This window comes from Lethenteron reissneri, chromosome 20 (assembly GCF_015708825.2).
Source record: "Lethenteron reissneri isolate LAM-NWPU_2019-01 chromosome 20, ASM1570882v1, whole genome shotgun sequence".
Classification (NCBI taxonomy): domain Eukaryota; kingdom Metazoa; phylum Chordata; class Hyperoartia; order Petromyzontiformes; family Petromyzontidae; genus Lethenteron; species Lethenteron reissneri.
Window position 1 is genome coordinate 7,564,004 of NC_083798.1, and position 288,358 is coordinate 7,852,361.

The window sequence follows — 288,358 nt, forward strand, 5'->3', positions numbered from 1 at the left end:
TGACCCATCACGATTTGTATTTTAACCGTGAACTTGTCACAATTTATATTCGGTCATGTAATCTTACTTCTCATCAATATTCAAGAGACGATGCCGTTGTTGTAACGATGATGTCGGGATTTGCCGGTACGTTCTCCCGGCCCGGCAGTTGCAGTGGGCAAATTAGTTTTAAATCCACCGCCCGCTTTTTTATACCCACAATTATAAATGGGTACATGTACATTTAACTTCCTTTGCACCGTACGTAGCCAACCGCGCTAATCGGAGGTACGGGGGAGGGACGACAAAATAAACACAAAAACCAGGAATTTTAAAACATTTATGTGGTTCATTGTGTAAAGTTTCTCATTTGTTTGAATGAATCACACGCATTAACCCATTTCCTTCCGTTATTTTGTTCAGTATTTATTCTTTGTCATCATCTCAGCTATCGAGGGAGTGTTGAGACAGCACTTTACTATGAACCCATCAAACCCGAGTTAATGTCCGGTCATGGCCATCAGCATTGGTGACGAGTGATATCTGAACCGGTGCTGGACACCCCCCCCCCCCTTCTCCAACTTCTCACACATTCCAGCGTGGTGAAGTACGGTCATACAACTGCCACGACGGACACGGCATGGGAAGAGGCAATCGTCCGGCATAGGATGGGCAGAGGGGCTTCTACATATTTGCGTGTTCAGTCTTACTTGGAAAAACACTCATGTCCCGATACTGTTGTTTGGTAGAGTCAGAACAATTTGGGCAGATCTGACTCATGCGGTTCACACCATTGCAATTATACACTGCGCTTCAAACAAGTCAAATACATCCTGCTCAGATAAGCATCGAGTCATTGACCATAAACTGTTTGCAGCCCTGAATCAGTGGGGGAAATTCTACATTGTTATGGCTGGCAATTTGTCACTGGAATTGTGTGCACCGCCTCATTAAATATCGTGAGTGCTACCTCCCTTGTCAACCGTGACGAGATGTTAACTACCTCGCCTGGTATACAGCAGGGCGTGGGTTCAATCCCGACCCTGACGCCTGCTGTATATTTGGAGTTTGCGGTGTCTCTCTCCTCGCGGTCGTGTGGATTTTTCTCCAGGTCCTTCGGGTTTCCCCTCGACATTTAGAAACACGCGTTCAGAGTATTTGGCTGCTATAATTTTACACACGATGAGCCACTGGGTTGAGCTATCATTTGTGGCCAGGTTGCTGCTGAAAAATAGCTATATAGCTCAGCGGGCCTTACCTGGTATAATACAAATTTTTTTTTAAATGGTTTAAAAGAACGTTGAGCCCCATTATGTAAAGCATCTCGTTCAGCATCTCATGCCCTGGACGATGGCTTGTGGACACATTTCAGCTGAAGTTATTGGTCTGGCATTTATGAAGCTTCTCAAAATGTTGCCTCTTATAGGTGATATCCCATCGACAGATACAAATTATGTTCACTATGTTTTAAATCCAGGTGCTATGTACAGTATACAAACTAATGTATTGTGATATACATTTGTCTCTGCTGTTTAGAGACCTAAACCAGTGGTAGGAATTGGACATTCCTATGGCCGGGTTAAGTCTCTCCACAAGATAACGACTATTGTCCATTCACAAAGTGGTGCTTATTTTAGCGATGAGATGAAATATATTTGGGTGACCACAACTGGGATTCGAACCCGCACACTGTCGAAAATTCGACCATTCACTCTTACCACACAGCCCTAACGTGTAACAATGCTTTATTTACACTGATGTTATACGATTAAAGATATGTGAATATTCCGAAAGCAAAAAAACCCAAAACGCGATGCCACCATGTGAAACAATGTATATTGGATTATTGACCCATAATATGATTGCCCATGTTTCATATTACAGTATTAGTATTCAGAGCGCCCTTCCAACCATTTGTTTTATGTAAATGCTGTGTGTCACGGGGCTATCTGCTGAGACACGTCGTCTTTGTCCATCGCATGCCCACAGGTCACTAAACACATCTCGGCTACAAGCTGAAAATGTCAAGGTTGTAATTTGTTCGCATCGTATTATTCTAATTATTACAGAGACGTTATTGTTTGGGCGGGGTGGGGGGACTGCGGTGCAGTTGTTAGCACAATGCGCGCGACACGAGTTTAGTTGCCGGCCAAAGCTAGCATCGTTGGTGGGCTACATCAACCCACAGTGAACGGTGTGGTGAAGTATGTTCAAAACAACCCTCATTACTGTAAAGCAGGGGTCCTCAAACTACGGCCCGCGGGCCACATGCGGCCCGCCGAGGACATTTATCCGGCCCGCCGGGTGTTTTTGCCGCCGCTGCCTGTCTGTTACTTTTTTTCTACATGAGAAGGACGGTCATTGGTGGAAGAGGGAGAGGGGGCGGAGTTCCCCCCAATCAGACTGCATTGATGGGCAGTGCAGTCTGTATGTCTCTGTGTGGGCAAAGTTATTGCTGGTATATTGTTTTTGTAGCGCTGTATATATATTGGTATTTTACTAATATCAATTTTGACTCCCTAGGAAACAATGATGTCAAGAAAGAGAAAAATTTACTCGGAGTGTAGGATATTCAAAGAACAGTGGACTTATGATTACTTTTTCATGCAGTACAAGGAAAGAGCTGTGTGTCTAATATGCCAGAATATAGTGTCTGTGTTCAAAGAATACAATTTACGTCGACACTATGAAACTCAACATAAAGATAAATATGATTGTTTGGTCGGAGAAGTGAGAAAAGATAAAATATTAAAACTGAAAAATACATTAACAACTCAGCAAAATACTTTTGTGAAGCAGAAGAAGCTAATAGCGTGCACTGGCAGACCATTCGTGGAGGGAGAATTTGTTAAAGAATGCCTTCTTTCTGTTGCCAAAGAGATGTGTCCAGAGAAGGCCGATTTATTTAGTACAGTGAGTCTTTCAGGACCTACAATTACACGGAGTATTGAAGAAATGGGAGACAATTTGCATCAGCATTTGCAAAACTCCACAAAAAAACGTTCCTATTTTTCCTTGGAACTCGACGAAAGCAATGATGTTCGTGATTCTGCACAACTTCTAATTTTTATTCGTGGGACAAATGACTATTTCGAAGTCACAGAAGAGCTTGCTGCACTGCAAAGCATCAAAGGAACAACTACAGGAGAGGATATCTTTCGATTTAAAGCTTTCGTGACTGCAGGGATTAATCTTCTTGGTTCTTTCGGTAAAGTCACATAGAAGGGAAGTAATAAAATAATAAAAGTAAAACATAATAAAATAATTCTCACGACGTTTCGGCCACAACGCAAGCAGCCGTCCTCAGGTGAAAACCAGGTCTGTTGGGGAGACAGCGTCTGAATGAAACAGCACACGAGCTTGGAGCATATATAAGCTGGGTTGGAAACGGGGGAAAGAGTGCCTTGACAAAATAATTTAATAATAGTACTACATATGCAGCACGGGCATATGTAGTACTAATCACATTCCTGCATTTCCCATAAATATGCAAAATTCCTCTTGATATGCAAATTCTTTTGTCAGGGCGCTCTTTCCCCCGTTTCCAACCCAGCTTATATATGCTCCAAGCTCGTGTGCTGTTTCATTCAGACGCTGTCTCCCCAACAGACCTGGTTTTCACCTGAGGACGGCTGCTTGCGTTGTGGCCGAAACGTCGTGAGAATTATTTTATTATATTTTATTTTTATTATTTTATTACTTCCCTTCTACGTGATTTTACCGAAAGAACCAAGAAGAGAGGATATCTATGAAAAGGTTTGCCAAACTGTGAATGGTTTGGAGCTGAACTGGGCTAAACTAGCCAGTGTGACAACTGATGGTGCTCCTAGCATGGTGGGGTCTAAGAAAGGAGTAATTGCTCGCATTAACCAAGAGATGGACAAACATAACCATTCTCATCCAATAGTCATACACTGCCTCATCCACCAACAACCGCTGTGTAGTAAATCACTGAAGTGGGACTCTGTTATGAAATTTGTGGTATCTTGTGTTAACTTCATTAGAGGTCATGCACTAAACCACAGACAATTTCAGGAATTTCTGTCTGAGCTAAATGTTGACTATGAAGATGTTCTGTATCACACAGAAGTCCGTTGGCTGAGTCGAGGGAGAGTTTTAAAACGTTTCTATGACTTACTTCCACAGATTACAGCTTTTCTGCTTTAAAAAAACAAAGAAGTACCAGAGCTCAATGATGCAGAATGGAAATGGCACCTTGCCTTTCTGACAGATGTAACAGAGCTACTCAACAGTTTCAATGTGCACCTTCAAGGAAAGGGGAAGCTCATCTGTGATATGCAATCACATGTCAAAGCATTTGAAGTAAAATTAGGCCTCCTCATCAAACAAGTGAAGGAGGAAAACTTCTGCCATCTCCCCACAACTAAAAATCTGTTAGCGGAAAAACCATTGGTTGCATTCCCAAACAAAACATGTGCGGATTCACTGGAAAAATTGCAAAAGAAGTTCCAATTTAGATTTAAAGAGCTTCATCTCCATGAACAGGACATACAGCTTTTCCGTAACCCATTTTCTATTGACATTGAAAATGTGGATACAATTTACCAAATGGAACTGGCTGAACTGCAGAATTTTGACTCTCTGAAAGACGCATTCAAGTCAAGCAGCCTTCATAATTTCTATGCATCTCTCCCCTCTGAGACATATCCTCATCTCAGGAACCATGCACTCAAAATGGCAACCATCTTTGGCAGCACTTTTGTCTGTGAACAGACTTTTTCCAGAATGAAACATTTGAAATCTCCAACCAGATTTAGACTAACGGATGCACACTTGCATCACTTGTTACGACTAGCAGTGACAAATATGGAACCGGACATTGACCATCTCATTAGCCAAAAGCAGGCCCATAGTTCCCATTGAAATACTGGCAAGTTTGTTGATTTACCTTTACTGGAAAGTTTGTTGATTTAACTTTACTTGTTTTTCATTTTAAATATTGTATTTGTTCTCGTTTTGTTTCTTCACTTCAAAATAAGATATATGCAGTGTGCATAGGAATTTGTTCATAGTTTTTTTTTAACTATAGTCCGGCCCTCCAACGGTCTGAGGGACAGTGAACTGGCCCCCTGTTTAAAAAGTTTGAGGACCCCTGCTGTAAAGTGTGGGGAGGACTTTCATCCAGCAATTGATTGATAATGAGCTGTAAAATGTAATACAATTCTGATTATTATTATAGGGCACCAGTATTTTAAAACAGTTTCCGGAGTTACCTATTCTTCTTCTTAACAACTCTGAGAATGATGCCTCGTGCAAAGGTCTCACGTCCTTGTTATTGCATGTACTTTTGAGAAATTAAGGCGAAGCATCACGGTGCGATGAATCTCATTCGCATGCACCCAGTGCCACCTGTGCAAACGATATCACATTCTCATTTCCAACTCATCTTGCCCATGTAGTGAGCACCGGACCAAATGTGTCAGTTCCACAATAATTAAACAGACATGTATATATATTATTTATTCCCACAAACTGTCGTAGGATCTGTGCAGACCTGAAATGTCAAGTGCCAAAAAACGTCAGCGTGAATGTGTGAAAATCTTTAAATGTAATTTGTGACATACAAAACGGATCAATGACCCAGCTTTGCATTGCCCATGCATTTCAGTGTGTGCTGTGCGTGTCCACATGTGTGCCAACACCAACGGCGATTATCGGAACCGATCGTGGGGCTCCCCTAGGTTAACTCAGCCTCAAAATGAATACCTGGTGCGGTGTGTAAAAACATCGCCACTGGGGAGATAAAGGTGGTCTGGCGTGGTGCTGGCCACCCACCCTCTCGTGTGCCGTTCCGGCCTTAATAGGTGCTCGCTAACAGCACTTGCCCCAATAGTCCGGCAAGGCTATACGGGGGATCTTTGCAGTGGCGTAACTACATTATCAGCTCAGGGGATGCGGCAATTGGTCAGGTGGAGCCCCAATATTTGATTTGTCTCGCGCGGTCGCACCTAGGCTATATATCACAACAATTACATCCGTCTTTGTTCCTTTACACTGCTGTTGAAAACATATCCCACTGTGCTGTCAAGGGGGCCCTCAACTCGTAGCTTTGGCTACAAGGGGTGGGGGGCGAGGCAGCTCCTGCCCCCAGGATTTAAAGCTTTCGTGACTGCAGGGATTCATCTTCTTGGTTCTTTCGGTAAAGTCACGTAGAAGGGAAATAATAAAATGATAAAAATAAAACATAATAAAATAATTCTCACGACGTTTCGGCCACAACGCAAGCAGCCGTCCTCAGGTGAAGACCAGGTCTGTCGGGGAGACAGCTGAGGACGGCTGCTTGCGTTGTGGCCGAAACGTCGTGAGAATTATTTTATTATGTTTTATTTTTATGATTTTATTATTTCCCTTCTACGTGACTTTACCGAAAGAACCAAGAAGATGGATCTTTATATTTATTTGTGGAGAGCGGTCCTTCCTCCGCACCTCCGAATAGCACGGTTGGCTACGTGCGGTGCGAAAGAAGTTCAACATGCTGTACATACATACATAGCAGCTAGTGCGAGTTACATCGGAAACCGGTCCTGGACCTTTACACCTGCAATGTAAGTTATTCTAAAATGTGCGTGTAATACTGCAGTGGTATAAATTAGGGACGCAACGAAGCATCGATTCATTGATCATGCTCACGTCACATGCCTCGAATAACGAATGTGGGCATCAATGATTGAGTACTTTTTTCAAATGTAATGCAAATTATCTTCACGTATCGAATTGCGCTAATGAAACCAACTCAACTGTACAAACAAGAGAGAACAAAGAAGCCCCCCCCAAAAAAAATCAAAAAGCAAATTAGATGGTAAAAACGATCAAAGGAAATCTAGGCCGTTGAATCAAAGCCGCGACTAATTCATTATCATGACGTGTGTATTCATCGTGTGCGTTTGCGTCGAGTCAGGCAGCAGCAGCAGCAGCTTCTCCTCCTTCTCGATGTGCGCAATGCAGCGGCGTCGTCCTCAGACAAGCGATCAGCTTGGTCAGCGGCGACCGCCTTCCACCATGTGCGTCTCTCGGCACGCGGCGGCTGCTCGCGATGTCGTCGTCTACCGAGCGCCACCACGCGCCCTGTGCGGGCTTTGGATGCACGATGGGGCTGGAACGATTTGGGGAGAATATCCGAACGCGATTTTTCCGACAGATATTGCGATTAACATTTTTCAAAGTCGAGCTTCAATTCAATGTTGACTGTGTAAAATAGATTTAAAACATGTGATGGCGCATTACCACATGATACCATCAAAATATGAACTGCTCTATACAAGAATGAGAACTTAAAAGATATGAATTGCTTCCAACATGTGTTTATTCTTTTATTTAAATTGAAATAGAACAATCAAGTATAGAATAATTGTTAAGTTAAGTAAAATAAGTTAAATTAATAAAAAAGAAAACAATTCCAATAAGAAAGTAACAGGACTTTTCAAATCGCAAAAAACCGCAGCCTTTGCGATTTGCTAATCGCATTGTTTCGAATTGCGGTTTCGAAATAAAATCGATTAATCGTTCAGCCCCAGTGCACATACACCTTGGTGGTCGCGGAACCTGTTGAGGAGGGGTCTGGCGGGGGGGGGGAGTCAGTGGCTCAGCGTTCACTTCGCACCCGGGCCTCTCTGGGGAAGCTCATGATCCAGCCAGCGGTGACCGAATGCTTCGAGCAGAGCCGTCACAAGGATATGGCGAATCGGGGCGACCGTCCTGTGCCCCGCCCTTTGTGTGTGGGGGGGGAGGCGCACTTTAACGTCACAGTGTCAGATGTAATACTTCTGGTTTGGTTTGAAGGCGTTGCCCACACGCTGGGAATTGGCCCCTTGCCCCCCCACCCACCCCCCTATGGACGGCTCTGCTTGCGAGCTCCAACTCCAGGAGTCCCCGTCGCCTGCAGCTCTGACGAGCAGCAACACCTCCGGGTGTCACGCCGTGGGGTCCGCACTCCCGACTCCTGCAACTGAACGCCCGAGGGGTCTGGCCAGCAGCCAAGCGCAGCTTAATCGGCGTTCTCGCTCGTCGTGACTACGAGCCGTGACAATTCACGCATTCTCTGTACGTGAGGGCGAGTGGCCACGAATTATGAAATCCAGCCGGGCGATGGTGGGCGATATGCACGTGGCCTGTAGTGTAGCGCTGTGGAGACGAGTTTTTGGTGGATGGCACAAATGTTGTGACATCTCCCCTGCCGTGGAGGTGCCGTACCCTGGAGAAGGCGGTACGGCAAGTCGACGAATCACCACCTGTTTCCATCTGCGTGGGGATAGTGTGTTTCCCCCTCGCGAGTGAGTTTTCTCCGGGCGCTCCGGTTTCATCCCACCGGTATTAACACTCACCTTTAATGGGTTAAAAACATTTAACATAAAAACCCATCGCAGAACCCTCCCGACAAAAAAAAGCGTCCGACGACTCCGTGAAGCTTCGTAGCCTAAACAAAGAAATAAAGAAATCCGAATGTTTGAATGCAACCGCTCGTTCCATTGTCCACATGCTGCCACCTGCTGCTCGTTTGGCTCCAACGACCGGGCGAGAAGTGATACGAGCGAAGAGACACCCATTGTCGTGTTCTTCCAGTCGCACGTGCAACATGGGGGGGTGCACGTCAACAGGAACACAGTTCTCCCGAGGGGATTTCCCAAGACGTAGCGGACACAGTGGCGAGGCTATCGATCGAGTGTGCAGGCGGTGCAACCGCACCTGTGTCCACGAGCCAGAGGGGCACAGGCGCCAGGCTACGAAGAGGGGGTAGGGGACAGGGGTATAATTTGTACAGCTGGCTGCGTTTTAATTGATGGCGCCGGCTTCTAAGCCAATCACGCCAAGGCACTGAGTGCATTTTTTTTACGTATCTCTTGGGACTGGAGTCATCACCAGATGCCCTCTCTGCACAGGGCACCAGTTGCTGCCATAACTCTATAGACGCTGCAATCTCACCCATCTCCCTGTGCAACAACATTGGCTAAACTGTACATGCGCTTCCTTTTCCCACGTGATATGCACGTCTCACTGATTTGAGATGCGGTTGCATCTCAAGAGCGATTGCATTCACATGCTTCGTGAATGTCAACTATTTTAAATAGTGTAAGGCAGTTAAGGTATCCTGGTTATACATTATTGGTTTCAATAGAATACGTGTACTATTATGCTGCCATGTTAATTTGCACCATATTCCTGTATTTGAAAGTTTTATTTAATTTAAATTTATGAACGTAATCAATCTTCCCGAGGACATGCACCTCTTCCCGATTGAGACTTTTGTATAAAATATTTATTTTGAACACGAAGCCAGTGTTTTAGGTATGTAATCCCCCGGACAGATGCCTAATATTTACCTGACATTAAATACAAGTTAGATTTTACAACATGAATGCACTCCAATTTTAATTGATTGTAAGCAATAACAACGTAAGGCGTTTTAAATAGCCACACTTATTGCACACATCAGCACAAGTCATTCAATCAAAACGAAGAGCTATAAATACAACTTAGTAATATCCCTTTTCATGTGCGAGTTATTTCCCTGAAGTATGATATTCAATTTCCTCATTTGAGTGGTTTACCCAGTGATCAACCCGAATGCTCGGCTGTAATGCATTGCAACATTTTCCCTATCCTCCGTACGTAGCCACCCGTTCTCATCGGAGGTGCGGGGCAAGAACAGCAAACTTAACACAAAGAAGCAGTTCTAAACGAATGAGTCCGGCTGTCGCATATGCGTTTCACATTTTGAGAGTAAAATAATTCACGGCCCTCTGTCAATCGAGCGATGTAATCCCGTGTCGGTACCGTGGGAGTTTGTTGAACACGCTTTTCAGCACGTTGGTGAGTGAGGATTGGTGATGTTTGGGAGCGGTGGCCCAGGACTGGTTCAAGACGTCACTCGCCACGCTTGGTCGGCCTTATCCGGACTTCAACTCATGTGGGGTAGGTTCCGGAGCGCTGTGCGTGAACCACTCTCACTGTGCTACCACTTCCTCCCGCTAACACTCGCCAAAATGTATTTTTTTTTCAAGGAAACACCCGACGTGACTTGAAACACCCCGAGGCGATGACTTTCTGAATAGGTGATGTTGATCAAACGCGTGAGGAGGAATATCGCGTTACTCAGGCCGGAAGCAACGCATTAGTCGGCAGGCAGGAGGGTTACATTTGATGGTGGCACCTGTCGGAAACTCCTGAAGTAAGGCTGTGCTTCCCGCTGACTCATACATATGACGGCACAGGTACTCAAATAATTAAGATATTTCCTTCCCTTAAAAGGACTCTCTGTTGTGTACAATCTGTGGTGGGGAGATATTGTGTGGCGGTTAGCGTACTGCGCTACGAACAACGGTATCCCGAGATTGATTCCAGCTCACGGCTAACATCAGTGACGTATATTTTAAATCAGTCCTGGGTCTCGCCTAGATCAACTCAGCCTTAAGTGAGGATCTGGTGCGTTGTGTAAACGTCAACATTGGAGAGAAATGCTACCGGGCACAGCGTTGGACACACCAATCCCTCGACGATAATCCCGGCTTTCATAGGTGCTCGCTATCAGCACTTGTCCCAACATTCAGAAAATAATACACGGGGGATTGTTGCGTTTTTTGTGTAAGGGGAGAGACGGAAAGACGTGCATATGCTGGAGATACCACCAGTTTCCGTGCAGTTTGAAAGAGTACATTTTGTTCAAAAAAAGATTAGATAAAAAAATATATTTATTGATTGCATACAGCATGACATTGTAAACTGCCCACGTTTTACAGCAAGCGTCAACACCTTGTTAATAATTTAACACTATCGCAGTAGTGAAAATACGACACGTTGCCGAGGGAAAAAAAAACCCGAGCAATAGTAAAATAAATAAGCAAATAAATATTCAAATATGAAAATTACAAAAAAATCTACATCACATTTACAACCTCAAGTACAGCACCACTATTGTGTCTTCTTTTCAATGTGGCCAATTAAGCACCAAGGAATGCTCTTTAACTCACGCTTCGTGTTCACCACAGCCATCCTGACGAATGTGGTTCGCATCTATGAATTGACAACTGTCAGTCTATAAGTGTAATTTATCCTGTCTTTGTATACATTTTTTTTTAAAACATAACTGTTATTTTTGTTCTTCCTATATTAGGTTGTTTAGTTCCAATTCCCGTATTGTTGCGTTCACGTGTGATTTAGTTAATGTTTTACTGAGTTCATATATGATTGTTTAAGTATCAACTTTAATGGAACTTCCTCTGTAAATGTTCCATCATTGCCCACTCCAGCTTGAGAGGCTGGCCACCCGTAGTCAAGACGTTCATAGCTAATCGGGTTTTTCCAGCTTAAAGCAAACGTCTTTGTCTATATATAAATTAATCAAATGGCTACTCATAATCGCACATTGTAGTCAAGCATACGCCCATCTTTATGCAATAATGTATTTTTATAACAAAAAACATCGTACCATAACACGCAATGCCACGTATAAAATATCCTACTACAACATTCTATAATACTTTATACCAATGTTTCTTAACCTTCACTGGAGCCTTGGTTCCCAATCGTTAAAAAAAAATATGTTAAATAAATACACAGCGGTCGATGAAACAAATGTGTCGCGAAGCCACGCCCCTGTCATCATCGGTTAGGAAGCGTGGTCTAACCAACAACATGTTGACAATGCGGGGACTCCTCTACTTACGAACGAATTCGATTCAGGAGGTCTGTTCGTAAATCGATTTGTTCGTAGGTCCAACTTTACTCCCGTCGATTCCGAACATGTACACTAAACACTGGGAATGGCTTTAAAAGTTGTATAATCTCCTGTAGATGTAGATGCCATGTGTTCATCATATTCTGCAGATGCCACAACCGCCATCTGTCGCGCGGCGGTTGAACTTACGACTCTCGGTCCGAATGGGCAACTGGACATACGGACAGGTTTGTTCGTATCTCTGAAAGTTCGTAAGTCGAGTATTCGTAAGTAGAGGAGTCACTGTACAGTAAACGTTGATTGGTTACATAGAAAGTCCTATTTAGCCAGTTACCCGGCTAGTTTGCTAAGGCAGATCCGTTGTGCATTTGCACAGAACAACATCAGGACAGACCATACACCCACGGTGTCAGTGTTAATCCACATCTACCACCAATAAATAATCCACCCTCAAACCACACTCACTGACAGTGGAATTCATATTATCGTAATAGAATACTTGCTAGACTAGCCTAATGACAATATAATAAATATATATAAAATACCAATACTTTGGAATAAATTACATTCTCACAGTAAACTTTCTTTTACGTGCAATACTTCGTTGATTTTTTTATAATATCGGGGAGTTAGCCCACAGTGAAATAATAAGTTAAATAAATAAATAAAACCTTCAGTCAGATCAGAGGCTGAAGGTCACGTGACCATCTTAGTCCTTCAAAGCAGGGTCATTGCCCAAAATATAAATACTTGTTTAATAGTTGTTCTTTTAAGGCAGCGTCATTTACCAGTGTGCCAACGTTGTATGCTATGTAGACCAGTAATTGTTCATCAACACACCTATCAATAATGTCTTGTTTTCATTGGCAAGACAACATTGTATCACTCCACGCTACAAGGCTGTAACCAGGGTTGTCATAATTGATCGTGATTGTGAGCACCGCCAGTGTCAATTTCTGGTAACAACTGCCAAATAATTAAGTTCAAGTCTCGTCACTTTCAAAGAAATTCCACTTTCACTGCTGAAGGTCACACGACTGCCAAAGGCAGGACAACGAAGCTGTAGACAGATGTGTCGATGGAAGGACGAGCATCTCACTGTGGGTTCGCCTTTTTGTTCAGCACATGCAGGCTACGGGCCACCACGGATGCCATGTGCTGAAACATGTGCAGGATCTGGAAGCTGGCCTGTCGCGTTTGCCAATCGCTGGAGTAAATCTTGCTCGCCACGTCGGGAGAAATGGGCTCAACGACCAGACTCTCTGAAACATCCACCTGCAGACGACACAATTGCATAACACGTTACTCAAACTGACAACAATGAAATCACCTAACATGCATCACCAGTTGCTTGAAGATCTCCCCCACGCCAGATCACTCACGGATTTGTTTAGCTATACTTCCCCATGCTAGTCAGTGCAAATTAGTAATTGAGGGGGGGGGGAGGAACGGTTCAGATATCGCTCACCACTGATGGTATACATTGTCAGCAATACTCGACATCATAATCATCATCATGATAGATCCACTAACTGGCTCCTGAATAGCTATCATAATGAGGTGTTTCATCTCATAATATTCATTAAACATCATAGGCCATGTTGCATCCACTCCTGGATGAAGGCCATCTAGATGCCATCGCTATTCCAATGATGCACCAATCCATCCATCTCTCGCACAGGAGCCGATCTCACGGCTCCAATGCCGCGTCACAGCACAATGTGAACGCTAAAGCAGTAAAAAAATTAACCCGTAAAAACTAAGTTTTTCACTATAAATCCTTTATATGCGTGGCGGCTAGAGTCCTCTCGTCCTCTGGCTTGAGATCTTGAGATAGCTGCCACCTATGGGTCAGATGATTGCCTGCCACCATTAAGCAATTGGTAATTAAATATATATATTTTTTTCCTAAAAGTGCAAAATTTTGGAGAAAAAAAATTCACGAAAATTAATTGTCACACACAACGAGTCTGTGTGCAAAATGTCAGCTCGATTGGATCACGGGAAGTGGGTTAAAAAACGACCGAAAGATTTGCACGGTCGTAAGCGCGCAAGCAAGCAAGTGAACTTAATATAAAGGATTTAATTAGGTATACTGCAGCATTGTAAATTATCACCATCAGCTCTGATCAATTCACTGCTGGATGTAGGTCTTCCAAAGCCGTCGCCATGTAAAGTCGACAAATGATCTGAATACTACATTGAGTTTAAAATGTATATGGAGTACACACACCATAGCCATCGTATGCTTAGAATATCCTTGCCAAAGGAAGAACAAGTCAGCCTAATAAATAATATTGGAGAAAGACGGACTCCGTGGCTATGTAGATCTGACCGCTACGTAGTTCCGCATCGTGTTTGCATTGTACCTCCGCAGCAGAGATGAGGTTCAGCATTTCTCGTATGCCCGTCACCAGGATGTCGGTGTCGGTCGCGGATCTGTCGCGTAGAGACACCAAGTAGGTCTCGTAGATGCGGAGGTTGTGCGCGATGCTCCCGAAGCACCGGTCAAAACTCCACCTCTGTGAGACGGGAGACATTCCACGTCAAGAGTTGGCGACGTTGCTATGTGGGGGGCATGCGTGCACGCGTACAGGCAGACAGCAGCGGCTGAAACCTCACGATGTTTAAAGAATGCGCTTCTGCGGCCGTCTGGAACGCTCTCCTTCCGATATAGGGTAGCCACTGGAGCTATGCACTTTCAAATCTAGAGAAAAAACTCATTTCTTTAGAATTGCTTTTTTCGTTTAGTCTGTCGTCATTCCCCCGCAACGTCGCGATGAGCATAGTTGGCTACGTAGGGTGCGAAAGAAGCTCAACGACATGCAACAGCAAAGGAAGGTGCAGCCCGAAAAACACGTAGCTCTTACTACTACCGCGTCGGTTTTAACGGATGTCCGACGTTTCGTTCCACGTACTGATGAAGCTCCCAGCACGTGTAAGGAGACGTCGGACGTTGTGCCGGACATCACGCAGTCCAGTCGAACACGCATCGGAGAGCCACAGAGCTCTTACATATTGTAGATGCTTTCTTGTGGCTATGGACTTTTTAGCGCTGTCTGCCGTGAATGTTATTATTTGTTTATGAGAAGAAGAAAAAGAAGACTTTAGAAATGTCTTAGAACGTTTAAAGTAACTTTCTGACACGCTCGGTGTGCCCAGATGATGTCACTGCCTTTCAACACAGTCACTGCAACTATGAAATAGCAATTACGCCTGAAAGTAATAACAGTATGTTCTTTCTGGCTACTTACTAACCAGAAAGATCAGTATGTGACCCATGCTGTCACACGCATGTGTGACCGCATGGGTCACAGTTAATCCACGTACATACAAGTCAATACTGAACGTATATTTATTTGCTCTGATTTGCGCCAACCCCTTTGGTGCAGATACATATGCTTTATTGAGCATTCAATGGCTCGAGTGTACACACACATACGCGCAAACGAACTTCGCATCTGCGCTTCAAATATCCGATTGATTGTTGCAGTCCTATCCAGACGCTATCAACAGCACAGCTGAATAACGCGCACGCGGATAACGTGAATCAGCGGGCAGGGCGAGGGGGTGAGTAACAAGACATCGACAACGGAGCGTTCGCCACGCCGTGAATGCGATAACAGAGTCTTTGCACAAAGCGAGGGAAGAAAACAAACTTCCTCTACTTGCAGTCGTTGAGTTGAATCATTAAAAAAACAACTACAGTTACCTTACTCCTTAAGTACGGCAAGAGACCGGTTACGTTTATTGTTGTTTAACCACACAATATAACCCATTGAGAAATGTAAATATGTAGATATTTTTTTATGAATGGTAAAATTACAACAACGGGTTTAAACAACCAGCGGGACAATGCAATTCATGTATCATCGTCCCTTATCCAGTATATTATAACTGCGCCTCGATTAAAAAAAATGCATATGGTCCTATATTGGGACTTAAGACTATCACTGAATTATAATTTGCCTTATAGAGGAAGCCGGGGCATCCGGTGGAAACCCCATGCAATACAATGGCATAACAGCACACAAAGAGCGCACAGACAATCCAGCAACCGATTTGCTGTAGCGCCTTCTGCAGGCCACCTCGCGACCACACGGCGATCAGCGGGCCAGACGGGCATTCACCTGTCTCCTGATCGCGCAGTGGTTGATCTGTGTCGGCAGCTCCTCGGGCAACTCCATAAAGAACTGCTCCTCGCAGTCGCTGTCTCTGCATTGCAGAACCTCAGTTATCTGTGTAGGGGCGGGCAGCGTGTTCGGTGGTGAGAGGAGAGTGGAGGAGGCGGGCGGGGGGGGAGATGTGGGAGGAAGGCGGTTGGGTGTGGTGGTGGTGAAGTGAGTCAGATGACAGTGTAGAGGAGGCGGAGTGATGAGATGTGGTGGGGTGGGGGGTAAGAGAGAGGTGGGGGGAAAGGAGTGAGAAGGATGGCAGAACTTATTAATTACTTTTAAAAAAACGCTCGTCAATTTTGGGTTGGGGAAATCCCCACTCACTGGCCCAATGGGCAAGAAGCCATTCATTCACAAGACGGGGATTTGTCGCAGATTTACTGTGTTGAGGTGACTTTAAGACTCCTACGCCTAATTGTTGAGGTTCAGTTCCAACAATAACAAACCATCGAGGATGTTCCAGTGGGGAAATTACCCAAGCAATTGCCTAATAGTGGAATACATGTAATTATTTGACATCTCTGCTAACACAAATACATCAACAAACCAGTAGCACTGAAAACCAGTGAGAGTAAGTCATTCACTTAGTTTATCCATTTAGTGTATCTATAGTATGTGTTTAATTCAGACAACGAAATCAGCATTTTAGCGTCGAGTTTTTGTATTTGTGTGGACGCGTTGTCGTCGAACGGCAGAGATAAGCGACAACTCCGTGAGATAACGAAAAAAGAAGCGGTGGGTAAGCAAAACAGAAAACAATTCCCGTTTGTTCTGTTGCATTTGCCCCCTTTCATTCCTGTTCATTGCCTTATTCATACGTAGCTACGAGACGGCAATGGCACGTTTCATTGTGTAGCGCATACCTAATGCTCAACGTGCGTAAACTCAGCCATCCATTCCTCTGCAGGGTTATCAGTGCAGGTTTATATTAGAATGACTTCCAGTTTGTGGAACATGAACAATAGCTGTCAAGGCATTGCCTCTCCCAAGTGGGGGAATTTCCGCACGTGAATCCAAGGCTGCAAAAACAGGAATAGGCGGTCAGCTGTGGGAATTCCACCGCAAACAGTTTGAGGTTGGACCACTGCCTTTTGTTATTGTTGTTGTTGGAATGATGGCGCGAGTAATCGGACAGAACAAAAAGACCGCTGCACGGGCGCATGCTGCCTTGGGGTTTTCACACGCGTGTCACTATGCCACGTGTTTTCCGGTTGTGCAGCAACTCGTTCGGCACGATGCCCGGGCGTTGCGCCCGATACGGCTGGGAGCTTTTTATATTTGTCTTCCTTTCAGGACATGAACTGGAGCTCGAGAAGCTCCCACGGCACGTGCAGCGAATCGTCGGCCGTCAATGCCCTCGGGCAACAGCGCGCTTACTTAAACGCGACAATGCGCTGGAGTGATGCGGTTTTCTCCAGCACTCACGTATTTCTGGAGGTGGGTTTCAGCGTCCGTGCTCAGCTTCTCGGCGGCGCGCAGGCAGTCCGAGATGGCTCGTCGACCGTGCGGGGAGAGGAGCAGCGGAGCCCCCTCGGCGCAGGCGCACAGGACGCTGGCGAGCAGCATCCAGCGACTGAACGAGCACGCGGCACCTGCGGGCGAATAAATTGAAGGGAACGAATGAAGAACCAAAAGAGAAAATCGCGGTGGTCGGACATTTGCGTTACGCCTCGGTGAGGACGGTTGCGTAAAATGTGTAATGAGAAATCTTCCGTCCGACCGGCGTGGTGAAGTATGGTCAAACAACCCTATGGCCAACACCACTTCGGGGGGTCTTCAGCCAACAGCGTATAGACTAAGGGCTGTATACAATATGTATATATATATTTCGAAGTCTAGTGTTTTGAGTGACGGCCCTTCAGAACAGAGGTTAGAAAGTACGTAAATATTGACTGACGTGGCTGGGGATTGCTTCGCCAATGCAGTGCCTCTAAATGTTTTCTCTAAAAGTCAGTTAGCTATCCGGTACGCAACTCACGTCTCCTTAGCTACGCACACGCGCAAGATTTTAAACGCATCCTAGCAGGCATCTGTATAGAGATTAACGTGCATGTTTGCACACGCACGCGTGCGCGCAGCCTGTCAGGTGAATCGCTGTGGTGGCACGTGATTGAGTGCAGATGCCCCCTGCCTCGTGTTCATCGCAACTTCGCAAAAAAAAACACCTCCCCCCGCTCCTGGTCAACACTTGCGAGCGTTTAAAAATTCGACCCAAAATAACCTCCGGTCCGGCAGTTTTCAACAGATATCGTCATACTAGATTTGAAGCTTTCGTGACTGCAAAGATTCATACTCTTAGGTTTTTTCGGTGAAGTCACGTAGGTAAAAAAATAATGATAGAATAATGATAATAAATGAAAATAACTAAAGATATCGTCATGCAATGCAAACGCATGAATATTATTTCGTCTCTTAATTCGTTTGCCAAATGAAACATTGCTAGCAGAGGCGCATTATAGTCCTAGGTTTCGTGCAGCGTGTATTGACTCAGGCGGAGAAAAAACCCATCTGACCCAATATGTGGTCACAGCTGAAGTTCCCTTATTTGATGAAATGAGGCATCTGCACGTGGCCACATCCATAACAGAGGTTTTTTTTTGGGGTAAGATCGCGTAAATGTATAAATGTGTCGTTTAACCCGCCACCACTCGAACACAGCCAATTAGTAATGTTTGTCACATAAACAGAACGTGGCCAATTCGTTCACTAGTACAGCACTTCGGTGTGTTGGAGAGGCACGCCACAACATTTACAACCTGAGTACGACGTTTCGCATGTAATTACAACTAGCTTCATCAGGCGACAGCCAGATTTGTGGAGAGTCCATCGACCTGTTTCGTTCCTTAAATACGTTACAAACCTTACTAATTATCTGTTTCGGGTGATGGCGGGGTTAACGACACATGTACATATTTACGCGATCTCACCCAAAAACACCTGCATTATGGATGATATTGGTCGCGAAAGCCGACGTGTTAAATGTGGTTACGTGTCAGCATTCGTTGGGGGCGCCTACACAATTTAAATATACCAAGACTAACGCAGACAAGTAAAAACAATAATGGAGAATTGTCCCCTCCCCCACCACCACTCGCAGCTCGCTGCTCAATATTATATAATCTGTACATTCCGACGTTTCGATCGACTGGTCTTTCTAAAGAAGAACGCATTGCAGTCTAGTCCGCAACTATAACAAACGCCGCATGCCAAAATAGGGACATGCGTAACATGCGATTGCGCCGAAATGCAACGAACACTTAAAATAATTGACGCGTTAAATGCCGTGTGCGCTTTAAGCCCCGAAGGAGTACGCAGGAGTGTCCCTCGGAGACGCGAGGAATGCAAACAAAACGGTCTTTCTTAGCCCCTGAAAGCCTCCGCTGCAACCCACCATTCCGCGGCGGCGCGAGTCTTGAAACCATCTGGAGAAGGGAATGACGGATGCGTGTTCACACAGGACTCTGATTCTCCTCCAACTGCTCTCTTGCCCGCTGCTTCCAGTCGCTTCTTGGTCGTCCATCGCAAGAGTCTGACTTCTTATAGTCGCCTCTAAGATCCGGAATTTTTTTTGTCTGTGATGACCCTTGGGAAAATCCCCCACCCCCACCGCCTTCCACCTCCCCCCCGCTGCACACATTTGGGGGAAAGTAAAGTAGGGTGCGGTATGGAGCATGCAACAAGCTACCTACTTACCCCGCCTCCCGCACCCTTCGATTAGCACGGGTGTCTACGTAAGGTGTGAAAGAAGGTCGACAGGCATGCATGCGTGAGCAAGTAAACATGTCGGTTGCGCAATGTGACGACCAGAATGACTGCTGCGGATGTTCAAAGAATGCAATCGTCTGCTCGCAGACATGTGTCTGTCTTTGTGTCCTTGTCAGCATTTGATCTGTCAGTCAGCCAAGCCACGGTAGATAGACTCACACAGAGACCCGGAGACTCACGCAGAGACCCATAGACTCACGCAGAGACCCATAGACTCACGCAGAGACCCATAGACTCACACAGAGACCCATATACTCTCGCAGAGACGCATAGCCTCACACAGAGACCCATAGACTCACACAGAGACCCATAGACTCACACAGAGACCCATAGACTCACACAGAGACCCGTAGACTCACACAGAGACCCATATACTCACACAGAGACCCATAGACTCACAGAGACGCATAGACTCACAGAGACGCATAGACTCACACAGAGACCCATAGACTCTCGCAGACACCCATAGACTCACACAGAGACCCATAGACTCCCGCAGAGACCCATAGACTCACACAGAGATCCACAGATTCACAGAGAGACCCACAGGAACCACGATGTGTTCCACCGCTTGTTGTCACGCGCCGCGGTGGCATTTGGGTGATGATTTAATTTTCCATTGTGAAAGAGGTGATCGCATTTGATGCGGGCGGAAGAGGGGAGGAAGTGGGTGCGGTGCGGTGAGCCTGCTGATGACCGCGTGGTGGATGGATCCTCGATGGTAGTCTCAGTGTGGGATGATGTTTGAATTCACACAAATTGCCGCTCCACCAGTCTGTATCTGGCACGCGGCCAAGTCTTTCTGTATCTCCGCTTGGGTCGACTCAGCCTCAAACGAGTCACCTGGGCGGCGTGGGTATTATCAAGGGGGGAGATAAAGGTGGTCGGGCGTTGTTCTATGCACACCAGCCTTGTGTGGTGTGATGGGCGATTGCTAACATGACTTTTTATCGGACGTGGGTGCGTAGTGGTTAAGCTTGCTATCCTACGAGCTCAGAAAGCCGGGTTTGATTCCCGGCTACAAATCACATCATCAGTGGCTATTAGCATATCGGTTTACTTCGTTCACTTAGCCTTGAATATGGTGCAATATGTCGCGAGCATCATCATCATCAGGCTACTGCAGAGACAAATGCGGCTGGGGTAGCACGGTTCTGACCACATCGTGTGCTTTCCACACCTCAAGAGATTGTCCATCCACTACTAGCCGAGTGCATCCCCGCTCTGTTGAGGTGTCGTGTGGGAGTTGTTTCACCACACTTCATCGGGCTCGTCAATACTGGTTCGTGAAAGTGGGAATAATTGAAGCGGGAGCATAGAAGTACAGTACAACTACCATAATGGATTATGCTGCACTGCCCGTTGCTGATTAATGCATAACCCCGAAACCTATATCACCTGTTAAACATGGTACTTGCCCGTTAAAGAAATGTCCAGGCTCGACGTTGCTTGGCTTCTGAGCTGTGACCATAGTTTATACGATTAATCAAGTCAAATGAGTCAAAATTCTCCATTCCCATGACGGGACTAGGACACGTATTTCCCAGGAGACGTCACCAATGAGTGTGTATGTAATGTCCGTGGGAGTAACGATGGTGGGGACGTGCTGTTCGCTTGACACAACAGATGCGCGTTCAGCATGTTTGTCAGTCCACCGCTAAATGCGTCCTCCCCACGCCGTGCGCAACATTCGGGAATTTGTGTCGACCATACTTCACCACAGTGGCTTTTGACGTAGACGTGAGAGCGTACAGGTTGACTTGCATCCCACTGGGATTTTTTCACACAGCGTTGGTGTACGGAGTTTTTTCTGCAATATTTTGCTGTCTTTTTCTGGATTTTCTGTTTGCACTTAGTCACATATTCACTTTAAGATGTTTTTTGTTCATGTTTTTTTTTGTTGCGGTTGCACCCGATTCAAGAGCCGAATGGCTCACAGGGCTATACCTAATAAATGAACTTGAACTTGAACCATAGTTAGATCCATAGATAGTAGCCGCACCTTTATAAAACAAATTCTTGAGACGACTCAGTGAGGCTTCTTGCGAGTAAAATTTTTCGGTTACTGTATTAGTCATTTTTATTAGTCTGATACTTGTGGTAAAGGAATCTATGCGTAGAGTAGATTAGTTGTGCTAAAGAGTCTTGTCATGGAATGTGGCACTTCAGTTTTAAGACATTGCGTGTGGAACGTTGTGGATGTTAAGCAACAGAAAAAAGTACATTCACTCAAATTCCCTCTTCGGAGTTAAATTGCCTAACAAAATTATCCGCTGAGAGGTATGACCTAAATTTAGGGATCCAATCATTTATTTCAACACGTAAGGTTCCTCTTAATGATTTATATTCAGAAATTCCCGGTACTCTGTATGTATGTATGTTGAACTATATTCGCACCGAAAAGTAAATAAAGGTACGTCTTGGACTAATATGAAAATAGGTTCCAATGATCACTTTAAATTGACGAATCTAAGTGCGTACATCCACTCGGTGTCTTATTGAAATGCGTTGCGTGTGCATTTCACTTCACTTTAGTGTTGTTAATTTATAATTTCCATCTTCAATCGGTAACTCCCCAGAGCCCCAAGAACAAGACTGGGTCATCGCAAAACCAAATATATCACGAAAAGCAAATTTGCGTTTTAGTCCCAACATTTTCCCCATTCCCGATCATAATCTTACAATTGTTTCAAAATATATTTAATACGAGACGCGACCCAGTACAATAAAACAGTCGTTATCAAACGCATAGAATCACTCGACAATTGTGAAACGTACCAGGGGACACCGCAGTGATTTCACCAGACCATGGAGTATCACTTGCGGGCAGCCCCGGCACACTCATCAATGCGTCGTGGTTTTTTTTGTATTGCAGAATAATTCGCGTTGGCGTTGCTTGCTGATGATATGTAATGGTGAGCGCATTGGATTTTCAAGTTGCAATGCAGAAGTCGCCGGTTCGATCGCGGCAGTTGAAACAAATAGCAAGTTTCTTAAATCCCCCGAGGCAGCCGGTCCATCCAGCATTATGGATGAGTTCCCCATTTTTCGATCGAAAGGTGACATGTGTGTATGTGTTGCATGCGTGGGGAGCGGTAGTGTAACGGTAGTGTAGCGGTTAGCGCGCTGCGCTATTAACCCGGCGACCCAAGTTCGATTCCCGCTCACGGCCAACACCAGTGACGATTTTCTGAACCGGTCCTGGGCCTCTCCTAGGTCGACTCGGCTTCAAATAAGTACCGAGTGCGGTGTGTAAACATCGCCACTGGGGAGACAAAGGCGGTCGAGCGTGGTGCTGGCCACCCACCCCCTCGTGTACCGTTCCGGCCTTCATAGGTGCACGCTAACAGCACTTGCCCTTACAGGCTATACGGGGGAACTTAGTTTTTTTTGTATACATGCTGAACTTTGTTTCGCACCGTACGAAGCCAACCGCGCCGATCTTTCACTTATTAAAAATGCTGTTAATATATCAAAGGCGTCTTTCAGCCTTCACGAAGATTCATTCTCACCGGTTGTCTCTGGCACAGCGGAAGCGGGTTTGGGTGAGTTAGTGGATCGTGCAAACTCATAAGCTGCATTGGCCACAGCGTGACTTGCATACGGTAGTACAGCAAGTTGATTGTCGATCTATGTGTAGATTTTGCTCCCTATCCTCTAGGTTTAGATGTAAGACCCTCCCGACTTATCTCCTCCGCTGTGGGTAAAGGATGGTGGGTACATCCACCTCTTCCAGCGTTGAAGCGTAGACCAAACGACCCTCAAGAGGTCTTTCTAGACCTTCCCCAAGTGGAGGCCCTTCTGCCAGCAGTGTGGCGAGCAAGCAATTGCAGGACAGCACCTTTATCCAATTTTACATCCAGTGGACACGTTACAAGTTGGAAATATCGGAATTAAAGCTGCATATATATTTCGATGTAAAGCTTTCGTGACTGCAGGGATTCATCTTTTTAGTTCTTTCGGTAAAGTCACGTAGAAGGGAAATAATAAAATAATAAAATAAAACATAATAAAATAATTCTCACGACGTTTCGGCCACAACGCAAGCAGCCGTCCTCAGGTGAAGACCAGGTCTGTCGGGGAGGCAGCTGTGATAATTATTTTATGATGTTTTATGTTTATTACTTTATTATTTCCCTTCTACGTGACTTTACCGAACGAACCAAGAAGACTGCACATATATGTTAAGCATCAGTACTTGGCCGCCAGTAATCACCACTGTCATCAGTCACGACCTATCCACTGCTGGATGCGTGCCTCTCTCCAAGCCGTCACCATATCTTGTGTTCATTTAGCTCCTGCATAAAAGCTGATTGCAGCACTGCACTTCTACCGAGAACAATATTTGTGACGAAGCTTTGAGCGCTTGGTCGTCAAGCCTTCCCTGAGGATGTTCGCAAAGGCATATACAACATCAAGATCTCCACGCAAAAAACACCTCGCCACCGCAGTCTTTAACGACACACTGTGACAATGTCATCGCCATTAGCCGCGGTCAATCCACGCCAGCGCTCGACATCTCTGGCTGAACTTAAACGCCTCGTTTTAGATATTGCCCCACAACTTTGGGGGAAAATAAGTTATATTTAAAAAAAACTTTAAAAAAACACGCTTTAATGAAATGTACCATACGAGTAATGGTAGAATTCCACGACTCCAGAAAGTGGCCTCGAGGCTTGCCATAACGTAAGGGACCGTAGTGGTTTACAGCCAACGTTATTTAAGCGTGGACAATTAGACCCAAGCCGAAACATAACATACAAAAAAAATTGTTCTAAAATATTTTTATTTTATTTTTTATGATAGAATATGGTATTGACACCAGTAAGACATAAGTATACGAAGTTTGCAGTCGATACCACATTGGGAAGTGGGTTAAAATTGAGTTTCAAGATTTGAGGATACGATAACAGACAGAGCGAGTTGATCAAAAGCGTGTAAAAGAATGTTTTAAAATATATGTTTTAGATTTTTTATGATAGACTATAGTCTTGTCATCAGTATGACATAAGTTTGCAGTCTATAGCACATTGGGAAGTGGATAGTTCAAGTTCAAGTCCATTTATTAGGTATAGCCCTGTGAGCCATTCGGCTCTTGAATCGGGTGCAACCGCAACAAACAAAAAACAAAAACATGAACAAAAAAAAATCTTAAAGTGAATATGTGACTAAGTGCAAACATAAAATCCAAGAAAATACAGCAAAATATTGCAGAAAAAACACTGTACATCAACGCTGTGTGCAAAAATCCCAGTGGGATGCAAGTCAAACAACCAACAACAACCACAAGACAACTTAGATTAAGGCCATCAGTCTTACATAATAAAACATTAAGTTACAAAATTTTTGAGGATACGACAACAGACAGAGTGAGTTAAATAAAAAGCGTGTAATAATAAAAAAACATTAACCCGTAAAAACAAAGTTTTTCACTATAAATCCTTTATATGCGTGGCGGCTAGAGTCCTCTAGTCCTCTGGCTTGAGATGGCTGCCACCTATGGGTCAGATGATTGCCTGCCACCATTAAGCAATTGGTAATTAAATATAATTAATTTTTTCCTAGAAAGTGTAACATTTTGGAATTTTTTCACGAAAATAAATTGTCACGCACAACGAGTTTGTGTGCAAAATGTCAGCTCGATTGGATCACGGGAAGTGGGTTAAAAAACGACCGAAAGATTTGCACGGTCGTAAGCACGCAAGCAAGCAAGCAAGTGAACTTAATATAAAGGATTTAAATAAAGAGCAGGCGATGGAACGACCGTGGCAGGTGCCCCATCCGCTGCGTCTCGAGTCAGCGCGTGGCCTGTGCAGGTGATGTTGAGACGTCCCACCACGGAGGCATTCGGCCGGCAATGACGTCAGCGTCTAGACTTGTGAGTCATCTCGTTCGGAGCGTGACGGCACACCTTCGCCTCTTGTGAGGCCCCGCCTTCCCACTGCCCGAACAATGATGCACAGCACGTGTTTACCGCCGCTTCGGGAAAACAGGTGAAACGTGTGGGAATGGAAAGTTTACCATGGGCGGAGATTGCTTGTGTTGCGATCGAAACGTCCTGATTTGTTTTATTTTATTTCTACCTACGTGACTTCACCGAAATAATCAAAGAGTATTAAATAAAATAATTAATGATATGCTCACGCGATTCCTAATGTGAGGGATAAAGTGGAGCCCCTGACCCCCGCCCCAAATATAGAAGTCAAACTCCGCCTTTGTATATTACCTGTGATGCCTCAGGGTTTTATTTGACACCTTACACGTATCAGTTATATTGGTAAGAGCACCCAAAGTCAGTGTCATCATCAATCATGGTCAATTCACTGAGCGCTGGGCAGCTTGAGGGTCATTTGACTATAAACTAAACTATACATATTTATTTTTCTCAAGTAAAGTCCACTGAGCTGCATAGCTTCTTTTCAGAAGCGATCTGGCTACAAATGATGGCTCAACGAAGTGGCTTATCACGTGGACATTTATAGCAGCCAAATACTCTATCTAAACGGAATTCCCGGGGTAAAATCCACGCGACCACGGGGAGAACATGCAAATTCCAAATATACATACCAGACAAGGTATCTTCTTGGTTCTTTCGGTAAAGTCACGTAGAATGGAAATAATAAAATAATAAAGATTAAACATAATAAAACAATTCTCACTTGTTTTATTATGTTTTATCGTTATTATTTTATTACTTCCATTCTACGTGACTTTACCGAAAGAACCAAGAAGATGAATCCCTGCAGTCACGAAAGCTTTAAATCGAAATTCCAGGCAAGGTAGTTAGCATCTCGCCACCGTGGCGTTTGCCCAAGGGTGGAAGGACATCGACACGACGTTGCAAGTGACACATCGCTACTTGGTATGAACACGTCTTTCCACAAACGCCTCACGCACCGTGCAATGTAACAGGGTACCCTCAGTAGTAGGTTTTTACCCTTTAAACTGGTACAAAACTGACACCTTTATACAAGGCATCATGTTTGCAATAACCACAACACAAGCAGTCAAAATGCAAACAAAAAGAAACAACTCTGATAATGGTAATGATATGCACTGTCCTTGAAGTTGATTGGTCCACACCCGAGACAGCGTACAACTCAAAAACAGCGCACTAGTGCGCTGTTTTTGAGTTGTACGCCTTTTGGCGTCATTTGGTCCAACACCAATGGAGACTAGGCTCTAAGGAAAGCTGTCTCGGGTGTGGACCAATCAACTTCAAGGACAGTGCATATCATTACCATTATCAGAGTTGTTTCTTTTTGTTTGCATTTTGACTGCTTGTGTTGTGGTTATTGCAAACATGATCCCTTGTATAAAGGTGTCAGTTTTGTACCAGTTTAAAGGGTAAAAACCTACTACTATATTTTGCCACTGTAAAGGAGGTCTCATAGGGTACCCTCACTCGGATGCACTCCATCATAACAGTTCCTGACGGGGTAGTTTGTATGCATGCTTAGTGTTCGCATGCTCATCTTTAGCCACAAATTATGTGCCCGGCTCTGGGGGAAACACCGTGTCGGGGCACTGAGGCAATTGCTGAGATGGGTTAGAATCCGGGTTTCAGACCCCTGTGATGAAACAGGGTGCTCAAGTGTAGCGAGTTAATAATCTCAGCCTGATAACCAATGACTGCACAAAGCCCCCACTGCATTCTATTTGATTCTGAACTTCATTTGGCTAAATTCCAGTCACGTGATTCATGTAACACTCTCGATGGCAGAGCGGTTGGGAAAATCCTGCCCCCCTCTTGTGTAGAATAGAGGCCTCATTGAATGGATTTCAGGGATGGTTTAGTGATATCTACTTCCACGGGCAGTTCTCCAACACCAACGGTCGCACTGCTATGCGAGAGACCCATCAAATTAACATTGCTTTGCATATTCCAGCCCCGAGAAGTGCAATATTTGCATTTTTTCATGAACATGCAATGCACACTATTGTCAAGACATGTTTTAGATTTGCCTTGAAGTGTGGATAATGAAGCCAATTGAAGTGACTTCAGAAGTAGTTTTGTGAAATCATCTTCGAGGCCAGGGATTGGCAACCTTTCAAAGAAGAAGGGCGATATTTTTTGTTTTTATCTCTGACAAAAATTATTTCGAGAGCCTCATCACACGGAGAGGTAACTTCTTGTGCACAAAGGGAGCAGGCATACAGCAGATGACAAACACATTCGGACTTAAATAAACACAAACATGCGATGGAATCAACTGCTTCTGTTTAAGTCATTTTCCCCTTAGTTTTTTGTTTGTTTAACAATGCAGTTTGACTGTACATTTTGTTGTCCCCAAGACGGTCACATTGCATTTTATGGGGAAAATAGGGTCCGATTTACGACGAGGTTTCCAGCAACGCATTGGGTCGTAACAGCGGGGAACGCTGAGTTACTACATTTTTGGAGTGTAAAGAACGGAATTCGGTGGGGTTTTGTTTTCTTTCTTTTAACGGCTGCCCGCGAGGGGGCAGCCAAAGAGCCACACGCGGCTTCCGTGCCGCACGAGGAGTCACGTGTCCCATGGACGAGGTTGCGGATGGAATTGCAGCCAAAGGGGTCAACTGTCTGTGTAATGGGAGTGATTAAATCAGCACACACGTGTGTCGGCGTTAGAATTTAGCATCGCAGGACGGTGCGGGACGGTGATGGCATGTCGAGATCTTCATACAGCAGTGGCCAAGACAGGAGCTGATGGTCGATGATGTTGACGATGAGTAAAAATACAATAACACAAAGTGTGAGTTGTCTTTTTATTATTATTATTATTATAAAAATGTAAACGAATTCTCATTCAATAAACAGCATATTAAATAAATAACTTTGTCAGCGATGCTTTTAAATATGTATAAATAAATATATGTTCACGTAAACTTTGGAATTCACCAATTTTACAAAGTGCAAACCACCTTACAACCGCCTATTTTGTAAACCTAAGTGTCGGAGTGTGATCTTCTGGGTTGCATCGCACATTACTTTCTAAAAAACACGTGCAAAGGGCTATAAAGTGTGACCATCAAAACTTGCGCAGCAGTATTGGGTCATTGATAACTTGCGGTGTTGTGACACATACACACACACCGTCCTTGATATCAGTAATCCCACAAGACAACAACATAATAATTATCCAGTGGCGAATGAAAATCGTTTCACATCAATCACTCCAAAATAACAAATTTACAATGAATCGTGTGCTGCATGAGACCAGGGTCATTATCTGGTCTCGTTCAACGTACATGTACTGCACGTATGTTTGTTGAACTTCTTTCACACCGTACGTAACCAACCGTGCTAATCCGAGGTGCAGGGAAAGGACAACAGACTGAACACAAAAAACAGTTCTAAAGAAATTAGTTTTCAATCTAGATTTGAACGTGCATAGCTCCAGTGGCTTCCTAATATCGAAAGCGAGAGCAACCCCAGCACGTGTGAGCGCGCGCAACACAGTGACCACCTTTGCTCAATGGCTATCAATAAGCTCCTGCGAGGATGACCGGAGTTCGCGTGATGGTTTAGGTTCCTTGATGAGATTCGCACGGTGTTGTGGTCCATTTGTGGCAAGCCCTTTGTGTGTAATTAGTGCGACCTTATACTGTTAATACATTAGAAACCAGTGGGGTGTCGATAAATGGGTCACCCTGTACATTGACATCTTAAGTCACAGTTTTCATCATCAAAAATGTTCGGACGACCACCTCGATCTGGTGGATAAAGAGGTGGAGAACTCGTGCCGTAAACACCTTTTTTGACCACGTTCCCATCAGCTCCTCCAAGTTTTCTGCAGTCACTTTGAGATCATGGATGACCTGCTGTTCCTCCAAGCCAAACTAAATGAAATGACAAAGCACAGAGCCATCCTGCATTAATATCATCATCATCATCATCGTGAGTCATGGTCTCTTCACTGCTAGATAAAGGCCTGCCTAGTTCCTACGCTAGTACTGTCCTTCGTATGTATGTATGTATATATAGCTTATTTTGCTCCATGCACAGCCAACCGTGCTCATCGGTACTTGTGATGTACTGCGATGCCACAATCCATCTCCCTGCTGTACATGAATGGCCCTAACTGCTCCATCTCCGCAACGGACGTGCCATTAATCATATTCTGACATTCGGATGTCATCTGTAGTGCGTCGACCGTCATCCATCATCCCTTTTAGAGATGTCTCCTGTCCAAGCCCACCACTTAAGAGTCAATATGTGTCTGATTTGAAAATGTTCTTCCCTCTTAGCCATGTGTTCCTCTTTCTGTGTGACACTGTAATTCTCAGCGTACAAGACGTGTGCTAAAAATAGTCTTCGTTAACACCGAAAAGCCTCACTCAAGTTCAGTCACTCATTTTCGGAAGGGCCTTGCTTTGTTCAGTTTGACTAATTCCTGTTTAAGGGTTGTTGTATGTGTGGGTGAATGCACTGGAATACCCCAAAAAACCCTTGTGTACACTAGGGTTGAACTCAACACGGAACAGATGACATAACTCTACCAGCTGACAAGCCTACTACAGACAACGAATTGCATGATTGCATTGTGTGTGTATGTAACGTCGTCTACGTTCATGTCTGAATTTAATAAAAGCATATGCTGCTCAACAATTGGAACAATCGGTGTTGTGTCTTATTTCACTTCTATTATTCTACAACTTCATGGAAAGCTCTAACAAACTCAATCGTCTCCTCTTTCTCTCCAGGCTTATTTAAACTCCAATTGCCATTCCACCCCTTTTTGTCTGCTCTTCAACTCGCTCGACTGCCCCTGACTGACAGCCCCGTGACTGTACACTGATCACACTCCCCACGTCACAGCCACGAGCTGTATGAGGTGTGGGGGCTCTGCCCATTCAATCGGTGGTGCTGTTGGTATTCACATTCAGCGTCGGTTATCTCATCCCTGCAGTTGCCTGTTGTGGTGCCACATCCTTTTATCATGTAGCCGCTCAATTCCTTGATGAGGCAATATCTTTATAAGGAGTGTGCTTCACTACATATTTACGGAACTTTAATTTTATATAAATTGTTTTGGAGTGGTGGTCAGCTTTGCTATGAACTCTGTGACCTGAAATTTAATTTGCTTCTGAGCTATGGCAGTGGTGAGTGATCGATCAATCAAACCAGGCCTGGACCCCCCCCCCCCTCCACCACCCCCCCCCCCCCCCCCACTGCACAATTAACCAATCCGCACTGACAAACATTGGTGAACCATGGTAAAATAGCGTTCCATTTAACATGTAGGCTTTCGCAAGCAATAGTATTCATAATAAAGGTTTTTTTGGGGTTAGATCGCATCAATATAAATGTGTCGTTAACCCACCACCACCAGACACAGACAATTAGTAAGGTTTGCCATGTGAACAAACCTGGCAATTAGCTATTACTTTAGCACATCTGTGTGATGGCGAGTACACCAGCAACATTTACAATGGAGTACGACGTTTTGTTGGTGATTATAACCAACTTCATCAGGCGATTTTCCTGAATTGTGAATAAGTCTTCCTGATTCCGCTCTTAAATAGAGCAAGATGATGATGTTATCACTGTGAGCTGATCAGGTGCAAAGATAAGAGGGGCTGTGGCGCGTGATGGTGGGTTAACCATACATTTGTATTTACACACTTTAACCCAAAAAAACTTTATTTTGAAAACGAGCCTTCATCAGCAACGGTTTGACAAAGGGCAGCAACTTCTAAATGGTATATCGGCGCACTAGCTTCTTCAAATGAAAAGTTATAACCCCCAAGATAAAAGTTAATAGTCCATCACAGCTCATGCCATTGGTGGCACTATACCAAGTCATCACTTCCTCTCATAAATGCTGCAAATGCAATAACCTGATGTTCAATGCTTGCTCTTACAGTCTCAAAGACCGCTCTTAAAGTTCCCCATCACCACCAACAACAACACGTGGTTTAGGCCTTCTCTTTATTCGCTGACCCCTGGTGCTTGCATCTGGTGACCTATCCATCTCCGTCTTCATTATGCGCAGGTATCACGTGCGGGGTAGCAGTGGTGTTCTCACCTGTGAATGGATGAGGCTCAGGAGGTGCTTCATGTCGGTGTTGACGTGCTTCAGCCTCAAATGTCTTCCTGATTTTTCGGTGATGAGCTGTAAGTACATCTCATATATCTTCAAGTTTCTCCAGATATTCTTCATGCAGAGGTCGTGGCTCTGTAAATTGAAATCGAAATGCATGATTAGTATGCGATTTTAACAAACAACCGTTAAAGCATAATGCACAAATTAACTCGTGGTCATTTAAATATAAGTAGGGTGCCCTCTGCTATTCAGCAGTGGATTGAACATGGAAAATTATGATGACCGTAATTATTTGTACTTATCATCATCAAGAGTCAATCCACAGCTGGATGAAGGCCTGCCCAAGCAGTCACCATTTCCCATTATCCTACGAAATAATAATCCACCTGCACATAAGCCAATTGTACCACTCCATCCCACCGGTGGACATCCTCTCGGATACATCATGGGAGCTCCTTTGCCAGTACCAAAATATACTAATAGGCCTTTTCCCCTTTTTTATCAGAGTTTTTCCCCTTCTTTTTTTTAATCAGAGTATTGTTTTTTGTTTGCATTTGACTGCAAGTATTGTGGTTAATGTAAGCATGATTCCTTACAAAAGGTGCCAGTTTTGTTGCCAGAAAAAAGGGGAAAAACCCTATTAGTATCCTCTCGGATGTGTTCCATTCCTTGGCTGCTACTTTTGCCACCATTCCTAGCGGTGAGACTGTACTCTAAACGCTCAAGGATTCGTACTGATGCTGCCATACGGCCACAAATTAGAACAGCGGTGGTGGTAGCGGCGGCGGCGGCAGTGTGTGTGTGACACGTACGGTATTGAGGGCAGCCTGACTGCAGTTATTCACGTTCGTTGGCAACATCGCGGGAAACTCTTTGCCCAATAATTCCTCGCAGCCGCTCTGAGCCCCGCAAGGAGGCATCACTTCCTGCATCTGCACACGCACAAACATCATGGGCACCAGATGTTAACATCAACCACGTGACGGGCAACACGGTGATTTTGTTCAAATTATGAAAAGCTGCACTTTGTAACGTCTGGAATTTAATAAGCAGGGGTGTGTCCGTAGAGTACATTACTTGAATGGATGGTTACAAAAAAAAGTGCAGGTTGCTATATAGACAAAAGTTCTGGGCGAGTGGAGGACCGAGACAATCTAAAGCAGTGTTCCTCACTCATTTTCGGTGGGGGCACTTTTTCGCCAATAAGACATCATCAGTGCGCGAGGGCTGCCACACATTTGAAACCATTGTTGGGTTTGACAGCAGCACGATGATGATGATGATGGCGGGTGTTGTCACGTGTTGTTGTTGTTGTTTACTGTTGGGGGACCGCACGTCAGGGGCCGCACTAAAGGCCACCAGGGGTAGCCAGTGGCCAGAGGGGCATTGCAATGACCAACGCTGCGCTAGATATGATTTGGCTCTTTCGGTAAAGTCACGTAGTTAGGGTCAAAGAAAAAAAAACTACGCTTCGATCGCAACACAAGCAGTCGTCTGCCTGAAGACCGCTTGTGTTGCGATCGAAACGTCGTAGTATCTACGTGACTTTACCGAAAGACCCAAATAATATTAATTCCTGCAGTCACGAAAGCTTTAAGTCAAGGCTGCACTAGATGTTTCCCCCCCCCCCCCCATGATTATAATGCTCCCACGTCTATTGCCCTCCACCGCCACTAATCCGCAATGCCCAAGGTGGTGAAGTATGGTCAACGACACGGACGAGACGAGCGACACGGTGTGCACAGGGCCTTCATCCAGCAGTGGATTGACACATGCGTAGTATTCCTGCTCTAAGTTACTCTACGCGTCCAAGCTGATAATTATGCCTCTCTGCCGGCCACGGCTGTGGAAACGATGCCCCCTACAGACAGCCTCGCTCATGCCGGCTTTACACCCAGAGTGTCGGTTTTAAACTGTGAACATCTGAATGGAAATGTTTTTCTCCAAAAGTCTCTGACAAGTAATTCTCCAAATGTACTACGAGAGTTAAAACAAAAATTACCTCTATAAATTACGACTGCATTACAACTGCATGGTTATCGCGGAATCTCCCGACAAATAATGCAACTCCACCTATTGTACAACTTTCCTTTGAAGGGGCACCGACGCTTATAGCATTTGAGCTGCATTTACTGTGATATAAAACAGACGCCTCTGCAGTTCGTTGTGGATTTAGTGTTACTGCCTGTGATGATAACATCTCAAGAATGCTGCACTGTACGAAAGAGGGAGAGAGCAGAGACGGTGGCGTATACTGTCCAGGTAATGAAGAGATGATGATAAAACAACATACATAATACGCCATTTACTTGGGATCAGAATTGTGGTAACCGCTTAGGATCTAAATGATGAAATAGTAAGCCGTACAAGAACAGGTTGGATTGCTTTTGGAATAGTGAATTGAATCATGAAAGGCTACATTCTAACGTGCTTAAATAAGGCAGATCGGATGGGTGTGTATAACCTGCTATGGCATATGGATCAGAAACGTGGATATAAACGAAGGCAATTGAACTGAAACGTGAACAGAGAAGCGTGGCGAGAGAGAGAGAGGCGTGCTTCTAATAAGTTCATCGGATTTAAGTGGGCTTGGCAGTACACGTCCCATCAAGGTGTCGATGGACGGTTTCAGCTCAAGGAGAGAAGCTACGCAAGGGAATTGCTACAGCGGAAATTGAGCGATGAAAACCAGCGTGCGGGAAAGTTCTCGATGGTTACATCGTATGTGCAATGAGAGATGGGCGACGCTTGCATCTAACAGTAGCTAGATCATGTCTGATGATGATAGCCCTGAGTGTTGACAATGATGTAACTCATAGTACTGTAGAGTGATGACCGTGACGATGATCATTGTGATGCTGATAGTGAATGATAATGGGCAGGAATGGTCTTTCGTACGGCTGATATAAATGCAGAACAACAACTGCAATTTCACAAGCAGGTGGTCAAGCCAGATGACCGTCGTTCTTATACGTGGTGCGCTCTGTTCTGGATGACCACAGTCGCATACTGCAGTGTCTTATTTGTTAAAGGGGGTTCAGGATGGACCATGAAGCAACGACGATGATGATGATAATTCCCAGCGTATAAACACACAGCCATACATGTGTATAACAGTATACGTGTCCTGCGACAACAACAACCAAAACAACTTTTGTACAAGTACCGTACTCGTATCGAATCGCTGCGGGTGTGTTTCCACAACTCACGTAATCATTTAAGGCGGTCTGAGAGTCGGTGAGCAACTTCTCGGCGACGTTGAGCAGCAGCGGCTGCAGCCGCGGCTCGCCTGTGCCCAAGGGGGGCGGCGGAACGGCTCGTCCGTGGGTTCCCATCCTCATCGTGGACATCACCGTCATCGTGACCATCAGCGCCTGGAGCCCGCGCAGCATGCGCGAAGACGCTGCGCGCACAGCGGACGCTTGTGCTGCGGGGTGGTGGAGGAAGAAGAGGTTGGAGAAGAAAGAGGCGTGAGCGAACGAGATTGGCGCCGCTCGGAAGGATTGCGAACGCACGCGCGCGCGCGCGCACGGTTAATAATTCGCGTTTTGGACCCCTTTGTTGTTCATTAACGTCAGTGTGCGGAATGCAATCAATGATGGCTTCGGGTGCTTGAATTGAAACGAATGGTTACTCGCAATGTACGCACAACTATCCGGGCGCCGTGTCGCCTTCGCGCTCACATCGTGTTTTGAAATACTTTAACTTTGTTTTACGCATTAAACAGCCATAGCCAGTCGATGTGATCAACGCGCTTACCGCCTACGCTACACAGCTTAATGCTAGTCTTAATTTACAATCCCTTTTTCAATCCATTACTGGATGAATGTCTCTTTGGTTTTGTTGTTGTTTACCATACTTCACGCTGGTCAGTGCGTATTCGGTGGGGATAAAACAACAACAAAAACAGAGCCGTGTCACAAATGTTATCGGCCACGGATGTTAGCCGTGGCCGGGAATCAAACACGGATTTTCCGGACACATCACTCCCGTATAGAAAAACTGCGCTTGAAATCGTTGACTCGAGACAAACCGTTCTTATTCTCGTGTACATCGTGCTGCGTACCTGTGGGAATCATTGCTGTCACAAATTCGGATGCAAAGTCGCGTGCCCACGAGGAGCGAGATTGTGTCTAGTGTTGAAAGAGCCGACGGTTATTCACAATGAGCGCCATCCCCGTATTTATGTCCGGTATCTATACGGTCATCCCATTGATTCCGAAACATGGGAAAGCCCAAATTTCTCGATTGCGTCAATACATCCGGATGAATTTTTTTTTTAAACCAACATTTTCATTTCATAGAATGACGTCATCCGACCATCGCGTCCCACCGGAATGCAATACCGTGACGGCATAGGATGAGGAGGGATTAAACAGGCGTTAATAATTTCGGTTTCTATTTTACGTCAAACATAATATAGGAAAATACTGGACATTTCAAACACTCGCTCTTGTTGAATTGTTTGGCGAAAACAATGACAATTTCATTAATTCAATAGAATATAAATTTAATGTAATTAAAACAATTGTAGGATATTGCTTTAATGAGAATTGCATTCGCGAATAAATAACTATATTTACAACTTAACTATTAACAGCCCTTTGTCAATCTACTGCTGGATGAACGCCTCTTACGTGCCATGTCGGTCATGTGGGTTGTTTGACCATACTGGTGGCGGTTTGAGTGTGAGTGGGGGATGTATGTCATTAAGTTATAGTTTGAGAAGCGCTGGGTAACCCCTCCACCTGGTACTTCTTATACCAAACGCCACGGTGAAAACACGGACATAAGCTCGTGCTGGGGGCCCCAGACAACAGGGATTCATGACGCCTTCTGGCCAAACTCCATTTGACAGAGCCAGACTGACTTCCCCCCCCCTGTCCCGGGATTCCTCCAGGAACAGGAGACTACCGCAATTGGCCACGTTGCGAAGGAGGGGCTGCCACTACTCTGTCGGGAGATGGATCGGTACCGCCTGGACCTCTGTGGAATACAGGAGGCCCGGTGGACCGGTTCTGGCTCCACTCATCATGAGGGGTGGACAGCTCTCCACTCGGGGCAGGAAACTGCCAAATAAAAGGGAGTGGCACTTCTTTAATAGTGCAGTGTGGGAGTGTGGCGGTGAGGTGTTGGATGCTGTAAGTCCCAGGCTGCTGGTGACTCGCCTCCCCATAAACAAGAGGCAAGGAATGGTGGTGGTGATGGTTGCTTATGCCCTCACCGAATTTAATCATCAGTGGACGGGTGCAGACAAAGCCGATCTGTCAAATGCCCTTTATAACTTCCTATCCCAGGTGCTAGCTAAAGTGGCCTCTCGAGATAGAGTCATCCTGTTGGGTGACATCAATGACCAAGTGGGTCACGATGCAGACACCTGGGTCAGAGTGATTGGAAGGCAATAATAAAGCTCAATAATAATGGTAGGAGACTTCTAGACTTTTGTAATTACCAACACGCTGTTCCGGCTTTGGCGAATCACGCAATATCATGGATGCACGGCAGGTCCAAGTGTAGTGTAATAGCGCCGACTGTTGTCCAGCAATGGCAACTGCGGTGGACGAGCAGCACACGCCGGTGAGCATATACACCAGTGTGTCGGCAGGGCGGAGGAACTGGGGCAAGGGTCATGGAAGACCCTATCTGGAAGCCCCTGGAACCCACTAGTCGGTTCAAGAAGGAAGGCACAACCAGGGTGCAGCCAGGCCGCTCCGGGTAGCATAAAAGCAGCTGAGAGCGGGAGCTCGTGGCTGCCGGTTCTGGAAAGTGGACTCATCTCGTCGTCGCTGTCATCTTCGCCGCCTTTGTCGCTGCCGTCTGCACTAAATATTGTGCGGCCGTATAGTTGTTGGCTGTCTCAGTCGGTGCCGTCAGTGTTACACGGTCAGGGTTGTGTTAAGGCTAGGCTAGGCGACTAGGGAGAGCGCGAGGGTGAACCCTTGAACCTGAAGGTGTTAATAAAGAAGGTGCTCCTGAAAAACCTTGTCTCCTGCTCTGCTGTAACTACACAAGTGAGAACATCTGCTAGCCCGTGTATTTGACACTGGGACCTACCATAGAGCTGATCTGCCAACTGCCCATCAGCTAGTCATCTCTAAGATGCGCCTGCCATTCTTCCACTCCGGTGATGGGTGTCTATCTAGGACCCCATTCAAACCCACAGTAGCCTGGTCTCAGCTCGCTGAGGATAGTTGCAAGCACGAATTTGAACGTCACTTGCTACTGGGGTTGGCATTGTCACCCCCTCCTGATACTGAGGGGAAATGGGTAAGGTTCAGGACTGTGGCTCATGCAGCTGCAATGGCTGCATTGGATATGCAGTCTGGATGCACAAAAACATTATAAGTGTAATGATCGAAAATGACCCCAAACCAATGTGCAGCCTAACGGATATTCAAAGATAACCAAGGTATCCGATTGTAGGAAAGAGGCCTCAGGAGGCGTGGCTTTTGGAGTGATAGAAGGAAAAGTTTTGAATGAGAATAGGCAAGAAACAAAATGGAACCCAGAGGCGACGGTTTGGATCCGTTGGAGGGATAGGGCAGGGATTGGCTAAGGGAAATACAGTGAGGGAACATTCGAGAAAGGGGACTGAGGGATTTATAAGGAGAGAGCACGAGGAGTAGGGACCTTCGGAGGAAGATACAAGCTAGAAGACAAGCACGAAGCCTAGGGTCCCTGACTTTGGAAGTCTTCAAATAAAAGTGGCTCTTCGTATAACTCATCATCGAGTCGTTACAGAAGTGTACTAAAACAGCCACGTTAGAGAAGAGATCAGTCTCGTAAAGATGTGATGCCTACAAAACAACGAAGTGATATAAAACGGCCATGGTAAACAACACCATTTTTTTGGAGAAAATCTACAAAATTGCCGAGCTATATTACAATGTCAAATCCCATATAGACAGATGCAGTCACGAAAGTTTCAAATCAAGAATGAGTGAATATGTTAAACAGCACACAATTTAGACAAATATCCCCCAATGCGCCAAGTTATATAAAATGGCAAATTGCATGAAAAACTGCATTCGGAAAATGGCTAAGTTTTCTCAGTTGATCGAGATACAACTAAGAGAACATTTCATAACAGCAGGATATAGCTGCGCCTTCACACTGCAGGATGCGTGAGCTAATTTGGGAGGGTTTTTTGTTGTGTTTGTCAAAGGCGGGCATTGCCTGTGGATTTCCCCCGTCTCGTTTGGTTAAAGTTGCGTAGAATACTACGCGGGAAAGTTCTCCAAGACCCTGTTTACCGTGTCACGTGGCCGCAGCCGCCTGCAATTATTGGTGACTACCAGCATTATGCAACATTTGAAACGGCAACTCGGAATTGTGATCTGAAACTATGATTTTTGTCAAATGTGAATGTGCAAAGTGTAAGTTATCCTTTCTTTGTTCAACTGTAACTAGAGGTGATATTTTTCCCTTTATTATTCCGTTGTTGACTTCGAGTTGATGTGTCATTGAGTTTACTTTGGATAGTTGAATGTTTCTCTACCTACGTAACTTCCACAGTAAATTTCCACCATTTCCGATCCCAGCTTCGACTGGACATACGTGAGAAAAACATCAACTCATTGTGTTCTTCCAGCTTAAATAAAATTCCCATGACCGATGAGTTGACTATGTTAATATTCTCAAATGTGTAAAAAAACTGCTAAAGACTTCCGGATACGTTGATTGAGATGACGGTGGTGGGGGGTGGGTTGTAACCTCTATCTCGGAATTGGAGAGATGAAATCAGCTTGCGTGCATGCGCTCGGTCCATGATTGCATCGCAGGAATCTGAGACTTGTTGGAGGCCTTCGTCCAGCAGTGGATTGGTCATGGCTGATGATGTAGATGGAATTAAATTGTTTCAATGAGCATACCTGTCAGCGCGTGGTGATTTATGTTAAAACGAAATTATCTTTTTTTCTCAACTCATCAGCTGTTCCTCTTTTCCCATTTGCTCAATGACAGGCTGACACTGTCATGTGATCACTACTTCAACGATGGGTATTTATATACCGAATACTGGACGGGAAACATGTGACTATTCACGATTTTAGAAAATGACCCTAACACAACTATGCTTCGTAATTATTTGTTTCAAACCTATACCCAATAGAGGAATATGATAATGTGCACATAGCGGAATGCATGCACATCTTTTACCGCAGATGGCAGTAAACCGAAGTCAGTGTCATGAGTTCCGTTTTCGATGATGCCACTTAAAACAGTGGCTTTATTACTCAATCTTTGTCATCCTTGATCCGCAGCAGCGGGACAGCGTGAGGTGCACGGCAGTATAATCCTTAGTCACCCGAGTTTGATTTCCAGCCATGGCTACATCAGTAGCGAGTGATATATCTGAACTGGCCTTGGGACCTCCCTTCACCAACCCGCACGGAAATCAAACCACCGCTGTGGATGGCAAGGCGTGGGGGAGCCTTCGTCCTGGTGTGGATTGACAAATGGCTGTAATATAATAGATGATCCTACATTCCCTCTTCGTAGAAAATGTCTTACTGACAACTATATAATTCACAATTGTCTGTCCATCTGTCCGTCACGCTCTCTTATATCCCATCCGTGATATCCGAGGAAAAGATGAACCAAAAATGTCTCTCTTGCCAAGGACATCTCTGCAAAATTGTTGTCTTATGGAATTTCAAACATTTTGACTCTGAAAATGTGACTGAACATCCCAGAACATCCAAAATACCTCATTGGTATTTTATGTCATTGGAACGTGCCATGCAAAGATTAATGGGTACTTGAACATAGTAGGCCAGCAAATGTCAGTGTAATATGAATAACATCTATTTCAGATGTGTGTGTGTGTGACATGTCATATGTTTAATGCCATTGTGCAAAAGCATTTGATTGTGATAGCAGATGTGCTAAATATGTGTGAACAATTTTACTGTAAAAAAAACCTGCAGGAACAACAAAATCATGGTTCCTCAAATCGTGTTCAGCTGAGTGATGTGAACGGAATACAATATTTGAGCCATGTAAATTGCAGGGCACTCATCCAAGTCGCTTGAATAATCTGAGAAGGATAAGTCGTGTTATTAACCTATTAACACGGAACATGGAAACCTTTATCAACGTGGTGAAATAATCAACGGGGGGGGGGGGGTGATGTGGGGGGTGTATAATTAACCGTATCATAGGTGGCCAGCTATTCTATTTTTATGTAAGTAGCTAAATGCCAATGTCGAGGTATGCTAACTTCGAGAGTTCCATGTAATTGTTTTCTATTCCTCCCCCATTAAAGGAGCGCAGACTATAGTGGGTTTACTTTATGGCCCATCGTTTGGGCTGCGTGGCCACTGTTTAGAATGTGTCTCGCCTTTAATTGTCAATTTACGAAGGAGATGAACACATTGGTGTGTTGATGTTCTGATGTGCTCACTCTACACCGGTGTCTTTGAGGAATGTCAAAACCAGGAGGTGGAATGTTTGGTTCTCGAATGAGGTGTTTATTCTGGACGTCCACATTGTTCCACTCTGTTCACCAGCGCTCCTCCAGATCCGGGTGAGAGTCTCGGATAGGTGAGAGCACGAACCCAAAAGGGGGATCGGGATCTGAGTCGGCAGCGAGGAACATTGCCGAGGTCTTGGTTGATGGATAGAGTTGTGTTGGCAAGAACACGTGTAAACTCCTTTGCAGTTCCTTTGCAATTTCCATTTCTCTACGGATATTTGATGGCAGATCGTTCGCCAGAACACGGAGCCAGGGAATTGTCGGTTTCAGTGTTTCGGGTTTTGTTGCGCCCCGCGTTATTTAACTGTGTGTCTGGTCGTTTTGTATATGACCCCCTGGACCAGGTTGGATCGCAATAGTCTGCAACTGGCATATAGGCTTTCCGATACCACTTAGGGACATCTTTTTTGTGTGTGGCAGATGTCAGAGTTGTACTTCCTTTATCGCAGTTTTCAGGCTTTGCCTCCAGGTTATTCAATTTGGCCTTCGGTTTATATTTCGTCACCGGGCCAGTTGGCCTTTCAAAAAGTTTAAACGTGGCCGTGGTTTTGAGGTTAGGGCCAACTCGTATCCAAGGATATTATTATTACTCTACAGAAGATTATGTGGCCTCAGAGTTTTCAAATGCCTCGCAGCTACCCCCCTAAAATGTAAATCAATATATCAATGCCCCCCCCCCCAAGAAGGTGTGCGTGTATATTGCTCCCCTTTCATTGGATGCTAGGAGAATTGTGGAAAAATACAGCTTCTCTCCTAGCTCTGCATTGACCACAAACACCCCAGAGCGCAACGAATATTGGAGATGTCGTAATAACACGCTGCTGGGGCGGGTTTCATCTCACATCCTGTGCTTCTATTGTAGCTTTGTGGCCATGAGATACGGAATTTTGTGGTGGGGGAGAGGATCCTGACACATGGAAACTCCTGAAACGACTTGGTAAAACAAAAACAAAAACCGTTGTCCCGACTGCTTGGCATTGCGAAATCGCCCTGCAAAGTAGTTTTCGCGATGCTGCAGTGGGTAGCGGGCACATGGTGGTTGCGAGCGACTCGAGTGCGACTTCCAGAGTTGCGTGTCACGTCACGCGAGTTGTGACTCAGCAGGGTTTCATGCTCGGAGAAGGATTAGTGTAAAAGTCCACTGCGCGCTCACTTAATAAAGGATACTCAACACGTTCGTGTAAAAACACTGGCGATATATTATGGAATAAAAATAATAATAATGTACATTTGTTTGTAAGGCGCCTGTCACTAATGTCGCAATGCAAGACCGTAGCCATGGAGTCAACATTGGAGGGGACCAAATCTTATTTTTATTTATTTTTTACAATAACGTCTAATGGTGTATTGTATTATATTGCTCTGTTTTCTATTTTTTTTTTACCTTTTCTTGTTTCATTGTATGTACTGGCAGAGATTAGGGATTAATAAAGTACAACCATAACCACAATCATATAAACAGAAATCTATTTTATAGCAATATATTGGGTGGGACATTTTGAGCACATTTGGATATTGGCGGGGGGGGGTGTGCCCCCCCCAATATATATTATAGTTACGGCCTTGTCTCAATGTGCCTCTTTAAAATACGCTTATTCGTGTGTCTCTGTCTGTCTGCTATCATGTTTTTACATTTTCGTTGTTGTTATTGTTGTTGTAACGTTCTTACCCGCCCCGACTGGACATTTGTGAAAAACATAGCCCTCTAGCTCATCAGATGCCTCCTGCAGTAACACACACATATGCTGACTCTGTCAACGCGCCGCTGTGAAGTCGCGCGAGACTGGGGGTGCGGTGGACGAGAGGAGGAGGAGGGGGGAGGGTGGTGGTGGTGACGTTCGAGATTGACGCCAGGCGAGGTCGCGATGTGTGGTTGAGAGGACAGGGGATGTGGGTTGAGACGTCATGAGACCTGCATGAGGGAGAGGGGGGTAAAGTGGAACTACTTCGTTTATGAAATCATCGGTCTCCGGACGTGTTCGCCATCCTTTTACCGCGGAAGTGCAGCGTGTTGCTGAAAGTAATGTGCAATAGCTGACGTTTCGGGTAATATACCTTATTCATAGCACGTGGCTACGAACACCGTACCACCAAATAACACGTGTTATTGTCACTCGCTTTAGAGATGTTATTATCATCGATAATACTGATCACCACCGCCATCATCATCAATCAAGAACAGTTATACGGCATAGGATGTGCATCACAATTGCAGTCGTGGTCACTGAAAAATCTTCACCAACATCGATTAACAACAGTTCCACCGCACATGATTTCCAACATTAATCATTGCAGATTAAAGATGCCATTTGAGATTTGTCATCCACTCAATTGTTTGTCCAGAAGCAGAGTGGAGGATCTCGCCCGCTCCTCCTTTAAACGAGTGAAGGCAGCAGCTGTTGACAATGTGGTCGACCGTTTGGGATTTTTGGCCGCACCGCTCGCAGGTTGCCGAATCTTTGATGAGTCATTTGTGCGTCACCAGCTGACCGCATCGACCATGCCCGGTCCTGCTTCGGTTGATGGTCGACCCATTCCAACACCAGTGAATTCCCATTGAGATGATTGAAAACATTTCATCATCGTCATCATCATCGTCCAAAGCAGTTACATTTCGCATCATCAACAGCACACTCGTGAGAACTGACAAATAACCATCGTGATTACGGTGTCATCGTCAGCAAGGGCTGTTAAAGCGCGCGTTATCTCTATAAACACATTTACACTATTGGTGGGCATTTAAACAGTACCAACGTCGTCATCACCACCATTATCAACAACAGCACGGGCCAGAGCTCGTGGTCATTTTCGTGGAATGAAACATTTGTTGTAAATAAAAAAAAAAGCGTAAAAAATTCCCGCTGGCTTCGTAGTGTCATGGTTCACAGTAGACTCGTCAGCGTCTAACCCTCTACTGCATAGACCGGCACGGGTGTATGAATAGGATGGGTAATGGGGATAACGTGCTTTGCGGGGAAGTTAACAGTGCTAGTCCTCTGAATATACTCACCCCTGCCATAGGAATGTGGAATGTCAGCCACGATGAACCAGGGTTTTGTATGATCGGTTACCCCATGAAAGACCGGTAAATATAGGGTACCTGTTTTCCGCACATATAGAAATAAACAGTTTGAGAATAGGGTTTCCCCTTTTTTCTGGCAACAAAACAGGTGTTAAGATGTTAAAACACAAAACTGAAACTTTTTACAAGGAATCATGTCTGCATTCCACCACAGTACTTGTGGTCAGAATTCAAACCACAAGTATTGTGGTTAATGCAGACATGATTGCTTGTAAAAGGTTTCAGTTTGGTGTTTTAACATCTTAACACAACTGTTTTGTTGCCAGAAAAAAGGGGGGGAAAACTATTTTCATATTTTGGTACTGGCAAAGGAGGTCCCATGAAATAAACAGTTTGTTTTACCTTTTTTTATTTACTTGAGAAACGAAGGGATATGGTCGGCACCGTGGATTGGCGTTCCAGAAGTTCACTGCTTCGATTCGATCTCTGGCAGTTTAAACGGCGGGGCACGTTTTTTTTTCAGTCAGCCCGATAATTAGCTACGCCACAGTTATGTGATTGACAGGTTGCCTGTGGCGGGGAACAGTGTGAGTACACGCATCTCTGACAAAAAAAAATATGCCTAGTCATTGTGGAAGAGTAGACCAAACACCTTCTCGAGCTTCATTGAGTGGAGGGCCTTCTGCCAGCAGTGGCATGAGCAAGAGATTGCAAAGCTGCACCTTTCACCCATAACTGAGCAACACGGGCAATTGTACAACGCGGTGCCGCTTGTACATTTAATGATCTTACTATGAACACGTAGATCATAGTTCGATTCTCGAACACGGCTAAAACATCAGTGGTGAAGTGATACCAGAACCAGAACTGTCTTCCACTTTTTCACCAACTCGCAACCGATCAGCGTGGTGCAGTGTGGTCAAAAATGCCACGACTGACGCGGCGTGCGGCGGAGACAAATTCGTGGCCGGACTTTATTTATCGTCAACATTTTTGTTTTTTGGAATGCAGCTGTACGGGCTTAACAACTTTTCAGCTTTACCTTTCGTGATGCGACTGGCACCACGTTGATGACAGAACATTTTCAGAAGGCAAGCACCACCTAGTGTGGAAAATAGGCAATGCAAGGGACATCGGCAGTAGTTCTGTGATGTCTTCTTTCAGAGGACGCGTTCCCCTAACGAGGGGCGATGTTAAATTGTTTTCAGTTTAGAGCTCCAGATCTGAAACAACATGTACTTACAGGCACGGGGGTTGCATTGTTACTTAGAATCCAATCTTACAGAATTCCCGAATCGTCACTGCTACGTTTCACTCCATGAAATTAGCTGTTTTCTGGCCGCTGTGAGTGCGTGATCGGCGGATTTTTTGTTTGTATGTTTTATTAGCACCTGGAGAGTTCCCGGTGGCAAATGTAATAAAAGCACAATTAGGAGAATATATAGAATCAGAGCCAGAAGACTTTCGTAGTCAGAGCCAGAAGACTGCTTCTTCTGACACGTTACTGACGCCTCAGCAGATCCACGCCACCACGGGGATTGGAGACGACCCCGGTTGACACGAGGCTGATCTTCACCACCACCATCGCCTTGCCCTGCGCTCTGCGTGGCGGGGAGCGCAGGGTAGGGTTGCCTGGCGGGGTCTCGTAAGCTACCCCCCCCCCCCCCCCCCATCATGATGGTGGTGGTGGTAGTACAATAGATGATGGCAGTACGAGAGTTGACGACGATAAGACGACAGTTGACGATGATGACAGTGCAGTGATTGGCAGCAGTGGCGCGGCGTGGTTGGAACAGCCCCTTCTTCGTAGCACGGCGCCTCCGACACAACGCCCCCCCCTCCCCCCCGGTGCAGTTGCACCGCCTGCGCACGCGACAGCTCCGCCGCCGATTGTAAGACAATAATTATTGTGGCGAGTGCCAATGGGTTAATTGTAAACTGCGATTCGCAAGGGGGCGCTGTCATCTCACAATCGAGCTGAGTTTAGGTGGCGAGCACGTGGCTGGCGAGCGGTCAATTAAGAAAACAAGACGACGCTCACAACAAGCAGCGGGGCGCCGGGCGACTAAAGCACGTTGCTGCGGGCGCGTCTCTATAATCTGTTGTGACCAGATGTGTCTAACTTTATTGACACACGACTGGGGTGCGCCTTACGCTTTTAATAGGTAGAAAATAGATGAGTTTAATTAAAGTTATCAGTACATTCCAGGGTTCGGCAACCAACGTAACAAGAAGAGCCAATTTTTTGTTGTTTTCGAATTCGGTCAAAAGCAACTCTCAATATTTCATGAGCCGCCAATGCACGTCGATACGAAACGGTCTTGAATAAATGTCACCGCTCAGTCTTTAAAGAACCGCATGTTGCCCACCCTTGGACTAGAATTGGGATCGACACGTGGCGGCGGGGCAGTGGTGAGCGCACTGGGCTTTGATGTCGCGTTACAGCTCCATGACCCGCGCCGCGCCGAGTTCAGTTGCCAGCGGACGAGGACATCAGCGGCGAGTGACATCTGATTAGTCCACCCCCATTTCACCAACCTCCACGGAACCAGCATGGTGAAGTATGGTCAAACAAACCCTCCCATGGCCAACACGACGGCGGAAGCCTCCATCGAGCAGTGGATTGACGAAGGTCTGTACATTATTGTTATTATCAAACAGTGATTAGAAAAAAAGCTAGCTGGAAATCCATTGTTAGGTGTACGACTGAAAAACACGTGGGGCCAAATGTTAATATTTTATAACGAAGCATTTATTGTAATGTAAAGGAGAGCCGACACAAGGTTGCAGGGGGTTCGTCTTTTAATCCTTTTCTCCCATCCACACCTGTCCCCAGCCGTCCCAATCTCGTTCCCGCCAAAGGCCCCGTCTTCCCGCCCGTTCTCCCCTTATATCGCCTCGATCAACCCTCCTACTAACCCTCCTATTGGTGGGAATCCTTCCCCTGACACCCCTACAGTAACATGAATATCCGTGACGAACTGCACTGCAGTACTTTGAGTCGAGTGCAGAGCATGCCCTGCGGTGCTGGCAGTGGCCTTGTTGTCGTTCACGTTGTGACCGCGAATCACATTTCTCGTGAATAATTTGTGTCACTAAAAAATGCTCTTGTATGTATTCTGGACTTCATTCGCACCGTACGTAGCCAAACGTGCTCACCGGTGATGCGGGGGGATGACAACAAACTAAACACAAAAAGCAGTTTTCAAGAAATTAGTTTGAAATCTTGAGTAAGTTAAGAGGAAACCACCTCTCAACTGTTCTTTCATATTTGTGGCTCAAGGACCCTCGCATACTGTAGTGTGAAGTGTGGAGTTGCGAGGTTGAAGGGGAGGGGGGGACCTTGCCCTTGGACAACAGAGAGCTTCAGACGAAGGTTTGTGTTGTGACCCTCCCGTTGTGTTGCACGCCTTCATTTCATGTTTGTTGTAACGGGTGGTGGTGCCTATGCACGTGGCCTGTATTCCAGCCCTTTGAAGGCAGCGAGGGTTGGCGTCGAGGAGGTGCCATTCCCTGGCTCGCCAGGCGACGACAAGAAAGCACGGACAGCCGTCAAATATAATCTATAACAGTGTTCTTCACTCACTTTCAGAGAGGGGGGGGGGTCACTTTTGCCAATATGACATCAGAGTGAGGACCGCCACTCATTTGAAACCATTGTGGTCACGTGTTGTTGTTGTTGTTGTCACGTGTTGTTGTTGTGTATTGTCGGTGGCTGCACGTCAGGGGCTGCACCAAAGGCCACCAGGAGTGGCTCGCGGGCCCTGCAATGGAAAACGCGGATCTGTAAAGCGTTCCTGCCCTGACACGCGTAGGGTTTTTTTTCGGGGTGCACCGGTTTTCTCCATTTTCCTATTAATCATTCATTCATTGGATGAAAAGTATCTTAATGTACAGAGGACTGCGAGGCTGTGGCAAATGTTGCCGGTGGCTCACCGCCTGGCCACCTTCCCACTTGGCTGTGGTTTTCTCGGCCACTGCGAGATACAATTCGCACGAACGACGCGATATGAAAGTAAACATTGCTATTGAATGTGGAGATCACGTGCCCGTTCGAAAAATTGCACTTGCATCCAGTGTTGGTAATAATGATAAAAATAAATTATTCTACCACGGAAACCGGGAACCCAGGCAAAATTCATTTGGCTTTAATGGCCATTCTTGATACTGATGTATGGGGTTTGCCTCCATGCGCCTTCGCCTGATTAAATAAACGATCTTATCTCTTTAAGAGGCTGTTTCCAACTCGGAGTAAAACAAAAAATCCCTATTCAATTCCCAAGGCTGTGTATACTCGCTGTGCAGGTGCCGAATGGATTATTTGTGCACCGCAGGATCATGAGAGATGATGGTTCAGGGGAGCCTTCATCGAGCAGCGGATTGATGGTGGCTGGTTTAATGTCAAGCGCTGCTGCAGAGCTTCAAAATGCCGCCTTCAGTTTTGTGATACTGCGTTGGCATTGGTGCACCACAAGCACCGATACAAACTAAACACATTAATCAATAACAACTTCCCTAACAGGAAAAATGAATACATATTTACGTACGTTTTGAGTAATAATACATTTTCATAGCAGATCCGTTGATATGTCTGCTATGAAGAAGGGCCATTTCCCAAAAAACATTACATGTTAAATATTTTTTCCTTTTCGGACGTTGGTGTTATTTACAAATCCTCTGAGTGTTTTTGTTGTTGCTGCATAATTTAGCCCAAGTCATTTAGTGCGACACAATGACATTGCTTGATAAATGCTAACAGAGACATCGCCCACATATAAGGAGAGCGTCGTTAATGACGAACCACGTAACAATTAGGGGCAGGGCTGACGTGGCACACTTATGAGGCATTATGTAAATGGTGTGGGCCGGTGTAATTGGTCCTTTTCCTCGCGGACTCTTTAATAGCCCAGCAGACGTGGGGGGCTCTCTCCCAAAGGCAGTTGTGCCGGCCATCTGCCAACCTGAATTATAATCGGCGCTGGGTGCCATGTTTTCTCAAATTATACTTGACACGTTTTTGGTGCACGGTTCTTCGCTCTTGTACGTTCTCGGTGGAACTTCCCTTATTCTCATTGATGTAGAGGGCCCACCATTGTCTCCGCATATCTGCGACAATAAGCCTGGCGGCTCAGCGGTAGAGCGAGTCATTCGCAATGAGAAGATTGCGAGTTAAAATCCTGATTGGGGGTTGGACTTAACCAATCATTCATCTGGGGGTCGATCAAATTATTACCACTTTATTTGTCCTTTGGATAGACCCCCCCTCTCTCCCCACAATTGGAATGCAGAATTTCACTGGCTCACCGCTGTTAATAGGAGATGAGCAACATGGCCATGCTCACTTGAGCAGGAAATCACTTTGAATTGACTCGTGAATAATATGATGGATTTTCTGGTGACTTATCCACGGGGAAAAAAATGTGGATAATAGGAAGAAGATTAGGGTTTCTGTGGCAGCATTTGTGGGTGAATGTTTCAAGTTTTCATGGGGAAATCTGAATGGATTTGGTGCCACCTTTTGTTGATCTCTTGTATCTGCAAGTAATATTCAGATATGGGGATGAATTCAGCACTGCTGAGAGACCACTTTCGGGTAACACCTCTTGTGTGCAAATATACGTGGATAACAGGAATAACAGTCTATGGGTAATATAATTAGTGGGTAATAGGGACACAGATGATGGAAATATCATTGTATTCTACTCTATGTATTTGAAAGTAGAGAATGTGCCTGACAGAACGTCCTCCGTGGAGATAGAGCAATGAAATTAGCTTGTGTGCAGGTGCAACGCGGATTTTTCTATCACAGGATCGTGGGCCATGGCGAAGGCTTGAGGAGGCATTTTTCCAGCATTGGATTGATCATGGCTGGTGATGATTATTTTAAAGGCTGCACTTATGACTGACATTGACGATTGGGAGTGACGTCAAATGACTAACGGTACCTTTTGCAACGTGAGCTTCGCAATGCACATTGATCGCCAGCATTTTTACGGTCCCGGTGTGCGAGATTTTTCTCTTCTCTCCCCACCCCATCTACCCGCTTCCCGCATGACTTTTCTGGGATGTATTGTTTCGCAGAGCCTCAACATTGCCACTGGTTAGAAAACGATAATTGCACTCCAGCAGAGAGTTTAGGGGGTCCTCAGCAGATCGTTTGTCAGAAGTGGAATTCCACGGATATGCTTAAAAGATAAATGTTCTCACTATTCTCAGTCCACCAATGAATAAAGGCCTCCTACAATTTCGGTAATTGGAGATATTGAACATACTTCACTCTACTGGCGAGCGCAGGTTGGTGAAGGGGGGTGGGGGGAGGGGGGCTGGACCGGCTCTGATATCACTCATCTCCCATGTTAGCCATGGTCAGAAATCAAACTGCTTGAACCCAAAATTTTGGGGAGTGCAAAATTGCGTGAATTTTTTGGGATAATAAAAATAAATGTTGATAATAAAGCAGATGGTCATTAATAGTCGCTGAGCAGTTGTGCAGCATCAGTGTCGAGGTAATTGAAAGCGCTTTTGCAGCATGCTTTAGCAAGAAGTGCGTTTTACTGCTTTTTTATTGATCCAGATGCACTTGGCTCTGCCTATGAAAGTAAGTGCTATGATATCACCACTAGATCTGGAAACAACCCACCATGCACTCACCGGGGTACAGCATTTCATCGATGAGCAGGCTATTTAAATAGTCCCAACCTTGCGATAACATTGCACTGACATTTCAGCAACATCGCAAGTCTCAACTCAGCAACTTTAGGACATACACCGACTGGCGACTATTTCTCACCAACCCGCACTGACCAACGTGGTGAATTATGGGTCAAACAACCCCCCGTGAGCAACATGGCGTAGGATGGCCTTCATCTAGCAGTAGATTGACATAGGTTTGTTAAATTATCGTGTGGATATGTATGCCGTTTTTATTCACAAGCACCTATAAACAGGTGTTGCCGTGAAGATTTAACACAGTGCAGTCTTTGAAGTGGCACTGAAATCCAAGGAGATTATGTATTGATATATAATCACGTATAGCTTTAGAACTAATTCACGCATTGGTAAATACTCACTTTCGTACAACGTTTGGCAACGTTTTGCCAAGCTCTTTATTCGCAAGCACATTTAAAATTGCTAAGGTAATGTGTTTCAGCCATTTGGTTTAGGTGTGAATGCGGCTTACGGAGTTGAGGACCGAGGCTTTTCTCTCCAGATTGTTTTCAATTTAACAATGGAACTGGCAAGAGGAACCGCTAAACATGTGAGCCCTTTGTAATGTTTTTTTTTTCCTATCAAACATAAGTTCCGTTACTGAGCGGTTGGGGCAACAACGGAGGGCGAGGTCACTTAAGATGCAGTTGCGGTTTCCATTTAAAATGAAATGAACGGAAATTCAAGTGACATTTTAAAATGCACTAAATGAAAGCAAAGCGTTACTGGAGATCAAATTATTTTTATTCACGCACACCGGCTGACACCGCAGTGACGCATTTAAAAGTACCAAAATTACTTCTGTCGTGAATTGGGTAAATATATGTCTATTAGTGGCCATTGATTAATTAGCATGCGTATCAAATCCCATTTAAATATAAAATAGTTTTTATCATTATACATTCAGAGTTAAATTGAGCCTTGTTAGATTAAATAGCTACAGTTTATTGCTGTCAGGAGAATATATATAATAAGCACAGAGGCAGACGGCCGTGCTTCTCGCCTTTATAGGTGCTGATAGCGAGCAGCACTTGCCTCAACACCCTACGCAGGCTACATGGAAGATCTATATTTATATAGTGCAATGCTTGTGGTGGGGTAAATAGTGGGTGCCTTTTCTTTTCAACGTGGCCACTCGCTGCACATTTTTGTGCTCGTTTTAAATTGGACAATTATTCACATCCAAAACATATATCAACTGCAGAGCTTGGGCAGTTGTTGGTGCCGGTTGTAGCTGAGTGGTTTCCCATGCTTCCGTGTGTTTTACAAATCCTTTGGCATTTTGAGATGCATGAATGATGCTATATACAGATCTAATGTTCTTATGAAATGTGTCCTTAACACAGACAGGCTCCATGTACTCGGCATTTTGTCCTTTACTTCTGTAAAATAGGAATAGTTGTAGAACCCTTCATCAGCCGACTGCTGGATGGAGGCATCCCTGTGCCGTGTGAGTCATTTAAATTGTTCAAGCATGCTTCCCCCATGCTGCTCAGTGTGGGCTTGTGAAGGGGTGCCAAGGACCGTTTTAGAAATCACTCGCAACTGATGTGAGCCGCGACGTGGAATCGAACCCGAGGACATCACCAGGTTCATAGTGCAGTGCGCTAACCACTGTGCCACCGCTCCACCCGCAAGCATAATATATATTTAAAAGTTTTGCTGTCTGGCTGGTGCGAGGTCAGGCAAGTGTTGCCGTGGTGACATCACCACGCACATCTGTGTGATCACATCGCTCAAATCCCGTGGCGTTGAGCCGGGTTCCTGAGTCCGTGTTCATGTCACCCCCCCCCCACTCCACCCTGGTCGTGGATCCCACGCAAATGCACGGGCAGTGCTAGCATTAGGTTCAAACAAGGTTCAGCCTTTTGTCTTCCGACTGCTGGTTTAAAGGCTGCCCGCTCTGTTGCCAGTCATGCGATTTGTTTTAAGCATCTTCAATGCTGGTCAATGTTGGTTGGCGAAAGGTGTAATAATAATTATAAAAAGTAATTTGGAACGCGTAATAAATTTCGCGAAACAGACGAACCATGCGAACTCGGGAACGCGCGGGGGTCACGGGTACGCGAGTGCCAGCCTTCAGCTGACCTACAACAGGGAGTTTGAACGGTTCCCATGCGGAGCAGGAGAGAGTTCCAGATTAAAGGTGCAGCCGCAGAGAGATTGCCCCTCTCAGCCAGGACAGTCCTGACTCTGGGGACCATCAGCAAATCTTGGGACCATCAGCAGATTTCGGGATTGTGCTCCTTCCAACGCGGCGGCTTCTCGGCGTTGGCGGTGGCCCATCATCACTCCTTCAGATATCTCTTCCGGGAATTAAAACTTCAGGCGGCCAGGTTGACAGCTCAGTCCGCTAGCCATTGTGCCACCGTTGATTCCACCTTACCTATGTAATGTACGGACGATCACGACAACAACAAAAAATCTCCTAAAACGCAGCAAACTTTTCTCCTCGTCACTGGAAGCCTGGGATGCGATTAAATCCATTGTGCTCAAATCCTCCTCTGCATTCTCCTCCCTCCCCCCCCAGCACCCATCCTACATCCCCACCCCACGCTGCATATGTTTGGCAGCAACTGTACACGTCGAGAGGGGTGGGCGGCGAGGGAAGGAGGGGTGGCGGAGCAAACCATTCGTGCCTCGGACTTGGGGGTACGAGGTGATCAGAGATAGGGGGGTGGGTGGGTGGGTGGTGGTGGAGAGACAAGGCTGCAGGGGAGACCATAGAGCAGTATTTAACGGGGAGTTTCCTCAACAGAGCCGCTGGCGGATGGGAAGAGGTGCCAGGCAATAGCCCGCCGGTTGGTGAGTGGTGGGGGGGGGGGGGTGACTCGCCCGCTCGGGTTTTGGTGCCTCTTTTTAGCTTTCTCTTTTTTTTGATTTGCCGCGGTGGAGTACCATGGTGGTCCGCCCCATAAGAGCGTGAGCGGCCGGGATTTTTTTGTTGTCCCGGGCGAACCGACGAGGAGCCGGCGGGCGACGTGCGGCTGTGCTGGGGGTGGGGGGGGGGCGAGGGAGGAGCGGAACGAGACAAAGAGACGGGAAGGGGAGAGAGGCGATGAATTTCCAGCAGCAGCAGCTGTCCATCTCGGCTGCCATTCGCGCCGAGATCCAGCGGTTCGAGAGCGTCCACCCCAACATCTACGCCATCTACGACCTCCTGGAACGCGTGGAGGAACCGTCGGTGCAGAACCAGCTGCGAGAACACATCATCTGCATCGAGGGTGAGTCCTCCTCCTCCTCCACCCTTCAACCACCACCCACCCCCCCTCTCTCTCCAATAAAGAGGAGCATGCAGAGGTCACGCCGTGACCTTTCCAGGCAATTGTTTTTGATTAATATGCGGGTCCAGGAGCTGTGTCGTGCTGACGGACGTCATGCAAACTGATGGCACTTAACAAAATAACACTGCCCGTGTCATCATGCACCACCACCACGCTGCAGTGCATCAACTTGTATTGTTATATTGAGTCACAAGGATAATTTAAAGATTGTCACAGAACGGTGCTCATTGCAAAGGTTTTTTTAAAATAAATATTCAATACAGTGGATTATTAGCCACGAATTTTCGAAATAAAATGAAAATAAGAAGGGGAAAAAAAAATCTCTTTTTATTGCCTTGATGACAGAGTGTTATTGATGGTTCCTGTGAGTGTAATAAGCTTACTGCATGTTTTTTTTTCTCCAAGCCGAGAAGTGAAGGGCGCTTTCTTGATGAGTGCCGTAACAATGTCACTGAGATGCACATGTGTGCAGGCATCCAGTGTCTCGCGTTAGTCCTGCGAATGGCAATGTGTGCGTGTCGTTAGCCTACACCCAGACGTAACGGCTAACTGCTCAAGAGATTCGCGGTTATTTACTACCAGCGCTGTCTGTCCCAAAAAACAAACGCATGCAGCAGAAGAGCCAGAAAAATCTTTACAGCGGACAACTTGCCATTCATTGCATCGCGCGCAAGCGTCACGTTTTACTGCAGCTCCGAGGACCTCGCAGCGCTTGGTAATTTCGGCAGGATTAGTTGTCAATCGCCTCGGCATAGTCACCATCGCCATTCATGCCAGAGCCCCCGTTCCTTTTTTTTGTGAGAGCCAGAAAAAAATGAATGGATTTATACCTACCTCTCAAAACACTGCTGCCGGAACAGCCTTCACCACGGGCAATAATTTACCATCGGACCTTGAATGAAGATGTACTGTACTACAGTGGACCAGGCTCTGATCACTGACACAAATTGAGCTTCCCTTCGTTTTCGTCGCGGCCACTGACTTGGCTGCCTATTTTACGATGTCGCTCGCTTTTGTTCCCCAGCCATCATTTCCATTGGCGGCGGTGTTGTTGTTATTGCTGTTGTCCTCGTGGGCGCTTTGACCGTTGACCGGAGGGGAGGATTCAATCGCTCGTGCACGCTTCGCTCAGCCAGCGTTGTCCGAACGGGACAACTCGGGTCGTCTCGGCGGCGACAAAGTCGCGTGGCGCAGCGAGTGGCTCCTGCCGAGGGAGTCGTCGCTCGTCCGTCACGCGCTGGCTCTGAGGAGTAAACATCACCAGCACACCAGGCCACTGTTTTATGCATAGTGGTGACTCGTACATGTGCTCTCCAGGGTCAACGCCCGCTTAGCTTCCGAGATGTGACAAGATCGGGCGCCATCCGGGTCTCCTTTGGTTATAGCCAAATGGCCAATCTCTTGGCAGGACCCTTCTGGAAAAGAGCGTTGAGACTCACTGAGGCTTTCCTGGGTAAACAAGCACAAAATCGCTAATAGGCTATGGATGAAGCCAGTTGTCACACGAGCAGTGGGGCGATGTGGTGGGCAGCGGAGCAAAGTGCAGCAAAATGCATTGCTGTACTCTACTCCTATGCTCCCACGTCTATGCGCTCTGCCTTCACCAACCCGTACTGACCAAGATGGTGAGGTGCTCATCCAGCAGTGGAATGAGAAGTGCTATATTCTGGGGTTCATTGCATGACAGTAATGTTCATTACATGACAATCAGACCAATCAATATTTAGTTTGTTCTCACAGCTGGAACTGTGCGCAATAAAATTCAGACCCAAATTTAATTTCATGGTTTTTTTTTGCATAGCAATTATTTGATGGCAAGGCTGAGACCAGCCACTGACCACACTCGAGAACCTGGTTTTGACCACAGGCGGCCGCTTGGATTTGGACCCGGGTATGTGCAGTGCCAGCTAAACTCAAAGACGTCTGCACACAAGCGAATAAAATATTAACAAAGCTAGCGGTGTCACACATCGACGATGAATGCTGAAGGAAGCCAGAACAACAATAACAAAACCTTTCTTTAGCACCTTGTAGGTCTCAGGTCCTCAATTCGTGCTTAACAAACCAACCGCTATCTGTAGTTACAACAATTAAGAGATTAAAATCAGGTAAACAAATCACAGCTCATTGTCGCTCATTTAAATGTTATTAAAATCCCGTTTAAACAATTACGTCTCGAGGCGTGGCAAAACAAATGGACAGTGAAATTAGTGAATCTTCCCAGGCATCGTGAGATGGGAAGTTCTGCCACCGTTGGCTTATAGGACGGAAGGCGTCTCTTAGTGGGCTTGCATTGAGTGAATAGAGTTAGTGACCTGCGACATGAGACAGCAGATCAGTTAGGTTAGGGGGAGTGAGACCATTTGGAGGCTTATAAGCTAAAAGCTTCCCAGAGGTGATTGGCTTTTATTTATTTACTTGTATGCTATACATGGCAGGGAGCGGTGGCACGGTGGTTAATGCACTGCGCGATGAGCGCGGTGTCCTGAGTTCCGTTCCTGGCCACAGCAACCCGCAGCTATTTGGCTGGCAGTGTGAAGTATGGTCAAACAACCCTCAGGACCATCACAGCACTGGGAGACCTTCATCCAGGAGTGGATTGAAATAATGCATTGCAAATAATTTTTTTCGTATTTTTTTCCCTGCCATATACTTATATATGTTACAAACAAAATGCCCGATTAAGCGCTCGTGATATTGGATAAGCAGCAGCAATTCGTCGGGAAAGATTTTCCTTCAAGTGTTCCCTTTTGCCGGAGGGTCAAGTGCTCGTTGTCGTATGGGGAAAAAAAATGTGAGAGAGGCATGTAATACTCATGTGATGGAGCCTCAATGATTATGTTACATATAGACTTTGTGTCATGATGGAGGGCACTGTTGGAGAACTCCCACAGCGATTCACATTCTCTGGCTTTCTTTTTGGATTCTTAAAACTCTGATGACTCTTTGATATCTTCTTTACCCGACCTGCCATTACTAGCCGCACCCTGTTGATTTGTGCTGCACAAACAGCAATTAACCCAACCCTACTCATTATCTATAGTATAATGTCCTTTCTCTCGCTCTCTGTAAGCCTTAATATTACCTGAAGAAGGACCATCGTCCAAAATACAGAGATCCCACACCTCCAATTAGCATGGTAGGCTACGCACGGTGCGAAAGAAGTTCAACATATATACATGCATGTCTGCATTGCTGACTTTGTGATTCCCAGCTGATTGCAATGTATAGAAAGCAGGCCCGCATGGACATACTTCCACGTGTAAGAATCTCGCTGAAAGAAAGGCATATTATTTGATTACTGTAGAAAACTTATGTGGGCAGGTGCTCCCCCTGAAATGTTTTAGCCCAGGAACTGCACCGTAAAATTGGGAGTAAAAGATTAATTGTAATGAATGTCCAGCGCATTTCAAATTGCCTAGAAGCAGAGCCATGCAGCCTTCAGTGCGAGCAATGTGGCCTACAGTGGCAGCAGCGTGTAGACCAGAGACACATATGGTCCGAGGTGATACGAGCGTGTAGTCTACAAAGATACACATACATACAAACCTCACTTTTATCTAAGTGGCAGTAAAAACAAAGCCTCGTTGAGGCCTGACAGGTGAGGGCACTCAGGTGACCATTTTGGAAGGGGGACATTTCACAGGGGGCAAATAATTTCCCAAAAAAAATGTCTTGCACATGTGCATTGTGTGTTCATTATATAATATAAAACGGATAGAACATATAATTCTGTACACACCAAAAATTATTCGGTATTTATTTAAAAAAAATGTTTTACACTATATGAAAACAAACAGAAAAATGTGTCCATGACGTACAACGGCCATCCAAACGTTAATGGCGCTGGTGGAAACTGCCACTTTTTGCACCACCACCCCCCACCTCTGCCCCAGCTCGCCCCCTCTCCCGCTCCTGAGCTCACCTCTGGTTCACGGCAGTTGGGCAGAGGCCGTGTTTGGTTTTTACCTGCCGTGTTGGTTGCCGCGATGTGGCGAGAGGGTCGAGAGGGTCGAGGGGGGGGGGGTTGCGCCTGGCTGAGAGCCCGAGAGTCTGGCCCAATGGATCGCGATGCACAGCGTGAAAATGTGTACATTGCGCTGACCCCCCTACCTACCAGCTGATTTATCACACCTATGCTTTTGCCACGAGCTGCCATGCGGTGAAGATTTATGCGGAAGGGCGACTCTTGCCTTCGCGGTCAGTTGGCGCACACCAGTGTTTCGCGAGCGGTCTTTCTGTAACGTTGCGTGTCGCATGGCGTTCGTCTCGCCTCCCACGCCAGGGTTACGTTTTATTTGAGTTGTTTAGTAATATTGGCGAGGACTCTCGATATTATTTGTTTTACTTGGGCTCCTGCGCGCCTCATGGATTTTACATTGAGAAATGTTAATATAGGCTCATAAAAATCTGCGACTTCATTGAGACCAGTTTGCACAGAGTTGACAGTTGGATTTTGAGTGCTGCTTGCCATGTAAAGATTAATTCCCCTGTAATACGATGAATGATTTGAGTTCACAATTTGATTCAAGAATCACGTTTTGTTTATGGAGTGATGAATGTAGTGCCTGATGTGACGTATAACGTATATCATCAGCCTGTTCAAACGGGTTATAAAGCTGATTTTAAGAATTTCAGACCAATTAGCCTCTTTATCACATTGTTCATAGACATCACGTGGGAACAGATTAATGGAACGTCAGCCTACCCTGTGAGCTGGCTGAGTTGAAGAAACGCTTCTATACCATTGATCACACACACACACAATCGATCATATTTTGGAAACGACAAATCTATACACCGTACGTACACACATGGTAAAAACAATTGGTTTTCACAATTTGATTCGATGCATCGTTACACGCCTCGTATTTTCTGCCATAAATTTCCAAAGCGTGCCTGCCGAATTATTCAACGCGAATGTTTAAAATACTGCGACATTGCTCGCAAGTCTAGGCTATTGTGCACTTGTCATAACGTGCGTCCCATTGAAGGAAATAAAACAATCCAGTTGTTTGAAATTCAAGGCTTGAGTTGCATACATGATCTGCAAAATTGTCAGCACAGGTTGCCTCGCTGCTAGACTTATGCGAGCGCAAATTTCGATGTGCACGCCGCGTCCATCAACGTCTTCAGGTTTAAATTGAACGCACTAAAATTTTTAGTTGAACACTAACACGGCAAGCGTTGTGCTTTTAACAAAAACCGTAATGTAATTGGTGAAGGAGAATTCGTATGCTACGGTCGTTTGGCAGAGGCTCTGCTCGAATCGCAGTGTTCCCATCTATAATTAATTCTCCGCGGAGACTTTGAGACGTCAGTTCATAAAAAAGGTGCAAATTGGAATGACTGTCTCGGCCTACTTGAGAGGAATCCCTGTAACGTGCCAGGGCCAACGCATTTTCAAACGTGAACGCGATTGTTTGCAAACCGCCCACGTATTTCTTTCCCCACCCCGACTGTATCGATGAAATGTGTTACTCCAGGTTTTAGAACGCCTGGAGAAGACACTAAGTCAACATTATAGCAGAGCACAAGTTTTTCAAAGGGGGCCGGCCTTTTCAACTGGTGATAGGTTACTCAGAGGACATCCGTTGAAATAAAACGTGGGGGAGAACTCGCACGTTTTGCACGCATCGTCTGCATAAATGCATCGCTAATTGCAACCCCCTCACCGTCCCTCGCACACCCTCAAAACACGTGCTCATGAATATCAAGTGGCCGTGCACAAGAAATGGCTCTTGGCCAATAGCTCCAGAATACTGCAATACGCTTCGCAGATAAGTCATCGTGCTGCTTGTAATTGATAGAGATGCCTTAATCGACGTAACATACGGCACTTTATTTCCGACGTCTCTGTAGATGCGCCGCGGTGGCGAGATGTTAATTCCCTCGCCTGGTTTTTAGGATGTCGTGGGTTCAATCCCGACCCTGACGCCTGCATATTTAAAGTTTGCATGTTCTCTCCGTGGGTGCGTGGATTTTGTTTCTGGGTCCTCCAGATTTCTCCTCCTCATTTCGAACCAAAATGTGTTTAGAGTATTTGGCTGATATAAATTTTCACACGATGAGCCACTTCTTTGAGCTATCATTAGTGGCCAGGTCGCTTCTGCAAATTTAAGAGCTTTACAGCTCGGTCGGCTTTACTTGGTCACATAAAAATAGTTGATAGTTGGGCATAATGACTTTAAACCCCTCGCCAAACCTCCTACGCATTTCACAAGTAATGCTCATCGCATATCTGCATTTCCCATAAATATGCTAAATTCCTCTTGATATGCAAATTATTTTGTCAAGACGCTCTTCGCCCCTCCATCCCAGCATAAATAGTCGCTCCAAGCCTGGAGCGTGCCATTCAGACTCTGTCTTCTCGACGGACCTGTTCTCCACCTGAGGACGGCTGCTTGCGTTGTGGCCGAAACGTCGTGAGAATTATTTTATTATGTTTTATTTTTATTATTTTATTACTTCCCTTCTACGTGACTTTACCGAAAGAACCAAGAAGATGAATCCCTGCAGTCACGAAAGCTTTAAATCGAAATTTAGTTGATAGTTTTTTATTGTATCGTGCCTGCTTTGCCAACATAAATCATTGGCGCGGTGCCCTCTTTAGATTGGCATCTCAGTCGGTTGCGCGGCGCCGGCGGCTCACGAGCTGTAGCTCAGCTTTGGGGGGGCCTCTTTGGACCGCCATTTCATTTCGCGCGGCTCGTAGCCGCACAATGCACACCCCTTCCAAACGGTCCAAAAACGATATCCATCCATCGATGGAGGAGTCTCGGAACAACGTGGGCAATAGAAGAACCGTTGAGCGGAGATCTGCATTGGAACATTTTATTCGGTTCTGGATGTGGAAAGAGGTTCCCTCGCCCATGCGAAATTTACCACGATGCATTCACTTTTTAGAGCGGGTTTTGTTGCTAATCCTTCATTGAAGGATTACAGGTCACAGTGGGGTTACTGTGGACCAGAGGTGTGGACTCGAGTCGTGTGACTTGGACTCGAGTCAGACTCGAGTCATGAATTTGATGACTTCAGACTCGACTCGGCAAAATGTGCAAAGACTTGCAACTCGACTTGGACTTGCATAACAATGACTTTGTCCCACCTCTGCTGTGGACCACAACATAATATCGCGGTAGTCTGTACTCCTTCTACGGAGGAAGAGCAAAAGAACACGATCTCTCCCCTGAAACCCTTCTCGTGGCCAGCAGACCTCGACATTGCCATCTAGCTCCCGAACAAATTTCCATATGCAACAGAATAGAAATTGAGGGCTCTCTCTCGGAGATGAATATCCTTTTACCGTCGCTGGGTTCTTCGCAATGCCAACCTCTAACCAGCGGCCACGTTTGTTCCACAGGGCATTTGTCCAGGATGCAGGGCAGCCCGCTCGTGAATACTCGCACGTGGACCCTTGTAGACAAATAAATCCCAGCGAGTTATTCGTGTGTTCAAACCGACGTGTTTGATTGCCTGAATGGTGGCTTGTGTCTTCTGTGAATAGGTAAAAAAAATTCTGAAGACCAAGTAAGCTAAAAAAAGTCACAAGGCTCCTGGGAGAAAGATACAATTTATTACAGCACAAACTTACTCTTGTTTATTGTTGAAACACAGCCCTCGTAGACGTACTGGATGGTGCTAATGCAAAATTTACTGCAATGCGTAAATAAATGTACATTCTGACACATCATTACAACGACACTGGGGTCCCCAACTAAGTTGTGTTTTGTTTGCTCCTCGAGAGCTGGGGGAGGGAAACAGAAAACAAAGAATCCTGACACGGTAAGAAAAAAGAAACTTGCTCGTATTGTGTTGCCCAGATGACGAGGGAACCAGGAATTCTCTAGAGCACAATGGCGGGTTGTCTGCGGTGAACATCGTTAGCGTTTTGTGAGCTCCGCTATCCATGAGAAAGCAAGGCTCACCTTCCACGTTCAGGTCACACGCGCCTCTCCGCAGACGCGCCTTTTATTTTTTTTTATACTTTGACATCGTGGCACTTTGCGAACGATATCGCAAGAGCTGCCACCAGAGACGAATGGACAAAATGTTTTGGGGGGTTGTTGTTGTGGTGGGGGGTGTGAATCGGGCACGTTCAAGTGGGCGGTGGAGGGGGGGGAGGTGTCATTGGCATTGATACAAACCACGGGTCTCTGCGGTTTGCTCGCTGGTGTCACTACATATGATGTTTTCTCACAATCCCCACAACTCGTATCACTTAAAAAAACCCTCTTTCGTCTGAATGCCGTTGTCACTAACGACTGCTTGTCGCCACAGTCTACTCACATGCACGTGTCACTACAGATCATGTATCTTCGTAGTCTGCACGCTCGTATCGCCTCAGACCATGTGTCTCTCTGGTCTCCACGCTGCCGTCACTGCAGGCTACATTGCTTGCAGCCGAAGGCTGCACGGCTTTGCTTCTTGGACAATTTACAATGCGCTGCACATTCATCACAATTAATATTTTACTCCCAATGTCACGGAGCAGTTCCTGGGATTAAAACAATTTCAGGAGGATCGCCTGCCCAGGTAAGGTTGCTACAATAAGCAACTAATACGCCTTTCTTTAGCAATATTATTACACGTGGAAGTGTGTACACGCGGGCCTGCTTTGTAATCATTGCAATCAGCTGGAAATTATAAAGTCAGAGATGCATGTACGTATGTATGTTGAACTTCTTTCACACCGTGCATAGCCGACCGTGCTAATCGGAGGTGCGGGGAAGGACAACAAACATGCAAGTTTCGTGCATCGTTACCGTTGCATTTTCACCGGTGCTTGTGTGTGAGCATGAATTATCTTCTATTGGCCATGCATAATTTAGAGGTCCCATCTGAAGGAACGCGAATCCCTGGCGCGCTCGGCGCTTTTGTGTGGGATGATTATCGGTCTCTCAAGCCCACATTAGTCTCCTTATCTTCGCAGAAACAGCACGCAGAAGAGTTTTTTGTGCATCGGTTCCTCCTCGTGGCTTCTATAACTCCGGAGGGGCCGTGGGGACTGCTGCCCGATGTGCCACCGCACGTGGCACTTCTACGGAAGAGCTGAAATATTACGTATTTTTATATATATATATTTTTACATAATCATTTGTACAAGCAGTAATAATCGATTACTTTTTTGTTCGTGCCATTTATGTAGCTTAGAGCCATCACAAAGGTGTGATGTTTTAGAGACGGATGCATTTTGCCAGGAAGGAGCAATGTTGCTGCGTGCAATCCCAATTGAGGATTTTTGCAGGTAACAAAAAAAAGGGCAATGTATGTGTACGTACGTATGTTGAGCTTCTTTCGCACCATTCATAGCCAACCGTGCTCATTGGAGGTGCGGCAAAAGTGGACCATGTCGTGGCGACACGATGGCCTACTCATTTCCAATGATGTCACGGCGTCTTTGACATCCACTGCAAAGCAGATGGCACCTCTTAGTATGGTCAATACCCCCGCAGTAATAACCAGGGCGGCCTGCTTGATTCGAACCACGAGCATTTACAAAAATTGGCAAATGCCCTTCCGCTGAGGCAATGTCACGGACCGTATGTCCATGTGCGGCTATAAATAGTGCCCTTTAATCGCCTGCCGTTGGAAGGTAGCATAGAATGCAGTAGATTACTACACAGAGCTGTCCTGTGCTGAGCCGAGTGGTCTACCCAGTCTCCTAAGTGCATGTAATTGACTTGTGTGAATGCCATCCCTGGAGAGCAGGCTATCGCTGCTGGGGATGACAAAAGATTCCTTTCTGGACGAGTGGTGTAAATGATTAAACCGATGATGACGACAACGTTGGCTCTTCTGCTACGATCCGAGTAGTGACGTGTGAACATATCGTTTCCGTGTAACCTGCTGTGATTGAAACACTCCAGTGTGGGAGCAACAACAAATGGCATTCACCACAGCACTCGTGCCAGGCTAGGTGCACTCTGAGGCCGTCGCGTGAAGTGTCGAGGGCTTGCTGGCAGGAGGTCACGGGACAGGTCAAGGTGTAATGGGCTAACTGCTCCATGACTTCCCAAATCAGTGCCACTCTAACCACTCTTTACCGTGGGGGCATACATGCACAAAGATCCACCGTATAGCCTTAGCAGACTGTTGGGACAAGTGCTGTTTCGCGAGCACCTGTAAAGGCCAGCACGACACGCTTGGAGGTCGGTGGGTGGCCAACTCCACTCCCGGCCACCTTTGTCTCCCCATTGCTGATTTTCCTACAGAAGGCATCAGGTACAGTACTCATTTTAAGGCTGAGTCGACCCTGGGGAGGCCCTCGGTTGACACGCATTGATGGTGTTTATCAGCGTTCACCCTCTATCGCCAACCCAAGAGGCCCGTTTTGGCCCACCCCCCTTCTCACTCCTCGCTCTCCATGGCAACTGTCAATCTGATGCAGCTAGGAGGCCTGGGGCCAGTGCCCTAAGCCTCTTTCACTCGCCATGTCCCGACTCCTATGCGAGTGGTTTGGATCTCAAAGGCTATGGATCATGTCAGTTTGGCGAGTCTTATGTTAGCCGATGGGTTCTGTGTGAGTTTATGGATCTTGTTAGTCCATGTTCCTGCATTTACCCAGGGGTCGTACATTAGTCTATAGGTCCCATGTTAGGTTATGCATTCTATGTTAGTCTGTTGTTTCTATGGAAACGCATAATTCCCTTGGCCTCTCTCCACCCGCCAGGTGCCCCTAGCAAAGAACCGTAGAGGCATGGGCACACCATGTCCAGAATGTCGTAATTGGTTCTCCCATATATAGCAGCAAGCAGTGCAGTGCAAATATTTTGACACACACACGTGCGCTTTCTCTCGGTGCGTGTCCTGAACTTTAATTGCGGTGAATGCATCGCTCCGGAGATGTCGAGGGCAGCTCTCGCTGGTGTTAAATAGCACGACGGATAACAATTCGGGTAGTGTGCTCTTTCACTCGAGTTAACCTTTGCTAATAATGTCCAAAATAATCACGTGCGGCGGTTAACCCAACAGAAGCTGTCACGGGGGGAGGGGGGGGGTTGCCCCACCATGCCCCCCCCCCCCCACTCACAGGTGTCGTAAACAGGTTAACGTGGGGGCAGCTTTGAGGGTGAACGGGTCACTCTGATGCACGCGTTGTTCGTCGGCAGGCAAAGCCTCACGTTGGTGGTGAGAGCCGAGGGTGACCACACGCACATCTGCTGCACTGCTGGGGATTCGCCTAATTGAATATTTAGGCCGCCGGACAATCGCGCGCGGCATTCGCAACGGTGCACACCGCCTCTCCCCTCTCGTGTTTGTGTTTTAGGGGCCCCCGGGACCGACCGCAGACAGGCGCTCCGCCGAAAACTGGGTCAGGGCGTGACCTCCATGTGCAAAGAGGCGGAAGAGGCAGTGATAGGATTTTGGGTTACCCCAGGTCGTTATGGAAATGTGTCGGGAGCCCGGCCTTCGGGAGAGGATGCGGAGCGAGGCTCTTGCGGCGGCAGCGATTGCTGCGGTGCGCACCGCGGCTCGCCCCGCATTCAGATCTGTCCAAGCATGCAGCCAATTATAATTGTGCAAAGTGCAGGCTTTTTCAAGGGTAACTAAGTGGGTCCTGTGGCTGCCCACATGGTGTATGTGTGGGTGTGTTTCAGAGGGAGAGAGAGAGCGTGTCTCCGTGCGTAGTAGGCTTCAGTTGAATGTGTATGGGGAGCAGTGGCGTTGTGGTCACCGCATTGCTCTAGGAATATGAGCACTGGGAATTCCATTCCCGACCACAGGCCAACGTCAATGGCGAGTGGTGTCCTGTTCCTCCTCCGGGTAGACTCAGCCTTAAATGAGTGCCTGCTGCAGTGTATAAACATCAGGACTGGGGGAACAATAGGCGGCCAAGCGTGGTGTTAGCCACACAACCCCCAGGTGTGCCATGGAAACCTGGACAAGTGCTCGCTTAACGGCACTATGTAGGGGACATGGGTGATCTCGTCTTAGCAGTAGCATTATGTTCTGCAATCATATCGTCTCAGTGAAATTCTTGCCCACCGACAGCATCGATGGCAAGCCCTTTGTGAACATAACCCCGGCTTTCTCCAGATCAACTCGGCCTTAAGTGAGCCCTTCTCAGGACGCATAAACGTCGGTAACGCCAAGACAAAGGCTGTCAGGCATGCGTGGTGTTGGCATCAACCACCCACCCACTCCCGGCGTCGTTGCTGCCTTCAAAGAGATGCACGCTATGAAGCAGCATTCACCCCTGCAGTCTACACGGCTCAATGGAGGATGTCTGTGTGTGTGTGGACACGTGAAATGTGTGTACTGTGTGTACTGTGTGTACTGTGTTCCTCCCCGGCCGACAAGATAATACGACAAATCGCTAACCTTAAACACCTAGTCGTTCATAAAAGTTGAAGGCAGTATAGTACTATAGTAATAGAGCAAGTGCAGAATCACCGAACCGGAATTGAAAGCATTTCAAGCATTTAGCGTGGGGCCCTTGAAAGTGCGGGGCCTGTAGCATATGTTTGTTTTGCTGCTAGGATAATCCGGCAGTGGCTGCAGTTGAAATAATGGGCAAGCTTCTTGAATTCCCCCCGCCTCCGTCCACCCAGCAGTATAAATGGGTTACACCAGCGGTCCCCAACCATTTTGGCACCAGGGACCGGTTTCTTGGAAGACAAATTTTTTCATGGACTGGGGGGTAAGGGGGGTTCATCATTGGGTCTTTCCCCCTTTTCAAAGAAGCTCTCCAGCGACGTTTGTTTTTTACTCAATGTGGCTAGAGGTTAGCAGCTTGTGGGCTTACCAAAACTGTGACTGAGACCAGTGCGCAGTGTGGGACAGAGGCACGGACGGAAGTGGTCAATAAAATAATGGGCAGGCCACGCGCGGACTCACGGCTCACCTCCTCCTGCTGTGTGGCCCGGTTCCTAACAGGCCACACACCGTTACCGGTCTGTGGCCCGTGGCCCGGGGGTTGGGGGCCCCTGGGTTACACCACAGTTGGTCGATTGGGCAGGTCGCGTGTGTGGTCGTTGTAACTTTCTGACCCGCCCCTATCTGACAGCTGTGAAAAAAGAGCTTCATAACTCATCGGATTTCTCCAGGATAAATAAAGGTTCTGATTCTGGTTGGGTAAAGCAAGGGAGACTCTCTCACCTCTTCGAGAATGTCTGTCCAACTTAGAAGAGTAGGCTTAATACCCGCTAGAGGCGCTCCCTCGCGCTCCTTGTACATGGCGTGGACTAGCTATTGCAGGACTGCACCTTTACCTTTTCCTGGTTGCACAATCGAGCGGAACATTAAATACTGCAACTGCTCATCATTTCACAAATGGAATCAAGTGCCTCTCTTATGAAATGCATGCCAAAGTGGGTGGCACTTTGATGTTGTCTTTCACAAATAGCTGCAACACTTAACCTTAATCTTGGCCTTTGCAGTTATTTGATGTGATCGGAAGAGAGCAAATGAAAGCAGAGACATGAGAAATTAGCCTCTTTGATGGGAAATTCGACTCTGTCATTGACTTAAAAATCAAACAAGACACCGAATGAAGGGCTTCATTTAATTATGCACTTAAGCTTCGTAAAAAAAAGTACTTTCGAAGACATCCCAATTAGGATTGAAAGATGCCGTCTTGAACATGGACGTTTTGCTTGTATGATAAGTCTCTATCGGTCTACTTTAATGTTGTCTAGGGCGTAGTGTCGCAGCTAGCCGTCGTACCTAGATCAAGAGATTCCTAGCTGAGCCCGCCTTTCATGTTGAAACCAAAGGGTCAGATGTTTGCGATACGTTCTCATATTTGTTTTCTCCGCTTTTCAATGACGGTGCCAGGACAACTGATTTCCATCCAGTCAACCGCCAAGCTCATGATGGTCAAACGGCAAAAGTCCTGGATGTTGTATGCAGGAGGTCGTTGGTTTGAACTCCACCCTGACGCCCGTGTATTTAGAGTTTGCATGATCTGCCCGTAATCACGTGGCTTTTTCTCCAGGTCATCTGGTTTTCCCCATACCGCATTTATAACACGAATTTAGAGCAATGGTCCACATGATAAGCCACTTTGGTGGAGCTATCATTTGTGGCCAAGTTGCTTTTGAAAAAGAGCTATATAGCACAGTGAGCCTTGTCTGGTAAATAATAAAACATTTTTTATAGTTTAGTTTAAAATCTGTACAGCATACTCATTCACCAACTGCCAGTGACCGGTGTAGTGCAATGGTTAGTGCATTGCACTATTAAATCAGTGACTTGAGATTGATTACCTACCAGTGCTAACATCCGTGGTGAGTGATATCTGAACCAGTGCTGGCTTTCGCCCTTCACCAGCCCAGTGACCAGCATGAGAAAGTATCGTCAAAGGGTGTGGAGGAGGCCTTAATCCAGCAGTCGATTGACCAGGGCTGTAAATTATTGTTAATAACTATTAGTAGGGTTGTAAGGATGGATTTCTCACACATGAGTTGATTAGTGCGAGCAATATTTGACTTTCGGTTCGCATGCCTGGCATCTAATGGGTTTATATGACCCCTCCTGCCACTTGAGGCTGTTAAATTCACCTCAACAAATAAGAAAGTCATCAATTCTTGATTTGAAATCGCAAGCCACAATTGTGGCAATGAATCAAATCGTGAAGGGTGCACAGAATTACAGGCCCAGTTATTAGCATGACTGAAGAGTTACAAGAATGGATGTTTAGCTTTCGTGGATATGAAAAAAGAAAGTGTGAAGCAGACGATTTGTATCCTGCGTGTTATAATCAGAAACTTTCACCGGAATTCACCGAGAGGTTATGCTCTCTGCAGTTTTTGGACGGATCTGAGGCCAAGAAGATGCGTTAACGTGAACATGTCCCCGGCATGTGACAGAATTGTATTCTAATCTGTGAGAAATGATTTAAATTTCGGTTCAAATGAAGAAATAATGTTTCGCGAACTCAATCGGCAACCATCTTGGGAGCTGCTAAACCCAATGTGCCTCCGGTTTTGCCAGTCTTCAGCCTTTCATCAGCGTGCTTACCTCTTCAAACACAACTCTGTAGGGTCACGCATAATTTGAACATGCTTTTTTTTATAAACCACATCGCATGAAATAATATGTTTACGTACTCTTGAGTGCAACAGCCTGTGCAATCCGCACTGCCCATGAAATGCACGCACGCATTTATGCTATTTATAAAGTATGTATGTACGGGAACTTGTTTCACACCGTGCATAGTCAACTGTGCTAATCAGAGGTGTGGGGGAAGCACAACAAAATAAACACAAAAAGCAGTTGTAAATAAATGAGTTTTGCAAATCCATATTTAAAAGTGCATAGCTCCAGTAACTTTCTAATTTCTGAAGGAAGAGTTTTCCAGACGGCTGCAGAAGCACATATGAAAGCGCGCGATGCAGTGACTGTCTTTGTCTGATGGTTAACCAAAAGCTGTTGCGAGGATGACCAGAGTTTGCGTGATGGTGAGCACTCTACCTTACTGTCTCACTTAGAAGTTGCGCAGAGACGAGAGGTTTTCAATATGCATTTGGCGCTGCCACCCGAATCAATCTTGTGCAAACCATGCTCCCGCACCCATCGCCACCTCCCACACACTCATGATCCGACAGCTAGGCTCTCGTTTTAAACCTTTGCTCAGCATCCGACAAATACATCTTGAAACGCCGATGAAAGTGATCTTCCCAAATTGATTAACAGTGTGTGTATGTGGAGCAGAACGTTCTTTGTCTCCACATAAATAAAAATATGTATTAGTTGGTCTGTCTATTGGCTTGGCTCTGCAGACCCATATTATCTCATCGCATAAACTCAACTATATATAAAAAAAAAATTCACCAAGTAAGATTCACTGAGCTATTTAGGTCTTTTGCAGAAGCGACCTGGCCACAAATGATAGCTCAACGAATCGGCTTATTCGGATATTCTTTGCAGCCAAATACTCTAAACGCATGTTTCTAAATGTGGAGGGAAAAACCGAAGGACCCGGATAACAATCCACGTGACCACGGGGAGAATATGCAAACTCAAAATATACAGCAGGCGTCAGAGTCGAACCCACGACCTCCTGCATACCAGGCGAGGTAGTTAACATCTCGCCACCGCGGCGCCCGTTTAAGCAAGCGAGGTCTGGACCAGTTGCAACCTTCAGGGTCTCATCAGCAGAGTTAGGCTTGTGAAATAAATGCTGGTGTTGTATAAATGATAATAATAATTATGATACCGTCATAACAATTTCACCTTGAAACGGTACCGCACGGTGTTCTTTCGCTTTCGAAGAGAGAGAGAGAGAGAACGAGGCGTGAGGAACCACGGTCAAAGCAGCCGCGTGATGAGGTGGTGCCAAACCACACCGCCAATCTCCTGCGGTCCTCTATGAAGGCGTTTTCAGCCAGTTAATGAGTGTTCACATGTGGAAGGAAACCACAGCAGCAGAAGAATACCCGCATGTGTGAGAGAGCAACACTCAACACACCGTACAGGTGAAAAGGTGAAATTCACATTTTGCTGGAACACCTTCTCCTGGCGAGCCAGGGTATGGCACCCTCGACGCCCATGGGAAGGAAGTTTCCCAACATTTGTGCGGTGATCCACCAACCTTCGGGAACACAGTGCTGGATCACAGCGGTGGGCCACCACTGCCGGGCGAAATCGATTGCTCGCTGATGCTACTGCCTTGAGGGTTCTCAGTCAACAGTGCCTCCAAACGTCCAGTGTCTCCACCTGCAGCAAGGCTGAAGCACTGAGGATGTGGTGGGTAGTGTTATACCTTTTGCTATATTATCCTCCAACTCCATCATGTATCGTCCGCATCATGTCGATTTAAATCTCTTGCAGAGCACTGCAACCCTTTCTGATAGAGAATCACATACACAATCGGATTTCACAGAACCGCATGTGAGATCCTTTCAACTGATCTGTTCCACAGATTCATTAAGTTGTGTTTTAGGTGTGCTTGTGCACCACTGCCAATGCGGCGTCGCCAAACAGAGTCTGTTCCATGTAGTAAGGGACAGCACTTTTCCATTCCCTCTGCCACATGCTATTCTCAGAGAGCTGAAATTAAGCACAGAAGCAAATTTTACGTGACGTTTTTTTTTTGCTTTTGCACAGTCGTCGGCGAGTGGGCTGACACCGCCTGCTCGTAATACGTGAGAACGCACCTTAATCACGGGTTGCTGAAATCTGGATTCGAACCTGGCGCCACGACGGTTCTAGCTCAGCCCTACGAGCTGTGAGCCATCGGGCCACGTCTAGGTAGTGTTGATGCCTTTGAAGGGGGAGGGAGGCTACTGGAAGCAGATACACACGGGATCAGGGCCCATTGGTGGAACGAACACGGGGGCAGTGACACGTGACGGGAAAGCAGGGTTATGGCTCTCGATAAACGTGGTCTCTGTGAAGGAAGTTGACGGAATAAAAGGATTTTCTTAGCGGAAAAGTGGCCCCTGCGTAAAAGTACGGAGAGGAAGTGTTATGGAGGTCGTTAGGTGATGAGGTTAATGGTACTGACCATGTCGGTTATGCATGTGTAGTGACTAACTCGGTTTACGAATAAGATGTTGGAGGCACTTTCTTTATTAACCAGCATCATCGGGGTTAACACTTTATAATAAGTCCGTCTGTAATCAGCGACGTTACTCAGTTAGGACAGTTGGTAGTCTGCCTGACTGGTGACACTTGGAGATTGGTGAAGACGACGAGAATGGTGGAGACTTCGGCAGCACGACGGGGGTCCCACTCCAAACGACAGCCCCGAGGTCCCGCACAGGAGGGCCCCCTCTTATACTGTCAGCGTGGCCTGGCTTGGCCACGCCCCCTTTCTAGAACCTATCAGCGGGTTCTTGGTGTGCCCCCTCTGTGACATTTCCCCTAGATCCCCCTCTGGTGTGTCACGTGGCCTGATGACGTCAGAGCTGCTGGAAGCCGCAGATCCCATTCCCTGCCAGCAGCCAGCGCTATGCTGCTACGTTACTGATTCTATGTCACTACACTTGTAAATGACCACTGTGGCGTAAGCGTACATGACCTTCCAGTGGACACCCAAACCCAATACCCCTGCTACGTATTCTTTCCCTTACTTTGCTCTCGGTGATATTAAATTAACGTTACATCATTCCGCAGTCATCGTTAACATCATTGACTGCCATCTACCCACTGCTGGATGACTTGCCCTAGCTGCAGAGCATTCAATGCTTGTTGCAGAGCTTCAACGGTTAGAATTCCGCGGCCCGCCGTGATTAACACTGCAGGTACATTGAGCGTAAAACATACGTGCCGTCTGCTTCGCCCGTAGTGGACGCTCAAGATCCTGTGAAGTCATTCACAGGAGCGGGCCATTGTGTGACGGCGTCACAGTTGGACTTTGCCAAATTTGAGAATTACCCGCAAATGACACAGTTGGTGTTGACACGCGGCACTCGCGGTCCCCTATTCTGAAAACTTGGCAGGACCCTCCTAAAATAAAAGAGTCATTAGACTCGTTGAGGTTTTTTTTCCTGGGTAAAGCAAGGTTAATACTAATAATATAAAGGCATGTGATAAAAAAATAATTATCCGAATATTTAAAAGTGTTTGAAATAAATGGGCTTTGACCTTAGCCACGGAGAGAGTGTGATCTGCTGCTGCTGCTGCTGCTGGTAGACGTGACAGTGTGGGCGTTGCGGATGGTGGGTTCACTCTGTGCTTAGGAGAAACCTGCACATTATGAGCTGTCAAGACGTGTCAAAAGATATGGGTGGGAAAAGATTATAATTGTTTTGCCAGTTTCTTGGAGGGTAACATCTGTGCATGAGTCACGGGCTAATAATAAGGCACAACTATGGCATGGGTATTTTCCAGTTTGTTCGTCGTAAATTGCTTTTTTTTGTCTTAAAGTTCCACTCATCAAATGTAATCCGCAGTGTTCGTTAAATTATAACGGGCAATAATATCAAGGTTTGCAAAGCAATGTAAGGTAACTGAAGGATCTCTTGTGGTTGATCGTTCAAAACACTGACATTTAAACTAGTGAATTTATGTATTGTATTAGCTATATATATCATGTAATTTATCCAGTAAGGAGTGCAGTGTATGGGCATTGATTTGGGCACTGCGACGTGAGTTTGGTTCCCAAGTGCCAGATCTAGGGAGCTAAGCAGGTTTCATTCCTGGATAATACTTGGATGGGCAGCCAACATGCATAACAGGTGCTACAGGCTGCATGGTTGGCAACGTTGCAGTGTTTCAAAATTCAATGTACTTCTATGCTTCAATATCTGTGCTTCATGCCCTTCATTAACCGGCGCCGTAGGGGTCTTGGGGGAGGCCCTCGACCAACAGTGGATTACCAAAGGGCAGTACGTATGTATGTATGTACGTTGAACTTCTTTCGCACTGTACGTAGCCTACCGTGCTCATATACAGGTTGACTGGGAATGGAGTATAGATTCACTTTCAGTTGCACCAAAATTGTCAGCTCGACCACTGGGATTTGATTTTATTTTCGCAAATGTGGCTTGGGAAACTGCATTGACCAATTATGCCCCATGTGGCATGCAGCCTTGCAGTCTCGTAGACGAGTGTTGAGAGATCTTATGTCTCTGGCAGCGAGAGGACAGCTGGGGCGTTAACCCCTGTGGGGGAGAGACACACTTGGTGATATATGCCAAGCGTGCAGCTATGAGGCCAGCCATTCCTTCAGGGTTGTCTCAATACACGCTAAAGTCATGCACGCAATGGGCTGGAAAGAAAAAAAATGAAAATCTGAACACAAAAAATATTTGTTAAATATTTCTATTAAATGTATGCTGAAATGTGTACAAAATATAATAATCAGCACACTCATAAATGGAATCCTCAACATCGTCCGCAGTGCAATAATTGTTACATTCTTTGTTACCGTTATCATCATTAGCATTGTTAATCCACTGCTGGATGAAGGCCTCCCCATATCATCGCCTATGCCCACTCTTAGTCCTGTGATGCTACATTCCTCATTCCCACGCAAATGTATCTCACTACTCCATTTACAAACCGGTCATCCTCTCAGGCGCATTATCTGCTTTAGTTGACAGTGTTGACCATTGGCCATCATCAGCAGTGCTGTTGTGTGCACTGTGCAAGCCAACTTAGTTTTCTTAATGTTCCTATACAATGTCTGTGATTTACATATGTGTACTATAATGCTTGGTACATATATAGTGATTCACATAAATGCTGGACAGTGCTGATTGCAGAAGCACATTGAAAACAATGGGGGAAGCGAGGTGTACTGCACTATGAGTTCAGTTCCTGGCCACAGCACTGCCAAGTGATCTCTGAACCGGTCCTGGATCTCTCCATTCTTCACCAACCAGCACTGACCAGCATGGTGAAGTATGCAAAAAAAATCCCATGACCAACTCGACATTGGAACGCCCTGATCCAGCAGTGGCTTGTCTGTACGTACGTTTAACTTCTTTTGCCACCGTACGTAGCCAACCGTGCTAATCGGTGGTGCGGAGGGGCTTGACAAAAGGTTGTCTGGTAATTAATTTGATAAAATGGAGAAAAAAAAACATAACATATACTTTCTATTCTTAGGTTTTTTCGGTAAAGTCACGTAGGTAAAAACAAATAATTAATAAAAGTAAAATAAAAATAAAAATCACGACGTTTCAGAGGCAACACAAGCTTCCGTCTTCAGGTGGAACCGTCACAGCACGATTGCTGTATCAAGTAAGAGAAATTCCAAGAAAACAGTCCTTGTATTTATACTGGTTGAGGGTGGGAGGAGCCAAGGTATACTTTATATTCATGGGTTAAAATGTGAAACCGTATGGATTTCATCTCTCTTAAAATGAAACGTTGGTGCCTTGGCTTGCGAGCCCAGTACTTGGTGGTGAGTGCCACTGTTGACCGCCAGAAAAACGTTTTGAGGATGATCATTTCTTGTATTGCCAATCCAATTGCAGGCAGTCTCGTCTGCCCGGCCATGCGCAAATGGCCTTCGCGACTGCGGGAGTCGGTGCCGAAATGTGCGGCAGACGGTATCGTACATTTAGGCCATTTCAAATTCGGCTTTGCACCCAAATGGCACGAGGAAGTACGGCTGACGCCGACGTGAGACATACACGGACGCGGCGTTCATCCGGTGGAGATACGTCCCTGTGACGGTTTGATGAATCGTCACGGTTCAGCACCGTGATTTAATTGAAAATGTGTTTATTTTATATGCTTACGTGAGTGCTGAAATTAGCAGCATCTCATGGCAACAGAACCCATTACAGAATATAAAACGAATTGCATAGTTTTGTATCGAGCCAGGATCCGTGTTTGATAGGGGAGAGTCCTTGCCAGTTGACATCTGGTGCTTCTCACCATCATGGCTGCTGATGAGACGATGAATGTTGAAACTGGCCCAGATTTGAACTGTATTAAACCAAATGCTGCTGACAACAATCCCTCCCGATTACCACGGTTGGCTACGTATGGTGTGAAAGAAGTTCAACAACGTGCAACATGTGGATGATAAGACTGTCCACTGATGTTCGCCATCTCCCTGGAATCAAACCGTGGTTGGCAAGTTCATAGCGTAGTGCGCTAATCACTGCGCCACCACTCCTCCACATATAAAATTACTGGATACGAATCCCAATAATAAGTTTCTTACATGCACAATTGAATGCACGTATCATGAGCCTAGAAATACATTTCAGACGATGAATCGATTCACCACTCTGCCTCTCATCCGTATTTTTAGGAGTAGATGTTGGGTAATGTGTGCGACCATTATCAGACGTGTGAGTAGCATTGCTTTTAACTAACGAGAAATTAAGCCCATGCATGGAAATGAGCCCATCCAATTCTAACACGGGATGTGTTAAGTAACCAAAACACATGGCTGACTCGGGACAATGTACAGCAGTGGTAGGAACAAAATACAAGAGTTTTGGTTTAATTAGAGCAAATCATTTTGAAAGATGATGAAATAACCATAAATGTGCCTGAATGGTTGAGCCTGGTTCATACTTGAATGGGTGATCAACAGGGCTTGACAGGGGTTGTGGATGTGGGCCTGTGGCATGGCCAGGAGATGGCAGTGCTGAATGTCAGCAGCTTCTGGGCTTCATGCGTTTAGTCCACGTATTTAATTTTCCGTCCACATCCCAAACATTAATTAATGGAACTGTCGAAACGTACCATTGCGGGAAGCCTAAAGAGATAGAGTCGCCGTCAATTTTGAAAGACGACCTGAACTTTGTCGCTCGTGGAAAAATAAAATAACACTCCTCTGAAAAACTCACGACGTCGTGCAAAGCGTGGCTCGTTTCGCAATGACAGAGAGGCAGAGGTCGCAAACGGGTTTTGATTCCTTACCCGTACCCGGCCGCACCAGGGTCGCAAACGGGTACCCGTACCCGGCCGTACCCGTACCCTACCCGTACCCGGCCGGGTATCGGGTACCTGATTGCGACCTCTGGGATGAAGCCATGTTGCAGGCGCGGGTGGGTTGATTCTAGGAACTTGAATTGTGAGAAGAGACAAGACGTTGGGAAATGAGTGACAAACAGTTACTCACCATTGACTGACGGTCTACCCGTACCCGTACCCGGCCGCACCAGGGTCGCAAACAGGTACCCCCTACCCGGCCGGGTACGGGTAGCCGGGTATCGGGTAGGGTACGGGCATCGGGTACCCGGTTGCGACCTCTGCAGAGAGGACATGGCGCTCGGCCCCAGCCCACCCCCCAAGTGCATCGTTGCCTTGAGCCAGCGCGGTGTTCATCCACGGTGCCGCCGCTTCATCGAAGGCTTGTCGCTGAGTCGCCGAGTGGAGTGTCAACAGTTCGCTCTGCTCTCTTGCCTCCCTGCCTCGGGCATTGCAAATCCGTGTGTAACAGGTGTTATAGGCTGTGGGGGGGGGGTACTCGTTATGAAGGTGGCGCAGGGCAGTGCAGCGAAATCCGTTGCTCTGCTTTATGTATGTGCTTCCCACGTGTTTGCCGTCCCGGCGCGGCGAAGTATGGTCAAACAACCCTTGTGAGCCTGCAACGGCATGAGGATGCCCTCTTCTGGAGGTGCATTGGCAAACGCCTGCCCGTGTGCGTACACGACGCGAATGAGTACAACGTAAGGAAGCGCCTGCTGTCGGGAGGCGGCGTAAGGTACAGCCAGTGCACACAGCCTCACTCAGCCTTTTGACGACGAATCCAGGGTTAACATCCACTCGCTTATTTTAGCTCGAATTCAATTGCGCGGCGGCGCTGGCGGCGGCGTGGTGGTGTCCGCTGGGGCTCGCTTTGTCATTGTCCTCTCTGCCCGAGTGTCTGCCGCAGTGGCGTTGAGATTCGTAGCGAAACAGGGGCAGCAGCAACACAGCGGGGCATTGTTCTGTCACTCGCCGACCCCCTCACTGCCTTCAAGTGGCTCCCGTTGTGAAATGTCCTCTTCTTCTTGCATATGGCTGGATACAGGGAGGCTCCTCGTCCAGCAGGGGATTGACAAAAGGGCAGGACGTGGGCAGAGATGGAGAGAGAGTCTTAAATATACTGGGGAGCAGGGCTTAATTTCAGCTGGGTCTCTCTGGGTCGGCGATAGGGTTGCCAGCTCTCGTTATTTTTCCAGAATTGTACTCTTGTTGAGCTGGCTGTCCTGGGAAAACCTGTAAGACTTCCCGAGACATTAAAAGTATTTTTTTTGTCATTTGCACAGTAATAATAATAATGCACCGCTCAAGACAATGTATGTCGTATTCCCCTCTTCTGGTGTGTTAAAATATTCTTCTCTCCGTGATATGTCCTGGTTTTTATTATTTCTGAGTTGGCAACCTAAGTAAATAATTCTGCATCCATAACACCGCATCCACCACACCTCTCTTTCTCTCTAAAGCTGTGGTTACTTATAACAATAATAAACACAGCCTCTAGCGCGCACACGTTTCGCGAATCGGACGCATTATGCAATCAAGAGCTCGGAGGTGCAGAGGCAGAGCCCCAATGGTTCCCTCGTATGCAAACCTGCACAGGTGAGAGCCTGAACAGGTGAGAGCCTGAACAGGTGAGAGCCGGAATAGGTGAGAGCCTGAACAGGTGAGAGCTTGAACAGGTGAGAGCCTGAACAGGTGAGAGTCTGAACAGGTGAGAGCTTGAACAGGTGAGAGCTTGAACAGGTGAGAGCCTGAACAGGTGAGAGCCTGAACAGGTGAGCCTTGAGCTGCTGCTTGAAGGTGGATGTTGCGTATATACTCGCCATGTGTCTATGCCAGTCTACTCACGACATATATATTTAGTTAAGAAATGAAGCTCTGGTCGGACGAATAGCAACTTTACAAGTCTGTGTCCAGACTAGTTAATAAGAATTGGCTTTATTACCACGTGAACGATAGTCCGGTCGGTGAGTCCACAATCGCATTCTGGCATTTCTTCATTGAATGTCCTTGTTCAAGGTAGCAAGAATGTGTAAATAAATACATAAGCTGTGAATCTCGCGTGAGAGCTTGTCGCTTGAAAGCGCCGGTCCGGCTCCACCTCTGGGAGCCAACCGCCCTCGTGTGGCTGCAAGACGGCATTTACCGCGCCATCGCCATGTATCCTTGTCGCCAGAGTGGCCAGTGCTGGATTATCGTAGTAGCAAAAGTAGCTGCATATGAATCTAGATTTGAAGTTTTCGTGACTGCAGGGATCCATACTCTTTGGTTCTTTCGGTATAAAATAAATTAAATCACGACGTTTCGGGCGCAACACAATGATGACGGACGCTTGTGTTGTGCCCGAAACGTCGTGATATAATTTATTTTATTTTATACCTACGTGACTTTACCGAAAGAACCAAAGAGTATAGCTACATATGCTACGCGCCCCGCACTTTCAAGGGCCCCACGCTAAATGCTTTCACGATATAAATTCCGGTTCAGTGATTCTGCACTTGCTCTATTACTATAGTACTATACCGCCTTCAACTTTTAGAAACGACTGGGTGTTTAAGGTTAGTGATTTGTCGTATTATCTGGCTGTATAGCAAATGAAAAAATACAATTACTTTACTATGTAAGTGAAACATTTGTGTTTTATTATTTATGTGTTTTTTTTTATTTAGGGCCCCTTTATAACATATGCTACAGGCCCCGCACGAGCTTAATCCGGCACTGGTAGTGGGGGCAGTGAAGTGACCCAGGCTGGGTAGAACCAAGCTTGGAACAGTTACACCAAGGGCCGAGCAGTGGGGCGTTCGCCGCTTGTTTCAGAGGTTCGCGGTTCAATCCGGCAGGCCGCCCTCGTGACATCTGCGGGTGCGCTGACCGCATACTAATTAAGTGCCCCTTGTGCTTTACAAGTGTCGAATTTGAACGCATTTGGGCACTTGTTCAGTTGGCGGTTGACGTTCGAAGTGGGGACTGCGACCCCCCCCCCCCCCCCCCGAGAGGAACGGCGCCACCCCTGTGCCCCCTCACTGTGAATCAAACAAATCACTGGAGACGCCGGGGTATGGCAGCGAGAGCAGTTGGTGATGTGCGGACGCTGTCACGAGCAGTCACAACGCCTGGCGCAGCGGCTCCTTCGCCGCCTTAACGACGGACGTCAAGGACCTCGCGAGCGCAAGTCGAAGAAGAGTGCTTGCCGTTGGTCCAGACTTTGGCCTCGTTTGAAAAAAAAAATTCACCGGCAGATTACTGAGTTTGGGAAAACATCGCAGCAGCAACCGTCGCCCCCTGCTGCGAAAACTTTGCACGACAACGGGGAACCAGAATCGTGGAACGCAACCCTCTCTGGCCCAGTCTCCATAAGTACGCCAAAGACAAAAGATCCCCCGTGTAGCCTTAACAGACTGTTGGGGCAAGTGCTGTTAGCGAGCACCTATGAAGGTCGGCACGGCACACGAGGGGGTGGGTGACCAACACCACGCCCGGCCGCCTTTGTATCCCTAGTGGCGATGTTTTTCACACCGCATCAGGTACTCATTTGAGGCTGAGTCGACCTAGGGGAGGCACACGGCCGGTTTTCAGATAATCGTCACCGGTGTTGGCCGTGAGCGGGAATCGAACCCGGGTTGCTGGCTTCGTAGCGCAGCGCGCTAACCGCGATGCCACCGCTCCACCACCACCGCACGGTCCATGGCCGATCCCCTGCCTCCTCCCTCACCCCCCCCCCCAGACTTGACGTCGGTACGAAAATCTCGTGCTTTTGGGCAACTCGTTCCTTAATTTGGCTGGTTTTCTGGAGGATAAGTCCCCAATTGCACACTTGTCGACTCATACGGTTACCCCGTATTCTTGTACAGGGAAATTGAGTTTTTAGGTCCGAAAATTGAGTTTTCAGATCCATATGGCGTACAGCCAGTTCAATACGGGCACGGGGTGACCAATAAGGTCTGACTTTGTCATAAGGTAGGCACTTAAAAGGGGTTGACAGTTATGCAATTGGATCGCAACTTTATACGTCACATTTTGTTAATGTTGGATCATCTTCAGGAGAGTTATTGTGGCCCTTCGGTTTGTGCTTTCAACCTGAGTTGGAAAACATTAACAGTGAGAGCATTTAAAACTCAGCAATATAAGGCTTGCTAATGGAACTTAATATGCCAGGTAAGATGCAATGTAGGAATGAGGTATGAGGCATGACTGTTGGTGAGATCCAATGATAGTTATTTTATTAATATTAACACTTGGGTTGGTTGTGTTGCCAATGTTAATACATGTTCAGCCCTTTGTCAATCCACTGACAAATGACTATCGCAGGCCATCGCGGCCATGGGAGTTGTTTGACTACAGTACTTACTATGCTGGTCAGTGTGCACTGATGAAGCGGGGAGACCCAGGGACGGTTCCAATATCACTCGCCAGCGAAGTCAGCCATTGGAATTCGTTTCCATACTTCATTTATCCGTCGTCTCTCTTAAAAAGGAGACCTGGTTATAAATACACCTCATCCATGTATTTTATCATCATTTTGTCCGTCAAGAAAGAGTAAGTGGGCTTGGGCATGACACGTCGCGAGGATGAATGATGGCCAGTGATCGAGACTAATGACGGAGTAGAAGGCAAAGGAGGGAACATGCCCCGTGAGGATGTCCGCTGTGTCGAGGGAGCAATGAAAACAGCTCGAGTCCAGGAAGTAGACGGATTGGCGAAGCCTTTATCCAGCAGTGGATATATCATCGCTGAAGATGACGATGTGTTGTTCACTCGGGAGGATAGAATAACTAAACATTAATCTGGTTGGGCTTTTGTGTGTGTTGCCGCTGTGCGTTCCCTTTCTTTCTCTGGATTTACAAGCGCTTGGCTCACCTCTGCAGACGCATTAAGTCTGCCAAGTTCCAGCCAATTAAAAGTTTAAAGTGCCTGCATGAATTTTAAACGAGGCTCCATTTCAGTGGCCACCAGGGGGTGGAACCGTTCTAAAAATAGGAAATTTAAAAATACTCTCGTACCTTCATCATGCATACGTAAAATCAAGTATGCGTGTGTAATAATATAATTAAGCCGTGTCTGTTCACGTACACGGGAGTTTGCACCGGCGAGACTGCAGCAGATGACAACGGTTCTAGATTTGAAGCTTTCGTGACTGCAAGGATTCATATTCTTAGGTTTTTTCGGTAAAGTCACGTAGGTAAAAAATGTAAATTAATAAAAAGTAAAATAAAATAAAAAATAAAATAAAAATCACGACGTTACCTACATGACTTTACCGAAAAAACCTAAGAAGATGACAACGGCTTCGGCGAGGCCTTCATCCAGCAGTGGATAGATAATCGCTGGCGGCGATGATGATGATGGTAGTGAGATTCTATACATTCGCGTGAATCGACGGGTAGTTTCTTGTGCTTGCTCGCAGAGTGCCGTGTGCACAGCAGAGGGCGGTGTTCGGGTAAGTGGAGGAGCAGGGTGCTTCGTGTCCTACCACGCTGCTAGCCCAGCTGCATTGGCTCCCGGCTGCTGAACGAATACATGGAAAGGTCGTGCTCATTGCACACGAAGTGCTTGCCACGAGTGAACCACAACGCCTTGCTGATCTCGTCGAGGGGCATAAAGCATCACGCGAACTTCGGTCATCCTCACAGCAACGGCTTTTGGCCAGCCATCGATATACAATGATGATCACTGCGTCGTGCTGTAACAGGATGAAAATTAATCCGTGACAGAATGAATGATACATTATGTTGATGTTGTAGGCCCATAGATGGAGTCATCCAGAGTGGCTTTGCCCATATAAGGAATATTGGAACGGGAACCGACGGGTTTGAATGGGAATCGACCGATTTTTAAGGATACAAAGCCTTGATCCATGCTCCCACATGAATTCTGGATCTAAAGAGACGATTTGTGGATAAAAAATCCCATGTTAGGCCGCCCCTTGACGCTGAATGGATTCCTCCTATATTAACATAATTTATCATTAATTCTGTCGCGGATTAATTTTATCTACGGCCGGCTGGAACGCTCTTTCATCCAATATTAGGAAGCCACCGGAGCTATAGCACTTTTATAAATCTACATTGAAAATTAATTTCTTTAGAACTGCTTTAAGTGTTTAGTTTGTTGTCCTTCCCCCGCACCTCCGATTAGCTCGGTTGACTAGGTACGGTGCGAAAGAAGTTCAACGTACATTACGTACAGAATCGTGCACCGTCCACTGCGGTGCAGCCGAGACGCGTGGCGAGCAGCAGGGGGCAGTGCAGCGAGATCCATTGTCCCGATCTCTGCTCCTCTGCTCCAATGTCTTTGTTGCTCCTTGCCTTCGCCAACTAGCACTGACCAGCGTGGAGAAGTATGGTCCTTGAATTTCGATTTAAAACTTTCGTGACTGCAGGGATTCATCTTCTTGGTTCTTTCTTTAAAGTCACGTAGAAGGGAAGTAATAAAATAATAAAAATAAAACATAACAAAATAATTCTCACGACGTTTCGGCCACAACGCAAGCAGCTGTCTTCAGGTGGAAAACAGGTCTGTCGAAAAGGCAGAGTCTGAATGGCACGCCCCAGGCTTGGAGCGACTATTTATGCTGGGATGGAGGGGGGGAGAGCGCCTTGACAAAATCATTTGCATATCAAGTGGAATTTAGCATATTTATGGGAAATTTTATTAGTTCCCTTCTACGTGACTTTACCGAAAGAACCAAGAAGAAGTATGGTCCTGTATCCCCCCACGACCCACACAGTGTGAGGAGGCCCTCATCCAGCAGTGGATTGATCAAAGGGCTCTAGATTTATTTGTTTTGGCATTATCCATCTGTTGGTGGACTTTGTAGAACCGCACACCGACAAAATTTTTCCTTCGCACTCTTGTATTTTGGGCCAATTCACTTCTTGGCGCATGTTCATTTTCATGAAATGTTTGCGTAAATGTGGCAATGTGTCCGTCATCGTAAACGGAGCACATTGCTAGCTGATGTGTTACGGCCGTGTTGGCGAATGAGAATGAATGGGAAAGTGCTGCTCCCCTACTCGTGTGCACCAAAGGTCACTTGCATCTCGTCATTATTATCTGTGATGTCCACTTCTGTTGGCTGTTCTCCAGTTCGAAGGGTTTCCCAGCTCCCGCAAGAGATCTGAATGGATCCATCGTCAAATGATATGATGCAGATAGATTGCACAATATATGGCACAACTGGGATACAATTGAGGGAAATGACCAAACGTATTTTTTTTATAAAAGAATGTAAATCTGGTTCATATGGTTGTGTGCCATGTGTGGTCTCCGCATGAGAAACCCGCAGCCGGCTGTCTGTCATTGACGTTTCTGTTCAGTTTTACTACTTTGCAGCATTTACCTTAACCTCGGCTGCTTGTTAGTGTAATTCAATAACACTAAAAATGACTCCATTCTGCAGCTTAACATTGTCAAACTAATTGGCAAAAAGAAAAGGCAAATGCTCTTTCTTTCCCCCACGCCATAAATCCCATGAAAGTAGATCCACATTCTCTGTCCCAGTGCGCAGAATTTGTGCAGATGGTTTTTAAGAGGAATGCTTTGTTTTTGTTTTCAACTCCGAAATGCCTGGCCTCTCTGCAATTATTTCGCAGCAGACTGAAATGCAGATGTCTCATTAGGCTTCATTTACTTGGCATCTGCAGAGAGCTTCTGGCCGTACATTTCGCGCGAGTAATTCGAGTCAAACGCACCTCTTTTTTCAAAGTAACTTTTGGTTGGCATGGGCCCCAGTGCAAAAGAATAAAAGTAGGGCCCCCTAGACAATTTTCCACCCTCTTCGTAGCCCAGTGTCTCCCCTCCGTCCCCGTCTGCACCCTCGATAGCTCCACCAAGGGAGCAGCGCCTTTATCAGTCAAATTTGTGGGTCCCAGTATCTGCATTTTGTCACCTTGCATAATCCATCCTGGATTTTCAGTCTCCAAACAAATTTTTTTTGCTCTAAGAATTTGTGTAAATATTCTTGGTTCTTTCGGCAAAGGCACGTAGAAGGGAAGTAATAAAATAATAAAAATAAAACAATATAATATAATATTATTATTTTATATAATATAATATTATTATTTTATTATGTTTTATTTTTATTATTTTATTACTTCCCTTCTACGTGAAATAATAAAAATAAAACATAATAAAATAATTATATTATTATATTATTTTTTTTATGTTTTATTTTTATTATTTTATTACTTCCCTTCTTCGTGACTTTACCGAAAGAACCAAGAAGATGAATCCCTGCAGTCACGAAAGCTTTAAATCGAAATTTAATTTGTGTAAAGTAGATTAATATTGCTGTTTGTGTTGTGGCCGAAACATCGTGAGAATTTTCTTTTATTATGTTTTATTTTTATTAGATTAATATTCTGTATATGCTCGTCTTTTACGGTGGTTATTTTTGTAATTAAGTAATGCAGTTGTATCTTTTGATATACGCACAAAACAACGTCATGGTTTTGGACAGAGGCTATTTAATCTCGTCCTGGGAAACATAAATCCTGCTTAGTTGTTGCTGTGTTCAGCTGTAGGATGTCTGGCCTTTCTTCTCCTGTTATCTCAGTAGATTGTGAAACACAGATGCTTCAGCTGCACAGCTTCCAGCTGCATTCTTTAACAAATTCAATGACATCTTTTCAAGTTGCTTCCAAATAGCTTAGGAAAAAAATATTATTTATTTTATTGCAATACACAATATATATCAATCTTTACAAAATACACATTATAGCTGGATTGTTCGTTAAACAAAAACTTGGTATTTTAACCTTTTTTTAACGATATGACTTGGCTCACATTTAATTGACAAAGTTATGCATAAACAGGAGACGACGGATATAATCACACCGTATATAAGTGCAGCTCTGATGTAAGCAATACATGCTTACCTTACACTGGTGGGTGGAAGAGCATCTTCTGATACAAGGACAGTTCATGAGCACATCTTGTCGTATTCCTATGGTGTGCGCTCCTACCTGTGTTATAACTGCGTTGTTATGCACTTAGCTTGGAGCAGTGGTGCAGTGGTCCTTTGAATCCAGTGGCTCTGGCTAACATCGCCGGCGAGTGATATCCATTGCCGGTCCTGGGCTTCAACTTCATCAACCATTTGGCGAAGAATAGTCAAGTAACCCCCATGACCGAGATGGCCTTGCGGGGTCTTCATCCACAGTGGATTGACAAAGGGCCCTATACATTAATAATGCGGGCAACAAACCCCGTCTTGCTGAAAATACATTTAACTGAACGTCAAGATCTTGGTCCTTTCGGTAAAGTCACGTAGAAGTGAAGTAAAAAAAATAAAGTTAATTAAATGATTATTATTTTACTTATTTATTTTTAAATAATTACTATTTTATTATGTTTTGTTTTATTTTTATTCTTTTATTACTTCCCTTCTACGTGACTTTACCGAAAGAACCAAGAAGATGAATCCCTGCAGTCACGAAAGCTTTAAAATCGAAATTGAACGTCAAGAGCTTTACTTTCCGAGTTTCCCCACACTTAGTATTTCACCTCATCAGGGTCGCGACCTTCCCCATCCAGACATTGAGGCTCTCCCGAGCGTGTGCTCTCCGCTTACGTCACACGGAGAGCACCGCCATTAAATTTGCACGACGGCATCTCTCGTCTGTTTATATTCCCTCCGGTGTACACGCTCAAACTTTAAAGCGCGACCTGCAAATGCTTTAAAGAGAGATGAATAATTGCAGCGGGGGGGCGGGGGATAAACTCGCCGGCGCTCTTCTCTCGCATTCGCAAAGCTCCTCGTCTCAGCACCCACCCCGGCCGGGTCTGGCGCTTTAATCGGGTCGCCTGCTGCGCTCGCTGCACGGCCAACGCCACCCCCCCCCCGCCCCCACGAGGAACACTCGCACAATCGCGTCCCTGTTCGGAAGCGAAAACGCGCCGTCGTGAAGGCGCAAGACGACCCGAGAGCGCGTCTCCGTGTCGCGCTCTGGCGGACCCTCATCACGAGCGGCGCTGCCAGGTCCCCTGCCCCCCGCGCCCTTCGCCACCGCGCCACCCACCCCCCTCTGTTCCCGTTCTGCTCTTTTGATAACTCTGCCATCCTCACCTCCGTCCCGTTGAGGCGGGTCTCTTAGTTTCTCGCCGGGGAATGTTGTCCAGGGTCGCCGGTGGACTGGAGTTGTAGGAACGTGACAAGTAGCCGCAGCGTCAAGCGAGAGGCATACACTGGGTATGGCGTGCCACGTGCGGAAATATTTGCCCCGGTCACTGACTTTGGACATGTCCAGATGAAAGGAAGCCTTTGAGCAGTGAGCACATGTTAGCTGGCATGCGGTAATCTCTGCGTGTGCGTGCATGCGAGCTGACCAGCACCATGGGCGTGAGAGGATTATGAGCAATGGGGGGTCTGTCGCGATGGCGTAGCTTGGTTGGCAAGAGCCCTGGTGGAAGGAATTAAATGGGGCCCCTTGTTCAATTTCCCCCTCTTCACAGACCGGCGCCAGGACCCCTCCCCGGCCTATGGGCCCAGTGCAGTTTCACCGCCTGTACACTCAGCTAGGCCACCGAGCGATATCTTTAGAGTTTCTGAAAAGCACGTATAAAATCATGGCTTTGCCCACGTAGTAGCTACGGACAGAAAGCAGTTAAAGGCAATCTTGAAAGGCTCTGTCAAAAACAAATAGATGTGTGAGTTACCCTCAAAGGTGGTGCTGACGTCACCCACGCAATCGACGCCCCCCCCCCCCCCCCCAGCGACTCTGCGTGCCCAGGAGCGGAGGAGACGCGGCCGCCTGCGATCCGCGCTCGGTTGTTTTCCGGAACCCTCTCAGCTTCGCCACCCGCACACCCCTCTCAGCGTATTCCAATCACCGGCCCGGGCCCGGCCCGGCCCGTTGGTCCAAGTGCAGTTCTCGCCTGACCACTTGACTTCTGCGCCGCTTGCAAAGAGGATACGCAATTATTAATTCATTCATCGCGCGTCGTCGGCGCAGATACCGTTGCGCCAAACGTGTGACCTCTCGCGACAGCATTCGCATATCAAACTGCTCTCGCTGCCATACACCGGCGTCTCCGTTGATTTGTTTTATCCGCGGATCACGGGGAAGTGGTGGGGGGGGGGGGGGGCGGTGGAAAAAGTTGAATACACGTAATTACCAGGTGGGCATTTTCACGATTTCAGACGTATTGGCTCGAGAACAGTTTAATGGTTTGGATCAGTGGCGTAGCTGCGGTGTGTGGAGTTGGCTGTAGTCTTTGAACTGCCCAGGCACGTAACCATGCATTGATCATCCAATTAAAGTCGATTCTTACGCTCACGATACAGCATTTATGTGTGGTAATTGATCATTTGCATGTTGAGCCAATTATTTCCACATTTCTTAAATTCCCCCCCGCCTCTGTCTTCCCAGTAGTGTAAATGAGTAGACCACAGTCAGTCGGTCGGCAGCTCGCGTGTGGCGGGGTAAAGTGTGGGTACTCCCACAACTTCCAAGATATCTGGACAGTGTGGAAGAGTAGGCCAAATACCCTGTGGAGGGGCTCTCTAGAGCTCCCTCTGGTGGAGGCCAGCAGTAGTGTAAGCGAGCAATCGCAGGGCTGCTCCTTTACCTTTCCTTGCGTCACAATGATGCAAATGGGATGAATGCACACATCCAAACAATACATGATAAAGAGAACCGTTACAAATCTCCAACAACGTGGACAATGAAACGAAGCAATTCTTCAATTAAATATTGTCCGCAAATTTTGGCGAATCATTGAACCACCGGATGTGGGTGATGGTGGTGGGAAGATTTCTTACTGGCGTTTGAGAAGTTACGACCGTGTTGCAGTCCTCGCGCAGTTGGAACATCGTGGCTCAAGAGTGATGGTTTGTATGAATGCCCCAGCCTTATGGCAAATGTGCTTCTTGTTATGAGTGCTTAGTAATTATAATAATAAAAATGTTATACAGCCCTTAATTAAAACATTGCCGTGAGAACGTCTCTCCACGCCGTATCAGTCATGTGTAAATTTTGACCATACTTTACCACGCTGGTTCAGATATCACTCGCTACAGATGATAGCCGTGGCCGGGAATCAAACTTAGGTAACCGCATTCCTCGTGCAGTGCACTAATCACTGCACCACAGTTCCGCTGAATTCAGTAGTAGTCATTTTAGAAAAATGTCAGATCCTTTATTTAAAAAAAATAAAAAAATAAAATTGGTGTCGATTTCCATTTCGAAATCATCGTTTGGCCCAAGTTAGGGGACACTTGGACAAGCGCATACCTTCAAGATGTCCTTCCATGACTTAGCTGCCCTGGAGCTTCGCTCGAGTTACACGTCAGGAATGTCGCTGCTGAACAAGAGCAGAGCTGTACACGTTGTTTGGGTTATTGCTTGGACTGCTTCCTCCAAAAGTGCAACTTTTTTTTCTCTCTCTCACGCTCTCCCACGACCAATCCAATTCCCATACTACACCGCTTTTATTCTCAGTGCAATTTGTGTTCTTTTAAATGCATTACTTGGGGAACGGTTGCCCAGTGGTTAGAGCAATTTGCTGTGAACTCGGTGACACGAGTTTAATTCCCGGCCGTGGCTAACAGAAGTGGCGAGTGATGTCCGCACCAGTCCCGGCCACCACTCTGTGATCAACCCTTGCTGACCAGTGTGGTGAAGTATAGTCCGGCAACCTCCTCAAACGACATAGCCTTGGGAGACCTTCATCGAGTCGCCGATAGGCAAAGGTTGGTAAATTATTGATTGTTAATTTCAATACATTGTTTAATATAGCGCGTTCATTCTACCGCTCAATACTGGTGCAACAATTCTTCCACTCGAAGCGTTAACGATTCTGGGTGGCTAATCCAAGAATGTATCCCTTATTTTTACATTGCTGTGATTATTAGCGCCTCCAGTGGCTGCAGGGGTGACATAAATCAACCACATGCGCATTGAAACGTCAATTCGTGCACGCAATTCTACGCGTTAAAAAAACGAGCGGAACAATCGACGAATCGACGCATCGTCCCCGCCGGCATAGCACTCGGCCTAACACCGTGAGAAGAGTGAGAGAGAGCATAGTGGTTGTAGCGTAGTACAGCACAACAATGGATTGTTGCTTCTGTGAGAAAGAGAGACAGCACGGTGGTTGTAGCATAGTACAGCACAACAATGGATTGTTGCTTCTGTGAGAAAGAGAGACAGCACGGTGGTTGTAGCATAGTACAGCACAACAATGGATTGTTGCTTCGGTGAGAAAGAGAGACAGCACGGTGGTTGTAGCGTAGTACAGCACAACAATGGATTGTTGCTTCTGTGAGAAAGAGAGAGAGCACGGTCGTTGTAGCATAGTACAGCACAACAATGGATTGTTGCTTCGGTGAGAAAGAGAGACAGCACGGTGGTTGTAGCATAGTACAGCACAACAATGGATTGTTGCTTCGGTGAGAAAGAGAGCATAGTCGTTGGAGCGTAGTACAGCACAACAATAGATTGTTGCTTCTGTGAGAAAGAGAGCATAGTCGTTGGAGCGTAGTACAGCACAACAATGGATTTCCTTGCACCGACCCCTCTGACGACTATGTGGCCCCCGCAGCTGCCTACACGAGGAACATGCCGGAACGAGCGTGGGTTTCTGCCGCTGCCCCGTGGGTTTTTTGTTGTTGTTTCTTCCATCGTGCAAGAAGCAAATCGCGGCCCCAGAGCCTACGGACCTCCATCGGGGGGGGGGGGGGGGGCGGGGGATGGTGGCTCCTCTGTGGTGCGGAGGCCACATCTGGGATGGCTTCTCGAGAGTGCCCACGCTGGGATCACTGGAGCCTCCAGCAGAAATGTTTGTTCCGCAGAAAAACCACGCTCAGAGAAAGCAAACACAAATATTTCCCATGACAGCAGCCGGGGGCGGGCGGGCGGGGGGGGTGTACAGGGTAAGGAGGCTCGGGCTGAATTTGTGGGCCCTCTACGAGGGGGAATGGAGTACGCTACTCGCACAGGGCGGCCAGGGGCTGAAAAATCTGGAAGCCATTGGCTCGAGCTCCCGTTGGCGTTTATTTGCAAGGGTCAGCGCCGACCCGGTATGGCTCCGATCGTGCCCCCTTCAGGGTTAAATCCTTTTCATGTCACTCGTCGTGATTTAATTACATGTGGGTGGAGGGTGGTGGGGGGGGGCAGAGGGGGGTGGGTGGCATTATTTTTGTTATTAGATTCACATGTCTCTCATAGAAAAAAAAAACACGAGTTGTATCACTTCGTTATGATAATGCTTGCGATGTGGAAGAAAATAACCCCGTGTGGCTTTATTCATTTCTTCATACGTAGATAAACTGGTGTTGAATAACAGCAATGCCGTAGTCGGGCGTGGTTGCGCACGGTAGTTCGGAAACAACGTTGGTGGCTCACGCAGATTTGTGAAAATCTCAAACCCATCGAACTCTGGGACGGCCAGGAGATAGCGGCCCAGCAGATGGATTCACGAAACAATCTTTGCGGACCTCTCAGTGCCGTCATCTGGTTTGTGTTTTTTTTCCGGCCGTGCTCTGGCTTTCTTCATCGTGAAAACCACTTTAGCACAATTGAATTAAACATCCAAATGCAAGAAAACGCGTATTGAGGCTTTTCTGCATTCACCAACCTAATTAGCCACGCTCTCTCCGCTGCTGCATGCAGGCATGCAACGATCCATCCAGCGCCTGCACACAAGCTGGTTTCCTCACTCCAGCTCTAGATTCTTAACCACTGGCCACCATCTCTTCTCGTACTGAACATCTGTGAATATCGGACATCTGTGATAAAGAGTTTCATAGCTCATCGGATTCATCCAGTCTAAATGAAGATTCCGATTATCATGACTGTTTATGCACATATTGTATGCATGTATGCAGTCCCTATATGTGTGTAATTTGCTGTGAATTTGCAAAGCGTACGCGCCCGTGTGTACACTCACGCACACACACACGTACACTTTACATAATCTATTTTGCTTATCGGGCTACCAGATGTCCCACATGTGTTGTGACAGCGTCGCTCCGAGCCGAGTCGCTAAACAACAACACGGTCACCCACAATTGCCCACACAGGAAACCGTGGGTCCCTCTTCCCCCCCCCCTCTTGGCAGTGTAGTGCAGAGCACGTGAGAGCGAGGTTTGTCGACACAGATTGCGGTGCGCATTTATCACGTGCTGGGGCAGGAGGGGGGGGGGGGCTTCTGTCGCCTTTTATCAGCGCGCTCACTGCCGGCCAGCTCCCCACGGGATGTCCAACGCAAGCACTGAGCTGGGAGAGTCCAAGTGAGAGTGAATTGGGGATCTCGCTCCTCTTGGCAGATGTCGGGTTACAGACGGGCGGCCGGCGGCCATCGAAGCGATGCTGTGCCGATGCTTTTCGCGTCGAGCGATCGAAAACGAGTGATGGTTGTTGTGTTTTTGGACGTACGCTTTTCCTCCTGAACACTTGGCTTTAAATATATATATATCCCTCCCATGCGAGCGCACATGGTTAATCCCGGTTCATACCCACCCACCATCCCAATCGCGATCATCCGCAAGCCTTGAGATGGGATTTCACACCGGCTCGGTGCGGGATTGCATTGCGCGGCAGCGAGTCGAGCGATTGATACATTTCTTTGAGATGTTGTCCTTTCCCCTCCCTAAGTAATGGTTTTAAGTATTTTATTTTAATGCCTTTTGACGTCTCGGGCTCCCGCTCAGAGGCACCGGCGAACGCGTGCAGGCTCCGTGCCGGCCGCGCTTCGTGCTCCCGCGCGCGTATTTTGCCGGCAGCGCCCGCGGGGCTCGCAAAACGCTCGAAGCAAATTGCCCGTCGACGAGGGGAATCTGTCCGCTTCTCTGATCGTTGCGGCGCCACGGACCGCCGCAACCCCGGCGCTACTGCAGCAGCAGCAGCAACCGCCGTCGCCGCCGTGAGCGACGAGCCGTGAGTGACGAGCCGTCGTCGCCAGGACGAGAGCTCTCGCGTTCGTTCCATTAGAGCGAGACGGCTGAGCCACGTAACCGTGCACGGCACCCCCCACCCCCGGCAGAGACCGTCACGCCGCCTCTTCCTCGCGCCGCCGTGACCGTGCGGCATGGGAGGAGGAGGAGGAGGGGGTGCGGAGTGTGTAAGGTAAAAAAACACACAACCGCAACACAGCCCCAACGCGCGGCTGCTGGAGAGGGGGGTGGCGTGCGGCTGTGTAGGAGCGGGGTGGGGGGTGCGTAGCGAGTGTGCCTCGTGCAGACGGCTCGCGGCCCCAGCGAGGCAGGAAGCTCCGTCGCTCGGCTGGGGGCGAAGTGAGATTGCGCGAATCCTCGCGTCGGAGACGCCGCAGCCGGTGCTCCCGCGCCGCGTCATTGTATCCTCGTCACCGGCCCGCCGGAGCAGCACGTTTTACCGGTGAATGTCTCTTGAGAGAAAGTTCTTGGAGTACGTGACTCAAGCGGCATGCGGACTTGTTTGTTTCGTTGCCTTTACGCTGCTCGGGCCATCTTCAGCACGGACGGCCGCCGAGTTTGTGGTGTTTGCTGCAGGCTGCGTTGGTCGGGACAAGGAGCAGTGGTTTTGAGTTAGACGTTTTTACGTGTTCAAATGTATAATCCTAAATGTGTTTTTGAAAACACACCGTAGCACTGTCATGAATTTTATTTAATTTTACGTTAGCTGTCGCATTGAGACAAAACGCTGGCCTAAGACAAATCAAATTCGCTTCAATAAATCGGTCATCAAACAAAAAAGGATGCCCGGACCTGCAGACGCGTCGCCGGACGTCGTTTGGCGTCCCAGCTACAACAGGTGATCGCGCATGTGCCGTAACGGCGTGCGTCCGCTGATGCGCCGACAACCACGACAACCACGACCGTCGTCGCAGGGATCGTGACGAAGGACGTTATGGATGTGCAAGGGCCGGACTGTGCAGCTATGCTGAACTGCGGTGGCTCCAGAGGTCTGCGATCGCAGCCAGCGTCGCACAAGAGGAAGACCGTCTTTTGCATTCGCCTGACCTTGGTGAAGAGAGAGTGCCTGCATGAGAGCACGAGAGAGGGAGACATTTTTGCAGGAGCAGCTGCTGTTGCTGCCGCCGCTGCCGAGGCCGTGGACGGTGTGGAAATTGGAGAGACTAAGGTGGAGAGGTGTGATGGTGTTGGGGGGTATCCGGTGGCCACGGTTGCTGAAAGAGCAAGAGCGGAGCGTGCGATTAAACAGGAGGGCGGCGGAGAATGTAAACAGCTCTTAAACGGGGTCTGCGTTGGGACGTTGACAGAGGAGAACGATTTGGACGATAAAGTGGCACGAGTCTGTGCTTATAGCAATAGCAATGGCACTGCCGGTAAATGTAGAACTGCTAATGGTGAAGAAGGTGAATGTGGGATGTCTCGCACTTTTGGACATTGTGGTGACAAATCAACGAAAACTCTCGTGAAATTGCCAAACCAAAATATCCACGCTGCGGATGAAAGCGATGGACACGAAGTGACATCTGCATGGAAGGTGCCACCTTTAGGAGTTTTTCCTGTTGAGTGCTTCACCACAAACGGAGAATCGATGGCACCGACACCTCGCCATCAAATTGTGAATTGCCATGGGTTCCACTCGTTCAATCACCTAAAGGGGACAGCAGTAGATGGGCGGGACTGCGTCTTGAACATCCCTCAGATCTGTAAAGACACAGGCCACGTTCCGCGGCCCGATAAGATCGGAAAAGCGACATTGAGAAAAGAGCGGCCTTGTCGCGTCCTTGCAAACTCCACGTCCGATCGTTCGCCCCGCGTGGCCGGCGACGGGCGGTGTGCCGACGACGCCGGTTTGGAGAGCGGCAGCGCAGATGTGGACAGCGCCAGCGAGCCAGACGAGAGCTTGGACGCGCTCCCAGAAGGCGATAACAACGGCGACGATGTCACTGCCGATGGCGTGCGGGTCGTCCTCCATCGCGCTGGACGTGAGATGGGCGCGAGGGTGGTGAACGGATCGGAGCAGCCTCTGTTGCGCCACTCGGCCAAGTCCAACGGGGCTGATCCTGCGGATCGTGAGATGCCGTCTGCATTTGCGCGCAGCAAAGGGGAGGGACGAGAATGTGAAGTTGGGGTCACGAATATAATGAAGCGAGACGTTGAGATGAGCAATCTAATTGTTGATACATGGGCCCCCATGTTGTTCTTGAATGGTGAGAAGGTGGAGGCACTGGATCGAGGCGATGTGTTTAATTCGCAGTCTCAGCCACCTTGTCCACGTATAGATGAGGTGTGCTTACCGTGCGCGAGAGACAGCGAGTCGCTCTTGGAGCTCAACGGCCACGGCGTTGATCACGCGGCCGTGAACCACTCTCGACTCCTTATTGACCCAAAAACGAACCGCATGCCCCCCACCGATTGCGTTTTGGAAACATTGGACGGGTTTATACCTCTGCGGCCAAAGACACAGTTCGACGGCGAGCTCTCCAGGTCTCCGTTCGATTCCCCGCGCGCCGCGATCACGGAAGACAAACACGCACACGTGAAGCGCAGGACACGCTCCGCGTTCGCGCCTCGGAGTTCACCAGACGACGACGTTTCTGTGAAATGCGCGAGGGATCTGCCTGCGAGGAGCACTTTGCCAGGAAGGCAACGGAGGCCGGCGAGCCTGGTGTTTTTCAGTCCCTTTGGTCGGGGGTCGAGGCAGGTGATAGGCGAGCGGTCGTCCCCCGGGGGCCCGGACAGGGAGGCGTGCGGCAAGTGCCACGCTTGCGTCACCAGCGAGCACGAGAACGGCAGAATCAAATTCCTCGCCGCCACCTCAAAGCCGTGCGTGAACAAGCCGCGGAAAAGTTTTAGCTTTCGGCTGCTGGGCAGCAGGGAGGCCAAAAATCGGCTGCACGCAGACATTCTGAGTAAAGCTGACGGGGAATCGAGCTCGGTGGAGAAAACCGCCGAGGGCGGTGACAAGCGTGGTGAGCGAACGGGCCTGAGTTCCGAGCGTTTGCGGGACAAGCGAAAAACCGTCGACGTCGGAGAGGTGATGAGCAAGGCGGACGGGCTGCTGCTGCTCCTGCTGCACCACAACCAGCACCACCGCGGCCACTCCGCCAAAGTGAGAGCGACGCCAAAATCTGCCTCCGCCGACTTAGACGGGAAGGATTTCGCGGGCAGGCGCAACGCGAGCGCCTCTTCCGCGGGCGTTTCCGAGGACCAGCACAAATTCCGAAGGTTCTTCAGTGGCATCCTGGGCCTCAGGGACTCGGGATCGCACCTCTGGTTCGCCGGCGCCGGAGGTGCGGATGGCGACGCCGACAGGGTTCCGGAAAAACCGAACGCGGATCCAGAGGACCGCGTCCACGCCGCTCCTCGGCACGCGGAGTCTCTGGGGGGTGCGAGCGTCGATGGCACGGGTGACGTCAGCACCACCTCTGAGGGTAACTCCCACACCATATTATTATTATTATTTTTTACACGGAGCCTTTTAAGATTCCCCTTCATCGCTTTCAGTCCGTGGCTACGAGGTGGGCGGTTCCGTGGCTTTAGTGTGCAGGCGGTGAAACTGCACCGGGGCCCCCTGGGTTGGGGAGGGGGTCCTGGCGCCGGGATGTGAAGGGGGTGGAGAGTTGAATAGGGGGGGCCCCCTTTTCATTCCAGGGTCCATGCCAGCCGCGCTACGCCGCTGCTTAAAACACAGTTCGAATTTTTACGGAGCCCTAAGTGCAACTGCATCCATCCCCAGATGCTTTACATCCCAATCTTTATTCCAGCCCAGCGCTCTCTACACTGGCTACGCGTGTAACGACGGGCTGATCAGTGTGGATTAAAATGGATTCTCGTGCTCACGATACATGCATAGAATAGTGCGTGTCAAAACAACAATTCTACGTTTGATTAACATTATACGTATATTTAGGTTATCACATGGCTATGTAACGGGTTGGACGAAACTCTTTAGCTTCTTGAATGTAATGGCAACAGCAAATTCATCGAATATACAATCACTGTGTGGGTGGCGGCAGGGTGAGATTTGTTAAAGGGCTGATGCCTTTCGACAGGCGCATCAGCAACACACGTGTGTGTGTGTGTCGTGCCTAGTTTGGCTTCCACACGAAATGCGATTACTACTTCCACCTGCATGCTTTTTCAATTTTACATAGAAATTCAAAGGTTGCAACTTCAAATTCGACACACGTCGCACTCCAAAGTTATAACTGCAGGTATCGTTGCTGAAAGAGCCCCTGTAATGAGTGGGTGGCGAGTGATATTGTGAAACGAGACCGGATCGTATTTACTTACGAGAGACGTGGAAGCATAAAGATGCAATGTGATGGACACTAATAGCGGGGCACAATTTTACTTTCACCTTCATATAATCATTGTGAACTACTTCTTTCTGGCTTATTTATTTCACAGAAGTCATAGGCAAGAAGTGGTGCATCGTAGATTTACAAATGGGATTATACCGCTCACGAAGACGCGCATCGAACCATCTGTTTGAGAATCGTTTACACACGTTTAGCGCAAACCCTCCGCTCCTGTTACATTTGGGCTGAAGGAGTGAATCAAACTGTATAAGCGAGACAAAGCAAACAATCAATAACAGAAATAAGACTGCGGATGAGACGTCTGCGAATGAAATCGCAACGATTCATCGACGGGACGGGGTGTGGGGTAGGCAGGGTGGGCAGTGAGTCCGTACGTTCCGAGGAAGTAATGTAATGTGGTGATATGTAACTTACAGCATTTTGTCAATCCACTGTTGGATGACGACCTCCTCACGCCATGCACGTTATTGGGGTTGGTTGGCCATACTTCGTAACGCTGGTCAGTGTCGATTGCTGAAGGCTGGCATACCCAGAACTAGTTCTGATATCGCTCTCCAGCAATGTTAGCCACGACGGATAAACGGCGAACAAACGCGAGTGGTGCGCTAACCACTGCCGCCGCTACACCCAGCCCAGGGAGCGGTGCGCTCACCACTGCCCCCGCTACACCCAGCCCAGGGAGCGGTGCGCTCACCACTGCCCCCGCTACACCCAGCCCAGGGAGCGGTGCGCTCACCACTGCCCCCGCTACACCCAGCCCAGGGAGCGGTGCGCTCACCACTGCCCCCGCTACACCCAGCCCAGGGAGCGGTGCGCTCACCACTGCCCCCGCTACACCCAGCCCAGGGAGCGGTGCGCTCACCACTGCCCCCGCTACACCCAGCCCAGGGAGCGGTGCGCTAACCACTGCTGCCGCTACACCCAGCCCAGGGAGCGGTGCACAGATATTGGGACGAGATGTGCGACATTCATCGTCGATATGACGCTGGCGGGGCGGTTCCCATGGCAGCTGAGCTGATGAAAGTGTCACCATCCGCATTTCAAACGGAGCGGCTCCCCTCCGCTCGCCGCCGTTTGATTGCGCGCGACCTTGGCCTGCACTCTAGAGCCGCTTCATCCGCCCTGCGGCCGCGACGCCAGTCAACCTGGGGAGTGCTCGCTGGTTGGTATTAAAACCACAACAAAAAGACTGAAACGTTTCTTTGGGGGTCTCTCTTGTTGACCCTGGATCGCATTGATCCAGAATGCTCTGTTTTTGTTGTATTTGCATTTAAATGCAGCGCGCGTTTTCAAGTTGGTCCTTCGTGCACGGAATATTCCGGACGTATCGGCCAGCAAGGGGGCAAGTAGTGGAACAGCAAGGAGCAGGTTCATTCGTGGGGTTTTTTTTAATGGCTCTACCGGTTAAGGTGTTGCCGTTTAGCAGCAGGGAAAGAGCATTGCTGGGTCAGAGATATTCCCAGCAATGGCTTGGTGAGCGACTCTCTTCATCCGAAGAGCCACAGCTTGCAGCCCCCCCCCACTGTGCTGTCAGTTGCATGAAGTGAATTCACTGAAAATCACTGAGGCAAATACAGTGTTACATGACAGAGTAATCACTTGATAATACATTTTTTTTTAGTATGATAATACGCCTCAAATTTGTTTTCACATGAAATGAGTCTGAAGTGGTGGTACTCTTGTTCATGGTCTACTGGAAGTTCCCCAGTTGCATGGCGGGTACAAGTCTGTTGATAAAATAATTGCTGTTGACTTCCCACGAAAAGTGATGCATTCATGCGATAGATTCATGCCCGAGTTCACCCGCTACCTGGAATTTGTAACTTCCAGCCTCTAGGTTGTGAAATGCGCACTCTGACCTCGATAGCACGAATCCCAATGTACCATTTACAACGCAGTGGAAGATCTGTTTTAAATGCTCTACAGTGTTGATATTTGAATTTATATATATTTTACTGAATATCTTCCCCTACAACTTAATCCGAGGTTTTTATGCCATGCAAAGATACCTTTATTACATTTTCGGCTCAACGAGTGCCGCGCTCAGATGTCACTCACCCCCACTGGTGTTAGTCAAAGACATCAAAAGTCAGGTCATCGGGTTCGTAGCACAATTTGCTCAGCACTGCACCACCACAGCTCCTCCCTAAATGAATAACAACACAGGTGTAATTATATTAAGTTCAGTCCTTCTTCAATTAGCTTGCGGATCAAAGCCTCCCCACGCAACGACCGTCGCGGGAGTTGCTCGACAACACTTCGCCACGCCAATCAGCACCGGTTCGGACATCACTTGCCACTGATGCTGTACGTATGTTGAACTTCTTTCGCACCGTACGTAGCCAGCCATGGCAATTGGAGGTGCGGGGGAAGGCAGGTAATCGAACTCAGGTCGCCTGGTGCATTGCGCAGTGCGCTAACCACTGCACCACAGTACCCCATTGAGCAAACGCACAAAGGCAAAGATCCCCTGTACAGCCTTAACATATTGTTGCGGGCAAGTGTTGTGTTAGGGAGAAAATACGAGGGCCTGCCCAGCGCACAAGAGAGGTCGTGTTATTAGCACTGCACACGCACACACGTCGACACGCGAGACAGACTTCACTCCCGTGGCTGCCTGGCACTGCAGACGTCCCCCGTGACCCAAGATCTGCACCCCCGTGAGGTTTAGGAAACTAAACAGGCCTCAACCACTGTGTGGGAGTGAAGGGGGCTTGACCTGCCACGCTTGTACTCTGGACAGCTGCTGTTGAAACGGGATGACAGCTTTGTGATGTAAAGTGGTTATTTACTTTGTGAGTGTCGGAGAGCATGGGTGAGTGTGTATAAGAGTTGTAATTTTGACATTGGGCTCCTCTTCAGCATGCAAGGATGCCTTTGAAGCGGGCTGGATTTGACCAATTATAGATATCAAATCATGCTTTGGTTGGACATGCTGCAGCTAGATAAATGTATTCTTTATAGCCCTTTGACCACACCATGTCACTCATGGGAGAGTGCTTGACCATACTTCACCATCGTGGTCATTGAAGATTGTTGAAAGGAGGACCCAGGACTAGTTCAGATATCGCAGGTTACTGATGTCAGTTGTGGTTTGAAATAAAACTAAATTCTCTGGGTTCATAGCGCAATGCGCTCACCACTGCAGCACCACTCCGGCCCCCGTTTCTGAGATTTCTATCTGGGATATCTGTAACCGAACAACGACGTCATAATTGCCAGCTTCATATGTACAGAGATGCAATGACAAATATTGGTGCAGAAGGGTTATTGGTGCAGCACTTGAGTTAATCATTATCGATCTGGTAGGAAGCAAATGAAAATGTGATGCTGCGTTGGCAGTGGTACACTGCAGAGATAACTCGAACTCAGCACGTTCGTCAATATCACTGCCCCAACGAGCGAATATGACATACTGTATTCTAACGATAAGACGTCACGTTCCCCCCGCCCTCCTCCCCCCTGTATTTTAAAGCAAAAGTTGGGGAGCGTATCTTATAATCCGTTACGTGTGTGTGACCATTTATGTGTAGATGGGGAGCGGTAGTATCGCGGTTAGCGCGCTGCACTATGAACCTGGCCACCCGAGTTTGATTCCCGCTAACGGCCAATACCAGTCACGATTATTTGAACCGGTCTTGGGCCTCCCCTAGATCGACTCACTCTCAAATGGGTACGTGGTGTGTAAAGATCGCAACTGTGGAGACAAAGGCGGTCATGCGTGGTGCTGGCCACCACCCCTTCGCGTGCCGTGCCGGCCTTCATAGGTGCTCGCAAACAGAACTTGCCCCAACAGTATGTTAAGGCTACACGGGGGATCTTTGTCTTGTAGGTGCACCTGGCCTGGCACAAACGTTGTGGTGACGTCACGGTTATTGTTGACATTCATTCAACTTCATTCACGCAGAGGCACAAGTTTGGGGCACATCTATCCATTTTTGGGGGAGCGTCTTACAAATCTGGGGTATACGGCGACTGGGCGACGTTATGGGCGGTGGCCTTCCAATCACGGCGGAGAGACCCCTCCGCTCCGAAGGGAGAAGCCGCTGACCGAGCGAGGCGAGTCTCCGTCAGTGCGTGCGAGGGGGCATCGCCCCGTCTGGCCTGTTGGGCGTAATCCGTCGGAACAGGCAACGCGATTCTGAGCGGGCTCTGTGTTTAAAGATGACAGATGTCACAGCTGTTGGAAGCTGTTAATCCTCGCCACAGGATTTTAGTGCCGCGAGTTGCGAGGCTCCAGCTCGGGCAAGATCGTAGGCCCACGTGAGAGCAGGCGCTTGCCTCGCTCAGTTGATGGGGAATCCAGATCGCAAGTGGTTTTTTTTGGGGGGGGGGGCACAGGCCCCCCCCCCCTTTCACTGCTGATGCCCCCCCCCCCCCCCAACGAGCCCCCACCGCACACGTCAGGCGGACAGGATCGTCACGGGAGCGAGCGGCACAATGTCGCTTGCGCGCAATCCCTTGAAATCTCGCACTGGAGGCGATAAGCCAATTGCTTTTTTTTTACTCGATGGGGTTTTAAGCGAAGATGAATTCCAAATTGGAAAGAGTAATCCCAGGTTTTCACTTCTAGCTTTCCTATAATCACATCATTGCAGTATGATTTATATTTATTTTGTATTAAGGCCTGATTTAATTGTCGATACTTCATTTTCATCTTCGGTTTTACTTTTATTTGCTTTCTGTTCGTGTATTTTCTTGAGTGATTATTTTTACACAATACTCTAACGAGAACAGACACAGGACATAATTCTTACTTTAAAAAAAAGCAACCGTGCTTGCGCAAGACACGTCACTGGAAAGGATGGTGGCCGACTGTCATGCATAATGACGGTGACAGTCAAGCGACGGAGCACTTCCCTAAGGACGTCCACTGGAGAGATGGAGCGATGACATTAGTTCGTGTGCAGGTGCTGGATCAGGGATCGGCAACCTGCGGCTGCAGAGCCGCATGCCGCTCTGTAAGGACTGCTTCGTGACTCGTTATTTATTTAAGACCCACCGAGGTCACGTATTCACAACAGTGCATTGCGGCTCTTGAAATATTGAGTTTTTTTTTTTTTACCAATTCAAACAAAAATTGGCTCTGTTTATTTTGGTTTCCGACCCCTGAGCTAGTTGATTTGTTACATCCAGGACCGTGAGAGATGGCGACGGCCTGGGCAGGCGTTCATTCAGTAGAGGATCGTCCATGGCTCACGATGATGATGACGACCGAGATTGCGGCATGAATAGGAGGTCACTAACCTTCATGCATCTGCAATATCAACACTTTATACAAAGACAACCTGTGTTGACTCTGGCTTCTGCGGTTAGTGTTCGTGTTGCCGCCCATCGCAGCTGTGACGTGAGGACTTGGGAGGTGGCAGTGCAGCAGTACGTGTTTTAATCAATATTTGCAACGTTCTGAATATTACCTCCTTATAGGCATGGGTTTTCACCTGGTACTCCAGTTTTCTCTGATGTGTCAAACACTGATTCATTAAATTAGGCAAATATTCCAATGCAGAACCCTCCGAAAAAATATCAGACTCAGCGAGGCTTTCCTGGGTAAATAAAGGCCATTATGACATTTTCTATTTTGGTTTGAGCTACAGGTGCTCTGGAGGAGCTCTGGAACCGATGTTAGTGCACTTTGCTAATAACCCCAGTTGCCCGAGTTCGGTCCACTTCCTCCTCGCACCTTTCACCGACACTCGTACTGACCAGCAACTGCCATGTCTGACACAGCACAGGGAGGCCTTCATCCATCAGCGTCTTGGTAATAGGTTGTAAATTAACACAATTATTTATAGCAGCTCCCAACTCTGTTGGCTCGAAGGAAATGCTCCCTGTGGAGTAGAAACTCAAGTTGGAAATGTTCTGTAAGGCTTACAAGGCACGAGTTAGCATAGGCCCTTTGTGATAGCCTTTGCGTTAGCCTGGTGATGTTCGTATGTAAGTTGAACTTCTTTTGCACTGTACATAGCCAACCGTGCTAATCGGAGGTGCGGCGTAAGGATAAAAAACTAAACACAAAAAGCAGTTGGAAAGAAATGAGTTTCAATTTAGATGTGAAAGTGCATAGCTCCAGTGGCTTCCTAATATCGGAAGGGAAGAGCGTTCCAGACGGCCGCAAAAGGGCAACTGAAAGCACGCGATGTAGTGACCATCTTTGTTCAAAGGTTAGCCAAAAGCCTCGGAGTTTGCGTGATGGGTAATGCTCCTTGACGAGATCAGCAAGGTATCGTGGTTCATTTGTGGCGAGCACTTTGTGTGTGATGTTCGCGGACCTTAAAATGTCGCGCAATCTCGTTGTCTGTGCCCGACAGAGAAGATGCGTGGGAACAGGCTGTGTGAATGACACGTGTGCGTCATGTCCCGGGTAGATGCGCAACAGTAACTCGATTGAAATTGATTGAAATTGATGTACGCACAGGACACACGCATCCGATCAGGTGTGTGAGAATAAGTTCCGTATAATGCACGTAAATGTACAGACACAACTGATGCTGATGTCCCTTCACAGCGACGTAGATTTACCCAAGCACCACGATCAGCAATAAGGAATACGATTTGCGAATTGTCATGCAATCGTTCAAGGGGATTTAATTGTTAAATATTCACAGAGTGGGGATGCAGGTATCATGCACGTCAGAATACATTTTATTTGGTGGATCGATGAATCGAAACATGACACGATGCGGGTGATTTTTGGAGCCGTCGTTGCTTGAGAAATTATTACAAACAAGAGCGCACGTGCTGTAAGTGAAACAACGTGAAATTATGTATGAAGTGCGTATATATTTATATTTTTGAATGTTCCCCTGCCTGTCACCATTGCCATTGTTGTGACTGATGAATGCTGGAATGTCTACTGCATATATAGTGCCATATTTTAGTTTTATTTGCCACACACGCGTGTAATGTTTTCACGTTATGTGTTGAACAATCCAAGCAATGAGAAAACCACACGTTCACGATCATAACTCTGATGTTAAAGGAACATTCATCATTGATTTTTTTTTGGCTGCGGAAATTGATTGCAAATCATAAGATTGGCTAAGTGAAGGAATGTGTTCGGATGAATTTCAAGTTGCCATGCGCCGTGAGATGACCTTGAGAATGGTCATCTTCAGGTTATTTAAAATCCCACGCTTCGCTAAGCGCCCCAAGGCCTGTGCTGTGGCGATGGATTCCGATGCTGACCATGATGATAACGAAGGTAATGACGAGAATTTAAATAGCAATTAACAAAAACGACGGCGATGTGAAACATAGCTTCTTGGAATGTCTTCGGCAGCTTAGAATAATCAATGTGTTGACGTGGGCTTGAGAGAGAGGATTAATAAAAAAAAGCCCAGTCAATACAGGAGATAACGTGCACCTGATTTTGTCAGAGCCGCATGTTTGCGCTCCACGGCGGAGCTTACACTCGGCGTCCTTTGTGTTTGCAGTGTCGCACCTAACATCATTCCGCTGAACTCGCCCTTTATTCTGGGGATTTGAAGGATTCAAAAGATTTTCCTGGAGCCAGACTCAAGCAGGACCGAACGTGGGCTACCGCTAAATGTGTTCAACGGTGGAGGAGCGCGGTTGGCCACGGTGCCCTGGTGCCAGGAATGAAACGGTGCCCCCAGTCCAGTGTCCTCGTTTCTCTTGGTAGCCCAGCGCCTGGGCACCTTCCAGCCCCTGTGGGGCCCCGGTGCAGTTGCACTGCCTGCACACTGGATAACTACTCCACTGGGTTTTAAGATCCCGTATACCGCACCTTTATTTTTTTCTCTGACCTTGCACCTGCGCATGATCTGATGTTATCGCTCCATCTACCCAGTGGAAGCCCTCTGGGAAGCGCTCCATCGCTTGACTGTCACTCTGTCATTATTCTTGATGGCCTGTCCACACCGCATCAGTGACTGGGTTTGTTTAACCATATTTTATAAATCTTGTCAATGCGGGATGGTGAAGGGCCTGCTCAGGACAGGCTCAGATTTCTCTCTAAATTTAATTAGTTTTTTTTTACCGCGTAAGGCTCACTGAGCTGTATAGCTCTTTTTTCAGAAGCGACCTGGCCACAATTGATAGCTCAACGAACTGGTTTATCATGTGGAAATTTATAGCAGCCAAATACTCTAAACGCGTGTTTCTAAATGTGGAGGGAAAAACCGGAGAAGCTGGATACAAATTCATGCGACCACGGGGGAGAGAGACACGCAAACTCCACTCACCGCCCTTGTTGGCCATAACCGGGACTGGAACTCATATTACCGGGTTCATATCTCACTGCGCTAACGAGCACGCCACCGGTCCACACCCTGTGCAGCTTACCTCGTTTAAATTAAAATTTACATCAAGAGCTTGTACAGAGAGGGCATGTTGCCAATCATCATCATCATCAGCCATGATCCAGGCCTGGGTCACCACCCTTCACCAACCTGCACAGAACAGTGTGGTGAAGTCGGTCAAACAACCCCCAAAAACTGACATAGCCTTCATTCAGCAGTGGATCAACAAAGCGCCGTTGATAGGCTCCACAAAGGAGTCGTCCTCGTCGGGCAGCTTCCTCCGGACCGTTTTTGCTTCTAAAGAGAATGAACGGCGAGCGAGCCATTAATCCCCCGGGTGCACGTTGCTCACTCGTGTAAATCTTTCCCGCGGCGGCATTGCCACGGCAGACACGTCGTGTGCGTACACCAGAGGTCGCAACCGGGTACCCGATACCCGTACCCTACCCGATACCCGGCTACCCGTACGGGTACCCGTTTGCGACCCTGGTGCGGCCGGGTACAGTTACGGGTAGGCCGTGAGTCACTGGTGAGTAACTGTTTGTCACTCATTCCCCAACGTCTTGTCTCTTCTCACAATTCAAGTTCCTAGAATCAACCCACCCGCGCCTGCAACATGGCTTCATCCCAGAGGTCGCAATCGGGTACTCGTACCCATACCCTACCCAATACCCAGCCGGGTACAGGTAGCCGGGTATCGGGTAGGGTACGGGTACCCGTTTGCGACCCTGGTGCGGCCAGGTACGGGTAAGGAATCAAAACCCGTTTGCGACCTCTGGCGTACGCCGCGTGCCGGGCGTGAAGGTGAAGGAGGAGAGTGGACGTGACGCACGAGCTCCGTCAGTCGAAACGAGATCGCGGAATCAGCACAGAGACACCCTGTTCTGATTCCGCGATCTCATCCTCATCAACAGCCATGCTCAATCGGCTGCTGGTTGAAGGCTCTCCCAGCCTCCGCCATCTCTCGCGATCCTTTAGACTCATTGGAGCACTGACGATTCATATTTTGGTTTGATTGACATGCGACAAACATTCTTTGCAGGAGGCATACACAATGTGTGCCCGTGGTCTGTGTGGCTTAAGGTGCCTATGTGAAGTGACATCTTCCAAAGCTGTTCCCTGACACAAGGTGGTCCACTACCAGATGCGAGAGTTCCCAATTGTAAACAAACTCGTCTAATCGTGACGCCGGGAGCACAACTTGAATTTCATGAGGAAAAACCAAAGAGAATGTACGCTTTTCAACCGCTGCTGTGCAGAGGAGCGTCACGTGCAGTTAATTATCTTTATTAATTAATTCATATCAAGAGACTCTTCTGCAGAGAGATGCGCACCCTTCTAATTAGCGCGGTATCTAACCCACTGTTACTGCGCTGGGGCCAGCTGGGGTTTGATGCTGGAATCTTATTGCACTCTGGGTTTTTCTCGTGCAATTACGCTCCCGCACTGACATGGCGCGTTCTGAAAATATTCCACCGCCAATGCCGCAGCCGCCGCAACCGCAACCGCCACCGGCACCGCCGCTTGCTGTTTGTGATGTGGATAATTGCTCTTGGCGGCTCTCTGGGATGGCAATTAGCAGATGAGCAGCGTCGTGCCGGGGTGATGAACCCCCCTCGTATCCCCCTTCCCTGTCGTCGGTGAGCGCCGTGACGACAGCCGCCACGCTCATTGCCATGCGGGAAGGCGCGCGCCGGTGATGGCATCGGTCTGCCGCGGCCGATGATTAGTCAGCGCCGTCTCCGCTGGCGGTATTCCTCTCAAGGCAGCTTTCTCGACTCCTCGGGCGTCACCGCAGAGGGTTTGCAAATGAGGGCGTGAGGTGCTTTGGCGAGACGTGGCAGTTTTCTGTGCGTGCGTGCAATTTTTAGGACGCCGTGTTTGTGTCCCTATGTGATTTGTTGGCTAGCGCACTGCCGTGTGGGGCCCTGGCGACCCGAGTTCGAGTTCGATTCGCGGCTAAATCGGTGGCGAGTGATATCTGAACCAGTCCTCCCATTCGCAAACCCAGACTGACCAGCGTGGTGAAGTAGGGTAGAAAATATTGCGTCTATGAATTTGAAACCGACATTACATTCGTAAGCTCGACATTTCTGTTGCCAAATGTGAGCTTTCTAGCCCTTCCAGAGCACAATTAGAATCGACATCGGTCATGCACTCGCTCGCAAACATCTTTTGTGAACTATGTTTCGCACGGAATAACAATTATTTTTTTACAGCTACTTGCCAATCCAAACCCGCACTGACCAGCGATATACAATCGCGGCGCATTGAATCATCATCCTCTGAGACCCCCCCCCCCCTGTCCTCCACGTCATATGTAGTCCTCCCGGTGCTGTTTGTTGCTGTCTCTCACTAAGCGCCACAACTGAGATTGTGTGAAAGCGTACAGGGGAATGCGTGGGGTGTCACGGGGCAGCATCTATGCCCTTTCAGAGGTTTTACCTTCAGACGTAGAGGGTTTTTGGTTTTGCATTAGGTAAAATTTAAAAGGTTGAGGGTTTTTTTTCTGTTCCGGATTATGGGTATGATTTATTTTCCAAGGTTTTTTTTTCATTAGGAATTAGGAATTTCCATTCACATTAAAACAAATCGTATTCATTACTCACGGAGGGGCTGATAACCACTCTGCGATATCCCAGAAATATGACACTCGTGGGATTATATAACGACAAGTATTTCAAAACAGGGTCATCATCATCATCACCAGTCATCGTCACTCCACAGCACTTCACTGCTGTTTAGTTTTATATGTGTATATTTTTAAGTTATGTGTTTACCTTCCCTATACTTTTTTATTGTTTGTTGTAACGTTCTGACCTGCCGTTACTGGACATCTGTTAAACAGAGCTTCGTCATAAATATGTCGTCACTGCCCCGCGATGCAAAAACACCCACACAGCTCTTACGGACTAACTGATCTCACTGCTCCTTCGTCTTCTGCTATTCCATAATAGCCAGACTTACTGTCGCCTGATGATGCGAGTTGTAATTACTGGCGAAACGTCATACTCAAATCGTAAATGTTGTGGGTTTACGCTCCAACACACCGGTGTGCTGTACTAGTAACCAATTGCCAGGTTTTGTTCACGTGACAAACCTCTCTTATGGATAATATTGATCGCGAAAGCCTACGTGTTATCCTGTCATTCCGTCACCAAGCCTTTTCCATCGGCCATCATCCCTTCTAGTTTCGTGTCCTTCCCAAGCCTGCTTATGGATCTTAACAGTCAACGCGCTCCTGCGGCCGTCTGGAACGCTCTTCCTTCCATTATTAGGAAGCCACTGGAGCTAAGCACTTTTAAATACAAAAAAAATGCATTTCTTTAGAACTGATTTTTGTCTTTAGTTTGTTGTCCTTTCCCCGCACCTCCGATGAGCACGGTTGGCTACGTTCGGTGCGAAAGAAGTTCGACGTACTTACAACACGATGTCTCTGATTTGTGACAGCTCCCTGCTCCGCGCGTTCCTCTTGCTGTCTCGCAGTGCAATTCCGAACGTGCGTTTCCCCGTGCGTCTCTGTGCGCACACTCTTCTGAGTTTTTTTTCACTTTTTTTGTCAGTGTCCATGATGGCAAAATCCATATTTCACGGAGAAGAACTCAACTCATCGTGAGCAACGTGCACTGATGAAAAAGTTCTTCTGTGCGCACACTTTGCACGTTGTTGCTCTCCGTGACCAAATTCAGTTTCAACCTTTTGATCAACGATCTGCATTCAATACAGCTATACGTAGTGCTCTCGTGTTTTCTTGTTGTGTCTCTCCAGGACTATCCTTGTTTCGCAAGTTTACAAAGTAAAGAAGGCAAGAGTTGTTTATTTCATTTTCCATGGCCCAAAGCTTTAATTTTTCCTGGATCCATCAAACTGGCCCCACGCTGCCTCTCCCGACCACAATTCACGGACCCAGGGTGAGGCTGTCGCCAGCCCTCTGTAGATATTTAATTAGATGCGGCTTGTCATAAGACATTAGCGCCGTCCGGGCAAAATGGAGCACTGCAATCCTCCTGCTCCAGTCTTCAGGCTCCGGCAGGCTTAGGCACATGCTGAAGTGCTTTAGGAGTCTCTTAATCTCTCTCCCACCCTCAGGAAACTGTTGGTTTGTGTTAGTCCGAGCTTTCGGATCTAATGGGGGAATGGGCTCTGTCTGTTCGTGTTCCTTTGGATTCCGCGGCACATGTGATCGTAGTTATGCGCAGGAGACGTCATGTAAAATGAAACGCAGGGGAGCCGAGGATGGTTTATTCGGCAGGCGGGACTGTGTGTATGTCATGGGTAAACGAAAGAAACCATCTGGAATGTACTAAACCCAGCGGGTTATTATTATTACTACTTTAAAATATATATCCCGATATACACTTAGACGGGCCATACATTTTTAAGCATTCCTGAAGTATTAAAAACAATGAGATGTTTGTTGGAACACGTCGATGATGATTTATTTGTGAAGGCAATGCCTCATGCAGGGGCCTGGCTCGCAAACAAGGCCACAGGAACTCATCCCCATGGACTGCCTTAACAGAATTAAACATGGATGCAAGGAATGATTAAAATAACCAAAACTTCCGTAGTTGTTCATTTTCTGTATTTTGTAATAATGATGGCGACATCCTGTCATAACAAAGTATAATGATGAGCATAGTTGGTATTTGTGACATGCTTATCGAACAAGGCTATCATGAAGGTTCTGTGTGTCACAGATGGGTAACGTCTGCCAGTAGGAGGTGACAAAGCCATGTGGTTTTACTCATTTAAGTAATTTGTGGGTAATTTTCTAATTTGGCAAATTTGGACCATGACAACGTTGTGATGTTTAACCTCCGCTGTGAAGCAAACGGAGGTTAATTTTGGTTAATTAGTCAGGGCAGCCTGTGGGCTCACACTGCAAAGCTGAAAAAAGTGATAAACCTGCTGACGCTTGTCCATAGGCAAGCCGTGGTTATTCTGCACAGAAAAATGGCTTATAATATAACACGAAGCGTCGTGCCACATGCAGCGCTGAGCTTGGCAGGGGGCAGCGGATTCAGGAATTGCCAACATTAATGGGCTGTGTCCCGAGTGTGAATGCTGTTCAGGCAGCACAGCATCATGGGAATTACCCACACTGCTGTGCAAGTGTCCACCGACTGAACCATGCGCGTGAGCTTTCACACCAGCTTAATTTTTGATAGATCGCAACATTTCCTCTGCCACGTACTTTTAGAAATGAGGCCACGCTGACATGAACACGCTCCGTGCCCTTTTCGTGGTGCGCAAGGAATGCGCTCGCACAAACCCTCGCGATTGCAAAATGCGAAGATCTGTCGTGCCGTCGTATTTGTGCTGGTGTTGCGGGGCGGCCACGTGCATGCCTGGTCAGGAGTGGTGGGATTGTCGGAATGGTTGCGTTGTTTTCTGCGCGCTGTCCTGAACTTGCACCGCACTGCCATGCCGTTTGAACAAAGAAGTCAAGATGCGCACTTTTACAGATTTTCGAGGAACCTCGCTGCCAACTGCGCCGAGGTTTTCTCGGGCATGTGACTGACACGTCTAGATTTGACTCTTCCCCTGGCATACGTTATATCTCTCTTAACACTTATTTATTTATATCCCAATACTTATCGGGATTGTATTTTTTTTAATAATCTGCGTCCTTCTTCATCACAGATTTTCTCAAATTGAAGGCTCAATTCGTGGAACAAAACGATATGTGTGTGTCAGTCAAATAGATATTTAGATTGAGATGCTACAAAAGAATTCCACATGGTAATATTTTGCGAAACCTTATCTTCTCCCGGAGTGGAGCGGTGGTGCAGTGATTAGCGCACTGTGCTTGCGAACCCTGTGACCCGAGTTTCATTCCACAGCAGAGATCAGTCACGAGTGATATCTGAAGCATTCCTGGGTACCCTCCTCCATCGCCAAGCCACACTGACGAACGTCTTCGAGTATCGTCAAGTCGGCCCCATGACTGACATGGCCTCGGGAGGCCATCATCCAGCAGTAGATTGATAAAGTGCTGTAAATTATAATCCTCATTTTCTGTTGTTTTCCACGGGTCATACAGCGCTCTCACTTTGACGGTGCATTACATAAGCTGTTTCTTTTGTTTTAAAGTCTCCAAGCGTCCTTAACGCATATCTCTCCCTCTATAAGTGCAGGAGTGCCATATGGGGCCCCATCATTTCCATGGAGTAATCTTGTTAATAACAACTAGTAATCCAACAGTATTTGTTTAACACGTCTGACACTGCTGGTCCAGAATTTTCTCACTTAAACAAATGTTGATCAATAATATTGATCTCTTAAGCTGATGCACTTAGGCATATTTTTATTTATGCGTGGAGACAGAATGGATTTCTGCTTATCCCTCTCTTAGGGGGCTGTGCTTGGGCTGTGTGGGCAGTGCTCCGAATCGGGAAGATTGATTCTGGGGCCGCACGAAGCTTCCTCCTACTAGGAGGGCGGAATGTTTGGTGCACACTGCTCAACTGCACTGTGAGATGCCCGCCGGTGCTGGTCTGAAAAATTGCAACAAAAAAAATCGTTGAGACAAAAAAAAAACAACGCGCAGATTGAGTCAGACGTCCAAAGGCGAACAGGACCCCTCGGTCTACGGTGATTCTCACGCCGTGTGATTCATGTGCCCCCTCCTCCACGGTGGCCAAGAGTCAGCTGCTTAACAACTCAACATTCCTTAAAATTAGCGACTGAAATGGATATTTCTTATTCTTTTTGGTGCGTGAAAAAAATATATATCTCGATGCCGTCAACGGGCAAAACCGTGTGTGAATACCACAGGGTTTGTTGGCGAGAGAATTTATCTCGGCCTGTTGATGTGGAAGAAATACAAATAAATAAAGCCACGTTTTCCTATGTGGCTGCAAATAGATTGCCGTCGAGGGTGAGAGTTGGAGTTCACCGTGACCCCGAGTCAAGAATTCATACGCCGTGCTGAGGCAAAAGGGCCCTCGATGATGAATACCAAGTCGGCACATCTGTGATTAATCTGAATTATGCATCAAGGTGTAATAACGTATGCAGGCGAATAGAGAAGCAAAGATAGATGTTTCCATCCGCCGTTCGGTAGAGGTGGAGTTGGTTATGCCCGGTGGTGAAAAAAGGAATTAGTTCAGTCGTTGCAGTCGCAGAACGAGCGGCTTCTAGGCCAGCGATTCTGCGGAAATGATTTCCCGATGCGCTGCAGGGCTTCCACGAACACCGCAACGGAATCTCCCGCTGCCAATTCTTGTGCTCGGCCATAAAATCTGCAACGCCTTCATAAGAACAACCGAGCATAACAGTCCCGCTGTATTATTTAAATTGTTTGAATTGCCAAGTGACCGTGGGCTTTCACCTGTGCACCCTAAGTGCATTTTAGATTTTGAGCTGGGGCATTTCTGCGGGAAACATTTAGATCCTACAATCCTGCCCTGGTTGATTGCTGCAGGACTCCTGATCCTTCCATGGGTAATTCTCACGTTAACATCTCCATACATAGACACGAGTCAACATCTTTGAGTGTGTGCGTGTGAATATGTACATGAGTGAGCGAGCATCTGTGTGTATACATGCATGAGTGGGTGAGTAACCCATAATTTGGTAGTGCCGGTGATCTGAGTAGTAGTCCTGATAGTCCGAGTAATCCTGGTGTGTGATCCAGGTGAGTTCAGTGGTCGAGTGGCAGTGCCGTTGATCCCAGTTGCCCAATCAGAGCTCAAGGAATCCTGCTGATCGTTTTCGTCGCGAGCTCCGTCCATTTCGTCGGACGTGCTGTACACGAGGCTCCTGGTGTGGTGCCAGTGTGTGAATGCAATCTCCCCCACTCCACCCCCACCCCTCATGCCTTTGCAGATTCATTTGTGAACAGCCAGGAGTGGACGCTGAGCCGTGCCGTGCCGGAGCTAAAAGTGGTGAGCGCTGGCCCTGCGTCGTGACCGCACGCACATACATGAACAACAAAGACAAAGATCCCCCGTATAGCCTTAACAGACTGTAGGGGCAAGTGCTGTTAGCGAGCACCTATAAAGGCTGGCATGGCACACGGGGGGGTGGGTGGCCAACACCACGCCCGGCCGCCTTTGTCTCCTCAGTGGCGATGTATACACACTGCACCAGGTACTCATTTGAGGCTGAGTCAACCTAGGGGAGGCCCAGGACCTGTTCAGATAATCGTCACTGGTGTTCGCCGTGAGCGGGAATCGATTTCGGGTCGCCAGGTTCGTAGCGCAGCACGCTAACCGCTACACTACCGCTCCCCTTCACACATGAACACGCACGCATGCACGCACACACAAACAAAGAAAAACATCACCCATGTAGCCTTAACAGACTGTTGGGACAAGTGCTGTTAGCAAGCACCTATGAGGGCCGGCACGCCACACGAGCGGATCGGTGGCCGACACCACGTCTGGCCACCATTGTCTCCTTAAGTGGCGATATGGCCGTGAGTAGGAATTGAACTGGGGTCGCCGGTTTCGTAGCGCAATGCGCGAACCGCTACACTACCGCTCCCCATTCACACACACACGTGTGCCCACACACGCACGCATGCACACACTGCATTCAGGAGGACGTTCACGTCCTGACGAATTTGGCTGAAGCTCATCGCGTTGGCGATTTGCCCCGTTGACCGTTAACAGCTCTTTTGTTCAGTTCAGGATTGAGAGAGGACGCAGTGGTGTCCGCCACCTCCGATTAGCACGGTTTGTCTACGTGCAGCGTGAAAGAAGTTCAACATAGATGATGTTGTGTTGCGTTGGCGGTCACCGCTACGTTCGTCACTGTTCCCACCCCCCAGCAAGCGTTAGACATAGCTAAGTGCTGCTGACCTCATGAGAGTAATAATCATCTTGATTTGAAGCTTTCGTGACTGCAGGAATCCATACTCTGGTTCTTTCGGTAAAGTCATGTAGATAGAAAATTAATAGATCACGACGTTTCGATCGCAACACAAGCAACCCTCATCAGGTGAGACAAACACAGCAGGAGCAGTTCTCATGCTGTGTTTGTCTCGCCTATTAATTTTCTATCTGGGTGACTTTACCGAAAGAACCAAAGAGTAAAAATAATAATACCATCTATTTATTCATGGGGAAAGCCACACTGAGTGCCAACGACTCGTTTTTATGAGCATCCTCAATTGGGATGATTGGTATTTTAAGGCGCGTTTTGCTTGCGGGAGAAGACGTGAATACTCGGAGGAAAAATCCGCAGTATGAGGGGATACTGAGGAGTCCACACGGACGGCTTCGTGAGCACACTTCCTGTTCGGCCATCTCCTGGCCGCCTCGCAGTACGTTGGGTTTTGGAGTTTCGAAAGTCGACGCGATCCACTAACTCTTGCCTTTGAAGTGCTGAGTTGCAGGTCTACACAACCACCACCAGCACCATTGCCACCTCCACCCACCGACGGACTTGCGCTTGTCCCTGTTGGGTGAACATTGCTGACGATGGGATGTGTGTGGCAGGGCATTGTGGGTAATCTGGCAAGCGGGAAGTCGGCCCTGGTTCACCGCTACCTGACGGGGGCGTACATGCAGGAGGAGTCTCCCGAAGGTAAGCTTCTGGCTCAGGAACAACAACAACAATCACACCATATCAACAACAAACACGGCAACAACAACCACGCAATCAACATGAACAACCTTAAACATTACCACACGACAACAACCACCACCACAACAACCAAGCCGTTAACAACCACAACATTAACCATCCAATTGAGAACTACAAGAAGAAGAACAACAACAACGGGAACTTAATGCCTCGCTGAATATTTTCCCCGTCATTGGTAAACTGGAGTAGACGTGTGAAGAGCAATGGAAACTCAAGCGTTCGTTTCAGCCGTTAGCTCTGTGTGCGGTATTGCGTGAACCAGCATGGCACCACCTCTCTCTCGCCACTCAAAACACATGCCACTCGCATTTATTTAACACCAGCTTAATGCCGGGCTGAAAATATAAAAACCTTTCATGAGGATTTACGTGCACTTTAGGGGCAGCGCGCCCAGCGCTTGCGCGGACAGCACGGGGTGAGCGGACGCAATCGCCCCGTGCTGGATATCGCTCGGCAAATGCAAGATTACTTGGCTGGCAATCACATGGAGCAAACGGGCGCGGAGCGCAATGGAACGATCGCATGAACCATCCCTTGGCATTCACGCGTGGGTTCCCATTGCCGCGAAAAACAAGTTAGGACAAATGAGCCGACATTCCCAAGATGTATGTAACGATGTTTTTAATGTGCGAGTAAATGTCGACGCCGAAGGAAACGTGAGAGAAGTCACTCTGAGAGGGAATTTAACGCTTTCCCGTTTTTGAGACGTCTGCAAATTTTGCAGGGTAGGTCCTGGTCACCGCCGAATCTCGGAACGCACAAGCGGTTCGTGTTCATTTTGTTTAGAGAGGAATAGTGCTGCTGTTTTTAAAAATATTGTACTCAGCGCAGATAACTGTAGCGACACGTCCGCATTCTATGATAGCTTGCGCTAAACTGTGCCACACGCCCTCCCGCATGGCCTTTGACTTCCGATTCTGCTCGGAATCGGAAGAAAAACTGGTGACGTACAGGTACGTCATCGCAACAGGAAAGGGTTAATATATTGTGATTAAAATCCATGTCGCCAAGCGTTTGCTACTGCGTGTGATGGTTGGCACGCTGGACTCCTCCCCAGTCGCCTCCGTCTACCCGGCGGTCTAAATGGCTACACTGCAGTTAGTCGATCGGAAAGCTCGCACGTGGGGGGGGCAAAGTGCAGGCACTGCCACCTCGACCAAGACGTCTGGCGAGCGTGGAAGAGGAGGTCAAAAACACCCTCATGGGGTTCCCTACAGCTCCCTCCAGTGAAGGAATGCTCTTCCGTCAGCAGCGAAGCGAGCAAGCAATTGCAGGCCTGCACCTTTTTAGACGTAGCGGCTAGTTCGACACACACACACACACACGCACGAGAACATCTGCCGCATTAGCGATGACCCATTCCCCGCGTGACAATCCGGCGTGAGTATGCCGTCACCTGCACGCAGCTTTCGCACGGCGGCCGGCAATCGGCTGACAGGCATCGGGGGAGAGCTGTTTGTACGAGTGGGAAGTGGACGCGCTCGAATCGGATCCGAGTCTTTGGTGGCCTCGTGGCTCGCTGCGCACGCGTTGCCCTGGCGGCAGGTCAAACTTCACAGAGCGGAGTCCGAGACCACGTAGTGCCCGTGGGTGCACGGGGACTCGACTGTGTGTGGCTGCTGGGTCGCATTGACTGGCGCCGTTGGAGCTGTTATTGATAGAGCAGCTCCCCACTTGAATGTGAAATGAAAAAGGCAACAGCTTCTCGGTGTTGTCGGTCATGCACCAGGGTATTGATTCAACGTTGCTCTCTATCTCGCATCCTTCATATCCTGGCTCATCGCTTTGAAACACCTCTTTCTTTACCCGGACACTCAGTCTTTGCCCCTGTTGCTTCCACGCTCATCTCGTTTGTCCTGCTGTGGTTGACCTCTCTGCTCGTGCGTCCTTGACGTCCTTGCCATCTAAGTTGACTTTCTCTCCGCCTGTCTGAGTTGGTCACCCACCAACCATGCCTTCTTTATTGTCTCTTTGTTTCTCGTCCAATGTAGTCTTGTTTATCCCTGAAATTCACATTTGTGTGGTGCGCATCTGCTCTCTATTTAAATAAGTAGATAAATAAGCGATGTTTAATATTAATAATCATTGCCCTTTGTCAGTCCACTGCTGGATATTGTCCTCTCCACAGTGTCGGTTATCGGGGTTGTTTGACCATACTTCACCACCCTGGTCAGTGTTGGTGGGTGGTAGGGGTGGTGAGGAGGAGAGGGGGCGGTAGGGCAGACTCAGTTCGGATATAATTAATATTAGCCGTGGCCAGGAATCGAGCTCGTCTTGTGGCAGGTTAATAGCGCAGTGCGCTAACCGCTGCACCACAGCTCCACCGGCTCATCATGAATACTGTAATGCCGCCATAACAACACAAGGCGATTAAAGAGTAGAAGCAACAACAACGACGTGTAGATCGTGGTTGAGCAGCAGCAGCATCGGTACCTGGGTGGCAGTCGTGGTGGGTGGGGGGAGAGTGGGGGGGGAGAGTGGGGGGGGAGAGTGGGGGGCGGGGGGAGTGGGGGGCGGGGGGAGCGCGGGGGGCGGGGGGAGCGGGGGGCGGGGGGAGCGGGGGGCGGGGGGAGCGGGGGGGCGGGGGGAGCGGGGGCGGGGGGCGCGGGGGCGGGGGAGCGGGGGGCGGGGGGGCGGGGGAGCGGGGGGCGGGGGGGGCGGGGGGAGCGGGGGGTGGCGGGCGGGGGTAGTGGGGGGGTGGGGGGAGTGGGAGGAGTGGGGGAGGGGCGGGGGGAGTGGGGAGGTGGGGGGGTCGTTCGGGGGGCGCTCGACGGATCGTTCCGCCGAGCATCGCGCGCCTGCCATCGGCTCGCTGACGTCATTCCCGCCCCCCCCCCCCAACTCTTTTTGATTGCCATGGCGACGGACGCCGTGCATCATTCGACCTTTTGCCAAATTGATTTGCTGGAACCTGGCACGCTGCGCGTCGTTGTCTGTTCATAATGCCCAGCCGCTCGCTCTGCCTTCTTCGTCTGCCGGTCGGGAGGCCTCGTCTTGCCGTGAGCCGATCTCACCGATCCGTGACGCGCTGCCTCCTCGGTGTTGCGCTCTCACCTGGACTGCGGAGCTATAAAAAACGTTAACGCTTACAAGGTGGTCGGGTTGGCGCAGAGGTCAGAGTGCCGATCCATCGCTGCTGAGTTCCTGGGTTTGAATCCACGTCCCGGCTGCCCGCGATTAAACTCGCGTCTTTAATTGTAGTGAGCCGATGGTCTCCGCCCAGTCACCAAAAACGGTTGCACTAAAAAGTAGATCGCCCATCGCATGGCATTTGTCTCTGTAATTAACTGGGATAAATTCCTCCTGTCCCCTACCGTGTGAGCCAGAGTGTTCAGTCAAAGGGATCTCCGACGTAGCTCTGTGGTCTCCATTTCCGCAGGCCATTTTCCAATTGCTACTGATCCGCGAGAGATCCGCGAATGGATGCTTCGTCTCATGACGTGATGCCGAACGCAGAATCGGGCTAAAGTAAAATTTAGAGGAAAGTAAAAAAATAGAGATAAATAAATAAATCACTTTGTTGCGCGAATACAAAATTTATAGCGTACCACGGCCTTCCCGCTGTCAGCCTTGCTTAAATCAGCCCCGAGATGTTGTTGTCGACAAAGGCCGACAGCGACACGTAGCCCGTGATTGCTCAGGCAGACGAGCGGGCAGGGCGAGTGGGTAGGGCGATCGGGCGGGCATCCCTTCGTGTCGGCTCTGCTCATTTCCCGCACACTCCCACCTGTGATGTGCCAGCACGAGCGCGTTAATCGGAGCCATGCCGCACGCACACCCGGAGATCAGAGCGAGTTATTAGTGTAGGTCGCGCAGACATGCTGTGCGAGAGATATGAAATGACGCCAGGTCCTAGCGACTCGCTGGTGTAACGGTAAGCACGCGCATCTGCAGTGCGGATCTCCCGTCACGGCAACGCAAGTTTCTTAATGCCAACCTCATCTCTGTCCACCCAGCAATGTTAATGGATGCACCGCAGTGTCTGGAATCCACAGGTCGCGTGCGGTGGTGTAAAGTGCGTGTACTCCCACCCTCCAAGCGGCCTGGCCAGTGTGCATGAGTAGGCCAAACTACCAGCTTCAGAGGGGCTTTCTAGAACTACCTCTGGTGGAGGCTGTTCCACGAGCAGTGGCGTTAGCAAGAAACCGCAGGGCTGCACCTTTTACCACCTTTACCTGTAACCGGAGCACAACAGCACCTGGTAAAGAAAGCGCTCATCCGGTTTGTTTTTTTCCCAATGAGAAAAACCCGCGGCATGCGTCAAGAGCTGCACGGCCGTCGAGGGTGCGGCACGAGCAGAGCGCGCGGTTGTGGGGAGGGGGGGGGGGCATCGGCGACAATCGGAGGTAGAGCCTGCAAAGCCCACAGCCCTGCCGGGGAAAATGTTCCAGTCAAGTGGGCCCAAAGTGAGCGCCGAGGCGTCTTGGGTCGTTAACCAAACATGCACTGGCTTGTTTCAAGCTGCCACCTTCACTTTAGTGCTGAGTGAAAGGGCAAAAGGAGAATCAAATAAGAGCCTTTTATAGCAGCGCTGATCGTTTTTAAAACACGGCCGTGTTTTTAAATCTGGTTGCGTTTTTTCTCCCCCTCTTCGGAATCCCTGCTTGCGCGTCTGACCTCTGACCTCTGCGACAACGTGAGATTCCCAAGCCCGGGGCTTGATTGATCGATTGACCGATTAATTAGTCGGCCCCTTGTTTATATATCGGGGGAGGGGGGGGGGAAGTAAACACTCAGCACGTCTGAAATAAATGAATGTGTCTCGGCATCTTGTTTTATTTTTTTGCGGCGTGGTCGAGCGCGATGATGGGCTGGGTGTGAGACTAATGGCAGCAATCTCCTCCGCAGGAGGTCGCTTCAAGAAGGAGATTGTCGTGGATGGGCAGAGCTACCTGCTCCTCATCCGCGATGAGGGAGGTCCCCCAGAGCCACAGGTAAGCCAATCTGGTGGAAACTCATATTTGTTCCTCCCAGTAAACATTCGTGTCCCTTTACTTAAATGTACCCCCACCCACCCCCCGTGTTATGGTCGGCGATTAGGCATTAGGCTTTAGGAGTTTTGTCTTTCCGTGTTTTGGGAATCCTTAATACTACAGTTGGGTCATATTGGATGACCTATACGAGACTTATCGTGACGTGACCCCCCCCCCCCCCCCACCGCCGTTATAAACAGATGAACAGAGCTAATGCACAAACGTTTACCGATCTCAGTTGGCAATAGCACGGGCGCTGTCGAACCTGCGAATATCTTTTCCGAAACAGCCTCCACCCTGCCAAATCCCCCTCCCTCGGCCCCTACCACACCCCCCCCCCAACAACTCTCTCTGCGGCGCGTGCTGTGTGCCATGTGCCGTGTGCCATGTGCCGTGTACCATGTGCCGTGTGCCGTGTGCCGTGTGCCGGGCGGCAGTTCGCGTCGTGGGTGGACGCGGCCATCTTCGTGTTCAGCCTGGAGGACGAGATCAGCTTCCAGACGGTGTACAACTACTACAGCCGCCTCGCCAACGTGCGCAACATCGCCGACCTGCCGCTGCTGCTGGTTGGCACGCAAGGTGACGATGACACGCCAGCACGCCAACACGAGTCGCCCCATCGTCGTCATCGCCGTCATCATCATAGTCATCATCGTCGTCATCATCATCGTCGTCGTCGTCATTGTCGGCGTTGTCATCATCGTCATCATCATCGTCATCATCATCGTCATCGTCGTCATTGTCGGCGTTGTCATCATCGTCATCATCGTCGTCATCATCATCGTCATCATCATCGTCATCGTCGTCATTGTCGGCGTTATCATCATCGTCATCATCATCGTCATCATTGTCGGCGTCATCTTCAGGCATGGCTCATGATGTGGAGCTTACTCCAGCCCCAGGCGTTGTTGTTGTTGTTTGTTTTTATGCATTCCCTGAGAAGAACGCGGCAACAACTACATTGTGTATGTATGTTGAACTTCTTTCGCACCGTACATAGCCAACCGTGCTAATCGGAGGTACATGTCGGCTTTCGCGACGATTATTATGATTCGTTATTGATATTTGGGTCACGCTTTCCAAAGTTCAAGGTGTGTAGTACACTCTCCTCCAGCCGACACAGCCAATTGCAACGATATTAATCGTAAAACTTTATCAATCACAGCATACATGTTAATTTATATCCTACACCTCCGATTAGCACGGTAGGCTACGCATGGTGTGAAGGAAGTTACCCAAGCGATCTGACCCCCAAAAAAATCAAGTATGAATCAACCATGTTGTGACTTTGATTACATGGTATGGTGCTACGTTGGGTTTTTCTAAATATTTAAAATAATGAGACGTGGTAGGGTTGTTCAGAGGTCAGAGCGCTGTGCGGGCTCCGCTCAGATCGTGGGTTCGAATCCTGGCAGACTGGGTTCTCAAGTGTAGCGAGTTGACGTTCTCAGCCAAGTCAGCAATGACTGTGCGTGGAAACACATTTTCTTAAATTAATCCCAGCTATGAGAATGTCACATTTTCATTTGACTGTGATGCGACGAACATTTACGTCCGAGGGAGGTTGGAGAAGTGCTGCCCTCTAGTGTACGATAGCCCCGTGACGTTTCAAACTCAGTTCTTCGACAACTTCTTCCACGGGACACAGGGCGTTGCACTCACTCCTTGTTGAGCGTTCCTGATGGATTCTCCGTCTCATTCCGTGACTTCAGGAGCGCAGTTGGGGTCACATTCAGGAAAGACAAAAACAAACTACAGAGTACATGTAAACAAAAAAATGTGCCGGGTGGGGTGTTGAAAATGACTTATTACATTACCATGCGTTCTCATTTGACGTTCATATTTATTGATAGAAATGTTAAATGTGGTTAATGTTACGGACGTGAAGTATCGTGGGGTTTGTATTGCATTGTAGATTCTTTGGGATTGAAAAGCACTCAAAGAGGAGTCAAATTTACACCCAGAGCCACTGCTCTTAGAGAATATTTGTCATTCTTAGCCATAATCTATGCATCGTCATCATCATCGGTCATCCACCACAGCTTTCCCTACCTCTCACAGTCCTGCCTTACAACAGCTCATCTCGCACACGAGCATGCGCTGAATTTATCGCCCCATCTCTGGACGTGCTTTCGGGCGTGTTACCTCCAATGGATGCCATTCCATCATAAGTCTCGACCATCGGCCAATCATCCCTGCCCATTTTTCTTTTCTAAACAGTCGATGTGATGTATCTAACTTGTTTGTGCGTGGATGTTTTCGAGTCCACGCGGGGCAATATTACCAATGCAGAATTACTCGAGTCTTGCAGAAGTACCAATGCTGTAATTCACAGCCTGCGTCCCCTGCGGCAGAAATTATTATTTTTGAGCGGCTCTATCACCACCGCATCCATTGTGGCAGTTGAGATTTAGACTTGACATCCGAACAATTATAGATAAAATATCTCACGATGATGACGCTTCTCCAACCGGGGTGATTTCGTCTCAACGTCTCACGATTGGCTGTCGAAACGTCCGGAGATTAAATTACTACGTTTGTAGAAGCGTCTCCTTTGTGAGATTTATCCTTACCCGCAATCGTTCCGATGTTAGGCTATCACCACACGCATCAGCTACACCGATGAGTGATGCTCTGTGATGACTCGGCGGTCTTCACAACCGACCAATCGTGCGCAGACGGCTTCCACTCCCAGCCAATCAAAAGCAAACACTTTCAAGCATCAGCGAATTAGCTGGCCAATCCTGCGTACAACCATCACTCTGACCTCGGCTCCTAACCCTTGGCCTCACCCTTATCCCGCAAGACATGAGGCTTTGTGCGGCGTGTCAAAATTGTGCGCTTACATGCTCATGAAAAGGTCAGCGGTGCGAGCGTCGTTGCCATGGAAGCAAGATTGTCTCTAGGGGGGGGGTGGGGAAGGGTCGGGTCACAAAGGGTTCGAAATTACATTTATATATAACGAACGGTGAAATCTGAGCACGAAAGCCGCATGTGTAACGAGCTGGAAAGCCAATTCGTTTTAGGCAGCCCGTGCGGAAACGTCTCGCATGGAACGCGCACGCGCGAACGTGCGTTGGGCCGCTCGGCTCGTGCTCGAACGCACGCACAACTGATTGTGCAGGGCACGAAGCATGACTTTGGTGTTATCGTTATATTTTTGGTGGAAGGAAAAATCAACACATTTGAGCATCGGTGTTGGCGAGCCGTGCGGTTGAGTTTTTGTGGAGATTGCGCTTCGCTGTTTTGTAGTTTTCGTGACGCATCCTCGGGACAGGGAGGGATATGGACCAGTGAAGTACAGGGTGGTCCATTTACAGATGGGTCAAGGTTCCAGCCCTTGGAGGGGATCCTCCAGTAGAAGGAGCTCTACTGGAGGATCCCCTGTAGAGTATTTGGCCTAGTCTTCCGCACTCTGTATATAAATACCCCGCTAAAAAGATAGGAAAACATTATAGACAATATCATGTTGTATTTTACAGCCTCTACTCTCTCCTCTCGAAGATATCGAGCCGGTCGTTTCACAATTATCAATTGGCTGTGGAGTAGAGGGCAAGAGGGTCACCAGTTATTGGTAAACCTATCTATGAATGGATCACCTGGGTTTTTATTTTTATTTTACAGGCATATCAATCAGCAAGCTCGACGCGGTTTTGCGTGACGAGGCGGCGTCCCTGCGATTCGGGGCTTTTCCTTCACGTGCACGCTCGCATATGTGCTCGTGTATGTGTTTGCGTGCGAGTTCACGTGTTAGGTCATGTGTGCGCTTGCTTGTGAGTTCGCGTGTGAGTTCCTGCGGCTGGGGTGGTCGGGTCTTGTCGACGCACGCGAGCGTTATTGTCACTCGCCGGCGCTTGCTCGCGTTAACCAACTCGAAGCGAGCCCGCGAAGAAATAGGCCACCGCGCAGAACCAAAATAGCAACGTGCCACATCGCGGAACCGCGGTGCTCGGCGGACCGGAAGAGCCGCGTGGAGACGCCGCACGAAGATTCTTCGGAGGCTTCTCGTGCAGGGGGGGGGGGGGGGGGGGGCCCTCTCTCGCTCGTGCTAATGTTGCGTGGCCGACATGAAAAATTAATGATTCGCTCCTCCACCGTTACGTCTCAGATTGGGTTTGGTTGTACTCAGAGGGATTACTATTTTATGACGGTGCCGTCTGTGGATCAGAATCAGAATATTTAATTATGCTGGAGGAATCCGATGAGCGATGAAGCTCTATTTCGCAGATATCTGGTAGGTTTCACAGATGTCCAGTTGGCGAGGTCGTAATTGTTGACATTGCCACGATCGTCACCAACATCATTATCATCGTCATCATCATCACGGCCGTTACCGCCTCTCATCACCGTCAACGTCCGTCTAAATCCTGCAGATGCCATCAGCGCCACAAATCCGCGCGTGATCGACGACACACGCGCACGCAAGCTCTCCAATGACCTCAAGCGCTGCACCTACTACGAAACGTGCTCCACCTACGGCCTCAACGTGGAGCGCGTCTTCCAGGATGGTAACACACACACGCTCGCACTCGCACGCTCACACTCCCACGCATGCTCACACTCGTACGCTCGCACGCTCACACTCGCCCCAGTGAGCGATGGAGTTATCGGGAACTTCCACACCTTCATACGGATGGTGGTGGTGCTCGCCTGTAATCGAGCAGTGTGGAGGTAAGGGTTGGTAAATCACCGCAAAGATGCTCGGAAACTCCCTTCCCGTAGACATCGAGGAGGTGCCATACCCTGGCTCGCCAGGAGAAGGCAGTAGAGCAAAACAATGTGGACTGCACCCATTTGGGACAGAGTGTTTCCCCTCTGGCCGATAAAACCTTAATATACAGAGGACTGCAGAACTTGGGCAACTGTTGGCACTGGTTCACCGCATGGCTGCCGTCCTGGTCGTCTGTGGTTTCTCCTCGCACCTCTGAGTCGTTCTGTCTCTTCGTGATTGAGTGAGTGCCGTGCGGTGTGTTACAAGTTGATATAATAATCAGCATTGCTATGATTATTATTCCTGTTTAACACGTAGGCTTTCGCGACCAATATCATCCATAATACAGGTTTTTTTGGGTTAGATCGCGTACATATATAAATGTGCCGTTAAACCCGCCGCCAAATGTATGGCTGTCGCCTGATGAAGCTAGTTGTAATTAATGGCGAAACGTCGTACTTCAGATTGTAAATGCTGTGGCATGACAAACCTTACTAATTGACCGATTTGGGTGGTGGCGGGTTTAACGACACATTCATATATTTACGCGATATAACCCAAAAAACATGTGTTATGGATTATTATTCCTCCGCCCATGTAGAGGACTAGTTCGATTATATTGTTCGATTTCTTTCAAACCTACCGTGTTCGACATTCGATTCTCAACTCTTCCCCCGTATTTTCCTGCATTGCTCAAATCTTGATCAATAAATTTTCTCCAAGTTCCTCTAACCTTGCTCAATTCAGGAAACGTGCCGACTCTTACCTTGTGGACTCTTGATTCGTGCTCGCCATCGCTGTCTCGAGAAGTCACTCCCATCGTCTCTTGCCTCAAGTTCCCACAAACTCGCTCAATGCAAGAAGCCACGTTCTTAGCTGCTGGACTATCATTAGTTGATCTCTTGCAATTTTTATTACAGGCCTCTGGTACTGTGCATATCATCAACTGCGATAAGAAAAAAACAATAAAACGAAACACTTGCAGTGGCACTGAAAAATGTTTAGCTCGCTCAACCACATCGATTATTGGTGGTGATGCCACAATGGCGCTTGTGCCAGGCTAGGTGCACTTTGACGCTGTGCTCAGTGTCGAACGCTAACTGATGCGAGATCACGGGACACGCCGGGGATTATAGGTGAACAGACCGGGGCGGTTCCTGCCACATGCATCCCTCCTGCTACTCGCTGCCCAACTCTCTCGTGTTTTAGCCGAGGCCACCTGCGAAACGCACGCACGCGCGCGTTTCGCATTAACCTGAATGCGCGCACGCTTTTGTCCCAGCGCGTGCACGACTCGGGCGAAGCCAGCAGGTGGCAACGCAGTCCCACGTTTAACGCTTGACCTATTTATTCCAACAGTGAGAATCGGGGGGCAACAGCGTTGAATAGCCCCGACCATTTGCATTGGCCAAAGAGCCCGCATGTCTCCCACAACTCTCAGTGCATCAGCCGGCGGCGGGATTTCGAACGCGGCGGTCTCTCCTGCGCACCTTCAGCGATGCACAAACGTCTCTTTCCTCCCTGGGCAGTGGCTCAGAAGATCGTCGCATCCAGGAAGAAGCAGCAGGTCTCCATCGGGCAGTGCAAGTCGCTGCCAAACTCGCCCAGCCACACGTGCGTCTCGTCGGCGGCGATGCCACCCGTGCACGTCAACCAGGTGAGGCGGTGACGGCGCGTGTGCGCTTGTGTGTGTGCGCTTGTGTGTGTGTGTGCGCGTGTGTGTGTGTGCGCGTGTGTGTGTGCGTGTGCATGTGTGGGGAGCGGTAGTGTAGCGGTTAGCGCGCTGCGCTATGAACCTGGCGACCCGGGTTCGATTCCCGCTCACGGCTAACACCAGTGACGATTATCTGAACCGGTCCTGGGCCTCCCCTAGGTCGACTCAGCCTCAAATGAGTACCTGGTGCGGTGTGTAAACATCGCCACTGGGGAGACAAAGGCGGTCGGGCGTGGTGCTGGCCACCCACCCCCTTCGTGTACCGTTCCGGCCGTGATAGGTGCTCGCTAACAGCACTTGCCCCTACAGTCTGTTAAGGCTATACCGGGGATCTTTGTTGTGTGTGTGTGTGGGGATCCGTGGCACAGCAGGCACTATGAGCCCGGCAACCTGAGTTCGATTCTCGGGTTTCCGATTCACGATCAATAACGGTGGTGAATATTTGAACCGGTCCTGGACCTTCCCTAGGCCGAATCGGCTTCAAATGAGCACCTGGTGCGGTGTGTAAACATCGCCACTTGGGAGACAAAGGCGGTTGGGCGTGGTGCTGGCCACCCACCCCCTCCTGTGCTGTGCTGGCCTTCATCGGTGCTCGCTAACGGCACTTGCCCCTACAGTTTGTTAAGGCTACAACAGGAAATGTTTGCTTTTGTGTGCACGCAGCTAGGTGAGTGTCTATGTATGTATGACCGCGTGTATATGCTTGTTGCAATTGCATGAGAGTACGTGAGTATACATGAGTGTGCATAAGTGCCTGTTGGCAAGTTTGTGGTTAAGTGTGTGCATGAGCGTGCGTGTGTCTAAGAACGAGTCTGCGTGTGGAGGAGTTTGTGGATGTGCAAGTACTGATGTGTGTAGGTGAGTGTGTCTGTGCATATGCATGTTTGTGTGTGTGTGTAAGTATTTGCCGACTCAGCCTTAAATGAGTACCTGGTGAGGTGTGTAAACATCGCCACTAGGGAGACAAAGGCGGTCGGGCGTGGTGCTGGCCACCCACCCCCTCGTGTACCGTTCCAGCCTTCATAGGTGCTCGCTAACAGCACTTGCCCCTACAGTCTGTTAAGGCTTTACGGGGGATCTTTGTAAGTATTTGCACGTGCAAATAAGTGCATGTGCAATTGTCTCTGTGCATGTGTGTGTATGTACGTATTTGCATGTGTTTGTATGTGTGTGTGAGTGCATTCCAGCGTGTTTGAATGTATGAATACATAAGTGCGTATACGTGTCATATCAACCCTGCACTCTGCATTAATCCCAGTGACCCACTTTTCACTCTGAGCCATGTGCAGTGATAGCGATTGCCGTGTGCGGACGACGGTGTGGGTGAACCTCACGTCGAGTCGGCCTGTCGTGCACCAGCGTCTTAGCTGGGGAGACAAAGGTGGATGGGCATGCATCACACGATGTAGTGGCCCCATTACCACTTCGTCCGCGGGGCCGGTGGTGGAGTGTGATTGGCATGGGCCCTGGTGCGAGGAATGAATTGGGGTCCCGTGGCAAATTCCGTTTTCCTAAACTGGAGGGGTCTGGGCCACGTCTAAGAAGTGGGAGGAGCCAGTGCAGTCCCAGCACCCTGCTCACGTGATAGCTAGGCCACTGATCTGAAGACATGGTTTGATGCACGTGTCGTTGGTGTTTGGAGTCTGTTTAAATCGATGGATCGACGCGTCATTATGTGCCTAGTCCTTCTGCCCACGTCGCTCCACAATCTCTTGAGACCACGTTTTGGGATCTCACAAAAATATAAATACGTCAGATGTAGCTTGTAACGTGTCGAACCATGTAAATATATAAAAACACAATCAGCCGAGAGCATGTGGAGAGTATTTATTAAAAAATCAATCACGAGCTGGTCCCATATGTTGACAGCAGAGGGCAGTGCAGCCAAATTCATGGTTGGACTGTTTCACACTCCAACATCAATTCTCCCCACCGTCACTGACCAGCACGGTGAAATATGATCCAATAACCACCACAGGAGGCCTTCATCGATTGGTGGACTGACATCGGGCTGTAAATCGCTATTCACTACTTCTAGGTGCTTTGGCCTCCACCGATTAGCACGGTTGGCTACGTACGGCGCGAACCAAGTGCCACATGCATGCATACAGAGAGGCAGCTGGCTTCGAATTGGCTGCCTGAGCACTCGAAATATTCCGTGACATGAGCTCTGGACACGCGTGGTCTGCAGGTGACTATAGCGAGCAACAGCACTGGTGGCGGTGGCGGTGGCGGTGGCGGCGGGGGCGGCGCCAGCGACTGCTCCTCGTCGATGCCCTCCACGCCCAGCACGAGCCAGAAGGAGCTGCGCCTTGAGACGGTGCCCTCCTCCTCGGGCACGCCGACGCCCGTGCGCAAGCAGTCCAAGCGCCGCTCCAACCTCTTCACGGTAGAAAGGCTGCCGCTTTCTCTCTCTCTCTCGCTCGCTCGCACAGGTGCACACGCACACAGGCGCAATAGCCCGGACCAGGCTCGAGCCACGTGGCGGGCTTGGTGCGAGCCCTGGTGCTTGCAAGGAATTAAATGGGGCCTCCCGTAGAATTTCACCCGGCAAACTGCGCCCCTCCGGTCCGTGGGCCCCGGTGCAGTTGCACCGCCTGTACACCCGATAGCTAGGCCATTGATCGGGCCGCTCAGGCAGTTGAGGACAATAGGGTTTATAATAATTGTGGATGGTTTTGTTTGTTAACTTGGGTTTTCAGGTGGATTGTGTCATTTTGAAATTTGAGGTTGGTTACTTGAAGCCCCAAGCAAGCATTCCCCCTTAATCCCAAGAATTCTGAGAAATAGGTCAGATAGTAATATATGTGGATAGATGGTCATCATTTGGTGACCAGGAAAGGGTAAATTTTTTTCGTAGGTGTGTTGTTGCAGCACCATGAACGTCATTCTGAAAAGGGTATTTTCCAAACTACTTTGCACTTTTGCAGATTTCATTCCTAAAATTGTAAAAATGTAATCACCATCGATACTAAATTACAATTACACCTATATACTACCTTAATAAGAAAGCAATAACACTCTCCTACAGGCTGTTACCAGGTTGAATTGGGGAAATGTAATTGAAACGATGAAATGATAGTGTAATTGAAATTAAAACTCTTGTGTGTAATAGTAAATGGGACATGGGGAATTGCATGGACCCCCCTCATTCTAATACACAGCAGTCATAGTTGTCCTGCACTCATGAGCCTCCTCCTTCCGAACCGCTCCCCTCTCGCCCCAACTCCTCGCCCGCCCCCCCCCCTCCCCACCACGTCCTCCTCTGCAGTCACGGAAGGGCAGCGACACGGAGAAGGAGAAGAAGAGCGGAGAAGGGAAGTCCGATAACATCGGCAGTGGCAGAGCCATCCCCATCAAGCAGGTGCGTGCGCTGGGCTGGCCGCGTCAAGACACTGAACTGGCACCGCTGAGTACCTGGGTTCGAATCCAGGTGTCAGCCACCCGTGGTTAAACTGGATTCGCAGTGTTAAAGCAATTGATGGTCTCCACTTGGGTTGATTGCCATGCAATAAGAATTCTTTGGAGGAAATATGAAATGTGCGGGACCCCCCAGTGTGGATAAGAGGCAATTGAACGGGCTTCAGTAGTAGTTCTATGACGTCATCTCCCGGGGACTGTTCTTTGACACAACGTGATGGACTGCTCTCTGTGAGAGTTCAGTATGTTAACCTCTTCATCGCATGACCAAGATGATGCAAGCATCACGATATAATTATATAACGGAGACAAAATATATTAATTCAGAGGCATGTGCCGCTCTCCCAACAAACGAAGATCCTGGCCAGTGTGAACAATACGACCACATGGCCCTATCATGCACTCAATGCATCTAACGTGCATGGTGCCCTAATTCATGTTTTGGCAAACGTGAACTCTCCAGTTTAACACGTAAGCTTTCGCGACCAATATTATCCATAATAGAGGTTTTTGGGGTTAGATCGCGTAAATGTAAATGTGTCGTTAAACCCGCCACCACCCGACACAGCCCATTAGTAATGTTTGTCACGTAAACAGAACGTGCCAATTCATTACTAGTTCAGCGCTTGATGAGACTGGTTGTGATTATCGGTGAAACGTTGTACTCGAATTGTAAATCTTGTGGGTTTGCTCTCCAACACACTGGTGTGCTGTACCAGTAAAGAATTTGCATGTTTTGTATACGTGACAAACCTTATTAATTGGCTGTGCCGGGTGGTGGTGGCGGGTTTAACGACACATTTATATCTATATACGACCTCACCCAAAAACCTCTATGATGTGAACTTTCCAGATATTTTAATTAAATCCTGCCGCCGTTTTCTTCACAAACGTAGGCACCATTCGCCAAAGTGATGCCATGCTGCGATGCATTTCTCCCGTTTTGTCAACTTATCAATGGAACCTGTGGTGTCGAGAAGATCCTGATGGCTGGAGGGGGCGACAAGAGCCATAAGTAAACACAACGGTGTCTTCTTAATCTTTCCCCTCCCACTAAAACACCGTTCTCATTCATAGACGCAGGCATCACTTTCCCACCGCAATATTCTCCGGCATCGTTGGCAGGCTGGAGTCTACGTGGTCTGGTAGCCACAGTCATAGCGAGCCCAGTTGCAGTGGATGTATTTACGGCTCGCCGATCCGAACAGAGCCGTGTAGAAAATTTAACCCGCGCTTAGAACACGAGTCATTTGTCAGGAGTGGCGGCACGGGAGGTGCGCGAGCGCCCTGATGCCCTTGTTGGCAGTAGCTTCCCCGACACGCTGCGGTGGGTGATTGTGCGCGGGATTAGACGGCACCATATGCTGACATCCCGGCCACGCGGCACGCGAGCCGTGTCTCCTGGCCGCCTGGTGCGGCGTCCCATCTGGGCAGGACTCCACCTGTTATGGCCCCGTTACGACACCCAGTCTTTTAATCAGCTCGCTTTATCGCCCGTCCCGACCGTCCCAGCCCATCTGCCTGTTCGCTCAACCCACTCGCTCGCTAGCTCGCTTGCTCACTTGTTCACTCATTCATTCATTTGCGCGGTCACTCGCTCTCACGCTTACTTACTCGCTGGCTGACTTACTCATTCACGGGATCGCTCACTCATTCACTCGCTGGCTCGGTCACTGTCGCATAATCGCTTGCTCACTTAACTCATTCACTGACTCGTTCACTGATTCTCTCACTCGCTCAGTCACTCATTCTCTCACGTAATCGCTTGTTCACTTACTCATTCACTGGCTCGCTCACTCATTCACTGTCTCACATACTCGCTTACCCACTTATTAACTGGCTCGCTCACTCATTTACTCACATTCTCGGTCACTCTTTGGGATCAGGCTGCATTTTTTCCCTGAACATATGATCAAGAATATATGAGAGGTCTTTGTCCTTTTGCTGTACTTGCACCTCCGGTGGCACAAGATCTGTGGTTACATCAACGTCACTTAGTGGCGAATGGCGCCTGTTGTACTTTTTGTGTGTACGTGTGTTGTGGCCAGATGTGGGGAGTGGTGGTGCAGTGGTTTGGCACAGCGTGCTACGAATATTTCAAATATTTAATTGATAAGTAAGATCTGAACCATTGTTGACCTCCCCGAGGTCAGCTTATGGTGCAGCGTGTAAACATCATCACTGGGGGATGGGGGGGGGAGATAAATGCGGCCGGTTACGGTGCTGGCCACACCACGGTCTTGATCACCATGCCAGCCATGTTGTCAACTACCTAGTGGCCTGATAACATCTTTGATCTATGTCTGGACTGCAGGAGGTCGAGGGTTCAATCCCGACCCTGACGCCTGTATATTTGGAGTTTGCATGTTCTCCCCGTGGTCGTGTGGATTTTTTTTTCCAGGTCCTCCAGATTTTCCCTCCACATATAGAATCAACACGCGTTTAGAGTATTTGCCAACTATAAGCCACTTAGTCGAGCTATCATTTGTGGCAATATAGCTCAGTGGGCCTTACCTGGTAAAATAAAAGTAGTTTAGTTTAGTCAGTATGTGCTCACTGACGGCAGGTAGCACTTGCTCCAGGAGTCTATTCGGGGGGGGGGGGGGGGTGTGGAGGCAGGAGTGGGTGGAGGTGGAATCTCTGCCAGTATTTTTCCCCATACGTCTGTGTGTGCATTGCAGGGGGAGCGGTAGTGTAGCGGTCAGCGCACTGCGCTACTAACCCGGCGACCCAAGTTCTGATTCTTGCTCATGGCCAACACCGGTGACGATTATCTGAACCGGTCCTGGGGCTCCCCTAGACTGACTAAGCCTAAAATGAGTACCTGGTGCAGTGTGTAAACATCGCCACTGGGGAGACAAAGGCAGCCGGGCGTGGTGTTGGCCACCCACCCCCTCGTGTGCCGTGCCGGCCCTACATAGATGCTCGCTAACAGCACTTGCCCTAACAGTCTGTTAAAGGCAGTTTGGGGAATCTTTGTCTTTGTGTATTGCAGTGTGAGCGGTTTAATCACAGTCATAATCACCGCTGTAATGAACTCCAGGTGGTGTGAGCTCCCTGCTGGGGGGGGGGGGGGGGGGCGGTGTGTGTGTGTGGGGGGGGGGGGCAGTGGTGCTCGTCCGCCGGTCACTAATGAGAGCGAGCGGCAGTGATAGAGAGAAAAAAAAATTAAAACGTGCGCTCCAGGAGGTTTATTATCGCCCGGAGTGAGCCAAACGGTTCTCCCAGGCTCGCCGGCTCCCAGCCTGTTGTTCTTGCTCCTCGTGCTTCGTGTCTCAGAGCTTGTAAAACACAAGTCCTTCGCTCGAGCGTCTTTCGTGCAAGCCGCTTGCATTCGTCCAGACGTGTCCTTTTTTCTCTCTCTCTCTCTCGCTCTCCAATTTCTTCCTCTTATCACGATTGCTTTTGCTCTACTGAGTGTAACAGATCCAGCAGTGGATTGGTCATGGTCGATGCGTGAGACGGATGCCTGAGGATTGACTGCAGAAATTGGTGTTCTACTTTGTAATGTTTAAACACGTGTGTTTTACATCTTATGTATTTGCACATCAGCTCAGATTCCGGCTTACTCGAGTCCGACTTTGAGAGGTTTTACTGGACACTGTCACTTCAACAACAGGACGCGAGAAGGACGTGAACCGAATACGAGCAGGACGCTAGCGAGCAGGGTGCGAACAGGATATGAACAGGACATGAGCGCGCGGCAAGGGTGCGAGCGAGCAGGTTATGAGCGGGATGCGAACAGGATATGAACACGATATGAACAGGACGCGAGTGAACAGGACACGAACAAGCAGGACGCGTGAGCGCATGCTGTTGCGTCCGCAGCGCGGGGAGATCGAAACAAATATATATTACTAACGAGACAGCACGTCCGGCCCCTTTTCAATCAGCGGGGCCATTAGGGCTAGGCCATATTCATCACACAGGCCATTACCATTCCGGATTAATCTTGTCTAATTGCGAGCGGTTGTTTCCATTAGTAAGGCTCGGCAGAATAGGGGGCCGACAAGGGCACATAAATCGTGGCAACGACACGTCTCGCATGAACCCTTTTCAAATTTCCGCTTTATACAAGCACGCACAGACGTATTTGCGCCCGTGTTTATGTACGCCGTGTACAGTAGGTGTTTAATTACTTTTTCAAAGTGCGGTTTATAAGTGTAAAAAAACACCGTGCTTCGTTGGATTTTCTTTTCGTCAATTTGCGATCTTTAAAATAATTGAATATTTTGTTCCCTTTTTACATTTCGTGGCAAATGATCTCAGACTTGTTTGTGTAATTGTATTCTCATCCATGCACAGCTCTGCTTGTGATGTGACAAAATGTCTTTGATTAAATATATATATTTTTAGGCGAAAATATGTTTCATCGGAGCATTAAATGTGATAATTAAAACATCTTCTAATTTTTCTCATTAAAATGGAAATGCCAGGAAAAAAAACCTTGCTCGATAATCATTTACTAAACGGGTTCCGTCGGTGACTGTGCAGTTTGCCCTTTTAGTAAATGTTCTCGGCACTCTCTCTGTACCTTTACGAGCCAATGTCGCTTTATTATCACACTCCTGAACGCACAGCCTGCTCTGCAGGTAAATTCACCCAGACTCGACGCCAACTCGCGGCCCGCTCCCTGATGCAAATTCATGATGTAGCCGCAAGCCTGGAGAAAACTTCCTTCTGTGTCTGTTGATCAACGGCCCAGTTAACGGAGTGGGTCGTGGTGAGGGGGGGGGGGAGACTACGGCCGGGGGGCTATGGTGGAAAGGATCCGCTGGTCGTTAAGTCATTTTGTCGGGGTTATCTTAATCCCCTGTTGACCCGCTCCCGACCTCTGACAAGCCGCTGCCTCAGCAGAGTGAGGACCAGAAATCGGGCGACCTGTGTTTCGTGGGGGCTGGAGGTGGACGGGCCCCGAGGCTTGGAAGAGCGGCACGGGATGAGAATGCCTGTTTCTAGTGGGATTAAACCCCCCCACCCCATCCCTCCCCATGCGAGGGCTGGCCCAGCGGCACAGAGCAGAGGCACAGATCCCTATAAAGCCATGAGAAAGGCAGGCAAGAGACCTCCCATCGGCCCTTTATCCTGCCACAGGCATTGAGAGGCTGGAAAAAGGCGTCTTGGCGTTCCATCCATCACGAGCGGGGCAGCATGCTAATGGGGATAAACGGGGGGGGGGGGAGGGACAGGCGCTCCATGGCCCGTGCATAACGAGAGCGCGGCCAATACCGCCCTTTAATTGATGTCGTTTGTCGCAATATAAATATGGATAGGTTTTCAGAATTGAGACTTGGGAGATCGATAGGACAATACAATATGTGCCATTTGACGGCCCCCTATTAGCGTACTATCAAGCGGATTGATGCTCTGTGTGAACCTGCCTGCGTGCCTATAATTGTTTATGATTGCAGGCATCGCCGGTGCCGCACGAATGTGTTCTTTAACAAAAAAAAACATGTCACCGTGCTTTGTGTTATGATCGCCAATTTTCAAAGTGATTGCAGTTAAATCAGCCTCAGGCCTCGTCTTTATGACGGCAACAATGTTATTTGTATAAAAAATAGATTTACATTTTTCGAGTCACTGTGTAGTTTGGTTTTTGGCAGCTGCTTCGGAACAGGGCCTTACTCCGACGCGTGCTTTCCCTCCGCTCTGTATTTTGCGCCGTTAATCCGTAATGAATTGGCGTAAGCGTTCTGATCTCTTTTTCTAATTTTTTTTTTACTCCTCTGGTGTGACAGTGCTATCGCGGGCAGGCTCTATAATCATATCTCATCAACAATCTGGCTTCATTTCTGCACTAAAAGGCTCCGTTAGGTGTAAGTGGCTTCAGAAAGAGTGATGATGATTAGGTATAATTATGGACAATGGAGAAAATGCCCCCCCTCCTCCTCCATTTCTTCCATAGTCCCTGCCACGTGTCTCCCACCGCCTTCGCTTGAACTGCATTATTAAAACGCTTTATCTGGCATTAACTCAGACGCATCAAAGGAAAATGTGTTATTGTGCGGCGTAAAACGAACGCAATTAAATATTTCATGCAAGATGGCGAAAGTGAAATATTTTATGCGGACCGGCGAAAACTGAATATTTAATGTCGAATTTGTTGTCTAGCCAAACGCGGTAGATCCCAGCTTTACCCCGCCTCTCGAGCGAGCGTGCCTCCGACTGTCGCCACGATGCGTTGATTAAAAAATCCGCCATCGGCGGCTGCCGCGGTGGATCGCAAGTGTGGGGGCTTTGGGCTTTGTTTGTTATGAACTATTGTTCGCACGTCCCTTTATTAACCACTGCTGGATGAAGAGTTCCCTGCAACGTGTCGGTTTTTGTGGTTGTTTGACCATGCTTCACTACATTGGTTAGCAGGGACGCCCATGGGGGGGGGGGGTGGTGCGGGACCTGGAGCAAATCCCACCATGTGGGGCCCCCCCAATGCCTTCAAACTAAACCGGAAGTACATCATCTGACACCGTGACGTCGAAGCGTGGCGCCCCCCTCCCCCAAAGAGTGGGGCCCAGGGCGGTCGCCCTGATTCGTCGTACCCCAAGGACGGTTGTGCTGGTCGGTGCACGTTGCTGAAGGTGGGGAGCCCAGGACCACTTTGTCATTGGATGTTAGCGACGGAAGGGAATCGCTAAATTCAGCTCACCGGGTTTACAATGCAGTGCGCTCGCCATGTAAATATTTTAAGATAAGCGGGCATAGTTTTGGGTCGGCATTACACTGGGATAGATAATGTATTTTGTTAAACATCATCAACTAGGTGGTTCATCGAACGGCGTGCTAACCATTGCACCACCACTCCCCATCATCATTATTGCTATGACTCCTACCAACTACTATAAGCGGCGCAGTGAAAGTGAAGGAAAGGGCAGTGGGCTGGGGACGTGTCCCCGGCGTGTGATTAATAGGAGATTCATGAGGTGGGGCCCGCATCCCTGAGGGGCGTGGAAACGCAGCGGTGGCGGTGGTGGTGGCGGCCGCGACGACGGGGCTGCTGGGAAAAGATGTCCCCCCACGCGTCTTTCTCTCCCGGCCGGGCTGGGAAGTGCCTCCGCGAGTGAGCGATGAGCGCCGCAACAAAGGGCAGTTTTATTCCGGGGGTGGGACGGGCCGAGGCGCCGGGGTTAAACGGGGTCACATTAGCCACGCTGCCTCCTCTCGCCACGGCCGCCACCGCCGCCGGAAAGTCAATGGGCAGGGGAGCACAAGAGATTGCATTCTGACTCGCCGGGTGTAACGGTTGGGGGGAAGTCACGCAAAGTCAAGAGCCGAGATTCACTTGGCGGTTTGAAATGTTTATCCTGCAGGAGGACGCGGCACGCTCGCGTGGTCTTTTCGCTTCCTTCTCACCAGTCGGGCACAAACGTCGCTGTCCGAATGAGGAATGCCGCGTTGGAGCAAAGCGCTTTTCGTGGACAATGCCGGTCGTGAAAGGCGGGCATTTGTCCCTTAACGAGCGTGCCCAGCGGAACGCTAATTCTCGTGCATTTTCAAGACCGTCTGATATCCCCTCTGTAATTTTTCTGGCATCAATTACGTCGCTAATGCTGCGCTAACGTACAATGGATATTTCATTCATGGGCGCGCAAGACAATGTCCTTTTTTGTCTCTTCCCCCCCCCCCCACCCCCCTTTCCAAGGGAGTTCTATTGAAGCGCAGTGGGAAGTCGCTCAACAAGGAGTGGAAGAAGAAATACGTCACCCTGTGCGACAACGGCATCCTCACCTACCACCCGAGCCTGCATGTGAGCAGCGATCGTGCCGCACGCATCAGTTACCCAGAGCTGCTACCCCCTCCATCCCCCCCCCTCGCCACCCCCCCCCCCCCATTACTGCATTTGTTCCGACGAGTTAACATCAGTTCACGTGGGCTTGCGCTCGTACTCCAATTTACTACCTTTCCAGAAATATAATTAATTGCCATCCTGTCGAACGCACATGATCACTGCGGTCTGAGTTTATTCCTTTAAATTTACGAGCATTACTTTGCGGACGTGATGATGATAGTGACGGCGAAAGCCTTTGTGGCACGACTGCAGCTGGCGTAGATCATAATTGGCCTCTCATTTACACGGCAAGCGCCGGTGGTCACAGATCTCTTCCGTGGGCACATAAAACTGCTTGCGTTGTTCTCTTCCTTGAGCCTGCTTATCCGGCGAGGGGCACGGAGGCTCTGAGGATCTGTGACCGCTAGTTAACCCGGCCTAGCCCGCACGCACGGCACCCACGGGCTAATCCACCCCAGTAATCCCCTCGCACAATGGCTGCTCTCGGGATTTTCCTAGGAAACCCGTGTTGGTCTCGAGGATCAGTGGATTGTTAGGCGCTTAATCTGGCAGTGATATAGCCGGTGGCTGTGGCCTGTGGGTGAGCGAGCGGCCCCAGCTACTTGCGTCCGGAGGCCTCGCCACCCACTGATCTCGCCCGCTTGGCCCTCCGCAGACACGCCTCGCAGTCGCTCAACACTTTCGTCGATAACACTGTGGCCTGAAAAGTTAACGTATTTATGTAAACGTGATTTTTTGAGTGAATAGTTGCAGACTAGATTTGCAGACTATTCACCATGGGGCCTTGATTGAAATGTAATTTTAAGAACGCATACTCTTTGGTTTTTTCGGTAAAGTCACGTACGTACAGTGAGTATGAATCCTTGCAGTCACGAAAACTTCAAATCTAGAATTAATTTTAAGAATGTTTACAGGTGAAAAGTATCAATTTGGCATTGGATCAGTTACCCATTATTGGATATTGAGAAATAGACAAACTTTTTGTATTCAATGTAAAATTCACAAATGTTGCATCCAGGAGCGCCAGTCACAACGGCTGAATTTACTGACGTATCAGAGCTGATGGGCATGGCCTCGGTTTGTAACGGTTCGTCGATTAATGCATTAAAGCCGGGTACCGCGCTCACAATACATGTGTAGAATCACATCTTGGTTAAATCTAATTCTAAGACTTTCTAGAAATGATGAGATACAAATCACACAAAGAGTGTGTGCAGGTTGGAAGTAACAAACAGTAGTAGCAATAATAATCATTTGAAACACAGCAGTAATTTCTCGACAGGAAAAAGCACAATTGTGACCTAAGGATCGGCCTACCCATCATACCTTGCATGCATGTCACGTGACATCACCATACTGTGCGTGCAAAGCACACAACCCAGATCACCAGCTCAAAATTAAGTGAGGAAACAAATTTAATTTCATGGATTTTTGGGGCAGTCATCGTTTACTGGATTGAGATCGTCAGCTTTCTACACTGGAGAAGCCAATTTAATCACATACAGCTGAAACACAGATTTGAACGTGAAATCTCATTTGCGCTGGCTGAGTGTCCCTGACCAGAGCCACCTTTCCTGCCATGCAGACGTATTTTAAGTAACGACTTGCTTATATGTCTTTTTTTTTTCTTTCGGGTTGTACCGCATGTTCGGTCGACATGGTGTCCGACGTTTCTGAACATTCAGAGCGACGAGTTGCTGATAAAGTTAAATCCACTTCTCGTGCCCAATTGTAAATTAAACACAATTCCCCGTATATATTTTTCCTCCAAAGTAGTATTTTATCAAAGATACAACGGCGCAGAACATGCCATGGGCATAAGCGGAGAAAGATGCAAACACAACAAACATCAATAAAACCAACTTTTTAAACTTTACAACACGGAAACATTGCACAATTCAGACATAATCAGTTGTTTATGTATACTCTTTATATTCCAGTCGAGTTTAGTTTTTGTCTTAAATGCAAAACCCTCTTGTCAGAGCTCAGATAGCGGATAACCGTAAGTAGCAGGCAGGCAGGCCCAACACAGCCTCCAGCAGATCCTAGAAAGGACCCAAGTGGCTGGGCCTTGATCCTATGGATGGACTTAAGGAGTCTTTCCATGCCTGGGGGGCGCGGTGCTTGTTCGGCAGAGCCTTGTAGAACAATAAGCGACTTAGCAAATGTGGACAAACAATCTGGGGGGGGAGGCGGGGGGGAATAAGCGGTGCTCACCACGCAACGCGGGCGGAAGTGGCAGGGGGGGCGATGTTAAATGAGCTTATGAGCCCAGCCGATCAGCCCTCGCAGATCTAAGGGTCACAGCGAGGTCTCGCGGTGCGTTTTTACTTTGGGGAATTTCACCTTTGTAGAAAATATAAGTAGATGCGTTTTGTGCTATTTAAATAAAATACGATGTATTCCAACTAGTGGCTGCCTGATGGACTAAAATAAGAATAATTGCGTCATTATTTATCCACGAAAGCCTCGCTGGGGAGCAAGACCTTTTAGGAGGGTGTCTACGCCATGTGGATGTTTGGCCGATTCCATGAATGAGTGTTTGGCTTCTACGTGTACATGCCATTTTCGTCAATCCACTGCTGAATGAGGACCTCCCCATGGGCTAATTGACCCCAAAGATGATTTGACCATACTTCACCATACTGGTCAGAGTGGGATGGGGAAGTTGGTGGGGGGTTGTGTTTGTGTGTGCGCAAGGTGGTTCAGATGACTTGTTACCCGCCCCCCCCCCCCCCCCCATTTAATTCTCTAGAACTTAATATTTTTTTATGGATACTAATGGGCGTGAAAACAGAATCGACTAAGCAAAGGAAAACTACGTTTAAAGGGGGGCGGGGGGGGGGGTCAATTCATTGTGGGTCACAAGACATCTGGACCACACTGTAGAACAACAATGGATTGTGAAGCCGGTAAACCCGTCGGAGGACTGTCCAGGTTCAGCGTTGCTGAGCTCCTGAGATCTGATGAGATTGGGAGACATTCCAGGCCGTGTGGCCAGAGGCGCTGATCACCGTAATGACGGCTCACTGCATTTCGAGTCGGGATAATAAACTTGGTTTACAAATTAATTCATTATTGCGGCAGCTTCTTGAATTGAGTGCATGACTTTATTTTTAAGTAATTGCTCTCATTCTGTGCTTAATATTGCAAAATTGTATCACTCTGTGATAGGAATAGCATGTGCTAATTTGGCTGCGTAATTGAATGAACAAAGGAGATAAAATAGGAAATTAAATTACGAGAGTTATAATAATGAGAAGGTTAGCTTTTGCAGACATTCGCTTATTTCCCACCATCAGAAGCTATTAACGTGTCACAGGTAATTAAACCAATTGAAAGAGGGGCGTCTGGCAATCCATTACTTACGTGACTATGGCGCTGATTGCAGCTCACACACACACACACAGGCTCTTCTGATCAGATTAAAATAGCGTAATTGGTTCCTTAATTATCCGATTCCGCAATTGATCGGGAGCTCTCATAATCATAAACCGTATGAAAGTAATTACGCGCGGGCCATTCCCGACTCGTTGTAACGAGCACCCAGCACTGCCCCCTTTTTGCTGTTCAAGATGTTAAACAGTTTCTTCATATTTCTGTAAAACTGAAAGAAAAAAAAGATTATAATTACAACAGCGAACGGGACATTTGTATTTTATTCAAAGACAGACGCAGCTCTGTTGCAGTAGTCGTGCCATTACCGCGCGTACCTTTTCGTTTTCCTTTGTGCCGAGGCTGCAGTGAAACGCAAATTGCAATTGCTGTGAAGGATGTTCTGTTATTTCCGTGAGACGAGGTCTCTTTAAGATTAGTTTCAAACGCAACTGGAACTTTATTTGACCTCAAAACTTTACTTGACCCGTACTCTCAAAGTAGAAACCTACTTGTGGTCTCCCATGCCTGTGGTGTGACGCGCCATACCTATCAACGTGTCACCTAACACGGCAGTGTGATGTGTCGCCCTGTGTCGTATGTCCATCGCGTGTGATTTGTCACTGTGCGTCGTGCGTTGTTCCGCGTCACGCGATGCTGCACCCCGGCGTTCCCAAACTTCAATCCTCGTGTCCCACCCACAGCGCTTCGTTCCAGATTTACCAATCATCCTTCTTTCAAGTGCATACTAAACCAGTTCGTGCTGCGTCACATGCTTGCGGAGCGCTGCCACAGTGATTGGGCACATTGCGTAATGAAGCCTGCGAACTAAGTTTGACTCCCGGCCAAGGCTAGCATCGGTGGCGGCGACATCTGAACTGAAATCGCCCCTTCAGTAACCCACACTCAGGCTTAATTTTAGCCCAGTCTGTCCGACTTGGCACGTAATATAGAGTCTACTGCTCACTGTGCCGACCAGTCACGTGCCTGCTCAAGTCTGCCAGGGACCCAGAAAATATTCGGTGCGAAGTGAAACCCCGCTCGCACTGACCAGCTTGCTGAAGTACGGTCAAACGATTCCGATGACTGACACGTCCGTGCGGGGAGGCCACGCGGAGGCCGATCACCGCAGTAGTGTGTTGACGAAGGGCTGTGCATGCTGCATGCGCCAGATGATTGCTAAACGCCGTGGCCCGTTTGCCCCCGGCAGGATTATATGCAGAACGTGCACGGGAAGGAGATCGACCTGCTACGCACCACGGTGAAGGTCCCCGGTAAGCGTCCGCCGCGGGCCTACGCGGGGGCCCCCGGGTCCAGCCCCAAGGAGAACGGGCTGACCAAGGACCCCAGCAACACGCAGCTGTCCACCTCGGCCTCCATGGGTGCCGGTGAGCACGGAAATATTTTTAAACGGCAACGAATGTCGTTTCCACTCTCGTCCCCAGGACCCCCCCCCCCCCCCGGGGTTTTCCCGTGAGTGCCGACGCCTGTCGTTGCTTCTCTCCGCGGTGTGTACCAGCGAGTGGCTCGGTGTGGGCTTTAGTTTCCCCAGGACGAGACGGCCATTGCAGGACCTAGCCCCCGAACATCGCGGTGGCGAGATGTTAACCACCTCGCCTGGTATGAAGGAGGACGTGGGTTCGATCCCGACCCCTGACACCTGTTTATCTGGAGTTTGCGTGGTCTCCTCGTGGTCCAAGTTTTCCCTCCGCATTCAGAAATATGTGTTTAGTGTATTTGGTTCCAATGAATGTCCGCATGATAAGCCACTTTGGTGAGCTATCATTTGTGGCCAGGTCGCTTCTGGAAAAGAGCGGTATAGCTCAGTGGGCCTTAACCTGGTCAAATAAAAAAAATGTTCCTTGTATACTTTTAGTTTGATGATTAAATAAAGTAAAAAATCTCGTTTTAGCATTGTGTTGCTAATCCCAATGACAGTTAATATAAAATGTTGTTTTATCACAACATATGTGACCGTTTGTTTTGTTCGAATTTAGAGGTTGGTATTTTGAGTGGTAACCCCGTGTTCGGGTGGCAATGTACGGGTGAGGCTCTTAGAGGAGAGGAAACTTGGCCTTTCCACGGGTCCTGGGGTGGCTGCCTCGTGCAAATTGTTTAGTCGTTGCAATCGTTTTAGTGGCAGTGCGTTTGTTTCTCATTAAACGGAGAGTGTGATTAAAATGAAGGAATATTAGGTTTTGGTACGCGAGTTTAAAAACCGTATTAATGAGTAAATAAAATAATCATGATAATGCAATTAATACGATGCAGGAATACGTTTTTTTGTTCTTGTTTCCCGTGAAAAGAAAATGCTAACTTTTGTTGCCGAACAAACAACACCCGTGCCGCCGACGCAATTAATGCGCCACGCCAATTGTTGACAAAGTTGTTAAAGATCCAGAATTTATTTTTTCTTCCGAAGTGAACGTTCAGACGGTAAATGCAATAGTTTCCAAGTGCCGACGTTCGTTTGTGGGTGCGCTCGTCGCTAATTGAACGCATCAGTCGCGGGTCATTAAGTAAGCTGGCGTGGGATTGGCTCCACCCCACGCCACATGCTGCCACAATTTAACGAACAAGAATTCGGAATCGCAGTGCTTTTGAGAACAGCTTGCTGTGCAAAAACGATATTGGTAAAAGCGCACGTATTGTTGCACTCCTCCCTGCATATCAACCGAGATATACGTTGCAGTCTATCAGCCTATTGGCATGTTGTTAATAGGTGGAGACACTGAACGGAGTTGACCTTATAAGTATGCTTTTACCCACAGTGCTCCTTGGCAGTGCATAATGGGATCATTACTCCAGCTCAGCGGAAGAGCGAGCAGCTCACAATCGGAAAGTTCAAATCCTGGTTGGGGGTTGACTCACACATCAATAAAACAGGGTCGATAAAACGAGTAACCACTGTTTGGTTAAGGTCAGGATGCTATGGATGGACTCGCCCCCGCCATAGGAATGTGGAATTTCCAACGCTGACTCAGGGCTGTAAACGGGAGATGAGCACTGCCTGGATGCTCATTTGAGGAGGAAATAACTCCGAATTTTTTGGCTTCACTATAATCATTATGCACGATGCATCATTTCATGCATTAACATTTTTGGTAGGCAATAAAAGCTACGTTTGTTTAGTCATTGATATAAGCCTCTTTGTTATGGGGGAATGATTGGCAATACGCGAAAAAAAAAGCTTTAATGCCACACACGACACTGCTCTAATAAACGTCCAGGAGTCGCGTTGGCAGCGGTGTTGAAAATCATAATGCAAACACTTCATTGTCGTTATCATCACCAGACAATTGCTTGCAGAAAAGAAAATGTGTGATTTGCAAAAGTTACACGCGGCGGCTCTTGTTCAGAGCGAGTGTGTCCACCGCTCTCCGATTGCAGCTAAGCACCAGGAGCGACTGCTCATTTTTTTGGATCCGCAAAAGGGTGGCTTTCATGGAGCAATTGCCCCGACACTCATTGTGCATTCTTCAACCGTGAATTGCCGTTAATGACAACGACGGAAAGGGTATTTCCAGCCTCTCGATTCCGTGATAGGCCGTGCCGAGTGACGACGCATATATTTTGAAGGTAGTTTCTGCCGTCGTTAAAACTGGACGCGCGAACAACATTGACCGGGCTGCACGGACACTTTTGTTCTTGTTGACAAACAAGTTGTGGCACACCAACCCTACGGTTTTAATAATCTATACGTTGCGACGGTCGCGTGTGGGGGATCGGAGTCTTCATCAGTCCGATGAAGACCTCAAATTGATGAAAACTACGATCCTCTTATTTGAGTCCTAGTGATCTAATTCATTCAAATCTTGGATCATCCACCACAGCTCATTGAGTATTGTCAGCCGTCCCGCTTGTAATCCTGGCACTTCCTTTGCAAATCCATTTCTGTTCCATTTCTCCTGCGCAGCGCCTCGTGCCCCTTTCTCGTGGTACAGGACCGTACCGTCACATCACCTCGCGGCTTCTCATCTCCTCTGCCCCCCCCCACCCCCCACAAACCGACCCCTGACCACGATTATCTGTCCCCAGGCGGCGTGCAGGCCGAGCGCTCCACCAGCGGCATCAACCTCGTGTCGTTCGTGGCACGACCCGAGGGCCTTCACCAGCGCTCCTTCTCGGTGTCGGGTGCCGAGCAGTGGGGCGACGCTGGAGGCCCCGCCGGCGGTGGGGCCGTCCCCGGCGAACGGTAACGAGGAGCGCCGGCGCGGGGTCATCCCCGCCACCTCCATCGGCTCCATCACCCACACCAGCCTCACCACCACCACCTGTCACCAACCATCATCGGACCCACCAGCATCACCAGCCTCACTAACCTCACGAGCCACACCAGCCCCACCACCCCCAGCAGCCTCACCACCCCCACCAACCTCACTAACCTCACGAGCCCCAACCGTCCCACCACCCACATCAGCCCCACCACCCCCAGCAGCCTCACCACCCCCACCAACCTCACTAACCTCACGAGCCCCAACCGCCCCACATCAGCCTCACCACTCCCACCAAGCTCACTAACCTCACGAGCCCCAACCGCTCCACCACCCACATCAGCCTCACCACCCGCAGCAGCCTCACCACCCCCACCAACCTCACTAACCTCACGAGCCCCACCAGCCTCACTGAAGGGAGACGTGAGGAGCATTCTCTGTCCTTGTTTCATGGCTGTTGAGGTTGAGTCTCGTACAGCGTTCGTGCGTGGGTGGCGGGGAGGGGTGAGGTGTGGGGAGAGGAACTGTGGGTGAGAGATGAGATACCAATTAGGCTTCTAGTGATTCACCCAACTCCCACAGCGATTCTGGGTCACGGTTCTGGGTCACGGTTTTGGGTCACGGTTCTGGGTCACGGTTCTGGGTCACGGTTCTGGGTCACGGTTCTGGGTCACGGTTCTGGGTCACGATTCGATTCACGAAACTGCTTTTTTTTGCCTCCATTTTATCGTCTACAATTTGTATTGCTTATAGATTATGTTTGTTGTACACGTTTCCCTCGCTTTACGTGGTAGTAGATGCATTCCGAAAAAAGGCCACACAAAGCGAAACCGCACGAGATAGCTACTCGCCGAGTAGCGCACACAGTACACACACAGTACAGATACAGTACACTAACAGTACACAAACCGTACATACAGACAATGTTGTCCCACGTCCCACTGCATTGTCACATGCTGAGTGAATTCGAACCGCATATAGCGAAGTTTGGGTTGAAATACATGAAATCGCACAAAGTGAGGGAAGCTTGCATTGTTCACTCATGAGTATATAATTTGCACACGATTCAACGTGTGCTTCATGAGCATAAGAATCAATAGTAAATGATGAGTCGACGCATCAATACGTGCCAGGTAAAAAAGTGATTCATATATTTTTTATTTTATTTTACTAAGAGGATAGCTGACACACCAATTCCTGTTTATTTATTTATTTAACACTCACAGCAGTCTCGCCCGGATTGCCTCGCACCAGGATCTCCCTACGCGGCGCCATACAGCGTCGGTAGCAATTTCACCGCCGGTCTAGCGCCGGGCGATGTCGCAAACGAACAGATGTCACGGAAGTCCACTGCCACACTGACCGCAGGCGCGGGGGGTGGCGGAATGTCCGGTTGGACATCGCAGTTTGACCGTGACCCACGAGATAGTGGGTGGGTGATACCGCCACGGGGAGCAGTGCCGTTCGCACACGTGCGCACGCGCGCGCCTGCGCGCATGCGTGGAGGCGCGCGATGTGTGGTCCTTGATTTGGACCAGAGTCAGACTCTCCTCCGTTCGCTCGCCGCTCGCACGGCCCGCTGCCCCGCCGACATTCGAATCAAAAGGAGCTTTTCATGTGCGGGATGTTTTTAATTTCCATGCACCCCTGCTTCTCCTAACCTCCTCCTACGGGCCACGATATCGGCTTACGGGAACAGGAAGCAATTATGCCGTGGCCTGCGGTACAGATGCAAGAGCCGTGCCCCCCCCCCCCCCCCAAACGGGCACGACTCCCGTCGGGCCGGCGAGCGGGCGTCCCATTAGGGAACCCGGTCGCAGCCAAATGGGCACGGCAATTGGTTAAATATGGTGCGGCGTTATCCTCGGGGCACACGCGTCGCATTACTGCATCGTAATGTGCAATTTGTCTGTAATTATGACAGCTCACTTAAGCATGCGCGGTGCACCGACGGTAACATTTTAGCATGCGTGTTGCGCGGGTCTTCATTTTTAGTCGTCCGTGCTTGTGCGTTGTGTTTCTTTACGTACTTTTGAGCTTTGGCACAGAAAGCAGGCTCTCGCAGATTTCCAGTGCGGGCCTGCGAGAAATTTGGCACTGGTCCAAAGGTTTTTCGCCGTGCGCTTCTCTGGAACGTAGACTTTGAACGCGCAGACAATAGGTTTAAGCGAGAGATACTCTGGTGTATTCGCAGAGCTTGGCGCTTGCTCGTCTGCGGACACGTGTTCGCGTGGTGTTTTAGAAGTTTGGAAGTATGCGCGCCAGCTGCGCGCGGATTGCCTTTCCACAAGGATCCTTGTCGAGGTCCCGCGGACCCGTTGGTGGCGGCTGACGGCGCTCGACTGACTCGCCGCGACTGGAGGAATGTGGGCACCGCGAGGCTGACCACCTGCAATCGAACGCAATTTATCGCACGCTGGCCCCGGTGCGTTCAGATCATAATCTTCTTTTTAATGAAAATAATATATTTTCGTTTCAATTTTAATTATGTAAAATAGGCCAAGCGTAAAATTGAATGCTCGACGGACAATTTGAGAGAGGCTCTTTTCTAATTACCGGCTTTTGTTGCGGACAACACGCTGCTAATTGTGCATTTAACTCCTTAACAAACGTGTGGGGCATTTTTGACTAATTGAACGCAAAAGCCTTTAGAATTCAGAGTTAAACGTTTTCCAATAATAACTCCGAGTAATTAATATAAACCGGGAGTGAAATTGATCATTTGTAGCAGTAATTAATGGCAATTGTGCTAAACCCATTGCAGAGACAATTAGTGACTATTGATTTAATTAAAGTGTGACCGTGTAAGCGCATCCCTATTAATGCTTGGGCGTCGGATTGGCTGTCTCCCACTGTGTAAATTGCTTATTATGAGGGTACAGCCAAGCCAGTAACACTTACCTCCATTTGAAAATGCATCGTTAGGCTCTTGACAGCATTGATCAATTGGCTGTGAAGCTTGCAAAATAGTTTTATGCAGGAGGGTTTTATTTTTAAATCTCATAGGCCTCTTAATGGACACAATAAATTAAGCACGTATTTTATTTACATTTTCTGGCGCTTTCATGGAATTGGACTCATCCTCCTCGTGTTTAAACGTACTGTAACAACCTTCCTGCGCGCGCGTACCTTTGTTCTTGATTTATAATTGAGACTAATTAACAATGTTGTGGCTGGGGACAATCCGGGGGTGTGGTATTCACCTCCCTCAATTGTAACGCGGATCGCCTGACTTCCAAGCGATACCTTGCTGCTGCGAGGCTGACGCTCCTTGAGCGTGGGAAGTGGCAATCCTGCCACTTTTTGGCGCGCATCTTTTTCAAAACGTGCACGCTTAAACGATAACACTTATTGCTCCCTTAACGGTTCTCTTCGAGACAAAAGATTCTCGAAACGCAACTCAATATCGCGAGGAGTTCTGTTTGGCCGATCGCTGGAGCGCCATTCAACCTTTGCGCGCCGTGTTCTTTCCGTATCGAGTGACCTGCACGGGAGGGCTCGTGTTGCACGCACGGCACACTTTGATTACTGACCGACGCGGGAGCGAATGTGAGGGGTTGGGGGGTTGGGGGGTTGGGGGGTTATTCGGGGTCGCAATCGCGCTGCTTTGATACGGGACGATCTTAAACGTCCCCCGCCCGTTTGAAGAGCGTCGTTGGGAAACCCCACACCGGTCGCGACCGCACTGCGCCAAGCGTTTCGGGACGTATCGCTTCCCGGCGGTCGCCCCCCCCGCCCCCCCCCCCCTCGGGGCCACGAAGACGAGCCCCATTGTCAGAACTCGCCCAAACCGTGAAAGCGAGCGGAGGCTCTCGGGGGAAGCGCGGCCAACGGGACGGCACTCCTCCTCGAACGCTTCTCTTAATTTCGTCTTTCGCACGGCGGGGGATTGAATTAGCAACGTTGCATGTCGACTTCGCGTCGACGTTGGCGAGGAGGGAGCCAGTGGACGGCGTCAGCGACGCCGCCGGCGAATGATGGGGGAGTGGGCAGTGGCGTTAACCGCGTGGTCCGTAGTTCGAGATTGGTGACTACAGTCGCACGCCGTGGAATATTCTTAATTTTTTGTTATTCAGTCCGGTGAGCGAGCGAGCGAAAACCGATCCCGGGTGTAGTGTCCCTCCCCCGGGGACACCAGCGTGGCGCGCGTGGACGCACCGCTTGCTTGACACGCCGCAGGGAGGCTTCTTTGTGGAGGTGACGACTCGACAAAGCGGCCGGAGCGTGTGATGAGATGCGAGGGGGTCATGCCCAATTGAATTAGGGGGGGAGGGGGTGGGATGGCTTTCAATCGGACACCGCGGCGTCGATCCCAACAATGCGGATCGCGTTGCTGCTCCACGACGTCTGTTGCACGTACCTTGCGGGCGCTCTCTCACTCGTCAACCTCTTTATTACTCCACCGCTAGGAGTTTTTTTTTGGCTTTCTCTAATTTATGGAAATTTCTCACAAGCAAGAGCTTACAGAGCACTAAACATCGGCATGCCATTGTTGGCCACGTCCTTGTGGCCAGGCTACCCACTGTTATTGTTCAATGGACCCTGAATGCCAAGTGTGTGTGTGTGTATGTGTGTGCGCTTGTATTTTTTTCTGGCAGAGCCCTATCTGCTTCCCGCAAGCTATGACAACAATGGACAAAAAAAAATTAATGTAAATGTTACGATCCACGACGCGTACCGAGGATGCAGTTTCACTCGAAATGTACCGACCAAGTCATCGATTCAATTTGACGCAATCCGGCCAGGTGGCTCCGCAGCTCAGCTCAAATCATGGCTGGAGTTGGCTCAGCCCATCATCCCACGTGCGATGATCAGCACGGTTGGCTTTGGTACGGTGCGAAAGAAGTTCAACACATACGTGCATACGTCTGGAGCCATTACATATTAGTACCATTTCGTGGGGAAATCGACAGTGGGGTCATATGGATAGACTCTCCCCGGCCATATGATTGTAGAATTCTCACAATTGGCTCTGCAGGGCTGTAAACGGCAGGTTGCCTCGATGCTCAGTTGAGAAGGAAATCGTCTTCCTTTTATTGGCCTCTCAAATGCAGCTTCATTTCAAGATGCTCATGATACACACGCCGAATTTAAGACTTCATTAATTAAATGTAATATTTGTTTGTATCCCAATACAATCATCATCATTGTCTTTGTCGCCATCGTCATCCTCGATCTATTCATTGTCGGATGAAAGTCTCCCCAGTTCATCGCCCTTTCTCATGGCCTCACAGTGCAACTTGTAGCGAATAATGTAGCACCTGCGCGTCAGCTTGTTTTATGGAAACAATAGAACGTAATCGTGGAGAGTGGCGGTGATGATGATGGGTGGGGCACGTACGCAGGATGGAGGAGGGCATGTTACCCGGACAGGCCTTGAAGCGGCACCCAGAGGCCGATAACGACAAGGAAATTCTAAAATCAGATGCTTGTGGTGGTGGTGATGATGTATTTATTATGGAACAAGGGCAAGACTTAAACTCAGATGGCAGTGGTGGTGGTGATGATGATGATGATGAGACTGTAAGACCAGAACTTGGTGGTTGGATATCATCAACTTTGCAAAACGATGGAATCTGGCAGAAGGTCGTGACAGCAAAGTGGGGATGGCATCAAGGGAAACTGACTGGGACCATCGGTCGACAATGTCCTCAAAGGAACGTCTGAAAAAACAAGTTGAATCTTCCTCATTCGCTGTGTCTCGTTGCTCGTGTGCCGGTTGCCGTCGGTGGCCGTTGGCGGCACGCGTCTGGGCCGCTTGGCCGGGCCCTCCGCGGCGATCGCGCAGCCGACGGCACATGCGACTCCCTGGGCCCTGGGCTGGCGCCCTGCGCCACCACCAGCCCCAAGCTGGAGCCGCCTGCGTCGCCGCACGCCAACCGCAAGAAGCACCGGCGGAAAAAGAGCGCTGCCAACCCGAGGCCGGACGGCGCGGCCAACAGCGCGGAAGGTACGGCCGGCCGGCCGGCCCACCGTCGGAACCCATCCTCCCCCCCCCCTTCTTGTGCTTACGCCTGTTCCTACCCCCTCGGCGATGACTCGTCCGCTCGTCCGTCCGTTTGTTTGTCCGCTCGTTCGTCTGCGCACGTCTCCCCATTGTTTGTGCCAGTGCGGTTCATTCCACCTTCCGACAGATAATGGCCGCCGTCGCCGCCGCGGGGCCTGCCCCTGCCCTGGCCGCGTTTTCCCATTTCCCGAGAGCTTCGTGGGAGCCGCAAAGCTTCCCCCACGAACGCTGGAACAGCATCAGACAAAAGCGGGCCTTGTTGGTGAAGCGCGCGAGGGCACAGGCCGTCTTTGTCCTTGCGAAAGGCGGATGTTGCCCTTTCGGCGGCGTATTGTTTTGGGGAGGAAACGCGCGAGGTGGGGAAGCCGCAAAGCTAATTTTGTTGCCATAGGTTATTAATTTGTGGCGTATCCTTGATGTGGCATTCGCACGGCCTCTCCGTGGCCGCTGGGATAGAGAGAGAGAGAGAGCGACGGGCGTCTGTGCTCACAGCGGGCATGGCCAGGATGTCCGGCCTTCCGAAGCCTTTTCGCCAAACCTCTAGGGCCCCCCACCCCGTGCCCCCCACCCCTCAATTCATGCATAATTGTTTAATTCCAAAGGAAGCCCCCTCCTCCTCTAAAAACAAGGGGCAGCAATGTACGAGAACATATGTAACCATTTTCACATCTGATGGAGGCGGTCTTTGTTAACACCACTTTATGCACCAATTAGTTTTTTGTAAATTAGTACAATTAGCGTTTCTGCATTTTTGTTACATTCTTCGTTGTGCCAGTGTGTGTGTGTTGACTAAACTCGTTTAACCTCACGATCCATTTTTTATGTTTTTCGTGTTTCTGAGCTGCGCTAATTGTTTTTTTCTTGCGTTGCTCACATATCAAGTAGATCACTTTAATTTCCACCAACTCATCGCGTCTGCGCTGAAAATCACAATCTGGCTCTTGCGGCTCTTCACCCCGTAGCTCGTCGCCAATCAACGCGGCTCAAAGCGCGTCCCCGCTGGCTCTTGTCTTCGAGAGGCAACGTCGAAATGTACCACGTTGTTTTTATTATTTAAATAAAAAAAACTCATTAGAGGATAGTGGCGAGCAACAATGCATAATAAATACTCCCGTCAGTCACAGCTTTTCCAAGGCCGGGAACACAAACCGGACACTGGTGGTCGGGTCCTCGGCGTGCTGCGTAGGGATTTGGTGCTGCTCGCAAACATTCCTCGCTCTTATTTTTCTTTCCAAGCTCCGACGGCGATGCCAAAGTTTTGAACTCGTCTCGAAATCATCGCCCCCGTGCCGCTGCCGATTGATTTAAGGCTGCAGCCGCTTCCTTCCAGTGGTGGGAGAGAAAGGGGGGGGGGGGTGTTAGGGAGGGAGGGGAGAAGTGGAGGGGGGCAGGTGCAGGTTCCGGCCGTGGCGGTTGGCGTGCACGCTCGTGCCTTTTTACGGGGGGGGGGGGGGGGGGGGGAGAGAGACGTTCCCAAGTCGTTACATTAAACAATACGAATTGAACAATACGAATTCCACGACGTAGCGTAGTGGGGTTAGAAGTCGACACTCGTGATGTAAATGAAAGCCTTGAGTTGCAAAGCAACTACCGGTGATATTTCTCAATGTGTTGTAGCAAGCGCCAACCCCCACTGACAATTGTGGTGAAGTATGGTCAAACAACACCTGACATTGACGTGGCACGAGGAGGCCTTCTTCCAACAGTGGTTTGACAAAGTCCCAAAAATTATTATCGTTATTAAAACCGGCACTCTGGAACATCCTCATCCCTGTACGCCCCCCCCCTCCATCCCCCCTCCAATCCACCTCCCCCCCCCACCGCTCCCTCGTTCCGCCCCAGCAGACGCGGAGGAGTCGTTTGAGTTCCTCATCGTATCGCTCACGGGACAGAGCTGGCACCTGGAGGCCTCCAGTGCGGAGGAGCGCGAGGCCTGGGTCCAGGCCATCGAGAGCCAGATCTTCGCCAGCCTGCAGTCCTGCCACAGCGCCGGCAGCAAGGTCGGCGGCACACGGTGGCCAACGCTTGCCGGCACTCTTTTAACGTCCTTTGACCTCGCACGTGGCACGCTCTCGTTTGTGATGCCGGTGTGGTTTCCTTTCGATTTAGGGCTTTCGTGACTGCAGGGATTCATCATCTTGGTTCTTTCGGTAAAGTCACGTAGAATGGAAATAATAAAATAATACAAATAAAACATAATAAAATAATTCTCACGAGGTGGAGAACAGGTCTGTCGAGAAGACAGAGTCATTCAGACGCTGTCTATTTGAAAGACCTGTTCTCCACCTGAGGACGGCTGCTTGCGTTGTGGCCGAAACGTCGTGAGAATTATTTTATTATGATTTATTTTTATTATTTTATTATTTCCATTCTACGTGACTTTACCGAAAGAACCAAGATGGTGTGGTTCCCGTGCATTGGTGGGATTTGAATTGCCTGCGTTGGTGCGGAGTGGTCCGACTTCCGTGTCGTTTCTCGTAAGAAGTCACGAGAAATAACTACGTTTCACCCAAGTATCTATTTTTGAAATACCCTACTTAAATAAATGGCACTTCTCGTGAAATAGTTGGAAATCTTGTAACCTAGACTATGCATTTAAGTTAACCTAAAATCCATTTACAATGCTGTGTGTGTGTATATATACACGTGTGGGTGTGTGTAGTGGGGAGCAGAGGTTTAGTGGTTACTGGACTAGAATCCAGAAGGGTTTAAATCTTGGCCGTAAACAACAGCAATCATATCTGAACGATTCGTTGGTCTCCCCTAGGTCTACTCAGCCTCAAGTCAGTAACTGATGTGATGAATAAACATCAACGATGGGGCGACACAGGTGGTGAGGGTGGTTCTGGCTTACTACCCTCCAGTGTGCCATTCCTTCCCTCATTAGGTGCTCGTGAACAATGTGGTCTGTTTACGAGCTTTGACTGTCACAGGGCATCTATGAAGGTGGATATGGTGTGCATGTATGGCTCTCCCTGTGGAGCAGACGCGGACGGGGAGCCAGAGCGATGCGGTTACGATCCAGTCGATCCGGAACGTGCGCGGGAATTCTGTGTGCGTGGACTGTGACGCCCCCAGTGAGTTTTGACCCGCGTGTCCGCGAGCATCACACCAATACATTCACGCACGTGTCTCTCATCAAGGAGCATAAACCACCACGCAAACTTCGGTCATCCTCGAAGCAGCTTTTGGCTAGCCATCGAACTAAGACGGTTAATGCATCGTGCGCTTTCAGATGCGCTTCTGCGGCCGTCTGGAACGCCCTTCCTTCCAATATTAGGAAGAAACTGGAGCTGTGCATACTCTTTGGTTCTTTCGGTAAAGTCACGTAGGTACAAAATAATTTAAATCACGACGTTTTGGGCGCAACACAAGTGCCCGCTTTTTTTATTCCCGACTTCAGCAATTGATTATTGCTGTGGTTGTTTCCACCTGATGACGGGCACTTGTGTTGCGCCTGAAACGTCGTGATTTAATTTATTTTGTACCTAAGTGACTTTACTGAAAGAATCAAAGAGTATGGATTCCTGCAGTCACGAAAACTTCTAGACTGGAGCTGTGCACTTTAAATCTATATTGAAAACTGCTTTTTTTTGCCCTTCCCCGCACCTACGATTCGTGCGGTTGGCAACATAGGGTGCGAAAGAAGTTCAACATCCATACATACTCACACCAGAGACGAAGGTCTCCCATATAACCTTAACGGACTGTCGAGGAAAGTGCCGTGAGCGAGTGTCTGTTGAGGTTGGCACGGTGCGCGAGGGAGTAGTGTGGCCAGCACCGCGTATGCGTACATGCCCGTTCACGCGTACACATGAGGATTAAAATCGGATATAGAAACTTCCCAAGGCGGGGGGTGGTAGGTTATGAAATGTTAAGCTTTTTAAATATAACCCTGGATCAATCATAATGGGGAAAACAATGTCAGTATATTTTCTCTGGTAAATATCAATGAAATACAATTTTTTTGCGTTTTGGGGGGGGCGGGGGGGGGGGGCAGTGGTAGCCCCCCCCCACCCATGGATTCTCCACCGATTCTAACATTGGCACACACATGTGCACAAGCATGCACATTAATCCAAATGACGCCGATACACACACACAGACACATACATGCACGACGCTGATACACGCACGCTGACGTTTGGGTAGCACTGACACATATATACGTACGTACATACATACACACATACACACATGCACCATTCGTCTATAATTTCATCTGCCCATTCGTCAATCTGCCCGTTCATCTCTCTGTCCATCCCTCTACCCATCTACGCACCCATCTGTCCATTCATCTGTCCACCTATCGATCTGTCCCGTCCGTCCGTCCGTCCGCAGACCCGGATTGGGCGAGCCTGAACCTGGGCGCCCTCATGTGCATCGAGTGCTCGGGGATCCACCGCAACCTGGGCACGCACCTGTCGCGCGTGCGCTCGCTCGACCTGGACGACTGGCCGCTGGAGCTCGCCGCCGTCATGCTGGCCATCGGCAACGCCTTGGCCAACGGCGTGTGGGAGGCCGACACGCGGGGCCGTGGCAGGCCGCAGCCAGACTCGCCCAGGTGAGGCCCCGCGGCTTGTGGCCCCCAACCGTCGTCGCCGCCGCCGCTGCCGCCAGTGGTTGGTGGTGATGATAGCGGAAGTCGTGGTGGTGGTTCAAATGGTGGTGGGGGTGGTGGCCGCAGTGGTGGTGGTGGTCGTAGTTGTGGGTGGGGGTGATGGTAGTGGGGATTTTGGCCGTTGTGGTGGAGGTCATGGTGGTAGTAGTCGTGGTAGTGGTGATGTTAGTGGAATTGGTGGTGGTTGTTGTGGTAGTGGAGGTGGTGGATGGACTCATCTCCTGTTTACAGCGGTGAATTCCGTCGTGTGATCAGGAGCTAGTGGTGGGTGGTAATGATAGTGGTGGCGGTCATTAAATTGGTGGTGGTGATGGTAGTGGGGGATGGTGGCTGTAGTGGTGGTGTTCAGGGTGGTAGTTGTGTACTCCGGTGTTACTCCTTCCTGTTGTGCCGTTGGATCTCTTTTCCCCCGATCGCGGTTTAAAAAAAAAATCAAAGGCCCTGACTAATCAAGACAAGTCGGCGATAATGGTTGCGGCAGGGAAGAGAGGGGAGCAGTGTGCGGCACACATCACTGCATTCAATTAGCCGAGAGATGGCAGAAGTAATTGAATTCAGGCCATTGATCACACCCAGTAGCGCCGTTTCCTTCTGCTCCCCCCCCCCCCACCCTATCCAGCGAGCGAAGTGCCAATCGCCAGTCAGGGAGGTGGGTGGTGCACGCGGTGCATCTGCCGGTGATTGCCTCCTCCCATGCAGAACAGGATTACTTTGGATGCAATTTGCGCAACATGAGTTACGCGGTGTGAGAGTCCCCAGAATCTGCGGTGATTGATTTGAGACAGGAAACTCTGAGCAGCCGACCCCATGCAACAATGTGATTTTTGGCTTTGGAAAAGAAGCAAGTGTATGGGTCTCTTTAATTATCTGCATGTACGTGGTTTATGTAAGTGTATGGATATCTATGTAGGTTTATGAAAGTGTACGGGTCTCTATGTAATTGTATGTATATTGAACTTCTTTAGCACCATACATAACAAACTATACTAATTGGATGTGCAGGGGAAGAACAAACTAAACACAAATAGCAGTTTTAAAGAAATTCGTTTTCAATCTAGATGATTTAAAAGTGCATAAGCTCCAGTGGATTCTAAATATTGCAAGGAAGAACGTTCCAGACGGCCGCAGACACGCATCTGAAAGCGCGCGATGCGGTGACCGTTTTTATTTGGTGGCTAGCCAAAATCCGCTGCGAGGATGACCGGAGTTCACGTGATGGTTTATGCTCCTTGACGAGGTCAGCAAGGTATTGTGCTTCATCTGTGCAAGCACTTTGTGTGTAGTAGATGATCCATAGGCTGTCACAGAGAACCATATACTTACATGAAGACAAATATCCCCCGTATAGCCTAAACAGACTGCACATTGCACTTATTTGCGCGTGAAAATACTTAGACACACACAAACATGCATATACACACACACACTCACCTACACACTAAAATATACACACATCAGTACTTGCACATCCACAAACTCCTGCACACACACACTCGTTCTTAGACACACACACACTCGTTCTTAGACACACACACACTCGTTCTTAGACACACACACACTCATGCACACACTTAACCACAAACTTGCCAACAGGCACTTATGCACACTCATGCATAGTCACGTACTCTCATGCAATTGCAACAAGCATATACACGCGGTCATACATACATACACACTCACCTAGCTGCACGCACACAAAGACAAACATCTCCTGTATAGCCTTAACAGACTGTAGGGGCAAGTGCTGTTAGCGAGCACCTATGAAGGCCAGAACAGCACACGAGGGGGTGGGTGGCCAGCACTACGCCCGGCCGCCTTTGTCTTCCCATTGACGATGTTTACACACCGCATCAGGTACTCATTTGAGGCTGAGGGGAGGCCCAGGACCGGTTCAGATAATCGTCACTGGCGTTGGCCGTGAGCGGGATCGAACTTGGGTCACTGGGTTCGTAGTGCAGCGCGCTAACCACTACACTACCCCTACTTACATAGACACCCGTATGCATACATAGACTTACATAGAGACCCATGGACATACATCTTTTTCTAAGACAAAAGTCCCATGCTTACATGGGGTTGGCTGCTCGGATTGTCTTTGCCCACGTGCTTCTCATCTGTCCAGTCCTGAGAGGAGGAGGAGGAGGACCCCTGTCTGCTTTCATATTGCAGAGATTCTGGAAGGGATTCAAGAACCTCTTGTAATCCTACAGATACATACCGACGGCTGATATTCCCAGGCCGTCTGATACAAGTGTGAATAATCGTTAACGAGTAGACTTTTTTTGGGTCGAGCTTGACACTCGAGTGTGTACTGGAGTGATATTACTCCACTGACATCGCATCGCGATGTAAGGCAGTGTTGTTGTGGTCATGTCACTCGGGTGATATGAAGCTGCGTTTGTCGGTGACTTTAAAGAAAAAAATCTCCCCAACGTAAGTTTCAAGATTGTGTTTGACGAGCCATGAAACACAGCCTGCTTATCGCATGTATATTCACATACGCATGTTGCCAACATTCATAAGATTACCTGCAAATTACTCGTGTGGGATTGCACTTTGCAACAGAGACCCATACTGTGTAGCTACTGCAGACTGTGTGAAACGTGTAGCGCCTTTCTTCACGGTGGCCTTGCACCACGATAAGAATGACAGCGTGAATTCCAAATGCACTTTATTATATTTATTATTCTAGATAACAACTATTATTTCCATTGTAGCTTCCGTTCATCTGTGTGCTATATGGCCGGGTACGGGTACGGGTAGACCGTGAGTCACTGGTGAGTAACTGTTTGTCACTCATTTCCCAACGTCTTGTCTCTTTCTCACAATTCAAGTTCCTAGAATCAACCCACCCGCGCCTGGAACATGGTTTCATCCCAGAGGTCGCAATCAGGTCTCCGATACCCATACCCTACCCGTTTGCGACCTCTGATTCAGAGTAACTTTTCACCGTTGAGGAGGGAGGAGTGGGCCGGTGGGAAGGGAGCCGGGGAATGCATCGCCACGACAGTCGTTGCCTAGGCGAGAGATGAACACAACCCACAGCAGGAGGAGGAGGAGGAAGGGCAGGAGGAGGAGGAGGGAGAGTTCATCCCAGAGAGACGGGAAACCACTTTCTCTGCTCGCCTTCCGCTCTTTGGAAACTTTTAAGTCGGGAGCGGTGGCTGCCCGGCAGCGTCCCGCGCTCCCAGCAGGGGGGTGTTGCTCGTTCGTTGCATCTCGCCCTCCGCCAGCCATCTGCGGCTGCCGGATTCATTTCCTGCCCGCCATTGTCTCGTCGACGTCTCGTGACTGTGCCCGTGTTGTAATTACGGCCCAGAGTGCTCGTCCCGTGTCCTTCCCACTTCCTGCTATGATCCCCCCCACACACACACACCCCCCCAGGGGCCGCTTGACTTATCCGTGGCTCAGTACGAACCTCTCCTCCCTGCTGCTTCCCTCTCTGAATCTGACACCACCAATCCCCCCCTCTCCCCCCACCGCTACCGCTGTACTATCTGGAGAGAACTTTCAGCCATGCTAACGAACACGCGGGCTGAGAGTGGGGTCAGTGCGGACCTATCTGGCGAGGAAGAAGTGTAGCAAGTGGCTTTACTGGCTTATATATTAGGGGCCATCCATTTAGTACGTATCATGGAGGGGGGAGGGAGGGGTTAACCCAAATGCATACGCTTGCATATGGGGGGTCTACTGACAATGTACGTACGCATAGGAAATGGGGGGAGGGGGGGGTGGTGTAGCCTCGAAAATAATTTGGCTTTCAATTGAGTTGGATAGTCCGGCGGTGGACTATCTGTTTGTTTAAACACGTTGATATTATTAATCGTTGATCGTTTCTGTGTGGATTAAATATCCGCCGTTCTATAGGATTCTGGGGGGGGGGGGGGGGGGTGCATCAAGCGTACGTACGCAGGTGGGGGGGGGGTATAAAAAGTCCGCGTGCGTACAGGGAGGGGTCAAGTTTTGACATATTTTTGCATACCTACTAAATGGATGGCCCCTTACTTGGATTTACAATTAGGAAAACATGCTCTACTCGTATTGTATACGTAAAAATATTTCTCCAATAATCCCCATCAACAATAATCAATGCACTGCTGGATTGAAGGCATATTTAAGCTGTCAGCATCTCTCATGTGATGCAACGATCCATCTATCACCTTCACACAAGCTGATTTCATCGTTCCCTCCTTTCGATGCCACTCCACCGTTAGTCTCGACCACCGTTCATCCTTGACAGGGCACTGCAGAGTGCAACTGCACTCCGCGCCCATTTACCGAGCTCAGTTCTAGGCCACAACGAACATGAGTGGCGAATGATATCTGAACTCGTCGGAAGCGACCAACCTGAGCAAACGGTGAAGTACGTCCAACAAGCCCGCATGACCGACACGATGCGTCGAGGTCTTCGGCGGATTCACAGAGAGCTCTTAATTTAATATATTTTTTTTGCAAACGATGCTCCATTGATGCGCCATTTAGGCTAATGAAAAGAACAAACCTTTAGAATGTAACATAAATATAAACAACATACACAAAACCATGAATAAAACTAAAAATATATTTTCATAAAATTATCGTCGTTGCCAGCAAATCGTTGAATTTCTGTGGGAGTGAATTGTTGCACAACACTGCTTATTATAATTACATTTTAAATAGAAGAAAAACAGCCCAAATGGCAAAGCCGAGGAAGTGACATTCTCGTTTCGCATCACGGCCCTGAGTTGTGACGATTCATCGCCGTCTCCGGCTGTGTTTGGGGGGGGGGGGTTGCGGTGGTGGAAGGAGTAAATCATCATTACAATCCTCCACCACCGGGGCAGCTGAATGAGAGAGAGAGAGAAAAAAGACTCGTAGCGCGGCCAGATTTGGCGAGCGGGCGTGCGTGCTAACCGGCCCTCCCCCACACATCCGCGCCCCCCCCCCCCCCCCACCCTCCTACCCCCATCTCAAATCGACAGCCGCATAAAGGATCCAGCGCTTGCCCTTTTCATCCCGGGCGAGAGGCAACACAGCGCGCCTCTCATATCCAATAAATTGCCCTCTCGCCGGCGAGTGACGTGAGCGGCCTTCGCCCCCCACCCCCAGGGGCCCTCGGGGACTCATGAATGGGGTCGCCTTTATCCTCTATCTCCCAGCGTCGCAAAACACCCTGTGATATTACTATAATTGAAGGGCAATTACCACGGGGGCAAGCGGAGTGGCATTGGGCTGTGCCGTCGCGAAAGGCTTGCGCTCTGCCGGGCTGTGTGCGTGCCTCGCTGGCGGGGGGGGGGGGCAGCAGGGTTGTGGGTGGGGGGGGGTGAAGCTGCTCTAATTTTGAGCTCAAGGCCACTGGCAGCAGCGCAGCGCTGCGAATCCGGCGACCCAAGTTCGATTTCCGCTCGCAGCCAAGCTCAAGTGACGATTATCGTCGACTCAGCCTCAAACGAATACCTGCTGCGGTGTGCATACATCACCACGAGGGAGACAAAGGCTGCTGGGCATTGGTGCTGGCCACCCACCCCCTCGTGTGCCGTGCCGGCCTTCATAGGTGCCACTCGCTAACAGCACTTGCCCCTACAGTCTGTTAAGGCTACACGGGGGATATTTGATACGTGCAAGAGCAGTGGTGGAGCGATTAGTGCGCTGCGCTATAAACCTGGCGGCTCCAGTTAGATTCCCGCTTGCGGCCAATTGCAAGTGACGATTATCTGAATCGGTCCTGGGTACTCATTTGAGGCTGAGTCGACCTAGGTGGGAGGCCCAGGACCGGTTCGGATAATCGTCACTGGTGTTGGCCGTGAGCAGGAATCTAAACAGGTACACACACACACAATTACACTTGTAAAACACGCACAAAGACAAAGATCCCCGTGTAGTCTTCACACGCTATTGGGGCAAGTGCTCTGAGCGAGAGCACCTGTGAAGACTGGCAGGATGCAACCTACAAGGGGGTGGGTGTGCCTGAGCACCACGCCCGGCCGCCTTTGCCTTTCCAGTGCTGATGTTTACACACCGCACCAGATCCTCATTTAAGGCTGGGTCGACCTAGGCCCACACATTTGTCACCGATGTTGTAAGCGGGAGAGGAACTCGGGTCGCCGGGTTCGTATCGCAAGTGGGCAAACTGCAGCGCTACACACACACATACACAAAAAGACAATCACAAAAACATATGCACATTTACACAAACAAAAACACTGGCAAAAACAAACAAAAAAACAGCAGCCTACTAAAACACACTTTCACCGCGAGCTTTTGAGGTCTGCAAGACGCGATGACGTCGATTTGTGCCCCTCCACCCATTAACTACCCCCCCCCCCCCATGCCGCCCCTTCTCACTGCTGCCATCCGCCGTGATGCCGGGGCGACCAGCCCCCCCCCCCCCACAGACCGCATGGGGAGAAGGGCGAGCGGGCGGGAGTGGCAGGAGGGGTGGTGGGGGTGGTGGGGGGGGTGGTGGGGGGGGTGGTGGGGGGGTGGGGGCGGTGGTGGCAAGGGTGGTGGGGGGGTTGGTGGGGGGGGTTGGTGGGGGGGGTAGTGGGGGCGGTGGTGGGGGGGGGTGGTGGGGACGGGTGGTGGGGGCGGTGGTGGGGGGGTTGGGGGGGTTGGTGGTGGGGGGGTTGGGGGGGGTTGGTGGTGGGGGGGTTGGGGGTGGTGGTGGGGGGGTGGTGGGGGCGGTGGTGGTCGCTCGCTGGGACCGTGGCCCCACCCCCTATCCCAACCTTGCCCCCCCCCCCTGCAGAGAGGAAATTTGGGGCTGTGGTTTTTTTTTTGAGCGCTGCTGTGCAGACAATGGGGGGAGGGGGGGGCAGCGCCTCATCCTCGGGGCGAGCACAGGAAATTTGGCGGCTCGCTCTTTAAGCCGCCTTCTTCTCGGTTGTCTGCGTGGCCGCAGCGGTTTGTTGTTGGGAGGGCGGCGGTGCGTGGTGCCTGTAGCAGGGGGGGGGGGGGTGGGGGTGTGCCCACCTCTTCAAAGTAGGATGAGAAACCAGAAAAACAAACAAGGCTCTCCTCCTCTTGTAGATGGCTGGGGAAGTTGGGCAACCCAAGGGCCCCCCTCCCCCCCATTCATTCCCCAGCAGCAGCAGCAGCACCGCGCCCCACCACACGGCTACAACCGCCACAGCAGCGATGTGACGACTTCCCGTGATTTGATTCAATAATAGTTTTTGTTGTTTCGGTTTTTTATAATAGTTCATTGCGTAGAATGGGGGGGGGGGGGGGGTGGTTGAGGTTGGTTCTCTCACGCTTGTAACAATTTTGTTCCGTCTCATGAGCCTAAATTCAAAATCGCATTTAATCTGCGTGCAATATCTTCGGCGCGTTTTGCTCCTTGACCTGCCACTCCGTCATGAGTCTCAACTACTGGGCCATCAGCCGTTGTAGCGAACCCATGATGTCCCTGCCCAAACCAAACTCCACTTTTCTTAACTGCCAATATGATGTCTCTACTTTGCAACGGGACTCTGATCCGTGCGTCCCTCTTTCCGTCACTCGGTGTGATTCCAAGCTTGCCTCCACTCTCCACGCTTCTTTGCATCACCTTTCAGGTTGTGTTACATGTGCTCGGTCAGGGTCTACGTGTTTGATCCTTGTCATAGCAGTGGTGAGATGTTAGCTACCTCGCCTGGTATGCAGGAGTGCGTGGGTTCGATCCCGACCCTGACGCCTGTATATTTGGAGTTTTCTTGTTTTCTTTCTTTCCCCGTGGTTGCGGGAACATTTTAGAATCAACATGCGTGTAGACTGGAGTATTTGGCTGCTATACATTCCACACGATAAGCCACTTCGTTGAGCTGTCATTTGTGGCCAGGTCGATTCTAAAAAGAGCTATATAGCTCAGTGGGCCTTAAGTGGCAAATACAAAAAATTGCTTAAAAAAATATAGTGTAATTGCCACGCACTGCTGGGTACGGTGATTTTCATGATAAAATTCGATTTCCCAAAAGCACTCCACTTATTACACTTAAATATGCCTCAATAACATAACTTAACGTTGGTGTCGAACAGCCCAGGACACACAACCTGTATGATAAAATCTGCTTGCTTCTTCGGTGACTTGTGCTATTGTTAATGAACATCACAGGGCATGATTGGAGAAGTCCCCTTATACTCCTCACACGTGCGTTGTAACCGCACGAGTTCAAGTCACGCTTGATCTTAATTTATATTTATCGAGCGCCTTTGAACAGGGCGCTTAACATTAAAAAAGGTATAAACAAAGACGTTATTTCGATGGCAGGGGCGTGCAGGCGATGAGGAATGGGTGGCCATGATCTCGGGTAAGTAGGGGTTAGGAAAGGGGAGTGGAGGGAGGCTTTAATAAAGCATAACCTCGCGGTTTTTTCATTACTGCTTTTATTTTTAATATCTACTCATACATTCGCTTGTTCGTTTCTAGTCCGAAGAGATGCTCGTACTGTCACGGTGCATCCCAAACAACAGGGATAGTTTCTACGCATCTATTTAAAGTCCCCTAACTAGAGGAACAGTGTCGTAAATACCGAGTCTGCAGGCAGTGCAACTGCACTGGAGCCCCATCGGCCGTCGGGGCCCAGGTGCTTGCGGAGAGAGAGAGAGAGAGGAGATTGGACAGGGGAGGCCCATTGCCCTTCTCAACCACGCCGCCAATAAAGTGCTTTACAACAGAGCGTGAAACAACGTGGCCATTTGGAAGGCATCCTGTTGCATTGTCGTCGGTGAGCCCACAATGCCGATATTCAGCATTGCCGTGTGAACGGTGAATCCTAAACTCTAAAGACCCGACCAGGCTGTGTCACGGGAACACGTATTTCTCAGCCTGGTGGGTGACCGAGACAGCCTTGGGTTTCTTCTTTATTGAAAGCATCGGGTTACGTACATTAAATCACTCGGGGAGCAATCAATTACGGAGTCGCATCACTGGGACACCGCGAAATGGATGGCGGTCATCGGGCGTCAGCAGCAATCTCCAGCTTCACCCAATTAACCTCGATGAATCCCGTGGGGGGCTCATGTCAGCACCTGTCACTCACCCCGTCAGCCGCCCCCCACACCACCCAACCACCCAACCACCTCATGCAAATGCCAGACACTGAGAGCTGGAGGTGTAACGATTCACCACCTCGGAGAGTCAATGAATGGTCTTGATCCAGGGTCACGGTTCGAATCGAGAATCGTTTGTTATTTCCTAACACCGGTGATAGTAGTGGCCACGAGCAGCTGCCCGGGGTTACGTGAACACATTACATACGTAATCATCGTCAGTAATGATCTATCCACTGCTGGATGAATGCCTCCTGAAGCCACCTGCCATCTCTTGTGGTCTCACAATGCAGCACTCCCTTCTTGCTCCGGCATCACGAGCAGATTGCATTGCTCCACGCTATTCGTATTGGCAGGCACATTTCCTCCTTTGGCTACCAGTCCATCGTTGGAGACGTCGCACAGTCCGTGCGATGTCTCTAACTGAACTCGGCCAAGAGCAGTTGCATATAAACTCATCACACGTCGGTGTGTGGAGCATCCTGGGTTACAGGATATAGCGGCACAATTCTGTGTCTCCATTTATATAAAAGGAGCAGCCTTGAGAATACTGGCTCACGCCACTGCTGGAGGAAGGGGCTGCACTCGCACAGACTGTAGAGCCGCAGACCGGTACCGGTCCGTGGCCTGTTAGGAACCGGGCCGCACAGCAGGAGGTGAGCGGTGAGTCCACGCGTGGCCCGCCCCCATTATTTTATTTACCACTTCCGTCCGCGCCTCTTTCCCGCGCTGCACACTTGTCTCAGTCACAGTGTTGGTAAGCCCACAAGCTGCTAACCCCTAGTAGCCACAATGAGTAAAACACAAACGTCGCTGGAAAGCTTCTTTGAAAAGGGGGACAGACCCAATGATGACCCCCCCCCCCTCTCCGGTTCGTGAAAAAATTGTCTTCCACGAAACCGGTCCCTGGTGCCAAAAAGGTTGGGGACCGCTGCTGTAGAGGATATTCTGGCCCACTCTGTCATGCTTGCCATACGCATTGGAAGAGGTGGGAGCCAACCACACTTTACACGTATAAAACGTTTTGTTTTTTAAACCACAAGCTTTCGAGACCAATATCATCATCATCATCATTGTGACCATTCATCAAGATCGTGACCTTTCATCAGGATCGTGACCCTTCAGTGAGTCGCGAGGGGGACAGTTAAGTCGAGTGGGGGGGGGGGGGGCTGCCTGGCCAGCCTCACGTTGAAACCGTTACGCGCGTTAACGGCCCTCCGCCTCTCTGAGAACCCCGAGAAACGGCGCGTGTGCGTGTGCGCGCGCGCGCGTTCCGCCAGGGAGGAGAAGGAGCGGTGGATCCGAGCCAAGTACGAGAGCCGCGCGTTCCTGGGGGCGGCGCCGGCGTGCGAGGTGCCGCTGGGCCAGCAGCTGCTGCGCGCCGTCGTGGAGGACGACCTGCGAGCCGCCGTGCTGCTGCTGGCGCACGGCTCGCGCGACGACGTCAACGAGACGTACGGCGACGGAGACGGACGCTCCGCGCTGCACCTCGCCTGCGCCATGGCCAACGTCGTGCTGGCCCAGCTGCTCATCTGGGTGAGTCGGCTGCCCGCCGCCCCCCACCACCGCTGCCCCCACCGGCTGCCCCCCTTGCTGTGTTGTTGAGAGTTTTCTCGCTCGCACGACAAACGTCACTGTTTATCTCCTCCACCTCCACACCCCACGCCACCCTACCCCGACCCCGCTCCCCTTTTCACCGTCGCTCCGCAGTACGGCGTCGACGTGGGCGCCAGGGACGCGCGGGGACACACGGCGCTCGTGCACGCGCGTCGCGCCAACAGCACCGAGTGCGCGGAGCTCCTCATTCAGCACGGCTGCCCCGACGAGGCCGCGGCGGCAGCAACAACGGTTGCCGCCACGACAACAACAACAACAGCGACGACGACGACAGCCGCCGCGACAGCAGCGGCCGCGGCCGCGCGCGGCTGCAACTCCAACGTCGGCAACAGCAACGCGTCGTGCGGCCGCGGGGATGCCAAGGCGTCGACCAGCATCGTGTGATCACCCGTGGGAAATCACGATCGCTCGCGCCTCTCGCTCCCTCCCCCGCCCGCATCCCATGCCGCTGTGCGGTCGGCACGTGGCTTTTCGCCTTGAAACGTTTCTTCGATGGGTCGTGTCGACGGCTCGGTTGGGATCGGCGTGGTCGACGTCTCCTCCTCCCAAGCCGGGCCACGTGGCCTGGGGAAAGAGCGCCGTGCCTCTGGGACCCTCCAGTGTTGCTGCCGCCTGCCTCCTTCGCTACATCGCGAGCATTCCGTTTCGGCTCCGAAATTAACGTCATGTATTTAAGCCTGCGTGTATATATACACGTGTATCCTGCGTGGCGAGCACCTATGAAGGCCGGCACGGCACAAGAGGGGTTGAGTGGCCGGCCAGCACAACGCCCGGCCGCCTTTGTCTCCCTCTTGGTGACGTGTGCACAGCGGAGCAGGTACTAATTTGAGGCTGAGTCGACCTAGGGGAGGCCCAGGATCGGTTCAGATAATTGTCACTGGTGTTGGCCGTGAGCATAAATCGAACTCGGATCACCGGGTTCGTAGCGGAGCGCGCTAACCGTTTCGCGACCGCTCCCCTTCATAGGTGGTCGCTAAGAGCACTTGCCCCAACAGTCTGTTAAGGCTATCTTTGTTTTTGTCTTTGTATCCTGTATAGCGCATAGCACCTCAGGTACCGACCACGGACTCACCGTTGTCATCGTCTCTTCGTTCGAACATTTGAGATGGAGCAGCTCGAAGCGAAAACTCCAGGGCTGTGCAAATTCCGCAGCTGCGTCCAGACAAGGCATGCACTGCAGAAGTTGTGTTTCAACAAAGAACGGAGCTCATTTACTGGCTGCCGAGTACAAATTCCAGTGGCAGCATTTACTCCCATATAGCGTTTGCCAAACCCTATTTTTTTTTAACTCACCATGGTATCCCATGTTTACGAATCTTCTTTAAGAGTACAGATGATGTAGTTAACACACAACACGCACACCCCTTGATTGCTACACATGCCCCACGTGATATCGAGAGCTGTCAACGTCACTGGGATGCACGTGTACGCACACGCACGTGTGCACGCACGCACGTGTGCACGCACGCACGTGTGCACGCACGCACGTGTGCACGCACGCACGTGTGCACGCACGCACGTGTGCACGCACGCACGTGTGCACACACGCACACATACAACAGCGATAGCGTCAGTTTAATCAGCGCTCTCTGTTAGACCTGCGAGCTGCGTTAATTCATCATCGGGCATGTGCAGTGCATGTGTGTACGCGTACGCCCCACGCAACAGATAGCGCCGATTCAACTAAAGCGTGCGTATGTTTGCGAGTGTACCACGTGACTTAGCGGGAAGTGTTTAGCGATCATCCGGTGTGGCCAGCGTGCTGGCTTAATTTCTATTTGAACCAACTGATCAACATGGCAAGGCATACAATTGTGGGCCACAGTAACCTGGCTCTAATCCATCACTTGTTTTGCCTTGGTCACAGTGGATCATTAAATGTTTTTATTATCTTTAAAACAATGTCATTCATTAAATGTTAACTCTACAGCGCTCACAGTGGGATATCTTCAGAGCGGGAGATAAACCGTCTTTTTTTAAGAAATCAAATAATGTTCCCTCTCTCACTCTTGAATTCTCGCCCACCTCCACATGCTAATTAAATCGCTAAAGATTGGTGAACAAGGTAACTTCGTTAAACCTGCAGTGTGATTGATCAAGAGTAGGGGCATTTAATAAGTCATCGTGATCGTAGATTTCATATCACACTCAGATTTCAGTCAAACTATCGAGAAGTCGCGCACATCGGAGACTCCGTCACTACCTCAGCTTCATAACATTCATGACCCACCGCATTACAGCGTTCCGAGTTTACAAATTCACCTCCGCTAAAGCGCCGATTAATTACAGGCCGTGTGAGCCTGATGATTGCTTCACACATCCGTGGTGGCTGTGAGGCGCTTTGATTAAATATAAATCGGGGGCTTTTCTGTTGCACCTCGACACGGGAAGATCGGGTAAGACACGGACAACATTCATTTGCTCCCTCACCTCACGTGGGAGACGTGCAAAAGCTTCCCCGCGTAGACGTTAGCAGCTTCACAAGCGCACTCGCACCGCGAGGCCTGCCTCTCGTTTAAATTGAATCGGTGCTCTCAATTTCATTTGGGAGACGTACACAGCGAAATAAATATCCTCCGCGCGCCGTTTTCCGGCTGTTCTGGCAGGTGCTGTGATCGAGCACCAAGCTATTGCGGTAGGAACGGACGCGTAAGAGGGGGGTGGTGGTGGTGGTGTTTGCCAGCACCACACCCAGCCACGAGTGCTAATATTTACACGTTTAAGGCCGAGTCGATCTAGGAAGAGCCCAGCACCGGTTGAGATAACCACTCGCCTCTTAGGCATGGCCAGGAATCGAACTCCGGTAGGTGGTTTTGTAGCACACGTGAGATGACCACGAAGGTTCCGCTACCCCATTAGAGGTTTGGCCACTGACATATCACAGTACATATACGTACACACACACCACACTCGGTTCCTTCGTTAATTAGAATCCGGGGCAGTCGCTCCAGCACGTGGAACGAGTTGAGCAATCATAGGACGCGTGCAGCGTGTAACGACTTAGTTTGTATTTGCAAGGGGGTTACAATCATTAAACAACTGGCAAATTCTGGGTGTGGGTGGTGGTGAGTCGAGGACTTAAGTTGGGGAATCTGCGCCACTGATGGAATTTCATTAATATCTATACGTATTACAACAATGTATGCGCCTCCGAAAGGCCCGCTTCAAAACACAATCGCAGTTCTACATCAAACTTTGATTTCGTAAAAAAAAAAAAACTGTTTGGTTCTAGAAGAGCGAAAAAACGTGATGTTGGTGCCCATGAATCCTTGAAAAATAATAATTTATAATGTAATACATTTAGGTGTTGACGTCATAGTTCTCATAGCGCGAGGCTGGTACCCCCTAAATGAAGGCGCTGCTGTGATTCTGTAGGAGTGAGGCTCCAAATACATTGATGGCACCTGTGAACAGGTAAGCGAACACACGTGGTTCGGTGTGGCGCTGGCAAACACCTCCACACATGGTGATTCGCTTGGTGCATACTCGCCGGAACCAACAGCACCGCCTGAATGACCTTATTGTTTAATTGTCATGAAACGCAACGCTTTTGCTGCCAATGTGTTATTGAGTCGTTTAATCTTTTTTTACACTTATGCACCACTGCCAACGGAGTATCACAGTTGTTTTGTGTTGTTCCGTAAACGCTGTGTGTTTTTCTAAGTATCCGACTGCTGTTTATCACGAATAACACATTCATAAGAATACGCCAATTGAGATAGCTTAAGGTAACCTTTTAATACTAGTCTAGGTCAGTGTGGCGTACGTACGAGATACAAACGCGTGGAATGATGGGTCGTCATGAACGCAGTTTGAAATACAGTCGCGTGGCACCTGAGATGTATGGCAGTGGGATCATATCGCAGTATCTTAATCTCTCGGAGGGTGATTACGTGATGAAACAAATACGAATTAATTGGCCACGTGTGCCAACGTTTAAACCCCGCGTGGAAAAAAGATTGATTCTGCCAAGCCTTGTTATGCCGTGGTGAGGCATTTCGTCCAGCAGTGGATACCAGTGGAAGGCTATGCGCCTTTGAGTGGTGAAAATTATACCAGATGTGCATCTTTATGAAACTCCTGGAAAAAAAACCCATCTCCTTGGCGATTCTGTCCATTGTTGGCGATGGAGACATCGACACGGTTTCGCCAAAATCGGACAGAAAAGCTCCATGGCCGAACCCACGTGTGGGTGGGTGTCTGTACCGGGTGCTCCAGATGTCTTGTGGCCCCCAATTAATTGAACCCATGATTTGTTTTCATTTGCATATTCATTTCTGGTTTAGAGAATTAAATGGGGGATCACAACACATCTGGACCCACCCTGCACAGTTTGGGCAGTCACGTGCGCCCACGTGTGTGTGTGTGCTTTTCTACAAGTCTGTACCAGAGTTTCCCAAACTCCAGTCAACACCGTGGTCTGCCTTGCCATGTATTATCCCCTCTCGAAACGCGAAGTCGTTGCACGCTGCATGCGCCTGATGATTGGTAACGCGTCACGTTGGCAGAATCTTGATACACGAATCGGCGCTGCCCACGGTCACGTGAGTCACGCGCGTACACACACACAGTCTTATAACAGTGCTTTCTCACATTCAGTGTGACGTTTAGCAATCATCGGGTGCGTTTAGCGTGTAACGAGTCGTGAGGAATATGCGTTTTTTAGGAAATCCCGGTAGATACACACACGAGTCGAGACCGTACGATTTTGAGAACGAGGTTTTAGAATTACGCGTGAAAATAATTGCACTTGGTTATTTATGTTTTGATGTGGCTTGTGTGTTGTAGTAGCCCCTATAAGTAAATGCACTTTTATGTTACCCCCTTTTCGTGAATATATTTAGCACAGAAAGATGACGCCTTGAAGCTAAAGGCTAGTGTCATATTGTACGACCCTCGTTCTCAAAACGCGTAGGTCTCGCTGCGGTGAGTACTACGTAGGCTGTATACATACAGACACGTGGTTAGGGAGGCCCGTATCAAGCAGTGGATAATATCGCGGCCCATGACGTATATATGGACACATTGAATTTACATATGGACAAAAACGGCCGTGGCACATTCCCGTGGCGAGTTGAACGATCCCGTCTTGTCGACGAGATGCAGCAGACCTCGGCACGCTTTAAAGCGGCACAAATTCGTCCGCACGCGAATTGATCCCCAGCCAACTTCGTGTAGATGTCGCGCGCAACGTTTCCATTGCGTCTTCGTGGTCGTTTGGCTGCATGGAATCTGCAGGAGCCTCTCCAGCTTAGTGGGGGAGGAGGAGGGTGAGCGAGCCACCCCGTGGCTCACAGACACGCATGCGGCTCGCGGTGCAGTTGAATGAAGTTGGTGGCCCGATAGAGATGCGGCGTCTACATTTACAAAAAAACAATAACTTTTCAATCGCAATTTTATTTGAAAAGGGCGGTGGGGAAAAGCCCGAAAATACGGCTCGCAGTTTCGAAAATGTACGTATGTATGTATGCATGCATGTTAAACTTCTTTCGCACCGTACATAACCAACCGTACTAATTGGATGTACGGGGGAAGGACAACAATCTAAACACAAAACGCCGTTCTAAAGAAATTCGTTTTCGATCTAAAAGTGCATAGTTCCCGTGGCTTCCTAATATCGGAAGGAAGAACGTTCCAGACGGCCGCAGAAGCGCATCCGAAAGCGCCACGCGACGCGGTGACCGCCGTCTTTGTTCGATGGGCAGTAGCCCAAAAGCCGCCGCGTCTGCTGCGAGGATTGCCGAAGTCCGAAGTTCGCGTGACGGTTTTATGCTCCATGGCGAGATCAGCAGCACTGTGGCAAGCACTTTGCGTGTAATGCGTGCGACCTTTTAAAACGGGGCTCTCAACCATTGAAAGTTTTCACTTTACAGTAATACCCCGATTTGCGTACACCCCCCCCCCACCCCTTCTACGTTTTGCAAATACGTCGTCACTGTATTAATACCTCGACCAGTTTTGCGTCGCATCAACTCACACTAACGTCGCTCACTTTCTCGTATCCGCACGGCTTCAGCCCCTTCACCTCATACCTACTTACTACCCTGTCAATTGTTTTTAATTCACAGCGTTTCAGTATCCGTCGCACCTTTCAGGAACGCATCGCCGACGTAAACCGGAGTGCAGCCGTGCAGTCGTCGGAAAACTTGAGCGCGCAGTTTGATTTATCGTGAGCGCGACTGCAGAAGAGGCCTCTCGCAAGGGAAGCTTGACGACATTGGCAATTAAAGACGGGACGAGACGGAGCGATGAATCCGTTAATTAATTGGCACGCCACTCGCAATTAGCGCGACGCAGCGCGCAGTGCGTCGCGTGGGCATGAGCGTTTCAGTGTCCGCGTCTCTTTGCACCGATATCGCCACTGAGCTCCCCCCACCCCACCCCCTACCTCCGAGCGGTCTGTATATATCTGTTTTATATTGTGGCGGGATATACTTTTGACAAAGGCTGGTTTGCCCTGTATTTATAACGTGTGTGTACATAAACGAGTGGCCGCGCCGTCTCCGAGCTGAGTGTTGACAACAGCTAAAAACAAAACGCCGCTCCTCGTGACACTGCCACGGTGCGCATTCTGCACGTGGCACCGATCGCGTCTTCTCTACTCAATTACGAATGACAGCCGTGTTCTATATATACACACACGCGCGCGCGTGCTTGCTTGGTGATCGCTAGCGCACGTGGTGTGCACGACAGATTAAACGTTGAGATACAGAGGATCGATTGTCTGCGAGCGGGTTCCATATGTGTGGACGTAGGGAGCGCTGATTACAATGAAGAGGCACGCCTCTTGTGGTTGCGTGTGCGTGGTTGAGAGCGGTCGCCAAGTGATTATCGCACTGCGCAAATGAACCCATGCAGCGTCCCGAGTTCGATGATAGTGGAGAATATTTGAACCGGGCACTGGGCCTCCCCTAGGTCGCCTCGGCCTTAAATGAGTACCCCGATACAGTGTGTAAACATCAGCACACGGGCGTGGTGTTGGCCACCCATTCCCCCGTCTCGTGCCGTGCCGGCCTTCATAGGTGCTCGCTCACAGCACTTTCCATACGGTGTACAGAGTTCCTATTCGAATTAAAGAGACCCCGTGGGACGTCGTTTCGCCGTAATCGGGCGCGTGCAGCGCGTAACGACTTTAATTCTATTTGAACGGAGGCCGGTGGACATGGACACGTGTAACGTAGTGGGCCGCGAGGAGTGAAGGTTTGGGAAAGCCCTGGTCTATACCTCTCCGAGGAAACGCATACATCCTACCTGTGGTTGTGGGTCCAAGGAGGTTGAAACTCCCCGTAGGAGCTGTTGTTTTGTATCTGCACATCGAGACGTCGTTGGCCCGGCTCTCTGACGTGAGCTTGAAAGGCGCGTCGGCGATGAGCGCCTGGCCATCACGGATGTCCGAAAACGATGGCGATAGTGCCGGTGCGTTAACGCTGCCGTGATGGCATTGCCTATGCGCATTGCGATGATGAATGGGGGTGACGCCACTCGAGTGCTATGATGGTGCTCCCGCGCCGGTAGCTTAGTATTACACGCATAAATCAAAGTAAGAATTTGTTTTAATGTACGCGGAGACGCATATGTGAAGAAGACATTTGTCCGCATACTTACGTTGTTACATGCATAGCGTATTTTAGATTGTAACGCAAGTGGCGCTGCGACGTCGCGAGAACGCGGACTGTGCAGCGTTAACTCAAAGTAATTAACGGTTGCGTCTCCTGTCCGATGAGACGAAGCTGCACAGACAGCCGTGTTGATAGCACACCGCCGCCTCGGTGTGTGTCTATAAGACGATTTAGAAAGAGCCGGGATGGTGTTCTTTGGTCCGTGTGTTCTTGTTGGAGAGAGAGAGAGAGAGCGCGCGGCATCGAGGCGTAACACGCGAGCGAGTGAACCGCCGAGCAAAGTCAAATCGCTTCACCACTACACGAGCCCACGCAGCTGCTCTGAGCCGTGTACAACTCATCGGTCCAATTCAAATCGCTTCGTTTCGCGGATCAGCGGTCGTGTTTGAGCAATAACGAGCCCGGGCTGTCCGCAGTTGTCTGTCTCCCTTGGAGTTGCGCGTGCAACGCTTCATCTTTCGCCGGATATTTTCCGCGTCGCTTCGTAGTAGACCGGGGGGGTGAGGAAGGGGCGCGTGGTTTGGTTGCGACAACCATGGCGAGATGGACACTGGATGTGATGTGCCGGGTGTGGAGGGAAATGTTTTCTGGTTCACCGACTAGGACAGATCTGGGCGAAATGAAGCCCCGCGTACGCATGCAGTTTGGAAGGGGGTGTCATTATTTCCCAGCGCCCCTTTCGCCGCACAGCGTTCCAGGGTCGCGGTTCAATTCAAAATTCGATTTTTTTTCTCCACATTGTAGTGAATGTAGGGAATGCGCCCGCAAGTATTCCCACCGTGCAGATGGAGCGATTCAGTGGGCGCGCGTGCGAGTGTCCAAGAGATGGATTGTGAGTGACATCGCAGGAACGCAAGAGATTGTCGACTTCTACAGGGGATAGATCCTGATGGTGCTGGTGTTGAATGTAAATTACTCTAGTGGATGGAGAAAGTCCCGTGAACCCAACTATGACTATTCTTGTTATATACAACACGTACTGATTGAAAAGCACTGATTATTTACACACGAGATTTGATTGCATGTACTGTACATTACATCGTGAGATGATAGTAATCGGCGAATCGATGATGCATCGTTACACCCCTTGGCGACTCGTGTGGTGATGTTGAATGGGGCTTGTGTCACCATGCGGTTCTGCGCGCAATAATTTGAGACTCCCAACAAATAACAGTGGCCTCAATAATAATAATGGGCCTTGCGATATGTTCTCACCTATCTCTTTTGTTGGTCCAGAAGCCGGTGGTTTGAAATTTCTCATTCCTATGACGGGGGGCACACACATATATATACGGTATATAGTTTTTAGCTCGTGTCGTACCACCGTTGTTGACGTTTTCAACGCAAGCTGTTGCAGCTTCAACAGGGTGGTAGCTATTTTAGCGACCCCCGGAGGGATGAAAATTACGATTGTTCCGTGTAAAAATACGCATCCGGCTTGCTGCGGTGGTCGTGTCTGCTTGAGCAGCCGATGTGGGCTCGGAGAGCAGGGAGATGGCACGCATCTGGTGCGCCTTTAATTTGTGAATAATGTTTGTGCCGCATAGAATTAGCAGCAGCATTGGCCATCGCATTTGGCTGGTCCAGAGCTTCCAGCTTGATAAAAGAAACTAAACAAATAATGGACATCGGAAGTTATTTAAGATATACAAATGTATGCACTGACCCACATGTACCATCACGAGTTATATATACACTGTGTGTATGTATATATACACACACACAGAACGTGGGTTGGCCATTGTTGATTCTGAGAACGAGGTGCATGCTATAGCCTCGGTGACTACGGGCGTCAACGGGTCTCGGTTTTTCTTTTACGTTTAGACCACCACACGCGTTACACTGAGTTTCGTCACGGTCATTACACCTGCTATTCCTGTGACAAAATCACCCGGCATGCGTCAGATCTCGGAAGCAGCTAAACGGGCACTGAGTCTGGAAAGTGCTTGGATGGGCGTCCGGCCGTGTGCAGGAACAAGTCGTGTCGCGCACCTAGCTGCCGAGCTGCGCTCACGTTTGTGATCAGCAGAGGTGCAAGTGCAACAAAACCCATGGCTGGTATTGAACGGTACTTCATATGCTGCCACATCTCTGCTGCCTTCGCCAGGCCGCAGAGGATGAGGTGTGGTCACGTGACCCTTAACGGCCAAGCGCGGCGTTGGGGAGGAGGCCCTCATCCAGCTGTGGATTGACAAACGGGCCGTAACGTGTGCACGTGTACACGTGTGCTGGGATCATGCCAGCTGGCAGGCAGTGGCGACGCTGGGCCCTGAGTAACCCAAAGCGGCTCAAGTGGGGCCCGGATTCATGGGGAAATAGGGGTGAATAAAATATTAACTAAAGTTAAAATCCTCATCGACATAACATGCTCACTTTTAAAAACCAATTAATCTCTCCTGACTCTCTCTTGTCTGCATCTCTATTCTCACTACATTCTTATTTTTATCCAAATTTCTACCTATCGCACACTACGTCTTTGTCTCTTATCTGTGTCTCTCTCGAGGATTTTAATTTAATTGAAAGGTGGGCGGCAGCGAGGTTGGGGGGGGTTGCACCCATGAAAACATTTCTCCGGGTCCATAATGAATGGACTAGCACCACCACCACCACTCACTGCAGGCTAAGGGACGTTTTAAAGTCAAGGTGCATCAACAAGACCACACCCGAGGCCGTCACGTGGCTCACATTTGTCGATATCCAAGTGCAGCTTTTCACACGTAAATTTATCCAGACGCCAGAATGAGAAGCGGTGCCAGGTGATGCGTAAACACGCAGTGACACAACATTGCCTGCCTGAAACTCGAAGTCACGGAATGGAGAGGTCACTCCATCACCCACGGCGCAGGTGCACGACAATGCGCTGCTGTTATTCGGTTCAGTTGTATGGATACACGGTTAAGTTTCAGACAGCTGTGCGCTATGAAAGCTCGTGATCACAAGCTGGGGCACGCACACACACACACTGGATTGTGTTCAACGAGTGAGGCGTTTCACCGACAGCAAGGAGATCGGAGTCATGATAGGTCTCAAATTTCCCCACCATTGTTGATCATCATCGTCAAATTGGAATGCATTCCGGGAAATGTTAGGGATACGCTTATGAAGAAACCTGCAAAGTTGGCTCAAGATAAATCTGGGCAAAACCGTTGTGATAGGCGTACTCAATATTCAGCCTTAAGGCATCCGCCGTGTCATATCGGTAACTGGAGCTTTTGACCATACTTCACCACGCTGGAAAATGCGGGTTGGTGAAGGAGGGGGCAGCCAGGATCAGTTTAGATATCACTCCCCACGAACAGATGTGGGCAGGAATCGAACTCAGGTTGCCAGATTCACAATGCAAAGCGCAAACCACTGCACCGTCGCTCTCCCAGGTCTAAGTTGGCACAAACACATCATGGGGAGGGGGTGGGGGATACTGGGCTGGACAGTTTTTGGGAAAAGCATTACATTTAACTTCACCCTAGTGCTGTAACAAACAACAACAGACACGTGTATTTCCCCTCCATGTAAACATACATTAACACTTTATCCACCCATGGGCCTTCTTAACCAAAGGTTGTTTTACAGCAGCGTTGGTTTCAGCAGCAAACTGGAGATGAGTCGCACATGTTTGAGGCTCGTCATTCAGCGATGGGCCTCGAGGAGTTGACACCACGCGACGAGCGGACTCCGCTTGTGCCGTCTCGATAAACGACTCGCCCAGTCCCTCCATTGGTTCCGTGGCAACCAACGTATACTCTATCGCGATGGGGGGGTGTGGGGGGAGCATTGATGATGATGATGATGATGACTACGATGAAGAGATCGTGACTATTGATGTGCATTGAAACGTCTCGCTTGGCGAATAAAAGGCAGGCGTGTTCCAAAATGTGTCGTGCGTCTTCAGTGGTGGGAGTTTGTTCATCGTCGCTTTGACGTCTTCTCGTCGCTTCCCAGGGCCATCATTGAGTGCGAACGGAGTGGCAAAATGAGTAGAATTGTTGACATCTCGTTGTCTGCACCCTGTGCATGTCCATGGCACGGATCAGACATTGATGCCTGCTGGGGTGGCTAATCTTTAGCGGCAGCAAAGTCGCACTCGACTTGGCCAAGAGCAGTTAAGTGAATGTGTCGTCCGCACCAGATACTCTGTCAAGGCTCAACGCCAGGTTCGGACAACGTTCGCCACTCGTGGCAGTTGTGGCCGAGATCTTTACTCAAGCAGCCGGGTTTGTATATCAGTGCGCAAACCACTGCGCCACTACCTCCCCCCCCCCCCCCACCACAGCACACATAGCACATTTACACATACAAACAAAATACATAACGCACACACAACGCACATACGTTGTACAACACAATTGATAATTCGAGATACACAACGCCCGCACACTGCACAAGACAAACACAACACACACACAACACCCACACACACGACAAACACAAACAGGATATACAACACAAAACACAAACACACGGCATACACACAGCACATACACGGCATACAGACACACACGACATACACACACGCACGGCATACATACAAACACACACGGCATACACACACACACACACGACATACACACATACACACAACATCCACACACACCACATACTCACACACGACATACATACACACACACACGACACACACACACACGACACACACACACACGACATACACGCACAACACAAACAGCGAGCTTGTCTCTTGTCGACCGCAGGTCGGACGCGGGTTGCAGCCACTAATTAACGCGCTCGTCCATCAACCAATCAGCGAACCCATCAATCAAGGGGCGTGACGCGTGACAATCTGACTGGGTGTGCGTGAGGTCGCCCGGACTGATTTTTTTCGTTTTGTTTTACAAATCACCCACGCGCGGTGCCAGCGCGCGCAGAGCACCATCGAAAGAGTTGACGCTCACGGTGGCATGCGAGGCGGTGGCGTGGCGTGGTTGGCATGGGTCCTGGTGCAAAAGAGAATAAAAATTAACCTGTAAAAACAAAGTTTTTCACTATAAATCCTTTATATGCGTGGCGGCTAGAGTCCTCTCGTCCTCTGGCTTGAGATGGCTGCCACCTATGGGTCAGATGATTGCCTGCCACCATTAAGCAATTGGTGATTAAATATAATTTATTTTTTCCTAAAAAGTGTAAAATTTTTGAAAAATTTTTTAACGAAAATAAATTGTCACGCACAACGAGTCTGTGTGCAAAATGTCAGCTCGATTGGATCACGGGAAGTGGGTTAAAAAACGACCGAAAGATTTGCACGGTCGTAAGCGCGCACGCAAGCAAGTGAACTTAATATAAAGGATTTAAAAAAACACCCCACACACAATAGGGGGTGGAGGGTAGGAGGCTCTTTGTCCGAAGTTCCCTCGCTCTTCGTAACCCCACCTCCAACTCTCCCCCCGTTGCCTACGCGAGCCTCTCTTTTGCACCTTGGGGCTCCCGGTGCAACTGCACCGCCTGCACACTCGAGAGCTAAGCCCGTTGCGACTGGGGGATGTGGGTAGAGAGTGAAGGTGGGGAGAGGGGGGTGACTTGGCGATTGGAACTCGGGACGTCCTTGGTGTACTTCGCAAGGGGCTCCGGACTGAGTCATGTTCTATATCGATATCGAACAAACACGGTGGTCACTGCATCGTGCGCTTTCGGATGCGCTTCTGCGGCCGTCTGGAACGCTCTTACTTCCGATATTAGGAAGCCACTGGAGCTATGCACTTTTAAATCTAAGTTGAAAACTAATGTCTTTAAATGTGCTTTTTGTCTTCTTGGTTCTTTCGGTAAAGTCACGTAGCATGGAAATATTAAAATAATAACAATAAAACATAATAAAATTATTCTCACGACGTTTCGGCCACAGCGCAAGCAGCCGTCCTCAGGTGAAGAACAGGTCCGTTGATCAGACAGAGTCTGAGTCATTGCGACTGTGTCTTATCGACGGACCATTCTACGTGACTTTACCGAAAGAACCAAGAAGATGAATCCCTGCAGTCACGAAAGCTTCAAATCGAAATTTTGCTTTTTGTGTTTAGTTTGTTGTCCTTCCTCCGCACATCCGATTAGCACGGTTGGCAACGTACGGTGCGAAAGAAGTTGAATATACATATAGGAGCGTTTGATCAAGCGCCCTGCTCAAGAAATGTGGATTGCCAGCAGTGTACGGCTACCCCTGGTCGCTACTGCAAAGGTGTTCGTGGTTGTGCTGTGCATCTGTCCGATGTGCTTGCAGGTTTTACAGCACAATGTTGTCCCCCACGATGCCCTCCGCTAATCCACTAATCTCTACCTACTGGGAGTTTCTTCAGGAGCTGGACAGTTTCTGGAGAAACTCCCGGTACGTGAAGCGAAACGTCGGACATAAATGTCAAACAACACACGAGTGTTCCGCGCGTTGTTCGGGAACATAACACGCACAACAGCACAAAGACACACACGCACACACAATCACCATCCCACGCAACTATCACCCACGTGCGGGGAACTACCGCACGCACGAAATAGTTTCTAAATATATTCAGAAAAATCTCACGGCACGGAGAGCGACATGTCAGGCGTTGTGCTGAGCAGCACGCGGCACGCATGTACGGTAGGTTGAACTTCTTTCGCACCGTACGTAGCCAACCGTGCTAATCGGAGGTGCGAGTACAATCCAAAAACATCGCAGGTGGCATAGCCCTGGTCGTTCACTCGCCTGCTCCTGTCCAGCGAGATTCGCGGATCTCCAGACGCTACCTGCGTCACCCAGAACCCCTTTCCTCGCCTCGTGCCGTGGGCCGGAATGCGTTTGCCGAGTTCTCCTTGTTATAATACGTTCAGTTTACAACATGTTTTCATGTTGGGGTTTTGCCCAAAAAAAATAACTACTATTACAAAAAAACGAAAGATTACACATGGCGGCTCGTGTAATAATTTCGCGAATGCATGAGACGGGTGATTGTGTGATACTAGAGAGAGGTGAAAGGGAGGTGAGAGGGAGACAGAAAGGTGAGAGAGGCCCCTTCGGGGAAACTATACCCACCTGGGATCAATTATCTGCTCGAAGGCGATTTCCGTAAATCCACGTTCCGTGCCTAACCCCACAGGGCTCCGGCACAGCCAACGGTACTCGCGGACACGAAGCCTTAACGCCGAGGTCCCCCTCCTCATCTGAGCGATCGGTTGCGCAACTCGATTGCACGCATTGGCGAGACAAAGGCGGCGTGTTTGTGGCCACGCCGAACCAGCGTGTCAAACTGCGGGACTTAATCGGTGGCCCGCAAACAACATTTGCCCCCCCCCCCTCCAACAGACTGTTAAGGCTGCATATAGGGCGTGCGTGTCGAGCGTGCATTGCGTTAAGCATACACACGCATCCATACGCAATGCGTACTGGCAGTACAAACCAAAGCACTGGAATCGATTGCAGGCCACGCGCATCAATGACAAGATGTAGATATGAACCTGTGGCGTGCCTCCATGGGTCAACTCGGCATTCATTGGTATGGTGCGTATGTAAATTTCGACTTTGGGAAGATGGTATGGTGTTGGCACCAACCCCCACGTGTTCCGTGTCTGGGTTGGGGTGTGCGAGTTGCGTTGGCTGGGTCATGTAGCCCGCACGCCGAACCCACCGCATGCCCAAGCAACTGAATGTTTGGCCAGAGAAAGGGAGCTCAACGGGCGCGGTACGGGCTGGAGAAGAGATGGGCTGACGTGGTACAGGAGGACCTGCCGACGACCGGGGGTACCAAAGGTGTCAAGATGGGCCTCTGTGGAGTGGAGGCGCGTGTAGGACGCTGCTGCTGCTGGACAGTTGGAGGAAATTGCCCTGCGGCAACCACGGAGGGCAGAGGAGCGACGCTCGCGACAATGAGCGGAGCGCCGGGCAGCTAAAACGCAGAAAGTTGGCACAGTAGGGAGAACAGGCGATGCATCTGTCAGTGATTTCAGTCACGTGGGTCTATCTCGTGACCTCCTGTCAGCAAGCTTTCGACACTTCGCATCGCCTCAACGTGCACCTAGCCTGGCACAATGTCTATGGCGACGTCACCGCCACTGAGTGGTGACTGGCGGCTATTGCTGTGTGCGAGTGTGTAGCTGTGTCTGTCCGCGTGTGCGTGAGTGGAAGTGTATTCGAGCATTAGACTCCCTGTGCAGGATGCGGGAACGTGTGCAAGTGTGTGCGCGTGGCGTGCCGGCCTTCATATGCGCTCGCTAACACCACTTGCCCCAACAGTCTGTTAAGGCTATACAGAGGATCTTTGTATTCATATTTGTGTTTTAGCTGTACACGCGTGTACGTCTGTGTGTTTGAGTGTATGACGCCTGTGTGTGTAGGTCTGTTTTGCTGAGTAGACGTGTGTGCGTGTTGGCGTGGCCTTTAACAACAGACGGTTCGGGCGAGCACCTATCAAGGCTTGCACGGCACACGACGGGTTTGCCTGGACCAGATCCACACTCGACCGCCTTTGTCTCCCTTAGTGCTGATGTTTTAACACAGCCGCAGTACTCATTTGAGGCCTGAGTCGCTCTACGAGAAGGATCGGTTGAATTGGCGCGGTGCGCGTGTCTCGGGGCACGCCTGGTGCCCGTGCTCATCTGACCGCCACCCTCGTGCGCACCGTACACACCTCAATAGGTGATCGCTAACATGGACGGATCGTTCGTCTTGTACAAGCACGTGCCGAACGTCGCAGAACCGCGAGAAGAGGCGACGGTTTTGGAGGAGGCCTTTCATCCAGCAGTGGATTGAACGCGGCTACTGCTGCTGTTGATGATCATCCTGCTGTTGCTATATAGCCCCCCCCCCACTCCACAACGCAATACAGTGCGATGATTTACGTCCGTAGATTAACACCGCCCCTCCGGCGTCTCCAAGGATGCGCTCGTGGCTTCGTTCGTCTCCTGGGCGGCTTTCATGCCAACCCCACGGACACGGCTCCCGACGGACTTGGCGTGCGCGCTCTCTGAATAACAACTCCACTCTCCCCTCTCTCTCCTCTCTCTCTCGCCGTGTCTCTCTAATGAGAGGAGACTGGACTGTATGCACGTACACACACATACATACACGCATACACACACGCGCGTGCACGGGCTTAAGCGTGCCGGGGCATCTCTCTCGTGTAATGACCGCTCGCGCCCCGCGCTTGATTGGGTGTCTGGGATTCATTCATTCATTCGGGTTTTGTGTGTGTTGTGTTGTTATTGAGATTTCTTTGTCATGTCGTCGGTGCGTTCATTCAAAATTGTGCTCGGTCAGTGGGTGAGATTGTGGGCTGTCCGCAGCAGGGGCATCTTAATGTCAATGTCCACTCCTCGTTACCCGCCACTGTCGGTCTTTACGACTCTGCCAATTCACCTCCTTGTCGGTGCAAATTAAGTATTCACGAGCTAATTGAGTATATTTAGGCGCTAAACACAGACAAACCCAAAGGGCGTACAGAGAGCGCCAGCTGTTTATTTGAATCGGCGCTCTCTCTCTCTCCTCTCTCTCTCTTTTTACGATCAGAGGAAACAAGAAGATGCTCGGTGTAGTCGGCACTTTGCTTCGTTCATCATTTCGTTTTTTTTTTCAATGCTTTTTTAAATGAAAGATTTCACCTATCTACCCACGGTGGGACGTACACGTACACGCACGCGTACAAAGACAAAGATCCCCCGTATAGCCTTAAGAGACTGTCGGAGCAAGTGCCGTCAGCGAGCACACGCGGCACGCACGCGCACACACACGAAACACTCACTCAGCCAATTTGAATCAGCAGCGCTCTCGATGTCACACGGAGGGGACGTGATTAGCAATCATCAGGCGTGTGCGGGGCCGAATGAATGGAACTGTTTTTGAACAGAGACGATGGGCAAAGTGCAGGGGATAGACGGCGTATGAAATCGTGGTGAGTTTACGAGGATTGGAGGGTTGTGGATTGGGAACCCATCCTCTGTATGTGTACACGACTTACCTCGCACACCACGTGCGAGTTTAGCAATCATCATGCGCGTGCAGTGCGTGCGAACTCTATGTTATATCTATATATGCACACATATATTTGAACTGAGACGATTGGTATAGATAGACACGTAAAGACATACAGTGTATATGTTACCGTGGTAACTGATATTTGGGTGCCCCTGCAATTTCACGACTCGCGTGCTCGCACCCCACGTGCGCAAAACAAGACAAAGATCCCCCGTATAGTCTCAACATACTTTTGGGGCAAGTGCTGTTAGCGAGCACCTAATGAAGGCCAGCACGGTGCACGAGGGGGTGTGTGGCCAGCACCACCCCGTTCCGCCTTTGTCTCCGCAGTGGCGATTGTTTACACACCGCACCAGGTACTCAATGAGGCTGAGTCGACCTAGGAGAGCCTCGGGACCGGCGTAGATAACCGTCACCGGCGTTGTCGACGTTGAGCGGGAATCGAACTGTGGTCGCCGGCTTCGAAGCGCAGCTCCCTAACCGCCGCACCACCGCTCCCCACGTGCGCGCACCGCCGGTGACACTCACGATAACCCTCACTGACAGCTGACGTCGGGTTGAATGTCGCCATGGGGGACGCACACAAATCCTAATTGCGTTACAGATGGGGGGAAAGCGTGTGTTGCTAAATCCCATTACACACACACAGAGAGAGAGAGAGAGCCACAGCATCGCCGCTCATCGCACCGGACGCGTTTTAGGGCACCCCGTTAATTAGATTCGGATTTGAATAATTTATTATGAAATATCGTAGGCGAAAGCGTACAAATGTAATTACATGCAGCTCCATTAGTTCACGCCGCTTGTTATAATATACACGGGGCATGCACGCGTCCGCGATTCACGCATGTGTAAAAAGAGACTCATTATAAAGATGGAATAATATATTTGAATATATATACCTTTTTACCGTTCTAATATAATTCACGCGTAGACTAAACAATATATTTTTTTCGTCGCAAGACAAAGTCTGGCGGAAGCCAAGTGTGTAGTCACGGCGCGTTCATTTATACAAAGCGCGTCTCTCTCGGTCATCATCCGATCAGCGAGACTGGTAACGGAATGGAAGTGGTCAGACCAAGGCTCATGATGATGATGGTGACTACGCTGATGTATTTACAAGCTGGCTGGTTGTTTCTTGAATTGATTTTAGATGCTCAAAATGTGTTTTATAGGTCCATGATAGAGGTTTGTGGGTTAAATCGCTTAAATATAAATGTGTCGTTAAACCCACCACCACCCGACACAGCCAATTAGTAAGGTTTGTCACGTAAACAAAACGTGGCAATTCGTTGCTAGTTCAGCACGCCGGTGTGTTGGAGAGTAAACCCACAACATTTACAATTCGAGTACGACGTTTCGCCGGTAATTACAACGAGCATCATCAGGCGACAGCCAGAGTTGTGGATACATCCTCCCGTTTCGGTCTTAACGACACATTTAGATTAATGCGATCTAACCCAAAAACCTCTTATGGATAATATTGGTCGTGATAACTTGCGTGTTAAACTGTTTATAGGTTTAAGGACGACCACGTACCTTCATAACAAAACAATGCGCATGTTATATAGTATGTTGAGTGCTGTACACACATGTTCGTATTTGTGTGCGCGCGAGTTGAAGTAGTGCGCTGCGGTAGTGTAGTAGTTAGCGCTACGCCGCGCTCCGAATCCGGCGACACGAGTTCGATTTCCACTCACGGCTAAAACCAGCCACGATCAATTGAACCGGTCCTGGGCCTCCGCTAGGTCGACTCGGCCTCAAATTAGTACCTGGTGCGGTACGTAAACATCACCACTGGGTAGACAAAGGCGGCCGGGCGTGGTGTTGGCCAACCACCCCCTCGTGTGCCGTGCCGGCCTTCATAGCCGCTCGCTAACAGCACTTGTCCCAACAATCAGTTGAGGCTGTACTGAGGTTGTTTTCCTTTGTTGTACGAGTTAAAGAACGGTCCACAAGCATTGCGCATAACCCTTTGGTGGAAGGGGGAAAAGCAATTAATGCGTGACATTCCAGTGGCCCATTGCTCTGCTAAACCACGTGAGCGTGGGTGTGAATGATGGCACAAGCCCAGCAAGTGACGCAATGGCATAGCGGCAGACACACAAAGCCAAAGATCCCGCGTATCGCCTCAAGCGGCAAGTGCTATTCGCGAGCACTTATGAAGGCGAGGGGATGGGTGGCCAGCACCACGCCCGGCCGCCTTTGTCTCCCTCGTGGCTATGTTTACACACCGCATCAGGTACTCATTTGAGGCAGAGTCGACCTCGAGGAGGCCCAGGACCGGTCACTGGTGGTGGCCGTGGGCGGAAACTGAACTCGGGTGGTCGGGTTCGTAGCGCAGCGCGCTAACCGCTACATCACCGCTCCCCACGCCGGTAGACGTACAAGCCAAAGACAAAGATCCACCGTATAGCCTGAACAGACTGTTGGGGAAACAGTCTGTTAGGCGTATATTCACTCGCTCGCACACAAAGACAAAGAACCCGTCGTGTTGCATTTTTAGACCTGGGTGGTGGTGGGGGGGGGGGCAATTGTTCTTAGCGAGCACCTATTAAGGCCGTAACGACGCACGATATGGCGGTGTGGTCAGATCCCGCGCCCGGCCGCCTTTGTCTCCCTAGTCTTGATGTTTGGTTTACACATCGGGCTCGATGCCTGTGTATCTTGCACCGGAAAGCTTTTTGCGTTCATGATAATGAATCGTGTGTTTTGTTGCATTCGGAACTTTGCTGTTTGCAGTCCAGGTCACATTTGAGTGACTCCTGCTTACATTGGGATAGAACATTGGGGTCTTGAATGAAGACAAATGTAATACTACTGTGTGGCCATGTCGACCTTTGGGCGGTCCCAGCACAAGATCGGATGACAAACTACCGCTGACGTTGTCCGTGGCTGGGAATCGAACTCGGGTCAGCCGGCATCGTAGCGCAAGCGCGTGGACCGCTACGTCTCGGCCCCAGGACACGTTTCCCTTGCTTTGTGCGGGTTCAGTTTGTGCGATTTCGCGTGTATGCGGTGAACCTATTTGAACCCAAACTTCGCTCTATGCGGTTTTAAGTCACTAATATGCGGCAATGCGGTCGGACGTGGGAGTACATTGTGTGTAGTGTGTGTGTAGTGTGTGTGTACTGCGTGTGTAATGTTTGTGTACTGCGTGCGTGGGAGTACATTGTGTGTAGTGTGTGTGTGTACTGCGTGTGTACTGTGTGTGTACTGCGTGCGTGTGTACTGTGTGTACTGTGTTTGTACTGTGTGTGTAATGTTTGTGTATGGCGTGCGTGTGTATTGTGTGCTTACTGTGTTTGTGTGCTGTGTTTGTGTGTAGTTTTGTGTACTGTGTGTGTACTGTGTGTGTACTGTGTGTGTGCAATGTTTGTGTACTGTGTGTGTACCCTGTGTGTGTACTGTGTTTGTGTGTAGTGTTTGTATACTGTGTGTGTGTAGTGTTTGTGTACTGTGTGTGTGTACTGTGTGTGTGTACTGTGTGTGTACTGTGTGTGTACTGTGTGTGTGTGTACTGTGTGTGTCTGTGTACTGTGTGTGTGTAGTGTGTGTGTACTGTGTGTGTGCTGTGTGCGCTACTCGGCAGGCAGATGTCTCGTGCGATTTCACTTTGTGAACCCCTTTTTTGGAACGCATCTACCGCACAATGCGAGGGAAACCTGTACATTCTCACACATACACACTCGTAGAGACACACACAGACACGCACATGCAAACATAACAATCCATCCGTGTGTGTACGCTATTCACGTGTGGGTGTGTGAACGCTCACGTACAATTTAATCCCAGAAATTATAGCTCAGGAACGCGTAAGTATTAAGGCACGCAAATGAAGCAAAGTCTACTCGACTGTTCCCAGACAATCAATGCGCGCGCACTTCTGCTTAACCAAGTGGGTAACAATGTCCATTACCAGTCGGTAATTGTATTGTACAGGAATACGTATCATGATGCGTTTTATATATACACACAGACACACAAAGGCTCGAGTATTCATTGAACACATGCCGACTGCCCCTCCTACAACGCGTCAAAGTCGGGTGATGAGCGAACAGTCGTGGGTGGCCAATGATGGTGAAGGACCCACTTACACGTGAACACGTGGCGCAGGTTGGACACGTGGTCGGGTTATTCGGGGCAGCTCTTAAAATATATTAAAGACGCGAGCCACACGTAACAACAACAACAATTTGCTCTTATCTTGTAATTCCCACAACGCTGGCACTGTGTGCCGCGCTGTCCCACACGAGTTTGCAGCTTCGTTGTTGAGAGAGAAAAAAATAACTTTATTATATTTTAGATTGACTCGGTTTTTTTCACAAGCACCGCCACTGCGCTAGAAGGACGTCACTATGTATGTATGGTGAACTTCTTTCGCACCGTACGTAGCCGACCGTTGCTCATCGGAGGTGATTGCTGAAGGCTTGAATGATACACGGTAATGATCATGCTGCCCTTTATTTATCCGAAAAAAAGCTCACCGAGTCTCAAGATCTTTTTTTAAAGAGGCTCCTGCTGGACTGTGATGTTTGGCCAATTAATTATTGAACCAATGAATTCATTAACTTACTTAGCTTTAAATCGAAATTTAACTTATTTTCTTTTGTCTCATGCCTTCAAGAAAACCCGGCCATACGAGGGAGTAATTCTCAATTGCTGTGCCCACATATTCAAGAATCCGTTGCTGCACTGCCATATCCTGGTTATACCTCGCAGCTCAAGCCCACGACGCCTGGTGTACATTAGCGAGCAGTCTCCCGACCCAGCACTATCCTGGAGGCTCAACGTTGCTCAGCTTCTGAGATCTGACGTGTTCGAGCGCATTCCCTGTGATTTGCATATGGACGTCACTGCAAGGGTGTCACAAGAGCGAGCTAAAGGTTTAATCTATGTTCCCAAACACGAGCGAAGCTTCGGACACGTGCTGGGACAGCCCATACCACTACACAGCCACGCAGTGTAGCTACAAGATAAGAGCTCGTTCATGTTGTGGGTGTTGCATCACGGGATCACAGGAGATGGCATCGGCTTTGGGATGGCGTTCATCCATCAATGGATCGGCCCTGTCATATTATATCGATGACGATGATGAATAGTTGAGGCGCTGCGTCTTCAACCCAGGGCTCAATTTCAGCCGGAGCTGTCCGGAGCCGAGCCTCAGAGTCCAGACGCGAGTTGGGGGATGTGGCCCTGGTTTAACCAAAGTGGAGCGACGGGGGTTGGGGACGACTACATCTTGTCTTGCTCTGACTGGCTCTGCCCGCCGGCCTCGAGTCCCCCCGGCTGGATTCCCCGTGCGGTGAAGCGGTTCACGTGAATGGGGATGGGCACCACGATCTTGGGGTTTCGGGTCGGCTCCCCGCTCCGGGACGCGCCGTTGCCCGCTTTGACGCGCTTCCACTTAGCGCGCCGGTTCTGGAACCAAATCTTCACCTGCACCTCGCTGAGACGCAGCGCCGCCGCGATCTGCGAGCGCTCGGACAGGGAGAGGTACTTCTTGCTCAGGAACTCCTTCTCGAGCTCCAGCAGCTGCTCGCTCGTGAACGCCGTGCGCCGCCGCCTCCTCTGCTGCTGCTGCTGCGGGTTGAGATTGGACTTGCCCACTTGCTGCTGATGCTGCTGCTGTTGCTGCTGGTGAAAGTCGTAGTGGTGGTGGTGAGACTGCTGAAGATGCTGATGATGATGATGATGCTGCTGGTGGTGGTGAATATTGTGGTCATTCTGAAGTTGGTCTTCAGCAACGCGCTGATGGTCATCGTGCCGGCGATGCTGATCGTGTTCGGCCGCGTAGCCTCTGTCACCCGGCGAGAAGGATGCTGCCGATGACGACGAGCAGGGGGGAGACACTCTGGTGGAGCGGGGAGTCGCGGGGAGAGCTCGTGGGGGGGAGTGCAGGCTGTCTCCGCTGAACTCGTCCGAGCTGCAGTGGTCCGCGTCGCTGTCGCACGAGAATTCGTCGTCGGGCGCGGAGCACGAGGAGGAGGAGGAGGCGCCGCGCCCTCCACGCGCGCCCTCGATCCCCCCGGGACTGAAGCCCGCGACCCGCGCCGCTGCAGTGCAAGAGACACGCGGGGAGTGAGACCACCACCAGCAGCAGCAGCACCATGCGCAAAAGACAAAGGTCCCCTCCCGTGTAGCCTGAACAGACGGCAGGCGCCAAGTGCTGTTAGCGAGCACCTATGAAGGCCGGCACGATACACGAGGGGGTGGGTGTCCAGCAACAAAGCCCGACCGCATTTTGTCTGCCCAATGGCGATGTTCACACACACTACACCGGGTACTCGTTGGAGGCTGAGTCGACTTAGGGGAGGTCCAGGACCGGTTCAAATAATCGGCAACGGTGTAGGCCGTGAGCGGAAATCGAACTCGAGCCGCCGGGTTCGTAGTGCGGCGTAGCGCTAACCGCTACACCACCGCTCCCCAAACCATGCCCGCACGCACAGACACGCACAAACGCACACCCAGACACACACCCAGACGCACCCCGCTCTCCATCACACACACGCACAGTGCCCACCCCTACGCACTCACACGCACGTGCATAGATCGACCCCTTAGACCAGTTGTTCTTAACCTTTACTGCAGCCTGCAACCCCGTTGGTTCTCAGAAAGGGCATCTCGCATCCCCAGGGAGCACGTGCACCCCAGGTGAAGAACCACTGCCTTAGAGACTTTCCCCAACACACGTACACACAGAGACAACCCCTCACACAGACACCACCAGACACAGAGAGACGAGACCTGTCTACAGAGACGACCCTACATACAGACGGCCTCAGACAGAAACCCAAACATATCCCTACGGAGACCCATGAAGGAGGTGTCTACGGAGGCTCTCCAACAGAGACCAAAACAGAGACGCCAAAGAGAGTACCCTATAGATACCCAGACAATGCATAGAGACCCTATAGAGATATGGATATCCCATGGAGACCCCTGACAGAGACCCACAGACTCCCATAGATTCCAGGACGACAGACACAGAGGGTGACCTCCCAAAGCGACCCCCGGGGAGGGAGACCCCGCACAGAGACCCCCAGAGCCCTTTACAGATTGAGCCTCAACAGAGCCCCATCGAGACAGAGATTGAGACCCCAACGTAGTGAGGCCCATACAAGGACCACATAGACCCCCCCCCCCATGCACACTCAGAGAAGCACGCAGAGTGAGAGAGACCCAGACGGAGTGGAATTCAGAGACCCTAACAGAGTGGGATTCTCCCCCCCCCGGCCCTACACACAAACGAGATCCAAACAGATTGAGCCCCCCGCAGAGACTCCTACAGGGACCCCCACTATCTGCCCCCCCCCCATCCCCCGCCCCCCCGTGTAAACACTACGACACGGCGAGACCCGCGCAGCGAGTCGCACACACGGCGACTGCTGTGCATACACGTGCACACCTGTCCCATAGGGGCGCGCGGGGCCCGGGGCAAATCACACCGTGTGGGCCGCCGTGGCGCCTGCAAACTAAATGTGCAGTATAACATCTGCCACCCTCATGTTGAATCGCGCGCCCCCCCCCCTCCAAAGCGCGGGGCCCAGGGCGGTTTCCCCCTATTCGCCAAACCCTAGAGACGGCTCTGACCTGTACTGCCTTACCGCATGATGCACCTAGTGCCGATCTCAGATATCACACCCCATCGACTGTGTAACTCCAAACAGCAACAACAACAACAACCGCCGTTCGCCACTGAGTGTCGGTGACATCACCGCAGCACTTGTGCCAGACTAGGTGCACTTTGAGCCCACGCCAAGTGTCGAAGGCCCGCTGGCAGGAGGTCACGGGACAGATCCAGGTGCCGTGGGTTGACTGATTGAGATGGCTGGCATATGCACCACCGTGCTAACTTGCTGCGTTTTATCCACTCGGAGCTCTGCTCGTTGTTGTGAGCGTCGCTCATCCGCTGTGACTGGAGGGCCACTCTGCATACACATCGACTCGCCAGGGCCCTGCATGAAAGATTTCCACACATCTGCTCGACTTTCTCCGATCAGAATATTTATTTACGCTGGAGGAATCCGATGAGCTGTAAAGCTCTTTTGTCGCACGTGTCAGCGGCTTCGGTGCTCGAGTGATTGATGTCGTCCCAAACTGATCCGCGCTTTGCTTACCTTCGCGCTCTTGGTCGTGTTGTGTTCATTTGTGGTGTTCCCGTTGCTTTCTTTAGATGATTTGTATGTATTTTAAGATGTTTGTATAGTGGGTGAAATCGTCTCGCGTTCTGAGATGCAACTCGCACGATTTGACGCTATATATAAAAAAAGGAATTGGTATTATTAACCACGATACTCTTAGTTTTTTCGGTAAAGTCACGTAGGTAAAAAATGCAATTAATAAAAAAAATCACGACGTTTCAGAGGCAACACAAGTCTCCGTCATCAGGTGGGACCGTCACAGCCAGATTTGCTGTATCAAGTGATATCAAGTGATACAGCAAATCTGGCTGTGACGGTCCCACCTGATGACGGAGACTTGTGTTGCCTCCGAAACGTCGTAATTTTTTATATTTTATTTTTTATTAATTTTAATTTCATTTTTTACCTACGTGACTTTACCGAAAAAACTAAGAGTATGAATCCTTGCAGTCACGAAAGCTTCAAATCTAGAATTATTAACCACTGTCCCATACATTCGAACACCTCCCCATTACATTTACCTTTCATCTCTATCTCACAGCAGAAGTAGCTGCTCATCTCTACGTTAAAACACACGCCCGATGTTCATTCCTGGCCTAAACTCTCCACACTCATGTCGTGAAACACACACACACATCTACCGCGTCGGAGAGCAGACATCTGCCCTTCGTCTCTGTTAACACGCGTCGGCTGTTAATCTCCACAATACACATCTCCTAATCATCTCCTTATCTTATAGCACGCATCCCATCTATCTATGATCCCTGTATGTCATGTCCTTATCTACGGGACCTTTATTGTCAGATAGGCCTTTACCCTGTCTGACAATAGAACATGCCTATAAGATGTCCAAACACCAAATGAGATACCAAAGACAATGCAAAATGTGATCAAGTCAACATTTGTTGGCATCTTTTGCCACAAGTTTGTGTGATGAATGCAGACACGATGCCTTGAAACACGTATCGATTGGGAGTTTGAACATCTTAACGCCTGTTTTGTTGCCAGAAAGGGGAAAGCAGCCTCTCCTCATTTCCTGTTCTTCTCTGCCTTGTTACGCAAACTTGCTCTGCGCCGTCTGCCTTTACATGATAACACAGGCGCCATTTAGCCACCGCTCTCGTCTAAATGAGAACACAGCCGCTGTTCACCCCTCCCCACCCCTCCACCAAAGTATTCCTACAAGAGACGAACAACTCTGCACACTCCGCAGACGTGCAGCAGTTGGACCGCGTGGGTCATCGTCAGGGACACGAGAGAGAGAGAGAGAGACGCAACTCGAGACTTGCGGCTCAACTCGTTCGGACAAAGACAACGCGAGATGACGACGGGGAAGGACTTGCGCGTGGGGCACCTCCGCTCAGCACGGTTGGCTACGTACGGCGCCAAAGAAGTTCGGCGTGCAGACATCCCTATGCATCCGATAGAAGATGATGCGGCTGACGATACGGATACTGTTGAGCGACGATGATACTACCGATGATGATTGTGCCACACGGCTTATCATGATCTACTTACTCATGATTATTAAACCGGTCATGATAAACATGCTGATGAAGCCCATGAAGCTCCTGATGATGATGATTGACACGGTGGAGAATGATGGTCTTGATGCTGAACATAATTACGTACGTACGTTTGTTGAACTTATTTCGCACCGTACGTAGGCAACCGTGCTAAATCGGCTGATGACGATGCCACCGCCGATTGCCACACAGTCGTGCAAACGAGCCGGCCTCGGCACAACCCATTCACTCGCTGTGGCATCGGCACCGTTAACTGAAACGGGCACGAGAACCCTCAGCTCCTCACCGGTGGTGGGAGACCTGCAGGGCTTGGCGCAGTGAAGAACCACCGCGGGCGGACGCTCCGTTCGCCCCGCGTCTTCCGTCTCATTGCGCTCCTCTTGCTCCGTCTCCCGGCTTCGGGAGAAGCTCCCCGAGGAGTCGTGAGAGTGGTCGCGAAGTCGCTCCTCCCTGCCCGGGGGTCTCCCCTTCCCGTAGCAGTGCCTCGTGTCGGGGATCACGGGCGGCAGGGTCCTGGCGAAAGCCGAGCAGAGCCCCGCGGCTCCGAAAGCGGCGCCCGCGAATCCGTGCAGCCCGGCTTGCAGCGCGGCTGGGCTGGGGATCACCAGGGGCCCATAGGGGGGCAGGAAGAGCCCCGGGTAGCCCGGGTAGAGTAGCTGACCGCAGCTGCCCTGTCCGCCCCCGATGAGGGAGTCGATGGTGAAGGCGGTGAGCGCGCCCGCGGGTCGATGCATGGTGCGCGATAGCGAGACCTGAACTCCTGATCTTGAGCCTCCTCCTCAGCTTATTCCTGAGCCTCCTCCTAATCTCCCCTATCTTCTGATTTTCTTTTTTATTTTCTTACGAGCCTCCTCCTGATCCTGTGCTCGATGTTCCCTATCCTCTGCCCGTGTGTCTGGTCCTCCTCCTCCTGGTACTCCTCTTCCTGGTCGTCCCGATGCCACGCGCTTTGAAGCCCCTCGGTTTGAACGTCCGTCCAGTTGAAACTGCAGCCGGGCGCCGTTGCCCCACGCCCGACTGGGGGGGCTCGGCGCTAGGTTCGAGAAAAAAAAGTCGAGGCACGAGCGCTGATGATAGTGACGACGTTGGCGATAGAGATTGTGATCGGAGAGCGGGGACGACGATGACGGCTTGTGACTGGCGGTGACTTCGGGACTCGGAGCAGTGCGCGCGCGCACGCGCGCGGATCAGTGACGGCTCTGTGCTGCGCACTCCCGTATCAAGGAGGCATCATCCCGCGCCTGGCGCGCCACCCTGAGCTCCCTCTTCCTGGAGCATCCCCGCCTCCCCCCACCCCGTCTCCCCCCAACCCCACCCCGCTCCCCCCACCCCGCTACCCCCACCCCCCACCCCGCTCCCCCACCCCGTCTCCCCCCACCCCCCACACTGATTATCTGCCGCACCCCCCCCCCACTCCTCCTTTGGCAGATCCCGCCTCTTGGCTTTGTTTACGAGCATCGCTAATTCGCTGACGTCATCTCATTTAGCTTCACCCCCCCCATCCTCCTATCCCTAACCCCCTTTCTCAGCTCTCCACCGCCCCACGACTCCCCCCCCAACCCCCAGCGCCCCGCCGGGCCTCCCTTCACGCCCCCCCCCCCCCCCATTATTTATCATCGGAGTTAAGATCTCGTGGTCAAGCGATGCCATCATCAGCACAAACTCATTTGATCGAGCCGGGGTCGCCGCGTAATTCGCGGCGTCCGCGCGGGCCATGCGACGCTAATCTGCCTTAATTGTGACGGATGAGTCGGAATACCTTGCAGGTAATGTTTGGCTTTTATGAATTATGCGAAGCGTTCCTCTTCTGTATGCAGACGTCACACACCAAACACACGCACGCACGCGCACGCGCGAGCACGCGCGAGCGAGCGCGTGAACGCTTGGTAATTGACTTAATGTTTAGCCTGCGGGATGTTTGATGCTTTTTTTTCTGTACACGCTTCATTCTAAATTCTAAAGAGGTGTGCGGTGTAAGAGTGTAAGGAGTGTATGCCATCTTGGGTGTAGGGTGGGCTAGTTTCACGACTTGGGAGCCCCGCGCTCACTAATATTGTTAAAAGTAAAAACTCATTATACGCGCTCTGGCGGAGAGACATGGCGTAATGAGTTTTTAATAATTAATCACAATGATAATAATTCCCATTGTCATTCCGTTGCTGGGTGAAGAGTTATCTCCCCCACGCCGTGTGCCTCGTGGGAGTTGTTTGATCATACTTCCTCACTCTGGACAGCGCGGGTTGGTGAAAGCACGAGTGTAGAAGGGTGTCATGATCGTTTCAGAATCACTCACAGCTGATGTTAGCCGCGGCCTGGAATCGAACTCGGAGCGCCAATGAGTTGATTTGAGTTGTTTGGACGACGGATGCTTCCCGTTCAGCCAGTTGTTTCCGGCTACGTTACAAGGGAGATCCGTGGTGCGTGAGCACAGCAACAACAAAGACGTGAATATTGCTCACAGGCACGGCCGGATCAAGGCGTGGGGGCTTTAGGGGCTGTAGCCAAGAGGCCTCCGTCAGCTGGAGGGCCTCCAGGGATTGCGAAAAGTTATTTCATTTGTGAATGGTACATTTCATTTGTTGTTAGCCTTGTAAAAATAAATTAGATTTTTCTTTAACTTTGTTTCCCTTTTGAAAATATTACTGGGGGCCTCGCAGTACCTGAAGCCCAGGGGCCTGCAACATCTTAATCCGGCCCTGCTTACAGGGTGCGTAAGGAATAGAGTTTTTAGATTTGAAGCTTTCGTGACTGCAAGGATTCATTAAAATTAAAATTAATTTAATTTTTTTACCGACGTGACTTTACCGAAAAAACCTAAGAATATGAAGAGAGTTTTTAGCAACTAACAAACGAGGTTTTTCTAACAAATGAAAACTAACACAACGACCTTTACGAGGAGCCGCAAACGAAACGCATGCAAGTATAACACGAGAACAAGAAAAAGTTAGGTGCAGGTGCAAGTAAGCTCTGCGCGTTTGGTTATTTAATATGTAAATCACGGTGGGAGGGTGGGAGGAGGTGTGGAGGGAAGGGAACCGCGCTGAAGATGAGCTGCAGGGCGATTCCAGAAGCTCGGAGCAGCAACGCGGGAATACATAAGAAGTTATTATATATTTATTTGTTATATAAATAAATATGTTTTAACCAAAGTTTGAGCAAATTATGTTTTTTGTATGAATTAGTTAGTGTTAGGTTTTAATTTTCTGCGTCGGCAAGACCCATAGCTTAAATGGATGGCTCCGTGCCTCTAACATCTGGCGATGTAACGGCATTGTTCTTCTTGGTTCTTTCGGTAAAGTCACGTAGAAGGGAAGTAATAAAATAATAAAAATAAAACATAATAAAATAATATTTTATTCGATTTAAAGCTTTCGTGATTGCAGGGATTCATCTTCTTAATAAAAATAAAACATACTAAAATAATATTTTATTATGTTTTATTTTTTATTATTTTATTACTTCCCTTCTACGTGACTTTACCGAAAGAACCAAGAAGACGAATCCCTGCAGTCACGAAAGCTTTAAATCGAAATATAACAGCATTGGTTTAACAGGACTGACTGCTCATGGTTGAGACCCATAATGTAGAGTCTGGGGGGTTCATTGGCTGCCTGTATGTAAAATGTATGTGTTAAATGTTCCGTGAGTTACATCCGAAGCTGTGTTAAATATGGATGATGTAAATAATTGCTTGAAGATCGTGTTATTTTGTAATGAATTATGATTACGATGTATTACTGGATTATAAATGACGTCAATTATTACTTCAATTATGGAGTCGCTATTTGCTCGATCACCTACCAGAACCTAGCCTTGGAAAAGTCATGCGCGAATATTGATAATGCGCGCTATGAAATATCATCACCACGGTGATTTCTTTCGTCAATCCCGAGCGCAAAGTGTTACTCGTGTCAAACACGCGTACGCGGTGTGCGGAAGTCTGTCGAGAAACGCACTTGCACGTGGACCCCGTGAGGACGTAACGTTGGTCTGTAGACACTGATTCTTAACCTTTACCGCAGCCTTGCATCCTCGTTGGCTCTCACTCGTTAAACGATGTATAATATCAATAAACACATAGGGTTTGATGAAACAAAGAAGTTGTTATTGCGTTCCCCGTGCTTAATTTGTGTTTCGATGATTTGCCTTAAAAGAAAAATCATCTGGCCATGTCTCGCACCCCCAGAAAGGGCATCTCGCCACCCCCAGGGGGTGCGTGCACCCGCAGGTTAACAACCGCGAGTCTAAAGACAGCTGCTTTATTAATGAACGCATTGCCCTTTAGTTATAAAGCACACATTTTTCATAGCGTTGCACCCGCTGTACGTATCCTAAAATCTTGTTTAATTCACAGCCCTTTATAAATCCACTGCGGACTGAAGGCCTCCCGACGCCTTGTCGGTGATGAGGGTCATTTTGACCATACCTCACCGTGCTGGTCAGTTTTGGTTGCAGAACGAGAGGACCCAGAACCGGGTTCAGATATAACTTGCCACTGATGTTAGCCGTGGCCCGGGAATCAAACTCGGGTCACCTGGCTCATTATGAGAATCACACTAACCAACGCACCGCTGTTCCACCCACTGTTTTATGAATAAACCGATGTGTTTATTTTAAACGCCTCGCGAGCAACGCTCCCACGCGTCCACGAGTGAGCGTCTGCGACCGACTACTGACAAAGACACCACAGCAACCGCAGTGCATTTCTCTCTGCCGTGCCCCCCCCCCCGTCCCCTAGAGGACACCACGACCACTCTTTAGGGGGTTGGTGCCGCAGAACAGGGGCCCATCAAGGGGCTTCCCGGCTCGCCTAAAGGGGGTGGCGGCGGGGGGGGGCGAGAGGTCGGAGGTCAAGGCGATTACACCCTATCAATATCTAAATTACAAAACCCGGCACGAGTCGGAGCGCGCTGAGCGCACAGCTGGCGGTCAGCGTAATCCCTCGAGGCGTTGAGATTGGAGGTGGAAGAGTGAGCGCCTGGCGAGGGAGGAGGATTTGGGAAGTTTGATGGAAGGGGACGGGGTCGTGCAGGGAGGAGTGGGCTATGGAGTCGACGGGCGAGTATTGTGTGCGGTGTGCCGTCACTCGTCGCGTCGACCTTTATTGACGGCTGAGACTGAGTGGCGAGACGTGCGGTCCCAGAGGGGCGAGCCGAGGCCGGGCCGATGCGGGGAACCCTCCCGACGAACGAAAGAATGGATGGATGGTTGGGCCCCCCCCCCCCCCCCCCGATAAGAGCATCGACTGCAGCTCGTCTCATCGCCGGGACCCGTGCCGCGTTGAAACGTGGACGCGATATCAGGAATGGAGTTCTTTCTCTAGGAAGCCGCGCTCTCGCCATTCTGCTGTCACTCACGCCAGAGTAAGGACATTAACTATTCACCAATTCCGACGATGCGGTGAAATGTCAGGATTATGGGTTGCCATTCGACACGAAGAATTGGCGTACGCTTTGTTGGTTATTGCCCTGTTCCGTTCAATTAGCCTAAAATGAACATGAGCGTGTTTCGGGGGCTAAGCGGTGGCACAGTGGTTGAGTGCACTGCGTTATGAAAAACCGTGACCTGAGTTCAATTCCCCGCTTACGCCGAGCATCAGCGGTGGAGTGAACTCTGACCCGGTCTCGCGCCCCCTCCACACCCCCCCCGACCCCCCCCCCCCCGACCCTTTACCTACCCGCGCTGACCAGCGTGGTGAGGTATGGTCAAACAATCCGCATGACTGATTAGTACAAAATATACAGACAAACGTAGCGCGTGCTAGAAACCCATACGTTTCAAACAACAACAACAAGAACAACAACATGTAACAACAACACGTAACAACGCTTCAACAGCGCACAGCTTCTGTGAATTATACACGCAAAAACCCGATCAGTAGTGCATTGTGGGTCACTTTTCTTAGGTCACCGGTATCGTCATTGTTAAGTTTCATCAGTACGGTATAATCATCAATGCCACAATGCGGAGCGCAGTGCTTAACTCGTCTTCAGTAACTGCTGATGGTGTTCGTTGTCCGCCGCATAACGGACAATGGTCCGTTATGCGTCGTTCGCATGCGTCGTTTGAAACCTACCTCTGCACTGGTGCCTGACATTGCCTGCGTATTGCGTCGTCACTCACACACACACATTCCACGCACTTCATTACCCCCAACCAGGTATCCCCCTGCAACACAGAGACACATTGTCTCGAGGGCCCTCCACGTGCGTTAAACACAAGGGAGGGGGGCGGGGCGGTGGAAATGGGGGGGGGGGGGGGTTTGATTGACAGATGAGGTGGAATGTGGCGAGGCGCGCGCCTCTTTGTTCATTATCCCTGCGTTTGGGTCCAGACGACGAGGTTTGAGTTGCCACTGGAAAAGGCTGAACCTGACTGAGAACCATTCCGCTGCTCCGCAGAGGTCGCCCTGACCGACAATCCCGAGGCATCGGGGGATGAAAAATAACGATGCATCGATTCCGGCTAAGAGCGCGCAAAACCAGCTGGATTAAAAACTGAGCCCCATTAACAAATTGCGCCCACGCGACATTCATCAACACGCCGCAGTGAGGCACGCGTCGCGAACAACAACAACAACAACAACCTCACCCGCGTTTTTAGTCAATCGGGACTGCTTCATAATACGTGCCGACGTTCCGGTGCAAGTGGCCTCTGCTTACGAAGACTCTGAAAGAATCTACATCAGAATGGTCATTGCCTGAAAACTCAGATGAATGGCAATACCCGAAACGTTTAGACGATTGCACTCCATGTGCCGTGATTGTGTTAATAACCCGGGGTGGTGAGTTTAGTTTGTGTGCGCGCAGTAACGTTTGTCCACAGCTTGTCATTGACCCAGTTTAGTCTGATTAAATATCCCATTGTAGTTAAACATCCCGTTGGTTTAGACCAAAAGACGAATGAATGTATAAAAGAGAACATTCGCCACTGAAACTTGATTTGAAGCTTTCGTGACTGCATCGGCAGTGTTCTCGTGGTCAAGATAAAACGTCTCACAACGACCGCCTTTTGCATCGTATTACGCAGCGAGACCTGCAAATGCCAGTCAATCTTGTTACCCTCTCTGCCCTGAATAAGGGTCATTTGCCCGAAACGTTAGCTTACTGTGTATTTTCCTGCAGTGTTGAGTTGTAAACATGGAGTATTGTGTATTACGTGTTCCTGTATAAATACAAGTCACCGGTTTCTCGACTATCCCGCTCTTTGCTGTCTTTGGAGTCGCACTCCGCGGCAGGCGAGTTGCTCGGTTCGCAGATACAACGCATCGTACTTATATTTATATACCGAGTGTTTTGCACCAGACTTGGGGCAATGTTCAACTTCAGGCTAAACTTTCCCAATGGGCAACACCGATCAACCTCCAGAGGCACAAATAAAAAATGTAGTTTTCGTATGTATTTTATTTTGTAACTTTAGAAGTACTGTATTTATTTCTAACCATGTTTATTTACCAGGTAAGGCCCACTGAGCTACATAGCTCCTTTTCAGAAGCGACCTGGCCACAAATGACAGCTTTAACGAATTGGCTTATCAGCCAAATACTCTAAACTCACGTTTCTAAATGTGGAGGGAAAAACCGGAGGACCCGGAGAAAAATCCACGCGACCACGGGGAGGACATGTAAACTCCAAATATTCGTAAAACTTATCAGTACTCTATTCCACCTCGCACATCCTGAGCACTTGTGACCAACACCACCCCCGGTCGCATTGCCTCATTGACACACTGTAGATATTGCTCGCTCTTTAATCCGTGTCCAGGGATCGAACTCGGCTGGTCAGGTTTGTAGAAGCAATGCGCTAACCACTGCGCCACCACTCCTAGTAGATTACAAAACATTGACAAAGTCCTCCCGAAAAGCCTTAACATACTGTTTGGAGGAGGTGTGTGACCAGCACCACTCCCAACCACATTTGTCGCCCCACTGCTGATCTTTGCACACCGCACTAATTGATGGCTGAGTCGACCTAGGGGGAGACCCGATATTCGCCACTGTCAGTTGGTCGTGAGCGGGAATCGAACTCGGATTCTCAGCTCAGTGCGCCACCGCGGTGGTTATCGCACTGCGCTACGATACAACTACACGCACATACACAAAGGAACAAACACACGCCTCCTTTAAAGTCTGCCCCTGAGATGTTTCTCCCCAATCGCAGCAAATACTGCGGCCAGGGATTCGTTTATCAGTGAATACATTCCGGGTAGGCGGGAATAGTAGGCACGAGACTGCTCAGTCACAGCCTTTACCCGGAGGCATACCGAACGTGGTGTGCCGGATGCGAAAACATTGTGAAGTGTCGCAGACCCGGCTGAAGTTGAGCAGGGCAAGGGCCCACTCCTGCACTGTATTGAGCAGAAGGGAGCCAGGCGAGATGGCTCTGACGTCCCACACAGCCCCTATCTCCATGGGAGCGTGGTGCAGAAATATATCCATTAGGGCTCCCGAGGGGGAAAGGGTGGGGGGAGTTTCGGTGATTTTTTTTTTTTGCACGTGGTAATTGCGGTGGTAATTGCGCACCGAGACACGAGCAGAACAAGAGTCATGGGCAGACGAGGGAGGGTGGGAGACAGACGCGCGCGGATGGGGGTAGTCGCGATGATGGTGATGGTTGTGATGGTGATAGTCGTGATGATGATGATGGGTGTGACGATGGTGTCCCCGTAACCTCCTTTGCCGTGACCTCCTGCCAGTGAACCTTTGACCCTTCACGTTGTTTTTGGTGTTGATAGTAGGTGATTCTGGTAACGGTAGCAAATAGTCGTGATGGTGAGGGTGTAGGTGTGATGGTGGCGATGATGGTAGTTACGGTGGTGGTGATGAGGATGGCGCTGACGATAAGGCACGATGTTTGATGATAGTGTTCGTGGCGGTTGGGTCACGGTGTGAGTGATAATTGTAATGGTGACGCTGGCAATGTTGATCGTGATTGTCGCGACAATAGTTGTGTTGGTGGTTGTCTTGGTGATGATGATGATGACGATAGTCGTGGTCGTGATTGTGATGATGGTTGTGGTGGCGGTCGTGCTAATATTGGCGATCGTGATGTTGCTGATGGTATTGTTCGTGGAGTTTATGGTGGTATTGATGGTGTGACTCGCTTACAATCCACAGCACATAGTAAGGAGCGCTGTATGATAATCTGAGGGAGGGGGACTCCCGAAAAGACTGCAGAACAACTAGACTCATAACCAACAGTATTTGCCGATAAAAATGTTCAGTTATTTTTTCGCATGCGTGGGAATATTTTTTGTCAAATTGCCCCAAAATTCTCGCATTTCCACAGCCCCTATCTCATGGCCCTGAGTCCGGACACAATCGCCGTCGTTGTTTCTCGCCTGTGTGCGTAATCCTGGGCACGAGTTAAGTGTGGTTTATCCGCGCAAGTGAGAGTGGCTTTCATATATTCCCACGCCGTGCATAGGGCCACTGTGATCTTTTTTTTTTTTACGAACGGCATCAAGAGCTGACTATAAAAGAGATTGTGATTCGGGCAGGGCACGGAGAAGCCCCATGTTCTTGTCAATCCGCCACGGTCGTGAGGACGTCTCCATGCCGTACGGGTCTTTGGGTGGGGGCAGTGCCGGATTAAGCTCGTGCGGGGACTATAGCATATGATGTTATAAAGGGGCCCTAAATAAAAAAAAACACAAATATCAAAACACAAATTTTTTATTTGCATAGTTAAGTAATTATATTTTTTCATTTGCTATACAGCCAGATAATACGACATATCGCTAACCTTAAACATCCAGTCGTTCATAAAAGTTGAAGGCGGTATAGTACTATAGTAATAGAGCAAGTGCAGAATCACTGAACCGGAATTGATAGCTTGAGCATATTTAGCGTGGGGCCCTTAAAAGTGCGGGGCCCGTAGCATATGTAGCTACTTTTTCGACTAGGATAATTTGGCACTGGGTGGGGGGTTATTTGACCATAGTTCACCACGTGGCCCCGAAGGAGCCTATAACGACGTTTTGATGGCCTGCGGTGGCCCATTTAAAAACTATCCAGCCTCCAACCCGCTTAACTTCTGATATCGGGCGAATTATTTGGCGATGCTGTGTTGGCAGTCGTGCACAAGCACAACATCTACATACTGCATTCATCAATAAAGCTGCCTTAAATGGTAACCGGACAACGTTTTAACGAATAAAAAAGGACCATTGCCCGTAACGTTGTCTATTACGGCATATATGTGTGTGGTTTTTGTTTCTTCTTTTGAGGCAGTGTTATTTACGAATGTGTTGAGTTGTTTTGTTACTTTAATATCTCACGAGATCGTGTGAATTCCTGGTGATTTGATCGCAGGTTCTATAATGTGGTCTGTTCGAGATGCCTCTTTCTGTACTGCACAACGCACACGCACTCAGCTCACTGTCCTGCAGGTTCAGTGTGCTCCCACGTGTGTGTCACGTGGGGACAATCCCCGCTTGATCCACCAACCTCTAGCCCTAGGCCAGTGGTTCTTAACCTTTGCTGCAACCTGCAGCCCCCCCCCCCTTTGGTTCTCAGAATGGGCATCACGCACCCCCAGAGGGTGTGCGTGCACCCCGAGGTTCAGAACCACACCGCCCTAGGGTAACGCGAATGCTGCCGATGATGACGCGCGCTGGAGTCAGGAGGAGCCATGGGGCAGCGAGCGTCGGCAAGGGAGGGATCCCACGCACGGCCCCTGCGGGATTCGAGTCGCAAACACAAAAACACAATCCCCCCACACTCACACACAGCGCTGTAAACAACAATAACATCGACAAAAACAGCAAACACTGAACAGCAAACACTGAACATTGCGATCGGAGGAGAGGCAAGTAATGTCATAGTAAACATGCCAACGTTGGACCAACGTTGTGGCCCAACGTTCCGTGTTTTCTCGTTTGCGCACGGAGCAACACGAGCCCACCATACACACGAGCGCATTCTACAACCTGAATCAACCATAGAACCAACCAGCCACGGATCCTAAGCATATCACTGACCATAACCCGAATCAACGAGCTAACCAGCCACCAATATTAGCCCTACCAATTACCCGAACAACTGTCCAACTGGTGTTAGGAGGAGACAACGCTCAAAGTTACGCAAATATGACTTACGAATCCATTAGGCTATACTACACCGCCACAGCCCGGCAGAGCTATCCTGAGGGTACGGCGAATCGGGGCGACCGCCCGGGCCCCGGGCTTTGGGCGGAGGGAGGGGCTGCGTCTCCACGTGGCAGTGGCAGGTTTAGCTGGAAGGTGTCGGGGAGCCCACGTAGCGGGATTTGCCACAGGCCCCGCACCCCACCCCCCTATGGAAGGCCATGCTTCTTGGCCACCTCGCAACACAACGCATGTGTAGAAGTTGCGCAAATCTATCTACGACCCCCCCTTCCCTCACCACTCGTACACAACTCTGGATTACATGAGTGCTCGTATCCCCCCCCACCCACGGCTGGCTTGAAACAAGCAAAGAACGCGGTGAACAGAGGAAATATATCCGAGACTGGGGTTCCACCTAGTGGTGTCTCGTGTCCCGACAGAAAGATGCGCCACACGCGGTGCCGTAGCGCCTCCTCGGCATTGTGCATTGAGCCCACTCAGAGCTCACGAACTACATCAAACCCACCAATGTCAATGTGTATATATATTGTAGTCAATATATAAGGTAGTAGTGTGTACATGCAAGAAGCCTCACAAAACCAGTAGGATATCGTGGTTAATAATACGCCAAGCTCTGTAATCTATTTCGGTTGATCTCACAGGGCTCCGCGAACCATCAGAAAGCTACGGCCAACAATGACCCGGATTTAACCCTGGAGTGTGTATACTGCGGATATAATGATCTCGCGCCAGCTGTTGGTTAAAGTGTTTTTTTATGTATACGTATTCTTAATCTGGGATTATTATTTTGTATCTGCCAACAGCCGTAACGAACATCGTTGTCTGCTCACGTCAGTGTACGTTCTGATTTGTCCTGAGATCGAAAACATTTCGTTTGCGATTCACCCGTGGATCACGATCCACGTCTTGGCCACCGCTGGCATGGTGGAGGAGATGAAGGTTCTAAGCTTGAATTTAAAATGGGTACGTGGACTCGACAGCGTGGGTGGCGGGGGGTAGAAGCGGGGTGGGGGGCAGGGCGGGTGGTGTCAAATTTTCGAATGAGGGTCAATTTGCCCGCGTCACGTGACTGCGTCGGGGCGCTGGCCTTGGTGCTGAAATTATTCTGCAAAAGTCACTCGGGGGTGGGGGCACGCGCCATGAATCGATTCGACGAATCGTCACAATTAGCTCGTTATTCGATGCAAGAATCGATTATTTTTAGTCTGGTTTCTCATATGTCCGCATATGATCTGTCTCTTACTTCGGATTTGTCTGTTTCATTTCTCACCGTCGCATTCGCACTGGCTGTCTCGTCGATGCCGCCTCGTCTGTTCCAATTGGTAGTCTCGTATGTACTTTTTCCCTAATGTGTTCTGTCTGGTTTGTACCGTGTCATTTACTCTGTCTCGTTCTTTCAGTCAATTGACCCAAAGAAAACGTTTGTCTGTAATGTGCAGAAATCGAAAATAACATATATTTAATGGACACACAATTCCACTAATGAGCTTGGAGCGTCTGAAAAAATTGCTACCAAACTGCGGTATATGTCCAACAGTTATCTCGTTAAGTCTCTCCCATAATCAGTGGAACTACCGAGCAAGAATATTTGTTTGGCTAGGTACGTTCCGAATGAAGTTCAACATTCATGCATACATACACCTTACCATCCTTGTCCCACTTTAAATCCCTTTTGGACTTCAGATCTCCTTCCATGTGTACGTGCAATTGTTCACTCTACTTGTTAGACTTATACGATGCGTTCTTCGAGCTTTGTATTGTTTTTTCTAGCTCGACCCGCTTTATGCACGACTTTGCCATTCAGAACTTGACTATGTACAGTTCGTTTTGTTAATGCTTTTTGCGGTATCCAGGTTTCTATGATGTAACCAGGTGCTCATCGAAAATTTGCATTTATTGGCCAATGGGTTTTACCTTTGCCAAAATAAAACCTAAAACATAAATACCGTAAACGGGTTGAGACCGCCACCTGGTGGCCAATATCAGTAAGTGACACTATACGGGACGATAGAGGTACATCATGCATGGAAACGATCTCTTTTCACGGCAAAAAAGTGCCTAAATTTAACCATCAGCCTAAAATGCCAATATTTAACAGGATAGTTTGACGAAATAGGCAATTCTGGACCGGTTTACACTTGCTTCCTCTCATCAGCAGAGTGCTGGAAACATTTAAGCATGCCATTTGTCTGATGGATTAAATGGTGATTCTATTTCCATTGTTTGGCCAGGAAGCAGACGCTTACATATGACTCACAATGCGCCAAGCCAGTACGTAAGTTTACATACATATAGACACATGTTATGTATCACCAACAAACCAACATGACTAGGGGCGCCATGATACATTGATACACGTGTCTAAAACATACGATATGACATTAATCGAATCACGTGTGTACGAATCGGTAGTTGCATTTTCGTACACGGTGTACTTGATGTGATAATGTGACCCTTCCGACCAATAGAGAGAGGACTGTATATAAACCCACTGCCCTAGATTGTGACAGGGGTGGCTGAATCATGACACCTCCAAGGGCAGAGGCTCCCAGCCTCACCGGCCCCGCGTATCACCACGCGCGAGGCCGTACGATTCGGTGATGCTGCGGTGGCCGTGGGTGCACAAACGACACAACACGATAAAGAAGGACTTATTATCGAAACGTCGCCTGTTCTGTATATATTTTTAAATCCTTTATATTAAGTTCACTTGCTTGCTTGCTTGCGCGCTTACGACCGTGCAAATCTTTCGGTCGTTTTTAACCCACTTCCCGTGATCCAATCGAGCTGACATTTTGCACACAGACTCGTTGTGCGTGACAATGTATTTTCGTGAAATTTTTTTCAAAAAATTTACACTTTTTAGGAAAAAATGAATTATATTTAATTACCAATTGCTTAATGGTGGCAGGCAATCATCTGACCCATAGGTGGCAGCCATCTCAAGCCAGAGGACGAGAGGACTCTAGCCGCCACGCATATAAAGGGTTTATAGTGAAAAACTTTGTTTTTACGGGTAAATTTTTTCCCTTTAAAGGCAGCGTTATTGAGGAATGTGAGTTTGTTGTTGTTGTTGGTAAAAATACGTGGGTGCGTTGTGAAAATAAATCGTAAATGTAACAGTTTTGTGGGCCCCTTCCCCACGGCCCTGCCGAGCCTCATCCAGAGGTCAACGCCGCACAGGACAGGAGCCGCCTGGAATCAGGGGCAGGCAACCCGCGGCTCTGGAACCGCATGCGGATTTTTGTCTTCCCACTGGCGAGCAACCGATTTGCAAAATAACAACAACAACCTTTAATCGTCAACATAATTTGACGCAAATATATTTCGCAATTTATTATATGCAATAGGGAATGGGTCACTGTGGAATGTCTTGGTGACGACAAAATATACAACAGTACAACTTAAATAGACGCAGTTTATTTGATCACCTATTTTGTTTATTTAAATCAGAATGTGTTTGTCATCTGTTGTATACTCACTGCTGTTTGCGTATTGTACAAGTATCTCCGCGTGTGATGCGGCTCTTAAACTATTTTGGTCAAAGACAAAACATTTATAATCTTTTGTTAAAAGGTTGCCGACCCCTGCGCTAGATATGACCGAATTCTTCGGATTATAAGACGCGTTGGAAAGTAATACGCGCCCACAATGTGTGCACGGTGTCCATAAAATCATTAATACCTGTTGGCACGCGCAGCACACACCTCCTGGACTTCGAAGATGCATCCCGCAACGTATTTTTAAATCCTTTATATTAAGTTCGCTTGCTTGCTTAGGACCGTGCAAATCTTTCAGTCGTTTTTCCACACAGACTCGTTGTGCGTGACAATTAATGTTCGTGAAAAAATTTTCCCAAAATTTTACACTTTTTAGGACAAAAATATTATATTTAATTACCAATTGCTTAATGGTGCAATGCAATCATCTGACCCATAGGTGGCAGCCATCTCAAGCCAGAGGACGAGAGGACTCTAGCCGCCACGCATATAAAGGATTTATACGGGAAAACTTTGTTTTTACTGGTTATACTTATTCGTTTTTAAAATATACGGCGAATGAAGTCTCTCACAATAGGGAGAATACGGTAAACTGCTCCTGAATATCGGCTGAACGGAGTGTGCGGGTTGCCGTTCCGACTCGGCGATGCGATCATTTATATTCCAGTTCACGCTTGCCCCGGAATACATTTGCGAAGGCACGGTGACTCGATGAGGCAACGCTGCGTCAGTGAGCAATCATCATTGACTTCCAGGTGCCTTCCCTGCGGCGATGCGCGTGCGTCATGTACACACGCGTAGATCGCTCAAAGTCACGGCGGCCAACTCGCTAAATGAAGTCACTGTAAACGCAGCACGGAGGAGTGATTATAATGCAGCGCAAAGCATATAATCATCGTCGTCGTCGTCATCAACAGCCATGTTTCATCCACTGCCGGACGAAGGACCTGCCCATGTCGGAGCGCATCCTCTCGCGGTTTCACGATGCCACGTTCCGTATCGCGTCTGGAAATTAGCTGAAAAAATCGCGGCGGTCGTCCATTCGGGCGTATGGCAACCAAAGAACAATGATTTGGTGGCATGGTTTTGTCTCTGGGTGGTTACTTTGTTTTTTTTTATGCTCCACAACCCACTCTTTAACGCAATTAACCACACATCACGTTGCAGAGCCCTCCTGAAAATAATTTTGAGACTCGCTAAGATTTTCCCTACGCATTATAGGCATTGTTCATATTAAATATACCTACAAATTCGTTCCCAAAAGTCGAAGACACCAGATTACAGCGAGAACATGTTTACTGTATGCTCTGACTGGGCCCCGTTATAGCAATATGGAATTTCCACCACTGGCCCTCCAAGCTCTAAACAGGAGGCCAGTGCCTCCACATGTTTGTTTGAGCGAGATAGCACGAGTTTCTTTAGTTTGATAATAATAATAAGCAGTTTCCTAGCCATAATAGAGTAATGTTGTGGACTGGCCTTAATAGTATTTTTCAGGGGGTCCCAAGCAGCGGTACCCTAATCATACCTTGTAAATCACTTACTTTCCAATTATGTGGCCCTTAATGAATCCGCTTTTTACGAATTAAAACAATGTTCTCATTTATTTTCTACCCTGTTGCTTAAATTAATTCATTTGAAACGTAACTAAGCACACACAAATCCAGAAACTGTTTTAATCTTCATTTGCACTCACTTCTAAAGCAGGTGAGTGCATCATTTGTTTGGTTCTCCCAACCCTTCTTTGACTTTATTAACAATATCAACATTCAGTCTGTTAATAAAAGCATAGAGGGCTCGGGAAGGACGCGCCATGGCTATATTAGATCAGATCCAATGGCCACTAACAATGATAATGACGGCAGTGGCAGCCATGGAAGTGGACGCGTTTGAGAAAAATCGTCCTCCAAGGAGATGGAGCGATGGAATCAGCTCGTGGGGCAGAGCTGTGTGAATTATTACATCGTACTCGCATGAGTGATGTCGACAGTTTGGAAAGGCCTTCATCCCGCAGAGAATTGATCATGGCTGCTCCTGCTGCTCATGATGAAATGGACAGAGGCACTGGGTTCCCAGTAAGCATTGGAAGTAGCTGTGCGGATTCCAGTAAAATGCGTTCGTCGAGGTCAAAGGTCGGAAACCAAAATAACTAGAAGAGTAATTTTTGTCGAATTCGGTGGAGAAATTTTTTTTTAAAAACCCTATCAATATGTCAAGAGCCGCCAATGCATGTGCATGCGAGACGGTGGCCGTTGATAGATACACGCCACGTAGCAGTCCCTAAAGAGCCCCAAGTTGCCGATCCCCTGGCCTAGGCTGAGCGACTTAGCGTGGTGTGATGATTGCTCTGCAGCGTACGTGCTTCGTGCGCGCTGTGATTTACGCGTTGTTGACGATCGCGCCCTCGTTGTCACCGGTGTTTGGCGTCGCTGCTGCTGCGTTGGCAGTGGTGCACAAGCTCAATTAAGGAAAATAACTCAACACATTCGCCAATAACACTGCATTAAGATAACACGTATATACATAAACAAGCGACGCTTTCGCCAACGGCCCTACATAATAGCATGTGCTCTGAAGAAGGGCTTTTACCAGAAACGTTGCATTATATATGTTTACTGTGCTGTATATATATTTGAAGGAAATATTCTTGACAAATGTGAGTTTTATTTTGGAACTGTCTGAGATTGGATGGAATCCGTCACATTAGTATCTATTATTTCACTTGTTTAGCCACTGAAGCCTCACGGAGTCTCACGACTCCTTAGCAGGAGGGTTCTGCCAAGTCGTCGCAGTCGGGAGCGAAGGTTGCTCCGTATAATCGATTGCGATTCAGTAAGTGGGCCTTCTCTTGCGAATTATGTCACGGGATTTTTAACGTCCAGTGTGAAGTAGATGGTGCGTTAGTTTAGTGTTGTTTCCGGAAGAGGCAATGGGCTGTGACATAGCCATGCATCTTTAGAAAAAGGGGGGTGCATAGGGTTGGGGTTAAGGAAACCGTTAGGGTTGAAATATAGGAAGAGGTTTAGGGGTCAGGGATAGAGATGGGGTTAAGCATTTGAATTGAGTTCGAGCTAGGTATAGGGTGCAGGTTAGGAACAGGAATAGAATTAGGGCTGCGGTTAGTGAGCTGGTTATGAATAGCGTTAGACATTTTGACTTAAAACTTTTGTCACTGCAGGAACTCATATTCTTTGGTTCCTTCGGTAAAGTCACGTAGATAGAAAAAAATAAAAGTAAATCAAATAAAAACTACAACGTTTCGATCACAACACAAGCGATCGTCATCAGGAGGAAAAATGGTGGAGGGGGGGGGATCGCTTGTGTTGTGATCGAAACGTCGTCGTTTTCATTTTTTTTTTCCATCTACGTGACTTTACCGAAAGAACCTAAGAATAGGGTTAGACATTTTGGTTCAGGGTCAGAAACAGGGCTATGGATAGGAATAGGACGCGGAATATGAATTGCGGTTGGGACGAAAAATTATTTCGAGGATGTCACTTTTGTGAGTGTTCGGAAAATGGTTCGTGTTCGTAAGGAGGATCGGGTTGTCCTTCGGGTTTATGGTTATTGCTGCTGATTGGTTGCACAGTGTTTTGCGCCTATTAACGTCAAGTTCTCACAACGCCACTGCACCGTTGTTCTGCCCTTTGAGTGAATGTCGACTCGTGATAATTGGCAACGATGTATAAACGCCCATTCAATTAGGAGCGGAACGGCGGTGCGGTGGTTAGCGCATTGCGCTGTGAACCAAAGCAACGTCAGTCCGGGTCCCGGCCGCGGGGTAGGTCGGACCAACGTGGCGACTGATGTAGCTGAACCTGGCGCACGCTCATTCACCACTCGCACTTACCCAATGTGGTGAAGTATGGTCAAACAACCCCCCCGTGACCGAAAAGCGTACGTAGATCCTCATCCAGTCGTGTATGAATAAAATGGGGGGGGGGGGGGGGGGGGGGTTGGGTACAGGTGCATAGGTGGGGAGCGGTAGTGTAGTGGTTAGCGCTATGCTACGAACCTGACGACCCGAGTTCGATTCCCACTCACGAGCAACACAAGTGACGATTATTCTGAGCGAGTCCTGGGCCTCCCCTAGGCCGACTCAGCCTCAAATGACTACCTGGCGCGGTGTGCACACATCACGACTAGGGGACAAAGGCGGCCGGGCTAGGCGATGGCCACCCACCCCCTCGTGTGCCGTGCCAGCCTTCATAGGTGCTCGCTAACAGCACTTGCCCCAACAGTCCGTTAAGGCTATCCGGGGGATCTTCATATGTGTTCATTCATTCAACAATAATAGCGACAAACTAATCATGGTGGCGACGTGCAGCGGCATGGCGTGGTTGGCACGGGCTCTGGTGCCAGGAATAAACAAAACCACCTCCCCCATCCCTTAGTCGCCTGGCGCCTGGGCACCACTCACGACGCGCGCGTTCTCCGGCGCAGTCGCACCGCCTGCACCCTCGATGGCTACGCCACGCGCGAAGCTCACGACGGCTCGTCACGGGTGTTGGAATAACCATCACGCGTCACGTGACGGCGCTGCGTCGCGGAGTAAGTGAGAAGGGAGGGGTGGAGGACGTAGAGGAGGAATGGGGGGGGAGGATGGAGGGATGAGACGGGGGAGGGAGGGAGGAGTGAGAGGCGGATGCCGCCGGACGCAAGGCCCCCCCCCCCACAACGCACGTAGACCACAGATGTCTCCCAAGGCGCGTCGGCTCGCTCAGGGGACGAGTCCTGGATATTGACCGCAACACCATTCCTCTAGCCATTGCCCAGGGACGAGAGAGAGAGAGGGGCGGCGGGGGGGGGACGAGGGGCGGCGAGGGGGGGGACGAAGGGCTGTCTCCAGTTGACGATGAAGACGGGCCTCGTGTGTTGGCAGCCGGGAGAAGAGGACGATGCTTTGTGCGGTGAGGACCGAGAGAAGGAGCATTTGGCTATGTTCGGGACGGACGAGTGGAATGATTGGGGGCGTTTGGCGCTGCAAGGGCTGGCCGTGTATCCGTGGCGGTCGGGTACCCGGCCTTCACGAGGTGCCCGCCGACAATGCTCGCCCCGACCGCGTGTGTGCAGGTTGTACGGAGGAGCTTTGTCTTTGTTGGCGAGCGTGCAGTGCGCGCACGTGCGTTTGCTGCGAGTGTTGTGGCGTGTGCCGTTGGTATGTTGGGGGAGCGGGAGCTTGGTGTTTAGCGCAGCGCGCTACGAAGCCAGCGACCCGAGTTGGATTACCGCTCATGATCAGTGACAGGGATGACTATCTGTACCGGTTCTGGACCCTCCCCTATGTCAACTAGGCCTTAAATGAATACCTGCTGCGGTTTGTAAATATCAGCGCTGGGGAGACAAAGGCGGCCGGGCGTGGTGCTGATCACCTCCAGCCTCCTCGTGTGCGGTGCCGGCCTTCATAGGTGCTCGCTAACAGCACTTGCCCCAACAGTCTGTTAAGGCTATGCGGGGGATCTTTGCTGTGTGTGTTGTTGGAGTGTGTTGATATGTGTATGTTATATGTATGTACGCTTGTGTGTGTTGTATGTTGCGTGGTGTTGGCCACCCACCCCCTCGTGTGCGGTGCCGGCCTTCATAAGTGCTCGCTCACAGCACTTGCCCCAACAGTCTGTTAAGGCGACACGGGGGGTATGTGTTGTATGTTGGCTTGTGTGTGTGTGTGTTGGAATGCGTAGATGGTTGCTTGATACAGCAGTGAAAACTGAAGTGCCATTATTTGACACGATTTTAATACCGCAAAGTTGACACACACAAACAGAATACGCAGTGGAAACATCAGCCGGCCACCAATTAACATCCTACCTCGCGTTTGTTTATGGGAAATGGTGACCGTAGCTCGAGCGAGACGCAAAGTTTGAACAATGTACAATTAAAAAGCAGATCTCCCTGTTGCTTCGCGTGGCCGTAAGTGCGAAATGTTCCACCTGAAATGAATTCCTCAGCCTAATTTAGTGCGTGTTGCGTTGCACGCGTCAGACACCCCGCTTCTGCAATTGGGGACCAAGTCAAGAATTCGCGTGCGCGCGCTTTAAATGGGATTATCAGTTACGTAACGGTGGCTGTTGGAAAGGTTGGAGGAAGGGGGCTTTGAAGGTTGCAAATCGTTTCTCAAGGTGGCAAAGCCATTGAGCGAGATACTTTGTAGGCGTTGTGAGCATCCCCAGCTTTCGTGACTGCAGGGATTCATCTTCTTGGTTTTTTCGGTAAAGTCACGTAGAATGGAAATAATAAAATAATAAAAATAAATCATAATAAAATAATTCTCACGACGTTTCGGCCACAACGCATCAGCCGTCCTCTACTCGACAGACCTGCTCTCCACCTGAGGACGGCTGCTTGCGTTGTGGCCGAAACGTCGTGAGAATTATTTTATTATGATTTATTTTTATTATTTTATTATTTCCATTCTACGTGACTTTACCGAAAGCACCAAGAAGATGAAAATTCATTTCTTGTCAGGTTTTTCTCGTTAAATTTAAAATATATTTATAATGATTGTTATTTGCAGCGAGCTACATGAATCATTTATACCCTGTTCTCAATAAAAACATAATTACAGCGAATTAGTTAAATGCCACGCATCATGCAACGATGGTCACGAACCAGTCTGCTTATCCCTCTTCGCACGAGTGATGGGAATTCTCTGGGATCTCCAGTTTCCTCCGATGCAAAGCTAAACAAACACGAATGGAATTTGGCCAAACTTCCAAATGCAGGGCCGGCCGTCTTGAAACAGAACCTCGACTCAGAGTGAGGCTTTCATGGGTAAATAAAGGGCATAATTCTTCGTATTATTATTGTTTTCTATGAGCTTAATTTATTATTTATGCCCTATTCTCAATTTCAGGAACCTCACCCATAAATCTCTGGACGAGGCGGTAAGCGCGTGTTTTGGGGTACACAATGTACGGAGGTCACAAAGAAGATGGGAGCCTGGGTTTTTTTCAGGATAGTGCCATTTCTAAATAGCAACTCTGAAAGCAGTGTGTGAGTAAAGACTCAAGGACACTGAAATAGCACCGAGGTTCATGCAATTAATTCCATGCGTGCAGGAATTGCCGAGTTAGCTAAGGATGTAAGCAGACAGCAGCTGAAGAGAGAAGGGTCATTTTCTAGCAATCATTTTGTCGGATAAAGAGCGGGTGGCAGAGTGGGAGAGATTGGCTCAGCCCAGCCCAATGAAGTGAACGGGAGAACTGAGAGCTTTGAAGCAGCAATTCAAGGGCTTTGAAGCAACATTTTATCAATCGCCTGGGTCTATATGTCAAGAGGAGCATTGCAAGAAGAGAGGGCACTCAAAGAGCTCGAGTTGAAAGGCAAAACAACATCCTGTTGGGAAGGAAGCAATTGCAGGAACCCGATTACAGACAGGAGAGTCTGCCGTATTTGAGGAATGGGCAACAGGTAAACATTCTTCCGATGACACGTAAAATTCTCTTGGCCACGGCTTTTGCGATGGCATAAAGTGGATTTTGAGAAGGCATTCCGTGAATTCTTACCAGGCGTCTGCTGAATATTGAGAAGGCGACCGTTGAATTTCAAGAAGGCGTCCTGTGAATCTTAAGGCGGAGGCGTCTCGTGAATTTTGCGAGAGGCGGAATTATTCGACGCGACAAGCAGCTGGCGCAATGAGAGGCAGGCGGAGCACCGAGCCGGTTGCGGGGCAGGGGCTGCCGCGGCGAGAGGAGGAAGAGGATGCGGGGGCGGTGGAAAAGAGGGGGCAGAGGGAAGGGGACGGCACCACAGTGCTGGAGCTGCCGCCGATGATGACCGAGGCAGAGGTGCTGCACGTGCTGCGCGTGGTGGAGAGAGACGCGAGCTTGCGCCACCGGGAGACGCGCAGAATCCGGTGAGTGCGGCAATCGCGCGACCCGAATCGCGGAGATCTGCTGTGTACGAGCGTCCGCGGCTGGGAGCCCACGGCGGAGCTGTTTGAGTGTGCGAGGCGGTGAGGCTGCAATGCACCCCCGGGGGGGCCCTTGGATGGGCTGGTGTGGGGTTCAAGGCGCCCAGGCTATGAAGTGGATGGAAGAAATTGGACAGGGCACCGCATGCATTTACAAAAACATTCTAAATGGTACAAATGAGATGGTAAACAAAAACGAGACGCAAAATTAATAATTTATAGTGCGACCGCATGCATTTACAAAAACATTCTAAATTGTACAAATGAGATGGTGAACAAAAACGAGACGCAAAATTTATAATTTATTGAATTAAATTGCAACCGTGAGCCATGGAAATGTATGCAATCTCTGTGAGGGTGAATCATTACGTGCCGAATTACTACACCACGTCGTGCTGGCTTCTCAGGCGGTTGATGCCTGCTCGCTATGGCATACGAGAGGCCCACGATGTTGAGAGAATACGATTCGTGGGCAACTGAAGGGCAGCTCTCCCGTGTGTTTTTGGCTTGTACTGCGTGTTGCTCTCACTCAGCACGATGTCCGACGATTTGCTGCACGTGCAGGGGGCTTCTGCAGGAACTGAATTGAGCAGTTCGCCTTCTCCCTCGGTTATCCACCGTTGCCAGCTGCTGGTGCTGCTGATGCTGCTGATGCTACTGGTGCCGCTGATACTGGTGATTCTTGACGTTAATTGACAAAGCTCCCTGGCGAGGGCAGAAAATTGTCGTTTTGCTTGCTCTGGGAGGAAACCAGCCTACCCACGAAAACAATCTCTGCAGAACAAACGCAGACCAGCGTCTGCATTCCTTTTCCAGGCCCTCCACACCATCCTCACGGCCCAGATTTCCCCTGTGTATCAGGCAAGAGGCGTGCACGACTCATCGTTAGCGGTAAACATGGAACCGTGGACAGTGGGGGAGGCACGAGCACTGGAGTTAAAAAAACCAGATTATTAATCCGCTACATTAGCCTTCTACTCAGAGCCGCTATTAAGCGCCGTTTCTGAAAAGCGTGTTTATTGGTTTCCTTTATGATTGAATGAACAGCAGTGTCAAAGGTGTTGTTATGCATAAACAGCATAATAACACTTTTAGGCTTTTCCTGGAAATGTGCCGTTAGCTGTTGTTAAATGCCACTTAATGCCCACGCATCTGCGTCACGGTGATCTGGTCCGGTTTCGATGAAATATTAAATCTGCCCGCTTTTAGGATCCCGACGAACGGTCAAAAGAGCGCGTCGCATGCGTGCAACCGTGACGGCACGACTCCGGTTCCGTCCTCTCATCCGCGACTTGCAGGCACCTCCCGCGTGCGATTTGACTAACAACAGCAGGGCCCGTTTCTTAAGTCTCATGAATTATACAAGTTCACCGCTAACAACGCTCCTTGCGCACATTCACGGTAATTCATTCGCTCGCTCGATCGCGAGGGGTTTCTCTCCCCCCCCCCCCCAACCGGCTAATGGTACGCCCTCGTAGGGTTTTTTTTTATTCTAAATCATAATAAAATAAGAAAAATAAAACATAATAATTATTTTATTATGTTTTATTTGTATTATTTTATTATTATTATTTTATTATGTTTTATTTTTATTACTTTATTATTTCCATTCTACATGACTTTACCGAAATAACCAAGAAGATGAATCCCTGCAGTCACGAAAGCTTTAAATCGAAATCATAATAATCCTCAGCTGCTGCCACACCGGCCCGCCCCTCCCCGCCGCACATCGCATCACCCCCCCCCCCCCCGCGGCGGCCTCACACCTGGGCAGATAAATCAAGGTGGCTCGCTGACTGCGCACGCGCGCGCACGTGAGTGTCACGAGCCATCTGTTGGAACACCTCGACCGCCGTGCGCTACCTAAACAAAACGTAATCTTGTATATGATCCTCGCTGAAATTTGTTTCGATGCCATTCGGATTTTTCGTTCTGTTTTTCGCCACGGGCTATGTCTGAGTGCCACCCACACCCCCTCTGCTACTCCCCCCTTCCACCCCTTTATCTCCAACGCGGGCGACATTAAATGGCTTTCCTTTGCGATGCCGCTGTAACAGGGAAACTGCCCGCGCACACAAGGTGGTGCGTCGCTGTGTGTGCTTGCGGTTAGAGAGAGAGAAAGAGTCCGTAGAGATTTTCATATTTCACTGGCTCCAGACACGCTGACATCTCCTCGGATTTGTGTGCCAACGCAGCCGCTTAAAATGCAAATAGCTCTTAGCCACTACGGCAATTTAGCTGCTCGCGCGCTACACTGCGAGAAATACATCTGGCTCGTTCAGGCCTTTGTGACGGCGAAACATGATAATTTTCCCAGCAGTAATTCTTGTTTTGGATTTGCATTTTTAGTATGGCTAATGTACGAGTGTGTGTTTATGTCAGCTTATACATATAAAGCACGTCCTGTTACACAGTGCATGACAAATGAAGCACATGCAGTACGGCTATAACAGAATTCCTTGAGGTAGAAGGGTGGTGCATTGGTATGACCGCGGCTAATATAGTCACGAGCAATTTCTTAACCACTCCTTGCTCCCCCGCCACTTTCACCAATCCACACTGACCTGTGTGGTGAAGTATGATCCAAACAGTCCCCATGACTGATATCGAATGAAAGCATCAGTGGATTAATAAAGGTCTGTAAATTATTATTACTCCGACCACCATATTCCATTCGGTGCTGACTCAGCCCATCATCCCTCCCGGGGTTGATAAATTAGTACCACGATATAGGACTGTGCACAGGAGATGAGCACTGCCTCGATGCTCATTTGAGCAAAACTCTAATAAATCACTGACTTTTTAACACCGTAATTGACGCAACTCGCTAGTTAGTAACACGACGTCGTGTTCTTCGCGCGTCGCACCAATAACGTGGTGCTTTACCCACCGCATCTTATTATCTAGGACTTGCAGTGCTGCAGCAATAACGTGTTTTTCATCCCGCGCACCAGGCGAGAGCATTGCTATGCTGCCGGGAGAGACACTGGAGGCTTGGGAGCATGGTAGCGTTGGCCACAAATGACCGGAGGGAAGAAACCCCCCCGCCCCCGCCCTCCACGATTCGTCTCATCGATCAGTCGCTGCCGATAGCAGAATCCCACGCATGCCCTGCTCCTGCACAGACGTCAATCGTTTTTTCCAGCGGAAAGATGCGAGTGTGTTTGTAACGATAGGAGCAGATCCACAGGGTTAGGAAGTCTCGCGTAGGGCTGAGTGCCCGTGCTCATCATGGTGATCGACAACCCTCTGTCCATCGAGTGCTGGAGGAAGGCGTCTTAGCGTCGTGACGGTCACGGGCGGGGGTCGTTTTGACCATACTTCACCGTCCTGGTAAGTGCGGATTTGTTAAGGCAGAAGGCCAGGACCGATTTAGATGGCACTCCCCACCGACCATGTCCACGGTTCCAGATGAAATGCACTGGTTAAGAGTGCAAGTGCACGAACCGCTGTCCTACCACTCAACCCCATGGGGCTCATACTTGCATTTAATAAGTTCGATGCGTCTATTTTACCCTGAAATCGCCCAATGTCATGGAAGTGGCCATACAACGCAATGTAGGATAATAGTCTTGAGACGTCTACATATACACACACACACACATTTGAATGCACACATAAAACAACATGCACATTTTCAGTAATAAAACGACAGTGCCTGCGGCCCATTTATCTGATCGTCAACTGCCACGCAGCTCCTTTGTTGTGATTCCCACAGGAGGTGGCACCCTCTTCACTCGGCCCGTGGTCATGCCTTTGGCACACTTTCCCTGAGTTCGCAGCATTTCTCTGAAGGAAGTGCAAAAACACGCAAAGGCACTTTCGCGGGGTCATTAATAAAGCGTGGCACTGAACTATTTATTTTATCACGACGAAGCACTGCTCGATGCTCGTAGGCAAAATTTTAACTTTGGGAAAGGTGCCCATAACCACTGTATTCACGGGATTATGAGACGCATCAAATAAGTAGGACGCGCTCCCAAATTGATGCCCAGTGTCAATAAAGTTACACGATTCTGCACCAACGCGCACACCCACGCACGCACGACTACCGGATTTCAGGACGCATTCCCCAACGATGGCTCCAAACTACCGAGGGAAAAGGTGCGTCTTACAAATCTTGAGAATACGGTAAAAATATAAAATGCAAATGAATCGTCATGGTCACCATCAGCCATGAGCCGCCGTCTCTGAGCCGTCGCCATCTCTCATGATCCCGCGATGCAACGATACAAATGAATATCTCTTAAACGTTATTACGGTACCGTATATATCTTTTATACCACGTTGGTGCACGCCACTGAACAAGTGTTTGTGGAGCGCTCTTGGCCATGACATCGCTGCACCCCAGCAGACGTGCGTCTACAGACTCTGCTGATGACGATCACCTTAAGGTCGCAAACAATGCCCGATTATTCTAGTGGCAAAAGTAGCTGCATATGCTACGGGCCCCGCACTTTCAAGGGCCCCGCGCTAAATGATTTCAAGCTATCGATTCCGGTTCAGTGATTCTGCACTTGCTCTATTACTATAGTACTATACTGCCTTCAACTTTTATGAACGACTGGGTGTTTTAGGGTTAGCGATGTCGTATTATCTGTCTCTATAACAAATGAAAAAATACAATTACTTTACTATGCAAGTAAAAAAATTGTGTATCAATATTTACGTGTTTTTTTAATTTAGAATCATTTATAACATATGCTACAGGCCCCGCACTAGCTTAATCCGGCACTGGTCGCAACCAATCCGAGGTTTGCTTGCATATACAAAATTCTGCTGAGAAACACGAGTTCAGAAGGACTGCTCGGCTGATGGATCCAAACGTTATTTTAATCACACGTGGCAAACCAAACATGTGCCTGTTTTATTGAATAGTGTTTGGGATTTGTTTTTTATTTACTCAGCAACCACCAACTTGCATCTCTAGGACTCGGGAGGTTTCTGCCGGCGCTGTTTGCGCGATCCGTTATTGAGCATTTTCTAAGCCTTCGCTTTCGCCTGCGCGGGTAAACCCAGGTCGCCGGATAGATCGCTCCTCGGCGTGCTCTCACGTTCCGTCAAATAAAGGAAATTGAACGATTGGCCAATCGATCGTTTGAGTGGCCGTGCCTCTCTGCATTGCGCCCGGGTGCAGTTTGTTTGAGGCTTCGGACCTCGTGTCTCCCGAGCGTTTAATCACTCGGCGGCCGCGGTTGCTCTCGCGGAAATGCTATATTGGGGGGGTCATAGCGCATCAGGATTAATTTTTGTTGTTTGGTGGGGGGCGATGTGGGCGATCTGTCTGGGGGTGGGCGATCTGTCGCGATTTTAAACTCCCTGGCGGTCACTTTCTGGGCACCGCTGCAGAGACTCCGCGACGCCGCGGCGTTTGCGAATCTCGCCCCCGAGATCGCCCAGAGGCCGTCTCATCGGAGCGTGCCTCTTGTGCGGGGGGGGGGGGGTGGATGGAGGCGGTGGCCGTGGTGAGCTGTGGGGAAAGGAAGAAGGGGAGACGTCGGGAATTTTTTAAAATATATATATATGTGTTGGGCCGGCGCTGTGAAGTCTCAAGAATTGAGGAGTTTCCTAGCAACGGGTGGGGGGGTTGGGGAGTCAAGGGCAGAGCCCGGGCGTGAGGAATGATGCCGCGTCGCTCTGAAGCGAAGGGGCCTTTTGGAAAAGAGCTCGTTGCGTGCGCGTGTATCGGTACGCGTTCGTGCGCGCGTGCGTGTGTGTGCGTGCGCGTGTGTGTGCGTGTGCGCGTGCGTGTGTGTGCGTGCGCGTGTGTGTGCGTGCGGGTGTGCGTGCGTGTGTGTGCGTGCGCGTGTGTGTGCGTGCGCGCGTGCGTGTGTGTGCGTGCGCGTGTGTGTGCGTGCGTGTGTGCGTGCGTGTGTGTGCGTGCGTGTGTGCGTGCGCGTGTAACGGTACGCGTGTGCGCGTGTGTGTGTGCGCGTGCGTGTGTGCGTGGGAGGGAGGGAGAGGGCGCACTGGAGTGGTGGCGTATTTTGTTCGCGTTTTTACCGCGCCATGAAACGCAGCCAGGCAAGTTTGATTTCCGGCCACGGCTTGGCTGACGTTGGTGGCAAGTGATGTCCAATGCTGGACCCTCCTGTCGTTTTTTGCGCAGCCCTAAATGAGTTACCATCTGGTGTGGGCTAAGACATGGGCACAGGAGAGACGAAGGCGGATCCGGATTATTGTGTCCTGACCACACCGCCCTCCGTTGCGCCGCGCCTGCCTTATTAGGTGCTCACTGACAGCATAATTATGCCCCAGCAGCGGCAGAAGCCTGTTAGAGGCAACAAGGGGGGGGGGGGGGTCTCTACGTCTCTCTACGTGCGTGGGAGCGAGCGCATAAATCTCCTTGTGCAGCCGAAGCACGCCCGGCCCACGTCTGCTGATACCGCAGTAAGAATCGATGCTGAACTCTCATGGGGAGGGAGAAGGCAGCGAGGGTACAATGTTGCTGCCGCTGTTTTGCGCCCATGCCCCTCGATTCACGGGCCAGGCTCGCCAGGACGGTGCTGTGCCCGCCCGCCAACCCGCGTGCCACACGCCGCGACGTGGTTCCGCACGCACGCCGGAGTTCGAGTTCTTTACTTAGCTGTTCATTCTGCACCTGTGCACTCACGGTCGGGCTCACGGTCGTTATTTTGTGAGCTGTGATGGTTGGGTGGTGGTGGTGGTGGCGGTGGCAGTGCGGATGCCAGCAAGCCAGATTTTACAATCTGTAGGTGGGTTCCATTCCAGGTGTGGGTGGTGGAGGCTCGAAGCCTGGGGTGGGTGTGTTTACTTGGGTACTGCCACCCGTCAACTGAAGGAATAAATTAATAACATTCGCATGCGTATGTCATCGTGTCTCTGTCTATAACATAGGTGTTCGGGTTAGATCGCGTAAATAATAATGCGTCGTTAAACCCGCCACCGCCTGACACAGGCAATTAGTGAGGTTTGTCACGTAAACTAAACGTGCCAATTCGTTACTCGTTCAGCACACCGGTGCGTTGGAGAGAAAACCCACGACATTTACAATTCGCGTACGACGTTTCGTCGGTAATTTCAACTAGCGTCATCAGGCGGACAGCCAGAATTGTGGATAATAACGTCTTTCTGTCTGCCTCTCTCTTTCTCTCTCTCTCTTCGTCTCTCTGTTCTTTCATGGCCGTTTCGGCCAGTCTTGACCCAGCTATCCATTGCTGCTCCCTCTACTCTCCTTTCAACCCCCCCCCCCCCAACTCTCATGCTTTACCAGTTCCCATTAAAATGATTTTGGCCTGTCACCTCTGATTTGAGGTCAAGGTGGTTGAGTGTGGTTGCCTCTAAATCTTGCAGTCCATCCGGCCAAAGGGTGGAAGAATGGATTAAATCCCTCCCGAATCGAATACGGAGGTCGTTCATCCGTAGTAGCATTGATTAATTTAACTGCAACCAACAACCGCAACGTGATTGTGAATATCCTAAGCAAATATTCAAAAAAGGCAGATAACATATCAGCCGTAAATATTCCGCAAAAAAACCCACCGCTCGACATGAACACAGCGCATAAGTAAACCACAATTTGCGTTCAACGATTGGTGAAATCGAGCACCACATCAATTATCCAATGCTTGCATGACCAATTAACGAGCGCGTACAATTTTAATTCACCCCCCCCCCCTCCACCCCAGTAATCTTGATTAGTTACTGTAATGACAACACGGGATGATTTCGTTTGGCAGGTGGTGGCGGATGAAAACGAACGCGTTAGTTGCTGCCGCACAACTCGCCGTCAAAATTTGTCATTCCGAGCGCGTCCTGGCCCCGATAATTCTGACTTTGCGATGAGTCCTCCGTTTCGCATTGGCAGCGGCAGCACGGTCGCCGTGACTGCAGGAGGCGATAGCGGGGCGAGCGTTTAATCTCGAGCAGGGGATTAAACCTGGCGTCGCCTCGACCGCTGGCGTCGGGACAAAGTTAGCGAGAAGATCTCCTCGCGCCTTTAGTGGCCAGTTCATTTTCCCAGGAGCGCGCCGGAGATAAGCCCCGGGGGATGCGTCCTGTTTGGAAAGGTCGTGAGTTCACAGTGTCCAGGTTGCGTCGTGGCTGGCTGTCGATGGGCAATGAAAAATACAATTCTTTATCGTCATAATCAACAACAAGAATGATGTTGTTGTTGATAATGATGAATGCCTCCCCCAAGCCATCTCTCGTGTAACATGTAAAAATCCACCTAGCACCTCTACACGAGCTGATTTGATCACTCCATCTCCTTTGGCGAACGTACTCTCAATCGCATTACATTCCTTGGCTTCCAATTCCATAACACTGGTCAACACACTTTTTCTGGCATAAGGTATTCCAACGGTCTTAATGTAATGTTGGGGTGCTGATTCCAAATCTGGCATCAGTTTTTGTTTATCACATCAGGTTTTTGAGATATCAAATATTGCATTTTCAATAAAAACTGCAGAAAAAATATATGAAATAAATGTGGATATCTACATAAAATGATATTATAAACACACTATCCTAAAAATACAGCACCATATTTTAACACTAAAGCAGTCACTGACTCGCAACAACTTGCAATCATAAGTGACAGAGTTAATTTCTGGTAAAATCAATGAAAATGGGGTATGCCGATAGCATAAAAATGAGATGTGATAGAGCAAATCTGAGATCAGATTTGGAATCAGCACCCTGAAATTAGTCTAGAACAGCTGCAAAAGTCCAGGCGAGAAAAAAATATTTTTTTTGTTGTTGAACAGTGTAATTATTATTGGCCACTGGCCATTATCCCTGTTGACGTTTGCTGCCGAAACCCACTTTTTTGCCATTAGATGTTTGTCTCTACACAAACAGAAAAACATTGTGTTAAAAATCCACCCACTAAATATTGTAAATCCCAGGTCTTCCTTCATGAAGAGATAATTAATCTTAATAATGAGTTCTCCACTGCTTTTATAAATAACATCGTTGGATTGATTTCAAAATTATTCGGTTGCTTTACGATAGCCTAAACAAATCTATATATTTTTATTGTTTATTCTCTAAGATACTATTTCATCCATTATCTTTATTAATGTATAGTTTTATTCTTCCTGTGGGGTCACCTCAAATCCCTTGTTTCCAAATCTCGACCAAGAACCCTGAATGAATTGAGACAATTAAAGAATTGATGAATGTTCAAAGATTATACAAGCTGTAATCTTTGAAAAAGTCAAAAATTCATTCCGAAAGAGAATTCATGAATACATTAATTTCAAGGGAAGTAATTTTTAACATTTGTTAAAATAAATTTAATTACCTTTTGTGATTAAGTTAAAAAGAAATGTAATCACCCAATGTGTCCTGACTTTTGAGCCACCTTGTACAAGGGCAGTTAAGAGTATGGCACCTTGCCAGGTGGCACAGAGGTCTGAGCAGTGAGCCAGCAATGTTGAACTCCTGGGTTCAAATCCAGGTATCAATGTATCCAGGATTAAACCAGTTTCTCAAATGTCGTGAGTTGGTCTCTGACCAGTCACCACTGTATTAAGTTAGTTTTTTTTACTTAAGTTGGTACAAATTGCAGCTCTTTTGTTATCGCCACGTGATGAATATCTCTTTATCGGGGCATGTGGGAAAGTATAAAATGAGGTGACTTGAAAGGATCTCGGAAATAGTTCTGTGATATCACCTTCCACGGGCAAAAATCTTAACTATGTGGGTTGTTGCACACCTCTGCCAGAGTTCTGGATTTATTTGTCTCATGAACTGACACCGATAACAGTTGGAAAACAAATTGCAAAATAAACATTGTTAATGGATACGTGTGCTGAATGCAGTGAAGGTTAAATGTATTTTTTTCATGGGTTTACGAGTCATGGCACTCTTGCAATTTCCTCCATCCTTCCATTACCCTTGTAGATTGAAAAATCCCATCTTTTGCAAGATAGTTACAAGAGCAATTAATTAAGTACAATGAATGATGGGCAGGTGTGTGTGCTGTAGTAGCCCACGTGCGGCTCGGGGTGCAGCATTGCCCTTGATAAGTGGAGCCCAGACTCACCTTGGCCAACCCTAGATTGACTCGGCCCAAAATGAGTACCCGGTGACGTGGTGTGTCAACATCGGTATTGGAGAGACATAGGCGGATGACCGTGTGTGTGTATGTGCTGGCAACCCACCCCGTTGTGTGCTGTGGCGACCTTCATATGTGCTCGCTAGCAGCACCCAAAAGTCTTTGTTGTTCATAATGAAGGTTTTTTTTTGGGTTAGATCGCGTTATTATAAATGTGTCGCAACCCTCCACCACCCGACACGGCCAATCAGTAAAAAATGTGTCACGTTAACAATAATACAGGTCGCGAAAGCCTACGTGTAAAACCGACTCGTCTTTGTTGTATATATGCGGGGAGCGGTAATGTAGGGTTAGCACGCTGGGCTAAAAACCCAGATACCTGAATTCAATTCCCACTCATGGCCAACACCAGTGACGATACCTGAATCAGTTCTGGGCCTCCCCTAAGTTGACTCCGTCTCATATGACTACCTGGTGCGATGTGTAAACATCGTCACTGGGGAGACAAATGCGGCAGGGCATGGTGCTGGGCACCCACCTCCTCGTGTGACCTGCCGTTTTTCGTAGGTGCTACTCGCTAACAGCACTTGCCTCAACAGTCTGCCAAAGGCTACACAGTGCATCTCTGTCTGTTTGTTTGTTCGTGTGCGTGTGTGCCAACGAACGATCGCGCACCCCCAGAACCCTGAGGCAGGACGTGGAGGAGGAGGAGACCAAGGGCTCGCTGCTGTCCCGGCAGGAGCGCTTCAGCGGCAAGCGCTGCGTGCGCTGCTGCGCCGCCTTCTGCTGCCTGCTGAACGCGCGGCGCCGCTGCCACGCGTGCCGTCGCTTCGTGTGCGCCCGCTGCTGCTGCCGCCGCCGCTGGTGCTGCGAGCGCGGCCGCACCGAGCGCGGCTGGAAGTGCCGCACGTGCTGCAAGGCCACGTGAGTCGTCGTTCTCCTTCACACCGTTCCGCCTTGGCCTTTGCGCCCTCGCCCGGCGCATCTAAGCCGTGCCAGCAAGTGGTGGGGGGGAGGGGGGGGGCTGGCACGGCACGGGTGGTTTTCCACCGGCATTTTTTACGGGGTGCCAACACGGGGGCCGGAGCCTGCGGGGGAGGGGGGGTGCTAGCGTGCAAAACGCGCGTGTGACGTCGGTCAGTGCGCAGCTCTCAAACGCATCGCGGCCTACGCACGCGTCTTTTGTGCCGCTCTTACCCCGAGGGTTACGTCGGTGGCACGGCTCGGCTTGCGCAGTGGAAAATAAATCCAGTGCTTCTTGACCCGCCCCTCAGCCAGCCCGGCAAGGGCACCAGCATGGCTCGGATTTGCGAGCGACAAAAGGGGCGAACCGGCTGACGCCTCTGTCACTCCGCCAAGGCTCGCTGCTCCCGTCACCAGGGTTGCTACCCGTTAGGGAGGTCACGATTTATTCAAGTAATGAGGGTTTGTCAGTTCGTCAATTTAACAATCGATTCTCACCTACGGCTGGGAAATGAACTCAAGTTGCTGGGTTCATAGTGCGGTGTGCTAACAACCGCGCCACCCCTCCAAACACATAGACCCTCGGTTCCACGCATCAATTTGTATGTATGGGCATCGCCTATTTGTGGTTTCCGTGAATTTTTTAAAAATTATATGCCATGTTACATGTTATATTTATGTTATATTTAGGTTATATTGAGCAAATGAAACGATACCAAAGAGCAAGAAAAAATAATAAATAATACAAATGAGGTGATAACAATGAGACAAAACAGAATAGATTCTGGAATATCGAGCTTGAATTGAGATACCTAGTTGAATCGTAACAAGTAATCAGTTACAACTATTTAAACACTGTATACGAGCGCGAATGTAAACAAAAACATTGGCAGTGGCCATTTAACCGAGAGGTCAAAAATCCCCGGTTTGAAACGAGGTTTCAGCCACCCGTGCTAAAACCCGCCTCCTTTGCATTGAGTCGGTGGCCTCAGCCTGGTCAACGCTGACTGTGAAAAAAAAAACCCACCGGATTAAATTTCACCACATTTTGAAAAACTCTGGCTTCGAGAATTACAACATTCAATTTCGGTTTGACTGCCAGATTGTGTTATGGAGGGATGCACTGCACTGCAAAAGTGTTGCGGGTGGACATCTCTTCAACTCTTGGCCCTGACGCGGAGGGCACATTTGAAATAAAATTGCGGGAGCGAAAAAAGAGGTAAAAAAAATTTGAAATAGATTCTTGCGTGCAGGTGAAATACGTAAATTCATGAAGCAATAATCTATTACAGTATTTCCATTTCATATATGATGTAAACCTAATGATGCTACCACGTCCATTTCAGAGATAGTCAATGAACTCAGCTCTTGTAAGCCGATTTAATGATCCCGGTTAACCTCCGATAACTGCCCAAGGTGTTCACACACACTCTGATGTGAGCGATGCTTTAGTTATTGAGTGATACAATTTTTTTTTAAACCACATTCCTAGGCTTCCCTTGCTTGGCTGCTGTTTAATATTGCACGAAGTTTTGTAATATTTCCTCCTATATTACAGTGCTGTAAGTGGGGCAGAGTATTTTTTTGCAATTAGTAACTGGTGGTGAGAATGTCAACACGTCTTAGGAAATTTTTATAAATTACATAACGCGAGGTGTTCTGTCAATCCGACCGGCTGGTTCAAAGGTAGAGCTCCCAGCAAATTCAAGTCGTGGTTGGGAATTGACTCAACCCATCATCCCTTTAGAGTTGATAAATGAAGTACAATTTTGTGAAAAAGTCACCAGTGGTTGTTCTATTGATACACTCACAACCCATCCAACCTCCCCCCCACCCCAGGAGGAATGTGGAATTCCCATCACTGGCTCAGAGCCATAGACAGGAGTTGAGCAAGTGTCAATTCTCATTTGAGCAGGAAATCAATTGGTTGATTTTGTTGAACTGAAACAGCAGTTTGGGAATCTCGTCTCTTTCGGCGGTGGAATTCCATCTGTTGTTGGCTTTGTTGCTTGGCGGAGTTAAAGCATGCTGCTACCATAATTTGTTTCTATTACTATTTTTTATTTTACAAGGTAAGGCCCCCCCTGAGCTATGTAGCTCTTTGTCAGAATCGACCTGGCCACAAACAAAGAGGTTCATCATGCGGGAATTCATAGCAGCCATATACTCGAAATGTGGAGGGAAAAGCCGGAGGACCCGGAGAAAAATCCACGCGACCACAGGGGAGAACATGCAAACTCCAAATACACAGGCGTCAGGGTTGGGGTCAAACCTACGACCGCCTGTATACCAGGCGAGGGAGTTGAAATCTCGCCATCCCCGCCACCCATCCCACGGAGTACGGGTTAAAGCTTAAATATATATATTTTAAAACCCATGGCGGCTCCCGTGATTTATGACTATAGCTTACGTGGGACCGTTCTCACGGCGAAAGGTTAACATCCTGGCTCTCCCACGATACGGTTTCCCCCTTACGGCAGCAGCCCCGGCGGCGACTCCTCGGTAATTATGGCTAAAGTCCACCGGTGTGTCTCCCGATGTAACGCTGGCACACGGGCGCATCCACCACGCGCACCGGTGCCGGCGGCTTTGCTACAGGGGCCGCGGTTGGCCCCGTGAACTGGAGGCCGCCTCCGCTCATTATCCGTCGGTTACTTCTTCTTCGTGCCGTTGAAAGTAAAAATTTAATGAGATTGAGATGTTCGGGATCCGTCCTCTGGGCCAGTTTTTGCAACCAACTTCAAGCGGTGTTGTTGTTATTCCAAAGAGCATGCTCCTGTGTGTGTGATCAGCGCGGCGTGTTTGTGATGGACTGGACTCGTAAGAGCGCGCGTTAACAGATGTTCGGAATTACGAACACGCAACGTGCCACATTTCCACTCCACGTCCTGGGAGCTCTCCTCAAGGCTCTATCGTGGGAGAACCTACAAAAGGAAGCTCCCAGCACGTGGGGCGAAACCTGCCGAACAACACGTGGCACAACCCGAACAACATGCTGCACAGCGCGACAAGGCACGGGATAGCCGCGCGGTAGCACAACCGCGACAACCCACACAGCAGTCGGTGCGTCGTGTGTTTGGGGGGTGTTTCTACTACATGCGCCTATTTTTAAAAATTATCAGCACGGCGGTGCAGTAATTGGAAGCGTGGAGGCACAGTCGGGGCTGCCCTATCCTCGGCCTCGGCAAAAGGTCGCCCTGTTGATGGCAATGGCAGTTGCGTGTCTCTGGCTCTCTGGTAGCCCGTGCCGCAGCGGCCGAGTTAATGTGCTGGCACGCTGTCGCCAAATAATTTTTCTTTTGCCGATTGCTTTCGCTGTGCTGTGTTTATTCGTCGTGGCGTGACGGTCAGTGCCGGGCCCCGACGTCCTCAAAGTAAACTGGAACCATTGGATTTGACACCGTGACGGCAAAGCGTGCCCCCCCACCCCCAAAGCGTGGGGCCTGGGGCAGTCGCCCCGATTCGCCGTAGCTTAGGGACGGCTCTTGAGTGTGCGTGATGCCGGTGAGGTGCTTTGTGTCCTCATTTTGCACGCCCTTATACGAGGTCGCGACTCAACGTGAATTGAGCACAAGCTTTTGCGTGCGAATATCGCCACTGGGGAGGTGAATGCACTCGTGCATGTAAGGTGCTGGCCACCTCTCCCCTCTATTTTCACCTATTAGGTGCTCGCTAACTGCAGTCTTGGCGGAGAGCATCAAACACGGTGGTTAGCGCGCCGCGCTATGAACCCGGTGACCCGCGTTTGTTTGCCGGCCACGGCTAACATCAGTGGCGACCGATAGTCAAGAGAGTCGTGGGCCTTCCACTCTCTTCACCAACTCGTGCCGAATCGAATGGTGAAGTATGGTCATACATCTCCCATGACCGGTATGACAGGAAGTCATGTGCGTATGCAATTTGTACGTGTATACTTTGTTAATGTATATACAAACATTTTAATGACTTGCTTACCTTTTCTCTATTTTTAAATCCTTTATATTAAGTTCGCGTGCTTGCTTGCTTAGGACCGTGCAAATCTTTCGGTCGTTTTTTAACCCACTTCCCGTGATCCAATCGAGCTGACATTTTCCACACAGACTCGTTGTGCCAGACAATTATTGTTCGTGAAAAAAAATTCCCAAAATTTTACACTTTTTAGGCAAAAAAAAATTATTTTACATATATTCAAATAGAATGCATTCATGGCTCTGGCTGAACGTCAGAGTGTAAGAGCCCAGAGCGTAACCCCTCCACAGGCCGTGGCGGAGTAGCGCAGTTGGTAGCGCCCTCGCTTCCCATGCCAAAGGTCGCGGGATCGATCCCCGCGTCCTCCACAGGCGAATATATTTTTAAATCCTTTATATTAAGTTCGCTTGCTTGCTTAGGACCGTGCAAATCTTTCGCTCGTTTTTTAAATCCTTTATATTAAGTTCGCTTGCTTGCTTGCGTGCTTGCGTGCTTGCTTGCTTGCTTACGACCGTGCAAATCTTTCGGTCGTTTTTTAACCCACTTCCCGTGTTCCAATCGAGCTGACATTTTGCACACAGACTCGTTGTGCGAGACAATTAATGTTCGTGAAATTTGTTTTCCAAAATTTTACACTGTTTAGGGAAAACAAATTAAATATTTAATTACCAATTGCTTAATACTGGCAGACAATCATCTGACCCATAGGTGGCAGCCATCTCAAGCCAGAGGACGAGAGGACTCTAGCCGCCACGCATATAAAGGATTTATAGTGAAAAACTTTGTTTTTACCAGTTATACTTATGCACTCCTCCCCTTGTTTGTTGTTGTAACTTGCTGACCCGCCCCCTACTGGACATCTGTGAAAAAGAGCTTCATCGCTCATCGGATTCCTCCAGTCGAACAAAGATTTTGATTCTGATTCACACGGGAACCACCAATCGTTGGATTGATAGAGGACTATACCTTTACAAACAACAGCAGTCGAGCTTATTTATTTCTTCTTCATCCTCCTCCTCCTCCTTCGTATGGATGAATAGCAGCAGATTACAGATGTCATTTTAGATTTGTTATCCACCCAATTGTCTGTTAAGAAGCAGAGTGGACCTCGTGTCCATTCCTCCTGTAAAGGAGCGAAGGCAGCAGCAGCAGCAGCGGAGTGTTGACGATGCGGCCGGTGGTTTGGGACTTGCGGACGCACCGCTCGCAGGCCCGCCGATTCTTTCATGCATCAGGTTGCCACATCGGCCATGCCCGGTCCCGATTCGGTTGACGCAGTCGAGCTGATGGTCGGCCTGGTGAGACTGTGCGAGGGGTGGGGGGGGGATGTTTGGCGTTGCGTGCGCTCGCACTGTATACGTGGTGGGTATGCTTTTGTTGCACGCCACTGCTGGGCGCTTGAGCCAAGCGTGCTGCTAATTCTACATCAAGCAGATGCAGCGTTTCCAGCGGGGAGAAACTGGGAGGCCCGTATTAAAACATGCAAATCCATGTTCAAGATCGGATCACACTTTTCTTTTTTCTCTCTCTCTCTGTAAACCTCTGGAGAATTAACGGATATGAAATGTAATGTGGCATGCACCCTGGGGAAATGATTTTTACATTTGCCACTTTTTTTTTAATATGATTGTGGTACCAGTGTTAAGGCGCATGCAGGGGAAATGCATATATTTGTTTTTCGGTTGCTCTACAGCCGAGTGCAGCTTCAATGTTCCGTCCTGCGGTGGCGTAGCTATCGAGTGTGCAGGCAGTGCAGCTGCACAGGGGGCCCATGGGACGAAGGGAGAGGGGGGGGGGTCCCATCTCACTCCTTGCACCAGGGTCCATGCCAAGTGCACCGCGCGGCTGCTGGGATGTGGTAACAGAAATTGTTTATATTTTATCGGTCCTCATTTGTTAGTCGAAGCATCGTGTGGACGGTGTCTTTTTTTTTTTACAATTTTATCATTTTCGTACAACGGCGCGCATCACGCTGAATTCGTGCCGGGCACAGCTCGTTGCAAGCGTGTCTACGCAATTAAACGCTTTAAACAAGTTGGTGTGATTTCCCTTTGCTGGTGCTGGTGACCTCCCCCCCCCCCCCACTTAATTGCCGTAATGAGAACCCTCGTCCCAGTGACGTTCATTAGCGCGCTTCGAGTCGGCGAGCGCGTATGTCAGCGAACGTAATGAGTCGGTTGCTATGGGCCCCTACGTCCCCCGAGGAGAGGGGCAGGAGCGGCATCCAATTATCCCTCTTATGGATGCGCCCGCCATCCACGCCCTCCAGGCAGGCGGGCGGGCAGGCCTGAGCACACACAGAAGCAGTGGACTCACTCATCTTGGGCACCCCCCCACCATCTCTCTCTCTCCCTCCTTTGCCCGCCCGCCCACCACAGCTCCCAAACCCCCCACCACCACCGCTCCTACCATCACTCCGAGCCCCCCCCCACTGGGAGCGCAATCAGCCTCGTGCCGGCCACTGTAACTCGCCGATCCGCACGTCCGACGGACGGGTTGGGAGAGGAGGGGGGGTGGCGGAGGCGGTGGTGGGGGATGTGGGATGGGGGGTGAAGCGGGAAGCGATCGCTGGCTCGGAGCCAAGAATCGCGGACCGGACACCCTGCGCTTTGTACCCCGTTCGCTCTGGAGGAGGCTGACGATGTGACGGTTCCACGTCATAAAACCGAAGGATTTTCGCCGATATTTATTTAGTTATTTAGACACCCCTAACCACCCCCCTCCCCGCCCACCCATTGATTCCACGTGGATTTTTTTTACGTATATATATTATTTTAGGGAGCGCTCCGGTAAGATGCGGTCAGGCTGTAGATGTGCACTGAGAGAGAAGACGAGCGGTCTCACGGCGGCGGATGGTTGATTGCGGCTACGACGGTGGGTGAACGCGACACGTTCCTGTGAGCGCGGTGTTTGTCGTGGGCGAGGTTGCGCTGTCTCGCGATGGCCCGGGCGTTACGTGTCGCCACCAGTGCCCCCGATCGGTGCGGCTCCTCTCAATTCTTTCCACGTGCTTTACATTACGCGCACGGCAACGGTGTACATGTTTTGTAAGCAAATGCGCGCGAGAGATATTTTAACCGTTAAAATATTGAAAAAAAGAAATTGTACAATTCGACAAATTCTCGATAAATGTAATGGATCCTAGACCGGTTTGGGCACGTGTCGAGAAAGGGACAAAGACGGTTGCAAATGGGAGGGTGGCGGAGATGCCACCAGTGCAGTGCAGAGGGAGAGTGAGGATGAGAGGGGAAGGACTCGGAGCGAGATGCGAGGACCTTGGACGTGACGTGAAAAGAGCAAACAAATCTTGAGCGGCTGTCCTCGGGCAATGACGGGACATCTGGCTTAGAAGGAGTCGTACGCGTCTACGTGTGTTTGTCTCGCTTCTGTTCGTATACACACACGGCAGCTCCTGTTGTACGGCATTTGAGATCGTGCGTCTTGACGGACAGAAGCGGCGCGCACGGTCGAAGACCTCCGGCTTCGGGGAGTGCGTGCCGAGCGTGGGGGCGTCCACCGTATCCGTGGTGTGTCCACCCCGCGGAGTCGCCCCCGTGTTACTCACCCACTCGCCTGCCTCTTCACCCCTCCCCCACTCCCCCACCCACCCACCCACCCCTTGCCGTGCAGGCGCGTGGAGTCGCTTGCGCTGCGCTGGTTCTATGACGGCGCGCGCGCTCGTTTCGGCGGCTGCGGTGGCGCCGAGGTGGCATGCGTGGTGCGGGCACGGCTGCGCGCCGCCTGGGCGGGCGGCTCCCACCTGGCAGGTACGCGGGGCCGGCTCGTGACGCGGGGTGGGGCGGCGGAACTGCATACGCGGGGGTGCGGAGGGAGGTGGATACGTTGGTGGGTTACGTGTTATACGGCACGGTGGGCTCGCACGTGGTGGAACGATGGAACGCGGGGTGGTGGTGGAACATTCGTGCGTCAGTGTCGCGTTTTACTTGGTCGTACGTGAAACGCAGGGGAGCAAGATACAAGGTGAAATATCGAGCACAGGGTAAAGCAGGTACATGGTGGTGCTTGACATTCTGTGTGCATTTCGATTTAAAGCTTTCGTGACTGCAGGGATTCATCTTCTTGGTTCTTTCGGTAAAGTAATAAAATAGTAAAAATAAAAATAATAAAATAATTATTATGTTTTATTTGTATTATTTTATTATTTCATTCTATGTGACTTTACCAAAAGAACCAAGAAGATGAATTCTGTGTGCAGTGGAATTCGACGGGGAGTTCTCACGGAGTTATTTCAGGGAGTTGACCGGAGTAGATGGCAGGCGACGAGTTGCCAGGCCATCACAGCGGGAGGTCTACTCGATGTGGGGTGCCGGGGGTCCCGCCACGGACAGACCCTAGCTGAGATTGCTACCCTCCTGCAAGTGGACACGTGCGGTACGCAGGGGAAGATAGTGTTTGGGGAGAACAAGGTGCATCTGCGAGGAAGAAATGAACTGGCAGCTATTGGCTAAAGTGACGGGGGGAGTCTGAGTTATTTTTGGTGATAAGAGTTTAATTGTAGCCGCTGATTGAATTAGGTGCTATATTATTTAACGCGTTCATAAATATTAATTGATACTTTTGACTGGGACGTAAATATTAATTGCTACACTTTATTATTTACGATGCACGTCAACGTTAGTCGGGGAAACTTGCTTCTTTATGACGGGAGCCAATTCGCGAGGGAGCAGCCGGTGTGTCACTCTTGAGCAGCGTTTACGGATTTTTTTTTTAGTTTTTGTTGTTTTGCCGCTGACAGACGGGGATATAACGAAGTGTGGAACGGTCCCACTCCACGCTCTGCTCTTTTAGCAGAGGTCCCGAGCCAAGACACGAACGGCAGTGGCTGCCTTGTTTTAACAATAGTGACGTCGCAATTAGTGTGATTTTCATTTTGTGATCCCAAACCTTTAGGGGTCACCGCAAATAGTATTTATATTTGCTGACGTTGTCTCTATGGTGCTCTTATATCATTTGTTTTGCGTTGTTTGTCGGATGTCATTTGCTGACCCACCCCAACTGGACATCTGTGAGAAAAGAGCTTCATCGCTCATCGGATTCCTCCAGGATAAATAAAGATTCTGATTTTGTTGTACGTGGGACAGTGTATCCATCCGGCCGTGTGATTTCGGGAACACTTTTTTTTACAATCGTAATAACAACGCACAATAGCACGCAAATATTTCGCGAATTGGACTCAATGTTCCAGAACTCAAGAGTGTGCGGAGCCAAAGCTCGAAGCCCCTCCTATAACCAGCCCACACTTGCTGCTATTGGCATTTGAAATGCATTGCTTTGGAAGGATACTGCATCTGAACTGGACCCAAAGGGTGACAAACGTAGAAGTCAGACAAAGGTTGCACGGAGAAGAAGACAACCTGATGATGCAGGCAGCGATGAGAAGGACACTGGCACTATTTGGACACACGTGTAGGATGGACAACAACAGGACAATTAAAAGTGGTGTTGTTCACAAAATTAGAAGTAACCGTAAAAAGAGGAAGAGCCAACAGAGCATGTCTTGACGACGACATCACAAGAGATTGGTGCCAGAAAGACTTGGACCACCACTTGAGCATGTTGACTCAAGACAGAGGAAAGTGTAAACAAATGACGAAATGTGCAGTGCACACCTCCGGGGGTTAGCTGCCCATGGCTCGTGGTGATGGTGATGATGATGACTTGCTGCTGCTGCCGATGATGATGGTGATGGCAACGTATAGATCAGGAGTAGAATGGCACAAGTCCATCGTGGATTACCGTAATCACAGGCCCCTGCGTAACCCGCCAAGGCACAAAACAAAACGATTCCCGTCGTCTCGCCGTCCGACTGTCGTCGTCCGACTGTCGACGGCGGCTGTGATTTTGCGCGAAATTTTTATCTCGCGGGATTACAGCGGCGTCCCCATGGCAACCGGATGGGGGGGGGGGCAGGGTTGTGTGGGTGTGTGTGGGGCTGGGAATTTGAACACCGGCGTTTAGTGCGTCCATCGTTGGCGGGGCGCGCGAGAGACGCGCTCGCGCTTGAGGCTGAAACGATCCCCGGGTGGCGAAGGCACGAGCCGAATTCACGACGTTCGAAGCGGCAGTTGCCGAGTGATGGGGGTCCTCCTTGCTGACGACGCGCATTCGCGACGCGTGGCGCGCGGGCATGAACACGAGTGGCGCGCGAGCATGAACACGCGTGGCGCGCGAGCATGAACACGCGTGGGGACGTCGCGTCGCACGCACGCGGGGGGATGAGGCTGCTGCCCCGGAGTTTCAATCTTTTTGCCGTTCGCGCCTGTTACGCAAGCCCCCCGCCCCCGCCGCACCTTTGGTCGGACAGGGAGGTGGATATAGGCGAGGCAGTACAGCAAATAGGTTATTGGCATCTGCGCAGAGTTGGGATCGTTCTTCGGATGTGCGTAAAGGTTGTTTTTTTCTTTCTCTGCGCTCTTCACGTGTTCCTGCCACGTTTAATAGAAACAGTGAGATATTGGTACAATATCGGCATAAGGACCCTCTTGAAAAACAATATATTTTTCAAATTGTATTACTTGCCGCGTACTTGTTAGGCATGTAACAATGCACCGATTCAGAAAATACAATCTTCGATCATAACGTTCGTGATACGTGCAAGGAATTGTGCACATGATAATTTTATTTTTCTCTTCTTGGTTCTTTCGGTAAAGTCACCTGATGACGGCTGCTTGCGTTGTGGCCGAAACGTCGTGAAAATTATTTTATTATGTTTTATTTTTACTATTTTATTATTTCCATTCTACGTGACTTTACCGAAAGAACCAAGAAGATGAATCCCTGCAGTCACGAAAGCTTTAAATCGAAATTAGAGAATTTTATTATTGACAATCCATGTAATTTTTTAGGCAAATGGACATGGAGCGGTGGCACAGCTGGTTATCTGACTACACATTGAGTCTGGCAATCTAAGCGTGCTGCCCAGCCATAGCTACCATGAGTGACGAGCGACGTCAGAGCCAGAGCCGAGGCGAATGTTTGAACTGGTCTTTGGCCTCCCCTAAGTCAAATTCGCCTTGTGTAAATGCCAGCACTGGGGAGACAAAGGTGGCCGGGCATAGTGATGTCCACACCGCCCCTGCACGGGAGATAAATTGCCGCTACATCTCAAGGCCATGAGAGATGGCAGTGGCTTAGGAAATATTTCATCCAGCAGTGGATTGGTCATGGCTGTCTTGCATATTCAGTTCTTTGTGTTCTGCATAATTTTTTCAAATAGTCTGAAAGTAACATTTGCATACAATTTGCATGTAAATTGTATGAATCGTAAACAACTGATTCTTAAACGTGCAATTCAACTCTTGTGTAACAAGCGTAAGAAATAAAATGTATAATTTATCATTGATGGTTTGTCCCAGCCTAATTAGTATAAACCCGACTTTTATGTATCCATTCAAGTGGAGTAATTAATCTTCCAATTGAAAATAAAATAGTTTACAAAACTATCGCTGAATGCGTTCTGTAAATGTTGCCAGTCCGGGAGAAATTACACGTTGACCCACCCACCATAATCATCGTCAACCATGGTCAATCCACTGCTGGATGAAGGCCTCCTCCAGCCGACCCAGCGATGTAGCAAGCCACCCAGCGCCTGCACTGATTCCATGGCTCCGTCTCCCGGTGGACGCATTCTTGGGCGCGTGACGTTCCACCCGACGGGAATGAAAAGTCGACATTTTAAACGTGTTGCTGGAAAAGATCAGATAAGCGGTCATCGGCGGTGACGGACGCGGCGCCGAGGTCCGTGTAATCCGCGCGCTCACGACCCTAGCGGAGCCTTCACTCACTTTTATATCACACCTGCCGACAACCGAGATGTCAGGGTTGGATAAATTCATTTAATTTAGTTTCTTATATTCGGTGAAAAACACCGCCCCAAAAAGCAAGACTATTCTCCTGTGCTCATGTGAGCAGCTAAGCCGCTTCAATGTCATCATCATCATCATATTATTCATCAGCCATGATCTATCTACTGCACGATGAAAGCCCCCCCCCCCCCCCCCCAAGCAGTTATCGTCTCTCTCTCTCTCTCCGCCGGAGAAATAGTGACTGCAGCGCAACAATCCATGTATGTAGCTCCTGTACACGAGCTTATTATTTTAATCACTCCCATCTCTGCGGTTGATGTCGTCTTAGGCGTGTTGCCTCCTTTGCCTGCACCTCCATCCTTAGTCTCAACCACTGGCCAGTTCTCACCGCATCATGTCGGCTCTCAGTTGGTTGGTGCCTGCTCCCTGTGGCATACGAGAGGGCCACGGTGTTGAGAGAATTCAGTGCAGCTCTCCCACGCGTTTTCGGGTTGTACTGCGTGTGGCTCGGCACGACGCTGCATGTGCTGGGAACTTCAGCAGGAGCTGCTGTTGTTGCTGGTGCTGGTGATGTTGCTGCTGCTGATGTTGCTGCTGCTGCTGATGTTGCTGCTGCTGCTGATGTTGCTGCTGCTGCTGATGTTGCTGCTGCTGATGTTGCTGCTGTTGTTGCTGCTGCTGTTGTTGCTGCTGCTGTTGTTGCTGCTGCTGATGTTGCTGCTGCTGATGTTGCTGCTGCTGATGTTGCTGCTGCTGATGTTGCTGCTGCTGATGTTGCCGGTTTTAACGTTGATTGGTTCAGCTCCCTGACACTGGCCAAGGAGCAGCATCATTGGAGAAATCTACTCCTCGTTTCTGGAACATGGCCCAATTTGTAAGGCTTAAGTTGTTTGCAAGGTTAACTCGGTGGTAATTTATCTGAAAATCACACAAAGACAAGCAAAGGCCGATTCGTGTTTTCTCCCTTTTTGTCAGTGGCAGGCTACACCGGACTTATTACGGAGGTCACAGCGATGAATAGAGATTTAGCCCTCATTTTGAAAGAAAAAAACCTCCCAGAGTGCATTTGCGCTGTGGCTTTCTCTGGCATTGGCACTCGCGCGACAGCCGTCCCGTTCATCTGTCGATTAAAACCACTCACTCAATTACTCGTCCGTTCGTTCCGCGCGCGTTTTTACGACGGCGAACCCCGGGCGCGATCACGCGATGACGACCAGGAGGAGACACCCCCACCCCCTGCCTCACCCCCCCCCGCCTCACCCCCCAACCCTTCCCGCACTACGCGAACGGCTGCACTTGTGGCTGCTTCCCGGAAAATGAAAAACGCGTTTACTAGCAGATGAGAGAGCGATTGTGTGCAGGTGGCATCTGACACTTTCATTACTCCACGCACGGCGTGGGATTATAATGGCTTTGGTTGGGGCTGGGGTGGGGGGCTGGGGCGGGGGACCTTGGCTCGGCTGTGGTGGCATTGTGAGGGGCGCAAGCACTGGCGGTGACGTACACGCACGTACGCACGCGCGCTCCCGAGCACCGGCAGACGTACACGCATGCGCATAAGTGGCCAGGCGTACACGCGGACAAGGGGCCGAATATTTGTTCCTGAATACATCCACCGGGTTCGTAGTGTGCTGTCCAATCCGCGTATGCGTATATGCACGCACGCACGCCACGCATATACGCATACAAGCGTGAACTAAAAGCCGAAACGATACCCTGGTTATCTTTATGGCGGTGAGCGCCGTTGCAGCAGTGAACGCACTGTGCGTTAAAATCCGGGAACCTGAGTTCGGTTCCCGACCGTGGCTCAAACCAATTGTGAGTGATGTCTAAACTGGTCCTGGGCACCTCCCTTGATCAACACACTCACTGACCAGCGTAGTGAAGTATGGTCAAACATCCCCAACGACTGGCGCAGCATGGGGAGGATTTCATCCGACATCCTGACATATGGTTGTAACTTATTATTATCATTGAAATATTTGCAAAATGTTTGGCCACTTTTAATAGAAAGGGCCGATTTAGGCTGGTGTGGCATAGGGAATGAGGGTTCGTGGCCAGCACCACATCCAAGCCACATTTGCCTCCCCGCTGCTGATGTTTCAACCACCCCACCAATCACTTCACTCATTTAAGGCTGAGTTGACCTCGAGAAGGCCCACAATATGTTACAACACCACTCGCCAATGACGTTGTGCACGACTGGGAGTTGTTCCGAGGCCGCTGGGTCTACATCGCGGAGAGCTGACCACTCATTCGCACTTATACGAGCGTACGTGCTTCTACGCGTGTATGTGCGTGCGCTTGCACACTCCGATTTGATGTCCTGGGACATTGAGTTTGCGATGATTTTCAGTGGCAAGGTATCCACGATAAGCAGCTTTCAGGGCAGAATGAAAGAGGTTTTGACTTTTCCCTCCACTACGTTATTATTATTATTGCCTGTGACCCAAGTCACTCGCAAAGCAACCAATCTGGTCAGATGTCGCAAGCTAAGCTGATTCTCGCCTGGTGGACAGTCCTCGTATGGACGACCGCCATGCGTAGAGAACGGCTGCTATAGGCCGCTGTTTGGTGCGACGTTATCAGCAGACGGCAGCGCTACAAAATCCATCGTTGCGCTGTACTATGCTGCAACATCTATGCTGCCTGCCATCAACCAAACGGCATTGACCGGCGTGGTGATGCATGACCGAATCAAATGGCCTCCACCACACGCACACAGTGCGCACACAGTGCGTGTGGTGGTGGTGGGGGCCCTTTGATTCACCCAGCAGGGCCAGCATCGTGGAAACCACGAGCAACAACGCGCGCGAGGCGGCCCTCGTGTTGCTTGTGCTCACTCCCGCGGGAGTTGGCGGCACATCGGGATGCGGAGGAGAGGAACAGAGCGGGAGGGAATTGTAAATAACAGCGGCGGCACCGCTGTCTGCCTGGAGCTTCGCTCAGCCCTTCGGGCTGCAGAGTCCCGGCGATGCTCGCGGAGGAGGCTGAAAGGATTTTGAACGGGAATCGATATCGTTCGCAGTGGAAAGTTTCCTGCCGACCCTCTCCCGCCGCCGGTGATGAATGGCACCACCAGGCGTGACGCGGCGCGCTCGGCAGTGTCCCGCCGCCGGACGCCGAGGGGACGCTGCGGTCAGGTGAACGTGTCAGGTGAACGCGTCAGGTGAACGTGTCAGGTGAACGCGTCGGGTGAACGTGTCGGGTGAACGCGTCGGGTGAACGTGTCAGGTGAACGTGTCGGGTGAACGTGTCGGGTGAACGCGTCAGGTGAACGCGTCTGGTGAACGTGTCAGGTGAACGTGTCAGGTGAACGTGTCGGGTGAACGCGTCAGGTGAACGCATCAGGTGAACGTGTCAGGTGAACGCGTCAGGTGAACTCGTCAGGTGAACGCGTCGGGTGAACGCGTCGGGTGAACGCGTCGGGTGAACGCGTCAGGTGAACGCGTCAGGTGAACGTGTCGGGTGAACGCGTCAGGTGAACGCGTCGGGTGAACGCGTCAGGTGAACGTGTCGGGTGAACGCGTCAGGTGAACGTGTCAGGTGAACGCGTCGGGTGAACGCGTCAGGTGAACGCGTCAGGTGAACGTGTCAGGTGAACGCGTCGGGTGAACGCGTCGGGTGAACGCGTCGGGTGAACGCGTCGGGTGAACGCGTCGGGTGAACAAGTCAGGCGAACGTGTCACGTGAACGCGTCAGGTGAACGCGTCAGGTGAACGTGTCGGGTGAACGCGTCGGGTGAACGCGTCGGGTGAACGCGTCGGGTGAACGTGTCAGGTGAACGTGTCAGGTGAACGCGTCGGGTGAACGTGTCAGGTGAACGTGTCAGGTGAACGTGTCACGTGAACGCGTCGGGTGAACGTGTCACGTGAACGCGTCAGGTGAACGCGTCAGGTGAACGCGTCAGGCGAACGTGTCACGTGAACGCGTCGGGTGAACGTGTCAGGTGAACGTGTCAGGTGAACGTGTCAGGTGAACGCGTCGGGTGAACGTGTCGGGTGAACGCGTCGGGTGAACGTGTCAGGTGAACGTGTCAGGTGAACGTGTCGGGTGAACGCGTCAGGTGAACGCGTCTGGTGAACGTGTCAGGTGAACGTGTCAGGTGAACGTGTCAGGTGAACGCGTCAGGTGAACGTGTCTGGTGAACGTGTCAGGTGAACGTGTCAGGTGAACGTGTCAGGTGAACGCGTCGGGTGAACGCGTCGGGTGAACTTGTCAGGTGAACGCGTCGGGTGAACGCGTCGGGTCAACGCGTCTGGTGAATGTGTCAGGTGAACGCGTCTGGTGAACGCGTCTGGTGAACGCGTCGGGTGAACTTGTCAGGTGAACGCGTCGGGTGAACGCGTCGGGTGAACGCGTCGGGTGAACGCGTCGGGTGAACGCGTCGGGTGAACGCGTCGGGTGAACGCGTCGGGTGAACTCGTCAGGTGAACGTGTCAGGTGAACGCGTCAGGTGAACGCGTCAGGTGAACGTGTCAGGTGAACGCGTCAGGTGAACGCGTCAGGTGAACGTGTCCCAATAGTTCGGGGGGGGGAGGGGTGGTGGGTGGAGGAATCGCCGTGGAGTGGAGGCTCAAGGGCCGGCCTGTGTTGCCGGCCGCTGGTTTGTGTTGTTGCGTTGGAGGGCGGGGGGGGGGTAGAGGGGGGGGGGTGTACGGATGGCCAAGCTTACGATTGTGTAAATGATTCTGGCCCGTTTCCGCTCCATGCTAAGACGCGGTGCACGATTGTTGCATCTCAGATGGCTACGGCGTGGGGAAGCTTTAATCCAGCATTGGATTGATCGTGGCTGATTGATGGTGATGATGCTGAAATGCGGTCCTATAAGGTTGTGGAAGGACTCTGTGTTAATTGGCTCAATCTCTCAAGCGTTAGATCGGATCATCTCTCATGGATGGGCGACGAGCGTTGGCGTGTTGACCAGTGGTGTTAAAAAAAATATTTTATAGAGACGTCGCGTAGTACAGGCGATGCGTTCGGTCAGCCCGAGGCGTCACAGCGCTCAGATGATGGGCAGGACGGCGGGGTCATAGAGGTCATAGAGGCAGATACAGAGAGACGTGGAGAGTGTGGTGTCACGGAAAGAGAGAGGCACACACACATACAGGGGCAACATGAAGAGACAGCCACATATCACAGAGAGATGCATAAAGAGACAAATAAATAGATACACGTAGGGAGAGAAAGACAAAGATAGGGAGATGGGAATCGATACAGAGCTCAGAGAGATACACACAAGGACGGACACAGAAGGCGAGAGAGACAACCTCATAATCGTGACACACACATAGACAAGTTTAGATACATGTAAATTAATTGAGGGTGAAGCTGTGGTTAGCACATTGTCCTATAGATCTGTCAAAGAGTTGTATTCTCGACCATGGCTAAACATCAGTGGCATTTGGTATTTGAACCGGTCCTGGTCCCTCTGCTTCATTGTGGAAGATGCCTTCAAGTTTGACCAACAATTTGGAGAATATAATTTATTTTCAAAAAGTAGTGGGCCCTCCTTTTCCGGAGCACCAATGCACCGCGCGTGCATGGAGATGGCACACTGCAGCCAGCTGATCCGCGCCCAATTAAAGGGATTTCTTCACCCATTCGCGCGATCCACAGCTCCCCCAGAGGGCATCTTTGTGGACCCGTGTCAGGCCCTGCGTCTGGCCTCGACACACCCGTAGCGGGAGGGAGCGAGCGACGCGCGGGTTGTGAGCGTCGCCGTCGCCGTCACCCCAATGCAATTCTTCCTTTTGAAGGAATCGAGCCATGAGCCAGAACTTGATGAAAGCGTTAAATCCACACACGGGAACAGGGCGGTGGTGGGGGGGTGGAGCGAGCATGAGTGAGCATGCTGTGGCAGCAGGAAATTAATTTTCTGGCTTCAATATTTCAGCTCGGAAGGACACCGTGATTGTATTTGAGTCCACGTGCTGCAATGTCGAGAATTGTGTGTAAATTCAGGTCAACCGCGTCCTTTTAGCAAAGCCTTTTTTCCCCCCTTCGTGCAGTTTTCTTTCCCGGCGTGCGAGATTGGCGTCACGTCCTATGAGACTAAAAATCCATTCGGAAATCTCAGCAGAGTAGTGGGACCTCGCACGACTTTCAATGGCTGGGCAAGAGATTTTCACGGAGCCTATGACAAGCCGCCCTCACGTGCTTACTCGGCTGTGAACCTGGTGTTTGTCATTGTGCGATAGTCGAACCGATATTTTTTATTCTCATAGCTGGAAGGTAGCCAAGTTAAGTGACAAACAAAACCTGCATTTGATTTCGATGTGCAGTCGTTTGTGACCGAGCCGGCAACCATCATCTGATTTAATCGCAGCGAGACCGAAGCCTAGACCTGAACCCGGGTCCCCAATGGTTCTGGGTCAGCTTCGCTTTGACTTCTGAGCCACCCAGCCACCTCCAAATAATGAACACACACACAACAACGACAACAAAACACTCAACCCATTTGTTAACGCCACTGCCTAAATAATGGTGGCATCCGCACGCCGCCCGTGTTGTGACTTCCGGAGTGTGATTTCTATGGCTCTAGAGCCCCCTAGCAGCGCCGTGACAACATTGGCAATGTCGCAATTCAGACTCGGTGGTATGAGACCATAGAGCGTCTCCTTTCTCCCAACCCTGACTCCAGCAATTAAATACATTACCACATTTCGGAGTCGTGGGCCCATTCAAGATCGATTGTTTATTTTGTCCCTTTTTTCACAGCCTTATTTTGTACTATCGGTTTTATTTTGCCCTATTTGTACATCTTGCCCCTGTAGCCTAAATGTAATGTAAGCATAGCGTGCGTGTTCAACGTCGCGTAAATTGTAAGCGATCTAATTCTTGGGCGCACGATCGGCGTTGTGCAGCGCGCAGGGGTAGATGGCGTATTAGTATTCATCATGCGCAAAGGTCACCACCACCACCACCAAGCGCAATACAGAGCAGATCAACAAAACAAAACTACGAATAACAATACCAATGCCGTTCAATAGACTGCCCGTGCAAAATAGACCTGGAATCTGTGAGCGATTATAACGGGTGATCGTAACGGCCCCGCATCATGGAATCGACGCGCCACGGCTACGCATCTCAACGACACGGCCGGCTCACCTCTCCGTCGAGACGACAGCAGCGGTCGTGGATTAGGCCCCCGTCAGGCGCGGTGCCGTCAGGCTAATTTAATGTTTTTCAACATTTCTTCAAGGCTGCTCGCGCAAATGTAATTTGACGCGCGTGACTGGAACGAGCTTGGCCAATGATGGTCACCAGTGTGGGGGGAGGGGGGAGGGGGTGCGTTGCGTCCGTTTAACGTTCGCGATGCCGTCTCTTAAAAGCGCACGCCCGATAGTGCATTGTCCTTGTGCTGTCCTACTTTTGGCGTTCTCTAGTCCAACACTCTTCTTGGTTCTTTCGGTAAAGTCATGTGACTTTGTTACGTGACTTTACCGAAAGAGCCAAGAAGATGAATCCCTGCAGTCACGAAAGCTTTAAATCGAAAAATGGTCCAACACTGTTTGAGACTAGGCTCTAAAGAAAGCTGTCTCTGGTGTGGACCAATCAGTTTCAAAGACAATGCGTATACTACCAGAGCATGTTTTTGTTTGCATGTTCACCACGAGTATGTGCGGTTAATGCAGACATGATTCCTTGCAAAAGGTTTTTTGTTTGGTGTTTTCTAACATCTTAACACCTGTTTTATTGCCAGAAAGGGTAAAACCAATTCTTTTATGTGGCTGGTGAGTGTTGGTGCTTCGTGTAAGTTGGTCTTTACATACTTCCGTGAGGATTTTCCTTCCATGCTACTCCATCGGCTTGTGGTAAAAATTTGCCGAGTGTGGCCCTGAATCGTTACAAACGCTCGCCGTGACGACCCAGTTGCTGCGCGCCACGAAACACGACGCTCGTACGTTGCGTGTGTTGGCTCTAGGGGCGGTTGCCGGAGCTGTGCAAAAGGAATTTGGCCAAACATCCAAATGCAGGACCCGCATGGAAGTCTTTCTTGAGTTTCAGCGAGGAATTTCTGTCTAAAATAACGATATCGTTCTTCAATTGTGGATTGACTCGGGTCTTAATACATCCAGTGAAGTATAAAAAAATTGGTGATGATGATGCTGACACTGATGAACTAATTTAATGAAGTAATATATTTAATGCATGCAAGTGGGTGGGGTGGTGGTTTGCGCTTTGTCACTTTGAAACCAGCGACCTGAATTGGATTCCCAGCTCCAATTAACACGAGTGGCGAGTGATATGTGAGCCTACCAGCACTCACCAGCATGGGGAAGAATGTTCAGAACCTCCCACCTCCCCCGGGGGACTTTATCATCCAGCAATGGTTTGAGAAATTTGCTGCAAATGATGGTATTTTATGACCTACATGGCAGTGCACATTTTAAGATAATTGTGTGTATTGTTAGTCTATCATTTGTAATCATAACTGCTCGACGTTAAACCATTACCAGCGCGCCATTCCAATTCAGGCACGATCGCTGTGGATTAGGTGACAACAGGGCAGGCTCCGCCGCGCAACCTGAAGCAAAAAAAATCTTCGCTCAATTTTAGCGCAATCCTGGGAAATTAATTCGGAGGAAGTGAGACGTGTATCTGGGCATGTGGCTGGATAACTGAAAGCTAAAGGAATCGGCACGGGCACCCAGGTCGGGGTCCATGCGGCTGCCGTTTCCGAGATGTCCTCGGCAAAAAAGTCACGTGTTAGTGGACGGGCAGGCACCCACGTGTGCTGGGGAACGATAGCAGATGGAAGTCTCCCCCCCCCTCCCTCCTGGTTGGAGCTGGAGACAGGTGCTTGACGGCACACCGGCCCGGGGTCCCGTGACAGCGATGGGAGTCAGCCAGGCAGCAGGGCCGCCACCAGCGTGGGTGATGCTCGCTGGCTCGCCGGCTCGCTGGCTCGCTCCCTGCTCACATTGGCATCTGATGGCAAAATTTGAATGGCGTTTGGGTGGCCGAAAGCGCAGCGTGAAGACGATTGCGTTTGTGAGAAGCGTGGGAGAAGTGCCGTGGAGGTGCGTGCTTTTAATTGCACTGAGACAGACAAGTGTAACACGTAGATCGGGGATTGATTGCAAATCATGAACATCAGATTGAGCGCGCAGAAAAGTTAGTGGGATTGGGTTGTGCACGCCGCGGCTATAAGGCACGACGAGACTGGTGACGGAATAGAAGGCAAAGGAGGAACGCACCCGAGCGGATGAAACAACTCGCTGAGATGGAGTTATTTACATCAGCTCAGGTGCACGAGTGAGACAGATCGGAGCATCGCAGGGCTGTCAGTGATGGGGACAGAGAGGCCTTCATCCAGCAATGGGTAGATCGTGGCGGATCGTGGTGGAAACCAGTGGTGGAAAAACAGTGGAGAATGCCGTGAGCACGTGATGTGGCTTTTAACGTTGAGCCCCTTAGCCCGGCGTTGCACATTTGAGTACACTTTCTGATTCATCTTGGTGGATAGACAATTATCGTACAAAATCAGCAGTGGAAATTCTACAAAGACCCATTGCATCGATTCATCCATGAACATTCATTCCAACACTTATGATGCACGCATAGAGTCTTACGGGTAAAGAATCGATGTCAAATGATCAAATGATGCGTCGGTACAAGCGAATTTCCACTTGCAGTTTTTTTCCCCACCACCGGGCCGTAGCTATCACCATTGCTTTTTATTCAACACCTTGTCGACAGATCCGCTACGTGCCACCGAATTTTCTCTCTCTCTACGACACAATTTCACGCTCGAGTCTCTCGGGCGGGCGGGGGCGGCCGGGGGGGGGGGGTGGCGATGGGTGGGGGGGAGGGTAAGTCTCTCGCTTGTCCCTCTCTCGTGCCGCCTGGCTTCTGCCCCCCAGACTCGGTGATGGCTGAGGTGCGCGCTGCCGCGTGGCGCGCCTCCAGCGACGCCGTGCGCGAGGTCCTCTCCTCGCGGGCCGAGCGCCGGGGACGCCGCTCCACGGGGACGCTCGCCGCCAGCGACGGCCCCACGACGGCCACGCCGACGGCGTCGCTCGTTCGCCAAAAGGTCAACGGCTCGCGCGGGCCTGCCGCTCGATTGACCTTGCCGCCGCCGGCGGTATGTCACGGCCAGAGTCCTTAGTCGACAGCGACGATTCGTGGATTTTTAGTCGAGCCCCTCGCCTCTGGATTTGTTCGTGGTGCGTCCTCGCGGTTCAGTTCACCTAAAGCGGTCTAAAATGTCGTCGAAACTAAACACGATTTTATTACCGGGCAAAGCCTCCCACTAGAGCTGTATAGCTCTTTTTCAGGAGTGACCTGGCCGCCAATGATCGCTCGATGTAGTGGCTTATCACGTGGAATTTTATCGCAGCCAAATACTCTAAACGCACGTTTCTAAATGTGGAGGGAGAAACCGGAGGACCTGGGGGGAAAAAATCTACGCAACCAAGAGGAGAGAGACACGCAAACTCCCCAAAGTATACAGCAGGCGTCAGGGTCGGGACCAAACCCACGACCTCCTGCATACCAGGCGAGGGAGATAACATCCCACCACCGCGGTGCCCCCCCCCCCCCGCTTAAAGCCGCGTCGCTCCCCCGGCTGCGTTTGTCTCTCCCACAGGGAGGGGTGGAGGAGGAGCAGCAGCTGGACGTCCTTCGCGGAAGCGGAGCCGTCCTCGTGAGCGAACTCACCGCCAGCATCACCAGCAAGGTAGCACGCTCAGCGGCCGGTGCTGGGGACCGGTGGACGTGGCCCGCTGGCAGCCCGGTTGCTCGCCGCTTGTTGCTGAGCTTGGCGGTGCGAGCCCCCACGGCCGCCCTGGTCAATGCTGCGGGTGTGTTTCACAGATGTCCTCCAGGAGTCCGAAGAGCTATAAAGATCTTTTTCACAGATGTCAAGTCCGGACGTGTATCTATTTTTCAAAGCTGTCCAGTAGAACATCTGCGACAAAGAGCTTCATAGTTCATCGGATTCCTCCAGTGTGAATCAATATTCTGATTCTGACATTCTCCGCGCCGTCACGTTGGTTGAACGAGGGCAGGCCGCGTGTGTTGGCATCGCGGTCTCGCTTTGTGAAAGTTGCCAGCAGGATGTGACAGCGTTCCGAGAACGCAGCAATCATCGCCCCCTGCTGTCCACAAGAGCGACTGCTCCGTCTCGTCGGTGATGCGTTCAGTCAGCAAGCTGCAGGCCACGACCCTTCCGTTTGCTCGCGCTGCTCGACTTTGGAACTTCCTCCCATCGTATCTTTTCCAAAGTTCTCATATTAACTCTTGTCTATTACAACTTTAAAAGTGCTGTTTATTTCTCGGACCTTTGCGGGTCTTGCTCAGCAACCTTGAGAAGAAGAAGAAAAACTGTGAAATCGAATTCCAGTTGCATACATATTTACGAGCGGTTTGATGATCTCCCCTGTGACAGACGGACGGGCAGAGAGATGAACAGGGCTAACGCATTAACGTGTTCAACCTTAGTTTTGAGAGCGTTACAGATGGCATTTATATTGTTTCGTTTGGTCGTGGCCATGAGTCTTGGCAGCTTCAATGTAGCTGCAGGGTTTTACTGTTTGAGCCCATAACCCTTTTAAGAGCGATTTAAAATAATTCCTCTTCGAGTGAAAATCCTCTTATCACACGCTATGGCAATTTGTTTTGTTCTTTTGTACTATGAACCCGGCGACCTGCGTTCGATTCCCGGCCATGGCTTAAGGATTGTGAAGACGTCTTTGTGTTTACCAATCATCAGCCACGTGCAGAAGACGACTTGACAATTCTGGACAATCGCCTGATAAAGCTGGTTGTTGTAATCGCCAGAGAAACGTCGTGCTCCAATTGTAAATCTTGTGGGTACACTCTCCAACAAACTGGATGTGCTGAATTAGTAACGAATTGGCACCTTTTGTTCTACGTGACAAACCTTACTAATTGGCTGTGGCGGGTGGTGGCGGGTTAGCGGCACATTTACATTGACGCACTATATAGCCCAAAACAATGAAACCTTTGTAGTGATTGTCCCAAACGATCCCTGGGACAGAGTAATCAAGAAGGCGAGAGCAAACACTCCACGCTCCGATTGGTCGGGGGGCACGGGGAGCAAGAGGATCGGCCGGAACATTCAAAAGGGAAATGAGCTGGAGGGGTTGGGTGAGCGTCAGGTGGGACAGTTAGGCCAGGTGGGACGGTGAGGCCAGGTGAGGGTAAGAGAGGTGGCGATTGGTGGAGACGGAGTGCGAGGAGGTGCAGAGCCAGGGACAGTTCAAAAGAGGGAGCGGGTGGGTGAGTGGGTGGGTGGGTGAGTGAGTGAGTGGGTGGGTGAGTGAGTGAGTGAGTGGGTGAGTGGGTGAGTGAGTGGGTGAGTGAGTGGGTGAGTGGGTGGGTGAGTGGGTGAGTGGGTGAGTGAGTGGGTGGGTGAGTGGGTGAGTGGGTGGGTGAGTGGGTGGGTGAGTTAGTGAGTGAGTGGGTGGGTGAGTGGGTGAGTGGGTGAGTGGGTGAGTGAGTGGGTGGGTGAGTGGGTGAGTGAGTGGGTGGGTGAGTGGGTGAGTGGGTGGGTGAGTGGGTGGGTGAGTGGGTGAGTGAGTGGGTGAGTGAGTGGGTGAGTGGGTGGGTGAGTGGGTGAGTGGGTGAGTGGGTGAGTGGGTGGGTGAGTGGGTGGGTGAGTTAGTGAGTGAGTGGGTGAGTGGGTGGGTGAGTGGGTGAGTGGGTGGGTGAGTGGGTGAGTGGGTGAGTGAGTGGGTGGGTGAGTGGGTGAGTGAGTGGGTGGGTGAGTGGGTGAGTGGGTGAGTGGGTGGGTGGGTGAGCGTCAGGTGGGACGGTGAGGCCAGGTGAGGGTAAGAGAGGTGGTGATTGGTGGAGACTGAGTGCGTGGAGGTGCAGAGCCAGGAAGGCGGAGTTCGGGACGTTGCAGGAGAGAGCGAGAACGATGGTGTAGATCCGTGCCGTGGATTAAACAAACCTTACCTTGTGGATAAAGAAAAGGCCCAAGAGTCTAGATTTGAAGCTTTCGTGACTGCAAGGATTCATATTCTTAGGTTTTTTCGGTAAAGTCACGTAGGTAAAAAATTTAAATGAATAAAAGTAAAATAAAAATAAATAAAAATCACGACGTTTCGGGAGCAACACAAGCTTTCTTCTTCAGCTATCGTGCTGTGACCTGTTCCACCTGAAGACGGAAGCTTGTGTTGCTTCCGAAACGTCGTGATTTTTATTTATTTTTTATTTTACTTGTATTAATTTTTTTGTCCCCACGTGACTTTTCCAGAAAAAAACCTAAGAATATGAGCCCAAGAGTTGTCTTTCACCTTGATTGTGGCCGTTCAGCGTGTGGTGCTGGAACGTGCTGGGTCCAGCAGAGGGCGCCCCTCGCTCGGCTGGAACAGAGCGGGGAGATCTCCCACAGAGCACCGCGCTGATCGGGCTGCGATCGTCGCCGCCACCGGACGCGAACGGCACGATCGCGATGCAGTCGCGGTTGCGTTCAAGTTTCAAGTTTCATGTATTTGGTGTAGCCCTGTGAGCCATGCGGCTCTTAAGTCGGGTGCAACCGCAACAAACAAAATATGAACGGAGAACATCTTAAAGCGATGACGCGCAACAGAAACATCCTGGATAAACTAGCAAATCTTACCACAAAAAAAACGCACCGCTGCGTGCCGTGATTGTCATGCAGCGTCTCCCTCGTCATTCGCCGCTGATGTTAGCCGTGTCCGGAGAAATTCACTCCGCTTTGCAGGGTTGCCGGCACAGTGCGCTATCCATTGTGCGAGCCACCGTTACAAACTGCAAGTTGATCGCCGTAGCCAGAATCAGAATATCTCTTTACACTGGAGGAATCCGATGAGCTAAAACGCTCTTTTTCACAGATGTCCAGTAGTGTGTAATTGGTGAACTCGGAGAGGCGTGCCGTGGTGAGTCGGGAAAACCCGAATTTGACAAATCCTGACTTAAAGACTCAGGCCAGGCAGTTTAATGAGCATAGCCGCTGGTCCCATCATATCAGTGACCCGCAGGAGAGACATTATATTTGTGCAGCATTTGAAGTTTTGACCCCAGCAATCGAGCAACTCGGCCACTGTGCCACTTAAACACACGGGTCAGACTGTTAGGCCTTTAACGAGCTTCATTTGCGAATTGCTCTGCCTCCGTGCACTCGGCGAATTAAGGGCATTGCCTTGATCTGCGTCTGATGATTCAGTCACTCATTACCGTTCACGTTCACGCCCACGTGGAGCATGCAACCGTGACCCCTGCCGTTATAGACGGTAACGCCGTCGCTTATGGTAGAGCTCAAATGGTGAAATTCATAGACCAAATCACACCTCATTACTTTCATCAGCATCAGCATCACCAGCCATGGTCTTATACACTGCCGGGCGAAGGTCTCCCAAGCCGTCGCTTTCACTCACGATGCTGCGATGCAACAATCCGACCAGCACTCGCACACTCCATCTCCTCCGTGGACGTGCTGTCGGGCGCGTTAGATCCTTCAGCTGCCACTCTTGCCACCAGTCTCGACCATTGGTTGCATACCCTTCTCATGACGTGTCCTCCCCCAGCCCACTTGGTTTGTCTTTACAGTCAGTTCGATGTCTTCAATCTCCATCTATTCCCTGATCCACGTGTTCATCTTTCTGTCTGTCAGCGTGATTTCAAGTATAGGTCTTTCCATTGTTTGTCAGTGCACTTTTGGACTTTGCACTCATTTAAAACGCTCTTACAAAGCTCTTCCTTACAGTTAAATGAACCTCTGATTAGCACGTTTGGCTATGTATGGTGTGAAATACATTCTATAAACATATCCTAATTTGAGAAATGGGCTAACAGAGCAAGCTAAATTGCGCAAGTGAGACAAACGGTACAAAGATTAAGCAAACAAATTATTAAATTAAATCATGATTCTGGACCTTGATTCTGAATCATTATAATTTGTCAAATCACCCGGCCTGGGAGGGACGGTGAATCATTGCATACCTAACGGTTACACCCTGGATTGGCCATGTTACCCGTGACGTCAAGCCTCGCTCGCTCGCTCACAAGCATCTTAGTCACGCTGAGAATCGCTTTCCCTCCCTCCCTCTTTCCCTCCTCTTTCCCTCCTCTTTCCCTCCCTACCTCTTTCCCTCCCTCCCCTCCCCTCCCCCAGCTATTGAACGGTGACGCCGCATTTCCCGGTCACGGTGGGGTCCTCCGTATGCCGAGTAACGATGGCGGTGACAGTGACCCCACCACATCCCCGGACACGGACAGCCCCCGCCGCTCCGCGCCCGCACGGCGGCGCGACCGTGCATCCCTCGCACCAACCCTCACCTCCGAGCTCCTTCCGGGCCCCACCACATCCGCTCACACTTGCGGGGACGTCGGGAGCGACGGGAACGCCGGGAACGCCGGGGGTGTGCGACGTTCCGTGACCGCAGCCGGCGGTGATGCCAACGGCGAGGATGACCCCCGCTGCTCCGACACGCCGGGTGAGGAGACGGACGAACCGCGTGGTCCCGGAGGCGACGGGGTCTGCAGGGATGCTAGCCGCTCTTCCTCAACCGCCAACAGCCTCCCGGCCGATCCGAGCATCTCCCCCGGCGCCGCCGTGGACCCATCGCCGGCGGTGCCACCGCCCGACGCTGGACCTTCAACGGTTGCCGCCGCGGGAGGGGAAACGATCGGCGTGCGAGATTCTTCGGATGAGTGGCCCGCGTCAGTCGGGCAGAGGGGAGGCGGGGACTCGGGGGAAGAGTCGGCGTGCGGCCATCGCAGCGGCGACTACCCCATCGACGACGACGATGCCGTTCGTGCGACGCTGGGCCTTGGCCACCGTGGAAGAGATCGACAGCCGCGCGCAGACGCGGGTCCGACCGGGGCCGAGAGCGACGGCCCCGGCGAATTGCTCGCGCCCGAGCGCAGCGGCGAAGGTCGCGGCGGCCCAGTGGGTTGCGACGCGGAAGAAGCGGCGGGGGTTGTCGACGGGCCACCGACGGCTGCGGAGCGCGGGCCGAGGAGGACTTTGCGTGAGGGCCCAGCGCGGGTGCTTGGGGAAGGCTCGGCGGAAGAGGGTGCCGAGGGCAGCCCGGGGTGCTTGGATCAGGTACAGCTGCTTGTCGTGGGGTGACTCCGGCCCCTGTGGTGTGAGTCGACTATGGAGTTCCTGTGGATTTTCGCAGTTTAACATCCCCCCCCCGCACCCCTCAATCCAGCACTACCCACTTAAGGCTCAAATTTCCTCCGCAAAAAATAACACGGATTTTTCTTCATTTTAGAAAATTGTCCTTGACTCACAACTTTTCAAATATTTTGAATATGTATTTTTTTTTAGAAAACTTAAAGATGATTACGGTGGAAATGTTGGTGAGGATTTTTTGACCCAGGTCAAAGGTCATACATTGTATATTGCTCTCATCACTGCCACAGGGTCCCTGGGTTTTTGGGGTAAGAATGAGCTGATACGTGTCTATTGACGATGGAAATGGCTTTTTAGTGTTATCGCTGACTGACTCACTCACAGGTAGTGAAAATAAATGTCTTATGTGATGAAAATAAAACCACTGCAAGTCCCACAGAACCTCACTTTTGTCATTTGCAATGCAATTGTCGTCGCAAGATTTCAGTAAGTTGAAAATAAATGACTGAAACGCACTGAAAGGACTTGCGTTCGCTTGCCATTGTTTACCGTGGCAAATAGAGACTGAACAGAGGCTATATACGTTTTACTTTTTATAAACTTTACGTATGAAGAAGTGAGACGGTCCAATAAAGCAGTTTTTGTTGCATGTGAAACCTGGGAATTTTTTTCGTAATCAGAGTGTCAAACAAGATTGTGCGCAAGTTAGCAAAAAAAAACCTGAAAGACTCATGCATTCAAATACCCCACCAACGCGCTGAATTGTGTGATTCGTGTCGTTAAATCTGTTCTCAATAAACTCCTCTGTCACTTCACACCATCGTGGCTTATTCTCCCGTGGACCTCACATTTGTTTCATTCCTCTGCTCCATTCCATCCCTGTGTCTAACGTCGCTGCCACTCTTGTCACCTGTTTTTTTTTTCAAATGTTTTTCCCCGAACGTTGTCACCGTGTCTCCATCCTCCCACTCCCCACCCCGTTGCCACCACTGCCACCGCTGCCACCACTGCCACCACTGCCACCACTGCCACCACTGCCACCATTCCCACCACTGCCACCACTGCCACCATTGACACCACTGCTACCACTTCCACCATTGACACCATTGTCACCATTGACACCACTACCACCACTGCCACCATTCCCACCACTGCCACCACTGGCACCATTCCCACCACTGCCACCACTGCCACCATTCCCACCACTGCCACCACTGCCATCACTGCCACCACTGCCACCACTGCCACCATTTCCACCATTGCCACCATTGACACCATTGTCACCATCGCCACGTGTCGGCGCTCTCCTCTGTTCTGCGAGCACGCCTGCAGCTGGCGGCGCTGTCCAGCCGCCTGGCGGTGCTGGAGAGCAGCCTGTGCCGCCTGGAGAGTGGACTGGCGCCGTCCCACACGTGGGCCCAGGTACGGAGCACGGGCGAGGTGCCGCCAGGTGCCCTGGTGGCACACGGCACGAAAATTCTGACGAAATGTTGAAGAATCCGTTGATCACGCGGTGCTCGAGCAGTGTGTGTAACGGACTTCATCACAACTTGACCACTCTGCTCTCCGTTTCTGTCATCCACTTTCTCCATCCATCACTCTCTTCGCTCTCCTCATCTTCCGCCCTGCTACTTCCTGTTTTTTCTCCACTCTACTCACTTCGTTCTCTCTACTCTCTTCATCATCCACCCTCTGCACCCTCTCAATCCTCCGCTCCCTCTCCATCCTCTGCTCCCTCTGCTGTCAGAGTGGGGTGAGGTCCGTGTCGTCTCCGGAGCTGGGCCAGCGTCACGGGGACGCTCCGCGCCCTCTGCGACGGGGCACGGCGCTGAGACACGGGCAGCAGCAGGAGAGGATGTCCACTTCGATCCTCGCCGAGGAGGAGGAGGACGAAGAGGAGGGGGAGGACCAGGGGGAAGATGAGACAGCCGGTGATTCGGACTCCATCACCGCCGCCACAGATGAGGGTGATGCTGAGGAGGAGGTCGAGACGGAGATGCGGAAGGTGTGGCACTCAGCACTCTCGGCTCATTCATGTTGATAATCTGCATTGGAATCCAGGAAATATTTTGTTGACGATCTCAGCCTGGGGGTTGCAGGGGGGCAAATCAAAACGTGTCTTGCAGCTACAGAAATGGCAACAATTTAAAAATGATCTTCGATTCTGAATGGCTTGGGCTGGCCCTACGCGCCCCCACCCCACCCCTCCCCCGACAATGCTTCGTGGTGGAAGGCTTGAGTTTGTTTCCCCTCCCTCCCTCCCTCCCAATGTCTCCGTTCCCCTCCGCGCGTGACGCTGTGGCCCTGCCGCTGTGGTGACCTGCTTCCGCTTAGAGGTACACGGCTGCCTCCCTGCGCAGCCTCACGACCCACGCGCTGCGCCTCATCGCTGACGCCCAGCGGCTGCTCTCCCGGCCGGGCGCCGGCGATGTCGGCCCCGCGCCGTCGCGACGCGTGGCCAGGGCGCTCGACCAGCGGCTGTCCGAGCTGGAGGAGAACGTAAGGGCTGTTGTTCGTCGCGGTCATCCATCCCTCTGTCATCGTCGATCATCGTGATAATGTTGATGCTGAAAAATTTACTCGATTGGGATTCCACGTGGCAACATCACCGTCTTCGGCAAAAAGAATATTTCTTGGCAGAACGCTACTGAAAAAGAGAATTGGGAATGAATGAGGATTTTCTGGGTAAGCACGCTGAACGATGATTAAAATCCTATAATTAAAATATTCTGATACACAATATTATAAGAAAATGCCTACGTGTTATTAAAAGGTAAAGATGCAGCCCTGCAAGTACCTGCTAACGCCACAGTCGGCAGAATGACATCCACCAGACGATATTCATCGCCTATTTTTCCTCCCTGGACGGACGTTTTGGAAGTGGTGGTATTACCCACACTTTACTCCAACACACAGTTGATCTGCCGATAGACTGGGTGGTGAACTTGCTGGGTTGAGAGATGAGTGACAGATGAGGAGGGATTTAAGAAGCTTGTTTCAACCGCCACTCCTGGAGGTCGAACCTGCGACCGCCGGATGGCAAGTCCAGTGTGCCAACCGTAACCACGTGGCAGCATCGTCTTTACGCATATAATTAAGGCATTGAATGGACATATCGTGTGCGATTCAGATGTTTTTTCTTGATGCGTACATTTCCAGCAAGCAGGCTGATTGCTACGCTTGGTACGGGGGTCTCGTCGTCCCTGGAACGGCTCCTGTTCCACGACCTGCCCCGATAGCGGTGTTTAGAGGCCGTGCCGCTGTGTGGGTCAAACACGATACGACACGGCCGAGTGGCGGTTATCTAACGTGTCCGAATACGGCCGTGTCAAGGGACACCGTGATCTTGCGACGATGCCGTACGGAAAGAGACACGCATGTAATTACATGGTCGGAGCGCTGCTCGTCGTATAAACCGTAGATGTATGAAAAAACATTAAACATCGAGCGTTATGTAAAAACCCCAAAAAGCTTCGCGATGAAAAATAGAGATTAACAAAAAGGATGAAAATGCCAAACAATCCGGGAAATAACACAAAAGCAATGTAAAAGAGCCCGAGACAAAAACGTCTGCAAATATTCCGACACTCGATAAGAGCAGTCACAGCAGCAATCTCACAAAGGGCCAGCCACTCGAAGTGCAAGCATCCTCGACGGAAACGTAACTAGTGGAGATTTTGTTGTTGTTGAATAGGTGCGTTAATATATATGGGAAAAAAATAAGCATAGTTCAGATTCAGACAAAACCACCGCTCTTCACAGGATTACGTAAAAGTTGCCAGGCCAATGGAGTCGCTGTGGAAATCAACAGAGAACCAGGGCCAATGCTGAAACAAATTAAATTGAGCTCTTTGGCGACTGTTTGTACCGAATTATGGTATGAAGTGTGATGAGCAAAGCAAAATCCACGTGAATTCGCTTGGAAACGTAAAAATATGATGGAAGGACACAACTGAATGTGTCGACCTGGGGCAGTGAACACTGTCGGTGGACCGAGATCAATGCGATGGATTAAATACGCCGACGAGATCAGGCTTGATTTTTTTTTTTCGAACACGGAACTGACAATGAAATGCGATGTACCCAAGTGCCGAATGAAGACAGTTTTGATCGGTGCGTAATCACCTGCCATGACGTTGTTGACCCGAATAGAGAAAATGGAACAGAAGGGCGGAGAGGTCTGAGCTTGGAGTTCCACTGAGAGAGGGAGAAAAAAGCGTGGATTAGAGACCACGCATTCGTTTCAGAGACAAGGGATGATCACTCGACAGTCTAGACCAGTGGTTCTTAACTTTTACTGGTTCTCAGACAGGGCGTCTCGTGCCCCCCAGGTTAAGAACAAACTGGTCTGGACTAATGTATGTATGTTTTACTTCTTTCTAATGGCAGAGTAGCAGCCAAAATAAGTGAACTGGGCCCAAAAGGACATCCTTTGCGGAGATGGAGCAATGAAATTGGATCATGTGCAGGGGTTAGATGGATAATTGCAGGACTGCGAGGGAGATTGCGATGAACTGGGGGGACTTTCATCCAGCAGTAGCTAAGATCGCAGCCGATGGTGATGATTGCATTGAAGATGGAAAATGATCAATTGTTAATTAATCTGAAACAGTTGACTGCAATATACTGTATCTTTAGATGACATATACGTTCACATATTATTTTTTACATTTTATTTTCAATGCCGATGTCGACTCAAGTGTGTGTATTGTATTTGATCACTGTATATCATTTGCATAAGTTGTGTCAGGGTGACACATCACAGCTCGTTTTGAACATGACAGTGACGTGTCATTTTTTTTGTTCTGCCCGTCGCTTCCAGTTATCGGTCACGCCTCAGTGTCGCGCGGCTGACCCAGCGCTCTCCGCTCTCCATTTGCAATAAGTAATATTTAAAACAACTTTTTTCAAAACACGCTTTTATGAAATGTACGAGCAATGGAATAACTCCACGACTCCAGGAAGTGGCCCCGAAGCTTGCCATAACGTAAGGGACCGTGGTCAATTACAGCCGACGTGAGTTTACCGTAGACAGTTAGACCCAAGCCGAAACATACGATATAAAAAAGATTTGCTTAATTTTTGTTTTATGATATAATATAGTATTGTCATCAGTATGACATACGTATACCAAGTTTGCAGTCGATACGACATTGGGAAGTGGGTTATAATTGAGTTACAAGATTTGAGGATACAACAACAGAGTGAGTTAAATGAAGGCGTGTAAAATAAAAAAAACTTTCCAACGAAACCGTGGGGTCGATACAAACAACGAAACGAAGTGCTCGCTGTGCTTTCAGCAGAACCATCTGGCGGCAAGGGTCGGTGAATCGCGTGCCGACTTGTGAACCTCCCAAAAACCATTGGGGCTGTGAGGGGTGCCAAACGATTGCAGTACAGTGAGTCGGAGTCATTATCCCTATCTGTGCGGACCTTTTCAGTTGCTATCCTCACACGTGTAGGGTTTTTTGTTGTTGTTGTCGTCATGGATTACGCCGCTTTCAGCCAACGTACAAAACAATTAGCCTCGCATGTTACTCTGTGCGGCTTTTCCTATATCCAAGTCTTATTATTGGAGGTAAAGCAGGTGCACATAGGTTAACAAACTACACCCGGGGACTAATCCTGGTCGGTGACCATAAAAAAAACATATCTTTGCACCCGTCACACCACATCCATTATTCCTCCTCATTGTAGATGCTACATGTATATACGCATGTATGTTGAACTTCTTTTGCACCTGTACGTAGACAACCGTACTAATCGGAGGTGCGGGGGAAGGGCAACAAACTAAACACAAAAATCGATCTAAAGAAATGAGTTTTAAATCTAGACGATTTAAAAGTGCATAGCTCCAGTGGCTTCCTAATATCGGAAGGAAGAGCGTTCCAGACGGCCGCAGAAGCGCATCTGAAAGCGCCGTGCGACGCGGTGACCGCCGTCTTTGTTCGATGGCCTACCAGCCAAAATCCGCCGCTGCTGCTGCGAGGATCGCCGGAATTGACGAGATCAGCAAGGTGTTTTCGTTCATTTGTGGCAAGCACTTTGTGTGTGTGTGCGTGCGTGCGACGAGCGCGACTTTATTATAACGTATTAGTTCGGCAGTCGTCACGTGCCCACCTACTCCATTCCGCCAGCAAACCCGCAAAAATCTATGCAACCTCGCGCGTCTGTCGCGCGCAACGAGCGCGATAGAATAGACCGCGGGCCCCGGGCAGCCCAGACCTAGCGGCAGGTCAACACGCGAGAGAGCCCTGTCTCGGACGTGACCGTGACCCCCCCCTTCCCCCCACTCGACGGGCCCCCGTGGCCGTCCCGCGTGCCCGCAGGTGTACGTGGGCGCGGGCCAGGCCTTCGAGCTGGAGGAGGAGCTGCGGCACCTGGAGGAGCGGGCGCGCGGGATCCACGCGGCGACCACGGAGCGCGAGCTCGCGTGGCTCGAGGATCGCGTCGCCACCGCCTCGGCGCAGGTGCAGGGCGCCGAGGGACAGGTGAGAGGGGGGGGTGTTACAGACACCCAGAAACGTCCGGACGACTATGGAGGAAACCTCCAGCCGGGCTTGGTTATTTCTGTATTCTTTCTCTCCAAGTTCCACGATTGTTCATGCGCGCGATTTCAGCCACGTTTTTACATTTACATTGTGGGTGCGTTGCAGCGGGTGAAGTTGGCGGGTGCGTTGTGTGGTGGTGCGGAAATATGGCGCAGGCTCTTGGGTGCGGTGTGTGCCTGTGGGTGCCTGTGGCACAGCCATCGAGTGTGCAGGTGGTGCAACTGCACAGGGGTCCGTGGGCCAGAAGGGGCTAGGCATCGGGCTACAAAGTGGGGGTTAGGGGAGGGGGGCTATTGAACACGGCAGGCCCATTGAATACTTTGCGCCAGAGCCCATGCCACGTGCACTCTGCCACTGATGGGTGCGCTGCGCTGCGGGGTGGTAGGCAGTGGCAGCCAGGTGCAGTGTGGGTGCTGTGCCAGGCGCATTGCAGGGTGGAGCGGTGCGTGGCGGCTCATGAATGTGGTGTCGGGTTGAGTGGTGCGGTTGTTCGGCGGATGCATTTTTTCGCCCTCCTGAGAGACCAATTCCAGCTGACTCTTTATCTGTGGATACATGCGAATAACAGGATGAATTAGCCACCACTTCTTAGTTACTATTATGAGTAAGAATTTCTTGGCAGATGATGAAGTCGGGCTTGTTTCCAGGAAGGTTTCCTCTGTGCCCCCCCCACATCCTTCTCTCCTTCCGCCTACCCCTCCTCCCACTCCTCCGCTCTCCTCTCACCTCCGCTCAGCATCACGCACCCGTGTCACTGGCTGCTCATTTGAGGCTGAGTCGACCTAGGGGAGGCCCAGGACCGGTTCAGATAATCGTCACTGGTGTTGGCTGTGAGCGGAAATCGAGCTCGGGTCGCCGGGTTGTCATAGCGCAGCGTGCTAACCGCTACAACAACTCGCTCCCCCATGTTCATATATTCAAACGGATGTTTTTTTGCTTTTTGTTATTCGGGTCGATTCGATGGGACGTACATTGCTCGTTAGCAAAACACCGCCGCCGCGTTCACGCGTAGCGCGCTCGTGGTTGCTGTCCGTGCGTCGTCATCGCGGATGGACGTTCGCCGACCCTGACGGCGGCTGCGTCTGTCACTGCTCCGCCTGTCCTGTTCGCTTGTCCCCTCCGAGGAGCAGATCTCTGACATCGAGCAGTCCGTCTCCTGCCTGGGCGTCCGCCTGCCAGCCGGCCCCGTAGCGAGACGCGAGCCGCAGGTCAGGCAGCAGGGTCAGACTGACGTCGAACCCCATCGTCATCATCGTCACCGTCATCATCACTGTTATCATCGTCACTGCCATCATCACCACCGTAATCATCATCGTCATCATCGTCACCATCATCATCACCGTTATCATCGTCACCATCATCACCGTTATCATCGTCACCATCATCACCGTTATGATCGTCACCCGCCATCATCGCCACCCGCCATCATCGCCACCGTCATCATCACCGTCATCATCGTCACCACCGTCATCACCGTTATCATCGTCACCGCCATCATCACTGTTATCATCGTCACCGCCATCATCACCACCGTCACCATCATCATCACTGTTATCATTGTCACTATCATCACCGTTATTATCGTCACTATCATCACCGTTATCATCGTCACCATCATCACCGTTATCATCGTCACCTGCCATCATCGCCGCCGTCATCATCACCGCCATCATCGCCACCGTCATCATCACCGTTATCATCGTCACCATCATCACCGTTATTATCGTGACCCGCCATCATCGCCACCATCATCATCATCGTCACCATCATCGTCACCATCATCATCACCACCGTCATCGTCACCGTCATCACCGTCATCATCACCATCGTCACTGTCATCACCGTCATCATCACCATCATTGGCATTATCATACTAATGATCATTGCACCCTTGCCTGTGCCTTATTCATCATCATCATCCATACATGATCAGAACCACCCTATCAATTTCCATCCATAAATCATAATCTTAGTCATCATCCACAAGACAGCCATCATCACATTAATCACAATCCATCAATCATCTGTCAGTCACCATCATAGGCCACGAATCATCATCATGCAAACCTTTCAACAATCACGAGATTTCTCAAAGAGCGGGAGTGTGGCGGTGATGTGCGGTGGCATAAGCGCCATGAGGCGGTGACGCCTACTTCACTACGCACGTGTCGGCAGTGCTATTTTCGTACTGTTGTCATTAAGTTTAACACGTAGGCTTTCGCCTGATGAAGCTAGTTGTAATTACTGGCGAAACGTCGTACTCAGATTGTAAATGTTGTGGCTTGGCTCTCCAACACACCGGTTAGTGCTGTACTAGTACACTACACAATACACTACACTACTATATACTACACTATACACTACACTACTATACACTATACACTAGTGCTGTACTAGTATACTACACTATACACTACACTATACACTAGTGCTGTACTAGTATACTACACTATACACTAGTGCTGTACTAGTATACTACACTATACACTACACTACACACTAGTGCTGTACTAGTATACTACACTATACACTACCATACACTACACTATACACTACACTATACACTAGTGCTGTACTAGTATACTACACTATACACTACACTACACACTAGTGCTGTACTAGTGACGAATTGGCCACGTTCTGTTTACGTGACAACCCTTACGAGTTGGCTGCGTCGGGTGGTGGCGGGTTTAAACGACACATTTATATATTTGCGCGATCTAACCCAAACCCCCGCCCCCCTCTATCATGGACGTTGTCATCATGGACGTTGCCACCTATTGCGGTGCCCACGACACCACGTGCCACAGGCCACACTCACGGAGTCGCCGAAGCCACGAAGCCGGAAGCTGCCAGCGCCACCGGGGGGTGACAGCTACTTGCAAGGTGCGTGTTGTGATTGTGTGCCCTGTGGGGACTTGCAACTACCCACCCGGGGGGTGACAGCTACTTGCAAGGTGCGTGCTGTGATTGTGTGCCCTGTGGGGACTTGCAACTTCCCACCCAGGGGGGTGACAGCTACTTGCAAGGTGCGTGCTGTGATTGTGTGCCCTGTGGGGACTTGCAACTACCCACCCGGGGGGTGACAGCTACTTGCAAGGTGCGTGCTGTGATTGTGTGCCCTGTGGGGACTTGCAACTTCCCACCCAGGGGGGTGACAGCTACTTGCAAGGTGCGTGCTGTGATTGTGTGCCCTGTGGGGGGAGGGTGGGAGGGGGCGGCTAGATTGTCATTTATTTGGAGACTGATCGATCGGTCTAGCGATTTAGAGGAGCAATGTGGAACGATGGTCAGGTGTTACCGTCTTTGCCCCGGATAGATACCAGGAGGTTCTGTGGAGGAGATTCATGGAAGAGGTTCATGAAGGACACTGCTGGGGAGAGTTGGTGGCAGTCGCAACAATGGAGGGCAGAGGAGTGACGCTCGCAATAATGAGCGGAGTGCCGGGCGCATAAAACGCAGAGAGTTGGCACAGTGGAGAGCACAGTTGGTGCATCTGTCAGCCATCTCAGTCACTCAACCCATGGCACCTGGGTCTGTCCCGTGACCTCCTGATAGCGAGCCTTCGGCACGTCATGTGACGTTAAAGTGCACCTGGCATGGCACAAGCGCCGTGGTGACGTTACCACCACTTAGTGGTGAACAGCGGTTGTTGTTGTTGTTGTTGTTAGAGTGCGACTGGGCTGATGTCAGATTGGTTTGTCCGTTGGCTTTTGTGAAATTTCGGTTCAAAATCCGCTCAGCCAAATCAAATAACGAATCCTTCATCGACGTCCCCTCGACGTGCACGCTCCGACCCACTTGTTACGGCGTCCCGAGAATGCGATCGCGTTGGGAGCGCCTTCTACACTCAAATCGTGCATCGTCGTGCCTCGGGATCGATTTCAAGCGCCGTCGCCAAACCGAAACCCGTGGGGTGAATGAGGCTCGAGGCCGTCGCGATGATCCATTTCCTTGCCACTTTGCGCTGTCTCGGTTCGGTGGCGCTGCCGCTGCGATCTCCCCAGCGGACTGGATGAGGGAGCTGTCCGAGGAGCCCTCGGAGTTCGCTTGAGCCCAGGGGCGACGTGGTGAGTGACATCAACGTCATCTTCATCATGAACTTGTGAACAGAAACTATAAACTATTTTTTTAATGTACATAGCTCGACGACGTGGCTTATCGTGTGGAAACGTCAAAGCAGCCAAATATTCTTAAATGCATTTTTATTCTAAATGTGGAGAGAAAAACCGGAAGACCCGGAGAAAAATCAAACGCGACCACGGGGAGAGAGACGTGCAAACTCCAAATATACAGCAGTCGTCAGGGTCAGGATCGAAACCACGACCTCCTGCATACCAGGCGAAGGTAATTAACGTCTCGCCACCGTGGCGCCATCGTCGTCATCATTAAATTGTTGACGAACAACAATGTGTGTGTGGTTCACTAGCCCTACCCTAAGCAACTGACACAGCGTTATACCCACATGCCGAGTCTGGTAAGCCATTCAATCCACACAACCAACATTTTGCAGAAATGAGTTACGACGTTTCATTTGAAACTCCCGTCAAATATTATTCAGACAAGATCCAGAAAGTCAAGATTAACGAATCCACTTCCTGTTCTCTCACTTACCGGTGGGCTGAAGCGACGATTGTTTGGCACGTTAAACGCGATTTGCTGCCCACCGAACGGAGATGGTCATGGCATTGCATTGCTTTTAGCTGTGCCTCTGCAACTGTCTGGAACACTTTTCCTTCTGACATTAGATTGCCCACTGGAACTGTGCACGTGTCAATATGAATTTAAAACTCGTTTATTTAAGACTGCTTTTCGCGTATAGCCTGCCGTCCCTCCCACGCATCCCCGACTGGCGCGGATGGCTCCATAAAATGTTGAAGACGTTCAACATGCATACAATAGAGCACGTGGCAATTCACTTGTTTGGCTGTGTTGTATGTATGTTGAACCTTTTTCGCATCGTACGTTTTCAACCGTGCTTATCGGAGGTTGTGAGGTAGAGAGGGTTCTTACTGACACAGATGTCGTCAGATCATTTCCCGCACCTCCGATTAACACGGTTGGCTACGTATGGTGCGAAAGAAGTTCAACATGCGTACGTACCTACATTACATTTTTCAGCAGAACAAAACATCCGATTATGCATGAAATATAAAAATTATGTAACGACAACAACAGTGCAGAATCAGCGCGTGACCTCGATGAGAGCTTGTGCTCATTTTGCCAGACACCGAGTGAAATGTATTTCAGCGAAGCAACCGTACACTCCATCACAAAGAAAACATCTGAAACAAAAACTTCCCTTTTTGCTCGCGTTCAACGAAACTTCACCTCGTCACGATGGCACTCACGAGAGGGGGGGGGAGGGAGGGAGTGATTTGTGACTGGGGGGCGGCGGGGGGGGTGCTTGTGAATGTGTTTTGTTAATGTGTGCGTGGAAGTCCCTGTGCTGTGTCCGTGCATTTTATTTGCTTTCCTAGGATGGTCGCCGTGTCGGGGCTGCTTGGAACTCCGCGAGTTATCCGCCGCCGCCGCCGCCGCCGCTGCTGCTGCTGCTGCTCTCGAGTGCCTTAATGAAGCTGGAGCACCAGGCTCTCTCCCACCGGACCCCTCCGTGCGTGCGTCACTCTTGTCGGCCCTTTGTCCCCCGGGCACCAACCCACAAACCTGCACGGGGAGGCCACTCGACAAACCTTGCAGGCCACTCGCGAAGCGTGCTGCAGGCCCACCCAAACGAGGCTCTGTCTTTCTTGCGTGCCCTTTACCGACGGCGGCGTTTTTTTGTGTGTGTTTCTTCCCTTTGCGGCCGTGCTGCCACGGCTCTCTCCGGCCGCGTTGTTTGGCGTGAGGTCCGACGTCGAAGCTCCCGGGATGCGGAGTGAAATGTTGGACGTCGCCCGCAGCGACCTGGAGAGACGTAGACGCGGACCGAGTGGTGTGTTATCGTACGAGTCGTGTCGGTATCATGTCCCTCCCACCCCCATCCCTTCCATGTCTTGTGCTGTGGCCGGTTGTAAGTCTATTAAGTGAAGCAGAGAAGGGTGGTTTTTATTTGTTTTGCTTTGCCGGTGCTTGGCGGTCTTCAATGATCCCGCACGTCCGCACCTCCGATTGGCATGGTTGGCTTCGTACGATGTGAAAGACGTTCAATGTACACGCATATGCACGTGCAGGGCAGTGGCCAACTTGCGTGGCACCACACTTGACAGACAGCTCCTTGGGATGGCTGGGGAGGCACGCAAGGCCGAGTTACGAAGGTCGTCGCGAGTTGCTGTGCGCTCTCTATGCTACTGCACCTCGCCATCGTTTCCTTCCTCGTGCCAAGATCTCACAGCAGTTGCACACGCGACGAATCGGCCGTCTGAGGTCTGCTCCTCTCCACACTGTCATCCCGCTCGAGAGCGCGACCACTAAGGATGAGGACACCCACTCCACAACCGGTGACCACACGATCGAACGCATCATAAACTTCCCCCCGTCCATTACGAGCGTTTCGAGTAGCTCCGAGTGGCGTACACTCACTATGCCTGCACACTCAACGTCTCCTGTAGCCACTCGATGGATTTCAAATTGGGAAATCGATTTGAGTTCGCTCCTCGAACCGCATCCAGATAACAAAGAACCCACGCCTTATGTTCGAGGTGTACCTTACTGCGCATCAGTTTCCATCCCGATACGGTCCACTCCGCTCCGTACCGTCGCACGTCTCTGCTTGCTGAGCCCCTCCCCGCCTCCGGTAAGAGCCCCGTGCTCACGTCGCGTGCCCTTACATCTCCTCTCCTCTCCCGAACAATCGGCGCTCTCAGCCTTACCGTGCTGCCAGCCCCGGTCCCGAGGTGCCCCCTCGGATTTCCAGCGTTGGGAGCTCCTAGCCTGGGACCCTTCAGCCGGTTTACTTTCTCGTGAGTGGCCAGCTTCTCGGCCCGGCTGCCACTGGGACCCTCGGCCATGGCTTCGTCACATCCCGAATAAACGAGTGCAACGCTTTCCTCCACGGCCTCCCCAAATCCCTCCTCTCCAAGCCTGAAGACAAAAAAATGCCACTGCCAGACTCAAGGGTCTCGAGTGTTTTTTTCCCTTAAGCACGTGAGAAGTTCAAGTTCAAGTTAATTTATTAGGTATAGCCCTATGAGCCATTCGGCTCTTGAATCGGGTTCAACCGCAACAAACAAAAAAACATGAACAAAAAACATCTTAAAGTGAATATGTGACTAAGTGCAAACAGAAAATCCAAGAAAAGACAGCAAAATATTGCAGAAAAAACACCGTACACCAACGCTGTGTGCAAAAATCCCAGTGGGATGCAAGTCAAACAGCAACAACAACAACTACAAGACAACTTAGATTAAGGCCATCAGTCTAACTCTGTACTACAACAAACAAACATGGCTAAACCAATACATTTTTCGAAATCACCAAAATAAAGCCAGAAGTCAAGAGACCAGCAGCATTAGCCTCGTTTGAAAGAGTGACGGGGGGGCATTCGTCTGCCAGTATGGTGCCGATGGTTGCAATGTATGGTTCCAATAAAAAATACCCCTCCCGCACCCGTACACCAGACCCGCATCACCCATGGACCACTGGCTCCCACTACAATCTCGCCTGAACTTGGGAGGTCGCGCCCTCCTGCCTTGAAGATCCTCCACGGGTTCACCACCGCGGCCACCTCGTAGCCCGTCGCTTCTCTCCTCCGCTCCCGACACTCTCCACTGCAGGAGCCAAGCAAGGCTTCCTGTCGAGAGTCAAACCTTTACTGAGTGGGAGGTCGCCCGGTTCCTCGTGCTGCCCCCCTGATCCTGGAACGTCCTTCCCCTCCGATGTTCTGTGCTGTTGACGCCCTGACCCTGTTCTCGTCCAGAATCAAGACCGTCCCCCCCCTCCCCTCCGCCTATGACCGTCTCCTTCTCCCCATCGAGTGAATATGCCCAGAGTTTCTGTAGAGGGGATTGGGAATGCGGTTGCATTGTTTTAGAGGACACTTTTGAAAAGTCTGCAATTCCCGTGTGTCGGCCAGCGTGTGTTTATTTGCTCCTGGGTGTGATGGACACTGGGGCGTGTAAGTCGGTGCTTGTTGATGTTCTGTGTGCGTATCTGCAGTGGCACGTGTAATGTTTATTGAGCAGTCTCACAGAGGCTGCTGTCACGTGTGCTGGACCGACCAATGAACAATGCTTTTTGTGTTTAGTTTCTTGTCCTTCCTCCGCACCTCCAATTTGCACGGCTGGCTATGTACGGTGCGAAAGAAGTTATGCATACGTACGCACAACACGGAGCGATGCATATTTTTGTAGGGACCATTTGTCCCCGATGCAGCCCTTGCTTAGCACTCAATCCCCATATATGGGCATTGCAGAATATGTTCGGTTGTGATTGGTAACGTGATATGTAAAAAACAAAATGGTATAATTGAAAGCGAATCGATTTTTGTTCTTGCCCCGTGAGCACGAGCGCGCGACGTGCATCACAGACGGGCGGTGGAACCGATCGGGCGAGTGAGTGCCCCCCGGTGACCCCCCCCCCCCGGTGACCCCCCCCCCCCCCCCAAACGATTCCGATGTCTCCTCCCTGCGTTGTGACCTTCGATTGCGTTCGACGACTCATTCGCGGGTGGAGATTTTAATGGCAGCACGTGGCTCTCTGCCGAGAGCCCTCTCAGCTCGGCTCGCTCGCTCGGGATGGAGAGCGGGGGGGGTGACAATAAATGGGCATGCGTAGTCGCCCACCTGACCCGCCTCTGATGTGCAAACCGAAGCCGTAAATGGGTTTCAATTGGTCCAAATCGTTAAGTTAATTACGATGAGATCAATTGCCCTTTCCCCCCCCCCCCCCCGTGGGCCTCTCGTTCACATTCAGATTATGAGCGAGCGAGCGCACGCATGAAGATTATTTCAGAGTTCAATACTCTGGCAAGTCCTGGAGCTTTGTCGAAAAAAAAAACATTGTGGGGGGGGGGGGGGGGGGTGAAGGGCTTTTGTTTGATTTATTTTTAAAGCAGGTGTATATTTTAAAAAAGTGGCAGGCTCTACTGCCCGTAACAATGACATCGAGTTTCATTTTAAACGTGTATAAATATACGGTATGCAAAACATGATGAATAAATCTTGCGGGACTTGTGATATTTAATGAGATTTCTCATCCGTTCTTGTCGCACGTGCATAATATCCCACGACGTTTTTGAGCGATGTCAGTGATTATTAAGGTCACTGGAACATGTATACGGGACCGGCCGTCACATTTTATTATATATATTTTTTACTTTCAAAACGAGGGGGAGCGGTGGTTCTGCGGTTCGCATGCTGCCTCTATAGAGCGACGAAATCCGAGTTTAATTCGGTTAACATGAGTGGCGAGTGTCGTCTCAACCAATCATTGTCCCACCGATGATGTAGTTTGCGCAAACAACCCCCCCCCCCCTGTTCTCATGTCGTGGTTATACAGTACTATAATGTTAAACATGCATTTCTTTCATACTCTTTGGCTCTTTCGGTAAAGTCACGTAGATATGCAATAAAATAAACCACGACGTTTCGGGCGCAACACAAGCGTCCGTCATCAGGTGGCCGCCTGTGTTGCGCCCGAAACGTCGTGATTTTAATTTTTCTACGTGACTTTACCAAAAGAACCAAAGAGTATGGATTCCTGCAGTCACGAAAGCTTCAAATCAATGTATTTTTTTCATTCAAAAAGTTGCATCTGTGACGAAGCTAAATCGATACGAACACATCTACTTCACTCGGACTTTCAAACACGAATTCGCAATTTCCCCTGACGCAACTATCGGTGAGCATTTTGACACAACTTGCTCTTAACAAAGGGGATTGTGGTTTTTGAGCCCCGTCTGCTTGGATGTTTTTTTTCCCCTGCAGCACCACAGGAGGCGATTGTTGAAGTCAACTTCTGCTGGTGGGAGAATTGTATTTTTTATGAACCCACAGAAGAGCATTCCGTCTGGTGCCCTTGATGTGCGGAGACTGGACCTCATGGTCTTTCTCAGCGTGGGTTTGAGATTCCCATGGTGAGAATGAGTGGTTCTTTCAAGAGGGTTTTAGCTCCAAAAGTGCAGTTCCCCCTCCGCCCTCCCCCCACATAGAACTGTAGCTGGAAGAAGACGCTTTGCTTACAAACGTATAGCTCTGTGGATTTGAAGAATTGTTTTACCCGTTGATGTTTTTTTGCAATGAGAAGTGGATCTGTTGTCGATACCCAGGAGAGAATGGCAGAACTGGAGAGCAAAGGTGCCCTCCGACTCTATGGGCGGGAGGGCCAAGTGGATGGTGTCGCGCAACGCCACTTCTCCCAAAAGGCCTACGGCCAAATGACCTTGAATACAATTTGATCTCATCATATCTCAGAAGCTAAGCAGATTTTTTTTCTTGCAAAGTGGCCAAGAGATTGTAAAATGGTACGGGATTATTGAATCCGTCTATGCGGAGTTTTGCCTGTTAAGCATTCACATTCATGATAATTCTCCACGTTAGCTGGTGTCCTCTCTCATGCCAAATATATCAATGCAGGACCTTCTTGGGAAAGCATCCTTAAACTCAATGAGGATTTCATTGATAAAGGAATGTATTCTTTGTAAAGACACAGATCTTCAATATAGCCTGAACAGACTGTTGGGACAAGTGCTGTTATCGAGCACATATGAAGGCCGACACAGCACACGAATGGGTGGTCTGGCTAGCAACACACTCTGCTGCCTTTGTCTCCCCAGTGGTGATGTTGACACACCACACCAGGTACTCATTTAAAGTTGAGAGTCAGCCGAGAGGATGGCTCGGGACCGGTTCAGATATTCGTCACTAATGTTGGTGCCGTGAGTGGGAATCGAACTCGGATGGCTGAGTCCGTAGCGAAGTGCGCGAAATCACGACATCGCCACTAGCACACATGGCACCACAACTACTACCACCACCACCTCAACCACCATAACAACCACCATAACAACCACCATAACAACCACCAACATCAACAGATGGAGATGCTTTCTCTCCCCCAACCCCCTCAATTAACACGCTTCATGGATGCCACCCTCCCTCACCCTCCCCTCACTGCCCCCCCCCCCAACTCCCACTGGAATAATATCGCGATGGATGATTTTGATTTTGAAAGTTTATTTTCTTATTTTCAAATCATGCTTAATTCACGTTACACGGCGGCACAACTTCACGGGCGATTAGGCGATGAGGTCACATCGCATGGAGCAGAGCTTCTGGAACGTTGCCTTTCACGCGAGCCACAACGACTTTACCAATCTTCAGGTGTGTGGGACGTGCCACTGCTTAATTCGTTATTTATACCCACCTTATCGCATCGGTAAGGTGGATATCCAGACCACGGCTAACACATCAGCAGCTCGTGATCATCGAAACACATCCCCTTCACTGACCCGCGTGGTGGAGTATGGAAAAACAACCCCCGTGACTGACACGGGTATGGTGGAGGCCTGCTTTCATCCAGCAGTAGATTGACAAACGGCTGGAAATTACACTGTTTTTACATCGATAAACATGAAAAGGCAGACTAACATCCGTTGTTGCACTGTGGGAAGATACATAACATATCAAAGGTGCTTATTCAGAAATGATTAACGCGTGTGTTGTTTTAACCCTCTCATGCGTAAATTGTTAAACGCAAAACACGTGTTTTTTGTTGAATGTGATTTTTCGACGTCACAGGAATATGACGAATATAAACTATTCATTAACTTTTTTTTTTACCAGGTAAGGCCCACTGAGCTGGATAGCTCTTATTCAGAAGTGGCCTGGCTACAAACGACAGCTCAACGCAGTGGCGGCTTATTACCGGGACATTTAAAGCATCCGAATACTCGAAACGCGTGCTGTTGATTCTAAACGTGAAGGGGAGAAACCGGAGAAAAAAATCCACACGGCCACGGGGAGAAGAGACCCCAAATGTACAGCGGGCGTCAGAACCTACGGTGCTCCTGTATACCAGGCGAGGTAGTCAACATCGCTCCACCGTGGGGCGCCGTGCCAGCCGAGCTAAATATATTGAGATTTTCTTCAGACAGTAGCGGTCGTATATTACAAGGTAGTTCAAAACAAAATTTTAACACTTCTGAGAATTTGCAACAACACCACAGGAAGTGTGCCTCCGGGCTCTTGAGACCACCTGGTGAAGATTCCAGGCGTGCGTTGACAATTACGGGGAACAAGTGGAGGTTCTTTGGCTTTCTGAAGATATTAACATACATTTGTTATCATGTTACGGTGTAGTACCTGTTGTTTTTCCATTACAAACGATTGCCCCATGTAATTGTTTTAACATTTTTTGAAGCACCCTGTATTATAACGGCCCAGCGCATCGACCATGATGCCAGAGAGAGGGTTAAAGAACAGACATGAGTCTGGATGAAACATCTTTTCTGAAACGCCCGAGGCGGATCGGTTTGGCGTTTGTCCCAGTAACTGCTGGCGACGAAGAAGAGGACGGCGGGGGAGGGGGCATCGGAAACATTCCCCACCCCCACACCACCCACATTTCAGACGAGAAAGGGAAACGAGGCGACTTTGACCTCGGTTATTCGACAAAGCGGGCAGTAGAATAACAATGCCCCGTGCGAGCTCGGCAAAAATAAAAAATAAAACACCGCGAAAGGATAACAAAATAACCAAAACGAGCAAACTAACAAACACACCCATAAACAAACTAATCAACCGCGAGCTGCAAAAGTGAAATTTCTCAACCGAGACGCTTCATCCGCAGACGGGATCCGAACCGTGACGCAGCCAGCCCCGGCGAAGGGGTTCCCCGACGGACCATGAGAGCCCCAGTGGCCCCCTCGAGCAGCCAGAGGCCCCTTCTCGCCGGGGACGCGTCGGGCCACGCGGTCTCCTGCTGCCGGATCCGAACGGGGGCGTCCGAGACCCACGGCATCTGCCTCTTCCCAAAGCGGCCGATTGGGCGCACTCCACGCCCCACGTACCACAGCGGGTTCACTTCTCGTCCTTGGTGGGGGGCGGGGGAGCGGGAGGTGGTATGGGTGCGGTGGTTGAGAAAATATGATGGCGACTTCATTATTTAAAAAAAACCGTACAAATAACTTTCAGCGGCATCACATACCCCATCCGATACACGGCTGTATTAAATACATTAATCCAGCGGTGGGTTTGCCAAAAGGGCCGTGGTATCATTATCGCGCGCGCGTGGTGTGGATCACGCGCAGCAGTAAATCAGTGAGTCCCACGGACGAGAATGATCTCCCAACTCCCGTAGCCCCGGGGGAGAGGCGAGGAGTCCCGGCTGAGGTCCCACCGATGAAGAGCCTCGGGCCTCCCGTTAAAAAAATATTTTTTTAAGTCAACGTTTGTATAATATTGACTGCGTCGTGCCCCTCTCCCCCCCCGCACATCATTGATGTTGCAGCACCCCCCCCCCCCCTCCTGCCGCCCCCTCTTTAATCGAAGTCGCGCTGCAGCGCCGTGAGCTGCCCGTGTTGCACACCGGTCAATGCGGCGTTTCTCCGCGCGTCGCGAATCTTCAATTCGCCGTGTCGTGACGCCATGGAAACGCGAAGACTTAATTTTTTTACCGAGTCGGGTTCGAGCCCAAGGGGGGGGGGGGGGGGGGTACACCACCACGAGGCATTCAAAGCAAAGTCATCGAAACGGTCGAGAAACATCGTGATGGATACAAAAAAAAACAAAGACAAAGATCCCCCGTATAGCCTTAACAGACTGTAGGGGCAAGTGCTGTTAGCGAACACCTATAAAGGCCGGCACGGCACACGAGGGGGATGAGTGGCCAACATGTTTACACACCACACCAGGTACTCATTTGAGGCCGAGTCGACCTAGGCGAGGCCCAAGACCGGTTCAAATAATCGTCACTGGTTTAGCCGTGAGCGGGAATCTTACCCGGGTCGCCAGGTTCGTAGCGCTAACCGCTACACCACCGCGCGCGCACACACACAGACACACGCACACACACAGACACACACATAGACACACTTCGTTGGCACCTCGGTTTTGTTTGCCACACAACCGGGACGAGAAGTTGGAACCTTCGGGAGCACTTGCGCGCGAGTCCAACAACTTTCAACGCGAAGATGCTAACATTGAACAAAGTCAAGTTACTAGAGGGAGGATGTGGAGTGGAGGGGGGAGCCGTGGCGCAGCGGTTAGCGCGCTGTGCCACGAACCCGGCTGCGACGTGAGTTCGATTCCCTGCGGCGACCAACGCCAGTGGCGAGTGAGACCTGAACCGGTTCTGAAACACCGATCGCGAGCGGGGGCCAATTGTGGTGAACGCAACGCGGCCCCAAAACGAGGCACGCGGCGTGAAGTTCATTCAGCAGTGGACTGACAAGGGCGGGATGCGACATTTGTTGAGCTGTTTATGTCGTACTCAGAGGAGACGAAATCACAGATACCTGTAGCGAGTGGAGGGGGGGCAAATGCAGCGAGAGGGCGATGGAGGCCAGGGTTTGTCAGGCGCGTGAAGGGTCGAGGCGAGTGGCGGGGGAGTCGCTTACACACAGAGACGTGGGCACACAGAGGTGCGCAGAGAGAGAGAGACAAAGACAAAGATCCCCCGTATAGCCTTAACAGACTGTAGGGGCAAGTGCTGTTAGCGAGCACCTATGAAGGCCGGAACGGTACACGAGGGGGTTGGGTGGCCAGCACCACGCCCGACCGCCTTTGTCTCCCTAGTGGCAATGTTTACACACTGCACCAGATACTAATTTGAGGCTGAGTCGACCTAGGGGAGACCCGGGACCGGTTCAGATAATTGTCACTGATGTTGGCAGTGCGCGGGAATCGAACCCGTGTCGCCAGGTTCATAGCGCAGCGCGCTAACCGCTACACTATCGCTCCCCACACACACACAGGCGTGCGGAGAGCGACATTGGGGGACGCAGAGAGACGCACGGAGAGAGACACACACACAGACAAGGAGACAGGATGGAAATACTGCAAAGAAAGAGACTCAGTGAAAGACAGGGGAATATTATGAAGTGTTTTAATTCAGCCCACTCCTGATGAACGTGTCACGAGACTTCGCGATGTTATCTGAGTAAACGGGGAGATGTGTTATTAACATGATAACACACCGCCCCCTCGTTACAGTAGCTGACGAGGTGGTCGCTGACCCAACCCGAGAAGGGGTCTCACCTCGGATATACAGAGGGCTCGGGTGTGGTGGCCTGCTCTCCGCGGCGGCTCCGAGTGTCGCCTGCAGGAGACAGAGGCCCCCCAAGGCAGCCAGGAGCTTCAGCCCCCTAAACGGGGCGCCGTTTTTCCTGTGCAGAAACACGGAGAGAGATAGGGGGGGTGGGTGAGAGGAGGAGATGGGGGGTAAGATGAGTGGACGAGGAGATGACGAGCTAGATAGGGAGATAGGGGGAATCGGCAAATGTTGAAGATAGAAAGTACGAGAATGTGAATGTGGGGAGTGATCGGGGGGAAGATGGAATTAATGAAGATGGGATCAATGATGAAGATGGGATTGATGATGAAGATGGGATCGATGAGGAAGATGGGATCGATGAGTAAGATGGGATTAATGATGAAGATGGGATAATTGATGAAGATGGGATCAATGATGAAGATGGGATCGATGATGAAGATGGGATCGATGACAAAGATGGGATTAATGATTAAGATGGGATTAATGAGGAAGATGGGATTAATGATGAAGATGAGATCGATGAGGAACATGGGATTAATGATGAAGATGAGATTAATGAGGAAGATGGGATTCATGAGGAAGATGGGAAGATGAAAGAGATGGGGAAGATGAGGGAAGGTATTGAGATTCGGAGAGGTCGGAGAGATGTGGAGGCAGAGGAGAAGTGTGGAATGACAGAGATTGGGGAGACAGGGAAGTTAGGAGACGAGAAGGTTTCGGCAGGCGATGGGGAAATAGGATAGATGCATGGGGGAGATATGAGAGAGATAATGTGGGAGATGGCAAGAGGCGAGGGGGGAGATGGGGGGAGATCAGAGAGATGGAGGAGTCGAGGCGGCTAGGAGCCACTCAGATGTAGCAGCAGCAGCAGCTCGAGTTTTGGCGAAACGGCATCTGCAGTAAAAAAAAGCAAACAGACTCATGCGTGTGAAAACAAAACACTGCAGCCATAATACCATTTGAAGACCACACACACGAGTCAGAATAAACATAATAATTAAACGGTTGTGAAAATGTATTACTATTTAATTTATTGCAAATATGCTATTTTTTAAGTGGTGGAAATTGTATATATTTCATATTAATATAATTTCAAATATTATTGGTTCGTTCGGTAAAGTCACGTAGATAAAAAACAAAAATCCAAATTTTAAGCAAAAAAAAAACCCACGACGTTTCGATCGCAACACAAGCGGCCTTCTTCAGGTGGCGAGAATCATTTCACATATATATGTAATATCTTGTATACAAATAACCAACATCGCATTATCGGTAAAAGAGGCCAATGCCACTGCGACTGAGGGCGGCCGCCAATGGGGGAGGGGACGCAGCGTGCTCGAGGAGACGCGACGGCCGCGCTGCCGGTGAGAGAGGACGCATCACGCAGGCCACGTGGTGGCCACGACTGCTCAACACGGGCAGCACATTGGTATGAAGAAAGTGGTGCTGGTGGTGAACACGACGACGATCATGGTTATGATGAGCATCACATTTCATCATAATCATCGTCGCAACCACGTGCACTGTCGCGCATGAGCAATTGCACGATGGTGGTCATCATTGTCGGCTGAACCGTATGCACGCACCGTTGGACATCAAATCCTGCGTGGAAATTACGACAGCGCTGCTTGCAAGGACTTTCACCGTTGCTCGTGAACAATTTCGGTGTAAGCTTGACCACAACAACAGCCGCCGTTCACTACTAAGTGGCTGTGACGTCGCCACGGCGCTTGTGCCAGGCTAGGTGCACTTTTGGGTTACGTGAAGTGTCGAAGGCTCGCTGGCAGGAGGTCGGTCACGGGAGAGACCCAGATTCCATGGGTTGACTGATTGGGATGACTCGCAGGTGCACCACAACTGAGTTCCCCACTGTGACAATTGTCTGCGTTTTATCCACCCGGCGCTCTGCTTGTTTTTGTGAGCATCGCTCCTATTCGTTTTTGCTGGAGGGCAAATGGCCTCCAACTCCCCAGTAGCGCCCTTCACGAACCTCCTTCACAGAGGCCCATCTTGACACCACTCGTTCCAGTAGTGACCACATACACTGTTGCACATGGACATTGTATCGGCGATGATGATAACCGGTTATCGGTTGATGATAATCATCAACGATATCCGTATCACATACACTTCCACCTGAGCCAGTGAATGACTATGCTACTGGTGCGGATGATGATGATGATGATCATGATGACGATGTGAACCGCATGTTCCGTTACACATGAACATTGGCAGAACTATTCTGATGATGATTATGAAGATGCACTGTTGCAGCAGCATAATCATCGTGTGAACCACATATATACTTATGCATTGACATTTATATCCTGATGATGATGATGATGCCTATGATGATGATGACAGTAATGATTTCTTTGGGTGTAACAGTATGAAGCGTGAGTGCAGCAGGTGGTAACTCACAGTAGCGGTAGGAGCATGGTGGGAGCCGTGATGGTCCGCCGCGTTCGGAGCGCATGGGAGTGGAGAGAGAGAGCGAGAGAAGAGGGCGAGAGCGAGAGGCGAGTGAGAGTTGTGGGCAGGAGAGCGGTGAATCCCTGAGCTTTGAGACCGCGTGGTCATTTATACACACCGCGTCAGAGCGCGTCGTGGTGTCGGGATGCAAACGCGCGAGTGACGTAATGAATACTCGATGATGACGACGATGGTGGTGGTGGCGATGCCAGCGTTGACCACGCCGACATCAGAGTTGCTCACATCTGCACTCCCAACGATGGGGGTCGATACATTTGGTACCACTTTGTGGAAGTCGACAGTGATTGTCCGTTGATTGGACTGACGCCGGCATACGAATGTCTATTTTCCACCGCAGGCTGTAAAATGACGAGCTTTCACCAATTGCCCTTTTAACAAACAAAGACAAAGACCCCCCCCCCCCGTGTAGCCTTAGCAGGCTGTTGGGGCAAGTGCATGTTAGCACCTATGAAGACCGGAACCCGCGGACGAGGGCACGGTGTGGTCAGCACCACGCTCTGCGCCTTTGTCTCCCCAGTGCTTGTGTTTACACACCGGACCAGGCACTCATTACAGGACGTGTCGAGATAGAAAGTTTGCTCACTGATGGTGAACTCGGGTCGCTGGGATCGAAGCGCAGTGCGCCAACCGCTGCACTCTCACTGCTCTGCCGCTACTAACACACAGTGCACACAGATGCGCACATAAGCACAACGACAAAGATCCCCCGAATAGCCTTCACAGATTATCGGGGCAAGTGTTGATAGCGAACGCCGTAACGGTACACCCAGCAATATGCCCGACCGCCTTTGTCCCATCAGTGGCGATGTATACACACCGCACCAGGTACTCATTTGAGGCTGAGTCGACCTCGGGGAGGCCCAGGACCTGTTCAGATAATCGTCACCCGTGTTGGCCGTGAGCGATAATGCATCGGTTAGCGCGCCGCGCTAACCGCTGCACCACCGCTCCCCCACCCATACAAGCACAAACACATTGCTACAAACACACACGCACGGACACGCGCACAGACTAAAAAACACGCACAAAGACGAACATCTCCCGTTGCAGAGACGTTTGGGACAAGTGTTGCTGACAAACATACACAATGCACGACAGTTCAACATACGTACGTGCACAAACCAGGGACAAAGATACATACGCACGTGCGCAGACACAGGAAATAAATTGATGTATTAGAAGCCAAGAGAGAGAGTATGCAAGAAAGGATTCCCGGAAAATACTTGAGCATGTGACGAGTGGCTCTTGTATAACTCGGAAATTGGGTCTTGCAAGTGCGGCGCAAACTCATTGAATTCTTCATGGTAACACTAATAATTTCAACTTATAATTAGCACATTATTCACTCTCTCTCGAAGAAGAAAGAGAGCGAGAGAGAGAGAGGACGACACAAAGGCAGGAGGAGGAACTACAGAAAAGAGGGGGAGAGGAAGCAGTCACGCGATGAGGCAACGCTGTGGCGAAACAGAATGAGTCTGTGACACGTGGAGGGAATACGCTCGCATGAGCTTAACCGAGCCAAAAATGTGCAATTGCGGACGTGCATTCGGGTTATACCGCGTGTTGTTCGGGGTGATGTCCGACGTTTCGCCCCGCGTCCTGGGAGCTTCCTCAAGATCTGGCGTACCACTGAAGAAGCTCCCCGAATGCGGTGCGAAACGTCGAGCGTCGCGGCGTGCACACCCGCGGACACCCAAGGCACGAGCCGCGCGTTGTCGTGGAGCATTGAGATGTCTTCGAGAAGAGCAGAAGAGAGGGAGCGACCTCCCATTGTGCCGGAGAGTGAGTGGAGGGGGAGAGGGGTCAGAGACGCGAGCATGCTTGTTTGAGAGCGATGAGACTCGTGCGATGGGTGACGCATAGAGAGATCTGCAGCTTCCATGAATCTTCCACATGTATGCACTCTGCCTGTCAGATGCAAGTATGCTTTATCTGAAATATCCACACGCAATTGCTTAGCTGCGACTATACCCACGCGTACATCATCACATGTGCACACACACATATATATAGTAATAGGTGGAGCAATTGAAGGAACATCAAACGTATTTCTTTGATATCTGCTTCCACGGTTTGTTCTCTGACACGGGGTGATGCAGTTCTCCTTGCGTGAGCGTTCCGAACGGATTCTACATCTGGTAACATGAGGTCGATAGTACAATGGGAATACAATTGGGGGGGGGGGGTACATTATGTGTATGAATGTTTTAATTCCATCGGCATCGTGGGTTCGCCGCTACGTTGTCAACAGAGCACGGTGCAGCAAATCTCATTATTCTACTCTACTTGCTTTTACATCCATGCCCCCTCGCCTTCACCGACCCGCAGTGACCAGCTTGGTGAAGTATGGTCGAAGCGCATCCCCCCACGACCCAGACGTTCAGCGCGGTGAGGCCTTCATCCAGGCATCGGATCGATACATGGTCGTCATAATGACCAGCCGTTTGGATTCGTTACATTTTATTTCATTGACGTGCACATAGATTTTGTGCTATGAAGAAGGGCTATTGCCTGAAACGTTGCCGATTAAATATTTTTTTTTTTCCCTTTAAGGCAGTGTTGTTGATCGAGTCTGTTGAGGTTCGTTGCTAATTGCATATGGAGCAGTCTATCGGCAGGTCCGTGTGGTGGGGTAAAGCGTGGGTACTCCCACAACCTCCAAAACGTCTTGCCAGCGTGGAAGAGTAGGCCAAAAACAAATCCTCTTGCGGAGGCAGCGAGGGTTGGCGGATGACCGCACAAATGGTGTGAAACTCCCTTCCCGTGGGGCATCGTGGAGGTGCCACATCCTGGCTGGCCAGGAGAAGGCAGTACACCAAGTGGACTAATCGCCATCTGTTACCATCCGTACGGGGATAGAGTGTTGTCCCCTTGCGTGCGTGGGTTTTCTCCAGGTGCTCCGTTCTCCTCCCACGAGTATAATAAACACAACTAATCATTAATTGGCGGAACACTTCTTAAAAAAAAAACCTCAATGCAATCGGACCCTCCTGAAAATGAGTCCTATGACTCACTGTGGCTTTCCTGGAATAATCAGTAGTATTATTATCCCTCCATCAGCAGTGGTGTGAGCAAGAGGTAGCAGAGCGCTGCACATTCACCTTCATCACGCAGATCCCAACAAGTACTAACGGCGCTAGCCGAGCGAGTGAATGAATGAATTCACATCGCGGAACGCTGTCAGCACACGAGAAGAGATGCGACCGCCCGTTGGATAGCGCGCTGCAGGATACGAGGGAGACATCGCTTGGGTACGTCACAAATAAAACACGGCAAGTGAACGCCGTGGCGACGAAAACGCCAAATAAATTCACTCTCACTTTCACCGCCGGTCAGAGTGGAGTGCAAATTCATGTCGGTATATATTTTATTTACTTACAGCAATTCTGCTGTAAGGGCAGCCCATGAAAGGATCTTTCACATCACCCCTCCTCTCCACGACCCTCCCATGCCCCCCCATTGCCACCCCAGCACCCCCCCCCTCTTCAGGAAATCAATAGTGGAGCTTAAAAAGCTCACGGGGTCAGCCAAACAAACACATAAACACGGCCCTTCGTTGTTCACGCCGCCTCGCCCCGTACATCACTTCACCGTTTTATTGCCACTCAAAGTTATTTTTTTTCCTTTTCTTCCGCGGACAGATGATTTAAACACTCATAACAACCGGCATGGCAGATGCTACCGCCGTGGTGTTAATGGTCAGCACACTGAACATGCAATGCAGAGGTCAATTCGATCTCCGGGCGCGGCAGTTGACCCAATGGTGCAATGTCGTTAAACGCCCTCTCCCTCAGCCTCTTATGTCCACTCAGCAGTATAATTGGGTACACTGTCATACGGAAATACTCATGATAATGTACACTTTTAAAGAGCATTTCACTCAGAGCTAACACGATAATTTGGCTGTACAAAAACAAAGATTCCCCGTATAGCCTTAAAAGACTGTTGAAGCCAAGTGCTGTTAGCGAGCACATTTGAAAGGCCAGCACGGCACACGAGGGGGTGGCCAACACCACGCTCGACTGCCTTTGTCACCCCAGTGGCGATGTTTACACACTACACCAGGCTACTCATTTGAGGCTGAGTCGACCTAGGCGAGGCCCAGAGCCGGTTCAGATAATCGCCACTGGCGTTGGCAGTGAGCAGGAATCGAACTCGGGTCGCTGGCTTCGTAGCGCAACGCGCTTAACCGCTACACTACCGCTCTCCCCAAAACACACACGCGCGCACACACACGCACGCACGCAGGCTCACACCAACTGAAATCCAACCGATTAAAGAAAGAGAAAAAAGCCCGTTGGAATAAGTTGCGTCTTGAGGCGCGATTTGTGGCGCAGGAAAAAGCGATGTCTGCATCATACAGCTCATGAATAATAACAATACGAATTTACATTTGTAAGAGGCATTGGAACCAACTCCCGCTTGCCGTAATGGACGGTTTTCCAAACAACATCAACACATTTCAAAAAATAACGCTGTGATCACTTGTTTTTGTTTTTATATCACGTGATACATTTCTATATTGTGTACGTGCATTGGGTGCCACCGGACGATGTCCCCATTGCAGACGTAGTCAATGAATTAAACTCGACGTCTTGAGGCGTGTTTGGCATCGTTGATTCGGGTTCGGGTCGAGTGAGCGAGCCACGAGTGGTGTCCGACCGAGGGACTGCGTCGCTGTCGTGGTCTGTGGCTGTGGCTGCCCCCTCGGCCGAGCTTCCTTGTGCCGTTGACATTCCGGCATAAATTCAATGCGCTCGTGCAATGCGTACTTCCGTGCGGTACTTTACGTAGATGTACTTTATGTAGATGTTCTTTATGTAGATGTGCTTTATGTAGATGTACTTTATGTAGATGTGCTTTATGTAGATGTACTTTACGTAGATGTGCTTTATGTAGATGTGCTTTATGTAGATGTACTTTATGTAGATGTACTTTACGTAGATGTGCTTTATGTAGATGCACTTTATGTAGATGTGCTTTATGTAGATGTACTTTATGTAGATGCACTTTATGTAGATGTACTTTATGTAGATGTACTTTACGTAGATGTACTTTACGTAGATGTACATTACGTAGATGTACTTTATGTAGATGTGCTTTATGTAGATGTACTTTATGTAGATGTACTCTATGTAGATGTACTTTATGTAGATGTGCTTTATGTAAATGTACTTTATGTAGACGTACATTATGTAGACGTACATTATGTAGATGTACTTTACGTAGATGTGCTTTATGTAGATGTACTTTACGTAGATGTACTTTATGTACATTATGTAGATGTACTTTATGTAGATGTACTCTATGTAGACGTACTTTATGTAGATGTACTTTATGTAGATTTATTCAATTTAGCGACTTGCTTACCTTGCCACTACATTGCGCTCATGTCGCCTTTTGCACGGTGTGTTGATGTCACTCGCTGACCCCACGCTCCGACTGGACATCCGTGACAAAGTTCTCCGTAGCTCATCGGATTCATCCAAGATAAATACACATTCTGAGCTGTTAACGGTTAAGGTTAGGGCTGGTGTTTGTAGGGCGATTTTTTTCGTAGGGCAATTGTTTGTAGGGCGAGTGTTTGTTGGGGTAGTGTTTGCAGGGCAAGTGTTTGTAGGGCGAGTGTTTGTAGGGCTAGTGTTTGTAGGGCTAGTGTTTGTAGGGGGAGTGTTTGTAGGGCTAGTGTTTGTAGGGCTAGTGTTTGTAGGGCGAGTGTTTGTAGGGCTAGTGTTTGTAGGGCTAGTGTTTGTAGGGCGAGTGATTGTAGGGCTAGTGTTTGTAGGGCTAATGTTTGTAGGGCTAGTGTTTGTAGGACGAGTGTTTGTAGGGCTAGTGTTTGTAGGGCTAGTGTTTGTAGGGCGAGTGTTTGTAGGGCGAGTGTTTGTAGGGCTAGTGTTTGTAGGGCTAGTGTTTGTAGGGCGAGTGTTTGTAGGGCTAGTGTTTGTAGGGCTAGTGTTTGTAGGGCGAGTGATTGTAGGGCTAGTGTTTGTAGGGCTAATGTTTGTAGGGCTAGTGTTTGTAGGGCTAGTGTTTGTAGGGCTAGTGTTTGTAGGGCTAGTGTGCTTCATGCCCCCTAAAGCCACTCGCCCCCCCCACCCTTCGACTCCCCCCGGCATTCGCATTTTCTATCTGCTGCTTGAGTCTCTGCTTTTCACAGCAGCAAACTAGAATCTCTGAACTCGATCCGAAAGAACGCTGGAAGAACAGAGTGGAACAACGCGGGCGTCCAGAAAAAAAAAACCGCCTCGTTCGAGACCCAAACATCACTGCACATCTGCCGGTTTCGGCATTCCTTCTCATCTAAGACACTGGCGGCGGACGCGTCGGAACATCGTCGCCAGGACGATTGCCTTCACGAATGGAAAATGAAAGACACAAGCCACAGCGGTTGTGATTGTGGCCACCCAATGGAAACTGTGTGGACCGTATCGTGAACCCATAGAGGGCACGTCGAGCTAAATACTCAAAGAGATGCATATTGACCCACTGAGACACATAGACACTCGTACTGGTAGGAACTTCCTGGTTGCACCAGCCCACAGTGGATTTATTGTGTCCGTCCATCCGTCGTGCATCCAAAAATGGGAGGGGTAGGGCTGGGTGGAGAGGGGGGGGGCTGGGTGGGGAGGGGCTGGGTTGGGAGGGGAGGGTGGGGAGGGGCTGGGTGGGGTTTGGGAGGGGTGGGGCTGGGTGGGGAGGGGCTGCTCACCCCGTGGTGCCCTTATAAAACTCAACGTTTAACCTACTCACGCCGGCTTGTGCCCGCCCTCACAGTCGGCCATATTTGCGGAATACACCACGCCGCCGTTGACCCTGGCCATTGACCGAGCAACCCAATGTTCCTACCAGCTCCCTCCGCAGGAATGTGTAAAGGCAAGCCACAGTCGAGCGATTGTGGCCACGCAACACAAACTAAAGACCACAGAGTAAGCCACTGTCATCTTCAACAGAGTAGGAATAGCAAAACTACACGAACTCTCCCTCCTGAAGCCCTCTCGGCGTGGCTAACGTCCTGGCGTTTAGCTCCTTGGACAAGTCGCAAGAATAAAGACGACGCATTGACCGCTGTGTAAATAGCGCCCCCTCGTGGTCAGATACGGCTACACAGACGGCCTGCCAAAAGGAAAGTACAAGCCTGGACTCTGCTGATGAGATACTGAACGTTGAAACCGGCCCAAATTTTTTTTATGCTTGTATTGAACCAATACTTCTGATAATATAAACTCCCAGAAAGCCACGTTGGCTGATGGTTTGTATGACTAAAATATTAGTTTCATTAATGTAAGTGGAGAGATGCAAAGGAATGCGCAGGCTGATTATGTTTGTTGAGCTTCTTTCGCACCGTACGTAGACACCCGTGCTAATCGATGATACCCACCTCACGATGAATCGATTGATAGATGAAAACGATTCTCTGGCTTACGCTACGTGCATCTAATCTCTCTGGTCTCTGTAATTATTTGCCATGAAGAAGACAGCCGTTGCCCATTACGTTGCCTATTACGATATACTTGATATTATTTCTTTCAGGGCAGTCTTATCGGCGGATATATTGAGTTGTATGCCATATTAAGGCTAATAGAAAATAATCCCGAAAAACAAGCCATGTGACTAATAATAATAATCCATTCTCCAATCGAAAATTTCCCCCAATCATGGCAGTTGAGTAAATCGACAAATTGAAAAAAAAACCCTCGAGTCTCAATGAAAAACTGCATGGCGTAAATTAGCACAAGTTGTATTTAAATATGGTCACCAATACGCCCTGACCAGGATGGTGAAGTATGGTCAAAAGGCGTTCGTGACTGACACGGCATGGGAGGTGCGGCTTTCATCCAGCAGTGGATTGACAGCGGGCTGTGCGATCGGCAACACGACCTCGAAATCGAACGACTTGAATTGGCCCAAAGTCGTCGTGTAAATTAACTCCCACGTGGCAATAAGAAACGTCGTCATCGCTTGACTCCCCCACGTGTTCGAACATTACGTACACTACGCGGGTAAGCAAGGGCAGCGTGGAAGAGTAGGCCAAACACCCTCTAATGAAGGGGCGCGGTGTGGGGGGTGGAAGACTTTCCGCGCAGCAGTGACGTGAGCAAGACATTTGCAGGGCTGCGCCCTTGCCTGTTTGTGAAGCTCCTCGCATTGGTCCGCATTCGTGGCGCTGTGCGTTCGTTTCACGCGCAAATGTTGCCAGTTACACGCGCTCCCAATTAGCGCCCCTTAATTAGCGCGCGTTCATTAGCAGCGCTGGCGAGCGGCGTGGGTTTCAATTAAGCGAGAGGCGGGTTCGTTCCTTAGGGGGCGGAGCGGTGCGCGCAGCGATTAGCGCATTGCGTTATGAACCCGGCCACCTGAGTTCGAGTCCAGGTCACATCAGTTGGCCAGTGATAACTTGACCCGGTCCTGGGGCTCACCGACTCGCACTTAGCGTGGTGAAGTATGGTGATGCAAGCCCCCCCCCCCCCCGACTACTCACGACCGACTCAGCGTGTTCAGACCTTCATCCAGCAGTGGCTTGACAAAGGGCTGTGAAAACACAAGACCCGTACTGCATTAGATTCTTGAATCGGATCGTGACTCAATCGTGTCAAGCGAATTGCCCCTATCGTGCGAGTCGTCACGTGATGCGCGAACGAGACTCGTGTGGTGCAGCTGATGAAACAAATTCTGGCTGAGTCGACCTGGGGGAGATTGCCGCCAGCATCGGCGAAGGAGTCACGTGGCGGCACGTTCAAATCACATTCCACCTCTTGCCAGGCTTATCAGCGGACGCAGAACAACTCCCAGTTACAAGAAGGCTCGGGGTGGCGGATTAGTGGTGCGAGTTCGCGCATCTTCAACAGTTTTTGGATTGGAGACGCGCCGGCTGACGGATCGACCGACGTCTCCACAACCAACGATGAGCCCGACACAAAGAGTCGGGGTCGTCTCGTGAAGATGCGACTTTGAATCTGACCTCCCCCCTCCACCCACTCCCCACTGAGGACTGAGTATTTCGTTGGTGAGTGTTCCCCGTGGCGCGCACGTGAGTCGACGTCGCTCGTGCAGTGAGGTGCTCGCCAACAGGCGCATGTATGTTGAGCTTCTTTCGCACCGTACGTAGCCAACAGTGCCAATCGGGGGTGCGGGCGAAGTACAACGAACCAAACACAAAACGCGGTTGTAAAGAAATGAGTTTTCAATCTGGATGATGATTTAAAAGTGCGTAAGCTCCAGTGACTTCCTAATGTCGGAAGGAAGAGCGTTCCAGACGGCCGCAGAAGCGCATCTGAAAGCGCGCGATGCGGTGACGACCGCCGTCTTTGTCCGAATGGCCAGACGAAAGCCACTGCGAGCATGACCCGAGTTTGCGTCAGAGTTTATGCAAGGTGAGTGCAACGCAAGGTGGGGGGTGGGGTGGGTGGGTTGTTTGTCTGATGTGTTTTCGGATTGCACGGCGTGTTGTTCGGCACGATGTTCCTGACGTTTGGCTCCTCGTGCTGGGAGCTACTCTGCGAGTTGAATCGAGGTTTGCTGCGACAACAAACCCACGCGCATGCGACGTGGCACGGGTGGTGGGGGGGGGGTTGTGCTTTCGTTC

The 288,358-nt window shown here is 49.6% G+C and overlaps 6 protein-coding genes and 2 long non-coding RNA genes across 11 annotated transcripts; 2 read left to right on the forward strand and 6 right to left on the reverse strand.

The window, feature by feature from the left end:
* Positions 1–10,669: 10,669 nt before the first annotated feature.
* On the reverse strand, positions 10,670–19,372 carry LOC133344684 (uncharacterized). The gene is made up of 5 exons (XM_061554744.1): positions 19,238–19,372; positions 17,272–17,438; positions 15,802–15,909; positions 14,041–14,193; positions 10,670–12,946 (listed from the first exon to the last, which is right to left on the reverse strand). The coding sequence occupies exons 1-5, from the start codon at positions 19,266–19,268 to the stop codon at positions 12,767–12,769; spliced, it is 639 nt and encodes a 212-aa protein (XP_061410728.1). The 5' UTR covers positions 19,269–19,372; the 3' UTR covers positions 10,670–12,766.
* An 8,973-nt stretch (positions 19,373–28,345) lies between these two features.
* On the reverse strand, positions 28,346–35,845 carry LOC133344683 (uncharacterized). The gene is made up of 5 exons (XM_061554743.1): positions 35,707–35,845; positions 34,850–35,067; positions 32,453–32,572; positions 31,623–31,772; positions 28,346–29,433 (listed from the first exon to the last, which is right to left on the reverse strand). The coding sequence occupies exons 1-5, from the start codon at positions 35,717–35,719 to the stop codon at positions 29,260–29,262; spliced, it is 675 nt and encodes a 224-aa protein (XP_061410727.1). The 5' UTR covers positions 35,720–35,845; the 3' UTR covers positions 28,346–29,259.
* Positions 35,846–53,649: 17,804 nt separating this feature from the next.
* Positions 53,650–169,033, forward strand: LOC133344677 (arf-GAP with GTPase, ANK repeat and PH domain-containing protein 1-like). Of its 2 annotated transcripts, XM_061554734.1 has the most exons (19): positions 53,650–54,069; positions 112,770–112,828; positions 114,386–114,473; positions 119,382–119,467; positions 119,944–120,085; positions 123,880–124,014; positions 125,747–125,874; positions 128,123–128,320; positions 129,203–129,295; positions 136,994–137,098; positions 141,726–141,903; positions 144,554–144,693; positions 149,487–149,508; positions 150,518–150,679; positions 152,582–152,736; positions 153,723–153,813; positions 155,078–155,300; positions 165,647–165,902; positions 166,077–169,033. In XM_061554734.1, exons 1-19 carry the CDS (start codon positions 53,904–53,906, stop codon positions 166,365–166,367), a joined length of 2,718 nt encoding a protein of 905 aa, XP_061410718.1. In that variant the 5' UTR covers positions 53,650–53,903; the 3' UTR covers positions 166,368–169,033. The 2 variants fall into 2 exon arrangements, with proteins under 2 accessions (XP_061410718.1, XP_061410717.1); XM_061554733.1 differs by lacking the exons at positions 53,650–54,069; positions 149,487–149,508; positions 150,518–150,679; ... (3 more) ...; positions 165,647–165,902; positions 166,077–169,033 and adding an exon at positions 92,001–95,781 and having other exon boundaries at positions 144,554–144,745.
* LOC133344685 (uncharacterized) lies at positions 53,731–58,151 on the reverse strand. Its single transcript, XR_009755358.1, has 4 exons — positions 58,055–58,151; positions 54,964–55,372; positions 54,513–54,624; positions 53,731–53,837 (listed from the first exon to the last, which is right to left on the reverse strand). It is a non-coding gene; the product is annotated as an uncharacterized LOC133344685 (long non-coding RNA).
* Positions 144,688–146,075, reverse strand: LOC133344686 (uncharacterized). The gene is made up of 3 exons (XR_009755359.1): positions 145,954–146,075; positions 145,119–145,253; positions 144,688–144,789 (listed from the first exon to the last, which is right to left on the reverse strand). It is a non-coding gene; the product is annotated as an uncharacterized LOC133344686 (long non-coding RNA).
* A 15,231-nt stretch (positions 169,034–184,264) lies between the features above and the next one.
* LOC133344680 (uncharacterized) lies at positions 184,265–194,404 on the reverse strand. The gene is made up of 2 exons (XM_061554737.1): positions 193,502–194,404; positions 184,265–189,601 (listed from the first exon to the last, which is right to left on the reverse strand). The coding sequence occupies exons 1-2, from the start codon at positions 193,947–193,949 to the stop codon at positions 188,781–188,783; spliced, it is 1,269 nt and encodes a 422-aa protein (XP_061410721.1). The 5' UTR covers positions 193,950–194,404; the 3' UTR covers positions 184,265–188,780.
* Positions 194,405–212,614: 18,210 nt separating this feature from the next.
* Positions 212,615–270,228, forward strand: LOC133344687 (uncharacterized). 3 transcript variants are annotated; one of them, XM_061554745.1, is made up of 15 exons: positions 212,615–212,731; positions 214,675–215,676; positions 226,439–226,681; positions 234,299–234,435; positions 248,364–248,584; positions 249,089–249,178; positions 253,607–254,542; positions 255,908–255,997; positions 256,323–256,580; positions 256,910–257,074; positions 260,905–261,066; positions 262,257–262,334; positions 263,937–264,012; positions 265,134–265,196; positions 266,607–270,228. In XM_061554745.1, exons 2-14 carry the CDS (start codon positions 215,456–215,458, stop codon positions 265,178–265,180), a joined length of 2,724 nt encoding a protein of 907 aa, XP_061410729.1. In that variant the 5' UTR covers positions 212,615–212,731; positions 214,675–215,455; the 3' UTR covers positions 265,181–265,196; positions 266,607–270,228. The 3 variants fall into 3 exon arrangements, 2 of the variants coding, with proteins under 2 accessions (XP_061410729.1, XP_061410730.1); XM_061554746.1 differs by having other exon boundaries at positions 248,364–248,533; XR_009755360.1 differs by lacking the exons at positions 262,257–262,334; positions 263,937–264,012; positions 265,134–265,196; positions 266,607–270,228 and having other exon boundaries at positions 256,912–257,074.
* Positions 270,229–272,277: 2,049 nt separating this feature from the next.
* Positions 272,278–278,949, reverse strand: LOC133344480 (prolactin-releasing peptide-like). The gene is made up of 3 exons (XM_061554455.1): positions 278,701–278,949; positions 276,264–276,391; positions 272,278–274,097 (listed from the first exon to the last, which is right to left on the reverse strand). The coding sequence occupies exons 1-3, from the start codon at positions 278,715–278,717 to the stop codon at positions 273,832–273,834; spliced, it is 411 nt and encodes a 136-aa protein (XP_061410439.1). The 5' UTR covers positions 278,718–278,949; the 3' UTR covers positions 272,278–273,831.
* Positions 278,950–288,358: the final 9,409 nt, after the last annotated feature.

Bases quoted from the DNA above. Each gene is read 5' to 3' on its own strand.
- LOC133344684 (XM_061554744.1), bottom strand. From the start codon at position 19,268: ATGGTTTCAAGACTCGCGCCGCCGCGGAATG. The intron at 17,439-19,237 runs GTGGGTTGCAGC...ATTCGCCCGCAG, and splicing joins ACTCGCGCCGCCGCGGAATG to GTGCCGCGTGCTCGTTCAGT. The intron at 12,947-14,040 runs GTACAATGCAAA...TGTCGTCTGCAG, and splicing joins ACCTCATCTCTGCTGCGGAG to GTGGATGTTTCAGAGAGTCT.
- LOC133344683 (XM_061554743.1), bottom strand. The intron at 31,773-32,452 runs GTACGTGTCACA...TTCAATTTACAG, and splicing joins GTCAGGCTGCCCTCAATACC to AGCCACGACCTCTGCATGAA. The intron at 29,434-31,622 runs GTGAGAACACCA...CATTTCATTTAG, and splicing joins TGAGCCTCATCCATTCACAG to TTTGGCTTGGAGGAACAGCA.
- LOC133344677 (XM_061554733.1), top strand. From the start codon at position 93,285: ATGGATGTGCAAGGGCCGGACTGTGCAGCTATGCTGAACTGCGGTGGC. The intron at 120,086-123,879 runs GTGACGATGACA...TAAATCCTGCAG, and splicing joins GCTGCTGGTTGGCACGCAAG to ATGCCATCAGCGCCACAAAT. The intron at 128,321-129,202 runs GTAGAAAGGCTG...CCTCCTCTGCAG, and splicing joins GCCGCTCCAACCTCTTCACG to TCACGGAAGGGCAGCGACAC.
- LOC133344680 (XM_061554737.1), bottom strand. From the start codon at position 193,949: ATGCATCGACCCGCGGGCGCGCTCACCGCCTTCACCATCGACTCCCTC. The intron at 189,602-193,501 runs GTGAGGAGCTGA...CTTGCACTGCAG, and splicing joins CTGCAGGTCTCCCACCACCG to CGGCGCGGGTCGCGGGCTTC.
- LOC133344687 (XM_061554745.1), top strand. From the start codon at position 215,456: ATGAGAGGCAGGCGGAGCACCGAGCCGGTTGCGGGGCAGGGGCTGCCG. The intron at 249,179-253,606 runs GTAGCACGCTCA...CCCCTCCCCCAG, and splicing joins CCGCCAGCATCACCAGCAAG to CTATTGAACGGTGACGCCGC. The intron at 262,335-263,936 runs GTCAGGCAGCAG...CACGTGCCACAG, and splicing joins TAGCGAGACGCGAGCCGCAG to GCCACACTCACGGAGTCGCC.
- LOC133344480 (XM_061554455.1), bottom strand. The intron at 274,098-276,263 runs GTGAGACCCCTT...CCCCCCACCAAG, and splicing joins GAGCCCTCTGTATATCCGAG to GACGAGAAGTGAACCCGCTG.